The 254,007-nt window shown below is 40.9% G+C and overlaps 1 protein-coding gene and 3 pseudogenes across 8 annotated transcripts; 1 reads left to right on the forward strand and 3 right to left on the reverse strand.

The window, feature by feature from the left end:
• Positions 1-37,263: 37,263 nt before the first annotated feature.
• On the forward strand, positions 37,264-40,303 carry LOC138421171 (small ribosomal subunit protein eS17-like; annotated as a pseudogene).
• Positions 40,304-41,249: 946 nt separating this feature from the next.
• On the reverse strand, positions 41,250-41,619 carry LOC138929760 (ATP synthase subunit g, mitochondrial pseudogene; annotated as a pseudogene).
• A 25,551-nt stretch (positions 41,620-67,170) lies between these two features.
• Positions 67,171-67,637, reverse strand: LOC138929759 (proline-rich nuclear receptor coactivator 2-like; annotated as a pseudogene).
• A 16,204-nt stretch (positions 67,638-83,841) lies between these two features.
• Positions 83,842-224,658, reverse strand: YAP1 (Yes1 associated transcriptional regulator). 8 transcript variants are annotated; one of them, XM_069554825.1, is made up of 9 exons: positions 223,966-224,658; positions 221,016-221,266; positions 158,223-158,338; positions 130,970-131,083; positions 107,671-107,852; positions 104,888-104,935; positions 92,635-92,765; positions 89,034-89,146; positions 83,842-87,485 (listed from the first exon to the last, which is right to left on the reverse strand). In XM_069554825.1, the coding sequence occupies exons 1-9, from the start codon at positions 224,281-224,283 to the stop codon at positions 87,247-87,249; spliced, it is 1,512 nt and encodes a 503-aa protein (XP_069410926.1). In that variant the 5' UTR covers positions 224,284-224,658; the 3' UTR covers positions 83,842-87,246. The 8 variants fall into 8 exon arrangements, with proteins under 8 accessions (XP_069410926.1, XP_069410924.1, XP_069410925.1 ...); XM_069554823.1 differs by having other exon boundaries at positions 107,659-107,852; XM_069554824.1 differs by having other exon boundaries at positions 130,964-131,083.
• Positions 224,659-254,007: the final 29,349 nt, after the last annotated feature.

Below are 254,007 nucleotides of genomic sequence, written 5' to 3' on the forward strand. Positions count from 1 at the left end.
ATAGGCCCACTCGAGGCACACTCGAGTATCACAAAAACATCTTACATGATTTGTTAAAGTGAAACATAGTCCTCTCAGAACAATGGGGTTGTACTTAATGAGAACATTTTTACTTTGGTTCAGTTTTTAAATTCTAAAATAAATGAGTTTAAATTAAACTGAAATTAACAATCTAGTTCCGCAGTGGACATTTCAAATGCTCAGGAGCCCACGTGGTTAGTGCCCACTAAATTTGACCCTACAAATTTACACCATACTTGCTTGGTCCTGGCCTGCTTTTATTTATTTTTATTTTTTTGGCAGAGCCCCACGGCTTGCAGAATCTTATTTCCCCTACCAGGAATTGAAGTCAGGCCCACAGCAGTGAAAATGCCAGATCCTGACCACCGGACTGCCAGGGAATTCCAGGCCTGACTTGCTTCTGAACCCCAGCTGTGACCCTCTATTTGCTCTGCCTTAGACTCTGTCTCTCCTGATGGACGTTAATTAGCTTGCCTGCATCTCACAGCCCCTCACTGCACTCATCTAAATTGGACAATCAAGTTTATGCTTCAGCTTTTGGTCCCATTCTCTGGCAGCAGCTACTTGGTGAATATTTCTCCCAGTCTGAATCCCATGGAGGGAGGAGGGAATAAGATGGTCTAAACGTTAGTAAGAAGAAAACAGAGGTCAACATAGTGAGGAGGCTATAGAAAGCAAGTAGCCACTCTGAATAATTCTTGTTTCTTGTTTCAGACACATGACCTTAAAAACTTGCAGAACATATTACTTAACTATTGATATAATTATTTTTGAAAATCACAAAATAGTGGACAAACTGGAAATGAGCTAAGATTTCTAATTTTCAGAAAAGGGAAGGAAGGGACTTCTGCAGACAGTTGACAGAGTAAATAAATGTAATAGCCATCTGAAGCAAAATTCTATTATGAATTAGTCAAAGTGGTGTGTAAGCTTTAAGAAAATGAAGAAGTGCTCACCATGAGAGAGTCTGCAATCATAAGGAAAGATCTGGGCCTGGCACGCCCACTTCCTGTTTTGATAAGCTCTGACTTGTAGCAGTTGTCTGAATCTATATCTTTGTGGCAAATGAACAGCATCTGGCTGGATGAGGGTATATGTGGTGTTGATTTGTATCTGACGTTCAGTCCAACTTGATGTTTGTCAAACAGACATTTTTCCCTCCCTGCAGATTTTAATGATATCTTGGAGCCTGATCTCAAATTTTTTCTTTGCAAATTTACAGTGAATACAGTGAAGAATAGATTGGCTGAAAATACTGCTCATCATTTTTATAAGCAGCAGAAATCTAGGATTGATACCTGTAAAATCAAAATAGTCTTAGATCTTCAGCTCTCAGCAGGTGAGATTTGTAGTGTAAATGACCCACTTTGGGCATAAAATAGCTTAAGAATAGAATTGCAGAGCTGTGGTTTGTAGTGTAGCCTGTGTTAACCTGATCATCCCAATGTAGGACGGAATATGAGGGCTGTATAGTTTCTGGGAAGTGGGATGCGATAAAGGCAGCCTCCAGTTAGTGTAGTTGCTGGAATTCTAGACCCATGCAAATCACTTCCCCTGGGCAGCTTCTGGGTGGCTTCCCTCCTCCCAGGAGCCAACAAAGATCCCGTCAGTAGCTGGCATGGCTCTGGTATTGCTGCCTTGTGGCTTCTGACCCTGCCAGGGGTCCTGGCTGCTGTTATTGCTGCCACTTCTGCTGGGCACTGTCCCGCAGCTTGTCTGCCCCACACCCTCCCCCCCAGTACACAGACCAATGCTTGGCACACAGAACACACTTCATATGTATTTGTTAGATGAATGAATGAATGAAAATGTCAGCTTGATACAAAGAACTTAGTAACCACAAGTGTTTTTCTAAATGGAAAGGACTTCCCCCAAAAGCACTGAGTTTCCCATGACTTGAGCGATATCTGCTGGTCTGGAATATTGGGCAACACATTCAGCTGCTAATCGGAAGCAGGGAGGAAACCGGAAGAAAGGCTATATTTGCGTGTAATGTGACCACCACAGGGTTTCAGATATAACTGTAGTTGAATTTTTCATAAGTGCAACTGATTTCTCTCTCCATTCCCCAACTCTCTTCCCATTTGTGAATTTCTCTCTCTCTCTAGCTCGCACTTGCAGGGACCCATGCTCTGTCTCTCTCTCAAACACACACACACACACACACACACTTTTATGTAATCTGGATGCTGCTACCTGCTCCCTTGTCCCTTGAGATCTAGATTGCCTTGAGCCCAAGTTTCATGGCCCAGGGTTATTCAAGATTTCTATGAGTTTCTGGAAATTCATGTGCTTTCATACCCCCAGCGCCCTCCCCCCAAATCCTGCATGTACACATGCCCTCTCTGTCCAACCAGCATCACACAGAGGTGGAACCTATCCTTTTCATCATTCTCCCCAAAGTACACAGTCTTTACAGAATCACTGGGGTCCACCCTGTCACCGACTGCCCAGAACAGCTTTCGTGAGGTCCTGTAAGACACGCTTCTACCAGCCCTCCATCCAGCCTTTTCCTCCTACCTCCCTCATTTCTCTTCACCTTCCTCACTCTTCCCTTCACTCTTTCCCTCGTCTCTTCTCCTGCCCTCAACTTCTCCCCTCACCCATCTTTCCTCTACACTGAAAAGCACCAAATTCCTTTGTTCTATAAAGTATTGATCCAATGGACACTCACCATTTACCCAAACATTTACCTAAGTGTCTTTGTTCCAAACAAAAACAATTCCTTATGTACCAAGAGCTGTGGGATAAACGGTCAATATGATTTTTTTAATTGCCTTCTGTTACACCTGCAGCAAATTTTGAGCTCTTATTATTTGCCAGACTTAATAATGTTTAATTTTTACAGCATGGATTGACACCAAGAAATGTAGTGTTAGGCTTAATCCATAAATGCTAAGTGAATTCTTGTTTAGAATATTCTGAAAATTAGGCATTAAAAAGATCTGGCCACTAAACTTTCTGGGTAAAGGGGAGCTGACTTACTATATGTAGCATGAAAGTATTAGTCATTCAGTCAGGTCCAACTCTTTGCAAACCTATAGACTGTAGCCCACCAGGCTCCTCTATCCATGGCATTCTCCAGGCAAGAATACTAAAGAGGGTTGCCATTTCCTTCTCCAGGGATCTTCCCAACCCAAGGACTGAACCTGGATCTATTGCCTTGCAAGCAGATTCTTTACCATCTGAGACTAAATCCAGTTCCCTCCTCCCCCATGTGAATCATCTTTTTAAAAATTTGTTATCTTTTCTGATTATAACGCTAATACATATGTACTCATAAAATTATAAACTATGAACAGGTAGGATAACGATGATGACAGCTGACATATTTTGCATATGTACTGTGTGCTCAGCACTCTTCTAAGGGCTTCATATGGATCACCACGGAGTAGCATCGCCTCTGTTTGTTACTGATGAGACTGAGAGGCACAGGGTAGTTACACTGGTTTCCCAAGATCACACCACCAAAATATAATAGCGAATGATCATGTCATCCAGATGCAACCATCATTTTGGAGAGTTATTTTCGATGCTTCTCTATCATTAAATCCTTTAAATGATACTTTGAATCACTAATTTGTAACATGCCTGTTATATGTAACTTTATTACAGACATGTAACTTTATTGCATGATAGATTTCCATGACAATAAACAAACATTTATACCATTTTTATGGTTACACAGTGAAGTACCACAATATAGCCATTATACAGTATTTTAAACAATGTTGAGGTGAACATTCATTCACTTTCTATTCACTTGGTCTGATATTTTACCTTGACACAAAATTCAAGAAGCACTGTCAGTGAGTCATTTCAACAGATCAAGAGTACATGTCGGCTGACTTTATTTAAAGGACTAAGAGATAGGTTTTTTTACTTTTTTAATGTATGTCTTCTTTGTATTCCTTTTCTAAATTGAACACTAATAACATTTATAACTGTTTTCCCAGTTGAGCAAAAAACCAAACCTTTATATTCTGTCTTTTCCAGTCAAACTATTAGTTAATTCTTCAAAAGTAAGCACAATACGTTTTACCTTGGGCTCGCCCGGCTTCTTCACGTTTGTGACACTTGAAACACTCAACAATGAACTTTGGTTTAGAGCTGATTCTAGCACCGTCTAGTGGTAACAAGGAGAAACCTAGGGAAGATAGTTTGGGGTGCTTCTTTTTTAACGCAAAAAAAACCATAAAAATCAATCTGTAGCTTCGTGGTATTTTTACTTTTCTTTTCTTCAGATAGCTGCAGAGACTGTGAAACTCAAAAAAAACTAAAATAAAACACACACACACACACCACTAAAATAGTGTGAAGTCAATTTGGGACATAAACTTCATCATAAAGGTCAAGATGTTTCAGGAAATTTTAGGTGCTTTTTTCTTCTAGGTGGCAACTTTTCACAACGTCTCAGATTTTTGAACAGCTGCTTTACACTGTAATTGTCTTTGTGGTTAATTACTTTTTATATAGCCTCCAGCTCGGCATTGTACTGACTTATGTTTGAACAGAAATGCTGATGGGACAGTATTGTGCTAAATCACATCCATCTGGCAACAAGAATAGAAGATGTGGCATTGCACATTTAGGAACAAAAGAAAGACAATCTGGCCTTACTAAGACTGGAAAGCACTGGAGAAGAATTCGCCCACTGCTTCTCCCAACATCATTTCCTGCACCGGACAGCACCCAGATCTTTCCCCGCATTAGGGTGGACAGTTTAAATGCCATGGTGAAGATTTTCTTTTTGATGTGGTTCAGAACTTTGGACATAATTAATCTGACATTTCCCTTGTATGGAAAATCTTCCTAATTTTTTCTTAGTTGCTTGTGACTTTGAAAATGTCACGAGAGAGGGTTTTATTGTTCTGAGAACTGGATCTGAGACTACAGCAGGACCATGATCACGGGTGGATTTGAGGATGAGGTAAATTTTAACTACCTCTGGCTGTGTCCTTTCTGTTTCTATCGCATTCCTCCCCGCCAGAAGCTCAGGCAACCTCTCTCCCTCTTCTTGATACCACAGGAAGTCAGGGACATGAGCGGTTCACCTATGGTTGGCTCAGAATCTCCTCTTCACAGCAGAGAACACAGCCACTGCGTGGTACAATCCACCCCTTCCTCTCTGGCAGGAGGTTGTGATGAAAGGACAGTCGTTGCTGTGCAGAAGTCACCCACTGCTATTACTGGTGCTGTGTACATTTCTCTGTGTCATCGGTGTTTACGAAGGGCTCTCTTTTATTTTAGGGATTGGTGACGCTACCATGAAAAGACAGATACAATCCTGACCTCAGTGTGCTTACATTGTGCTTGCTGCTGCTGCTCCTGCCGCTGCTGAGTTGCTTCAGTCGTGTCCAGCTCTGTGTGACCCCATAGACGCCAGCCCACCAAGCTCCTCCATCCCTGGGATTCTCTAGGCAAGAATACTGGACTGGGTTGCCATTTCCTTCTCCACATTGTAGTTGGGGAGGTGCAGAAATAAACAAGTGTGCTCAGAAAGAAAAGAAACAGGAGGGCAGGTAGATAGCAGTGATTCTAGAGAACTAGTCAGAGAAGCCCCTCTGAGGATATTTGAGCTGAGACCTGAAATGACAGGGTGAGCCGTGTTGGGAGGCAAGGGGGCTAGAGAGGCCCCGGGCAGTACTCCTGCGTTGCCTCAGCCACTGCCTCCTCTCTGCTTGCTCTGTCCTCTGCCTGGAACTTTCTCTTCTTTCTGCACCTCCAAAGTCACGTCCGTCCTTCCAAAACCCAGCGTCACATTCTTAAAAATGTTCTCAGGAAACTCTTACAGCTACTGCTCCTCACTCTGGGTCCAAACAAAATTTTGTTTATACCTCTGTCACAGAGAAGGGGAAAGGAAGAGTATTTTTTGACCACCTACTGTGGGCCAGGAACTGTACTAAATTATACACACACACACACACACACACACACACACACACACACACACATATATATATATAACTGTCCTAAAGCATACAAACACACATATATAACTATACTAAAGTATATATATATATACTTTATATATACTGGGATTCCCTTGTAGTTCAGTCCATAAAGAATCTGCCTGCAATGCAAGAGACCCAGATTTGATCCCTGGGTTGGGAAGATCCCCTGGAGAAGTAAATGGCATCCCACTCCAGTATCCTTGGCTGGAAAATCTCATGGACAGAGGAGCCTGGTGGGCTGTAGTCCATGGAGTTGCAAAGAGTCAGGCACAAGTGAGCGACTAACACTCACTCACTTACATACACACACACACACACACATATATATATAGTGGTTCAGTGAAGGCTGTGCTTCCACTATGAGGCTTAGGGCTTTACTGTGCCCCATGTTGTTGGCTTGAAAAATTAGGGAGTTGGAGCAGAACAGATAATATCTCAGATTAATTACAAAGAAAAATTCCTGAGTACTTCTCCAACCGCTAGCATTCTGAGGGCTGGCTGGGGGACAAAGTTTCAGCCAGGAGGGGGCAGGATCATGGAGGTCTGGACCCGTGTGATTGATGTGATTGGGCACACCCGTCAGTAGGGACTGTTTCAGCGCTGTGGAGATGCGCCGCACAGACCCAAGAAAAGACTGCCATCCAGTGGCAGCTCACTGGAACTTACCAACCACCCATCCAGTATCTTACATGTGTCTGCTAGTGTCAGGTACTGGGTAACAGCAAGCGGTGAGCAGGAGAGACTCGAAAGCCTCAGTCCTAGTGAGACTTTCATTCTAACAGGGCACAGACTAGTTCCAAGCCCTACAGAGTAGTGTAGCCCTCCACAGCTGATTCAGCACAGCTATCACAGACTTGGAAGCCTCAAATTAAGATAGCACACTACTTGTTCACTGTTTAAAGTGAAGTTTTCTGTTAATAGAGAAAAGATGCACACACTGCTTCTTGGGGAAAATGGCTTCTGAATGAGCCAGCTTGAAAGTTCCTCTTGCATGATATATTTTAAACTATTTTATACCACGTCAATGGCACCCCACTCCAGTACTCTTGCCTGGAAAATACCATGGACGGAGGAGCCTGGTAGGCTACAGTCCATGGGATCTCAAAGAGTCGGACACAACTGAGCAACTTCACTTTTACTTTTCACTTTCATGCATTGGAGGAGGAAATGGCAACCCACTCCAGTGTTCTTGCCTGGAGAATCCCAGGGATGGGGAGCCTGGTGGGCTGCCGTCCATGGGGTTGCACATGACTGAAGCGACTTAGCACGTCAAGTGCTTTCTCTTTCTTCAATTCTTAAAATTTCTACGACCATATACTATTTTTAAAGTGTGTTTAAATGGTTTTCTTATGCTATGGAACATCGCGTGGAAAAATAATAAACTACAAATTAAATATTTTACTATTAATGAAGGTGAGACTTTAGGCGTTTTATTCTCATAATAAAGAATCTGACTCCATTTTTCATGTTTGCCGACAAATGTTGAGCCTCACTACTTCCTTCTCTTTGCCCCATATCTGGGAAAGTTATAAGAAGTCCTGGTGCCTCCTCTTTTGGTACTGAAGGTAAGTTCAATGAAAGCCTTGGCCCTCATCGGGACCCCTCCTCTTGATCCCAGTGAAAACAGAGTCAGTCTCCTATCCCTGCTCTCTCAGGGAGCCATTCGTGGACTGGCTCAGAAGCCACTCTGTTCTCCCCAGAACGGCTCATTCTGAGCTTAATAAACCGTCACAAGCAATCTTGAGAAAGAAGAACAAGCTCGAGGCATCACATTCCATGATTTCAGACTACGTTACAAAGTTATAGTGACTGAAACTGCATGATGCTGGCATGAAAACAGACACACAGATCAATGGAGCAGAGTAGAGAGCCCCGAAAGAAACCCATGCCTATGTGGGCAATTAATCTATGGCAAAGGAGTCGAGAATATACAATGGGTATGGACATTCTTTTCAACAAATAGTTTTGGGAAACTGGCCTGTCACGTGCAGAAGAATAAAAGTGGACCATATCAATACCATACACAGAAATAAACTCAAAATGAATTAAAGACGCGAATGAAAGACCTAAAACCATAAAACTCCTAGAAGAAAACTTAAGCAGTAAACTCCTTGAGAGAAATCTTGGTGACGATATTTTTAATCTGACACCAAAAGCAAAACTAAACAAACAGGGTTAGGTCAAACCAAAAAACTTCTGCACAGGAAAAGAAACCATCAACAAAATGAAAAGACAACCTACTGAATGCAGAAAATACTTGCAAATCATGTATCTGAGAAGGAGTTAGTATCCAAAATATATAAAGAACTCATACAACTCAATAGTAAAATAACAAAAGCAAGCAAACAAACCAACCAAACAATCTGATGAAAAAATGGGCAGAAGATCTGAGTAGACATTTTTTTCCAAAGAAAATAAACAGATGGCCAATAGGCACATGAAAAAGTGGTCAATACCAGTAATGATCAGGAAAGTGAAACCAAAACCACAATGAGATATCACCTTGCTTCTGTCAGGATGGCTCAAATCGAAAAGACAAAAAATAACAAGTGTTGACAAGAATGTGGAGAAAAGGAAACCATAGTACACTGTTGGTGGAAATGTAAAGTGGCACAGCCAGCATGGGAAACAGTATGGAGCTTCTTTTAAAAAATTAAAAACAGAACTGTATGATCTAGCAGCTCCGCTTCTGGTTATTTAGCTGAAGAAAAGAACACACTAACTCGAAAGTGATATATATGCACTCCTCAGGTCTGTTGCATCATTATTTGCAACAGCCAAGATATGGAAGCAACCTGTGTCCATCAACAGATGAACAGATAAAGACGGTGTACACAATAGAATATCATTCGGCCAAGTAAAAGAAGGGCATCTCACCATTTGTGACAATATGGATGAACTGTGGGGGCAGCCCACAAAGTGAAATAAGTCAGACAGAGAAAGACAAATATCATATGATCTCATTTATATGCATAAATTAGAACAAAACTGAACCCTCAGACACAGAGAACAGATTGGTGATTGCCAGAGGAAGGGGGTGGGCCAGAGAGAAAGTAGATAAAGGAGGTCAAAGTGTGTAAACTTCCAATTTTACAATAAAATATGTCATGGGGATACAGTTAACAATACTGTAAATTACGTATCTGAAAGTTTATGAAAGAGTAATAATAAGAAAAAGAAATGTGTAACTATGTACGGCAACAGTCGGTAAAGAATTCCCCTGCAATCCACCTGCAATGTGGAAGACCTTGGTTCAATTTCTGAGGGTTGGGAAGATCCCCTGGAGGAGGGCATGGCAACCCACTCCAGTATTCTTGCCTGGAGAATCCCATGGACAGAGGAGCCTGGCAGGCTATGGTCCACGGGGTTGTGAAGAGTCAGACACGATTGAGTGACTGAGTCCAACAAGCGCAGCATACGGCAATTAGATTAATTGTGGTGATCATTTCACAAAATATGCAGTCGTTGTGTTATACATGTGAGGTGTAACATCAATTACACCTCACTGAAAGTAATAATAATAACAAATAAAAAGCAAAGCTACCCAGTGATAAGAAGCAAACAAATAAAAAAATCTTTTCATACCCTCTTGGTGCAGGTATGAAATAGTCTCCACATCCAAATTAAATTTGGGGGGAAGGGAAGAATTCATCCTACCTCTATATGATGGCCACAACAATTCTATTTTTTGAAATATGAGAGCATGTTAAGTGTGTTAGTTGCTTAGTCATATCTCTTTGAGACCCTATGGACTGCAGACTGCCAGGCTCCTCTGTCCATGGGATTCTCCAGGCGAGAATACTAGAGGAAGGTGCCATTTCCTTCTCCAGGGGATCTTCTCAACCCAGGGATTGAATCCGGGTCTCCCACATTGCAGGCAGATTCTTTACCAGCTGAGCCACCAGGGAAGCCCCAAAGAGAACCCCATTCTTCATCTCTCCCCACACCAAAATTTTCTTAGATCCTTTATATCTTTCCTTTCCCTTATTCTAGAATATTTGGGAACAAGGGAATATGGGGAATATGCTGCCAATGCAAAAATTATCTTCATTTCTATTTTACTAAAAATACTATCAACAAACATCATTATGTTAAAGGATTTGAGTAAGTTAAAAATGCAGTGGCAACTATTTTGAAATACACAGATATGACTTTGAGTAAAGCAGATTGTCTTCCACAATGTGTCTGAACCTCATCAATCCTTTGAAAAGACTGATCTTCCCTTAGGAAGAGTAAATTCTGGCAGGAGATGGTTTTCAGACCTGAACCAAACTGAAGCATCATCTCTTCTGTTGTCTGCAGCCTGACAGCTCACGTATCTGTGGCCTTTTCTTCTTTAATTTCTTGGTTCAAAATAGAGGAAATATTAAACCATCATTTTGGTATAGATTTTTATTATAAAACTTGGTTATTTTGAGCTCTGCTTCTATTTTTTTCTTAATGTTCTGGGCCACAGATTTTCAAGCTGAAGAATGAAAAGTTGAAGGAACATGCAGATCTGCATAGAAACCCCAGCTCTGTGCTAATTCTTTTTGCATCTGCTTGGCTCGTCTAGCTCTACCTCACAGAGTTCAGAAGAATGGAAGGCTTGACACTAAGGCTCTGGTGACTCTCTTAAGGGTTTAATGTGCTGATGTTTAGCCATAAAATCAAAATTGTCTTAAAATAAGGTTTGTCAATGGTTCAAGATCAGAAAAATTCAATAGATATGGCTATTTAAATATAAAGCTTATGAAAGTAGAAACAATCTGTAATGTGTGTACTCTTCTTTGTATTTTGGGGCTAGCATCCTGAGACTTCAGGCTTCCTAGGTGGCACTAGTGGTAAAGAATCCGCCTTCCAATGCAGGAGAAGTAGATTCAGGTTTGACCTCAGTGTCTGGAAGATACCCTGGAGGAGGGCGTGGCAACTCATACCAGTATTCAAGCTTGGAAAATCCCATGGACAGAGGAGCCTAGAGGGCTACGTATGGTCCTTAGGGCCACAAAGAGCTGGACATGACTGAAGCGACTTAGCATGCATGGACACATCCTGAGACTTCATGTATGGATGTGAGAGTTGGACCGTAAAGAAGGCTGAGCGCCAAAGAGTTGATGCCTTCGATTTGTGGTGCTGGAGAAGACTCTTGAGAGTCCCTTGGACTGCAAGGACATCAAACCAGTCCATCCTAAAGGAAATCAACCCTGAATATTCATTGAAAGGACTGATGTTGAAGCTGAAGCTCCAATACTTTGGCCACCTGATGCAAAGAGCTGAATCACTGGAAAAGACCTTGATGCTGGGAAAGATTGAAGGCAAAAGGAGAAGGGGATGACAGAGGATGAGATGGTTGGATGGCATCACCAACTCAATGCATATGAATTTGAGCAAACTCTGGGAGATAGTGGAGTTCAGAGGTGCCTGGTGGGCTACAGTCCACGGGGTCTCAAATAATGGGACACGACTTAGTGGCTGAATAACAACAATAATCCTGAAACTTCAGTATTTTATCAGTTAAGGTCCTTTGGTTTGCAGAAAATTACCTGTGCCAACTTCAAAGAACCCTAAAGCACAGAGGAATTACAAAGATCTGCATTTGCCCTTGGAGCAAGCAAGAGGCAGGACCGGGAGGCTGCAGCAACAGGGCTTGGTTCCACTCACTCCCCATTTACATCTGTAGTTTAAAAGTCTAGATACTTAAAAAAGATAAAAGAATCTTGTAGGCCAGGATCAAGGTTCATTCTTAGATCCACCAGCTTTGGTCTTGGGGTAGTCCTGAGGCTCTGGTCCAGCTGCTAGTGATTCCTAGAAAGCAAAGAATGATTCTATGCAGGGCATCCACTCACAAGACATCTGCCTGCCACAGGCATTTCCATGGATTGCCCTAGATTCCTTCCCATGATGAACGATATTTCTCATATCCAACAGCTTAATTTCCCCCAGGGTTAATCCTCAGAACTAAATGCCTCTCATATATGCATAAACTACCTATAATTAAGCACTGAAAGTTAAAGTTATGTCTCTCAGTTGTGTCCAACTCTTTGCGACCCCGTGGACTGTAGCCCACCAGGCTCCTCTGTCCATGGGAATCTCTAGGCAAGAATACTGGAGTGGGTTGCCATTTCCTTCTCCAGGGGATCTTCCTGACCCAGGGATGGAAACCAGGTCTCCTGCATTGCAGGCAGACGCGTTAATCTCTGAGCCACCAGGGAAGGTCAAAACGGTGTGTTGCCTCCCTGTCAGGGAAACGAACCCCGGTCTCCCGCGTGACAGGCGAGGATACTCACCACTATACTAACGAGGACGGCTAAGAAAGGCCAGAAACAGATTCCTTGTCATATAACTGTTGATTCTTGTCCTGCATACAGATTTCTCAGGAGGCAGGTCAGATGGTCTGGTAGTCCCATCTCTTGAAGAATTTTCCACAGTTTGTTGTGATCCAAACAGTCAAAGGCTTTGGCATAGTCAATAAAGTAGAAGTAGATGTTTTTCTGGAATTCTCTTGCTTTTTCAATGATCCAACAGATGTTGACAATTTGATCTCTGGTTCCTCTACCTTTTCTGAATTCAGCTTGAACATCTGGAAGTTCACAGTTCATGTACTGCTAAAGCCTAGCTTGGAGAATTTTGAACGTTACTTTGCTAGTGTGTGAGATGAGTGCAACTGTGTGATAGTTTGAGCATGCTTTGGCATTGCCTTTCTTTGGGACTGGAATGAAAACTGACCTTTTCCAATCCTGTGGCCACTGCTGAGTTTTTCAAATTGCTGGCACTTTCACAGCATCATCTTTTAGGATTTGAAATAGCTCAACTAGAATTCCATCACCTCCACTAAGATTATTCATAATGATGCTTCCTAAGGCCCCCTTGACTTTGCATTTCAGGATGTCTGGCTCTAGGTGAGTGATCACACCATTGTGGTTATCTGGGTCATGGAGATCTTTTCTGTACAGTTTCTCTGTGTATACTTGCCACCTCTTCTTACTATCTTCTGCTTCTGTTAGATCCATACCATTTCTGTCCTTTATTGTGCCCATCTTTGTATGAAATGTTCCCTTGGTATCTCTGATCTTCTTGAAGGGATCTCTAGTCCTTCCCATTCTATTGTTTTCCTCTATTTCTTTGCCCTGATCACTAAGGAAAGCTTTCTTATCTCTCCTTGCTATCCTTTGGAACTCTGCATTCAGATGAGTATATCTTTCCTTTTGTCCTTTGCCTTTAGCTTCTCTTTTCTCAGCTATTTGTAAGGCCTCCTCAGACAACATTTTTGCATCTTTTTCTTGGGGATGGTCTTGATCACTGCCTCCTGTACAATGTCACAAACCTCCATCCATAGTCCTTCAGGCACTCTATCAAATCTAATCCTTTGAATCTATTTGCCACTTCCACCGTACAACCATATGGGATTCGATATATGTCTTACCTGAATGCTCTAGTCATTTTCCCTACTTTCTTCAGTTTAAGAAATTGAAGATTTCTTAAATTAAATTTATTCTTTAAATTTAATTTAATTTTAAAAGTTAAATTTAATTTAAATAAAATTATTTAAATTAATTAAATCTTAGGAAATAAAGATTTCTTTAAAAAATATATGACACTGGAAGATGAACTCCCCAGGTTGGTAGGTGCCCAATATGCTACTGGAGATCAGTGGAGAAATAACTCCAGAAAGAATGAAGAGACAGAGCCAAAGCAAAAACAATGTCCGGTTGTGAATGTGACTGGTGATGGATGCTGTAAAGAACAACATTGCATAGGAACCTGGAATGTTATGTCCATGAATCAAGGTAAATTAGAAGTGGTCAAATAGGAGATGGCAAGAATGAACATTGGCAGTTTATGAATCAGGGAACTAAAATGAACTGGAATGGGCGAATTTAATTCAGATGACCATTATATCTACTACTGTGGGGAAGAATGCCTTAGAAGAAATGGCGTAGCACTGATAGTCAACAGAAGAGTCTGAAATCCAGTGTTTGGGTGCAATCTCAAAAACAACAGAACAATCTCTGGTCATTTCCAAGGTAAACGATTCAATATCATAGTAATCCAAATCTATGCCCCCAACCAGTAATGCTGAAGAAGCTGAAGTTGAATGGTTCTATGAAGATTTACAAGACCTTCTAGACCTAACACCAAAAAAAGGTGTCCTTTTCATCATAGGGGACTGGAATGGAAAAGTAGGAAGTCAAGAGATACCTGAAGTAACAGGCAAATTTGGCCTTGGAGCACAAAATGAAGCAGGGCAAAGGCTAACAAAGTTTTACCAAGAGAACACACTGGTCATAGCAAACATTGTCTTCCAACAACACAAGAGAAGACTCTACACATGGACATCACCAGATGGTCAATACTGCAATCAGATTGATTATATTCTCTGCAGCCAAAGATGGAGAAGCTCTATACAGTTAGCAAAAACAAGACTGGGAGCTGACTGTGTCTCAGATCATGAACTCCTTATTGCCAAATTCACACTTAAATTGAAGAGATGGCTTTCCTGTATTCAAAAGAGAAGGAACACCCTGGTCTCCAAAGACAAGAGACACCAAGAATCCAAATGATCAGACTTTGCCCAGTCTCTCCCCGTTTACTGTACATAGCTCATACTCCTTAGCCTATTATATCTTTCTACTCTATTGTATCTTTGTGAAAGTGTTAGTCACTCAGTCGTGTCTGACTATTTGTGACCTTATGGACTGTAGCCCATCAGGTTGCTCTGTCCATGGGATCCTCCAGGCATGAATACTGGAGTTGGTTGCCATGCCCTCCTCCAGGGGATCTTCCCAACCCAGAGTTTGAACCCGAGTATCTTAAGTCTCCTGCATTGGCAGGCAGGTTCTTTACCACTGAGCCACCCAGGAAGTCCATGCACTGAATTTACATGAAGCTAAATTCTCACATTTGTTGTGTTAGCCCACTTGTTTTCCTGCCAGAGGATGCAGGAGATCTGGGAACAAGCCCTCATCTTATGCCTTCTGCATACAACAATATATATTGGATACAATACATATGATGCTGCTGCTGCTAAGTCACTTCAGTCATGTCTGACTCTGTGCAACCCCATAGACAGCAGCCCACCAGGCTCCCCCCGTCCCTGGGATTCTCCAGGCAAGAACACTGGAGTGGGTTGCCATTTCCTTCTCCAATGCATGAAAGTGAAAAGCAAAAGTGAAGTCGCTCAGTCATGTCCAACTCATAGTGGCCCCGTGGACTGCAGCCCACCAGGCTCCTCCATCCATGGGATTCTCCAGGTAAGAGTACTGGAGTGGGTTGCCATTGCCTTCTCCACAACACATATGAGTCATATGCTATTCTAGGCCCTGGGATACAGCAAAACAGACAAAAACCCTTGGGAGTTTATAGGCTAATGAGGGGCAATTCATAACTTTAAAAAAATTCATCAATGTGGGTCCAATAGTGATAAATGCTGTGAAACAAAATAACATAGTCAAGGTGGGTAGGGAAGAGAGTTTCACTTCCCATTAAGATCCTCAGGGAAGCCTTCACTGTTAGTTCTCTGAACCAACACCTAGAAGAGGCAAAAGATGGAGATACAGGGATGATCGGGGGAAGAGCTTTCTAGGCAAAAGGAATAACAAGTACAGGGTCCTTATCTACCTCCATAATCCAATCTGTAAAATGAGACATCTGGACCAAATGATGTTAAACCTCCCTTGGAAATGTACTGAGTACATGGAGCATGTGGGATCAAAGCAGCAGCAGAAACTTAGGGGAAGCACACTGATTGAAACTGCCCACCCTGGCCAGGCACCATAGTAACTATTTGCATGAGTTGTTTTACGACAGGAGGTCCTGGTAAGGAACAGGGAACTAATAAGCCTCCACCAACCGGAAGAGTTCGGGAAAGGTCAAAAGGAGACACCACCTGTCCGACCACCTCCCAGAATCCTTCTCTCTGGCATCCATCTTGGCTGAACAAAGCGTGCACCACCAGGAAGGACTCTGAGTCAGAATGATTGGCTGAGGACAACCCAGAAACTAATCCCATCACCATAAAACCGAGACTGCAAGCATGCCTGGGTTCCCTTAGCCTACTCCTCGCCACCCTGGCGCCCTTTCCCAATAAAGTCTCTTGCTTTGTCAGCACATGTGTCTCCTTGGAAATACATTTCCAAGTGTTAGACAAGAGCCCAATTTTGGGCCCTGGAAGGAGTCCCCCTTCCTGCAACAGAACTTTGCTTGAAAATACTTCCTACCTGTAAGGAGGCCCCAGTGCAAATCTTCTAGGCTAGAGTCCCTCTCAGTCCCATGGGAAGTTCATGGGTGTAATAAAAACAGAAGGGAATGGAGACTGTTCTAAAATCAAAGAGTTTTGGAAAGTGGCTTAAAATAGTTAAACAGGATATATTTACTTCAAGACTTCTCAGATTCTTTAGTACATCAACATAGACTCGATTACCTCAAAGTGAGTTGTCATAACTGCCTAATGTTTTTGACCGTGGAAGCCTTTTTTTTTTTATGCAGAGCACATAGCCAGACTATTACTGAGAACACACTTTGGGAAAGAATACTCTTCTCTAGTGGCTGACAAACTTTCTCTGTAAAGGACCAAATAGTAAATATTTTAGGCTCAGTGGGCCAAATGGTCTGTTGCAGCTATTTGATTGTGCCCTTTGGCTACAAAGCAGCCATAAGACAACATGTAAACGGATGGATGTGTTGTGTTCTAATAAAACCTTGTTTATGGAGACTGGGATTTTGATTTAATGCAATTTTTACATGTCATGAAATGTTATTCTTCATTTGACTTTTTAAAAAACTATTTTAAAATATGAAAAGCATTCTTAACTCACAAGCCATACAAAAACAGGCAGGGGGCCAGATTTGACCTACAGGCTGTACTTTGCCAACCATTGCTTTAGTGAGATGTACTATTTGTGTATTTTTTCCTTAATGTTAGTCTCTCAGTGTGTCCAACTTCGGGACCCCGTGGACTGTAGCCTGCTATGCTCCTCTGTCCATGGGATTCTCCAGGCAAGAGCACTGGAGTGTGTTGCCATTCCCTTCTCCAGGGGATCTTCCGGACCCAGGGACTGAACCCACATCTCTTGGGTCTCCTGCATTGCAAGCAGATTCTTTACTATCTGAGCCACTAGGGAAGCCTCCCACCCCCACCTTCCTCCCCTCCCTGCCCCCTTAACTGGTGCATTTTTAAAAATGCACGGTAACGATGCTCTGCATAAAGTCACAGGGATGGTGTCTTGACCAAACAAATTTTTTAAAGGTGGTTGCAAATCATATTCAGAAAATTGTTTTGAGGCAGAAGAAAGATTGTTCCACAATAGCCGCAATAGCCCCTTATAAATACCTCTTGATAGAAAAAATGGAGTTTAACTCTGCACTTACAATTCTACTTTGATAACAGAACATTTGATAACATTGAGGGGAAAATTGGCATTTTTTTAGTATTAGTTTTTATTTTCCTCTATAAAATTTCTAAAAAATTGAATTATCAGTCTCTCTCTAGAAAACATGAAAAAGCTTATTGAATGGATGCATTGTCCCTTCTGTTAAAAGGTAAACACTGCAGAGGAAAAAAATAAAGGCCTTAGGCAAAATTGAAATGAAAGTTAGCTTGAACATCTCTACTCAGTATGTCTATCTACCGTTATTATTTTTTTAAAACCAACATTCCCTTTCCTTCTCTAGCCAACATCTCAATTCCTTCAAGCTCCTTTCTCTTCCACTTACAATTAAAGCTTATTCTCAGGATAAAGAAGAGTCTACTCTCACTATGATGTAAATGACTTGTAACAGCAAACAGTTCCAACTGTTCTATAGGGCATATCTGCACTTTAACAGCAGGAGTGAAGCTTTATGTAAGGGAACCAGCAGGTGGGGAAAGTATTAATATTTCTTTCAGGTTGTTGTTTTTCAGTCACTAAGTTGTGTCTGACTCTTTGGGACTCCATGCTAGGCTCTTCTGTCTTCCAGTATCTCTCAAAATTTGCTTAAATTCATGTCCATTGAGTCGGTGGGTGATGCTATCTAACTACCTCATCCTCTGCCATGTGCTTCTTCTTTTGCCTTCAGTCTTTCCCAGAATTTTTCCAATGAGTTGGCTCTTCGCATCAGGTGGCCAAAGTATTGGAACTTCAGCTTCCACATCGGTCTTTCCAATGAATATTCAGGGTTGATTTCCTTTAGGATAGACTAGTTGGATCTCCTTGCAGTCCAAGGGACTCTCAAGAGTCTTTTTCAACATGACAATTTGAAAGCATCAATTCTTTGGCACTCAGACTATTTATGATTTCTTCAGGAACCTCAGGGAAACTTTGACTCCTGAAATGATAGCCCCTAGAAAGGCATCTCTTTCACCCATAAGGAAAGACCTGTTACCAGGGGGAAACAGCTTGCCTGTAGTGGAATCATGCATGGTCCCAGCCAGAGGTCAAGGCTAGCCTCTTGCCAGATGTGGGGTTCAGTTCAGTTCAGTTGCTCAGTCACGTCCAACTCTTTGCAACCCCGTGAACTGCAGCACTCCAGGCCTCCCTGTCCATCACCAACTCCTGGAGTCCACCCAAACCCATGTCCATCGAGTCGATGCTGCCATCCAACCATCTCATCCTCTGTCCTCCCCTTCTCCTCCTGCCTTCAATCTTTCCCAGCATCAGGGTCTTTTCCAATGGGTCAGCTCTTCGCATCAGGTGGCCAAAGTATTGGAGTTTCAGCCTCAACATCAGTCCTTCCAATGAACACCCAGGACTGATCTCCTTTAGGATGGACTGGTTGGATTTCCTTCCAGTCCAAAGGACTCTCAAGAGTCTTTTCCAACACCACAGTTCAAAAGCATCAATTCTTTGGTGCTCAGCTTTCTTCACAGTCCAACTCTCATATCCATACATGACCACTGGAAAAACCATAGCCTTGACTAGATGGACCTTTGTTGGCAAAGTAATGTCTCTGCTTTTTAATTTGCTGTCTAGGTTGTTTGAAGCAAATAGTATCCTCTAAGAAGTGTGCACTCATCTCACACGCTAGTAAAGTAACGCTCAAAATTCTCCAAGCTAGGCTTCACCAATACGTGAACCGTGAACTTCCAGATGTTCAAGCTGGTCTTAGAAAAGGCAGAGGAACCAGAGATCAAATTGCCAACCTCTGCTGGATCATTGAAAAAGCAAGAGAGTTCCAGAAAAAACATCTATTTCTGCTTTATTGACTATGCCAAAGCCTTTGACTGTGTGGATCACAGTACACTGTGAAAAATTCTGAAAGAGATGGGAATACCAGACCACTTGACCTGCCTCTTGAGAAACCTATATGCAGGTCAGGAAGCAACAGTTAGAACTGCACATGGAACAACAGACTGGTTCCAAATAGGAAAAGGAGTACATCAAAGCTGTATATCATCACCCTGCTTATTTAACTTATATGCAGAGTATATCATGAGAAATGCTGGGCTGGTGGAAGCACAAGCTGGAATCAAGATTGCTGGGAGAAATATCAATAACCTCAGATATGCAGATGACACCACCCTTATGGCAGAAAGTGAAGAAGAACTAAAGAGCCTCTTGATGAAAGTGAAAGAGGAGAGTGAAAAAGTTGGCTTAAAGTTCAACAATCAGAAAAAGAAGATCATGGCCTCCGGTCCCATCAATTCATGGGAAATAGATGGAGAAACAGTGGAAATAGTGGCTGACTTTATTTTTTGGGGCTCCAAAATCACTGCAGATGGTAATTGCAGCCATGTAATTAAAAGACACTTACTCCTTGGAAAGAAAGCTATGACCAACCTAGACAGCACATCAAAAAGCAGAGACATTACTTTGTCAACAAAGGTCCATCTAGTCAAGGCTATGGTTTTTCCCGTAGTCATGTATGGATATGAGAGTTGTACCATAAAGCTGAGCACTGAAGAATTGATGCTTTTGAACTGTGGTGTTGGAGAAGACTCTTGAGAGTCCCTTGGACTGCAAGGGGATCCAATCAGTCCATTCTAAAGGAAATCAGTCCTGGGTGTTCATTGGAAGGATTGATGTTGAAGCTGAAACCAATATTTTGGCCACCTGATGTGAAGAGGTGACTCATTTGAAAAGATCCTGATGTTGGGAAAGATTGAAGGCTGGAGAAGAAGGGAACGACAGAGGATGAGATGGTTAGATGGTATCACCGATTCAATGGACAAGAGTTTGGGTAAACTCTGGGAGCTCGTGATGGACAGGGAGGCCTGGTGTGTTGCAGTTCATGGGGTCGCAAACAGTCGGACACGACTGAGTTACTGAACTGAACGGAACTGAAGAAGAGTCACAAATAAGGACAGAAATTGTCTTTTGGATTGTAATTTGAGAACGCTGCTACTGCTAAGTCACTTCAGTCGTGTCCGACTCTGTGCGACTCCATAGACGGCAGCCCACCAGGCTCTCCCGTCCCAGGGATTCTCCAGGCAATAACACTGGAGTGAATTGGTTCTTGGCCTATATCTTCTCTAATAGAAGACAGACTAACAACAGAAAAACAGTGCAGAAGTTTATCAACATGTATACCTCACATAAACACGGGAGATACCCAAGGAAAGTGAGTAACTTCCCAAGGTGGCTTAAGGTCACCAACTTAAATACAACTTTCTGCTAAAGACACAAGAAAGAAAGGTATAGCCAACATTTTGCCATGAGTATGTGCTTAGTTGCTCAGTCATATCCAACTCTTTGTGACCTCATGGACTGTAGCCCACCATGCTCCTCTGTCCATGTGGGTTCTCAAGTCAAGAATACTGAAGTGGGTTGCCATGCCCTCCTCCAGGGGATCTTCCCAACCCAGGGATTGAACCCAGGTCTCCTGCATTGCAGGAGGATTCTTTACTGTCTGAGCCACCAGGGAAGTGCATGAGTATAAATGGAGTATGAACTTTAAAATTTGTGAATCACTATAGTGTATAGTGATTTGTATAGTGATTTGTGAATCAAATGGGAGTCATTTCAGGAGTCAAAGTTTCCCTGAGGTTCCTGAAGAAATCATAAATAGTCTGAGTGCCAAAGAATTGATGCTTTCAAATTGTCATGTTGATTTGATTTGTATAGTGATTTGTATAGTGATTTGTGAATCACTATACTATACACCTGTAACTTATATAATATTGTACAACACATCAGCTATACTTCAATAGTGACAATAATTTTAAAAGACAACATGATATGGGGAAAAAGAAAAGTGTGTGGGAGGTAGAGTTCAGTTATGGGAGGTTACTGGGAAAAGGGTACAGTTAGTTATGTAGATTTAGGTTACTGCCTTTCCCATTGAGGAGATTCTCTTTTGATTTAGTCACAATTCTCTTCCTGGTGCCAAAAGGAGGGTGGCTTAGAAATGGAAATTTCCTTTATAAATGTAAATATCCCTTACCAAAGGTAACTCTTACTGATTAAGATCTGCTATACCTGCTGTTTCTCAAATAATCAGCTCAATATAATCCTTATGACAAAGAACTATATGGGGGGGGGGGGCATATTCTACTCCCCTTCATACCAACACCCTGAGGTCTTTCTTAGAAAAAAGTGTCTTACTGGAATGCTTAGGGGAGAACCTTAAAATCCAAGGACCTTTCCCTGCTGAGATTTTAAGGCCCATCACCTAAAGGGAAAGACTTGAGGTGCTTGGCAAGCAACTGACAATTCATGGGGAATATCAACTTTTATAGTACCAATATTTACTCTGCCTTTTATAAGGTGTATACATAAAATACACAAATGAGTACTCAACCTACCAAGAAGTGGTACCTCTGCACACTGTCATTGACTTTGGATTATTGCTTGAATTGAGCAATATATAATTTAGAGCACAGACTCTCAGACTCATCGGGGAACATAAAATTCTTATCCAAGGACAGCGTAACCCAATTGCAAATGTAATGGAGAACACTCATTGCATTGCGTTTCTCTTTCTCATTACGTTTATTTGCTCTCCACTAGGGGATGTGATTTTGAAAACTCTGCTCTTTATGTTGATGGTTTGCAGGGAACTGAGTAAGAGCTGAAAAAGAAACAAGACCTTCGTGTTCTCACATTACATTATACTTTCCAACCGTTTGAAGTTGGTGTAACTCTTCACTAAGTACTTGGCAAACTTTAACCATACATCTGTGAAGCCAGGTTTTTTTCCCTTCACGTTACCTTTCACCTACTTTAAAATAAACCATTCATTGTTCAAGAGGGAAAACTCAAATTTGTTTTTCCAAAGTAATCTATAATGGAGTAAAACATTGCTGGAAGGTTTGCAATTAACTAATTTACTGTGCAATAAATCTCAAAGGGAATGCAAGTTAATGAGGGAATCATTTTTCAACCTTCAATATTTAGGCCTCAATTTGCTTTTCTTAATTAACAAAATGTAAACACTTTTTAAAATTAGAAAAGCATATGAACCTGATTTTCTAAATGTTTAAACTATACAGAAAATATACAATTAAAGGGAAAACATAATACCCGCTTTCATGTGTATCTTGATTTGTTTTAGTATTAAAATAATAGAAGCAAATGTATAGAAAAAAAAGTTTGCTTGATAATTTTATTAGATTTAACTTTCAGTTTTGCCTGTATTTTTCCAGACTTTCTCACTAGGAGATAACAAAAACTATCTTAAAAATCATTCAGTTCAGTTCAGTCACTCCGTGATGTCCAACTCTTTCCGACCCCATGGACTGCAGCACACCAGGCTTCCCTGTCCATCATCAACTCCCAGAATCTGTTCAAACTCATGTCCATCGCATCAGTGACACCACCCAACCATCTCATCCTCTGTCGTCCCCTTCTCCTCCTGCCTTCAATCTTTCCCAGCATCAGGGTCTTTTCTAATGAGTCAGTTCTTCACATCAGGTGGCCAAAGTATTGGAGTTTCAGCTTCAGCCCAGTCCTTCCAATGAATATTCAGGATGATTCCTTTAGGATGGACTTGTTGGATCTCCTTGCAGAAATATAAATATCAGGCCTACTGTGTGCTTACCTGGTGCCAGTTCCCAGAGATGATATGAAGATGAATAACCATTTAGCTTTAACTCTATGATAGACTTTCACATCGAGTAAAATGTACAGTTTCTACTCTGGCTGCTAAAGCCTCTTCTGATCTGACTTGCCTGGTTTCCACTGCTGTCTTACAGGCCTTGCCCTGGAACAATATGAAACTATTTATAAATTCTCCAAATATTCTAACCTTTCCCAAGCTTTAAAGCCTTTGCAAATACTAGTCTCTCTACATGGATGCTCTTTCACCTGTGAAACGCTTCATGAAGTTCTAGTCATGCTTCAAGTATCAACTCAAATACCACCCCCTTTCAACTACTTCCAGGCCCCCGGTTAAGGAAAAGTTGGTTACTCCTTTGTCCTTGAATCCATAACACTCTCAACACACTATGTAAAGTGAACTTTTTGTAATTACTGATTTCTGTTTCTGTCTAGAGTGAGCTTCTGCAGAATGAGGAGTGGGAGTTTACCATCTTTATACTCCCATTGACTATCCATCGAGAGTAATGTGCACAGTGCTCGGTTGGAAGCACGCAAGAATGAGTGAGTTTCTCTTTCTGGATGCTGGGGAAGACTTCCCAGAGGAGCTGACACTTGACCAGAAATGTCTCAGGTATTCTAAGTTAAAAAAATAACGTGTGCAGAAGCATGTGACTTGGTGTGAGAACAGTTGAGGCTTTTAAAGGGGGTTTTCCTAAGACTGAAAGATCCTACCAGCTCTGTTCCAGCATTTGGCAGCAGGGTGGTGGGCTTCTGGAAAGGGGAGAAGCAGAACTGTTGGGAGACCACTCTTGTGGTCTGGGTAAGAACCGATCACAGCCTAGATTAAGATTTTAGCAATAAGGTCAGGAAAAATTAAGAACAGAGAAATATTTAGGGTTTAGAATTGAAAGTAGATTTGATATAGGGCCCTGGGATAGAGATAGGGTTTTAAGCACTGAGTCATAGGGTGAGGGTGACCACTGGCCATGGATGTGTGCAGAGTAGAAAAGATTAGGGGCATACACAGCAATCAGAGCAGAAAAAGAAATAAATGGAATTTAGATTGGAAAAGAAGAAGTAAAACTCTCACTCTTTGCAGATGACATGATCCTTTACATAGAAAACCCTAAAGACTCCACAAGAAAATTACTAGAGCTAATCAATGAATATAGTAAAGTTGCAAGATATAAAATCAACACACAGAAATCCCTTGCATTCCTATACACAAATAATGAGAAAATAGAAAGAGAAATTAAGGAAACAATTCCATTCACCATTGCAATGAAAAGAATAAAATACTTAGGAATATATCTACCTAAAGAAATAAAAGACCTATATACAGAAAACTATAAATCACTGGTGAAAGAAATCAAAGAGGACACTAATAGTTGGAGAAATATACCATGTTCATGGATTGGAAGAATCAATATAGTGAAAATGAGTATACTACCCAAAGCAATCTACAGATTCAATGCAATCCCTATCAAGTTACCAATGATGTTTTTCACAGAGCTAGAACAAATAATTTCACAATTTGTATGGAAATATAAAAAACCTCGAATAGCCAAAGCAATCTTGAGAAAGAAGAATGGAACTGGAGGAATCAACCTGCCTGACTTCAGGCTCTACTACAAAGCCACAGTCATCAAGACAGTATGGTACTGGCATAAAGACAGAAATATAGATCAATGGAACAAAATAGAAAGCCCAGAGATAAATCCACGTACCTATGGACACCTTATCTTTGACGAAGGAGGCAAGAATATACAATGGAGAAAAGACAGTCTCTTTAACAAGTGGCGCTGGAAAAACTGGTTAACCACTTGTAAAAGAATGAAACTAGGATACTTTCTAACACCGCACACAAAAATAAACTCAAAATGGATAAAGATCTAAACGTAAGATCAGAAACTAAAAAACTCCTAGAGGAGAACATAGGCAAAACACTCTCCAACATAAATCAGAGCAGGATCCTCTATGACCCACCTCCCAGAATACTGGAAATAAAAGCAAAAATAAACAAATGGGACCTAATTAAAATTAAAAGCTTCTTCACAACAAAAGAAACTATAAGTAAGGTGAATAGACAGCCTTCAGAATGGGAGAAAATAATAGCAAATGAAGCAACTGACAAACAACTAATCTCAAAAATATACAAGCAACTCCTGCAGCTCAATTCCAGAAAAGTAAACGACCCAATTAAAAAATGCGCCAAAGAACTAAATAGACATTTCTCCAAAGAAGACATACGGATGGCTAACAAACACATGAAAAGATACTCAACATCACTCATTATCAGAGAAATGCAAATCAAAACCACGATGAGGTACCATTTCACACCAGTCAGAATGGCTGCGATCCAAAAGTCTACAAACAATAAATGCTGGAGAGGGTGTGAGAAAAGGGAAACCTCTTACACTGTTGGTGGGAATGCAGACTAGTACAGCCACTATGGAGAACAGTGTGGAGATTCCTTAAAAAATTGCAAATAGAGCTGCCTTATGACCCAGCAATCCCACTGCTGGGCATACACACCAAGGAAACCAGAATTGAAAGAGACACGTGTACCCCAATGTTCATCACAGCACTGTTTATAATAGCCAGGACATGGAACCAACCTAGATGTCCATCAGCAGATGAATGGATAAGAAAGCTGTGGTACATATACACAACGGAATGTTACTCAGCCATTAAAAAGAATACATTTGAATCAGTTCTAATGAGGTGGATGAAACTGGAGCCTATTATACAGAGTGAAGTAAGCCAGAAAGAAAAACACCAATACAGTATACTAACTCATATATATGGAATTTAGAAAGATGGTAATGATGACCCTGTATGTGAGACAGCAAAAGAAACACAGATGTATAGAATAGTCCTTTGGACTCTGTGGGAGAGGGCGAGGGTGGGATGATTTGGGAGAATGGCACTGAAACCTGTATAATGTCATATGTGAAATGAATCACCAGTCCAGGTTCAAGCATGATACATGGTGCTCGGGGCTGGTGCCCTGGGATGACCCAGAGGGATGGTATGAGGAGGGGGAAGGGAGGGGGGTTCAGGATGGGGCACACGTGTACACTCGCGGCAGATTCACATTGATGTATGCAAAACCAATACAATACTGTAAAGTAATTAGCCTCCAATTAAAATAAATAAATTTATATTAAAAAAAAAGATTAGGGGTATAGTCAGTGGGGCGGGGGGGAAGTAACAGAATAGGACTGCTGCCCCTCTAATCTCAGCTACTTTGTGTGTTCAGTAGACTTTGAGGGGCTGAGAGGCTGGCCCCTTGAGTCACTTACCACCTTGCTTCCATTGGAGAAGTGATCTGAGTCCTAAACTGACTTTCAAACACATTTTTGGAACACCGCCCATGTGCAGCTCTGGACTGGCTGTTCAGAGGGATGTGGTAGGGAATCCAGGGCTTGAAACCACTTTTTTTTAGTGCCAGTCTGAGTTAGCTTCATAATATGGATAAACAAGCACTGTTGCATATCTGGAGAAATTACCACTTCACTGCATCAAATAAAATTTGTACTTTTCCACTTCCATTAAGTGGTTACTACCAATCTGCTTGTTAATAGGAAAAGAGATCAGCTTTCACAATGCTTTCTTTGCCTGCCAATAAGTCCAGAAGCTATTCATTTCTAGTAAATGATGAAAAGTATATGATGACAGGAAATCACAGCATTTGTACTGTGAAAACAAATAGATGATGATACAGAAAATGAAAATCAGGTGTAAACAGGTTTAGAAAGAAAGAGGGGGGTAACAACTCGAAATGCTTTACGTCCCCTTTAGGTTAAAAAAAAAAAAAGATATGTGTCATCACCGCACAAAACAGTTTCAGAAGAAGGAACTATTATTATATACAATGTTTATAGTTAAACCCATCAGTGTCCTCTGGAAGATAGATCTTGACTTAATTGTGCGGTAATTTATACTTAGGGGCCTTCAGTTCAGTTCAGATCAGTCACTCAGTCGTGTCCGACTCTTTGCAACCCCATGAATTGCAGCACGCCAGGCCTCCCTGTCCATCACCAACTCCTGGAGTTCACTCAAACTCATGTCTATCGAGTCGGTGATGCCATCCAACCATCTCATCTTCTGTGGTCCCTTTCTCCTCCTGCCCCCAATCCCTCCCAGCATTAGGGTCTTTTCCAATGAGCCAACTCTGCATGAAGTGGCCAAAGTATTGGAGTTTCAGCTTTAGCATCAGTCCTTCCAAAGAACACCCAGGACTGATCTCCTTTAGAATGGACTGGTTGCATCTCCTTGCAGTCCAAGGGACTTACAGACTGCAAAAGGAACAGGTTCTTCTACATTCATCCATCTTCCAGGGATGCTGAAAGGGCATGTGCTCTGGGTGGAAATAAAGACAACTGGGTTCCACAAGATGATCGCTAAAATCCAGAGCTTCTCCTGACTCTTTTGGCCCTTTGCTCTCAAAGCTTATCTTTCAAGGCAAGCAGGGGCCAGACCTGAGTACAGGACTGGTTGGTCTTGCTTGTCAGCCCCAGAGCTCAGAACCAGGAAACACCAAAAAGGCAACATCCAGAAGTCGAGGTTTAGGACTAAGAGTCTAAATGAAGTTTTAACCAAAAGCCTAAAATCGAAACTTGGAGCAAAAGCCATGCACAAGTGTCAGAGGCAGATCCCAGAACACGGAGGTCAAGCCAGAACCATTCTGACAGGGCTTTCGGTCGGGGTGCTGGGCACACTCAGATGCTGTAACGGCCCCACGGTAGACCAGGAGGAGGCTGCAAATGGAGAAAGTCCTGGGGAGAGAAGCTGCCTTATGATGGGGGCTGGGTGGGGAAAGTGATTTCCACTAGTAACTGACCTCTGGATTGAGGCTTCATCATCTGAAGTCTCTGGGCGTTAAGCCTGAGAAGCATATTTAAAGAGAACCAAACACAAAGTGTAGCAGAACTCCGCTCACAGGGCAACACTTATCAATTTAGAAAAAAATTTTAGAGTCTTCATTGTGCTCTAGTCATTGGACAAAACCTTGGAAATGTTCATAGTGATCTATGAAAATGTGAAAGTGTTAGTCATCCAGTTGTGTCTGACTCTTTGCAACCCCAAGGACTATAGCCCACCAGACTCCTCTGTGCATGGAATTCTCCAGGCATTCCTGGAGAGTGTTGCCATGCCCTCTTCCAGGGGATCTTCCTAACCCAGGGATCAAACCTAGGTTTCCCGCACTTCAGGCAGCCTCTTTGCCATCTGAGCCACCAGGGAAACCCTAGAGATCCATATGCGGATGCTATAGTGTGCCACCTAGTTCTCTATTCATGAGTGAAGGACTATTCCCTGGCTCTGGAAGTGCTGTTGGCAAAAAGCCCTCAGTTTCAGACCATTAGAGGGATGGCCTGACTAACAAGGGGTGCACCACACTCCCAGAGGACCCCACACTGCATGGCTGATCAACGTATGGTCCAGAACTCTCAGCCCGATTCGGAACAATTTAGAAGAGCCATTCCAACTTCAGGGCTGCCCATAGGTTTGACTGAGGACTTCACTGAAATTGCATTGCTATTCAACTTCTCCTTCTGCCCCAATTTTCTTCCTGTGCTTCCCTTCCCTTCTCTCCTACAGGAACTGATGCCAAGTTCATCAGTCAACCTATTACATACCGATCTCCATCTCAGAGTCTGCATCCTAGGGAACCCAACTCACGGCAGCCGGTATCAGAAGTACCCATAAACCTGGGATGGGGTTTTGGAGCTCGATCGCCAACCACTCACTTGGAAATGATGACCCCCACCACTGGTTAGCCCCAGCACAGGTAACCGTGCTATTACTAAAACTAGCACCAGTAATAAAGTGGAATGTATTTTTGTAGATGGATATTCACTAGCACTAGGTGTGAGGTATCAGGTGTCTGGAGGGAAATAGTAACTCATGGGCAGATCTTGTTAGGCAGGAGTGAGTCTTTGGAAAAAGAAAACAAAAGACCAAGAGTGGCTGAAAGCTCACTGTGAAAGCCATATGGCCTCCTTGGTTAACAGAAAAACAAGGCACTCATTGCCTGCAGTGGAAAAGCTGAGAAAGCCAAGACCAGACCCAGGACTTAATCATGAAAAGAACTAAGCGCCAAAAGAGGCAGGTCCACTATGCCAAGATCTGGGCTCTGATTGGGAAAGGACCTCATGCGCGGTGAGACTCATCTGAGTTTATCACTCCCAAATCCCAAGATGCCTCAGATCGGAGCCTGCAGAAAATACCCACCCATCCGATTCAGATCTACACTCCCTTCTCTCTTGAGGATGATGAAGAGATTTCCCCCCAAAGACAACTTGTGCTCTTCTCTCTTTTCCTTCAGTTCAGTTCAGTTCAGTCACTCAGTCATGTCTGACTCTTTACAACCCCATAAATTGCAGTACACCAGGCCTCCCTGTCCATCACCAACTCCCAGAGTTCACTCAAGCTCACATCCATCGAGTCAGTGATGCCATCCAGCCATCTCATCTTCTGTTGTCCCCTTCTCCTCCTGCCCCCAATCCCTCCCAGCATCAGTCTTTTCCAGTGAGTCAACTCTATGCGTGAGGTGGCGAAAGTACTGGAGTTTCAGCTTTAGCATCAGTCCTTCCAAAGAACCTAGGACTGATCTCCTTTAGAATGGACTGGTTGGATCTCCTTGCAGTCCAAGGGACTCTCAAGAGTCTTCTACAACACCATAGTTCAAAAGCATCAATTCTTTGGTGCTCAGCTTTCTTCACAGTCCAACTCTCACATCCATACATGACTACTGCAAAAACCATAGCCATGACTAGATGGATCTTTGTTGGCAAAGTAATGTCTCTGCTTTTGAATATGCCATCTAGGTTGGTCATAACTTTCCTTCCAAGGAGTAAGCATCTTTTAATTTCATGGCTGCAGTCACCATCTGCAGTGATTTTGGAGCCCCCCAAAATAAAGTCTGACACTGTTTCCACTGTTTCCCCATCTATTTCCCATGAAATGATGGGACCAGATGTTATGATCTTCGTTTTCTGAATGTTGAGCTTTAAGCCAACTTTTTCACTCTCCACTTTCACTTTCATCAAGAGGCTTTTTAGTTTCTCTTCACTTTCTGCCATAAGGGTAGTGTCAGCTGCATATCTGAGGTTATTGATATTTCTCCCAGCAATCTTGATTCCAGCTGTGCTTCTTCCAGCCTAGCGTTTCTCATGATGTACTTTGCATATAAGTTAAATAAGCAGGGTGACAATATATAGCCTTGACGTCCTCCTTTTCCTATTTGGAACCAGTCTGTTGTTCCATGTCCAGTTCGAACTGTTGCTTCCTGACCTGCATATAGGTTTCTCAAGAGGCAGGTCAAGCGGTCTGGTATTCCCATCTCTTTCAGAATTTTCCACAGTTTATTGTGATCCACACAGTCAAAGGCTTTGGCATAGTCAATAAAGCAGAAATAGATGTTTTTCTGGAACTCTCTTGCTTTTTCAATGATCCAGTGGATGTTGGCAATTTGATCTCTGGTTCCTCTGCCTTTTCTAAAACGAGCTTGAACATCTGGAAGTTCATGGCTCATGTATTGCTGAATCTTTCCCTTACCCCCTCCCCTTACCCCCTCCCAAACAGCTGTACCCACCTAACCTCTGACTTCAAGGATAATAACTAGATTTATTGTTGTTGTTGCTGTTGTTCAGTCACTAAGTCATGTCCAACTCTTTGTGACCCCATGGACTGTAGCCCACCAGGCTCCTCTGTCCATGGAATTCTCCAAGCAAGAGTACTGGAGTGGGTAGCCATTCCCTTCTTTAGAATAACTAGGTTAAGTCACAGGTTAAGATGGGTTCCTGCTGATGAGGAAGGAAAGGAACTATTACAAAGAAGCTGCAGGTCCTGGTCAGCATGGACTTTCAGGAGCCAGGAGACTAGGCTTGAGATTGAATTAAGGAGACTGAAACATAAAAATGCCAAAAAAAAAAAAAAAAGAGTTTGGAGTCTTATCAGCTTGAATCAAAATATAGGGTTAACACCCTGGAAAAGACCCCGGGAGATGTTGCAGATATGCAAATAGTCTGGCTCCTAGATGCATGGAAAAGGAGAAGCCCACACTGAGTGAGGTAAGTACGCTAAAAAGCGGAAGAAGGGATGACAATGCTTGGTGAAACAGGCATGTTGGTGAGGATGTACTATATAAGGCTGGAAAACCCATTAAAGCCCTGTGTTCCATGAAAGAACCAAAGGACACACCATTTAGCAAAGCACTGAGGGATGCACTGGTGCAACAGAGTCCAGCATCACCAGCTGATGGTGGGAGATGTCATATAATAATAGGGATTAGTAATAGCCCTGGGAATGTTGCTGCTGCTGCTGCTAAGTCGCTTCAGCTGTGTTCGACTCTGTGCGACCACATAGACGACAGGCAACCAGGCTCCGCCATCCCTGGGATTCTCCAGGCAAGAACACTGGAGTGGGTTGCCATTTCCTTCTCTAATGCATGAAAGTGAAAAGTGAAAGTGAAGTCACTGAGTCGTGTCCAACTCTCAGCGACCCCATGGACTGCAGCCTACCAGGCTCCTCTATCCACGGGATTTTCCAGGCAAGAGTACTGGAGTGGGGTGCCATTGCCTTCTCCTCCTGGGAATGTTAGGGCCCTGAAAAACGAGAGATCAAGCAAAAGTGCTTATCTATTAAAAGGCAGGTGGATGCAATTATTGTTGTGAGTGGTAAGATTGGAGGGCATCCAGGGAAGACTGATCCACAAAGAATTGTGGAGATAGTTAATAGATAGTGAATTTTCTCTAGGGGAAAAAATAGATGGGTGGCTAACCTAGTTTCTACTCAGTCTGTATAACCAAAAGAAATCAAGGATGGAAATGAAAATATTTGTCCACATAAAAACTTACACAACAAATGTTTACAGCAGTACTATTCAAATATTCATCAACTGGTGAATGGGTAAACAAAACTTGGTAAATCCATACAGTGGAATATTATTTGACCATGAAAGGAATGGAGTATGAATATATGCTACAACATAGAGTGAAACTTGAAAACATTTGGTTAAATGGGAAAAGTCAGTCACAAAAGGCCACATATTATATAATTCATAAAATGTTCAGAATAGGCAATTACATAGGTTTAGAAAGTGACTGCTCAGGGTGGGGTTTGGGGGTTAAACAGATAAGGTGCTGATCCCTAAAAGGCACAGGGTTTCTTTTTGAGATGGTGAAAATGCTCTAAGACTTCCTTTGGAGATGGTTGCACCTATCTGTGAATACACTAAAAACCATTGAGTTGTATATTTTAAACAAGTGAATTATGTAGTATGTGGGTTATATCTCAATAAACCTATTTAAAAAGAAAAAAAAAATCAAGGTTGATAAACAGGAGGATGAAGATAGCTCAGTAAAAAGCCACAGTCCTTTGCCAAATTTCTGAACCTGAACCAGTTTTCCAACTTGGAACCTACTGACTAAAAGAGAGGGAAAAAAAGAGGTCAGATTCCCAGGAGGAAGGGCCCTGAAATACCAGGGAACATGAAGACAGTCCTCCAGCCCAAGAAACCAGTGGGTGTTCAAGCAGTTGCACACCAGGAAAAGGGAGTATTTCAAGAACCACTGGACACTGGGTCCAATTTGAAACAGATACACAGAGACCTGAAGCAATAGAATGGATCCCCTTGTAGAGGGAGGTACGTGGGGATAAAGTAAGAATTGAGTTCAACTTGCAGTGGGTCCACTGGCTCTGAAGACCCACCCCCATGTCCACTTTCCAGGTTTCCAGATGGACACTGGAATAGACGCACTTGGCAGAAACCCATTATGGGTGGTTGGCCTGGGAGGTAAGAACTATCTTAGTGGGGAAAGCCTACTAGAGAACTCTAAAACTGCCCTCCCTTCACTCCCAGCCAAGATTCTGAGTAAAAAACGATCTCATTCAGAAGAAAATGGCAATTTAGTGAACGCTCCATGTCAGACTGTAATGAGTTACTTCAGTTCAGTTCAATCGCTCAGTCATGTCCGACTCTTTGTGACCCCGTGAACTGCAGCACGCCAGGCCTCCCTGTCCATCACCAACTCCCAGAGTTTACCCAAACCCATGTCCATTGAGTCAGTGATGCCATCCAACCATCTCGTCCTCTGTTGTCCCATTCTCCTCCTGCCTTCAATCTTTCCCAGCATCAGGGTCGTTTCAAATGAGTCACCTCTTCGCATCATGTGGCCAAAATATTGGGGTTTCAGCTTCAACATCAGTCCTTCCAATGAACACCCAGGATTGATTTCCTTTAGGATGGATTGGTTTGATCTCTTTGCAGTCCAAAGGACTCTCAAGAGTCTTCTCCAACACCACAATTCAAAAGCATCAATTCTTCTGCGCTCAGCTTTCTTTGGATTTTAAGTCAGGGAAGGAAGGTGAATTTAAACTATGGTAACCTGGAAAGAACTCAAAGAAAAGATGACATTTGAGCAAAGACTTGCAGACTGTGAGGGGTTGGTCTGAAAGAAAGAACCCGACTCCAGGGTTTTGGGTTTGAGCATCTGGAAGGACAGCACTGTCATTTTCCTGAGCTATAAAGGAAGAAACGGGCTTTCCAGGTGGTGCCAGTGGTAACAAAAAAAACCACCTGCCAGTGCAGGAGACATAAGAGACCAGGGTTTGATCCCTAGGTTGGGAAGATCCCCTGGAGGAGGGCGTGGCAACCCACCTCAGTATTCTTGCCTGGAGAATCCCATGGACAGAGGAGCCTGGAGGGCTACAGTCCATAGGCTCACAATGAGTTGGACACGACTGAAGCAACTTAGCAGGCAAGCATGTAAAAGAGAGAGAATGGAGTTTGGGAGAGCTGAAACACACAGAGCTGACTCTGTGTTTTTGCGACCCCATGGATGATACATTCCATGGGATTCTCCAGGCCAGAATACTGGAGTGGGTAGCCTTTCCCTTCTCCAGGGATTCTTCCCCACCCAGAGATTGAACCCACGTCTCTAGCATCGCAGGTGGATTCTTTCCCAGCTGAGCCACAAGGGAAACTTGGGAGCGCATAGAGGTGGACAAGTCTGTAGTTCAAGAGGGAGTTCTGGGCTAGGGAGAGGAAGTTAGCAGATGTAAATGTATCCTGGCAGGTGGGTTTTAAAGCTACGAGACTGAAAGTTATCAACAAGAGATCAATCATATGTCAGACTTTCAATTTTGTTTGGTATAAAAGCAAGGAAATTGAGAAAGAGAAGCCAGTGAACAAGAAGAAAAATCAGAAAACTTGCAATGCCTAGAAATAAACAAGTAGAGAAAGTCTTTCAAAGAGCTGAGTCTGATTAATTGTGTTAAACTATGCTTATGAATCAATGAAGATGAGCACTGGGAACTGTTCTCTAGGTTTAGCAATGCAGGGTCCTGATAACCTTCACAAAAGCAGTTTTGAGGTCGAAAGCGTAATTGGAATAGATTCAAGAAAGGATGGAAAGAGCAGATTTAGTGACAACATGAACAACTCTTGAAGTAGTTATTCATTAAAGAGAAATGGGGCTGTAAGAAGGGGAGAAGTGAGTCAACAGAGTTTATCATAGTGCCAGAAATAATATGTTTATGATGAGAAGGGTCTGCTAAAGTCGAGGAAGTTGATGATGTAGAAGAGAAACAGGAAATTGATGAGCAATGTCCCTGAGTGGCTGAGAGGATGGGACCTGGTGTATAAGTGTAAATTGTGGCCTTTGATTGGCGTGAGGGCAGTTCGTCCATTAAAATGCAGGGACGGGTAGAGCGTATGGACACAAGCTCAGGCATGCGTGTATATGCAATGAGAGAACTGAAATTCTCTTCTGATCACTTCACAAAGAGTCCAACATGACTAAGTGACTTCCACTTTCTTTTCTTTCTGATTACTTCAATTTGTCCTGTGAAACAAGAGAAAAGGTTATCAGCCGAGAGTTTGTAGGTGCCTAGGTTTCACTCTCAGTTTGGGTAGGGAACCACTGAAGTACTCTGAGCTGGGAAATAATGTGATCAGACATGAGCTAGTGAATCATAACAAGTAAAGGTCGTGAGGCTGGTGGAACAATCAAGACCAAGGATGGTGAAGTCTATTGATTCTGGCAGTGGGAAGATGAGGTGGAGAGACTTAGGTGATAAAGTTAACAGACATGGTTAGGTTTTCTAAAGTCGCTTCCGCCTCCACCTCCTTACCCTTCTTTACTTTTCTGTATAGCACTTACTGTTATCTGACAGCACACTCTGTTCTTCTTTGTAGATTGGCTGTGTCCCTCTCTAGAATGAGATAGAAATGCGATCCATGTTAGGACAGAGACTTCATCTTATTCACTGTTTTGCCTTCTGTTCTGGCCACTAGAAACAGTGACTGGCATTAATTGGAGCCTTAACAATTATAAGTGGAATGAAGGATTGGATGTGAAGGACAAGGTACAGGAAAGGGTTTAGGATAAGTTCAGAGTTCTGGTTTGGGTCACTGGGAAAATGGTAGTGGGGAAATACTTGGACAAATTCTGAAAGTCCATTAGACCTTGAAATTAGGATTTGGAGCAACCAAAGCTCTGCAGCTTTGATGTATACAGCCAGCTTCTCTTTTGACCACTCCATATTCTCCCAGAGAACCTTTAGTTCTCCTGCGTGCCTGTTACTACAGTACTACTTAGATTATAATACTGAGTAGCACTCCAGTACTCTTGCCTGGAAAATCCCATGGACAGAGGAGCCTGGTAGGCTGCAGTCCATAGGGTCACTAAGAGTCAGACACGACTGAGTAACTTCACTTTCTCTTTTCACTTTCATGCATTGGAGGAGGAAATGGCAACCCACTCCAGTATTCTTGCCTGGGGAATCCCAGGGACGGGGGAGCCCAGTGGGCTGCCATCTATGGGGTCACACAGAGTCGGAAATGACTGAAGCGACGCAGCAGCAGCAGCAGCAGCAGCAGCAGCAGCAGCATCTAGTGATAATGGCTAAGAAGGATGCTATGTCCTAAGCATTATTATAATTATATGCATTAATTCAATTAACCCTTAAAAAATGAGATAGGTATAATTTTGTTAAAATCTTTTTTGATATTTTACTTGAAATTCCAAATTTGGAAATGTCTGTCTGTCCTATATAAGGAATTGGACAACTTATTTATTAAAAAATTTTGGTTGCTCCTTGCAGCATGAGGGATCTTAGTTCCCCAACCCAGGGACTGAACCCACAACCCCTGTATTGAGAGCATGAAAACTCAACCACTGGAGCCCTGGTGATAGGTATAATATTTTATTTTCTTACTTTGCAATGAGAAAATAGAGGCCCAGAAGCTGAATGGTAGAGACATGGTTTAAGCCTAGGCAGTTTGGTTCTAGAATCCATGCTCTTAAAAATCTCAATGCTATTATTAACTCTTTAGATTGCTGCTGAATGACTCCCAATCTCTAAAGCAGATTTATTATCTTTTGTTAACAAATTACCCCCCAAAAGTGGCCTAAAATAATAAACACTTGTTATCTCATTCAGTTTCTGCAGATCAGGAATCTGACAGTGGCTTGGCTGGGTGACCCTGCCTCAGGGCCTCTCATGAAGTGGCAGTCAGGATGGTATCAGGGGCTACAGTCATCCAAAGGCTTGACTGGGGCTGGAGCACTGCCTTCTAAGGCGGCTCATTCCCACGTGGCCAGGTGGCACTTGTTGGCAGGTGGGCTGCCGTTCCTCGCCATGTGGAGCTCTCCAGACAACTGCCTGTGTGTCCTCAAAGCGTGGCAACTCTCTTTCCCAAGTTGAGTGATCCAAGTAGAAACAAAGTCACAGTATCTTTTTAATACCCAGCCTTGAAGATTCACGCTACCATTTCTGCTATATCCTGCTGGTTATATGGATCACCATGGGAAGGAACTGCATAGGGCATGAATATTGGAGGTAAGAACTGTTTGAGGCTATCTAGGAGGCTGGCGACTGCAGCATATGCTGTTCCAAGACCAGAGCCTATCTGAATTTCCACAGGTAGAGAATCCGCATGTTCAACTCTTTATCTTTTTTTCAAACTTATTTCTTCTTCTGCATTCACTAAATTACTTCCAGTCCCCAATCTAGGAATCTGTAAAACATCCTAACCTCTGACTTCTCTCTCTTACTCTCTCCTCAGTCAATTTCAAATCACTTGCTAAGTTTTGTCAAGTCTATTATTTGTATGTCTTGTAATTTGAGTGACATTCTGAAATTCATATATGCTGTGAACTGAAATGCATCCTCTCCCAAATTCACCTGTTCAGGCACTAATCTCCTCAATGTGATTGTATTTGGAGATAGGAGCTGCAAGGAATAATTTGGGTTAAATGAGGTTCTTAGGATAGAGGCCTTATCCAATAAAATTAGTAAACTTAGAAGAGGCACCAGAGAGTTTGCTCTTTCTATCAGGTGAGGACATGGCAAAAATACAGCTAGCTGTGAGCTGGAAACAGCGCTCTCATCAGAAACCAAACAGGTTGGACCTTGAGCTCAAATTTCTGGCCTCCAGAACTGTGAGAAAATAATTCTGTTGTCTACACCGCCTATTTCATGGCATTTTGTTATGGCAGCCTGAGCAGACGCATACAATATGAAAACAAAAAATCTTGGTTTGTGATTTTACTGTGATATTTTTATTCCTGGGTATAAGCAACTCTAGTTATACCTCCTTCTAGGTCCATTCTGTGACACTCTCTCTGAACTTCCTAGTAGGAAGGACTCTTCTCTGAATTCATGTGGTTCTTTGTTAGTATTTCTCTTGTGGCATACCTAGTTATAATAGTGTTTTGTATGTAAGTGAGTTATCTCTAAGTCATGATGTCTTTAAGGGGAAGGAATATTTTTTTATTTATCCTTGATACTGCTGTTGAAATGAAGAAGCCACCAAAACAAAAAGCTGAATATTTTTGGCTTGCTAAGCAAGAGAGATCTGTGCAGTGTCTCTCTAAACAAAGTAGAAAGCTAGAAATAAATTTTTTTTTTGGTTTATTGAAGTTTGATTGGCAAATTAAAAACTGTATATATTTAAGGTGTATATCTGAAGTTTTGATATACATATACATTGTGAAATCATCCACAATCAAGTAATTAACATAACCATCATCTCACATAGTTACCATTTCAAAATTTTTTAGAGATACTCTTATATAAAGTTTTGGGAAACAGGAACTCCTAGGATTGGCAGAGTTTCAGAAGTGGAGTATATGGGGATTGGCTGACCTTTAGCTATGAAAGTATGGTTCACAGGGGGAGCCTATACCTGACTGTTGGCTTTCAGAAGTATGGATTTGGTGTTGCCATTGGTTAATCAGCATAAATTCAAAACTGATCTGGCAGGTTTCCCCAGTGGCTCAGTGGTAAAGATTCTGCCTGCCAGTGAAGAAGACACAGGTTTGATTCCTGATTCGGGAAGATCCCACAGGCTGTGGAGCAACTAAGCCCATGTGTCACAACTATTGAGCCTGTGCCCTAGAGCCCGGGAGCCACAAATACTGAGCCCCCGTGCAGCAACTACTGAAGCCCATGAACTCTGGAGCCTACGCTCTGCAACAAGAGAAGCCACCACAATGAGAAGCCCCCCCCCCCACAACTACCACAGCTAGAGAAAAGTCCCCCCAGCAAGGAAGACCCAGCATGGCCAAAAATAAATAAATGAATGAATAAATAAAACTTATATAAAAAAACTGATCTGGCAATTCCTTGTACTATATCTGAAGAATCACTGGGCCTTTCCTTGAAGTCCTTTATTCCCAGTATCTAATTTGGTGTTTTATTCAGTTAGTATTAGTTGAGTGAATAAATTAATGAAATTATTTTTTTCTCCCATTCATTCCTTTTCTCTCTTGGTTGCATCTTGCTGCTTGTGAGATCTTAATTTCCCAACCAGGGAATGAATCTGAGCCCTCCACAGTGAAAGCGTGGAGTCCTAACAACTAGTCCACCAGGAAATTCTTTCTCCCACTCAAATTTTAAGTCCACAAGAAATAGTATGCTCCAAAAGTCCATAAAAATAATACCTTAAAAAGAGAAAGACAAAAGCTTTAAACTTATGTGATTTTCCAAAAATAAAGTAAGAAAACTATGATTCATTTACTCACTAGATTATGGTGTGCCCTTTGTTCCTTATCAAGACCATATTACAACATGGAAACATTTTTTATATAATAGTAAGTGAAAGAAAATGATATAAAAATATATAAGAAAGCAAAAACCATACAAATAAAAAATTAAGTAAAAACACCAGAATACTGATCATGGTTTAGACAGGTAAAGTTTTAATTATTATTTTTTCTTTTTTTTATTCTCTAAGTGTCAATATTACTAATATGTCAGTATTACTAATTATAATTATTTTTAAACATTTTCAGGTTATACCCACTCTTTTCTCCTTATCTATGGCACTTAAATCTAAAACAGGAGGAAAGGACTTCACACTTCTACTTCTAACAAAGTTGATTTCATCACTGCCATGCAGGATAGCTCCCCAAGTCTCTGATACAGGAACAGAGAAAGCAGATGTAGACAGGAAAAAAAAAAAAAAGAAAGGAAAACTTTGCCAGGCATAAATTCAGCTTCCCTGGATGGATGTGAGAGTTGGTCTGTGAAGAAGGCTGAGTGCCGAATAATTGATGCGTTTGAACTGTGGTGTTGGAGAAGACTCTTGAGAGCCCTTGGACTGCAAGGAGATCCAACCAGTCCATTCTGAAGGAGATCAGCCCTGGGATTTCTTTGGAAGGAGTGATGCTAAAGCTGAAACTCCAGTACTTTGGCCACCTCATGCGACGAGTTGACTCATTGGAAAAGACTCTGATGCTGAGAGGGATTGGGGGCAGGAGGAGAAGGGGACGACAGAGGATGAGATGGCTGGATGGCATCACGGACTCGATGGCCGTGAGTCTGAGTGAACTCCGGGAGCTGGTGATGGACAGGGAGGCCTGGCGTGCTGTGATTCATGGGGTCACAAAGAGTCGGACACGACTGGGCGACTGACTGAACTGAACTGAACTGAGTATACTAGGGAAGACAAAAAATAATCATTTCCTGCTCTTTTTCCAAGGACCCGCCAACAGGGGCCACATTTGCACCAAAAGGCGGCCCGGGTCTTTGAGAAGTACCACACGCGCCTGGGCAGTGCCTTCCACACCAACAAGCGGGTGTGCGCGGAGACCGCTGTTATTCCCAGCAAGAAGCTCCGCGACAAGATGGCAGGCTACGTCACACATCTGCTGAAGCGGATTCAGAGAGGCCGGGTGAGAGGAATCTCCATCAAGCTGCAGGAGAAGGAGAGACAGAGACAATCACGTGCCTGACATCTCAGCCCTGGAGCAGGAAATCATTGAAGTAGATCCTGACACGAAGGAAATGCTGAAGCTCTTGGACTTGGGTGGTCTGTCCAACCTGCAGGTCACTCAGCCTGCAGTCCAGATGAATTTCAAAACACTGCGTGGAGCCGTTTGAGTCTTTTCTGCTGTGCTGTGATATTTGCAATAAACCTTGAACAACAACAACAAATAATCATTTCCTGTTAGTCCTCAACTTAAATTCATATCAATTCAAACCTGATATTTGTCTCACTGTCCCTCCTGTTCACCTCAATGGCACTCAGACCTGAACTGATGCAGGCCTGGCATAAATTAAGAAGGAAAAGGCTACTCACTCCAGTATTCTGGCCTGGAGAATTCCATGGACTGTATAGTCCGGGGGGTTCCAAAGAGTCGGACACAACTGAGTGACTTTCACTTCACTTCCACTCACTCTCTCATACTCTCCAGAATTGGAAAGACTTAGTCAAACCAACTACTCAATCGCACAATCACAGCTGAGCGACCATATTATCATCTGAGTTTCTCGTCTCCTCTCCCCTCTTCTCCACAGCTTGGATCCTATGTCCTGAACAAGCCCTGGAAGCTCTCTTTCTTTCCCAACCACATGGTGTCCAACACTTGAGTATGACTAGAGGTCAGAAGGACACCTCGACTTTTAGCTATAATTATAGCCACTGTCTGTGGTGCTAATCCGAAGTAAGTACACAAAATTTTATTTAACAGAGAAAAAAAAAAAAAAACTACTACTTAAAAATGCCATTTAGTAGGCAAAATATATTTTAAAAATGAAGACCATAAGAGAGGCATTAGGAAGTGGATCCTTTTGGTGAATTTGAATTTAGAATATACTAATATTTAGTACATTTATTTAGTAAAAATTTAGAATATACTAATATTCAACAAAAAATGCTAGACACCTTAAGTCCTTTTGGAAACAAGGAAAATGAACAAACACAGGAGATGCTGGCATCCAAAAATGATCACCTAAGATGGACACTAAAAGGGAACCAAAATGTCAAAGTTTGATTGCATTCTTTTTCTGACACATTGTCTTATTTTATTCAAATAGTAGTCTGCTCACACATGGCCCAAGAACACTTGAATAATAAAGCAAATATAATCACATATTAAAAATTAGTCTTCAAACATTATAGCCAATGATGCCATAGTGGCCTATGATACGCCAACATAAAACCACATCCACACCTCAGTGGCCACCAAACCATTCAGTAGAGCTTCCTTAACTGTGAGCTGTTTGAAGCTACCAGTTTTAGCACTGTTGATAATGTTTTTCAAGCTCTGAATTGCTATAGGGATCTCAGCAGAGGTTGGAGGAACCAGCTTAACCTTGGCATAGTACCAAAATGTAGCCAATCGAGGCTTCGACTAAGTCACAGCAGCTTTGACCAGCGCCAGGGGCCTTCTCCACGAGTTTACAAATTGGGCCATGGTTCTAGGATGGAGAGCCCATCACCCCAACTGGCCAGCTGAATCTCACTCATCTGCTGATTGCATTTTATTTTGAAAAATATAATTAAATTATAAAGAAAGTATATTTTATCTTCATTTATAATTCCAAAAAATCAAGAATTTACTGTTTTATTGGCATTAGTTTCTGATATCCTTCATCATTGTGTTTGACTTTTACAGACTGATCATTTTTAAAAGAATGTGCATGGGCTTCACTATTTTCCCCTAAAGATCTCTATTAAATATTTTGCTAATTAATTCTTTTTTAAAGCACTTACCTTGTCAACATCCTTGTTGATTTTGTTCTTTGGCTTTTAGATACTAAATCTTGTTTGTCAAAGGCTTTGCCATCTCCAGCATTACTTTCATTAACTTTATGTACCCCTGTAGGTTTGACAAGATTTGCAGTTTCACTTAGAATTCAATTTTCAATGACAAAGACTGGTTGACAGGCACGGATGTAGACCCAGAGAGTGTCTGAGGAGAAGAGTTCACTAGATTATAATTTCAAGCTATGTTTTAAATGCAAGGATTTGATATTGACTGCTCTGATGACCTGGACCCTCCTAGAGCCAGAAGGAAACATCCAGCATTTAGTCAAACTCTCCTAACTGTAGGATCACTGCCGATGGTGACTGCAGCCATGAAATTAAAAGATGCTTTGTTCCTTGGAAGAAAAGCTATGACAGACCTAGATAGCATATTAAAAAGCAGAGACATTATTTTGCCAATAAAGATCTGTATAGTCAAAGCTATGGTTTTCCAGTAGTCATGTATGGGTGTTAGAGTCAGACCGTAAAGAAAGCCAAAGAATTGATGCTTTTGAACTGTGGTGTTGGAGAAGACTCTTGAGAGTCCCTTGGACTGTAAGGAGATCCAACCAGTCCATCCTAAAGGAGATCAGTCCTGAATGTTCATTGGAAGGACTGATGCTGAAGCTGAAACTCCAATACTTTGGCCACCCAATGGGAAGAACTTACTGGAAAATACCCTGATACTGGGAAAGATTGAAGGCAAGAGGAGAAGGGAACGACAGAGGATGAGATGGTTGGATGGCATCACTGACTCAATGGACATGAGTTTGAGCAAGTTCTGGGAGATGGTGAAGGACAAGAGGAGCCTGGCATGCTGCAGTCCATGGAGTCACAAAGAGTCCGTCATGACTGAGTGACTGAACAACAACAACAGAGAATGGAAGAAATAATCTTAGATTACAGAACAAATTGGGAGCAGCTCAAGGCTGAATGCCAGATCTGCACTGTGTCCCATATAATCAACTAGAAAAATTAGAAAATAAAAAAGGAGTTGATGTTGACAAGACTCACTCTCTCACAACTCCCCCTCTTGGGGGATCTCTCAGAAGAAGCCAAACAGCTCCTCCCCAAACCCACTAAGTCACCCTACCCATGCAAGGCTACGGCTGGGTGAACAGCACCTGAAGTTGGCATAGAGCAATCTGACATTAAATCACAGTACAGTGGGTTTAAACAAGGATGGCAGCATGGTGATTAGCTAATCCTGTAAACTGCTGTTTCAAAAGCAATGATCAGGGGCGAATCATTGAAACAAAAACATAACCAACTCACATATCACCTAATGGGAAACAAAGGGAGCGGAATAACCCCTCTAACTTGTTCAGGGCTTCTAATCCCCCAAGACAGCCTGCAAGCCTGAGCCTGAAGCTTCCACCCTGCCCAACACCACCTTATTTGGCTTTGTCTTCAGAATGTCTTTAGGGAGGGGTTGATCTTATGCAAGACTGATAACACTTTTCATTGCTTCCTTGCTTCTTGATCCCAGTGGCCAAGTATGTGGAGGTGAGGGAGAAAGCAAGTTTACCAGAAGGAAGTTGAGTAATGAAGATAAAAAAATTTAATTTTTTCTCCAATCAAATAATAAAATTTGCCTTGAAACCAAGCCTCATTCATAGAGGGAATATTAAAGCCCAGCTCAATCCCACTTGTAGAGAAAGAACAAATCCTTCTAGTTAGTTGTCTCTGAGAACTCAGGATTACCTGACCTGAAAAATTTCGAATAGTTTTTTAAGACTCCAGAAGAATTCTTCATTTGACCCTCAAATGTTGCTGTTAATGATGAGGAACGTGTAAGTTAAATTGTACCTGTCATCTATGTGATCTTTACTTGGAGGAAGTTTTCTAAAATCCAAGGCAGATATGTAACTCTCTTGCTTAAAATACTTCAATCGTTTCCCTTTCCTTCTAGAGAAAACTCTAGCTACTAAAATTTTAAAATTTGGGGGTTCTTTTATGGTCTGGCCCTGCAATTTTCTTCACCTTTGAAGTTGACTTCCCTCTGTCCTTGGTTTCATCCTGTCAACTATCTGTTCAGTTCAGTTCAGTTCAGTCGCTCAGTCGTGTCCGACTCTTTGCAACTCCATGAATCGCAGCACGCCAGGCCTCCCCGTCCATCACCAACTCCCGGAGTTCACTCAAACTCAGTCCATCGAATCTGTGATGCCATCCAGCCATCTCATCCTCTGTCGTCCCCTTCTCCTCCTGCCCCCAATCCCTCCCAGCATCAGAGTCTTTTCCAGTGAGTCAACTTTTTGCATGAGGTGGCCAAAGTACTGGAGTTTCAGCTTTAGCATCATTCCTTCCAAAGAAATCCCAGGGTTGATCTCCTTCAGAATGGACTGGTTGGATCTCCTTGCAGTCCAAGGGACTCTCAAGAGTCTTCTCCAACACCACAGTTTAAAAGCATCAATTCTTCAGCGCTCAGCCTTCTTCACAGTCCAACTCTCACAACCATACACGACCACAGGAAAAACCAGAGCCTTGACTGGACGGACCTTAGTTGGCAAAGTAATGTCTCTGCTTTTGAATATACTATCTAGGTTGGTCATAACTTTTCTTCCAAGGAGTAAGCGTCTTTTAATTTCGTGACTGCAATCACCATCTGCAGTGATTTTGGAGCCCCCCAAAATAAAGTCTGACACTGTTTCCACTGTTTCCCCATCTATTTCCCATGAAGTGATGGGACCAGATGCCATAATCTTAGTTTTCTGAATGTTGAGCTTTAAGCCAACTTTTTCACTCTCCACTTTCACTTTCATCAAGAGGCTTTTTATTTCCTCTTCACTTTCTGCCATAAGGGTGGTGTCATCTGCATATCTGAGGTTATTGATATTTCTCCTGGCAATCTAGATTCCAGCTTGTGTTTCTTCCAGTCCAGCGTTTCTCATGATGTACTTTGCATATAAGTTAAATAAGCAGGGTGACAATATACAGCCTTGATGTCCTTCTTTTCCTATTTGAAGCCAGTCTGTTGTTCCATGTCCAGGTCTAACTGTTGCTTCCTGACCTGCATACAGATTTCTCAAGAGGAAGGTCATTATAAGTGGGCATTTACCAAGAGCATTGACTGAACAACAAAGGCATCTGCCATCTGCCTCGACAGAGATTGAACCCCATGCTGCTATAGCTATTGACCTTCAACAACCCCTGAGGAAGTTCTGGGTGGAGTGAGGCACTCTGTGTTCCACGGAATCTGGTGGAACAGGTCTTTAGATTATCATTATCACATTTGCTCAGTCGTGTCCGACTCTTTGCGACCCCGTAGACTGTAACCTACCAGGCTCCTCCGTCCATGGGATTCTCTAGGCAAGAATACTGGAGTGGGTTGCCATTTCCTTCTCCAGGGGATCTTCCTGACCCAGGGATTGAACCCCGGGTCTCCTGCCTTGCAGGCAAACGCTTTAACCTCTGAGCCACCAGGTCTTTAGATAGTTGGATGTTTTTAGGAACAGGTTTTATGATCTCAATCCTTGCATCTCCTCATATCTAGAGAAGCACTAAATCCCTTCATGGTGACATTAGATCCTCATGACTAACAAAAAGCCTTTTGTGAAAAGAGTGCTTCATGGTATTGAACTCCCCTTTCACCAAAACCTTATATTTAGACTTTCCCCCACTGCTGCTTTGGAACAGTCTCTCAGAGCTACCTGAGATGCTGCCTCTGGGGCTGCAATCCTCATTTTGTCCCAAGTAAAACTTAACTTGCAACTCTCAAGTCGTACATCTTTTTTTAAGTTGACAGAGTATGGCGACCATGAAAGGATCCAGAGTGGACTTCCTTCCTTCGACTGGACTCCCTTCCTTCGATTGGACTGCACGAGGAACCAGAGCTTTGGTACCAGCAGTGGCCCCTTGCACCCATCGACCTCCTCCGGGAGTGCAGACAAATTTGGGTAAGTCTATCCTGGTTCTTGAATCTCCTGTATTGGTTGAGATTCTGGGTTTTATTTGACAGTGGAGCAGGTTACTTGCCCCCTCCCAGGAGGAATGATACTGGGGTGCGGGGGACCAGGTAAAACATCCAGGGCATACCCACTCATGGTCTAGACACTAAGTAGGGCTTGGTTGAAAGATACTGAGGAATTCCCACCCAATCAAAAGATACTGCATGGCAGGGCTGGCTGAAAGATGCCACGAGAATTGCCCACCCAGTGGAAAGGACTGGGTAAGGGGGCTCAATTGGGAAAAAAAATCAAGGAGTACCTGGGGCTCGGCTGAAAGATGCTGAGGTCACTCTGTTGGAGGGGACTGAATGGTCTTGGCTAAGGGGTTAAGAGACTGATCTGACCCTTTTCCTCAATTTGACTGCTATTATAGAATTTGTCAGGATAAAAGTGAGGAAAATATATGAGCTTTTCTCTGAAGGAAAGGGACAAGACTCCTCCCAGCCAAATTCGGTTTTCTCAGGTGACTGAGAAATTTACAGGAGTGTTGGAGGCCTAGTCCTCATTCCATGCAGTGGTCCCATAGGGAAACCCATTCATTAATTAAAATACTTGCTCGTCCTAGGGTCGCATATAAGACTGACCGTTCAGCCACCTGAGCAGCCATGGTGGTCTTAGATTGCTGGAAGCAGAATCCGAGGCACATAAGATGAGCTGAAATGACTCTGGGGTGACTCCTGGAGGAGTTAAGCTCACAAGCAGCACATGGGCCCACTACACAAGTTCACTGGTGATTTTTATCCTTGACAAATTAGGCTTAAAATGGGAAACAGAATCTCCCAAAAACAGAAACAAAGGGGTGTCAGAAAGCCAGCCTCTGACTAATACTCCAGCCAGATTCATGTACAATATGTATGGAGCTCATAACTTGAAAGTACCTAGTTAATTGGAGAAATTATACTAAAAGAGATCACAACCTAAAATGGCCAAATTGGACTACTTTTGATATTCCAAAATTGATATTTTTGCTGACACAATTAGAAAAGGCCATGCTTACTTTGACTGGCATCTAGAAGCTTCTAAAACAGGAAATGATAGAGTAACTTCTTTGCTGGAAACCAGGAAGAAATTGCTCGAAACTATATCAGAACTAAAAAAGGCTGCTAGCACTGACTTTGCCAGGTCACAGGTCTAGTGGAACTGGGAAGTCACTTTTGGCATTTATGCCATTTGGCTTTCTGGGCATCACTTTACCATCTTTTAGGGGCACTCTTGTTACTTGGTTTTTGATTTCTGGGCATCTCTTTGCCTTTTGTTTCATTTGGAGTGTGACTCCTGGCTGGTGAAGTTCTGGTTCGGTTTGGTTTTGTTGGTTTGGTTTGAGTGCACAGACATCTGGTACAAACTGCTTGATTTAATATGGGAATTGCTCACTCTAAGATTCCACTCCACATGGGAACCCCTTGGGGAGGAAAAATTTTTGGGGGGCTGGCCAATCTATTGCTACGATCCAATGACAAGAAAAACAGCCTTAAAATATTAGATCTTTATTGACACATGACAGGAAAATGGGCTGAAGTTCCCTTATGTCCAGGAATTCCTCCTGTAATCAACAGCCTGGGGCTGATCAAACCAAGACTCTTACTTCCCCAGAGGGACAATCCCTGCTGGGACCAATCTGCCCTTGCTATCAGGGCCAAGTTGAGCGCTAACTGGTTTAAATTTTGGCTATAAAACTATGGTCACAGAAAAATACAATTTTTGACAATACGGTCACAATAATCCTTAGACTCCAGAGGAAGCTTGGATAAAAAATTATCTCTTTAAGAATTCTTGCCCTGAGGAAATAACTCCTCCTATACCTTTAGGCCAGAGCTCTCTGGGTCACTTATCTAGACCATCTCTAATTCCTGAAACCAAAAGGAAAAAAGGAGGTGTGGGGGGGGGGGGGGGGGAACAAATCCTTTTAAAATCTTATTCCAGTGATTTTTTTATCCATGACTAAGTTTGGAAAACAAAGCTATAGGATCTCTTGGGTCTATTTGAATATATGTATGTCTCAGTGTGTGTTTTTGTTTTTTTGGATAATATTGCTGATTGCTGAGATCAGCTTGTAAATGAGCTCTAATCTAATTGGCCTTAAAAAAAAAGTACACACTTACAAATCAAATAATTGTAAATACAAGAGAAATTAACCTAAATGAATTTCAGGTTCACATGAACTGGGAAATATTCAGTTTTAAATACCTGATATTAATCTTTGTTTGTTGATCTAACTAATGTAGACATGTCTAAGAGTAATTAAGCAGAATATTTTCATTATATCTAGTTTTAATATGTTAAATTATATCTTTTACAAGTTTGTCAGCAAGGAAATCACCTCAAGTGAAGAAATTTCTAAAAATATAAATGAGATATGAGCCTTTAGATAGACTCTATTAAAAATAAATATGCTTTTAAAGAATATGTGTCTAAAATAGCCTCTCCAGATTGGGGTAACTTGGACTGTGAAGAAGGCTGAGCGCCAAAGAATTGATGCTTTTGAACTGTGGTGTTGGGGAAGACTCTTGAGAGTCCCTTGGACTGCAAGGAGATCCAACCAGTCCATTCTGAAGGAGATCAACCCTGGGATTTCTTTGGAAGGAATGATGCTAAAGCTGAAACTCCAGTCCTTTGGCCACCTCATGCGAAGAGTTGACTCATTGGAAAATACTCTGATGCTGGGAGGGGTTGGGGGCAGGAGGAGAAGGGGACGACAGAGGATGAGATGGCTGGATGGCATCACGGACTTGATGGCCGTGAGTCTGAGTGAACTCCGGGGGTTGGTGATGGACAGGGAGGCCCGGCGTGCTGCGATTCATGGGGTCGCAAAGAGTCGGACACGACTGAGCAACTGAACTGAACTGAACTGAACTTTTAAGGGTTGTGCTAAACTAAGTGTTGGAAGTCTATCGAAGAGCTAAATCATTTCCAAATAAAATAAGATTTTGAAACATTTACTACTAAACACTAATTTCCTCCTACAGAGAAACTCAAGAGATTTGGGATTAAAAATGTTAGGTAGTTAGAATAGAAAACAGGAGTCCAAAATGGCGGTGGCTAAAAGACAAGGAAGGGGAAAGGCGGCGAAAATAGAACAAAGGAAGGTCAAAGGAAGGTCCAAGGACCTGAGTGAGGACCTCAGGTAGAACAAACAGCACTCTTGGCTAGCCCAATTTACATAGGGCAGGCCCAGGGGGAGGGAAAAAACATATAAAAAGAGGAGCCAAAGCGTGCTCTGTCTTTCTCTCTTCCGCGCGCTGGTGCTCCCCCCACTCTGTTCTCTTCCCGTCTTTGGGTCGGCATGCCTTCACACTTCGACGACGTATTCTCTTGCTGTTTTCTAAATAAAATAGAGCTGTAACACTGATTTGTCTAGGAGCTATAAACACAGTCTGTCCAAGACCGAAGGGCTTTAATGTCCATCACTCCAAATCTTTGTTGTGTCAAGACAGAACCGAGGAGCATACACTTGCCTGACAAAAATATATGATGTTTGGTGCCATCCTAAAATGTTCTCCTTAAGAAAGCAAGGTTTTAGCAATTATCACTGGTATTTATGCTCACCAATCTATAAAATGCTAATATAAAAGTCAGTTCTCTGTTGCTTAAGGGAAGTAGGAAGTGTGTTTTCAGTAAAGAAGGTATGAGGAATGGAATTGTATTTTGTGAAAGGAAAAGGAAGTAAGCCTAAAAAGTGACTTTTTAGGATGGAAGAACACAGTAATGGGTACAGAAAGTGAAAGTTTTTGAAAAGTGAACCATGAGGAAAGACTTTTGTACATGGTTAGAATTAAGTTTAAAATAAAGTTAATTAAGTTTACCTTTTAAATAAAGTAACCTGGTGCAAAAACTTGAATTTAGCTTTTCTCTCTGTTAAGAGGACAACTTTTCTTCAGATGTTGAACCGACTTTGATAATAGATTTAAGTTTCTTTATCTCTTAAATGATCTGTTCTGAAATCCTTTATTGTTACTTTGGCTAACTGAACAGCTAGTGTTTCACAACGACCTATAGTCCTATCTGACTGAGTGTCCTAAACCTTTTTGATATTTGTTGACAAACCTTCCTAAATCATTCTAATGAAGAAGATTTGTAGCTAATTTTGGGATGTTTCAGAGGGCTCCCAAAGAGAGAGATACACTAATTAGGTTCATTTTGTATATAGAATTACATGGGAAGTATTGTCAATAATAAGTAATAAGTCTTGGGTTAGTTATATTGTATGGTAAATGTTACTAATATAGATATCCTAGAAACTATATGGAGTTCCTAAAATTCTGACATGTTTGGGTAAAACGTTATCAGGCATAATGCTAGTTACTATCTCAAAATATTGTCATAGGTCTAACCAAGTTTCACAAAAATGCTTCCTCTTCAAGAAGATTTATGAAAAGGATTTTTGAATAAATACCAATTTCTGGACTGGGTAAGGATTCTAATGGCAAACCTGATGACTTCACAAAGGTTAACAAAAGGACTGAATGAACTGGTGAATATGCTTATAACTTCTATGGTTTCTATCTGAAAATTTACTGATTTGAATCTGTTTTCTAGGTGTAAGAAAAAAAAACCCTTCCCCTCAAACTAATTATGAGTAATTTGGTAAAATTATATTTTATAAACAAATTGAAACATTTATCTTTTTCCTCTATCTGAACCCTCCAGAGATAGGAAGCTCTTAGTTTCCAGTAACTTTATCAGATAAGTTAGGAAGGTTATCTCAATGACAGGTACAGAAACCTCAAGGAATTTTGGAGACCTTGAGAAGGGAGGAATTCACTTAGATCTGTTAGGCAAAATCTGTGATAAGCCTTTGGCATGACTTTTCTAGCCCTGAAAGGTTTTATTTTAAAAGTTCAGTCTGAGATTCTATAAAAGTCTCAGCAAAGCAAAAAAGTTTATGATCAATTATGGTTATATAAATCATCAATCCAAGTTTATTGAGACCAGACCTATGTTTACAAACATGTCTTAATTTGGTTATATTTGGTAAAAATGACAGTGATTTTAGGGAGAAAAAGATGTTTCAATGAATGTTAAATCCCAGTTTGTTAATGGAGGTCTGTATCTACTAAGACTCATTTTCTGTATAGTTCTTGGCTGTTAGAGTATATTAATGTAAACTTTAATTATTAAAGGACACTGTAGGGCTGTTTCTGAAGCTTGTCTCAGTAATCTGTCTTTGGATGAAGATCAGATGCCTCACACGTGACCTGCAACCAAGACTGGAAGAAGACATAATTTAAGGAACTCTCTCCAACCTGAATGGAAGGACCTTTCTGTCAGGTTCTCTTAACTAGCTCATGCCCAGTGAAACTGAAGGGAAATTGACTCGGGTTAAATCCTACTTCCAAAGGCCCCTAAGCTGGACTGGCCTATAGAGAGGCCTTCTGACGTCAAGCTCACCTTCAAACAATACTCAAACAGAGGAAATTACACTAGGACGAGAAGACGCCATTAGAAGTAGACAGCTTGCCCAAGATGCTGATCTGACTTGTATTATCATTTATAACATTTTCTTGATTCCTTGGTCCTATGCCTATCAATCAAATGTTTTCTATCATGGACATGATTCTATGCTGGTTTAAAACTCAATCCAATTTTTGCATTGTGGCCAATTACCTGTATCTAGTACTTCTGGGTTACTTTGGTGGATTTCTGTTCTCTAGGGCTCTGATTTGATACCCCCCAGGAAATTTATTCAGAGAAGGCAATGGCACCCCACTCCATTACTCTTGCCTGGAAAATCCCATGGATGGAGGAGCCTGGTGGGCTACAATCCATGGGGTCGCTAAGAGTAGGACACAACTGAGCGACTTCACTTTGACTTTTCACTTTCATGCATTGGAGAAGGAAATGACAACCTACTCCAGTGTTCTTTCCTGGAGAATCCCAGGGACGGGGGAGCCTGGTGGGCTGCCGTCTATGGGGTCTCACAGAGTCCGACACGACTGAAGTGACTTAGCAGCAGCAGCATCAGGAAATTTATTTTAGATGAATATTCAGTCCTGTTCTATCTATTCATGATATTACTAGATGGGATCCTCTCACCTGGCCAGTTAATAATACCTGCTCGGATGCTGGCCATAGATTTAAGTTTTACCTTAGGGTCATTCAAACTCAACTGGAGTGAAGAGCTAAGTCTCAATAAAAAAAAATTAAACTCTCATCTGTTAAAAGGAAAACTCCCACAACTATGAGGTGGATCTACATGGTTAACACCAGGCTACGGTCATTTAAGTTTAAAAGCTCCTCTACGTTGGGAAGGGTTAAATCATACTAAAAATGATCAACCTGGAAATTATGAGACAAGGCTGGGTGCTTTATGAACTACGTCTATTATTTCTTTTAGAGAGAGTGATTGGTATGGAACTCAGTGGATTTGTGGCATTAATTTATGGCCTTCACATCTACAGGGATGGATACGAAGGTGTAGCCTGGGATTCCCATGAATTTCAGGTCATACATGTTAACAAATTAGAGGTAACCCCAACCAATCTACCATTGGTATGATCCCAGTGGGTCAAGGATCTGTGTTCTACTGGTATGATCATGCGTGTGTGTGTGTGCAGGTGTGTGTGTGTGTGTGCATGCATGCCTTCAGTGGGGTCAGAGAATAAAATAGGCCATATCAAAGGTTTAACAACTTTCATAAGCTTTAAATGATAGTAACTGGGCTGTTAGCCTATTGAATTCTGAGATCTCTATGATGAGAAAGGCAGTGCTACACAACTGCAAGGCCCGTGACATCTTACAGCACCTCAGGAGATTTCTGTGCTATAATTCAAAGTGAATGCTATATTTTCATACCTGATAAATCCTTTAATGTAACACGTTTGATGAACCACATGAAAAATCAGATTTCTGCTTTAAGTGACCCATTCCCTAGTCTTAATGATATAGTAAAAAAAAAATTGGTTTGGTGTGGGAGGCTCATGGCTAAAATATTTACTTTTAATTCCAATAATGTTATTAACTATACCATTTGTATTTTACTTGTTTTACAAGATTATTTGTTGTATTACCAAGTGTATGACTGGGCCTCCAATGAAAATGATGACTAGATTTGAAGCAGTTGATCAAACGCATAGTTTGATATATGATCAATGATTGTAATAGTGTAACTCTAGATATGGGAAGATGCAACAAAAGGGGACACTTTCCTGGACCATAACTAGAAGACAGGAGTCCAGAGATCTTTGACTATTAAGACCTAGTCCAGTAATAGCACATTGAGTGCCCTAACAACAAAAACCTTTCCACAACTGGAAACAAGCCTTCCCAGCAATGTGGGACAAAATGGTCGTGAAGTGCCCCCCAAAGTATGGTCGGATTTATGACCACAAGGGGGCCACATCAATTACAAATTGGCACTTACCAAGAGCATTGCCAATGACTGAACAACAAAGGCATTTGCCATCTGTCTGTATGGAGACTGAACCTCATTCTGCTATAGCTGTTGACCTTCAATAACCCCTGAGGGCATTCAGGGTGGAGTGAGGCACTCTCCAGATAGTTGGATGATTTTAGGAGTTTTAAGAAGAGGTGGCAACAGTCATCAAGACAGTATGGTACTGGCACAAAGACAGACATATAGATCAATGGAACAAAATAGAAAGCCCAGAGATAAATCCACACACATATGGACACCTTATCTTTGACAAAGGAGGCAAGAATATACAATGGAGTAAAGACAATCTCTTTAACAAGTGGTGCTGGGAAAACTGGTCAACCACTTGTAAAAGAATGAAACTAGATCACTTTCTAACACCGCACACAAAAATAAACTCAAAATGGATTAAAGATCTAAATGTAAGACCAGAAACTATAAAACTCCTAGAGGAGAACATAGGCAAAACACTCTCCGACATAAATCAGAGCAGGATCCTCTATGGTTCACCTCCCAGAATACTGGAAATAAAAGCAAAAATAAACAAATGGGATCTAATTAAAATTAAAAGCTTCTGCACAACAAAGGAAAATATAAGCAAGGTGAAAAGACAGCCTTCTGAATGGGAGAAAATAATAGCAAATGAAGCAACTGACAAACAACTAATCTCAAAAATATACGAGCAACTTATGCAGCTCAACTCCAGAAAAATAAACGACCCAATCAAAAAAAGGGCCAAAGAACTAAATAGACATTTCTCCAAAGAAGACATACGGATGGCTAACAAACACATGAAAAGATGCTCAACATCACTCACTATTAGAGAAATGCAAATCAAAACCACAATGAGGTACCACTTCACACCAGTCAGAATGTCAGCGGTCCAAAAATCTGCAAGCAATAAATGCTGGAGAGGGTGTGGAGAAAAGGGAACCCTCCTACACTGTTGGTGGGAATACAAACTAGTACAGCCACTATGGAGAACAGTGTGGAGATTCCTTAAAAAATTGCAAATAGAACTACCTTATGTCCCAGCAATCCCACTGCTGGGCATACACACCGAGGAAACCAGAATTGAAAAAGACACATGTACCCCAATGTTCATCACAGCACTGTTTATAATAGCCAGGACATGGAAACAACCTAGATGTCCATCAGCAGATGAATGGATAAGAAAGCTGTGGTACATATACACAATGGAGTATTACTCAGCCGTTAAAAAGAATTCATTTGAATCAGTTCTGATGAGGTGGATGAAACTGGAGCCGATTATACAGAGTGAAGTAAGCCAGAAAGAAAAACACCAATACAGTATACTAACTCATATATATGGAATTTAGAAAGATGGCAATGACGACCCTGTATCCAAGACAGCAAAAAAGACACAGATGTGTATAACGGACTTTTGGACTCAGAGGGAGAGGGAGAGGGTGGGATGATTTGGGAGAATGGCATTCTAACATGTATACCATCATGTAAGAATCGAATCGCCAGTCTATGTCCGACGCAGGACACAGCATGCTTGGGGCTGGTGCACGGTGATGACCCAGAGAAATGTTATGGGGAGGGAGGTGGGAGGGGGGTTCACGTTTGGGAACGCATGTACACCCGTGGTGGATTCATGTCAATGTATTGCAAAACCAATACAGTATTGTAAAGTAAAATAAAGTAAAAATAAAAATAAAAAAAAAAGAAGAGGTGGCAAGAATACACAGAAGAATTATACAAAAAAGATCTTCATGAAGCAACTGACAAAGAATCAATCTCAAAAAACATACAAGCAGCTCCTGCAGCTCAATTCCAGAAAAATAAACAAGCCAATCAAAAAATGGGCCAAAGAATTAAACAGACATTTCTCCAAAGAAGACATACAGATGGCTAACAAACACATGAAAAGATGCTCAACATCACTCGTTATCAAAGAAATGCAAATCAAAACCACAATGAGGTACCATCTCACACCAGTCAGAGTGGCTGCTATCAAAAAGTCTACAAACAATAAATGCTGGAGAGGGTGCGGGGAAAAGTCAGCCCTCTTACACTCTTGGTGGGAACGCAAACTAGTACAGCCACTATGGAGAACAGTGTGGAGATTCCTTAAAAAACGAAATAGAACTGCCATACGACCCAGCAATCCCACTGCTGGGCATACACACCGAGGAAACCAGAATTCAAAGAGACACGTGTACCCCAATGTTCATCATAGCACTGTTTACAATAGCTAGGACATGGAAGCAACCTAGATGTCCTTCGGAAGATGAATGGATAAGAAAGCAGTGGTACATATACACAATGGAATATTACTCAGCTATTAAAAAGAATGCATTTGAATCAGTTCTAATGAGGTGGATGAAACTGGAGCCTATTATACAGAGTGAAGTAAGTCAGGAAGAAAAACACCAATACAGTATATTAATGCACATATATGGAATTTAGAAAGATGGTAACAATGATCCTATATGCAAGACAGCAAAAGAGACACAGATATAAAGAACAGACTTTTGGACTCTGTGGGAGAAGGCAAGGGTGGGGTGATTTGAGAGAATAGCATTGAAACATGTATATTACCATATGTGTAATAGATCACCAGTCCAGGTTCAATGCATGAAACAGGGCGTTCAGGGCTGGTACACTGGGATGACCCAGAGGGGTGGGATGGGCAGGGAGGTGGTGGAGGTGGGGTTCAGGATGGGGAACACATGTACACCCATGGCTGATTCATGTCAATGTATGGTAAAAACCACTACAATATGGTAAAGTAATTAGCTTCCAATTAAAATAAATTAATTAAAAAAAAAGATCTTCATGACCTGGATAATCATGATAGTGTGATCACTCACCTAGAGCCAGACATCCTGGATTGCGAAGTCAAGTGGGCCTTAGGAAGCATCACTACGAACAAAGCTAGTGGAGGTGGTGGAATTCCAGTTGAGCTATTTCAAATCCTGAACGATGATGCTGTGAAAGTGCTGCACTCAATATGCCAGCAAATTTGGAAAACTCAGCAGTGGTGACAGGACTGGAAAAGTCAGTTTTCATTTCAATCCCAAAGAAAGGCAATGCCAAAGAATGCTCAAACTACTGCACAATTGCACTCATCTCATATACTAGCAGTCATGCTCAAAATTCTCCAAGACAGGCTTCAGCAATATGTGAACCATGAACTTCAAAATGTTCAAGCTGGATTTAGAAAAGGCAGAGGAACCAGAGATCAAATTGCCAACATCCGTTGGATCATTGAAAAAGCAAGAGAGTTCCAGAAAAACATCTATTTCTGCTTTCTTGACTATGCCAAAGCCTTTGACTGTGGATCACAACAAATTGTGGAAAATTCTTCAATTGATGGGAATACCAGACCACCTGACTTGCCTTCCTGAGAAATCTGTATGCAGGTCAGGAAGCAACAGTTAGACCTGGACATGGAACAACAGACTGGTTCCAAATTGGGAAAGGAGTACATCAAGGCTGTATATTGTCACCCTGCTTATTTAACTTATATGCAGAGTACATCATGAGAAATGCTGGACTAGATGAGGCATGAGCTGGAATCAATAATGCTGGGAGAAATATCAATAATCTCAGATATGCAGATGACACCACCCTTATGGCAGAAATTGAAGAGAAACTCAAAAGCCTCTTGATGAAAGTGAAAGTGGAGAGTGAAAAAGTTGGCTTAAAACTCAACATTCAGAAAACTAAGATCATGGCATCCTGTCCCATCACTTCATGGGAAATAGATGCGAAAACAGTGGAAATAGTGAGAGATTTTATTTTCTTGGACTCCAAAATCACTGCAGATGGTGACTGCAGCCATGAAATTAAAAGACACTTACTCCTTGGAAGAAAAGGTATGAACAACCTAGACAATATATTAAACAGTAGAGACATTACTTTGCCAACAAAGGTCTGTCTAGTCAAAGCTATGGTCTTTCTAGTAGTCATGTATGGATCTGCTGCTGCTGCTGCTAAGTCGCTTCAGTCGTGTCCAACTGTGTGACCCCATAAACGGCAGCCCACCAGGCACCACCATCCCTGGGATTCTCCAGGCAAGAACACTGGAGTGGGTTGCCATTTCCTTCTCCAATGCATGAAAGTGAAAAGTGAAAGTGAAGTCACTCAGTCGTGTCCCACTCTTCATGACCCCCATGGACAGCAGCCTACCAGGCTCCTCTGTCCATGGGATTTTCCAGGCAAGAGTACTGGAATGGGTTGCCATTGCCTTCTCCGTATGGATCTGAGCAGGACTATAAAGAAAACTGAGAGCCAAAGAATCGATGCTTTTGAACTGTGGTGTTGGAGAATATTCTTGAGAGTCCTTTGGACCACAGGGAGATCCAACCAGTCCAACCTAAACAAAATCAGTCCTGAATATTCACTGGAAGGACTGATGCTGAAGTTTAAACTCCAATACTTTGGCCACCTGATACAAAGAATTGACTCATTTGAAAAGACCCTGATGCTGGGAAAGATTGAAAGCAGGAGGAGAAGAGAACAACAGTGGATGAGATGGTTGGATGGTCTCACTGACTCAAAGGACATGAGTATGACTAAGCTCCGGGAGTTGGTGATGGACAGGGAGGCCTGGCATGCTGAAGTCCACCAGATCGCAAAGAGTGAGACACGACTGAGTGACTGAAGTGGATTGATTTTAGGAACAGATTTTATTATCTCAATCCTTGCATCTCCTCATATCTAGAGAAGCACTAAATCCCTTCATGGTGGCATCAGTCCCTCATGACTAACAAAAAACCTTTTGTAAAATGAGTTCAACCTATTGAACTCCCCTTTCACCAAAACCTTATATATTGACTTTCCCCCACTGCCGCTTTGGAGCAGTCTCTCAGAGCTATCTGAGATGCTGCCTCTCCGGCTGCAGTCCTCATTTTGCCCCAAATAAAACTTAACTTGCAACTCTCAAGTTGTACATCTCTTTTTTTAGTCATCAATCCCATCTCTCTCTAACTGTAGCCTCTTTTCGCTCCTCAGCCCTTTCCGCTTGGCCAGTGCCTTCTGATTTTTTTGTCTCCAGCCAGAAGCCTCCCCTGACAGCTTGAAAACGGCTTAGGCGCCTTTCTCGGGTGCTCCCAGACCACCCAGCCATCCTGCCATTACCGCATTCGCCACAGCCCCTTCACTTGTCTTCTTCACTGGCCAAGTTTCTGGAGGGTTATTTTCATTACACCCCAGTGCCTGAAAACTTGTAGCCCTTCGGTAGCTTTTGAATGTAGAAAGAAAACTTAAGACTGAAAAGTACCTACCAATGCTAGGCACGGAAGTAATTTAGACAGTTTTTTTTTCTTATAATCTGGAGAAGGAAATGGCAACCCACTCCAGTACTCTTGCCTGGAGAATCCCGGGAACAGAGGAACCTCGCAGGCTACAGTCCATGGGGTCGCAAAGAGTTGGGCACGACTGAGCGACCAGGGCTGTACCTTGCCAGGGTCCATGGGATTTTTTCGGGCAAGAATACTGGAGTGGGTGGCCATTTCCTCCTCCAGTGGGGGGTCTTCCTGACCCAGGAATCGAACCCGCGTCTCCTGAGCGAGGGGCGAATCAGGCAGGAAGGAGCACAGAGTCCGTCGTCTAGGGCAGGACGCTTGCTTCCCAAGCAGTGCGGCTCTGCTCCCTGACTGCCCAGGGCGTTGGTGGCGCTAACCCCACCTCCGGGGCTGAACCCACAGCCCGCGCCAGCAGGTATTAGTGCGCAGGCCCGGCCCGCCCCTCCTGCCCCGGGCCGGTCCCTGCCCCGATGCCCCGCCTACCCCGTGCCGGGCTGGTGACGCGGCCCTGGGGTCGGAGCATGGGGAGACGGGGCGGAGGGGCGGCCCGGACCCCGCTGGCTTTACTCTGCGAAAATGAGGTGGGAAACGGCAACGCTGCAGTTCCAGGTGGCCTGGGGCTGTGGCCGGTGTTCCCTGAAAAGGAGTCGCTAGCCAATTTGAGACCCCGGCTCCCCAGTCAGCCTCACACAGGGACGCACGTAGGGCCGCCGGAAAGCCGTCAGGTAGCCGGCTGACGAGTTTGGAAGCTCCTCAAATGCGCCTCTCCTGAAGTCCGAGGGTGGTTATAAACCCCAGCTGTCACGACAAGTTTGTTTTTCCGACAAGATTCCAACTCCGCCAGGCTGTAAACAATGACTTTGCCTTAGAAGTGGCAGTTGCCTAGGAAGAACTTGGAAAAGCCGTTTGAGTTGAACTGCCAAGTCTGAGCGTTTGAAGCTCCTCAGAAGTTTACTTGAACTGCGGCCCAAACTGTATCTTTTCCACAAGGGCTGGACACGTTTCAGGAATCTGGTGCTTCCTTGGAGAATGTTTTCCTCGGCCTGAACTGGAAGCTGCTCTCCATACTCCGAGTTTCTCGTTCTCATCCGTTGAAACTGACCTTGTCCCAGTCCCTGAGAGCCCACCGTGTGTGGAGCAAGCCCGCCGTGGGGCAGTAGTCAAGGCCACACACACCCCGCCCCTTCTGATGCCAACTCGACGTCTCATCCGGAAGATCGCCGGGCGTTTTGGAACCTGAAGCCTCCGTTCTGTGTCTGCTCTGCATTTCCTTCTTAAGCACCTACTGTTGGGTCTGTGCCACAACACCCTGTACATTTCCACCTCAGGCAGAGGACTCACATTTTAAATTTACCTAGTAGATATTTTTTGATCTATCGCCCCCATGAGGCTGGGAAACCTTAGGTCACAAACATTCTGTTGTTCCTTTGTCAGCACAGTCCCTGGCACTTAGAAGTATGGTTGTGGAAAGAAGTTCCTTCAGTAGTCAGGAAGGAAAGCGTCTTCATCGTGTGGATTGTTTCCTTGACTGTGGAGAACAGGTCAGACAGGAAGATGCATGCAGATAAAGTATGAGCCTGGAAACAAGGGGACAACACTTCCTTAATTTGATCTTTTATATTTTGAAGTCTCTCAGGATACATGTTTGAGCCAAATAACTGCCAGTTATTGAATTTTACATCTACTGTTAAATTATTTGTATTCAGTTAAGAGATTTTCATCTTTAACATTCCTTCCTTCTCCACATATTTCCATGTAGTACTCCATACATATTGGGTACTATAGGGATATTAATTTTGGGTGGTAGACTTTTAATGATCGCGGAGAGCTAAGTGTTGAGTTTTCATTTTTCAAAGGAAGGAATCATGTTTACCCTCATCTCTAACATTCAGTTGTAGATGAGTTTTAAATTTTCACTTAAATATTGAAATAATGTTGCCGAACGTTGTATGCGTATTTAACAATGCTGTCTGTCATTTTTCAAAACATTTTTGGACATGTTTTAAGCCATAAGAAAAGTAGACTTGCTTCTTTATAGTAACTCCTCCAATAACCCAGAACTCTGAAGGCAAAATGAGCAGGCATGGCAAATGCAGTTAGAGTCCCTACTCTTCTTCCAAATTTCTTAAATTCACAATTAGTATTCTTTCAACATGAGAAGACTAAAATATCTTCGTTTTCTGAAACAAAGGAACATAATAATTTACTGACCTTATTTAACCAGAGGAAACACATGGTGTCATTTAACACTAACTCCAGATTTGGATCAAATTTTGAGAGTGAGCAATGTCTGTGATTGAACTAAGGATCTCCTGCTGGAAAGGAGTCATGCAAAGCTTGGTTTGTTCAACTGAGAACAGAGCAGGCCAAAGTTTACAATTATATTCCCTGGGTTTCTACAGGTTATTAAAATATTTGGCTAAATGGTTGAATACACTTAACTGAATATCACAATATTTTCAGATACAACATTTGAAATTGATCTAATTGCTCTTCATCTAGTTCTTAAATGGATAATGTGGCCCTCTCAGAGATTCTCTTGGCAATGGGCTATGGGCTTTGCAAAATCATAGACTAATGGGATACAATATCTGGGAGAATTGATTTTGCTAAACAGTCTTTAACTTAAATATTTTATATTAAAATATACAATATGTATAGAATGCAACATTTGTACAAATTTTTAAGATAAAACAGAGCATTTCAAAGAAAATTTTGTTTGCAGTCTGGCATTGTCTCTCCAGTTGCCAAAGATATGTGTTCACTTTCCTTTTCCTTGAGATTGTTTGGGAGAAACTTAAGATGCCCTAACCTAATATGTTAATCTCAGTCAGAGCTCACTAAATGAACTTTAGAAAATCTAACCAACCTTGACATTGTGTCTGGTCCTTATCATTCCTTCTCCAACAACAAAAGGAGCTCATCTAAAGTTTATACTACCTTTATGGACTGAGAGAAGAGTGCCAAGTTATTATGAACTTTCTCTTTTTTCTTTCTTTCTTTTCCCTCCCAATTGTCTATAAACACCTAAGTATTGTACATGAAGCTCATGGTTTCAGACCATGCTGGTTATCTCACACAGATTGTCCCTTTCCCAAGAGTGCCAGTTCCCACCCATTCACACCAGCTTTGCATGATCCTTACCTCTGACTTAGAACTGTTCACATTAAGTCTACTCCCTCTGTAGCACCCTTAGTTTCTCCTTCCATCCAGCTTCTTTCTAGAAATTTATGACTGCTTCTCCTGCTAGTCTATAGAGATAAGAGGTGAAAACATGAGATAGTTTCTGCTAAAGTCTGACATGCCACTTCTGCATTTCCTAAGTTGGCTAAAGGTAAACCTAGTTTATCATGCCATTTTATATAATATTTAAGCCTGATATTTTCTTTAATTTTTTTCAATTATTTCAACTCCTCCAGGTTTTGCACAAAGCCTGATAAGATCTGTTAGAGAAATTTTCTACAATTGAAAAAAAAAAGGAATATGATATAAAAGTACTTAGAATATGAATAGAGATCAAAGTCTGAATTATGGATTTATTTTAAAAAATACTGTCAAAATACCCTAACAAACGACCCTACTCTCCCTAACATAAGCCCCAGTAAGAGCAGGAAGGAAATGAACAGCCCACTGAGAGAAAAATGAAAGACACTTACTCAACAGACTTCTCATTATACTCCAGGGAATCAAAAGGTAATGTCCAGGAAGAGAGTGGAACAGGGTGGAGAGACCCATCGTGGGACAGATTTATGGTCCCTTCATCCACTGAAGATGTTATTTACGAGAGACATGCAGTCAGGTCAGTGGAGAGTACAGAGAATGCATGACTCTGGACTTGACTCTAAACCTCATCATTAACTATGGCACAAATCATGTTTCCCATCCAAGCACACAGTAACTTAATGCTGGGTCTCAAGAGGTGTGCAATTAAGTCGTACCAGCACTAGTCAGAAGTTTTAAATTAAACAGACATGATGTATATTAATGGCCTAATGTGACATCAAAAGAGCAGTTTGGGATTATTTTCTTTCTTTCTCCAAATGGGCTTTGATCTGGCTCTCTCTCATATTGCCAGGATTAGTATGATGTCTAGAGGCTCAGCGTTAGAAATGGGTTGCCACTTAAGGACTCGCTGTGTGGCTGCAGCTGCCACTCACTAAATCCAATTTCCTGCACAGAGACAGGACCATCATCAGTTCTGCTTGAAACAAAGCAAAGCACACTCAGAAAGGCTTAGGATATTGTACTAACAAATAACAAAAATAAAGAGTGTGTTGCTATTATTTTATTTTATGACTCTTCTGTTTTTCAACTATTTTAACATAGAAGAAATAAAAAAGAATTGAAATTAACCTCTATAAAATGTAATACTTGAAAATGGCATGAAGTGAAGTGAAGTCGCTCAGTTGGGTCAGACTCTTTGCGACCCCATGGACTGTAGCCTGCCTGTCTCCTCCACCCATGGGATTTTCCAGGCAAGAGTACTGGAGTGGGTTGCCATTTCCTCCTCCAGGGGATCTTCCTGACCCAGGGATTAAACCTGGGCCTACCCACATTGTAGGCAGATACTTTAGTGTCTGACCCACCAGGGAAGATCCTGAAAATGGCATAGGTTCAGTATATCAATAAAGCACAAAAACGAACGAAATATAATCATTTGACTTCAAAATAATCCTCTTACTCCTACTGTCCTACTCAGTGCAAATAAGGAAAGATGAGTAAAAAATACACTGTAGGTCAGTAAATAAAATGGAGACCTTGAATGCCCTTTCTACTGGTGAGGAATTTGAGAGATATTTCTTCTTTTTGTAAATGTCAATTGATCTCATGAGCTTAATTCGTCATTTGTTATTCCTTTTCACGTCCCAGCATCCAAGCACTATTTCTTATGTTTGCAAACCCCCATCACCAGTACAGAAGCTGAAAATGCTGGATATTTCCTTTTCCAGTAGGACAGTCTTCCATTTAGAGTGGAGGACTCAAGATCCTCCCATTTAGATACCTCTCTCCAGGACTTTGCGTCGGAAACTAGTGATACAAAACTGTAGAGATCACACTGCCTCTGTTCTGGCACAGGCAGACACAGTGGTGGTTTCAGCAACCACTTCCCAGAGGCAGCAAAGACACATTCTTTGTCCTTGTTCAAGACTTGATGTTGGGGCTTCCCCAGTGACTCAGTTCAGTTCAATCATTTAGTCGTGTCCGACTCTTTGTGATCCCATGGACTGCAGCACGCCAGGCCTCCCTGTCCATCACCAACTCCTGGAGCTTACTCAAACTCATGTCCATTGAGTTGGTGATGCCATCCAACCATCTCATCCTCTGTCGTCCCCTTCTCCTCCCATCTTCAATCTTTCCCAGCATCAGAATCTTTTCAAATGAGTCAGCTCTTCACATCAGGTGCCCAAAGTATTGGAGTTTCAGCTTCAACATCAGTCCTTGCAATGAATATTCAGGACTGTGGCTTGATGGTAAAGAATTCGTCTGTAATACAGGAGCCACAGGAGACATGGGTTTGGTTCCTGGGTCAGAAGGATCTCCTGCAGGAGGAAATGGCAGCTCATTCCAGGTTTCTTGCCTGGAGACTCCCATGGACAGAGGAGCCTAGTGGGCTACAGTCCATGGGGTCACAAAAAGTTGGATATGAATGAAGCAACTTGGCATGCATGCAAGACTTGATGTTAGTGGTACAAGTTGCAATATGTGTGTCCAGCAGATTCCCTCTGTAGCATTATTATCGGCATGGTTCCCAGCTCATCTGCAACCCCTAAATATGGTTCTTTTTTGGGGGGAAGAAACAATTTTATTTTTTAATTTCATGCTTCAAATTCATGTATGTACATTCAGTTCAGTTTAGTTCAGTTCATTTGCTCAGTCATGTCCGACTCTGTGCGACCCCATGAATCGCAGCATACCAGGCCTACCTCTCCACCACCATCTCCCGGAGTTCACTCAAACTCACATCCATCGAGTCAGTGATGCCATCCAGCCATCTCATCCTCTGTCGACCCCTTCTCCTCCTGCCCCCAATCCCTCCCAGCATCAAAGACTTTTCCAATGAGTCAAATCTTTGCATGAGGTGGCCAAAGTATTGGAGTTTCAGCTTTAGCATCATTCCTTCCAAAGAAATCCCAGGGCTGATCTCCTTCAGAATGGACTGGTTGGATCTCCTTGCAGTCCAAGGGACTCTCAAGAGTCTGCTCCAACACCACAGTTCAAAAGCATCAATTCTTCGGCACTCAGCTTTCTTCACAGTCCAACTCTCACATCCATATATGACCACAGGAAAAACCATAGCCTTGACTAGACGGACCTTTGTTGGCAAAGTAATGTCTCTGCTTTTGAACATGCTATCTAGGTTGGTCATAACTTTTCTTCCAAGGAGTAAGCATCTTTTAATTTCGTGGCTGCAATCATCTGCAGTGATTTTGGAGCCCCCCAAAATAAAGTCTGACACTGTTTCCACTGTTTCCCCATCTATTTCCCATGAAGTGATGGGACCAGATGCCATGATCTTTGTTTTCTGAATGTTGAGCTTTAAGCCAACTTTTTCACTCTCCTCTTTCACTTTCATCAAGAGGCTTTTTAGCTCCTCTTCACTTTCTGCCACAAGGGTGGTGTCATCTGCATATCTAAGGTTATTGATATTTCTCCCAGCAATCTTGATTCCAGCTTGTGCTTCTTCCAGCCCAGCGTTTCTCATGATGTACTCTGCATATAAGTTAAATAAGCAGGGTGACAATATACAGCCTTGACGTACTCCTTTTCCTATTTATAAATAAAACTTGTTTTTAGGATATCATCATTTAACTTGGACAATACTATCTCACCTCAATTTATTTGGAGAAACTATTTAGCCATTCTCCTTAAAAGTATAAAAAAAGATGCTAAATTAGAAAATAGATCCCCCCCACCCCCCTGCCCCAAACACACACTTTACTTTTACTACTGGGATGGCTGTTTTAATTAGCATGTTTAAAGTAAGCAAAACATGTTATCAAGGTATTATGCAACAAATTACATCTTTTTCAATAAGTTGGCCCCCTGGGTTGCACCTGTTGACAAGAAAAAAAATACATTGAGGTTGTACACTATACTCATATGTTACACAAGTTGTTGAAAGCCAAAAGGAATCTTTGAGGTTGGAGGGACTGCTTAATAGTTAATCTTGGGGTTTAAGGAAAAAAAAAAATAACCCCATACTGCATTTCACATCTCAAAAATAGCAAGTGTTTTAGCAGCTTAAAACCTTTTCAGTTATATAAAACTTCTTACACTAGGATTTACTTTGAAATATAGTTTATAGCAAGATCAATTATAATATACATACACTGGCACTTCAGCACAAGGGCAAAATTTAAAAACAGGTTTGTTTTACCTTTAAAATTAGGCCATAGTATAAAAGAGTCCAGGTCTTACATTCAGCAAATTCATACTAAAATATTCTATTTTTGTAGGATAAATGCCAACAAAACTTTACATGTATGCTATAATTTTATTACATATATTTACATGGCTCTTTCCTAGGTATGCAGAACTTTCACATTATACAGCTCCCAACTTTAAAAAACCTTTGCAGGGATGATTTAAAGCCATATCACTGTCAGAATAGTTTGTGCAGTGCCATCATACAAAAATGTATTTTGAAAGCTACTCTGAACACCAAATACTGTTTCTATAAAAAATGGTTTTGGTGCATTTGTTGGCAGATACCCATCCACTGCACATAACAGGGCCAGTGGGGTATACTTGTTGCATTCTAAATAGCCCCTAGTGTCCTTTCCACATTCACCCCCATACAGTTCATTAAAATACAACTATTCTCTAAAAAAAAAAAAAAATCACATTTTCTTTAGGCAGTGCATCAGGCTGTTGCCATACTACTGGTTTAGGTGTACTGATTTAGGTGTCTCTAGGCAATGGCACCCCACTCCAGTACTCTTGCCTGGAAAATCCCATGGGCGGAGGAGCCTGGTGGGCTGCAGTCCGTGGGGTAGCTGAGAGTCAGACACGACTGAGTGACTTCACTTTGGCTTTTCATGTTCATGCATTGGAGAAGGGAATGGCAACCTGCTCCAGTATTCTTGCCTGGAGAATCCCAGGGACAGTGGAGCCTAGTGGGCTGCCATCTATGGGGTCACACAGAGTCGGACATGACTGAAGTGACTTAGCAGCAGCAGTAGGACAATAACATCTCAAAGATTCAAATAGTTTTCAACCCCTTTATGTCTTTAACTGGATAGTTATAATCAGATTTACCATATCTTAACAAGTCAATCTGCTGACCCATGAACTGATAATCTTTAGTATTTTCCCCCAGCAAGCAATATAAAAAGTTGATTCCTTTAAATTCCCCAAATCTAAACTTGAATGGTTTCACTTGTATGGTTACTCAATTGAGAACACTAGTAAATAGATCAAATACAATTATCCATAATTCAGTTATTTTAAACTGTACTGATTCTACCATCCGAGTGCACATAAAACAATTAAGATGAAGTCTAATTATATTTTCTACGTTAATCAGTTTTACAGATTAATTCCCTAGTGAATTTGGTCTGAAACAATTGCCAGTTATCCTTAAATATGACTAAGTTTAACTGTTAGTACTTTATCTCATTTTATACCTGTACTTTAAGTAAAGTTTTAAGTTGAAATGTCATTATTTCTTTATCAGAAGGATTAAAGGAAACAGGAACCCAGTGGCTTGGTGGTTTAGGAAGAACACTTGGTAATGGTGGCTCACTAAATTTGGCCCTGGCATAGTTCTGATTAGTTTGAGACTTAAAAAGTAAGGTGGGACTTGATAAGCTAGAGTTCCAGTTTTGATTGTTTGGAAAATTTTCGTTCTTCCCCCAATTTTGCATGGCCTGCCATGCAGCTGATGTTGAATCACAAGTATGTCCTCTTTCCTTTTTCTTGTGAACAGTCTTCATCTGGGAATTCTGATCCTTGGTCTTCCGTCTACTAAGCTGTTGTTGTTCTTACTAACATTTCTAGTTTGAGGGGCTGGAATGTAACACCTCTCTCCACCACCCATCTTCAGCTTCTTCGTCACCTTTCAGTCTGCTTTTCTGATTGCAGGATTTCCACTGTCCTCTTCCTTGCTGCCACACCCAGGATAATAGATGTTGCTTTCTGACAGATCCTTTCCTTTGTCTCAATACAGAAGTTTTCATGGGCCAATCTGCTGAGTTCAGCCTAGGAGCTGAGGCCAACATTTGAGTCTCCTCAGCACGCAAGTTTGAGAGAAGTCTTAGTGACTTCAAGCCTGGGACTATGACGGCGGCAGCTTCTGCTCGGCTTCAAAGCCCCCCTCCCCTTCCAGGGAGAGATGAAGCATGGAACAGGCGAAGCCCATGAGCACCCACGAGCTAGGCGCTGGCCACCTCAACATCTCAACTGACCTCCCCTAAATACGATTCTCTGGCTTCTGCAGAGTCTATGATCTACTCAGTGCATTTTTTTTTTTTAATAAAAAGTACTAGTTTCTGCTTAAAATAGTATGAGTTTGTTTCTGTTGCTTATAACAAGAACCTTAATTCATATAGAAACCAATGACAGAAGCAACTGCAGGCCAAAGCCTCTCAGGAAGCAATCATCATTTAGATGCTCTATGTGACAGCAAGAAAAATCCTTCAAGTATTAAAGGACAGAACTCTGGGAACGCATGCTGTACAGTGGCAAAATTCTAACCAGAATGGTATCTGAAAGTGCTCACTAAAGGTAAGACTTTGGAGAAACAAGTGGCAACTGACATAAAATGATATGAAAGCCACAAGGAATTGAAGAAATCTACAAGTGCATGGTTATTGCTGGATAGTTTAAAGAAAGAGAATGTCCAGCTCAGAGTCCTAAATTGCTGGCCAAGGATCAGCTGAAAACAAAAATCTTTCTATGATTGTACTTAGAAAAAGAACGTTACCCCTAGATTGAAATAGATCGTGTATCGAATCTCTAGCATATTCTGAGCCTCCCTTGCTAGAGAAAGTTGCCCTGCTTCTCTTTTTATGAATCTATCTTGCCTTACTTGAAGCTAATACAACAATTTACTTGCAAGAGTAAGTCAGTTCTTCACTTGCCCTCTGCCCTCCGTTTGTAAAAATACAACTATAATCAGAGCCACTTACAAACTCAGAGATTTTTGCTAATTTCTATTATGGAAAAAAATAAGATGGAATACTTAAGTGATATTCTGATGGTGCTGGATCAAATAGGACAGATTAAATTTTAGATTAGGCCGAAATTATCAATGTGGGTGAAATTACCAGAGATTCTGAAATTACATGGCTAGGGGAAATTTTACCTGTATGCTCCATTTTTATATTAAAAGCTGGTCCACTGAAGCCAGCAGAGGCAATCTGGTGTCCAGACCCGCTACAATAAGTCTTCAAGTAGGCCTGATGATGCAGAAAGCCACAAAAGCAGAAGGAACCAGATTATGTACCTGCAGCTGACTAAGAAATTTCGTTCATGGAAGTAAGTGGGCTCCTGAATGATGGCATGGGCTTTCCTGAATTGATATTAAAGATAGCCAGCCATGTTTCTAAACTCTATTGACCTGAAGAATTCATGATTCTGTGAGGTCTGCTGAGACTGCAAAACTTAAGGTATACAATGGGGATCCTTAGGTATTTGACTGCTCACCAGGCATGTATCATTAATCATTTCTGTATATTTTGCAACGATTGTAAAACTAAGTGACAGAAGTCTTAGCCAAGTCAGAGTAGTCGTTCTCATCAATGTACAAATATGGACTCACTTTTGTGGACTGCTTAGGGAACACAGCCCCATCTATCAACAGAAAATTGGATTAAAGATTTACTGAGCATGGTCCCACTCATCAGAGCAAGTCTCAAGATTCCCCCATGGCCAGTCCCTCCCATCATAAACTTTCCAGAAGCCTCTCATCCTCAGCCATCAGAGGGCAGACTGAATGAAAACCATAGTCACAGAAAACTAACCAAAGTGATCACACAGATCACAGCTTTGTCTAAGAGAAACTATGAGCCATGCCATGTAGGGCCACCTAAGACAGACAGGTCCTGGTGGAGAGGTCTGACAAAAAGTGGTCCACTGGAGAAGGGAATGGCAAACCACTTCAGTATTCTTGCCTTGAGAAGCCCATGAACAGTATGAAAAGGCAAAAAGATAGAACACTGAAAGATAAACTCCCCAGGTTCGTAGGTGCTGAACATGCTACTGGAGAAGAGTGGAGAAATAACTACAGAAAGAATGAAGAGATGGAGCCAAAGCGAAAACAACGCCCAGTTTGTGGATGTGACTGGTGATGGAAGTAAAGTCCGATGCTGTAAAGAACATTGCATTGGAACCTGGAATGTCAGGTCCATGAACCAAGACAAATTGAAAGTGGTCAAACAGGAGAAGGCAAGAGTGAACATTTTAGGAATCAGTGAACTAAAATGGACTGTAATGGGCTTAATTTAATTCATATGACCATTATATCTACTACTATGGGCAAGAATCCCTTAGAAGAAATCGAGTAGCCTTCATAAGTCAACAGAAGAGTCTGAAATGCAGTACTTGAGTGCAATCTCAAAAATAACAGAATGATCTCTGTTCGTTTTAAGGCAAACCATTCAATGCCACAGTAATCTAAGTCTATGCCCCAACTGCTAATACTGAAGAAGCTGAAGTTGAACATTCTTTGATGACCTACAAGACCTTCTAGGACTATCATCCAAAAAAGATATCGTTTTCATCATACGGGACTGGAATGCAAAAGTAGGAAGTCAAGAGATAACAAGTAACAGGCAAGTTTGGCCTTGGAGCACAAAACAAAGCAGGGCAAAGGCCAACAGTTTTGCCAAGAGAACACACTGGTCTCTTCCAATTCACTGAACCCTCTTCCAACAACACAAGACATGATTCTACACATGGACATCACCAGATGGTCAATATTGAAATCAGATTGATTATATTCTTTGTAGCTGAAGATGAAGAAGCTGTCTACAGTCAGCAAAAACAAGACCGGAGCTGACTGTGGCTCAGATAATGAACTCCTTATTGCCAAATTCAGACTTAAATAGAGAAAGTAGGGAAAAACCATTAGGCCATTCAGGTATGACCTGAATCAAATCCCCTATGATTATACAGTGGAAGAGACAAATAGAGTTAAGGGATTAGATCTGATAGAGTATCTGAAGAACTATGGATGGAGGTTCCCGACATTGTACAGGAGGCAGTGATCAAGACCATCCCCAAGAAAAAGAAATGCAAAAAGGCAAAATGGTTGTCTGAGGAGGCCTTACAAATAGCTGAGAAAAGAAGAGAAGCTAAAGGCAAAGGAGAAAAGGAAAGATATACCCATTTGAATGCAGAGTTCCAAAGAATAACACGGAGAGATAAGAAAGCTTTCCTCAGTAATCAGTGCAAAGAAATAGAGGCAAACAATAGAATGGGAAAGACTAGAGATCTCTTCAAGAAAACTAGAGATAACAAGCCAACATTTCATGCAAAGGTGGGCACAATAAAGGACAGAAATGTTATGGACCTAACTGAAGCAGAAGATATTAAGAAGAGGTGGCAAGAATACACAGAAGAACTATACAAAAAAGATCTCCATGACCAAGATAATCACGATGGTGTGACCACTCACCTAGAGCCAGACATCCTGGACTGCGAAGTCGAGTGGGCCTTAGGAAGAATCACTACGAACAAAAGATGCTCAGTTTGACTTACAATAAGTGACATGTAAATGAAAACTAGAGAGAAATCATATCCTACCAATTAAATTGGCAAAATGCCAAAAGCAGGACATCCCACTCTATTGCTAAGGTTGTGGGAAAACCAGCAGTCTCATAAACTACTGGCTGGAGTACAAAAATGGAATGGCCTCTATGCTCTAAAATAATGTCTGTATTCATTCATCTGATTACAAATGCTTGTACCCTTTAATTCAGGCCTCTAGCCTAAAGATATATGTGTGTATACAAAACAATGCATGTACCAGGTGATTTATTGCAGCATTCTTTGAAATGGAAAAGATTGGAAATAATACATGTTCACTCTTTGCTAATAGGAAGCTATCACTTTACGTTATATCCACACAACCCAATTCTGTGTGACTGTGAAAAAATTGTGAGCTTCATCCATTTACATAGAAGACATGTAGGATATATTAAGCGAAAAGCAAGGTACAGAAGAGTGTGCATAATATGCTGCTGCTTGTGTGAGAAAGGTGAGGGGGGGTAAGAGTATTTGTTGCTGTTGCTTATAAGCCCTCTTACCTGACAGAGTAAGAGTATATCTGTATCTATAAATATTTACACATACCTATAAATATTTTTAATACATAATCAATTGTGTCTAAATTAAACTAAATATGAGTTCATACCAAGATCTCTAATTCTCATCCATTACCACATGGATCATTTTAACCTCCTCCCCTTGCTTCTCTGTAACCCCTCCTCCAACAATGAAAAACCTAACTAACTCTCAGGGGCCCTCATCCATTTAGTTAATTATTCAGTTTCAAGACATTCATGGTGGTATCAGAATTGTTAACACATATTCCTGCGGGAAACAACTTTATCAATCAGACTACAAGGTTTCTGTGCAAGGTTCCGATTTCCTTTAGACTTACAGACTGCATTCATTTCCAAGGTTACTTAGGTCAGCAACTTTTTCCCACTCCTTTTGGTGAGGCTGTTTCATAGACCTGTAACACATTTAGAGTCTTTTGTCACTTTCTGTATTCCATCCTGGGATACCCTTACCTCCTAAATGATCTTCTAAATACTTGCATACATTAAGAGTCATTCTTTGTCTTGTAAAGTTATAAGGCTTTTGACTAACACAGTGTCATGTATGCACCATTACAGTATCATAAAGAATTCATACCTTACAAAATCTGAAGTAACATTTTAAAAAGTTTTATGAGATATAAGCCTTACATGTAATAACTGTACTTACTTAAAGCAAGTGATGAGCAGTTTCAGATTGGAGATGCATCACTTTACAAGGCCTTCAGAAATATAAATCCCCGAAGGAATATTATCTACTCAAAGACAGATATAGAGATAAGCCACAAACCTAAAGGTTTTTTATTTTTTAACTCAACAGAAGAAATACACACTCATTGTAGAAAAATGACCACCGCAGGAGGCATGAGTTTGATCTCTAGTTAGGGAACTTAGATGCCACATGCTATGCGGTGCAGCCCCCTAAAACAGGTAAAAATTTTTTAAAAAAGAAAAATGACCAGAGATAAACAAAAAGGAATAAGATCACATATCATCCTGTCACTCAGAGATAATCTCTGTAATCACTTTAATGTCTATAATTCTCTTTAAAAAATGCATTTATCTAGTTTTTCAATAAAAAGAGATAAATGTTTAACACTATTGTTTTGCTACTCAGTACTGTTTTGTGTTAGTCATGAGGTTGGTCCTAAGAGTATAATTTTATTACCTTTTTGTCAGAGTATTCAATATTGTCAACATTTTTTCATATCAATCAATGTAATTCTTTAGCCTCATTCCTGATAGTTGGTTGCATAGTATTTTATTTTATGGACATAACAATTCATGTTACAAAGCTCTGTTTTGGAAAACTAAGTTATTCCCAGACTTTTTGCTCTTAGTTTGCTAAATTCTTGCATACATCCTCAATTCTTTTCTTGGGATAAGGTCCTAGAAGTGGAAACTACAGGGCAGTCTTGTCAGACCACTTCAAATCAGATCTCCCATCTCCAGTCTGCTTGTTGGGCCCCTGGGCTACTGAATTCCCTGCTGCGATGCAGATCAGGGGCCAGCTCACTCTGACCACTGCCTCGGAGAAGGAGAAGGTCTGAGCGGCCCACGACTCTCACCTCCAGGCAGGACTGAAGGTCACTTACAGTAAGGCCAGGGTGTTTCATCCATTGTCATTGTGGATAGTTTGCTTTCAAAATAGTCAAAACGTACCGACAGAAAGAAAGCCTTAAAATTGTAAAGTTTTAATTTGCAAAATGTTTTCATGTAAAATTTTAACCAGCATCCTGCTGCCATTTTGTTCCATATGTTAAACAATTTAATGTGTGGCAGATTTGAGTGACTGAACTGACCAACATTGATGCAGTTAGGCCAAATATTGATTTTAAAATATAACATTTTATATTTAATAAATATCTGATTAATGTCTCTGATTGTAATGTATACCATACAGACTCAATTTCCATAGTGGGAACATATTCCAAGAATTCTTTACCAGTTGACTGTTTAGAACTAGAATGAATTTACCTATTGAAAGCGGTGTTATGAATTAGTTGTCAATCCCTCAATTCTCACATAAAACCCATCTGACTTCTAGTGTAGCTGCAATATTAATCAGGAGTTCCATGGTCTAGCTACAACTCCTACCCTAAAGATTATGCTGGATTATGGAGAGTTATGCTAAGAAGGCTTCCCTCACAGCACAGTGGGTAAAGAATCTGCCTGCAATGCAGGATTCAGGTCTTCAACAGGAAATTCCCTTGGGGAAGGAAATGGCAACCCACTCCAGTATTCTTGCCTGGAGAATCCCATGGACAGAGGAGTGTGGCGGGCTACAGTCCATGGGGTTGCAAGAGTCGGACACGACTTAGCAACTAAACCACCACATGCCAAGAAGGGAAGTTCCTCAAACAAGCCAGCCCCCTGCTCACTGATGTCCAGTCCCACGCAGTCCCTCCTGGGGACAGAGGCTCTGCTGCTGAACTGCAGATCCAGGCAGAAAATAAAATAGGCACCTCCTGCTGGGTCTGGCTTTGTGGGGGAAACGCCTGCCTTCACGAGTGCTGGTTGGACCTTAACTGGCTCAGGCTTTTCCAAAGTTTCCATCTGGGACAGGGCCACCTGGGTAGCTGTGAGTCAAAGCAGCATGATGAGAACAGACTCCTCTTGGACACACCTTGGTGAGACAGGCCTGAAGTGACGCTCCCTCACATTTCACTTCCTCGGTGAACCTCCTCCTGACTTTTGCTATCTGTGGGCTCCCCGAGCACACAGGATGACGCAGACTGTGGTGCACTCACCTGTCACTGCCGTTTACACGTCTGTGTGCTTCACCTTGGCTCAGTGGGGCCCAATCCTGGCTGCACGTTGCAATTATCCAGAGAGCCTTAAACACTCCTGGTACCCAGGCTCTACCCCTGTCCAATGGAAGCACCGCCTCTGAAGGGGGAGCCCACACATCAAGGTGCCCTCCAATCTCCCCAAGGGATTCTAATATTCAACCAGGATTCAGAGCCACTTCCCTAAAGGAGTTCTTTGAAAGCAGGCACATGCTGATTCATCGTTTGTTAGATGAGCTAATAAATCTCTTAGCAGAGTGCTGGCCTACACTCAGCTCTGGACAGCTGGCTGGTAATAGTAGTGTAGCAGCAGCAGTAGTGGGAACTCCCCACTGGCCAAGCAGGCTTTCTGACACACAGTAGCCACCTTCCCACCAACTGAACTCACATAGAACTATATATTCTGAAGACAAAGAGAAGAGAGCACAAGAAAAATGACCCTTTAAAGATGATTACATGGACCCCCTCCACTCTATAAGCCTAGGTACCAGAGAAGTCTTGAAACTGGCAACCTGGATTTGCCTTTCCTTCTGTAAATCTTAGTCCTATGGGCCTGCTTTTCACAGTGTGAGCATCTTGCTGTCCTGTATACAGGCAATTTGAAGAGTTTTTGAGTCTATGCGATTTTTACCAATGTAGTTAACAGGATAAATTCACGCAAAGTCTGAAGTCGAAGGTTCTGTCCCTGGCTCTGCCTCTTTCTAGCTGGGTGGCTTTGAGCAGGTTCCTCCAGCCTTCAGGGTCGCATTCATCTCTGAGTCCCTCTTCTCTGATTCGGAAACCTGGGTAAACCCTGTCTTGCACCATCTTGCCTGCTCCTGTGAGTCTGATGGATCAGGCTCGCAGTCAGGACTGTGCTGACCTCATTCCTGGCCACCCGGCCCACCTGCTCAGCGAGGCTCTCTCCCCACCAATGCCCCAGAGGCCTCCCCACACCTGGGGTTGTCAAGGGAGGCTGTTAGTATCAGTCCGAAATTGTTCAACAGCCATGTGTGTTGAATAGTCTTGGAAACCAGTTGCCACTTACACATTTAGCCCAAAGGAAAAATACTCTGCTGTGGCCAAGGGGAAAGGGTAGTGCCATAAACAAATCTCTTCTTTGCTAGATGCTGGTTCTGGGGAATAAAGAGAACTCTAGGATCCAGCTCAGGCTTTGGGGCATTTCTTTAAAAACAAAAACAGGACCATCTGATGTTTCAGTCAGCTTGGCCTTTGCCCTACTTGTCCTAATCAAGGGAGGTTTCTCAGCCTGGTGTGCTTCAAAACAGCTGGATAGATGCCAAAATCAGCCCCCCAACCCACCCATTCTGGTCAATTTTAAAATTCACAGAATCAATCGGAGAAATAAGGCCAATTCTAGTTAGGGATAAAATAACAGAATTGCCAACATTCTTTTGTTGTATTATTCAAGTGGGACTCTTTGGGTAGGACCATGGAATTCTTGCTTTAACCATAAACAGGCATGTTCTAGTGAAATTTGACCTGCATTTAAAAATTGGGAAGTGACAAAGCTTTTAAATCCATGTTGTGCGTTTCGAACTGCTGTGTTAGCTTGGGTTTCTTTTCATTTTGCTCTTGATTTTAAAGGGTTGTGGACTGATCTTGTTTTTAGGGTTTCCTGAGTGTCAAGTTGGTTTAATGAGATCAAATACACTCTAGAGTTGCCCATTAAATTCATCATCTAAATAAATTTGTTCTTCATGACAAAACAGGATTAAGAGAGTTAGCAACCTCTATTTTTCATCCACTTGGCCAACACATCCCTCTTGGCTCCCAGACTCCTTACGGTTAACAGTGATCACAATCATAGTTAGATGGCTGTGAAGTATTTCAGGTTGGCCTCCCCCTCGAGACTGCCAGCTCCACGTGGGCAGGGATGCTGTCCTGTTCATCACGGTGACTCTACACCCACCTAGCAGAATACCTTCCACCCAGGAGGTGCTCTCTGATATTGACAGAATAAGGAGTTTCTCCTGTGTGGGTGGCTTCCTCTCTGGCCCTTGTTTTACTCTACAAATTCATGGATCTTTTTCCTGGACATGATTCAGTCTCCTCTTGAATGGAGAGGCCAGAGACAATTCCCCCAGAACTCACTCCTCTCTGGAGGAGTGAACAGTGAGGGGTACTAAGAACTCAAGTCTGGGTCACTGAGGTCTTGTGACCCCCCTTCTAGCCACCTTCAAGAGCTTCTGGAGCTATGTGTTACCCCCACATACCCGTCTCTGGGGGCACAGCTGCAAGGGTCTGTTGCCCCTGGTCTCCAAGGAGCCACACAGAAGCGAGTGCCCCCCTGCTCATACCAGCTTGTGATTCCTGCCCCTCAGCAGGAATGCGGGCGCTGTCAGCATGCATTCCCCGCATCACGTCTCAGCTCATGGTAGTCCAGTCCAAAGGGTTCAGACTGGATGTGTGGTTCAGCACATATGGAAGTACTGCCGCCTCTTCCTGATGCTAAGTCTGTGACTTCAGTTTTCTGCTGGTGGTTCACTCGGCCCGTTTCTGTTCAATGACACTCCTCTCCCCTACTCCAGTGGTTCATGGCCTTCGAGCCTACGAGTTACTGCTCTTGGTGGACTCACGAAATTAGATTTTCCAGTTTTCCTTTGCTTGAGGTAAGTTTCACAAGTTAGGAATCTGCTCAGACACCAGTTTTCCTAATTTCTATCTCTGTGTGAGAAACACCATCTATAGTACTTCATTGTCTGAGCAGACAAGTCTGATTATACCATTGGGGAAACATCAGGTGCCTTTGAAATGATGTTCCCTCGTTTTCCACTCGCTATGTAGAAAAAGTACCGAGTTCACCGGTAGTATCTGGGGATGTGTATGCAGCTATCTACATTTTTTTCCTGTATATCCAGCGGATTTTGTTAAACTTTGTGCAAGTTCAATCATCATTTTCTTAAAATGTGAATGGCAAGCCTGTACTTTAAACACAAATGTTGTGTGAACTCTGCTAGTTTTCTTACCTGCTAAACTAGGATAGGACATACCTCAGTGGGCTGTTGCCAGGACTGAATGAATACATACATGAAAAGTGCTTGGCCTACAGTGCACACTCAATACATACTATTATCTGGTCCTGGCTGTGGAGTGTAGTAACCTCTGTGAGGGCAGAGATTTGTGTTTGCTTTGATCTTTGCTGTCTTCCAGAGTTGGAGAAGGCAATGGCACCCCACTCCAGTACTCTTGCCTGGAAAATCCCGTGGACGGAGGAGCCTTGTAGGCTGCAGTCATGGGGTTGCTAGGAGTCGGACACAACTGAGTGATTTCACTTTCACTTTTCTGCATTGGAGAAGGAAATGGCAACCCACTCCAGTGTTCTTGCCTGGAGAATCCCAGGGACGGGGGAGCCTGGTGGGCTGCCATCTATGGGGTTGCACAGAGTCGGACATGACTGAAGCGACTTAGCAGCAGCAGTAAAGTCAGGAATAAGGCCTGGCGCATACCAAATATACTGAGTCAATCCATCATATTAGTTTACAGACCAAAGGAAATACTCCCTATACCCACAGTCCTGCTTTGCGCTCTCCTCTGTGTGTAACACCATTTCTGCTGGTTAAATCACAACCCCTCAATGCTCAATTTAAATGCCACCAGTATGAAGCTGTTCTTAATCATCCCAGGAGGAAGTCTTTCCCTAGACTACACTCTCACGGTACACTGTGTGAACTACCCTTCAACACTTAGCAGTTCTCTCTCTTCTATTTTGTGAACAACTTGAGGAAGTTACCATACCACTACTCAAGACTAGAATATTACCCGACAGCATTGTTTCTTGAATCTATGTATACATGATTCTCAAAAACGGAACATTAGCCTTGATAACCAAGAGCACTGCAATGCTGTGGCAGTCTTTGCTAGGATTAGCTCTGTATGAAGGCACAGTCCCACCTGCAGTGGGGCCAGGGATAGATACGGAAGAGGCCCCGTGAGTAGAGTTTGCCTGTTGTGCACAAGTTCCCCAGTTATGGGCCATGCCCTCAACTTTTACCAGTCACTTCACATAGGATGGGATTTGGACCTAGGTTTAAGGCACTTAGGAGAAGCAGTAATAATACCTTAAAGGACTTGGCCTTACTTGATCAAGTAAGGTTCTGCTGTTGTTTTTCAGTTGCTAAGTCATGTCCAAATCTTGGTGATCTTACGTTCCGCAGCACCCTAGGCTTCCCTGTCCTTCACTATCTCCCAGTTAGATCGAATTCATGTTCATCAAGTTGGTCATGCTATTTAAGCATCTCATCCTCTGCTGCCCTCTTCTTTTGCCTTCAACCTTTCCTAGCATCACGGCCTTTTGTAATGAGTCGGCTCTTTGCATCAGGTGGCCAAAGTACTAGAGCTTCAGCTTCAGCATCCGTCTTCAGATGCATATTCAGGGTTGATTTCCTATAGGACTGACTGGTTTGATTTCCCTGCAGTCCAAGGGACTCTCCTGAGTCTTTTCCAGCGCTACAAATCAGAAGCATCAATTCTTTGGTGCTCAGTATTCTGTACCTGACATCTCTACAAGCCTACTGGAAAAATCACAGCCGTGACTATACACACTTTTGTTAGCAAAGTGATGTCATTGCTTTTTAATGTGTTGTCTAGGTTTGTCATAGCTTTCCTTCCAAAGAGCAAGCGCCTTTGAATTTCATGGCTGCGGTTACTGTCCACAGTGTTTGGAGCTCAAGAAAAGAGTCTGTCACTGCTTCTACTTTTTCCCCTTCTGTTTGCCATGAAGTGATGGGACTGGATGCCATAATCTTAGTGTTTTGAATGCTGAGTTTTAAGCCAGCTTTTCACTCTCCTCTTTCACTCTCATCAAGAGGCTCTTTAGTTCCTTTTCACTTTCTGCCATTTGAGTGGTATCATCTGCATATCCAAGGTTTTTGATACTTCTCCTGGCAATCTTGATTCCAGCTTGTGCTTCATCCAGCCTGTCATTTCAAATGATGTACTCTCCGCATGTAAGCTGAATAAACAGGGTGACAATATACAGCCCCGTCATACTCCTTTCCCCATTTGGAACCTGTCAGTTGTTCCATGTTGCTTGGTTCTAATTGTTCCTTCTTGCTCTGCATACGTTTCTCAGGAGACAGGTAAGGTGGTCTGGTATTCCCATCTCTTGAAGAATTTTCCAATTTGCTGTGATCCACATAGTCGAAGGCTTTAGCATAGTCAATGAAGCAGATGTAGATGTTTTTCTGGAATTCCCTTGCTTTCTCTATGATCCAATGAATGTTGGCAACTTGATCCCTAGTTCCTCTGCTTTTTCTAAACCCCACATGTACATCTCCAAGTTCTTGGTTCACATATTGCTGAAACCTAACTGGGAATGATTTTGAGCATAATCTTACTTGCATGTTAAATGAGCACAATTGTCTGGTAGTTGGAACATTCTTTCAACTGCCCTTCTTTGGGGCTGGAATGAAAACTGACTTCCAGTCCTGTGGCCATTGCTGTTTTTTCCAAATAAGGTAACATGTATAAACATTTTGGTAATTATTATAGAATATTACTCATTGCTGTTGAAAAAAAGTATCAAAGCATATTTAGATAAAAATGGGAGGGGTAGGTCACTTGGAGTGCATACTAATGAGAGCAAGCCAACTCATGTAACTATGCAAGCACCCTGAGTAGACCTACTCAAGTTTGAAGGATCATTCAATAACGATATAAAGATGAGAAAGATCATACTCATATTGAAAAACGTTGCTTTTAAAGAATGCCAGTAACTTACCAGTTATTCCTATATTTTGTTTTGGTCCTTATAACCAGTGTCAGAGACTGGATAAATTATAATATTTTCACTTGACCCTTGAGAGAAGTTCCAGTCTTCCATTCCCATAGTGATGGCAGTGAGATGTAACCTTGATAAGGGAAAGAATCTGCTTTTGAACTCTGCAATATTTAGCACGGTACAACACTGTAAACTGTTGGAAATGTTCAGGCCTTGAGAAATTTGCTTTAATGATTTTAGAAAACTGATTGGGATTTGGTCAATAGTTATTTAATCAATGTTAAATTTCCTGAACAACATTCCCGATTCAGCCAGGGCTTCCTGCTCCATTTTAGATCAATGATGCACCCTCAGAGGGAGTCTTGGGACTTCTCTGGCAGTCCAGTGGTTAAGACTGTGCTTCCAATGCTGGGGGCATGGGTGTGATCCCTGGCCAGGGAACTAAAATCCCAGGTGCCCTGTGGTGTGGCTAAAAAAGTAAAGGGGGGTGTGTGTGTAGTTCTGAGCTGTTTATAAAATAACGTATTTCCTGTAAGGCATCAGCCATTTTTTGACTGGACAATACATGGGTATATGCTATTTAAGATTTAGATTGTAAGAGACAACTAAATTCCAGCCCACATTCTACTCTGGCCAGTCTTTCCGAGGTTATCTTATAGGGCTCAAGAGATTTCTTGGTGTCTGGAGAAAATACTTCAGCAAATGGCCTTCTTCAGTAGCTACTGCACATGTAGCTTTGCAGTGTGACTTCAAGTTACTCAGCAGCCTGACGCTTCATGAATATGACTCTTCGTATCTCTCATAAAATCTAAGGTCCTAATTCATGGTTACCCCAGTGATTGGAATCTCATGCAGCTGTGATATTCTGACCATTATTCAGATGCTCATCACTGAGCCAATGAATGTTTCTGTTGAACCCCGGCTGTAGATAAATACAAGTCGCTATAAAGCTCAATTAAGGAGAAATGCTCTTCAATTTCCTAGTCCATTTATCACTGTTGGCTTCAGGAGCTCAGGGAGACAGCACTCATGCAGCAGGGCTTTTGTCTCAAGTTCTGCCACTTAATCTACAACTTAAAGAAAATGAATTTCTCTTCTAATTGGCCATCATTTCTAATATACCATCATTTTAATCCTGGGTAAATCCACTATACACAAGAACTTGAACTCAAAATACATCCTTAAATGGAACTGAGATGAGACTTCTAGAATGTTACAATGAAAATTATACCCAAAAGGTGATGTTTAACTCATAGACTACTTTGTATGGACTCTGTGATGTCCACATGTGAAGTCCTATGTGAAGGGACTATAGTCTCAGAAGATACTTGAGACATAAGGAAATATGGGTAAAATTGTGTCCTAAGCCTAAGAAATAATTTCAGTCATGCTAATAGGATACCCTCCTGATTTAGATGCTGTTTTTTTGTCTGTTTTTCGGAGAGGTTTCTTTTAGTAAGAATCAAGCACTGTCCTGCGTGCTGTAGTCCGTGGGGTGGCAAAGAGTCGGACACGACTGAGTGACTGAACAAGAAATTGTCCACTCACTGACTTTGCAATACAAACCAGCATCAGCTTCACAAAGTTACAGTAACTCTAGTATTTAATAGTTTCACTTAAAAAAAAAAAAAAAGAAATCCAAGTGCCAGATTAGCTGTTTAGGAATTTTATAGAAATAGGCTCTTCACTCAGATATCTCCAATTAGCAACACACAGACCCAGTTTTGTCTCACTTTGTTTTCAACTTCTAACAGAGTCCTCTCAGTTTAGATGTCAAGTCACCTGATTCAGGAGTTTTTGTTTGTGGTTAAAATATGACAGATTAAAAAATTCAGAGTATCTTTTAAACATCATCTTATTTTGCTAGCGCCTTGATTCTGTAACTGTTTTCATTTGTGGTACTATTATGTTTGCCAGTTTAAGGCTATGTTTATGGTTAGAAAATTATTAATTTCACTTGTATCAGAGCTTTTTGTATACAGATAATATGGCAAAAAACATTTCATGTTTGATCTGAAAAAACTACAGCACTATATGTCACAGAATTCTCATCTGATATTAACTCAGCAAATTTTTAATTGAAGAGGATTGTTTATGAAAGTTTTCAGGACTATTTAAATAAAGAAATTAAATGGCAACAATTTAAAGCAGGGCGGGGACAAGTCGCCCAGCCAGAGAGAAGGCTGATTCCAGAAGCAGCAGTGTGCATGCAACCCTGGAGTCCAAGAGAGCAGTACATGGATTTGCCCTCAATACCAAGTAAAGCCGGATTTTCAGTCTAAGTGATGGCTTCCAGGGCCAGGGACAGCCGAGCTGTCATTACAGAAGGAAAGAACATGTGATGGGGTCCTTGACCCTGCTCTTTCTTTACAACCTCACCCGACAGGATGGAAGTCAAGGGATAACTCACTGGGCTGCTCACCACTTCCCATTACTAGTCCTTATTCTCTCTAGAGGCTGTTTTTCCCAAATCCAAATTAATATATTCTGAGAATTTTACTGACTCAGACTGACTAAATCAGTTACCTGAAGGCTATATATACAATTCTGGTTCACAGACTCCAGAAGGACTGTAAGCCATCCAATATAAAGCGTATGGCCTCTTAAGAGTAGCTCCCTAGTAGGAGGGGCAATGTCTATAGACACACAGTATGGTTTTGCGTTAAAGTGTACAACCAGTAGGGGTTGTGCATTTTGCAGAAGGGGAACAATCAATTTCAAGTTCTATAAAATGTTTTACTATCATAAAGAAATTATATATAATAAAACACTGTTTTCAGACTTGCCTCACCAAAAACATGTCAATAATTAAGATATTATATACACACAGAAATAAACGATTTTCAAAGACAAATCTGCTTCTTCAAAGTTCAGAGCCTACCACTTAATCTGTGAGTATTTTAATTTATAAAATAATACCTAATAATTTTCTTAAGTATTATAGGGCTTCCCAGGTAGTGCTAGTGATAAAGAACCCACCTGACAATGCAGGAAATAAGAATCACGGGTTTGATCCCTGGGTTGCAAAGATCCCCTGAAGGAGGGCACAGCAATCCATTCTAGTATTCTTGCCTGGAGATTACCACAGACGGAGAAGCCTGGTGGGCTATGGTCCACAGGGTTGCAAAGAGTTTGACAAGACTGAAGTGACTTAGCATAGCACATTAAGTATTCTATTTTGGAGACATAAAACCAAAGGCTATTTTGAAAGAAATATTATTTTCTTCTGTGCTGCTATTAACACATGTAGTAAAATCATTTAAGACTGAAGGGGATACAGTTCTGCTTATACACTTTTATCAATGAGGATGGTTTACAGGAAGAGTACAGCACAGAAAGTTCAAAGAATTATATCCACACTGCAGAAGTTCCAGGTGCCAAACTGACCTTAAGTTTAACCTGTCTGCCAGTTAGTTACCACTATTATCACCTTTTATTACTTGCACTTATTCTACTGGAAGACCCATTAAGAAGCCAAAAAAGTTTTAAATATATTAACTGTTAAAAACAACAAAGAAGCGTTTAAAGAAAGAATATATTTGAACCATATAAACAAACAAAAAGGTATTACATAAGAAAAATAATGTAACAATTTATGTAAGTACCTAACATATGAGCATGCTCTTACATCTAAAACAAAAATAAAAAGGTAACATTGGTACTATATATATATATTTGACAAGTGTGCATTAAAGAATTCTCTAATATAAAACATTTAAAATGTGGAGAATATTTTGTCAAGACACAGAAAACAACTGTTAAGATAGGCACACCCACAATTCTTGTAAAAACGTGCTTATGGAAGATAAAGTTGATCTGAGCATTCATTTCTCAGATGCAAAGAAGCTGTGAAACTGTAAATCACTGGATATTGCCTCCCACTTTCGCACTGTTTGAGTTTCAACACTGATTAGTGTAAATTATGAATTGCACAATTAATTTTATTTTTAAAATTTTAGTGTTTCTGCCTGGTTCCATATAAAATGCATCTATTTAGTACGAATACTTAAAACAGCAACATAATTTGTATAAAAGTTACTTTCCAATTTTTTTTAAAGCACTATTGTTTAGGAAATAGTTATTATAACAAATAGTGCTCTGGAAACTCTGAAACTATAAATCAATATGCTCCATCAACCATAAGTAGATCTAATAAGCCCTAACTAAAAAGAACACAAATGTAAAAAGCTGATAAATTTAAAGATTATAAAATTGGTTTATTGTAAAAGCAATTCAAGAATACCCAGTTAAAATCTTATTCCAATGCCACCCAATACAACCAAGAAGCAGTTAAACACTTTTACATTAGGAACAAGGACAAAAAACAAGAAAGACCACATCAAGACTGTGATTCAAATTCAGAAAGAGAAAGGCTTAGGTCTCCTTCAGGTCAGTACAACGGTTACGATTAGGTCAAAGCACCATGTCCTTCAGACATCACGGTGCTGCCACAACACTGAGGTATAACTGGGTAAATCCAAATCGAGGGGGAATGAAGAACTCCATATTTTTGTTTTGTGGGTGTACTTAAGTGATTGAAATTTTAGGAACAACTGCTTTTAATGACAGCAATATACAAGACAAGTTTTTATTGAAGAAAAAGAAGCTTATAAAGTTCTCTATCAAGGTCCCACTAAATCTTCACAATCCCCCTCCCATTTTCCCACCCTTTCCCCTAATCTAAAGCTACTCTGCTGATATATAAGATGAGATCTTAATTTGTGGCTTAATGGCAAATTGTAGGCACTCCTTCTAAGTAGCTTTGATCTTCTGCATATAAAAAAGCCAACATGCTGTATCATTCATCCATAAACTCAATTATGCATTCTAGGCAGAAATTCATTATTCCTCTAAAAAAAAAAATCAATACATCTATCTGCACAGTGGCCATTTCCCCCCAGACTTAATTCAAGATTTAATCTTTCTGCTGTTTTAATAATAGCCTTAGAGTCAATTATTACGAATGATCAACCTATGAATCAATATATATAACACAATGACTGCATTTTGAGCACTGAAATCACCTAATATAAAACTTTACTTCCAACTTTTGCAATCCTCTAAACTGAAGGGTCAAAATACTTACATTTTGTAATCAGAAAAAAAAACGAACAAACCCCACCTGAGGTTTTCCTAAGCTGAGGCTTTTCATAGCAGTTTTAGCCAGGAAAAGAGAGATTTTATGTCTTATAAACCCTTGAAAATAAGGGCTTACTCTATAAACACTGAAAGACCCTTAATCGTAGAGGTGCTAGCTGATGCCACTGTAATTCACAAGCAAGTATTACTTCATAGCTTATACTGAAGGGTTGATTCATGCTCATTTTGTTCCTTTAAAAATACTCTTTGGAAAACATTATTATTCCTGTAGACACATACTCTAGTTATATCTCTTCCAGTAAAAATAAAAGTATAATCATGATCATCTCTATTTCTTTGCTAAAATCAACTAGTAATATACATTAATCTGATCACTTTACCAGCTAACTTATGACCTTACAGTATCCCATATACTATCCAGGGTAAATTCTCAGCATATAGAAGTAGGAGCAAGTCTTATAAGTAAAAACAATTTTGTAGGCAATATTTCAATGTAGTGTTTAATGTGTTCATTATAAAAGAGAACTAAACTACTAGATTTTACTTCCAAAACTAAGGCAAAGGTACTCTTCCAAAGCTAAAGGGGATAATAAAGCCATTTCTTGTTTACTTCTTTCAAATTCAGCAGATAATATCCACTGTGTGCCCAGAGGGCATACAAGACTCCTGGAGGCACTATCCATAAGAACAGCCCTTTCTAGAACACTAAACCACCACCAACTGCACACTACCCCAACCGGATTTAAACTATTTGTGAAATATAAACTACTAGTCTTGTATTCTAAATGCATACATTCATAGCTACCATTTTAAAATAAATTGGAAAGTAGGGAAAACTAAAAAAAAAAAGATACATTCTGCTATCACACTATTATAAACATTATTAAGTGTGTGTGGGTATATATAAAGAGAGCTGATTACCAAGATTTAAATAAGATGGTAAAAAAACCCAGGACATGTAGATTTACCAAAGGAACTATAATAGCTGTCCCGAGCTACAAGTATAAACAGATGCACTACAATGGTAATTTGCCTTAGATTCTGAGGAAAAAAGAAAAAAACAAAACAAAACCCCTAAGACAATAAAAATCCCGATGAAGACCAAAAAAAAAAAAAGAAAAACAAAAACCCCACAATAAAACCCACCAAAATCTATACTAGAGTATGTGGCAATAATTAATATATTTCTATGGAAATTATCTCAAGCCTTAGAAGCTCCTAAAATAAAATCAAGGTCACTATGTGACTAATGATAGCACTAGGAGGAAAAAAAACCCACTGAAAGTAAAACAGTCTTCAGCCTTGGTTTCAGCTAGCTCTTCAAATCAGTCTAAGTACTAAACATCAGATACAACATTTTTGGCTTGTTAGACCAGTAAGTCATGTTTTCCCACTGGCCAAAGGCAGCTGAAGAACAGTTGCTTGAACAAACTAAATGCTGTGACATGAAGCATTTGACTTCCAAGTCTGAGTATTTAGTTAAAACGATTGGTGAACATCTAACTGGGCAAAAGGAATGGCATCCATCATCCAAACAGGCTCACTTTCCCCAGCCCCCAAAACAAACAGTAGTTATAATAGCAAAAGAAACAAAAGTTTGTTTTTGATTCCTTAGAGCCAACTATGGAAGAGGTCAGCAATATATTAACAGCAGCAATGGACAAGAAGAGCAAAATAGTGGATGAAAGAATCCTGCTGGACGTTTGTTCATCTTTTTCTGTATTAGCCAGAAGACTGCCCCTGGCTTAACTGGAAATTTCAGGTATAGGTCTTATCTCCTTAGATCCTTCACAGATTTAGAATTCAGTCTACCTGAGGGCTCTATAACCATGTAAGAAAGCTTTCTTTATCTAGCTTGGTGGCGGCCAAAACAGACTCCATGTCGTTGAGGATGTCGGAGCTCAACGCTTCTTGCAGGCTGGGCATCAGCTCCTCCCCTTCTATGTTCATCCCATCTCCCTCCAGGGTTCCGAGGTCCACGTTTGTCCCAGGAATGGCTTCAAGATAGTCTGGGAAACGGTTCTGCTGGGAGGGCAGGGTGCTTTGGTTGATAGTGTCACCTAGATGGACCAGAGAGAGAGAGAAAGAAAACAGGTCCTTTTGAAAAGCTGACATCGTGACACACGTAGGGAAAGAAACGCATTCCTGATGGACTTCCTCCACTGATGCCCACAGTTTACTTTAGGCCAAACAACCCACAGACAGCAAAGTAACAATGCCAAGTTTCCTTCAGCTTCATGTGTTCAGATACTGAACAAGTCTGACTGCTTATTCCTGCGTGGTCAGCACTGAAGAGGGTCCTGGGAAGAAATTCGCTGAAACATTATATACTCAAGAGAGAGAGGACAGATAGGACACAACTGTACCAGCACTTTTCGTCGAAACATCATATACAGCGAGAGCGAGCGAGCGCAGGTGTGACTCAACAGCGTCAGTACCCGACTGCTCCAGGCGCGTACCACCACAGTAAGGGAAAACAAAGGTGCATGGGTATGCCTGTCTTTCTCGCAAGTACACACCGGGAACAGAATAAAGTAAAAAGGCTGCATGAAACTCTATCCCACTCTCAGGAGATTCACATTCACAATAGTAAAGCCACGCCTCCCAGAAGTCCTTGGAAAAGTAAGTCTTCCTAGCTTTCTTTGCTTACTGGTCTCCCACACTTACCTGGCCAAGAAACCTTTTTTGCCCATGATGACGTTAACATTCATGAACACTTCCATGGACTATGCTTTCAGAAAAACTAACATAAACCATTAATTGTTATAAAAGTTTAGAGAGAAGGGAGAAACGGGGGAGAGAGGAATAAGGAAAGGTGTTATGAATGAGATGGGTTTGAGGTGACTCGTACGGATGACTTAAGATCCAGATGAGGAGAGGGTGGTGTGGATTCCCAGGGACACCGACGCCACGGGCTGGATGCACACCAGCACAGAAGCCCCACCAAACGCTCCCAGAAGCGGCAAGCTGACGGGCCAGCGAGCCGGAGAGCCTTTTCACTGCCCAGCCAGCTCATGCCCTCTGACAGCTGCCAAGTCCAGGTCAAAGGGTAAGCCACAGGAGCACCACTCCTGTGGGGGAGGTTTTCAAGCTCCTGCAACTCTTCCAATAAAGGATGTAAGGCCACCACCTAACCTTTCCAATCTGCCAACCTGAGGCCCGCATCACCTAAGCTGGACAAAAGACCCTCACAAAGAGGGAGGCAGACAAAGAATCACATACACAGAGAGACATATAAATCAAATACAGAGCTCTTGCTCTGAAATTAAAAGTAAATATCCATATAACAGAGACTTCTAATATGGTCCTCAACTGCCCTGCCCATTCACTCAACATTTTAAATTAACTCAATATTTTAAATGCTAAGTCATGTCAAATAGAGATAAGACATCCATGACATATAAAAACTTGGAAAAGACTTCAATTACAAGATGTTACTAAAAGAAAGAAAACAACCACAACAACAAAGCAGGGCTCAATTAAGTTTACAGGATCTTAACTGGTTTTCTTCTGAATACTCTTGGCTTACTATACTTTATCAGACCCAGCAACACAATGACTGTATCTGACCGAAAGCTAGATGACCGAGCGGAACAAAAAGTACCAACCTGTATCCATCTCATCAACACTGTTCAGGAAGTCGTCGGGGGTCCGAGGGACGCTGTAGCTGCTCATGCTCAGTCCGCTGTCTGTGCTCTCGTCGCGAGAGTGATAGGTGCCACTGCGAAGAATGAGGGTCACAGACCAACGCAACACACGTAAGAAAAGATTCCCAGGTGAACACATAAACACTTGCTCAGTACCAACGTGATTCCCGGAGGATGAGCGAAGACTCCTGCCCTGCAGCATCAACAAGCGCCCTCCTTCAGAGCCGGTACCAAGCTCCTGTGCCATGAAGCGAAATGGACAAGTTGATCCTAATTCAGACTGGCAACCTCAGGGGGGTCAAAATTTCTCCTAAGGTTCTGTGGTCATAAGGGAAAAGCAAGATACACCCAGCTTTCCTGAGGGACAGGAAACTCTCAGTGTAATGCCGTTTGAATTGGGGGCTCCAAACAGCTCATCTGTCTCAAGGTCCCCGTGCCCCGAGTGGCAGTGGTCACAGGCGTGCGTCAAAACACAGCTTCCAGGTGGTACTAAGACAGGCCTGCACTAGATTCCTGCTGAATTCCTCGGCTCATGCAGAGAGTTTAAGCCAGAAAAATGAACCCTAAATAAGGAACCAGAATTTCTTTTTGGACTGGGCCAAAACAGATGAGTCAGTGCTGATAAGAACAGAACTCACTAGCTTGATCTCCTTGCTTCTGTTCGGGAAAGTGGGGGGAACCCCGAACAACCACCTCAGCATGAAACAGGAGTCCTGAGAGTTCCAATGGAAGGAACTGATTAAAAACAAAAACCAAAACAGCCCTGCAAGGCACACAGCTTGAGAAAAACAGAAAAACAGCACCAGGTTTTTACTTTAGGCTGAATGAAAAGTGTCACAGATTTACATGCAAGTATGTTAAATATCCTCAGAACATTACTTTCATAAATAGAACACTTCCCTAACCTAGTAGCATGTAGACACCAGGCGGCATCAACAGTAAGATCAGAGGTGCTGCTAATTCTAGAACATCTTACAGCAGAGTGTAAAATAAAGGCAACTGTAATTCTTAACAGTCTCTGACTACAGTGTGAACTTAACTTTCCTCACAGCTTGGACATTTGAGGAGCTGTTCAGTTTACACAAAAATTAAGCAAAAAGCAGGAGAAGGCGATGGCACCCCACTCCAGTACTCTTGCCTGGAAAATCCCATGGACAGAGGAGCCTGGTAGGCTGCGGTCCATGGGGTCGCAGAGTAATAACTAAGCTTTAAAACCAAGCTTTCATAGTTGCTCAAGGTTGAGAGCTCAAGCCCTTCTTCCCTACATTACTCAATGCACTTGCCTTGTTCCCCCTCTCTTTCACCCTGTATATTGCAACCACTAGTTTAATGCTTCTGTCAGATTTTGGCAAGATTCGAAAGCCTCACACAAATCCAAGAAAACACAAATTTGCCTCTGAGACCATCTGTACACAATGCAGCCGCTTCAGAGAAGCCCTCAGGATGTGGTTTGTTTTTATTTTGCCTGACTCAATCTGGGACGAGGGCCTGGTCCTAGTCATCTCTCTATTCCCACTGCTCACCACGGGGCACATATCAAGACACTCAAGACTCTGTTACAGAACGGCTGAGTTTACACAGTTCTTTCCAGGCCTCAGGGGAAGCACATGGGCATTCCTGAGGACGGAGTTCACAAGGCCATTTCCCTGATTAGGAACTGCCCCCTGCAGCCCCCATCTCCCTTCAATGACACACACTGAGCATCTGCTACTATGTGATAGGGATGAGACAAGGCTGAGGAATCAGAGGTTAACAGCAACAGCCTACAACTGATGCTTTCTGAGAGGCTCACAACTTCAGGGAGGGAAGGGAACAAATACATATATAAGGGCTACGTGAGCAAAGTGCTTTCAGAAGAGAACTTTCAAAGTACAGGGGAAAGGTTTAATGGAGGGGAAAGCCGGAGCTGGCCTTGAAACATCTGAGTAAAAAGGAGACGAGTGAATGTACCACCACCACCAGAGTCAACTCCATGGCAAGTTAGGGCAACAAGTACTTAGAGTTTAAGGAATATCATAAATTAAATACAGGCAGTGGGGGAAACTGTCCAAAGTTTCTGAAAAGAAAAATGCTAGGGCCAGATGTGTGTTTTAGAAACCGGGTACTACAGACAGGAGGCATTGGATTCTGCCCTGAGACTAGCAACTTCGGGGATGATTCACTCTGTTCTTTACCAGGAAATAGAATCTTAAACTGTAGCTCAGCTTTTATCAAAAGTTCTAAGAATCTGCACAAACGACTAACAGGAGGCTATGCGGTCTCCACCCCTCTTTTCTAGATGGTCTCATTTTATCCCTGGACCAATAAACACAGACCATCAACGACATGGGTACTGGAATTACATTGATCTGAAATCTCCTCTGTGGGGGAAAAAAGGTCTGCTGCTATGACTTTTCCTAATTAACCTCAGAATTATAATCTTCTATAAATACACTCAATTACTGGCAGGACTTTAAACTGCATGTGTCAGAGAGCAAATACAAAACTTAAATACATTTTAGATGGCCTTTGAGTTGTCCTGTTTTCAATGTTATTTGTTTCCAGGAGTTTTTCATCTCCCTTTTGATTTCTTCTTAGATGGCCTTTGAAATCAAACCAGTCAATCAGGCCACCAGCACTTATCTTAAGAGAGAGAAAGTTTATTGTACTAAACATTTTGGTATGACAAGGTATCTTATTTTTCTTAGGGTCTGGATGTTTTCAATTCAACTTGTGAGAACTGAAAGGGTAGCATAATAACCTTCCTAAATAAATATACCTTTCAACATTCTTAAAAGTGCACTGTCTAAAACTGATTACAAACAAAAGCAAAGACCAGAAAGCATTTGTTTCTTATTTTGAAAATAGAAACTGCATAAATATTTGACAATCTATAAGAAAGAACTGTAGTTAAGTCTTAGTTTTAAATGCCTTTCTAGGCAAAAATGATGATCTGTCTCAGCTTGCAGTTTTCAACACAGCACTACATATAATAACATCTTTGCAATATGCCCGAAATCCAAGATTTCTGGTAATTCACTAAAAAATCATCCTTAACTGTGCTGTTTTTGAATACTCTTGAATATTAACACATTATTTGAAAGAGACACAACCTTCCTTTTTATCTCCTTGACCTATAGCCCTTAAGAATATGAGGCCTTACAGTGCTCCTGTAGTGAAACTTCTCAGGTTGAACACTTACGTGGAAAATTCCTTCCAAAGATCCTTATAATGCTGCCCTAAGCAGGTTTAAGATGCCTTTTTTCCCCTGCTTTCACAGAAAGGCATTCACGTGTTCCTTCACGATTCTGCAAGTAACTGTTAGTCAACAGCACAGGCACAAGCAAACACGTGACTCTGAGTAAGTATCCCCTCTACAAGTCTGAACAGCTCATTTCCTCTCACAGCAGCCAGCGTCTAATCCTCAAGCTTTATTGTACGAGCCATTTATGGAGAGATTCATTTACAGCTGTGGTTCTTGGCCCACACGGATGTTCAAACAGCTTATTATATATAAGCACTAAGGAGAACACCGTAAGCTGTGATTTTTTTCAGATGTTGGCCAGCAGCAACTCTTACCAACCTGTTAAGAAAGGGATCTGAGCTATTGGTCGTCATAGTTCTCAATTCCTGAGACATCCCAGGAGAAGATACTGGATTTTGAGTCCCACCATCCTGCTCCAGTGTCGGTAACTGGCTACGGAGAGCTAATTCCTAAAAAAAAAGAAAAAAGAAAAAAATCAACACAAATAGAGTCAATCCACTAATTAACAAATTTATCATTAGATTTACATATAAATCTTATATGTACATATAAAGCTTAAGTATTAACATCTAAAAGTTATTGAGCTGACCAGTCAGAAGGACCAAGTTCTCTCTATTTCAAGTCACTGAACATTCAATTATATAAACTGAAAGTTTATCCAGGCTTATTAACCCCCCAACATATACTTAACTAACTTAACTACTTAGTTTTCTCTTGTTATTTTCTTTATTCTGGGAGACATGCCTAGATCCCTCCTTTAGAATAGGGTGGCAAATCTGACCAACTCTCATACGGTTTCATATATTTGGCACCAGTAATAAAAATAAGGTCAAAAGAACAAAATTTGGTGATTTACCAAGACACCATCACTCCTCACTGCCTTTCTGCACTGTTTTACACTTTGGTATCAAGTGGCTCAATCTGATGTAGGTTTTTCAGTCTTGAGCTACTGATATCTTCAAGGGTATCCCACAGTTTCTCAGCAGGACACCACCTGGACACTGAGCAAAAGCTGTGAGCCATTACTACTGATTGTTTCACAAGGCCTGCCCCAACATGCTTTCAAACATTCTGGGTCTCAGCTTTTCATCTGCCCAGGGCTCCAAGGCTAGTTTACTTTACTCTGGCCAAGTGCTACACCTCCATTACCAGCTTGTCCTTTCCTCACCTTTTCATCCATTCGCTGTACCCTTTCCTGACGATTTCCACTGTGCCTCTCAAGCTCTCATCAACGTCTTCTGCTAGAGATCAGCTTTCTCCTCCTTGACAGTTTTGGTCTGACTTGAAACGTGGCTTTCTATCACAAAGGACACTTCCCCACCTCTTGCAAGTGGGCAAGCCTGCTCACCGAGGCACACACCACCTCCAAGACCCTCACTCCCAGGGCACCACTCGGTCCAGAGGCCGTGGAGGTATTCTCTGAGCTCTGCACCAACATTTCTAGACTTTGCAACAACCACTTTTTACTCAGGTTTCTCCCTTCTAGATATACCATTCTTTAAATGGTTTCTTAGCCAGAAAGTCAAGACGGAATGCAGAGGGTCTGTGAACTTCGACGGAGAAAAAAGTTACATCTTTATTTTCATTAAACTGTAAGTGAAATTTAGCATTTCCTTCAATTATGTTAGGCAACAAACAGTAGTATTTACTATATCTCTAATTTTTCATCAGTAGAAAACATTTTCATATCATACTCCAGTTGTTAAGTTTCTTAAAAATGTTCATTACTATTCCAATATTAGTCATAAGACATGCCACGATCTCTTATTACTTATACATTAGGCAGATGATTTATTCAACATGAGAGCTCCGTAAATTTCTGGATTCCAATGATCATTATCCCCACATACCTGAAAATCACCCATTTGTACACCCAAGACCTTGCTATTCAAAACCAAACCTGCCCGTACAATCTTTACTCACGTTTGGGACAATGATCAGTGCTTCACTTCATTGAAACTGCACTTTACCACTCGGGAACTACCAACAGCCATGCACAAAATCTATACAGTAATCTAATGCTGAAATTCCTCCTTCCGAGTGGGGGGTTGAGTCTGTGCTCCCTGAACCGGGAGGTGGATCCCCAACCACTGAACCACCAGGGAAGCCCCGAGCGGATCATTGTAAATACACACAAGTATCTTTAAGATTCCTGATACACACACAAATTTTGTTTCAACACAGCAAATTCCAACAATGAATCAATACTAAAAATATGCTTGCTTCATTTCTACGCTGAGATTGCTAAGAAATGCTAAGAGAAAAACCATACAGCTTATCATAAATTAATTCTCTGGTCTTGGCTGAGCCTCTAGTATCACTTACTTTTTTTTGAGGGGGGGGGGGTGCGTTGGTTCTTGGTTACTTTTTCTCACATTCTCCTGATTACTACTCCAAATCTGGCACACTCTCTCAAGCCCCCAGTCACTCACGTGCTCTCCCTTTCTCCAGCTCCCTCCCATTTAAATCAGGACACTAGAGGTCATCAGCCACAATCATGGTTTTCTGGTTCCCCCTGTCACCCTGGGCTGCTCCCACAAAGCCATCTTCTTTCATACTTACAACTTCTCTTCCAGGCTCAAAAAATGGATTCCCCACCGCCACCTCCTGTTCTAGGCCAACCCACACTCCTAGCAGCTTCTGGGGATCCCATTTACTTGTTTTCTCTGTATCTTCTATCTCTAACATTACCCATGCCCCACTTTCATCTTACAAAGTAACAAGTGACTTTAAAACAAAGACAGTTTGCACTTCCCACAGACTGTAGGTCTGTGATATGGCATGTTTTCCTCTGATACTATGTCTTTCATACACTCTTCTCTTGACTAAAAAAAATAACAACAACAATACTTCTCTTATATTTAAGATCCAGTTACCTTCTCTAGGAAATTCTCCAGAATGATCCCATCTCCATCTTTAGACTGAATTACACAGATGGACATTATGCCTTAACACCCTGTTCAGTTCAGTTCAGCTGCTCAGTTGTGTCCAACTCTTTGCAACTCCATGGACTGCAGCACACCAGGCTTCCCTGTCCATCACCAAACTCCCGGAGCTTGCTCAAACACATGTCCATCGAGTCAGTGATAACATCCAACCATCTCATCGTGTCATCCCCTTCTCTTCCTGCCTTCAATCTTTCTCAGCATCAAGGTCTTTTCCAGTGAGTCAGTTCTCTGCATCAGGTGGCCAAAGTATTGCAGCTTCAGCTGTAGCATCAGTCCTTCCAATGAATATTCAGGACTGATTTCCTTTAGGATTAACTGGTTTGCTCATTTGCAACTCCATGGACTGCAGCATGCCAGGCTTCCCTGTCCATCACCAACTCCTGGAGCTTGCTCAAACACACATCCATCGAGTTGCTGATAAAATCCAACTGTCCAAGGGACTCTCAAGAGTCTTCTCTAACACCACAGTTCAAAACCATCCATTTTTCAGCACTCAGCTTTCTTTATGGTCTGACAAATCATAGCTTTAACTAGATGGGCTTTAGTTGATAAAGTAATGTCTCTGCTTTTTAATGTGCTGTCTAGGTTTGTCACAGCTTTTCTTCCAAGGAGGAAGTGTCTTTTAATTTTATGGTTACAGTAACCATCTGCAGTGATTTTGCAGCCCAAGAAAATAAAATCTGTCACTGCTTCCCCATCTATTTTCCATGAAGTGATGGGATCGGATGCCCTGATCTCAAGTTTTTTGAATGTTCAGTTTTAAGCCAACTTTTCCACTCTCCTTTCACCCTCATCAAGAAGCTCTCTAGTTCCTCTTCGCTTTCTGCCATAAGGGTGGTGTCATCTGCATCTCTGAGGTTATTGATATTTCTTCTGGCAATCTTGATTCCAGCTTGTGCTTCATCCAGCCCAGTATTTCTCAAGACGTACTCTGCATATAAGTTAAATAAGCAGGGTGACAATATTCAGCCTTGATGTACCCCTTTCCCAATTTGGAACCAGTCTGTTGTTCCATGTCCAATTGTAAATATTTTTTCTCGACTTGCATTGAGGTTTCTCAGGAGGCAGGTAAAGTGTCTGCTATACCCATCTCTAACAATTTCCCATAGTTTGTTGTGATCCACACAAAGGCTTTAGTGTAGTCAATGAAACAGAAGAATGTTTTCTGAAATTCTCTTGCTTTTTCTATGATCCAATGGATGTTCGCAATTTGATCTCCGGTTCCTCTGCCTTTTCTAAATCCAGTTTGAATATCTGGAAGTTCTTGGTTCGCATACTGTTGAAGCCTAGCTTGGAGTGTCTGAGATCAGTGCAACTGTGTGGTAGTTTGAACATTCTTTAGTATTGTCTTTCTTTGGGATTGGAATGAAAACTGACCTTTTCCAGTCCTGTGGCCACTGCTGAGTTTTCCAAATTTGCTGGCATATTGAGTGCAGCACTTTCACAGCATCATCTTTTAGAATCTGAAATAGCTCAGCTGGAATTCCATCACCTCCACTAGGTCTGTTTGTAGTGATGCTTTCTAAGGCCCACTTGACTTCACATTTCAGGATGTTTGGCTCTAGGTGAGTGATCACACCATCGTGGTTACCTGGATTATTAAGATCTTTTTATGTATAGTTCTTCTGTGCATTCTTGCCACCTCTTCTTACAATCTTCTGCTTCTGTTAGGTCCATACCATTTCTGTCCTTTATTGTGCCCATCTTGGAATGAAATGTTCCGTTGGTACTCTAATTTTCTTGAAGAGATCTCTAGTCTTTCTCATTCTATTGTTTTCCTTTATTTCTTTGCATTGATCAATGCAAAGTTCAGTTCACTTCAGTCGCTCATTCGTGTCCGACTCTTTGTGACTCCATGGACTGCAGCATGCCAGGCTTCCCTGCCCATTACCAGCACCCGGAGGTGGCCCAAACTCATGTTCATTGAGTCAGTAATGCCATCCAACCATCTCATCCTCTGTTGTTCCCTTCTCCTCCCGCCTTCAATCTTTCCCAGCAGCAGGTGGCCAAAATATTGGAGTTTAAGCTTCAGCATCAGTCCTTCCAGTGAATATTCAGGACTGATTTCCTTTAGGATGGACTGGTTGGATCTCTTTGCAGTCCAAGGGACTCTCAAGAGTCTTCTCCAACACCAAGGTTCAAAAGCATCAATTCTTCAGTGGTCAGCTTTCTTTACAGTCCAACTTTCACATCCATACATAACTACTGGAAAAATCATAGCTTTGACATAAAGACCTTTGTTGGCAAAGTGATGTTTCTGCTTTTTAATATGCTGTCTAGGTTTGTCATAGCTTTCCTTCCAAGGAGCAAGCGTCTTTTAATTTCATGGCTGCAGCCACCATCTGCGGTGATTTTGGAGCCCCACAAAATAAAGTCTCTCACTGTTTTCATTAAGGCTTTCTCTCTCCTAGAGTTCTTTGGAACTCTGGGGTCAGACAGATAAACCTCTGCTTTGCTCCCTTTTCCTTTTGCTTCTCTTCTCACCCTGAGCATATATATGTACTTAGCACTTAGCACACGCTTATCTCAGCATTTATCACATGATATTGTAATCATTCCTTCACGATTTCTTCTCTGTCCCTAAAGGTACAGAGCGAATACATTAATGGATGCTTTGGAGCATAAAAGAGCTTCTAAATACTTTGAAGAATTTATATTGCTATTAAAATATGGGGATGTTAAAAGCAATAAAGTTTAAAATGAGTAAAATTACAGGCTCCAGATGAGGTGAGATGCTTCGGGAAGAGGCATCCTTTTGTTTTCTGTGTACCTAGTTTTGAACTTCTTGCAACATGAAGCAAATAGATCATTACTGAAGCAACTTAATAAACTGGCTATACTTTTCATAGTGTCCTTCACAACTTTCTGTCTTACCCTTTTTGATCGTTTCTATTTTTTTAAGGTTTTATGAAGCTAAAGCTAATTGCCATGTGCAAAATCTCCATGTTCTCATTCTGCCACATTGCTTGTCTGAAGCTGAGAGATTTTTACTTCTTGCTGCCTCTAACAACTGAATTTCTACTGTCAGCAGACACTGAAGAACCAACTATCCACATTGACAAAGAAAAGTAATTTAGAGACGTGAATAAGAAGGCCGATCTTTCTTGTAATTTGCCTAAAAAGATATCCAACCTCCCTAAAGGATATGGAAATATATACTTCTCATCAAATCTATTTTTGAGTCAAGACTAAGCAACTAACCTAGGGATTCACCTAAACTGAACCTCAAAGGAACAAGTGGGAAAAAATGCCACTTTATTTACTGGGAGTGGTGGCAGGATGATGTCAGCATTGATAGTAGGGAATACGGCATGAAAACAAATGTAATGTGGTAAGGCCAATAATACAAATAACATATATACAGATTACAGAACCCATACACACCAGGTATGAATATTCAGCTGAGGTTTGAAACTTCTAGTTATAGGAAACATAAACAAAATCCCAAAACCAACCAGGTTGATTAGAAGTACTTTTTGAAGTTTTATTGAGGTATAATTGATATATAATAGCTTACACATATATTATCCAAAAACGGGTATATTTTCACATAGCTCAGTATTTGCTAAAAACAAAACAACTTCAAGTAACTGAAGTTGACTTGGTAGCTCCCTCCCCAAAGCATTAATTCTTTTGTTAACATTTTCATCTGCTGTGAACATAATTTATTTCATGGACTTCAATAAGGAAGATCAACATTTTTTTTGATATTTTAAAGAAACTGTCAAGAGTTGGGGAGGAAAACCATATATAAGTACACTTCTCCCCCACTTCTTATATATAAGTTTGGAGTTCACGTGAATATGAAAACAGTAAGGCCCACTTCCACATAAACACACACACATCCATATAGAGATGGAAAATCGCAGAAGTGTCTGACTCTGTGCTTTGCCTCGTTGGGTTTTGAAGGAGAGCGAATGTGGAGTCAGGTTAACAGAGAGTTCCTCCCTAAAGCTGTCCTGCTGCCAGTGAGGAACAATTAGATCACGGGTTTTCATTGCTGAGTAAGCTTTATAATTCTTTGTATTCTTAGCCAAGGACTGCAAATGTTAAAGTGAACACACTGCATAAAATTAACAACTTTATAGTAAAATATTAAAAATGTTTCAGAGTGTACAGAATTTTTGCTAGTGACTCTGTGAGCTTAGTTGCTCAGTTGTGTACGATTCTTTGTGACCCCATGGACTGTATCCCACCAGGTTTCTCTGCCCATGGGATTCTCCAGGCAAGAATACTGGAGTGGGCTGCCATTCCCTTCTACAGGGGATCTTTCCGATCCAGGATCAAACCAGGGTTCTTAAACGTCTGAGCTACCAGGAAAGCCCAGTGCCTTTACAGAAAAATAATTACTTTAATATGGATAACTATAAAATGAAGTTACATAATCTGAATTTTTTAATCAAAAATATTTCATATAAACTTTCTTCATAACATCCATCTTCAAATAATGCCTGCATATATCTACATATACCTATGTAGAATACACCCATTCTATTCCAATTATTAAAGCATTTTGGATGAATATGAACATTATTTTGTAACTGAGTAAATCTGGCATAGCTGTTTTAAAAAGTAGCCTTGGGACATATTTGGACTGTCTACAAAAACTGATTTCAGTTGAAACATTTCATGTTGAAAGTTATGTCTATCTCTAAAGAAGCTTTTTATCCCGAACAAATGTCTAAAATTAGAATACGGAGCTAAAAATACAAGTTCGTTAAGCTTCTCTTTTCCCAAAGGTAGTCAGAATAAATAGTATGACAGACTTTCAAAAATGGAGAACTAAGCAAGTTATACGAGATTCAGCCAAAATTTATCATGCTTCTGTATTTCAAAAGTCAAACAGTTCTTTTAGCGTATTTGACTTTTTCTTAACGGAAGCAAGTATTTTTAGCTCATTTTCTTCTGTAATAATACAAAAATGTGGTGACTTTTCCCACTGAGCCCGTAAATCTTAGCTAATCTGGGATGCGTGTGGAGCCAGGGCTATCTGCACTGGAAGTAAAACTCATGGACCCAGTTTGGTCTGGAAGGAACTTTCCAGGATGGTTTATAAAGGAAAATAGGATTAGCCTGGTTCATATAGTGGACTTTTATGGACTCAAAATCTAGACATAAGCCATTGGTCCTTTTAAAATTTCCCTTCTCTTATTTAAATGGCAGTACCATTTCTCATAGGGTAAAAAAGATACTTTAAGATATTAAGTATTTTGGCCCCATAAAAAATTGATGCTTTGGTTCACATTATTTAGAAAAATAAGGAGAAAGGCAGTAGAAGAAGTCAGTAGTCCGGAAACACTTTGAACACTGCTAGATTATCAAACTCTTAAGAGTGCCCTACCAAACTGGAGGAATATGCCTACACAAAACCAAAATTTGGAAACCAGTCGAATATCTATCAATAGGTGAACAGATAAACAACCATAGCATATCCCTACAATGGAATACGAGTCAGCAATAAGAGGGAATGAACTACAGATATAATATGAATGAATCTCAAAATAATCATGTTAAAGTGAAAAGGTTATGATCCCATTCATTAGAAAATCCTATAAAATTAATGTCAACTTTACTTTCTTAAAGCAATTTTTTTCTTCAGCCAAAACTATTTATGTCTCATTTCTGGATAATACATGGCACACAAATGAGTTTCCCCTTTTTGAACCCGATCAATTTATTTAAAGTAGGTTAGTTTATTAAACTAGAAACCCAAATTTAGAAATGGAGGAAAACTCTAAAAATACACATCTTTTAAACAGTTTGTCTTAGTAATAGCAGTTTACATCAACAATTTTAAAAACAGAAGCAAAAAGCCATTTCCTCCAACAATTCAAGATAGGTTCCTGTCATACCCCATTTTCCAACACAGTTTTAAACCACCATAGAATATTTAATTATGTCAAAAATTATTAAAACATTTAACCAATGTTGAAAATGCTTTTTGTTTTTTTAAATATTTGTGGCATTTACCGAAGTTATCTTCAACTTCAGAACAACCTTTTTGACTAAAAAATGTGTACATATGGATTTGGGGATAGTTATGAGAACTGTATGATAATCTTAAATTCTTAAAAAGTGATAATCAAAACAGCTTTGCACTTTTATGTTCCCACAGTATGATCCTGAGATTCAACACTCTGACAGATCTCTTTTGTAATTTATGCTACTTAATTGTGGTCTCAAAGTAATAAAGTTATTATAACATTGTTCAAATTACCATGACCTTAATGAATAAAACAAATGAGATAATCTATTAGACTATGCAGAGCGTGAGGCTGAACCTCCTCCCTTCTTATACAGTTTTCAATATGCCCATTAAAAATAAAATATTCATGGGAAAATACCAAAATGAATCTATGATTTAGTCAATATTAGGACTTCAAAAAGGAGAGATAATCTTAGCTTTTCTAGTATCTGCTAACATAAAAGAGAGTCTGGAGGGAAAGAGAGCCAAAAATTTGCTATTATTAAATTCAGAAAAAAAAAATTGCAGTGATTATTTTCATATGGCTCTGTAAAGAGGTTTTATTTTGCTCTATTTGACTAAAACTATGGACATCTGAATTTCTTCACCATTTTGGGCTAAGAGTGTAGTATAATATGTTTGATATTAATACAACAATATTAATTTTATTTTTTTAAATTATTTTTTATTAATTTTTTAATCCCTCAAAAGCCGTAACTGACCCTGGTGTGTATTTATTACTATATACATGGAATGGCAAACTACACAATATTCATTAGTTGCAAAATATTTTTTGCAATATAAATAACTTCTCTGAAGCTATAATCTCTATGACAAGTAAAGCAATTACTTGCTCAAAAATAAAGTTAAGATATCTATACATAGCACTCTTATTTCTATTTTCTGGGTTTTTCAAGAATTCTGATGAGGGCTCTTGGGGATGTGTTTTGACCTAGGCTTGATGAAAGAAATGGAAATCTTAATTAGTAAAAGGGGAGGGGAAAAGGATTCCTCATGAGCGGGATCATGGCAACAAGACAGAGGCGTGTACTTGGCTGAAGGAAGGTAACTGGCTTAACCAGAATTGAGAGAAAGAAAGAAGATTACTGACCACAGACCATAGAAGAGCCAGGCTGCAGAGTTTAGGACTGATCTCACAGGTACTGAGGGAACCACAGGGAGTAAGAACCTCATTCTTAAGCCTAAGACAGGTAAAAACATTCACACTCAGGTGGGGGAACTATCTTTTCTCCAATTTAAACATTACATGCATGCTCAATCTCACAGGGCAAAGACAATGCTTACAGTTTCAAAGTTTTGTTTTTTCCTGAGACTAGAAACTGCTTTAGAAACATACAAACAGCTAATCAGAATGAAATTAAACAGTTTAAAGCTCTATGAGGACAAGTTTTTCCAAAATTCTGCCAACAAACCCTAACGAAGGGAATAATTCCCATTTTTAACTAAAAAGATATACTAATGCCTGTAAAGTTGTCTTAATTTTTCAGAATTTTGCATTACCCTCACCCATACTGATACTAGCTTATATGACCAGAGCATCCTACAGTACAGACATGTTTTGTTAATCCTATGCAGAAGTACTTAGTAATTTGTAAACATTTTGAAGTCTGATACCTTCCCACAGTCCACAGCAAATGAGCTATATAATTATAAAATAATGCTACTGATTTCATTGTGCTTGTTAACTCATCTGTACTAATTTCTATTAGAAAAGTAAAAATAAATAAAAACAAAGATATCTGACAACTCTGAACAAAAGTGCCTGGCATCAAGTATTCAATGGATCCATCGCTTTTTGTTCATTATTCCTTTGTCCAGTCTGTTCTTTGATACTGGAAAGTTTCTTCTTGCTTTCTTGATTATCTTGGTAATCTTATTTAAAGGCATCTTCACTTAAGACTGTTCTTTGTGAAAAATTTCCTGACATCTACATTAAGATAATCTAGAAAATAAGTAGGATGAGAAAAATAAAAATACTTGCTTGATACAAATACCACCAGTTTCTATGTATTTGAGCAATTCCAAATTTAGCCCTACATTGGAATTTCATACATTTTCCCAATTGTGCCAGGTAAATACACTGACCACTGAAACTTATATAACAAGCTCATATATTTTATTCTCCACATATGCGAAGCTAATTTAAAAAATAACTTTTAATAAAACCTATCTCTTTCAGGTTTCCAGCTCTGGCTTAGATAAATCTAAGGGATCAACACTGTAACCTTAATACCATACAAATTCATTGATAATAGAGTTTTAATTTATCAGCCTTAACTTTATAAAGCTTTACTACTAAAAGAAGTATCTAAAAACTCCCGATAATTTTAATGAGAGCAACTATTTAAACTTATACTGATGTATGAAATAAAGACCTGAAGGTAGTTCATTTATTTATCAGATTTAAAGTTTAAGATCTTAAAAGGAAAAAATAAACAGGAGACAATTTCAAAACACTTTAACACGGAGAACTTTTTGCTTGATTCTAAATCTCATTTGAATTAATTTCTGCTCCTATGTTTCCACTTTATTTCCAGATCCAATGCTACAGTGCTCTTCCCAGTCAAATGTGAAACTAGCAGCCCTCACTCTAAGAATGTCTGCATTGCTTTAGCAAAGATGATGTTCACGGATTATTCCCTTACTTGATTTCTTGATTAAAGAAAGCATTTATGAGAGAGATAAAGAATAGAGATTTTCCTCTCACAAAGTTAACTGGTCTCTGTGAGGATTCTATCTACTATAGTTTCTAGACAGACAAGTTAACAGAATCTAATGTGAGTGGAGTTCTGACAATTCCTACTTCTGCAGCTCATTCCAACACAATGCACCTGTCAGCCTAGTGCAGAAGAGCTACAGAGAACAAAATGAGGTATTTGATGGTTGCTTTCGCCCACCTGAAAAAAGTCCAACAATCCCTCAGCTCAGAATTCCTCCATAATCGGTGAACCCTAAACACAGAGATCTCTTTGGTTTTAAGAATGAGATTCTCTTCATGAGTCAGACAAGTGCCTGTGTTATAGAAGAAAAAAGCGGCCACAACCTTTGCATCTAAATAAGCTACCTTCACAAGCAGTGTTTCTTTGGGTTCACCAGGGAGAAATGCTGGTAAAAGCCAACAAAGAAAGCCAAAAGAGTACTCAGGTAGAGCACTGTCCACTTCTCTCTTCGAGTGATTTTGATATTCTTTCTTTGGAATGTCCACTAGGAGAAGGAAAAAACTTCTCCTTTCCTAGTAGTATCATTACACTCTAATAAGATTTCCTGACGTAGCCTACCTAAGTAAATAATCTGTGCCCCCTTTGTTACTGTTCAAATTTTTAATTCCTGTAGGGCGCTGTAAGCACTACTTTAGGCTACACAAGTAAAAATCAGGCACACTTCAGGGCTGACAGGAGGCATACACTACATATCAGCGTCGGGGCTGAGGGGAGAGACCTCCACCGAGTCAAAAGGACTGCTATTGTGGGAGGAGCAGACAGTGTCGACTTTCTGGCAAAAGCGATGTTAACTTAAGTAGCTTGGTAGGAAGAGGCCTCAGTTATTCTTCAGTGAGGACAGGCCCCCGGAGCACAAGTTTTTCTCTTTCCTAACAGCATATCTGTTTTCAAGGCTAAAACATCAGACAAGAGCCTACCTGACATTTTGGAGAATTGGCTGTGCTGGGATTGATATTCCGCATTGCCTAAGAGTGAAAAATAAGATGGATAAAAATTACTTTAAGCCACATGGTTTGGCTGTGTAGGCTGACTTACAAATTCCATCCAGACATATCACCAAAGCACAGAATTCCCAAGCTAGCTCAAGAAGAAGCAGACTGAGGGAGACAGGAGCCAGGGGAGTCCCCAGAACAAACGGAAGCCTCAGCAGTGTCCACAGCGTGGAGGGCAGGACAGCAAGACTTCCGGTGTCAGGACTCACAATCTGATACTGGTCAGGCAGGTTCTTTACTTCTGAGTATTAGATGAAGCAGGAAAAATATAATTTGATGTTTCAGTGATAAGAGAAACTGTCAATGGAAGAAGCTCACAGGAAGCCAGAAGACTTAAACTGAATTTATACTGATTGCTAAAAACAAACACCTTAAACAATGGCCCCATTAGTATAAGATTAGAGCAGGTCGGTCACTTCAACAGAAGAAAAGACAACACAGCAGGCAGTAAAAAGACAAAGAAGTCACCTGTAAAGGAAGCTATTCTGTCCGGACCGTCACCCAGAGTAAGAGTGGGAATAAGGCTTAGGAAAATTCTTTAGAATAAAGAATTTTATAAGCAGCAGCATTCTGCCCACCGGGTGGGAAGGGGATGGGAGACAGCTGATCTACAGCAACAAAATGACGGATTTTAGTCTTTCTCATTAATAAGGTCTCTTGGTTTTGATGGTCTTCAATTCACATGTGAAATTTTATTTACTTACACCATCTAGTACTCAGTAACGACAAAATGAAAAGCAAGCAATGACAACAGGCTGCGTAAAACGTACCCTGAAATTACTTTATTTCTTCCAATAGCTATATAATTATATTCTCGATGGTGCTACCTTGTTCCGGTGATAAAGTTTTATTTAAATGAAAAATATCTTTCCTTTATAGTAATATGTTAAAAGTCTGTCAGAGGTATAGTAAACTTGTTAATGTGCTTCCTTTTTCTACTTTCTTAAAGGCAGATGAGGAAATACTTCTTTCAAGACCACTTCATGACACCATATCCTGGCATTCTCCTTCTTCTTTTAGGGCCAACCACACCAGATTATAGTGGCAGGTTACTGACAGCTCAGTTTACAAGTATGGCGGCCTGGAGTCCTCATGGCTCAGTTTAATTCTTGGGTACCAGTTCTTCAAACCTCAAATCAGAGTTCAATCACTGTATCAAGTTCATCTATTTCCATTAACACTCAAGTGACACTATTAAAATATAACCCTCATGAAGAAAACAGTACCTTGTTCAAATGTCTACATCCTGGCAACAAAAATGTAGCCTATAATGGTATTTTTAATGCCTGTTCTTAGTATGCTATGATTTAGGGCGGGGCAGTAGTAGAGACACTTGTATTCCATGTTTGTAAATAAAGAGAATGTCTGGGGCGGGGGTGAGGGGAAGTATAAGAACTGGTTAGCTATTTACATCCAGAAAAGAGAACTAGAGAAATGGGAAAAGGAGATTTTATTTTCACTTTGTACACTTTCAAAACCACATTGTGTTTTTATTACCCAAAATATTTATATAAAAAATTTAAAATATACTAAGATCATACCCCCAAAATCTAAACTTTAGCTTTTGTCACTCTGAAATTTGAGATGAGGGATTATATTCTTATGGCACAGAAAAACCAGTATTTCTGAAAGAAAACTGACAGAAATGGCCCTAAAGGTTTCCAGCTCTCTAATGTTAGAATCTGCCCTTCCCAACGTGAAAAAACAACCACAAGCAGGTAATTTTAAGGCACTTGGGGATCTTCTAAACTTGGGATAGCCTGTGTTACATTTTAAATAAAACACATCTTAGATTCAGCAATAGTGAAACACAGCTGTCATTTGAGAGGTATCATACTGGTATATTCTCCTAGACAAATAATTTGTTTAAAGTAAAAGATGTTTCTCCCCAAGTGATGTTCCAGAGTTTCTTCCTTAGTGAAATCTTCAGATATTAAATAGTCTGCAATTCCCTGTACAGACATACCTCGTTTTATTGCACTTCACAGACACTGCATTTGTTTAAAAAAAACACATCAAACGTTTGTGGCAACCCTGCGACCAGCAAGTCTATCAGAGCCATTTTTCTAAAAGCAATTGCTCACTTCACGCCTTGGTGTCATATTTTGGTAATTCTCACAATATTTTGGCCTTTTTCATTATTATTTTATTTATAACAGTGATCTGTGATGTTACAGCAAAAAGATGACTCACTGAAAGCTCAGATGATGGCTAGCATTTTTTCAGCAGTTAAGTACTTTTAAAAAATGTTCACTGTTAAGACATAACGCTGTTACACACTTAAGACTATAGTATGGTATAAACATTAACGTCTATATGCACCAGCAAACCCCCGAATTCATGTGATTCACTTTCCTGTAATACTCGCTTTCCTGTGGTGGTCTGGGACTGATGGGCAATATCTCCGAGGTATGCCTGTATATTTGAGGAAAAGCACCCTTGCTTCCTTTGCCTTCTGCTTGACTGCAGTGAACATGGCCCAAACGCCTCTGTGTGACACAGGTTTACAAGTGACAGCCCACGTGCTCAGAGGCCAGCAGAGAAACTAAGACAGGGACAGAGCTGGACAGAGTGTTTCTGTGTCACTCTAGTTTTGGAGAAACAACATTCCTCTGTAACCAACAAATGCCAAAATGAAACACACCCAGCTTCACGTAGGAAAACAAAGCCCCAAGAGTGGAAGGCTGGTCTCTAACCTGGGGCCTCACCTGCCGAAGCAGTTCTTGCTGCTTCAGTCGCAGTCTTTCTTTCTCCATCTGCAACTGCTGCAGCCGCATCTGTTGCTGCTGGTTGGAACTGCCACCACCCAGGACTCCTCCCTGTGGGCTCTGGGGGGCCAGCGGGGGTGGCTGTTTCACTGGAGCACTTTGACTGATTCTCTGGTTCATGGCTGCAAGGAAACAGAAGATCTGTTCTAAAAAACTAGCCAAGAAAAAGGATTTTTTGTTATTCACAAGCATGATGGGGACATTCAACATAGCCTCTTCTGTAGTAAGATCAGAAATAACCTAAAAACCCACCAATAGTACAAAGGGTACATCAGTTTATTATTATTACAGACATCCTTGTCATTAGTGTAGTATGCGGCCTTAAGATGAAAGAAACAAGCAGCAGCTCTAACAGGCAATGGCGCGGAGTAGTCTAAGGCACACAAAGGTAAAGGCACAGTACAGAACAGGACCAGGCAGAGGAGGGCTGTACTGATATATTACGTGCATATCCAGAGAATCTCAATCGAAGGACAGCTAAGAAGCAATCAACACCTGCTGGCTCTGTAGCTGGGGAACTGGGTGACTAAAGAACTGACGTTCAAGAGAGACATTTTTTGTAACTTTTCAAGTTTGAATAATGTGAATGCACCGATTATAAAATATATATCCAATTAAAAATAAATCCCTCAAACTAACTAAGAGAAAGCAATCTACGCAGTAAAGTTCATTATTAATCTTTAAATACAATGCTAACTAACAAATCAAGTAGGTTAGATGCATGCTCCAAATAAAGCCTACATCTGGACGGCACAGATTGGTCTCATTCAACACCACTGTACCCCCCACACAGCCAAGGTAGTCAGTTATTTTTTGAGTTGAACCCGTAATACACCATTTGACAATTAGATTGGATTCTTATAATAGCGAATTTCTGTCACTGATAAAACACTGATCAAACTATGGATTGTGTTAGCCTCAGTAAGCAGATGCAAGTTTTATTACGTGAAAATGGCAATAAGAATGATACATTACCTTTTCAGACATCTATTCAACTTTTTAAGGTGACATTTCAGGTCACTGTTTAATACATATGACACTTGAAGAAATGACACTAATCTTTTACAACCTTTTGCAGAGAACAGCAAAGAAGGAAACTTCACGCTTTTGTGACCAGCATATCCCTAATGCCTTACGAGGACACTAAAACAAAGAAAAATCATAGATGGCTCTCTCTCATCAACCTTGCTACCAAAATCTGAAATGATTCACTGGTGGTGCTCATGACTTACTAGACCCTGGCCACAAAGCAAACTCCTTGTGATGATCTTCACATGTCCTCGGCTGGACCACAGGTACAGCTCTTGGAGGCCACCTGAACAAACCTCTTCCAGGGCACTGCCTTGGGACTCTGTCTACTGACATTTCTCACCTGTCATTTTTTATTTACAAATTTATATCTTCTCTTCCCAGGTGGCACCAGTGGTAAAGAACCCTCCTGTCAATGCAGGAGACCTAAGAGACATGGGTTCAGTCCCTGGGTCAGGAAGATGCCCTGGAGGAGGGAATGGCAACCCACTCCAGTGTTCTTGTCTGGAGAATCCCGTGGACGGAAGCCTGGCGGGCTACAGCCCACAGGGTCGCAAGCAGCTGGACACGACTGAAGCGACTGAGCACACACATCTTCTCTCAAACACGTGCCTCAGGAGCGGGGACAGAATCCCAACCGCACATATATTCTTAGTGCCTAGACCAGCAACTTGGCATAAAATCTGTGTGGGGAAACAACACTGAAATGATTCTAAGTCCTTTCATTATGCACTGAGGCAGAAATTTAACTTTTTAAAAGATATGGCAATACAGAAATCCTACCAATTTCCCCATAGACTACCAACTCTTCTATGTGGCAGTATAACATTGATTTGAAACCAAGGATATTAGAAAAAAGGAGAATTACAGACCAATCTTCTCTGAGAATGCCTTAGTTCAATTCAACCTACTGAGATATTAATATAAAGTCACAACATTTTTGTTTTTACTTTCCCCCTCTATTGTTCCTGTATTTCTTCTAACTTTTAAAAACTTCGGCCATGGCAGATGGCATGGGGGATCTTAGTTCAATGCCCTGACCAGAGATTGAACCCACGCCTCTTGCTTTGGAAGCAGGGGGTCATAGCCACTGGACTGCCAGGGCTCTTTTCCCAACTTCTTCAGTTGAACTCACTTAGTCAAGTCTTTTCTTAGAATACTTAAGTCAACAAATTTACCTTTAAGGACTGCTTTTCTGGCATGCCACACATTTGAAATCGTACATATAATTCAGGACTGTTCTATTTCAAATATCTGCAATTTCTATTTTGATTTCCATTTAACTCATGAGTTATTTAGGAGTACAGTTTTATACTCTTAAGCATGTATTTAAAATTTTGAAAAATAACTGCCACAGAGAAGCAGAAAAAATATATATTATGAATCCTCATGTAGCCATCACCCAGCTTCCCAATGATCAACACATAACCAATTTTGTTTTACATCTGTTCCGACTTTTCCCTCAATTACTTTCAAGCAAATAATATAGCCTTTCATCTGTAAATAACCTCAACAGGTATTATATGGGAGTTTTGCTTACGTTCTTAGATTTTATAACTATTTTCTGCCTAATGCTGAAAAACTTGGTTCTAGTCACATTTATATATATTATCCTTTTATACATAGACAATTATTTCAAAATAACATTATGACTGAATATTAAAGTTATGCTGAACAAAATGATAATTAAATGGTTTGAATTCTTAGTCTTTTTTTTTTTTTGTCTTTAAGATATTTCATTAAGTATATCCAGCCAAATCAGCTTAAGGGTTACCTGAAACAATTCTTCTTCATGTGACTGAGCCACCAACTCAAATACTGGTTCACTGTGACACTGTGCTTTTGAATTTTATACACTTGCTTTACTTACCACCCACCACCGCCCTGCCCCCATTTAAAAACCTAAGCAGACACAGATATGGCAGGGGGCTGTACAGCACACTGGAACAGTGTGTTGGTAGCACATTCTTAATACTTAACTTCACTCTGGCTTTTTGATAATAATATCCTGGAGACTAGTATTAGAGTTTTTCTCCCATTTTCTTTTAAAAATAACTGACTAGTATTTCATTCAACTAATTTCTTATTAGGTAGCACAGTTTTAATTATAATCTGTACGTTTTAATAGCTGGTGGGGCAAGCCAGGCAACTTTTGACTATTGGGATCTAATTTTATTGCTTTGTGGTTAAAACAACCTGGTCTGTACACTGCTTTGTGAAATCTGTGACTGGTGCGTGGGCAGTCCTGCTTCTGCCCTAGGCCAGGGCTGGCCAGCTGCACCGCGCCTTTCCCCACCGGGCCTGCTTCACGCATCTCTCCATGCTCTGAACACTCTGAGTTCCTGATATCCCAACAAGAGGACTGGCCCCAGCCCTGTCTGTGCTCCCTGTTTCTTGTGTGGTTTTATTTTCTGACCGACAGACACTTTTTTCTTTTAAATTTATGAATCGAGTTAAGTCTTTTTGGTTATTTCTTTTTAATGTTCTGCCTGACAGAGCAGAGAAGGGATGCCCAAAAAAATGACTTGCTGCTTCTTATTCTTCAAAGCCTTATTAATCTTTCACATGGCAAAAAAGCCACATTTAAGAAATGTCTTTACAAAGAATAAATGGCTGGTACCTTAATAATGATGGTAGACAGTATTCTATAGGGGAATGGATAGAAAAAAGCCACATACTTCATAGCTTAGACATGCTCCATTGGTGGCTCAGATGGTAAAGAACCCGCCTGCAATTCAAGAGACCTGGGTTCAATCCCTGGAGGAGGGCATGGCAACCCACCCCGGTATTCTTGCCTGGAGAATCCCCAAGGACAGAGGAACCTGACGGGCTACAGTCCACGGGGTCGCAAACAGTCAGACACAACTGGGTGACAAAGCACAGCACAGCACAGCAACCTCATTAATACAATCGCTTATATCTACCTGTCACCAACACTATTAGATTCACAACTGACAGGTATCATCAGTTCAATTCAGTTCAGTCGCTCAGTTGTGTCCGACTCTTTGCGAACCCATGACCGAAGCACGCCAGGCCTCCCTGTCCATCACCATCTCCCGGAGTTCACTCAAACTCATGTCCATCAAGTTGATAATGCCATCCAGCCATCTCATCCTCTGTCATCCCTTTTTCCTCTCACCCCTAATCCTTCCCAGCATCAGAGTCTTTTCCAAGGAGTCAGCTCTTCGCATGAGGTGGCTAAAGTACTGGAGTTTCAGTTTTAGCATCAGTCCTTCCAATGAATACCCAGGACTGATCTCCTTTAGAATGGACTGGTTGGATCTCCTTGTAATCCACGGGACTCTTAAGACTCTTCTCCAAAACCACAGTTTAAAAGGCCCTCAGCTTTCTTCACAGTCCAACTCTCATGTCCATACATGACCACCAGAAAAACCATAGCCTTGACTAGACGGACCTTTGTTGACAAAGTAATGTCTCTGCTTTTGAATATGCTATCTAGGTTGGTCATAACTTTCCTGCCCAGGGGTAAGCGTCTTTTAATTTCATGGCTGCAATCACCATCTGCTGTGATTTTGGAGCCCCCCAAAATAAAGTCTGACACTGTTTCCCCATCTATTTGCCATGAAGTGATGGGACCAGATGCCATGATCTTCGTTTTCTGAATGTTGAGATTTAAGCCAACTTTTTCACTCTCCTCTTTCACTTTCATCAAGAGGCTTCTTAGTTCCTCTTCACTTTCTGCCATAAGGATGATGTCATCTGCATATCTGAAGTTATTGATATTTCTCCTGGCAATCCTGATTCCAGCTTGTGTTTCTTCCAGTCCAGCGTTTCTCATGATGTACTCTGCATATAAGTTAAACAAGCAGGGTGACAATATACAGCCTTGATGTACTCATTTTCCTATTTGGAACCAGTCTGTTGTTCCATGTCCAGTTCTAACTGTTGCTTCCTGACCTGCATATAGGTTTCTCAAGAGGTAGGTCAGGTGGTCTGGTACTCCGATCTCTTTCAGAATTTTCTAGTTTATTGTGATCCACAGCCAAAGGCTTTGGCATAGTCAATAAAGCAGAAATAGATGTTCTTCTGGAACTCTCTTGCTTTTTCCATGATCCAGTGGATGTTGGCAATTTGATCTCTGGTTCCTCTGCCTTTTCTAAAACCAGCTTGAACATCTGGAAGTTCACGGTTCACGTATTGCTGAAGCCTGGCTTGGAGAAATTTGCGCATTACTTTACTAGCATGTGAGATGAGTGCAATTGTGCAGTAGTTTGAGCATTCTTTGGCATTGCTTTTCTTTGGGATTGGAATGAAAACTTACCTTTTCCAGTCCTGTGGCCACTGATGAGTTTTCTAAATTTGCTGGCATATTGAGTGCAGCATTTTCACAGCATCATCGTTCAGGATTTGAAATAGCTCAACTGGAATGCCATCATCTCCACTAGCTTTGTTCATAGTGATGCTTTCTAAGGCCCACTTGACTTCACATTCCAGGATGTCTGGCTCTAGGTGAGTGCTCACACCATCACGATTATCTGGGTTGTGAAGCTCTTTTTTGTACAGTTCTTCTGTGTATTCTTGCCACCTCTTCTTAATATCTTCTGCTTCTGTTAGGTCCAAACCATTTCTATCCTTTATTGAGCCCATCTTTGGATGAAATGTTCCCTTGGTATCTCTAATTTTCTTGAAGAGATCTCTAGTCTTTCCCATTCTGTTGTTTCATACCATGATATAAAAAACATGGCCTTTAGAGTCAAACAAACCATGATTAGAGTTAGCACATCAGTTCAGTACTTCATCCAATTCTCAGTTTCCTCAATTATACGTTGGGGATGGATCACTGTGGGTGTGTGTGCTCAGTCACTCAGCTGTGTCCAACTCTTTGCAACCCCAAGGACTGTAGCCCACCAGGATCCTCCATCAATGAAATTTGCCAAGCAAGAACACTGGAATGGATTGCCATTTCCTCCTCTAGGGATCTTCCTGACAGGGACTGAACCTGTGTCTCCAACATTGGCAGGACGATTCTCTACCACTGAGCCAGTGGACGCCTTGTAAGCCCCCAGTGTGGGGCTTATAAGTAAAATGGAAAGCTTCGGTTATATTACTGGAAGACAATATGTGCTCCAAAATGTTAGCCTCCTCTCCTCTCCCAACAGTTCTTTCTAAAACTTGAGATTACTAGTTTTTCAGATAATCAGCAGGGGCCACAGGACTGGAAAAGGTCAGTTTTCATTCCAATGAAAGGCACTGCCCTAAGAAAGGCAATGCCAAAGAATGTTCAAACTACCACACAACAGCACTCATCTCACACATAGCAAAGTAATGCTCAAAATTCTCCAAGCAAGGGTTCAACAGCACGTGAACCGTGAACTTCCAGATGTTCACACTAGATTTAGAAAACACAGAGGAACCAGAAATCAAATTGCAAACATCCACTGGATCATACAAAAGGCAAGAGAGTTCCAGAAAAACATCTGTTTCTTGACTATGCCAAAGCCTTTGACTGTGTGGATCACAACAAACTGGAAAATTCTTCAAGAGATGGGAATACCAGACCATCTTACCTGCTTCCTGAGAAATCTGTATGCAGGTCAAGAAGCAACAGTTAGAACTGGACATGGAACAACAGACTGGTTCCAAATAGGAAAAGGAGTACGTCAAGGCTGTATATTGTCACCCTGGTTATTTAACTTCTATGCAGAGTATATCATGAGAAATCCTGGGCTGGATGAAGCACAAGCTGGAATCAAGATTGCTGGGAGAAATATCAATAACCTCAGATACGCAGATGACACTACCCTTATGGCAGAAAGTGAAGAGGAAAGAAAGACTTCTTGATGAAAATGAAAGAGGAGAATGAAAAAGCTGGCTTGAAACTCAGCATTCAAAAGACTAAGATCATGGCATCCAGTCCCATGACTTCATGTCAAATAGATGGAGAAACAATGGAAACAGTGACAGACTTATTTTCTTAGGCTCCAAAATCACTGCAGATGGTGACTGCAGCCATGAAATTAAAAGACGCTTGCTCCTTAGAAGAAAAGCTATGACAAACCTAGACAGAATACTAAAAAGCAGAGACATTACTTTGCTGACAAACGTCCACCCAGTCAAAGCTATGGTGTTTCCAGTAGTCATGTACAGATGTGAGAGTTGGACCATAAAGAAAGCTGAGTGCCGAAGAACTGATGCTTTTGAACTGTGGTGTTGGAGGAGAGTCTTGAGAGTCCCTTGGACACCAAGGAGATCCAATCAGTTCACCGGAAATGAAATGAGTCCTGAATATTCATTGGAAGGACTAATGCTGATGCTCCAATACTCTGGCCACCTGATGCGAAAAACTGACATTTATTTATTTATTTACTTTTAAATTTTTGTTTTAACTTTTTTTACTTTACAATACTGTATTGGTTTTACCATACATTGACATGAATCCACCACGGGTGTACATGCGATCCCAAACATGAACCCCCCTCCCACCTTCCTCCCCACAGCATCCCTCTGGGTCATCCCCGTGCACCAGTCCCAAGCATGCTGTATCCTCCATCAGACATAGACTGGTGATTTGATTCTTACATGATAGTATACATGTTTCAATGCCATTCTCCCAAATCATCCCACCCTCTCCCTCTCCCTCTGAGTCCAAAAGTCCGCTATACACATCTGTGTCTTTTTTGCTGTCTTGGATACAGGGTCATCATTGCCATCTTTCTAAATTCCATATATATGTGTTAGTATACTGTATTGGTGTTTTTCTTTCTGGCTTACTTCACTCTGTATAATCGGCTCCAGTTTCATCCACATCATCAGAACTGATTCAAATGTATTCTTTTCAACAGCTGAGTAATACTCCATTGCGTATATGTACCACAGCTTTCTTATCCATTCATCTGCTGATGGACATCTAGGTTGTTTCCATGTCCTGGCTATTATAAACAGTGCTGCGATGAACATTGGGGTACATGTGTCTCTTTCAATTCTGGTTTCCTCGGTGCGTATGCCCAGCAGTGGGATTGCTGGGTCATATGGCAGTTCTATTTGCAATTTTTTAAGGAATCTCCACACTGTTTTCCATAGTGGCTGTACTAGTTTGCATTCCCACCAACAGTGTAGGAGGGTTCCCTTTTCTCCACACCCTCTCCAGCATTTATTGCTTGCAGATTTTTGGATCGCAGACATTCTGACTGGTGTGAAGTGGTACCTCATTGTGGTTTTGATTTGCATTTCTCTAATAATGAGTGATGTTGAGCATCTTCTCATGTGTTTGTTAGCCATCCGTATGTCTTCTTTGGAGAAATGTCTATTCAGTTCTTTGGCACATTTTTTGATTGGGTTGTTTATTTTTCTGGAATTGAGCTGCATAAGTTGCTCGTATATTTTTGAGATTAGTTGTTTGTCAGTTGCTTCATTTGCTATTATTTTCTCCCATTCAGAAGGCTGTCTTTTCACCTTGCTTATATTTTCCTTTGATGTGCAGAAGCTTTTAATTTTAAATAGATCCCATTTGTTTATTTTTGCTTTTATTTCCAGAATTCTGGGAGGTGGATCATAGAGGATCCTGCTCTGATTTATGTCAGAGAGTGTTTTGCCTATGTTCTCCTCTAGGAGTTTTATAGTTTCTGGTCTTACATTTAGATCTTTAATCCATTTTGAGTTTATTTTCATGTGCGGTGTTAGAAAGTGATCTAGTTTCATTCTTTTACAAGTGGTTGACCAGTTTTCCCAGCACCACTTGTTAAAGAGATTGTCTTTACTCCATTGTATATTCTTGCTTCCTTTGTCAAAGATAAGGTGTCCATGCGTGTGTGGATTTATCTCTGGGCTTTCTATTTTGTTCCATTGATCTATATTTCTGTCTTTGTGCCAGTACCATACTGTCTTGATGACTGTGGCTTTGTAGTAGAGCCTGAAGTCAGGCAAGTTGATTCCTCCAGTTCCATTCTTCTTTCTCAAGATTGCTTTGGATATTCGAGGTTTTTTGTATTTCCATACATTTCTTGAAATTATTTGTTCTAGTTCTGTGAAAAATATCGCTGGTAGCTTGATAGGGATTGCATTGAATTTGTACATTGCTTTGGGTAGTATACTCATTTTCACTGTATTGATTCTTCCGATCCATGAACGTGGTATATTTCTCCATCTATTAGTGTCCTCTTTGATTTCTTTCATCAGTGTTTTATAGTTTTCTATATATAGGTCTTTAGTTTCTTTAGGTAGATATATTCCTAAGTATTTTATTCTTTTCGTTGCAATGGTGAATGGAATTGTTTCCTTCATTTCTTTTTCTACTTTCTCATTATTAGTGTATAGGAATGCAAGGGATTTCTGTGTGTTGATTTTATATCCTGCAACTTTACTATATTCATTGATTAGCTCTAGTAATTTTCTGGTGGAGTCTTTAGGTAGAGGATCATGTCATCTGCAAACAGTGAGAGTTTTACTTCTTCTTTTCCAATTTGGATTCCTTTTATTTCTTTTTCTGCTCTGATTGCTGTGGCCAAAACTTCCAGAACTATGTTGAATAGTAGCGGTGAAAGTGGGCACCCTTGTCTTTTTCCTGGCTTTAGGGGAAATGCTTTCAATTTTTCACCATTGAGGATGTTGTGGGTTTGTCATATATAGCTTTTATTATGTTGAGGTATGTTCCTTCTATTCCTGCTTTCTGGAGAGTTTTTATCATAAATGGATGTTGAATTTTGTCAAAGGCCTTCTCTGAATCTATTGAGATAATCATATAGTTTTTATTTTTCAATTTGTTAATGTGGTGAATTACATTGATTGATTTGCGGATATTGAAGAATCCTTGCATCCCTGGGATAAAGCCCACTTGGTCATGGTGCATGATCTTTTTAATGTGTTGTTGGATTCTGACTGCTAGAATTTTATTGAGGATTTTTGCAGCTATGTTCATCAGTGATATTGGCCTGTAGTTTTCCTTTTTTGTAGTATCTTCGTCAGGTTTTGGTATTAGGGTGATGGTGGCCTCATAGAATGTTTGGAAGTTTACCTTCCTCTGCAATTTTCTGGAAGAGTTTCAGTAGGAAAGGTGTTAGCTCTTCTCGAAATTTTTGGTAGAATTCAGCTGTGAAGCCGTCTGGACCTGGGCTTTTGTTTGCTGGAAGATTTCTGATTACAGTTTCAATTTCCGTGCTTGTGATGGGTCTGTTAAGATTTTCTATTTCTTCCTGGTTTAGTTTTGGAATATTGTACTTTTCTAAGAATTTGTCCATTTCTTCCACGTTGTCCATTTTATTGGCATATAATTGCTGATAGTAGTCTCTTATGATCCCTTGTATTTCTGTGTTGTCTGTTGTGATCTCTCCATTTTCATTTGTAATTTTATTGACTTGATTTTTCTCTTTGCTTCTTGATGAGTCTGGCTAATGGTTTGTCAATTTTATTTATCATTTCAAAGAACCAGCTTTTGGCTTTGTTGATTTTTGCTATGGTCTCTTTTGTTTCTTTTGCATTTACTTCTGCCCTAATTTTTAAGATTTCTTTCCTTCTACTAACTCTGGGGTTCTCCAACTCTTCCTTTTCTAGTTGCTTTAGGTGTAGAGTTAGGTTATTTATTTGACTTTTTTCTTGTTTCTTGAGGTATGCCTATAGTGCTATGAACTTTCCTCTTAGCACTGCTTTTATAGTGAAAACTGACTTTTTTAATAAGACCCTGATGCTGGGAAAGACTGAAGGCAGGAGCAAGAGGGGATGACAGAGCATGAGCTGACTGGATGGCATCACTGACTTGATGGACATGAGTTTGAGCAAACTCCAGGAGATGGTGATAGACAGGGAATCCTGATGTGGTGCAGTCCAGGGTATTGCAAAGAGTCAGACATGACTGAGAAACTGAACTGACGTATAACCACGTTGGCTTGAATTCCCATACCTTCTCTCCCCCATCGCTCCACTCCATCATGCTTGTCACTATTCCTAAGCATTTTATGATTCACAAAGATATGTAAATTTATCTTTTCCTGCAAGATCCAAACAGGAAAAAAATAAGTTGTAGAGTTTGAGCCTTAGCTCAACCTCCTTAAGGATCCATCTCGTTTGGTGAAAATGTTCCTGGCATTCCCAAAGGGCACTCAACATTTTCTCAAAGAGATGTTTTCATACATTTTGTTATGTCAGTTTTGAAAATATGAGTTAAATATGAACTGGGGACTGATCTGAATATCTGTCACGTATGGTGAACCTCTAAATATCTGAGGTCTAGAGCCAAAAACTACTGGGAAAAACGTTTTTCATTCTAAGCAGTTAAAAAAAAAACCAAACTGCTAGAAAATAACCCGTAAGTTAAGTTGGAAAGTGTTGAAATGATAAAATAAGACTGATTTCAAAACAGATTCTAGGGTTACTTAGAAACATTAAAAAAAAAACTGAACTTTCCACATTGTGTTTTTATTAATATTGCATATAACAAGTTAATGTAAATATATATTCCTGTGAAAACTAGCTGGACAATAACAATATCGTATGAAAATAAACATAACTATCCTCTGCTCCTCACCAGTTTCTCAGAATTAGATGCCATTAGCAGTAACCAGTAACGACAGCGACCACCGCTGACGGCACACTGAACTGACTGGTAAAGTCGTTTTCAAACCGAAGCTGACTGCTAAAAACCACAGAAGGGGAAGACAGGGTATCAAAAGACGGAGTAAAAACTCCACAAAATAAAAAGAAATGTGCACAAAATAAGCAATAGATAGTTTCTCTGGCTAATAATGGTCAGTCCTTTTGGTTGTTTACTTAAATGCTGTTTGTTACCTGTGGATACAAGCCGTCCTACAAGTTTCTGTACTAAGAGTTCACTTAAATGACCAACTCAAACAACCTTGTTTATCCACTGAAGCTGGGATTTCTTCTCTTCAGAAGCATCCCATTCTTTACCTTCTGACCATCTCCAGCATTTCAACAAAGCACAGAGCAGCGCACCCACATGGGGTGCACCAGAGACCTCACAAGCAGGCAAGAAACAAGACAGGCTTTGTTTCATGGGGGAAGGGAGCAGGGCAGTTAAAAGAAAAGAACTGCATTACCAGCTTCTTCCCCTAAGTGATCAACCACCAAAATCCAAATGTTTCCAGTTTTAAAAGTAAAGAGAAAGTAAGTCTCTAAAACAGGATAGAATTTTTTAAAATACGTTCTATTTAAAAATTCAGAGTCTGCTGCCTAATAGTAACTTTCAAGTTACTTTTTCATAACTTGAACAAATCAGTCAGAAGCAAATCAGTCCTGACAGCTTTATGGTAGCAAATTATACAATCAGCAATTACTGAAGGGAAAAAAAAAAGACCAAAGGAGGTCGTCACCATGGGTTGTTTCTAAATGTCATTCTAAACATGAGTTTTCAAACTTCAGACAAATTTTAAGTTTGCATAATTGGTATCTTCAATCTTGTAATATTACAAAGTATTTCAGATCTGGTAATCAACTGTAGACTTTGATAATACAGTCTATCCCAGTAATGTCATTAAGTGTAAATTAAAACTTAAAAACATTTTTTTGAACTTTTAAAACATTAGCTCACATCAAACCTCCCACAACACAAGAAAGCACTTCTTTACTTTATCTAATATTTTATCAAGTTTCAGACATTCCATGGTTACATGTTAGAATGACTGTATTAGTTTGTTCATAACATTTAGAAAGAAATTTTATGTTTTTCCTGTATTGATAAGATATTTAAGACTTCTGTAGAATAGCAGGCTTATTAGAAGAAATGAAAGTTTTCTGAAAACAATCTAACAGGCCACCTATCAGTCTTAAAACGGCAAAAACAAAACACAAAACTCCTACTGCTAGTTCAGTCTTTCAATATGACTGAGGGAACTGCACTGTCTACAAAAAGTTGTTACTTACTGGCACAATAATTTACGTATTTTAAATAAGGCTAGGGTCCTAATTTAGCGAGTGAATACCTTTTCATTATCAATATGCAAAAGATGTGTCCCAACACTCTTAAGCTATACCTACCTAAATGAAAAGTTATTCTGAGATACTTCACCCCTCTACCAGTTTTAACAAAGTCACAGGACTGTGTGTAATCATCACCATTATCTAATTTCAGAACATTTTCATCATCCCCCAAAGAACCCAAGTATTCCTTTGTGAGTACACTTTCTGTTGCCCCTTCCCCAGTTGCTGGTAAGCATTAAACTACTTTGTCTCTTTGGAACTGCCTATTCTGAACAGGTCATATATGTGGAATCAATTTTGAGACTGGCTTGTTTCACTTAGTATGTTTTCTAGATTCATCCATATTATAGCATGTATCAGCATTTTACTCCTTTTTATCATGGAATAACTTTCCATTGTACAGATTTACTACATTTTGTTAGTTTGTTCATCAGTTGATGGAATATCTGTTATTTTCATCTTTTGGTTTTTATGAATCATGTGGCTACAGACATTCAAGTTTGCAGGTTTTTGTATGGACATATGGTTTCCTCTTGCGGGCATATGTATCTAGGGCACGGAATTGCTGGGTTGCACAGTGGGTGCCACTTTCTGAGAAACTGCAACGAAACGGTTTTCTTGAGTGGCTGCCTCCGTTTCCAATCACCCGGACAATGGACGAGGGTGCCAACTGCTGCACGTGCTCGCCAGCACTTACCGATGCCTGTCCTTCACTTCAGCCATCTTATTGAGAATAAAGTGGTGTCTCATTGTGGCTTTGGTCTGCATGATGTGCTAACAGCTAACCTCCTCTAATAGTCCACGCTAGGCACGCTCTGTACTTTTCTCCCTTTCGAAGTATCAAACTCCAGGCCCCCCAAACTGGGTAAAGTACTTGAATCTTTATAAACTACTCAAAAATATCAACAACGTCTTTATTTTGATCACAATAAACTGTGGAAAATTCTGAAAGAGATGGAAATACAAGACAACCTGACCGGCCTCTTGAGAAACCTATATGCATGGAACAAGAGACTGGTTCCAAATAGGAAAAGGAGTACGTCAAGGCTGTATATTGTCACCCTGCTTATTTAACTTATATGCAGAGTACATCATGAGAAACGCTGGACTTGAAGCATAAGCTGGAATCAAGATTGCCGTGAGAAATATCAATAACCTCATATATGCAGATGACACCACCCTTCTGGCAGAAAGTGAAGAGGAACTAAAACGCCTCTTGATGAAAGTGAAAGAGGAGAGTGAAAAAGTTGGCCTAAAGCTCAACATTCAGAAAACGAAGATCATGGCATCCGGTCCCATCACTTCATGGCAAATAGATGGGGAAACAGTGGGAATAGTGTCAGACTTTATCTTTCTGGGCTCCACAATCACTGCGGATGGTGACTGCAGCCATGAAATTAAAAGACGCTTACTCCTTGGAAGGAAAGTTATGACCAACCTAGATAGCATATTCAAAAGCAGAGACATTACTTTGCCAACAAAGGTCCGTCTAGTCAAGGCTATGGTTTTTCCAGTGGTCATGTATGGATGTGAGAGTTGGACTGTGAAGAAAGCTGAGTGCCGAATTAATTGATGCTTTTGAACTGTGGTATTGGAGAAGACTCCTGAGAGTCCCTTGGACTACAAGGAGATCCAACCAGTGCATCCTAAAGGAGATCAGTCCTGGGTGTCCATTGGAAAAGACCCTGATGCTGGGAGGGATTGGGGACAGGAGGAGAAGGGGACGACAGAGGATGAGATAGCTGGATGGCATCACCAAGTCGATGCACATGAGTTTGGGTGAACTCTGGGAGTTGGTGATGGACAGGGAGGCCTGACGTGCTTCAGTCCATGAAGTTGCAAAGAGCTGGACACGACTGAGCGACTGAAATAACTAACTAACTAAGGTCAATTTGATATCATCTTCCTTCAACCATCTATCAAAAGTCTGGCATGAAAATTCATTATAATGGCATTTTTCAAACAATACAATTGTGAATAGAGCTTAAAAAACATTCAATAGAACATTTTCTCCTCATCACCTCATTAAGCAGTTTGGGGCAGGACACAGGAGTTGCTAAATGAGGTGAGGAGGAGAAGGGAGAAGTAGTCTTAACTAGCCTTCAGCTCTGTCTCCAGGACATAACTATGTTTTTTCCCTCTACTATGAAAACAGTGTTTAAAGTACAAGTAATGAAATGGCTGGTCTATAAAGAGGGAATAACGTTTTAAAATCTACCTGGCATCAAGAATTCATGTTAGATTAATGAGTAAATAGTCCCATTAACAATAGCTTTATTTCTAATTACATGTAATTTATCACTCTTTCACTAGGGGAATTTATAATTTAAAAGAGAAGAATCTGAGTTTTGACAGCTAAGCACAAAAACTGGTCCTTTTATATAGTGTAGAGCTTGTATAGTGTAGAGCTTGACTGGCTTCTCATCTTTTAATGTCCCACTTCAAAAAAGTGTTCCTGACTACCTCACCTCATTCCCTTTTGGAGCACCTTATGATAAAGCCCTTCATTGTATTTAACAGGTTTTGTAATGGTTTATTTACTCAGTAGCCTGCAACCCCCAGCCCCCAACTGTTAGCATAGTGCCTGGTACGTAACTGGCACTCATCTGCTAAATGAGTAAGTAAGTACAAAAAGTTTTTATCCCTGGTTAGTAGGATGCTATTAGTGATGCACAGGAGAGTCTCCAAATTGAAGTGAGTCCAGAGTGAGTTCTGAAGCGACCTCAGCAACCAGGGTAGCAGAACAACAGGAGCATAAAACAAAGAATAGGAACCACCCCCCTTCTAAGTCACTCCAACTGATTTCAGCAGAAATCTATCTGGCTTTTCCCTCCGGAAGTCTATAATCTCTTTTTCTGTTTATCTGAATCCCTGAATTGGCACAAAAAGTGGCACCACCAAATGGATCTCTTCTTCAGTGCATTTTATAAGACACTTGCTATTAATGCAAAGCTGATGCTGGAATCAAGGTTGCTGGGAGAAATATCAATAACCTCAGATATGCAGACGACACAACCCTTATGGCAGAAAGTGAAGAGGAACTAAAAAGCCTCTTGATGAAAGTGAAAGAGGAGAGTGAAAAAGTTGGCTTAAGTTCAACATTCAGAAAACTAAGATCATGACATCTGGTCCCATCACTTCATGGCAAATAGATGGGGAAACAGTGGAAACAGGGTCAGACTTTACTTTTTTGGGCTCCAAAATCACTGCAGATGGTGACTGCAGCCATGAAATGAAAAGACACTTACTCCTTGGAAGGAAAGTTATGACCAACCTAGATAGCATATTCAAAAGCAGAGACATTAGTTTGTCAACAAAGGTCCGTCTAGTCAAGGCTATGGTTTTTCCAGTGGTCATGTATGGATGTGAGAGTTGGACTGTGAAGAAAGCTGAGTGCCGAAGAATTGATACTTTTGAACTGTGGCATTGGAGAAGACTCTTGAGAGTCCCTTGGACTGCAAGGAGATCCAGCCAGTCCATTCTAAAGGAGATCAGTCCTGGAAGGACTGATGCTAAAGCTGAACTCCAATACTTTGGCCACCTCATGTGAAGAGTTGACTCACTGGAAAAGACTCTGATGCTGGGAGGGATTGGGGGCAGGAGGAGAAGCAGACGATAGAGGATGAGATGGCTGGATGGCATCACCAACTCGATGGACGTGAGTTTGAATGAACTCCGGGAGTTGGCGATAGACAGGGTGGCCTGGCGTGCTGCGATTCATGGGGTCGCAGAGAGTCGGACACGACTGAGCAATGAACTGAACTGAAGTGGTGCAAATGTAACTTGAAACACAGGTTTCTTTTAAAAATATATTTTCTTATGTCTGATGGGAGGAGTTTTAGTAACACAAGCCATTAATTTAAATTATCACTCGCTATACAAAGAAAATACTTCTTCACTATGTAATTATTTGTGTCACTGAACCATCATCAAGTAGAAAATATGTACTAATTTCACCTCATTAATATATGTGAGGAGGAGAGGGCATCAGAGGAGGAGATGGCTGAATGGCAACACGAATGCAACGGGCACAAACCTGGGCACTTCAGGAGATGGTGCAGACAGGGAGGCCTGGCGTGCTGCAGTCCCTGGGGCTGCAGAGAGTTGGACACGACTGGGCGACTCAACAACAACAGTGTATGTCTACGCACCCTCAACGAACAGAAGAGATTGCATATATGAATAATAGACTATTTTGACACTATCCTCCTGAATATAACATAAATTAAAAGAAAAAAAGACTAAAACTGCAAACGTCAAGTTTGAACTAACTTTGACAGTCCATAACCTTACACGTGAAAACGTTCATTTCAGTGTTTATTTAATTTTTACTTAAAAAAAAAATAGTGAGGGCAACAATTTGTAACAATCTCTAACTGTGTTTTAAATTGAGCTTCACTGAGCACATGGCCTATAGTTACACTTCAAATCAACTTACATCAGGCTATTACAGCAACTTTAGGGAAGTTCTAAATTTTCGAAACCAAGCACACCAAAACTGTGTCCATCTTTAAGACAGTAAAGCTGAACCCCACTAACACATGCATTAAATTCCTATATGTGTCAGAGTTTGACAGTGTAGACAAAACTTAACTCTTCCATCCAGCACTGGCCATTCCTTGTCAGATGTTTGCCTGGGCATACTCACCATGTGATAAGGCTTATCTTTAGATTAAGCTGGAAGATTTCCTAGTCTCCTCTTCACAAGTAATTTCCAGCTGTGACCAGAGGGCCAAAAGCTAAACTTAAATGGTACAATAAATAGTTCAAAAGTATCTTTGAAACCTCAGGGCACTCAAATCCAGAAAGCTACTGAGAAGTAACCTTAAGTAAGGATCCAAAGCAGCCACTGAAGATTTCATACTCTAGCATATTATATTAAATCACAATAATTAAGAAGGGGCTTCCCTGGGGGTTCAGACGGGAAGGAATCTTCCTGTAATGCAGGAGACTCGGGTTCAGTCCCTGGGTCTGGAAGAACCCCTGCAGAAGGGAACGGCAACCCACTCCAGTTTTCTTGCCTAGAGAATCCTGTGGACAGAGGAGCTTGGAGGGCCCCAATTCACGGGGTTGCAAAGAGTCGGAGAATGACAATAATTAAGGACTGGAAATATTCTTAAAAGCATCCAGTATGTGAGTTCAAATAAGCTGAGAAGTCAGGTACCTTTCTGAACGAATTGGTTATATTCTGATACTAGAATAACTTGGGTCTCCTGATTTCTAACTGAGGAGGTACATTTTTCTACATCACAATTTAATTCATATTGAATTTTTCTGCATCACAGTTTTATTCAAATTCATATTGAATGTATTATGCAACTACTATGGAGAGAACAGGATGCTAATTTCTTTTAAAGGATTTTTCAAGGTCATATAAAATGCCAGGTCAGAGAAGTGTTGCAATTGTTTTTCTCACTGGATAATGTGCATTTAAAAACTACACTGACTGTTACCTTTAAAGAGGCACTAGTTAAATGAAAGGCATCCAGAAGAAGGGAATTAAACTAGTAAAGAACTCAGAACTCTTAATGCATGGAAAAAACTAGAGAAACCAGTTAAAAGAGAATGTTCTGATATTAGGACTGTATTCACAAATTTGAAGGGAAGTAAATTTCTGAGTAATAAAGGAATACATACTTTCTGGTCATTAGAATCTTCCTTAAACAAAATGGACTGACTTGTAATGTGGGAAGTTCCTAGTTGAGGGAAAGGTCAAATCGAGGGAAAGGTCAAAGGTGAGGTTGGAAGGTAATCTCTTAAGGATGTGGAAGAGGCGAGGCCTGATAATTCAACTGTATGGTTTCACTTCTGTAGCTGGAAACTCACTACCTTGGTAATTTCCTCAAGATGAGTCACAACATATAAGTCACGGTACCTAAGTAAATGCATTAACCACTGTCATCTTCCTCCTTCTGAAATTTCCATGTATTAGTATTGGTGACTTAGGTGTGTTTCTAAAGATTAACTGCTTGCCATCTAGATTTCTTTAAAATTCTGGGTGTCAAAGGATCAAGTCCAGATTCTAGTTCTGCCACTTAACTATGTAAACTCAGTAAGTCACGATTTTCCTAGATCTCAGTGAAACTCAAACTTGTCGCAGAATTCCCTACCTCTCCCAGTATTTTTTTTTAATGGACGTTGGTGGGTTTGCAGTCACAGGACTGGGTGGCACCGTGGCTCACCGGGCAGGAGTCAGGGCGCTCAACACTCCTTTAGTGCCCAGGGCACCCCTTTCCTCCTCCCCTGAGGAAAGGTAAAGAGAAGAGTCGCAAGTTGCTTTTATGTGCCAAACTTGGTGAGATTTACCTGTTTTAAGACGCTGCAGTTAGCAACAGCTCTATTTACCTAAAACACAATGAAACAGCTTTTCCTCCCCACCCTAAGTAGTTAATAATATAGTTCACAACCCAAACTGACATTTTAGGATCACTAGGCAATATTTAAAAGAGCGTAAGGAAAACAGAACAAAAAACAAAGGAAAAACTTGTTTTTAATGCATGGATATCAAGAGACTTGCTTCAGTAAGAGTTCGAATAAGCTGAAGCTGGTATTCTAGCTACCCAAGACTCCATTAATGGAGGTACAGAGTTAGTTCCTATAGCCTTCAGCGCTTTCCCTTCCTCTACAACAGAGGGAAAAATATTTAGTTGGTCATTAGGTACATCTTCATTAAAAGCAAAAGATTACTTTTAACAGCTATCAGAAATATTTGCTCTTAAAGGGAAAAGGTCTGAACACTTAAAAAATTAAACAGACCTTTAACTACTGATGCAAAATATTTAACTGTGATCAGAAAGGTGTGCTGAACAACTTTTAGTTTGTGACTGAAGAGCAAGTTTTGGAATATCTTGAAACCAAGGACCAAAATTAACTTCTAGGTTTTAATTACCTGTTACATTTCCATGCATAGAATGTCTACGCACAGAATTGCTGTTAGCGATTACAAAGGATATTGTGTTTTCGCCAACCTAGGTTATTTATTATCTCTTTTAAGACTCAAAAGATACCCTTTTAATCCACATCTCTAGTTCCAGTACTTTATTTACACCAACTGTGTTTTCAATCCCCGTGGTCCCATCAGCACTTATTTCCAGAAACACAGATTCTAACACTATTTAATATGTTCTTTCCCATAAACAGGGACATTACATAAAAGATCAGTTCACTGACCATTAGTATTCTGGAGTAGATTTTTCATTCTGAAGAACGGGAATTTTTTTGGTTTGCTTTCATTAGGGCTTTCACTGGAAAATATTCATATGGCTATATTATATAAAATAAATAATCTTACGATGTACAAGAAAATGAGACTTTTTATGTTTGCAAGTATAAAATCTGTAGGGGAAAAAAGTGTAAACACGAAATAATTTAATGACCTGTGTAATATTCAAGCATCAACTTACTTTAATAAGTGTAAAAACAGTTCTAGTATGATTCCTTAAAAATAGATAAAAGCCCTTCTTTTTTCACAGTCAGTAAATATCAGCTAGTTCTTATTGCCACTGGATGTTACCTCATGATTTGTTATAAATTACCAATCAATGCTGTAAAATAATATAAATGTCAAAAATATATAGTTTTCATAGAAGGGCAAGAAAGGAGCATGAGATTGAGAGATACAAACTACTATGTAAAAAAAAAAAGCAACAGGGAAAAATACAGCACAGGGAAACAGTCTTTATTTTGTAATAACTTTAAATGGAGTATCATCTAGAAAAATGTTGAATCACTAAGTGATATACCTAAAACTAATACTGTAAATCAACATAAAATAAAAACCTCAATAATTTTTTTAAAGATATAGTTTTTAAATGTTAAAGAACAAGAAAATCGAATAAAAAGGAACCGATACATAACAAATTACGAATTTCCTAAATTTATATTATATGAATAACTTATTAACTTCATGGGGGATGTGAAGAACTGATTAAAAAAATTATTCTAAATATAATTATTCCAAAGCATCTGATAAAGAACAGAAATATAAAAGAGGCTGGTGTTTGAAGGCAATTAAGTGATAAAGTCAAGCTTATAAAGAGGTCAAATGTATTTTCCACTCTAAAATGTCAAAAGACATAGGTCAACTTAATGTAAAAAATGGTAAATACTTTAATATAGATTTAGGGAATATAGGAAAGCAAATTTCACAACCATGAAGGAAACAACCTATCATTTGTTGCTGTTTGCATGGTTCAAAGGGTCAGAAAGGGGATAGTTTATATTTTTTTGGCAGATAAAATGCAATCTACCATAGAACGTCAGATTTCAAGGAAAACTCCTTCAAATTCAGCAGCTAACAGCTTGTCTCTATTTGCTGTCACTCTGGATCAGAGAAACCCACACTTTTTTCTTCCCCTTTCCTGCTCCCCTTCAGTTACACTTGAGCTCTCTGACTGAAAAGGTCTGGAACAGATTAGAAGTCGGGCCACAAAATAAAAAGCTTTGGCAAGCTGTCAAGCCTGTCTGGAATACACATACAACAGTGGGCCCAAAAGGGGAAACTAAAAGCAGTAAGAGTATTTTACGAAACCTTTTCTTGGCATACTTAATTGTACGCTGTGTGTACATATGTGTTGAGGTGGGAGGGAGACTATTATTTTTTTGGTACTTTCTCCCATTTAAAACAAAAGACCAAGCTATGTGTGATTAACAGATCTACTTAAGCTCACAGCCAACTTGCTTTATTTACTTCACTTTTTATTAACTGGAAATACTTAAAAACAAAACAAAAACTTTTGTTCCAACTGCTGATTTCTATAGCTAGTTAAGAGTTAATCATCATTTTTCAGAGCCTCATGTAGAGGGAAAGAAAAATCCCACAGAACCATTTTTTAAAATTTCCAAATGCGGACAAGCTGAATTCATTTCATTAAAGATGATTTGAGGAAACACGGCTGTTATCATTCTAGTCCATACAAATGGCAAGATTTATTAAATTTTCTACCTTACTTGGGTTCCTGTTTCAACCACAAGGCCTTATTCAAATATTAAATAGAATCAGAAGTTGCAAATTATTAACATGCCACATTACTTTTTTAACACCCAAATAGGTCTTGAAGCTCAAAAGGCTTGCATTTAAGCCAAAGAGACAGTCTCTGCCCTGATCCCACTCTGACTTTACCTGAATAGGGGTTGGTTCATAACGCTGACCAATGGTGAGCTTGGGGCGGCACTGCTTCAAGAGAGAGATGGGAGTCACTGCTCTCTCAAGTTAAAAACCCAAATGTCGGGGTTTTTAAAAGGTATACATACTGACACAGAACTGTTCGCAATGTTCCTAACAGGGCAGTTATTTTGCCCAGTCCTGGGTAGAGTTTTCTTTCTCCCTTTTACCCCAGATTGTGTTCTGATGGCATTCAAGGAGTTAATTCCTCCTTCCCGTAAGGGCCCCGCAGTTGTTGTTAGGTCAACCCCTGCAAAGCTTCAAAGGTTCCGAGCTCCCGCAGTCTGACCTACTCAGTGATCTGCACATTGTTTTCATTTAGCTACATCCAGTCCAAGACGAAAGCTTTAAAACCACAACGATCTGCTCCTTTTTAGATTCATTTTTCCATGGCTTTGGAAAAATATCTCAGAAACCCAACTGAAGAAAGGAAAACAGTGAAAAAATATGGATTAAAAAGGCCCCAAAGTGCTTGTATACTATTATCAAGATATGTACATTTGGGAGGAGGGTATTTCTTTGTGCAAATGGTGATTTTTGTCATTTGAGGGAGAAATATGGCTTTACTTTTTGTTTCCTAAATGAAAAACAAAGGAAAAAAAAACCTTAAAATATGGGTGTGGGGTGGGGGAGTGAGGGCAGAAACGAAGAGAAGGGAAAAAACGCTTCTGGCCTATCTCTAGGTGACAGGGGTCCCCGCCCCAGCTGAGGACAGAAAACATTTTACCACTGAGACACAGGATGGGAGTCACTGCTCTCTCAAGCTAAGCATAAGCAAACACCAGGTCACTCACCGACAAAAGCTGCTATTTCAGGTTTTAGATGAAGCAACAGCCTGATTTTTTCTATAGCTAGAGAGATAATTTTAAACAAGATCACTGTGCTTCTCAAAAATGTGAAAGAAACAGCGAGTCTGGTTAGTAAACCACCACAACATTCCTCCAATCCCATCCCAAGAAGTCAAAGCTAAAAAGTTGATTTAGATCCAAATTCAGGTTTAAAGTGAAAGGCATAAAAATAGTAATAGATAAGTTGGCTAGGCAGTCATTTTTTAAAACTATAAAGCAATGCAACTTAATTTAAATGTACCTTCCAAAATTCATATACCAAAAAACAGTTATCAAAAATATTTTAAAAGATTTTGAGATGAACCTTTACCAAAACGAGGGTCAAGCCTGGGGTCTAGCCAAGAGGTGGTCTTGTTCTTGTGGTTTATATAGTATATTTCTCCATCCTGAGTCATGGCTTGTTCCCATCCGTCAGGAAGAGGACCTGTAAACAACAGGAAAAAAAAAAAAAATCACAGTTGGTTTTTATTTGGTGCACCTAAAAATAAAAAAAAGTGGGAGAGGTGCTAATTTAAAAAGAAAACACATCCTGACATAAAACAACTCATTAAAGTAGAATTAAGCATGTGTTCAGAGAAGAAAGGTAAACCCCAATACTTGATTCTTCTCCACCAAGAAGAAATTATCCAATAATAAAATCTACATCCCCAGAGACACAGATGTAAACAAACTTCAGATTTTGGAAAAACTCTCTGGAAGTCATGACCCAAGCCATTACTATTAGTGTTACTACAAGACATGGAGTGCTGCAGCTCGGGGACTGTCCCCCCGTCCAGCCTGTTTCATGACAGTACCTTCCTAGAGACCCCAGAGCTCTTAATAAGGAATCTGTGCAAGAGTTCTCACAGCACTATGGTATCATAAACATTCTGCTGAATATAGAGCACAGTTTAGCTTAGCCTGCCAACTGCCATTGATTTCCATTATTTATGTGACTGACACACACCAAGAACACTATAATAGAGAAAACGTGCTTGAAAAGAGCTGATTCTTAAGCAGCCCAGAAGTTGCTAGGAGGTGCGGATAGGGCTGGAAGTTTCAGTCTGTCAGAGATGTGGGAGGTGGGGAGAGTAAGGACCAAGACTGCTGGGAGGCATGTTTCTCAGGAAGAAAAAGAAAACAGGTACAAATTCCAAAACTACAGTGTGAGGAAGCAACACCTGGGAGATAGTGCTAAGAACACGGAAAGCTTAGGGATCATTCTAGGCTTCCCTCCTAGCTCATTCAGGAAAGAATCTGCCTGCCATGCAGGAGACCCGGGTTGGATTCCTGGGTCGGGAAGATCCCCTGGAGAAGGGAACAGCTATCTATTCCAGTATTCTGGCCAGGAGAATTCCATGGACTGTATGTATAGTCCATGGGGTTGCACAGAGTCAGATGTGACAGAGTGACTTTCACTTTCACTTTTGGGCTTCCCTGGTAGCTCAGTTGGTTAAGAGTCCACCTGCAATGCACGAGACCCTGGTTCAATTCCTGGGTCGGGAAGATCTGCCGGAGAAGGGATAGGCTACCAATTCCAGTATTCTTGAGCTTCCCTTGTGGCTCAGCTGGTAAAGAATCCATGTGCAATGCGGGAGACCCAGGTTTGATCCCTGGGTGGGGAAGATCCCCTAGAGCAGGGAAAGGCTACCCACTCTAGTATTCTTGCCTGGAGAATTCCATGGACAGAAGAGCCTGGCAGGCTGCAGTCCATGCAGTCAGAGAGCCAGATACCACTTAGTAACTAAACAACCACCAAGATGATGCTATCCTTACAAGGGAAGTGAGTTGCTTTTGAGAGGGAACAGTAATGAAATGAGAGACCCAGTATAAGTGATCAAACCCAGGCACATTTGTCTCCTTGTCTCCTCCACTTCCCACCCACACGAGGATCAGGAGAGGCAAAGGGAAATGGACCAACAGGAACTGACTGCTCGCTGGGCGCCAGGCATGGTGTTAAGTACACACGTGCATGGACTCATCTGACGCAGACGATGACTGAGGACGTATGTGGCAGGACAGTCTCCATTGTAACCGGAAACTGAGGCTGCATGGCTTAGCCGCACATCACAGATGATGCTCAAACCCAGCAGCCTGATTCCTGAGCCAGATTCCTCATAACACTTCTTTTCTTAAATTTTATCATTTTTAAGCTTTAAAAAAACTTCTTCTTAAGGGGAGGATAACTGCTTCACAATGTTGTGCTGGTTTCTGTCACACAAGAACGTGAGTCACCCGTTAAGTATACACACGTCCTCTCCCTCTTACTCCCACAACTTTTTATTCATCTTCCACATCCAAGATTAGAGACTAAGTGTGTCTCCTGTGCAAAAATGGAACAAGTCCCTTTTCTCTAGGCAGTAAGTCCCCTGCATATGAACCTCCAAGTTGTGAACTTGCAAAGATGTAAACGTACACGCCCAACCGTGTTTACATTCGCTCAAGTGTCTGGTGCACACTGTCACATGCGTGCACCCCCCCTACACGTGGTTGTGCTTTTGTGCATTTCACTGTAGAGACTGCAGCAGTACAGCATGTACTTACTACCCAGCATCATCGGATCATTCTTTCAAGAAGGTGGACAGAACCGAATGCAGCCTGTGCTCCCGGGGCAGCATGAGGGAGACCAGCTTGTCCTCTGCGTCCCATCACCGACATCCTCCACCTCCACTCCCCGCTGCAGTCAGGAACCTGCCTGTTCACCTGATGCCAGTTTATGCCAGCCATCATACTCTACTACTGTACTTTTCAGGGTTACTATACTGTAAGGTAAAAACTTTTTTGGTGTATTTTTTAATGTATTATTTTTGAAAAAATATTATTAACCTATTACAGTACAAACTATATACTGTGTTAGTTGGGTACCTAGGCTAACTCTGTTGAACTTATGAGCAAGCTCTTGGAACAGAACTCATTCGTGTGCAGGGGACTGAGTATGTTGGCAGTCCAAGATAGCCTTGTGAGTGGTGCGGGAAGAGGAGCTGTGGCTAACAGACCACTTACACGGGCCCATGGGACCCAAGGCCCTAATTCTAGGCCAGTTTCATTTGTATCAAGAACAGACTGACTTGCTATTATACTATTATCAAAGATCTTCTTTGATGGGGTCAAAATCATGTTAGGGAATGCAGGCACGTGCAACTGGAGTGTTCTAGACTCCTACTAGAGGCCACAAGGGAGGACCCTCCTCCAATCTTGAGTGTGAAGTTCTGCATATGATGCTACGTCCAGAGGTGGGACTCTGCTACAGGTATCCTGTGTTTACTAAGAGGTAAACAGGAAGCAGAGTTGGTAAACACGTACAAATAAAACCACTTCTCTCAGCAGCCTTCAGTGTCACTTTGGTCTCTGCTTCCCTACCAGGAAGTCAGAAACTTCAGAACTTGCTGTTTAGTCGCTCAGTTGTGTCCGACTCTTCTGTGGCCCCACAGATTGTAGCCCACCAGGCTCCTCGGTCCATGGCATTTCCCAGGCGAGAATACTGGAGCGGGTTGCCATTTTCTTCTCCAGGGGATCTTCCCAACCCAGGTAGTGAGCCTGCAGGTGGATTCTCTACTACTGAGCCACCAGGGAAGCCCAAGTGTTTGTCACTAACTTTAATTGCAGAAGATGGCTCTTACCTGGATAAGAAGAGCTGGAAATTATTGATTGCTAAATTTTCGCAGATGGATTGAAGCAGATCAGAGAGTGTGAGTAGAGTCACATATTCTATTATAAACAGATTATGTGAATGATTTGATATTAATCCAGCGCGTTTTGCTCCTTGAATGTTTTCATTTTTACAGCTCATTTGATATCTTAAAAAGTGTTTAAAATCTGTAGAACAGTAAAACGGAAAAGCAAAAGTTTCTTGTAATCTGTTCTCCAGGAGAAAAACTGAACTTTCGTTTTGTGATATACTCTGGATTTTTTTTTCCTGTGCACATTTTGTAATACACATGTGTAACTACTGCCATCATGCTATACCTGAGCCACATCTGCTTTTATTCACTTAATATACATTAAGGGCATCTTTTCTTAACACAACATGTAAGCCTCTCTCATTCTTTTTAATGGCTTCACAGATCTTACTACACAGATATACTAGAATTCATTTATCCCAGTGTTACATATCAGAGTTGTTTCCACATTTTGTCCTAAATTTGTTATAAACTGTGCAATGCACAGCACCCCCCCCCGTAGCGATGGCACCAGCTCCATCACTACACTGCACACCCTATACTTAACCCCATCATACTGAGACACAGTCACATTCAGACAGATCACTTGCCCAAGGTAGACAGCAGAGTAAACTTTGCCAAGATAAAGATCTGAACCCAGGCAATCTGACATCAGAGATCCTGTTTAAATTATTAGCTATTTATCCTATATAAATCATATTTCTCAAGTATTTTCATATATGTCATTAAGTATAATATTTAGTATTTCACTAAAAAGAGTAGACTTCAAAAATTAAATTTAGCAAACTTGCTACCAGTTCTGTTCTTGTATACTACAAACAATCAAAAACAAACCTCTACACAGCAGAGGTTGGCACAACATTGTAAATCAACTATACTTCCATTTAAAAACAAAAAATAAACCTCTAACTAATCTTAACTTTCTTTTGTTGGGCTCCAAAATCACTCCAGATGGTGACTATAGCCATGAAATTAAATTAAAAGATGCTTGCTCCTTGGAAGAAAAGCTATGACCAACCTAGACAGCATATTAAAAAGCAGAGACATCACTTTGCCCACAAAAGTCTGTCTAGTGAAAACTATGGTTTTCCTAGTAGTCAGGTACAGATGTGAGAATTAGATCATAAAGAAGGCTGAGAGCCAAAGAATTGATGCTTTCAAACTGTGGTGCTGGAGAAGACTCTTGAGTGTCTCTTGGACTGCGAAGAGATTAAAACAGTCAGTCCTAAAGGAAATCAACCCTGAATATTCATTGCAAGGACTGATGCTGAAGCTGAAGCTCCAATACTTTGGTCACCTGATGCGAAGAGCCCACTTATCGGAAAAGACACAGATACAGGCAAAGACTGAAGGCAAGAGGAGAAGGGGACGACAGAGAGTGAGATGGTTGGATGGCGTCACTGACTCAATGGACATGAGTTTGAGCAAACTCTTAGAGATAGTGAAGAACAGGGAAGCCTGGCGTGCTGCAGCCCATGGTGATGCAGAGAATCAAACACGACTGAGTGACTAAACAACTAATTTTGGACATGAAGATATACAGGAGACAAGACTGGTACAAAAGAAGAATGTAGTGACTGTTGCCTCTTTTCTCACCCATAGTTCTAATTAAAGGAGTAAATATGTACATACAAAGTAGAATAATCACGGTAAAATTTTAAAAGCATTCAGTTCAGTTTAGCCGCTCAGTCGTGTCCGACTCTTTGCAACCCCATGAATCTCAGCACCCCAGGCCTCCCTGTCCATCACCAACTCCCGGAGTTGACCCGAACTCATGTGCATCGAGTCAGTAATGTCATCCAGCCATCTCATCCTCTGTCGTCCCCTTCTCCTCCTACCCCCAATCCCTCCCACCATCAGTCTTTTCCAATGAGTCAGCTCTTCGCATGAGGTGGCCAAAGTACTGGAGTTTCAGCTTTACCATCAGTCCTTCAAATGAACACCCAGGAATGATCTCCTTCAGAATGGACTGGTTGGATCTCCTTGCAGTCCAAGGGACTCTCAAGAGTCTTCTCCAACACCACAGTTCAAAAGCATCAATTCTTTGGCGCTCAGCTTTCTTCACAGTCCAACTCTCACATCCACACATACCACAGGAAAAACCATAGCCTTGACTAGACGGACCTTTGTTGACAAAGTAATGTCTCTGCTTTTGAATATGCCATCTAGGTTGGTCATAACTTTCCTGCCAAGGAGTAAGCATCTTTTAATTTCATGGCTGCAATCACTATCTGCAGTGATTTTTGGAGCCCCCCAAAATAAAGTCTGACCCTGTTTCCACTGTTTCCCCATCTATTTGCCATGAAGTGATGGGACGAGATGCCATGATCTTCGTTTTCGGAATATTGAGTTTTAAGCCAACATTTTCACTCTCCTCTTTATTTTCATCAAGAGGCTTTTTAGCTCCTCTTCACTTTCTGCCATAAGGGTTGTGTCATCTTCATATCTGAGGTTATTGATATTTCTCCTGGCAATCTTGATTCCAGCTTGTGATTCTTCCAGCCCAGCGTTTCTCATGATGTACTCTGCATAGAAGCTAAATAAGCAGGGGGACAATATACAGCCTTGACATACTCCTTTTCCTATTTGGAACCAGTCTGTTGTTCCATGTCCAGTTCTAACTGTTGCTTCCTGACCTGCATACAGGTTTCTCAAGAGGCAGGTTAGGTGATCCGGTATTCCCATCTCTCTCAGAATTTTCCACAGTTTATTGTGATCCACACAGTCAAAGGCTTTGGCATAGTCAATAAAGCAGAAATAGATGTTTTTCTGGAACTCTCTTGCTTTTTCCATGATCCAGCGGATGTTGGCAATTTGATCTCTGGTTCCTCTGCCTTTTCTAAACCCAGCTTGAACATCTGGAAGTTCACGGTTCACATATTGCTGAAGACTGGCTTGGAGAATTTTGAGCATTACTTTACTAGTTTGTGAGATGAGTGCAACTGTGCGGTAGTTTGAGCATTCTTTGGCATTGCCCTTCTTTGGGATTGGAATTCAAACTGATATCAAATATATATACTAAACACAAAACAATGCTTTTATGTTTAGGTTCATTTAACACTAGGTCAAAATTTAATGTATGGAAAGAGATTGTCTAAAACAGGATGTCCTCTTTACTGAAAAAGCTACTGATCAAAGGCAAAGGAGTAGATGAGGAAACATTTCCTTTAAATAGCATTGCATCACAATCGAATGCTAACAGAAAAAACAAAACTGAAAAGAAAAAAAAAAATCTTCAACCTCAAATGTGAACTAAATGAACAATAAGAGATCTGAGTTTTATTCACACACAAGAGAATTTTGATTTAAATGCTCTTGGGATGAAATTCAGTGACTTGATTATGCAGGTTTCTGAAACACTGTGTTAAACTAAGCTAAGTGCTGAATAACCATAAGAAGCTGAGACAGCAAAGTGACATATCTTCTGAATCATCAAGTGGCACAGGCTACTGAAAGTTTGATTCAAGCATCTGTTTGGGCTATATCTGGAATGCAGGAAAGCCAGTAAGTCTGTGGGGAAATCTGGGCTTCTCACAAAACTAGATTTACAAGAGGAGACTACAGGGATGGATCAAAATATATTCAGAAAATTTTTCAGTTCAATTTACATCCTGATTTTAGCATCATAAATATTAAAACTTCTCCAATAGGGAGAACATAAAATAAAGCAAATGTAAGTAGCAATATTTTAATGACTTAGGATAAAACGCAAGCTGAGCCCCATCCCTAGAATTTCTGATTCAGCAGGTTTGCAGTTGGGCCTGAAAATGCCCAGATGACACTGATACTGCTGGTCCAAGGAACACATTTTTTGAGAAACAATGATATAAAAAATAACTACTTACAATTATTTAGCTGGTATATAACTGTTAACTGAATTCACCTAACTTTTATGAAACTACAGTTGTCCACTGTTAGGCATCGGGGCAGTTCAGCCCAAACTATCAAGTACTGCATGTCTGAGGACAGCACACAGTCACCTCTGGCAGAATAAGATGAGGCAAGTGGCTCACCCTCTATCAGGATGAAGCAGAAGGGCAATGCTTCTTTTTTAAAAAAACTGAAATGGCCCAAGTAACTACCACGGAGAAGCAGACCAGATACATTTCTTTTTGGCCTCTAATGACCAGATGTTAACGAACAGTAGGGACTATGGAGGCAAGTAAACTGGTGTGATCCAAGGGAATTATTACTCTTAACTGGGCTTCAAACCATTTTTAGTTGAGAACTTTTCACTTTCTCAATTCAAATGAGGAGTTCTCTCTCTGTGCTAACAAAATATTTTCTTTATACCTAATGCCATAATTAATACTCATCACACGGTACTGTCCGTATGTGTTTTCTTCCGGGCGAGACTGAAACGCCTGAACAGAGACGTGTATATTATGCAGTTTTCTATCTTACTGTCGAGCAGAGTGCCTACTACTCAGAAAGGGCACAAATCCATGTTTGCTGAGAGTAATGCAATCAAAACAAAGTTCAATTAAAATTCATTTATGACTATGAGAGAAAAATATCCTTTTATCCTTTCCACGTTAAGTTCAATTTCTCCATTATTAAGTATCACTGGAATTAAAGGCACAAGGATGTAGTAAACTCTTTTATTCAATAAGTATGTATTGAGCCCCTACTATATTCAAGTACTGATCCAAGCCCTGGATATAGAGCAATAAGCAAAATAGTTCCTGCTTCATGGATTATGGTCTAGCCAGGAAGACAGACAGGTATGTACAGTACAAGGCTGGCTAATGACAAGCACAGTGAAAAAAACCCCCCAAAACCTAACCAAACCTGGAGATGGTCTTTCAGAAATGTGGACTAAGAAGGGGCTCATTGACATGGTGACCTTAGGGCGGAGACTCAAACACAAAGCAAGCCAAGATGGTCACCGTGTTGTCATGACCCAGGCTCGATCAGCAGATCACCAAGCATTTTAACCGGCAAATGGGGAATACAGGGGATCATCAATCCTAAAGGATAGTAACAACTTCTCCAAATTCATGGATCACCTATAAACATGTGCAAGTGGGCAACAAACATTTTCATCCCAGATAATGTGTGCATACGTGAGGCAGACCCTTAGACATGGGAAAGGTGTGAGAGTTTTCCAAGGCTAGGCTATTAGGCTTAACTATCGCAGCAAAGTCTTTTGGGGATAAGGAGCAGATAGAAAGTAGGCCCTGGATCATGAAAGTAAACAATAAGAGGTTATCACTTTAATAAGATGCAAACAGGGTGAGAAATTTGAATTAGAAAAAACAAGAAAGAGTAGTAGCCTATAATTAATCAATAAATTAGAATTACTTATCCTTGGGAAAAATAAATTTTTATGTAGTATTTACTACTACTAGCTGAAAAACTACTATAACAAACACTAACTTCCTGTAGTATTTTAAAAACAAACAAAATATTCTATGTCATAATACTGAAGGTGACTCAACGTCAACTTCCTGTTCTTATCTAAGGACCCTCTTGCATCAGGAATGACTCAAATCATCTGCAACGTCTAATCAAACCAGAAAGTCTTGATTATGCCACAAGTTAGATGATCAATCTCTCCCTCTCACCTGCCCCACAACTCAGGAATAAAGAAGTAACCCAGGTTATTAAACAAAACTTAGTGGTTCAAAGTACAGGGCTATCAAGAAGTAAGAGCAGCTGGAAAAAGTAGATGCAATCCATCTTTCAAAGGTAGCTAATTTTGACCAATTTCCGTTTTGAAATTCTGGTCTCTGACATTTATGATGCATCACGAACTGCATTACTACACTGTTCTAAGTTCTTTACAAGCACATACTAACTCAGTTAACAGTCCCATGGTACAGGTCCTAGTATTATCCTCACTTTACAGATGAGCAAACTGAACCACAGAAAAGTTGCCCCAGATTACTTAAGACTAGTAACTGGCAGAGGGTGGATTCAAACCCAGATAGTTCTAGCTTTCCAGAACTCATGCTCTTAAGTACTACGCTGCAATTACGACAAACATTAGTCAAAAGGAGTGTTTTAAAAAATTTCTTCTCCTAGAACTTTCATGAAATCTCACTGGTTCAGTCATTTCCACATAGATGGCTCTTATATCTTTACTACTTCTCACAGGGAAACCACCAGTCTTTCTCCTCCACCAACTGCACACCAACACTCCACAAAACATGTCCAGATATTTGAGTTGATTTTATTTTACAATACAATACAACTGCCCTTGTTCCTCAGATAATACTTAAATGTAGGCTTCCATATTTCCATGACTAAATTTTAGCAGTAACCTCCCAACTGGTCTTAATCACGGACACATTTTATGTACATTAAGAGCATCCTGCCTCACACCTCCTCTGAGGAAGCAGCTCTATGACTCAGAGCTCCCTAAGGCCCTGGGAGTCTGGGCTTCACTGGGCTATCCAAGGTCCTCTGTCGCCAACCATTACACAGCACACTGAAGAGGGTCTAAAGTGTCGCCCTACAGCTCGCGCCCTCCTCACTCCGTCGTGGTTCAGTCCTGCCAACTCCTCTCCTTTCTCTGAGGACCTCCTGCAGGGCCTCCTCTCCCAACTGCCTTGCTCAGTTGCTCAGCCAACTCTTCCTCTTCCCTCCCCAGTGTGGACGCGCCTTCCTCAAGAGGGCTTTGCCTACAATCACAAAGGTTCATTCCTCTCCTATGCATCATACGCTTCTTTAGTGAGATGATTCTAGCGCATCAGTAACTTAGTAATCCATTCAAAGTGAGTCCCCCTGGCATGGCCTGTCTTTCCAGTACTCAGCAGGGTCATGCACTTTTCACCTCTGCCCATATCCCCAATGCACAAACCCCAGCCTGTCGCCTCTGAGCCTTCACGATTTTTAGCCATTGAAATCCTGCCCTATTTTCATGTTCTATCTTTGTGAAGTGAAGTGAAGTGAAGTAGCTAAGTCGTGTCCGACTCTTTGCAACCCCATGGACTGTAGCCTACCAGGCTCCTCCATCCATTGAATTTTCCAGGCAAGAGTGAAGCTTTTCTTAATTTCCATCCCACTACTAACATTCTTCCCCACCTGTGACTAGAAATTGCGCTTGTTTTTCATTTTTTGGGTGCTTATCTTGTATTGGTTCTTTAATAGTGAGTTTAACTCAGAGTTTATTATTTTGCACTAGAATCGAAAAAAAGAGTTCTCCATGTTTTTTGAGTTGTGCGTTCAATTTCTGCTTCATTAACGACGCTAAAACCTTTTGACTGTGTGGATCACAACAAACTATGGAAAATTCTTAAAAGAGATGGGGATACCAGACCACATGGGGATACCAGACCACAGTACCTGCCTCCTGAGAAACCTATATGTCAACAAGCAACAATTAGAACTGGACATGGAACAATGGACTGGTTCAAAATCGGGACAGAAGTACGTCGAGGCTGTATATCATCACTCTGAGAAACGCTGGGCTGCATGAAGTACAAGCTAGAATCAAGACTGCAGGTGAAATATCAATAACCTCAGATATGCAGGTGACACCACCCTTATGGCAGAAAGTGAAGAGGAACTAAAATGCCTCTTGATGAAGGTGAAAGAGAAAACTGAACAAAAAAACTGGCTTAAAGTTCAACATGAAAAAACTAAGATTATGGCATCCAGTCCCATCACTTCATTGCAAATAGATGGGGAAACAATGGAAAAAGAAACGGATTTTATTTTGGGGGCTCCAAAATCACTGGGGATTGTGACTGCAGCCATGAAATTAAAAGACATTTGCTCCTTGGAAGAAAAGCTATGACAAACCTAAAGAGTATTAAAAAGCTGAGACATCACTCTGCTGACAAAAATCCATATAACATGTAGTCAAAGCTATGGTTTTTCCAGTAGTCAGGTACAGATGTGAGAGTTGGATCATAAAGAAGGCTGAGAGCCAAAGAATTGATGCTTTTGAACTGTGGTGCTAGAGAAGACCCTTCAAAGTCTCTTAGACAGCAGAGAGATCAAATCAGTCAATCTTAAAAGAAATCAACCCTGAATATTCAATGGAAGGACTGATGCTGAAGCTGAAACTCTAATACTTTGGCTCCCTGATGTTAAAAGCCAACTCATTACTCAATCGACATGAGTTTGAAAAAACTCGGGGAGATAGCAAAGGACAGGGAAGCCTAGCATGCTGCAGTTCATGGGGTCGCTAAGGTAAGATTAAACTCTAGCCCATAAGCGAAGAAGAACTAAAGAGCCTCTTGATTAAAGTGAAAGTGGAGAGTGAAAAAGTTGGCTTAAAGCTCAGCATTCAGAAAACTACGATCATGGCATCTGGTCCCATCACTTCATGGCAAATAGATGAGAAACAGTGGAAACAGTGACAGACTTCATTTTTTTGGGCTCCAAAATCACTGCGGATGGGGACTGCAGCCATGAAATTAAAAGACGCTTACTCCTTGGAAGGAAAGTTGTAACCAACCTAGACAGCATATTAAAAAGCAGACACATTACTTTGCCAACAAAGGTCTGTCTAGTCAAAGTTATGGTTTTTCCAGTAGTCATGTATGGATGTGAGAGTTGGACCATAAAGAAAGCTGAGTGCTGAAGAATTGATGCTTTTGAACTGTGGTGTTGGAGAAGACTCTTCCAAGTCCCTTGGATGGCAAGGAGATCCAACCAGTTCATCCTAAAGGAAATCAGTCCTGAAAATTCATTGGAAGGACTCATGCTAAAGCTGAAGCTCCAATACTTTGGTCACCTGATGCGAAGAACTGACTCACTGGGAAAGACCCTTATGCTGGGGAAGACTGAAGGTGGGAGGAGAAGGGGACGACAGAGGATGAGATGGTTGGATGGCATCACCGACTCAATGGACACGAGTTTGAGTAAACTCTGGGAGTTGGTGATGGACAGGGAGGTCTGGTGTGCTACAGTCCAAAGAGTCAGACACAACTGAGTGACTGAACTGAACAGATATATTTTAAGGCTTAGATTGGAATTTCGACACTGCTACTTACCTGTATTTTACTCACTACCATAAACTGTGTCCCCAACCACTGTGCTCAAATGTCCCATTTTAGCAGATGCCTCAGTGAACTCCACTCATTTGCCTACATCCTAGCATGTCTTCCAGGAAGCTCTAAGTCTTAGAAAAAGTACTCTAACTTCTTGGTTTTTCTATCTCTTAGGGCTTAGCACTACCACCAAATATAACTGAAGTTTGTTGAGCTGAAATGATTAAGAACTTACTTGTGAAAAGAATGACTGATTAATCTTGGTCAAGTCAGTCTCTCTGATCCGCAGTTTGTGCTTTTATGGATCATAGACTTGTTTTTTTAATAAGTTGGTAACATTTTGCAGTGCTCTTATACTAAATGAGCTCTCATGTGAAATGGTGGAGTAATTCATATCTAATAGGTACTTAGGAAAGGTTTTTTTTTTTTTCCCTCACTGAAAATACAAATAAAATAAGAACAGGATTAACAAAGTGGATCTTTAATAACGTTTCTATGGTTTTAAGTTCATCATTCTAGGGTCGTCTATCTGCGTAGTTCATGAACCAGCTGTCTGGCACCTCCTGGAAACTCATTAGAAATACAGAATTTCAGGTCCTACCCATGACCTATAGAATCAGAATCTGCATTAAAAAATATATATATTCCCAGGAGATTCCTTTTACACATTACAAATTGAGAACCACTGATTTACAATACTGTGAACTGTGGTGGTGTGCTCTTGAGAGACCCTTGGACTTCAAGGACATCAAACCAGTTAATGCTAAAGGAAATCAGTCTTGAATATTCATTGGAAGGACTGATGCTGAAGCTGAAACTCCAACACTTTGGCCACCTGATGCGAAGAACTGACTCACTGGAAAAGACCCTGATGCTGGGAAAGGTTTAAGGTGGGAGGAGAAGGAGACGACAGAGAACAAGATGGCTGGCTGTCATCTCCAACTGGATGGACGTGAGTTTGAGCAAGCTCCGGGAGCTGGTGATGGACAGGGAATCCTGGCATGCTGCAGTCCAACGGGGGTCGCAAAGAATTACGACACAACTGAGGGACTGAATTGAACTGATTTATAATTCAGAAAACTAATATGGCTTGCTTGGTTTTTTAATGTATTATACGTGAAATTAAACTTAGAGACAGCACACTTTAAAGAAAACTATGAAAGGTTTAAACTCAAGACAGATCTGGGTTCAAATTCTGAATCCAATATTTATAATTATTTATACTAGCAATTATATTAATATTTATAATTATTAGCCTTCTAACCTTGAGCAAATTCCTAAACTGCTTGATGCTCACTTTCTTCATAAAAATGGAGATAAGTACTTTCTCAACTAATTGTTAAAAGGATTTAAAGGAGAAAGTGCTTGACAGAGGGCCAGGCTTATAAAAGATACTTTTAGGAAAAGTCATTCCAACTCTTTCTTGGGAGTTCTGCCATTTTGTTCTAACAACATACATACTTCAACAAAAATTGTATATAAGATAAGCTTATGATAAAATAAACCTGTTCTCAAAGATGAAATGACTGGATAATTAAAAACAGGAAACCTATAGATTTTCCCTTCTATAGGAGAAGAACCCTAGAAAGGAGTCGTTTTTAACGGTCTCCCAAACCTTTTGGGACCCAGCCTTCTTAACTGTCTTTAGCCTCGCTTCCTCACCGTTCTATCACAAGTAATATGGGGCTGGGGGTTTGAGGCTCAGTGATCTCTCACAAAATGCTTCCTTTACTTTCCCCTTTCTTCTGGAAACTTAAGTCCCACTCAACTACTAAAATTTAGGTTTTGAGTCCCGTCACTTCTTACCACTTCCCTTCAAACACCCTGGTACATTGTTTCCCCTGAATTATTACAATTGCCCAGTAACTAATCTTCCTACTTTTAAAAAACTTACACAAATCATGTTCCTGCTCTGTTCAAAACCTACAAACCCCTACATAATACGGCTTCCATGCTCCTTTTCACCGGCTCTGTTCCAGCTGTAATGGCCTTCCTGCTGTTCTTCAAATCTGCCTCAGCCCCTCTGACCGAGCTGCTGCGATAGGCATGGAACATTCCTTTCCCCAGCTATCTGCATGGCTCTTCAGTTCATTCGGATCTTTGCTCAAAAATCACTGATTACAGAGGACTATCCTGGAGAAGCTATCTAAAAATGATCATCTTCCTCCATCCCCAGTCAATCCCTCTCTGATTCTTAACTATTTTTCCCTTTCCATTTTTAACTGATGACACTGTGTATTGTCTCTGTTCTATATTCTTACAGAACATTTAGAGTCGTGCTCTGCACATGTTCAATATTCCGCATTTGTTGCGAGAATGAACAAACCTTAAAGATGTCTGCTCTGCCCTCTGCAGCTCTATCTACCTGTCCTGCCCCGCTTTCTCGGCTCAGTGTATGTCTCCCATAGCATTTACTGTTGCGTGGGAAAAAATTATTTTACCTTACTCCATAATCCAAGTGGCCTTTACAATGTCTAGTATAGAGTAACTATATTTGTTGAATGAGTAATTTAGAAAGGCAACGATTCAATTGTTTCAAGGTTGAATAAGAAGACTTTTAAATCAGTTAGTCTGTTACAGCCAGATGAACTTCCCAGAGGAAAAGGCCAAGTGCAAGCTCAGAGAACTTTCTAACACGAAACTCTTCAGACTGTCTTAAACGTAACTTGAGTCTTAAGATTTTAACTTAATAGCCTATAGCTTTAGTATGCAAATTTATAAAAGATTAGCTTTCTACAAGCTTAGACTTCAGAAATGTTCCAATAACAACCGTTGGTAAAATTTTAACCTAAAGTTTTATCATTTCTTTACATTTTTAACTCCAAATAAAATATTATTTTGAAAAACTCTACTGTTGCAGGATTTTTTTTCATTTCACTGATGCTGGCTATATATGGTAGTCTATGGATACCATTTTAAAAGAATTAGCATCTTAATCTTTCACACAAATATTCCTCTTGTGAGTCATAAAATTATTACAGCAGAGAATAGCCAGGATTTAGAAATCAGTAGGAAAGGCAGAAGTAATACTCCAAAGCTTATCAAAAGAAGACACGAAAACAGGCATTTATTTAGTTCTTAAATGGAAATAATTTAATCTTTTTATCCTTTCTACTCCAAAGCTGAGCAAAGTCTCCAAAATTCTACAAATAATCACTGTAGAAAAGTTGAACATGGACACTTGTGTTTTTAAACACCACTATCTAATAACTCATTTTACTAAGAGCTGGTATCAAAGGTATGCATCAATTTTTTCCTGTATATTCTTTAACAATATCCTCTCACTCTTCTAAGTTAATCTGTGAAAGTAATCAAAATAAGCTTATATCCTTTTTTTCATTAGGCTCAGTATTTACAACCAATTCTTAGTAACTTTCAGAATTCAAGTGAACTTTACTTTTCCAAATGGTTACTTAAGAGGCTTTTAATACATTTTAAAAAATATTTGTTATTCATGCCCTAAGATCACATCAAGGGACCTCAGCAATCTTGAGTTTCTGTATGTCTCCCCTTGCTTTTGAAGATAACCTCTAAAGTGAAGAAGACAGAAAAGAAAGACCTTGTATGAAATAGGGCATATAGCTAAATATATGAATACAGTTCAATCCCTGGGTCAAGAAGATCGCCTGGAGTAGGAAATGGCACCCCGCTCCAGTATTCTTGCCTGGAGAATTCAATGGACAGAGCAGCATAGCAGGCTACAGTCCGTGGGGATGCAAAGAGTCAAACAACATATAGTGTACATGCCAATATGTTTAGTAATATATAAACACATGCCTTGATTCCAGAATAACTGAATTTATAGTTCCACTGATACATTTGGCAGGGAGGGTGTCTGAGAGTCATTTCAGAAATGTAACTAAGTAAATTCAGAATAAAGCTAACACCTTGCTTCATTTGCCAAATGGTGCTGCCTTGCTCAGGTATTCTGAGCTTTAATATTATTTAGAAAATACTTTCCAGTTAAAAATCATGAATGGAATTAGTTAATATCAAGAGTGATTCCCAGTGTAGAAGGAGGGAGAAGCTCTCACCACCAGAGTAACGTACAGGCCATTAGCTGCCCTGACATGAGTGGCATGTTTCATCAGCAGCAATGTCACGAAGCCATCAAGATTAAAAAATGTCAACCCAGTCCAGTATTCTTGCCTGGAGAATCCCATGGACGGAGAGAGGAGCCTGGCGGGCTATAGTGCACGAGGTGGCCGAGTCAGACACAACTGAGCGACTAACACCATCTCGGAAGAACTCCTAAATACTGAAGATATAATTGCAAGCTACTGTCATCTGCAACTCATTTGGACATTCTAATTGGATTATTTTTTCTATTTCACAAATAAATATTTTTACCATCATAATCCCTAGATATTGTTTACTGATAACTTTAATTAACATGAAATGGACTGGTCCATATTTTTAAATTAAAAAAGTGGTTCTCACTTCCACAGTATTAACCATTTTTTCAGGAACTTAATTAACAAATAAATCAAGACAATGAATAAAACAGAGTCTCTAAAGGATTATATTCATTTGGAATTATTATGTTTTTTGCTTTTTACTTTTTTCTCTTTTCCTGCGGTCATCCTTCTTAATTAATCAAAATTACAGATTAGAAAAAAGCACTAATTTTGGTTTAAAAAAGATTATTTGGGATATATTGCCTCTGTCTTGTACTTCACTGCTATGATGCTGGGCTTTATTATACTTTTATTCCCATTTGGGATACTTTAGTATAGTCTTGCTCCATATATTACAACTTCAGGTAAGAATCAGGAAAAAGTTTGACCCATGAGAAGAAAATGATATTTACATTTAACACTCTTACAACTTCTATACCAAATGGAAAATCAATGTGACTCTAAAAGTCAGCAGATAACACGAGCTGAATAAGAACCAATGATGTACATTTGGTGTTAAAAAGCTTGTAAACCTAGCCCTAAAGATAGTGTGGTAAAAGATTATAACAAACTTATTTAGAATTAAGTAACAGTAACTGGACTGCAAGGAGATGCAACCAGTCCATTCTAAAGGAGATCAGTCCTGGGTGTTCATTGGAAGGTCTGATGCTGAGGCTGTAACTCCAATACTTTGGCCACCTGATGAGAAGAGTCAACTCACTGGAAAATACCCTGATGCTGGGAAAGACTGAAGGTGACAGGAGAAGGGGATGACAGAGGATGAGACGGTTGGGTGGCGTCACTGACAACGGACATGAGTTTGAGTAAGCCCCAGGAATTGGTGATGGACAGGGAGGCCTGGCGTGCTGCAGTCCATGGAGTCACAAAGAGCTGAGTGACTGAACTGAACTGAACAGTAATAACCAGGTAATGTAAACTGATTAAATTGTAAAGTATCAGATGAAATCACATTTACTTTATTATTCAGTATATTATACCAAGCACTGTATTTTGTTAATAATAATTCCGTCCAAGGTAAGGAGCAGGGCTGTGCTTTGCTGGAGCAGCTGTGAAGAGATACCCCAAACCCAAGGTAAGAGAAACCCAAGTAAGATGGTAGGTGTTGCAAGAGGGCAGCAGAGGGCAGACATACTGAAACCATACTCACAAAAAACTAGTCAATCTAATCACACTAGGACCACAGCCTTGTCTAACTCAATGAAACCAAGCCATGTCTACGGGGCAACCCATGTCTACGGGTCATGGTGGAGAGGTCTGACAGAATGTGGTCCACTGGAGAAGGGAATGGCAAACCACTTCAGTATTCTTGCCTTGAGAACCCCATGAACAGTATGAAAAGGCAAAATGACAGGACTGAAAAAGGAACTACCCAGGTCAGTAGGTGCCCAATATGCTACTGGAGATCAGTGGAGAAATAACTCCAGAAAGAATGAAGGGATGGAGCCAAAGCAAAAACAATACCCAGCTGTGGATGTGACTCGTGATAGAAGCAAGATCCGATGCTGTAAAGAGCAATATTGCATAGGAACCTGGAACGTCAGATCCATGAATCAAGGCAAATTGGAAGTGGTCAAACAAGAGATGGCAAGAGTGAACGTCGACATTCTAGGAATCAGCGAATTAAAATGGACTGGAATGGGTGAATTTCACTCAGATGACCATTATGTCTACTACCGCGGGCAGGAATCCCTCAGAAGAAATGGAGTAGCCATCATGATCAACAAGAGTCTGAAATGCAGTACTTGGATGCAATCTCAAAAACGACAGAATGATCTCTGTTCGTCTACAAGGCAAACGATTCAGTATCACAGTTATCCAAGTCTATGCCCCAACCAGTAAAGCTGAAGAAACTGAAGTTGAACGGTTTTATGAAGACCTACAAGACCTTTTAGAACTAACACCCAAAAAAGATGTCCTTTTCATTATAGGGGACTGGAATGGAAAAGTAGGAAGTCAAGAAACACCTGGAGTAACAGGTAAATTTGGCCTTGGAATGAGGAATGAAGCAGGGCAAAGACTAATGGAGTTTTGCCAAGAAAATGCACTGGTCATAGCAAACACCCTCTTCCAACAACACAAGAGAAGACTCTACACATGGACATCACCAGATGGTCAACACCAAAATCAGACTGATTATATTCTGTGCAGCCAAAGATGGAGAAGCTCTATACAGTCAGCAAAAACAAGACCAGGAGCTGACTGTGGCTCAGATCATGAACTCCTTATTACCAAATTCAGACTCAAATTGAAGAAAGTAGGGAAAACCACTAGACTATTCAGGTATGACCTCAATCAAATCCCTTATGATTATACAGGGGAAGTGAGAAATAGATTGAAGGGCCTAGATCTGATAGATAGAGTGCCTGATGAACTATGGAATGAGGTTCGTGACATTGTCCAGGAGACAGGGATCAAGACCATCCGCATGGAAAAGAAATGCAAAAAAAGCAAAATGGCTGTCTGAGGAAGCCTTATAAATGGCTGTTTAAAGAAGAGAAGCAAAAAACAAAGGAGAAAAGGAAAGATATAAGCATCTCAAAGCAGAGTCCCAAAGAATAGCAAGAAGAGGTAAGAAAGCCTTCTTTAGCAATCAGTGCAAAGAAATCGAGGAAAACAACAGAATGGGAAAGACTAGAGATCTCTTCAAGAAAATCAGAGCTACCAAGGGAACATTTCATGCAAAGATGGGCTCAGTAAAGGACAGAAATGGTATGGACCTAACAGAAGCAGAAGATATTAAGAAGAGGTGGAAAGAATACACAGAAGAACTGTACAAAAAAGATCTTCACGACCAAGATAATCGTGATGATGTGATCAGTAATATAGAGCCAGACATCTTGGAATGTGAAGTCAAGTGGGCCTTAGAAAGCATCACTAGGAACAAAGCTAGTGGAGGTAATGGAATTCCAGTTGAGCTATTTCAAATCCTGAAAGATGATGCTGTGAAAGTGCTGCACTCAATATGCCAGCAAATTTGGAAAACTCAGCAGTGGCCACAGGACTGGAAAAGGTCAGTTTTCATTCCAATTCCAAAGAAAGGCAATGCCAAAGAATGCTCAAACTACTGCACAATTGCACTCATCTCACATGTTAGTAAAGTACTGCTCAAAATTCTCCAAGCCAGGCTTCAGCAATACATGAACCGTGAACTCCCTGATGTTCAAGCTGGTTTTAGAAAAGGCAGAGGAACCAGAGATCAAATTGCCAACATCCGCTGGATCATGGGAAAAGCAAGAGAGTTCCAAAAAAAAAAACCATCTATTTCTGCTTTATTGACTATGCCAAAGCACTTGACTGTGTGGATCACAATGAACTGTGGAAAATTCTGAAAGAGATGGGAATACCAGACCACCTGACCTGCCTCTTGAGAAATCTGCATGCAGGTCAGGAAGCAACAGTTAGAACTGGACATGGAACAACAGACTGGTTCCAAATAGGAAAAGGAGGACGTCAAGGCTGTATATTGTCCCCCTGCTTATTTAACTTCTATGCAGAGTACATCACGAGAAACGCTGGACTGGAAGAAACACAAGCAGGAATCAAGATTGGTGGGAGAAATATCAGTAACCTCAGATATGCAGATGATACCACCCTTATGGCAGAAAGTGAAGAGGAACTCAAAAGCCTCTTGATGAAAGTGAAAGAGGAGAGCCAAAAAGTTGGCTTAAAGCTCAACATTCAGAAAACGAAGATCATGGCCTCCGGTCCCATCACTTCATGGGAAATAGATGGGGAAACAGTGTCAGACTTTATTTTTTTGGGCTCCAAAATCACTGCAGATGGTGACTACAGCCATGTAATTAAAAGACGCTTACTCCTTGGAAGGAAAGTTATGACCAACCTAGATAGCATATTCAAAAGCAGAGACATTACTTTGCCGACTAAGGTCCGTCTAGTCAAGGCTATGGTTTTTCCTGTTGCCATGTATGGATGTGAGAGTTGGACTGTGAAGAAAGCTGAGCATCGAAGAATTGATGCTTTTGAACTGTGGTGTTGGAGAAGACTCTTGAGAGTCCCTTGGACTGCAAGGAGATCCAACCAGTCCATTCTCAAGGAGATCAACCCTGGGATTTCTTTGGAAGGAATGATGGTAAAGCTGAAACTCCAGTACTTTGGCCACCTCATGTGAAGAGTTGACTCATTGGAAAAGACTCTGATGCTGGGAGGGCTTGGGGCAGGAGGAGAAGGGGACGACTGAAGATAAGATGGCTGGATGGCTTCACGGACTCGATGGACATGAGTCTGAGTGAACTCTGCGAGATGGTGATGGACAGGGAGGCCTGGTGTGCTGCGATTCATGGGGTCACAAAGAGCCAGACACGACTGAGCAACTGATGTACCCGCTTTGTATAAAGATTGTATCATTTAATCTTCACCACAGACCTATACATTCAGTGTTACTATTTTTATTGTTACTCCATTTCCCAAGTGAAGAAATGAGGCACAAGGAAATATACTCCTTTATCCAAGATCTTATAGTCAATTAAGAGACAGAGCTGGGATTCAAACCTGTGTCCACCTGACCCAGAGCCCTTGATCTTTAACCCTTATTCTAAACTCCTCCTGAGTTCACTCCAAAGGTGAAAAGCAGAACTTAAACGCTTGTGAACTACAACACATAAAGCAGGAATCAGCAACTCCTAAAGTCTGAGGTCAGCTTTGTACTTTCCATATATCCTTACCTCTTCTGTGCTTTTTAAAGTTAAAAACCTCACTATCAACCTTTTACCTGTTATTGTTACATTTCACATCTGCTCTGTCCTATTTTCCTTGGTAACAATCTCTCTTTCCCATCTGGAGTTTGGTTCTCTGAGAGAGATTACACAAAGCAGAAGTAATATAACAGGCAAATATCAAGGCACCTCGGAATGACCCACTATGCCTGCTTCTCAATGTTTCCCCCAGAGCAATGGAGGTGCTGAGCAAATTCCTTCAACATGCATCATCTTTCACGATCAAGACAGCATTTTCTCCACCCATCTTGACAGATTTCCTAGGAATTCCATGCAGGTTTTCATAACAGGGAAATCAGAAAGTGCTGTATCGGCAGATTCAGGCATTAGTCAAATAAATGCCAGACTTAAACCATGAAAATAATGAATTCCTTAAAATGTACCTGTAACAAGACATTTGATTTTATCAAATTGTTATCAAAGGTAGAGTTTTAAAAAGCAGACAACAGAGGGTTCATTGACTTTGCATCATTTAAATCAAGGCTTATGCCATTTTTAATAATCCCAAACAGTCACCTGTCCTTTGGCACCAAGTTATTTCTGGATTATCACAGGATATATTTTCTTTATACTGCAGCTTTAAGATTCAGCAATCTTGTGAATCACTGGTAACAAACTACTAATAAAAAGCTTCATATAAATGGAGCTCTCACACACTGTCTTACATACATACATGACTACTGGAAAAACCACAGCTTTGACTATACAGACCTTTGTCACCTCTTTTTAATACACTGTCTATATTTGTCATAGCTTTTCTTCTAAGGAGCATAAAAGGAGAGTTGGATCATAAAGAATCCTGAGCACCAAAGAATTAATGTTTTTGAACTGTGGTGTTGGAGAAGACTCTTGAGAGTCCCTTGGACTGCAAGGAGATTAAACCAGTCAATCCTAAAGGAAATCAGTCCTGAATATTCATTGGAAGGACTGATGCTGAAGCTCAAACTCCAATACTTTGGCCACCTGAGGCGAAGAGCTGACTCCTTGGAAAAGACCCTGATGCTGGTAAAGACTGAGGGCAGGAGGAGAAGGGGAACGACAGGATGAGATGGTTGAATGGCATCATGGACTCAAGGGACATGTTTGAGCTAACTCTGGGAATTGGTGAAGGACAGGGAAGCCTGGCGTGCTGCAGTTCATGGAGTTGCAAAGAGTCAGAGATGACTGAGCGACTGAACAACAACAATGTGCCATAAACATAATACATTCAATGTAACTTGTAAGGGGCAATCATCAATTTAATAGAATATGGTTTGTATATACTTTTATATATTTATATATTATATATTTAATGCAAAGAAAAGTAGAATTATTTTACTAATTATTCAAATTTCCTCTTATTTTGTAATTTTCTTTTCCTCACATTTCAAATTCCTTTTTACTAAGTGCACTGTCTTGCTAATTCAGTCAGTTCAGTTCAGTTGCTCAGTCGTGTTCAACTCTCTGCAACCCCATGAATTGCAGCATGCCAGGCCTCCTTGTCTATCACCAACCCCCGGAGTTCACTCAAACTCACATCCATTGAGTCCGTGATGCCATCTAGCCATCTCATCCTCTGCCGTCCCCTTCTCCTTCTGTCCACAATCCCTCCCAGTATCAGAGTCTTTTCCAATGAGTCAACTCTTTGCATGACGTGGCTAAAGTATTGGAGCTTCAGCTTTAGCATCAGTCCTTCCAAAGGACACCCAGGACTGATCTCCTTTAGAATGGTCTGGTTGGATCTCCTTGCAGTCCAAGGGACTTTCAAGTCTTCTCCAACATCACAGTTCAAAAGCATTAATTCTTTGGCGCTCAGCCTTCTTTACAGTCCAACTCTCACATCCATACATGACCACTGGAAAAACCATAGCCTTGACTAGACGGACCTTTGTTGGCAAAGTAATGTCTCTGCTTTTCAATATGCTATCTAGGTTGGTCATAATTTTCCTTCCGAGGAGGAAGCATCTTTTAATTTCATGGTTGCAATCACCATCTGCAGTGATTTTGGAGCCCCAAAAGAGAAAGTCTGACACTGTCTTGCTAACTAAATGGCCAGTTAAAAGAATATAAATTTCTTCATAGGATCAAGTAGGTCTTGCCTCTAGAACCCTTTCCAGGTGCATCTTTAAGTGATTTCTCAGTGGCTGAGAGGTGAAGAATCTGCCTGTAATGCAGGCGACCTGGGTTTGATCCTTGGGTTGGGAAGATCCCTGGAGAAGGGAAATGGCAACCCACTTCAGTATCCTTGCTTGGAAAAATCTCATGGACAGAGAAGCCTGGTGGGCTACGGTCGCGAAGAGTCAGACATGACTGAGCGACTAATACTAACAGAAATTTAGCCAATTATAAATCACATTCCTCCACTCTAGCAATAAAACTCATCATTTCAACCTCATATTGTGAAAAAGACATAAAACGTAAAAGTAAACTAATCATTTTTGCTAAACCAAATTCCAGTGAAAGAAAGTGGATTTCATAAAATAGAACTGGAGAGAATCTAAAAATATAGTTCCATTAAAACCTATGCAGAAACCTAGAGAGTCTAGAGAAAATATAGGAAAGTGATCTGATTAGAAATAATTAGAACAGAACACAAAGATGGACTCAAATATTTGAGTGAGGCGAGTTCTTTTATAAAAAGATTAACAATAGGAAGTTCCAGTTAAAATAATTAATGAAAATGTAAATCAAGCTGCATTTAGCTTGATTAACTCAGTAAAGGGTTTCAAAAGAGCTGTGTATCCTTCTCTTTTATACAAAGGCTTCAGATTAGCAGGTTCAGAAGGAATTGTCTTCAAGGTGAAAACTGTCTGCAGATACCCTGGTTAACTGGAAATAGGCTAGCGACTTTGTCAATACTCTGAAAATTTATTTAAATATCCTCACAATTCTTGCTCACAGGCTCCAGGCTTTGAAAACTCAAAAGACTATTTTCCAAGCACAGAGGAGCATCACTTTTGCTGCCTTACTCCAGGAGAAATCCTTGACTGAGAGATAAGATCATTTTCTCTTGAAGCTATTCGAGAAATGCTCTGTACCTCAGTGGAGAATGCACAGTCGCCAAACACCATGAATTCGGTTCAGACGGAGAAGGGGAAGCCCCTGAGTTGAACCCTTATTAACATGACATTATGGCTGTAACTGTACATGAACATGAGGTTATCAAGGTTACAGTTCCCATGGCACTCATTCCAAAGCATCGCAACAACACAAAGTCTTCTATTTTTAAATAGCCACTCGAGGTTTCTTAAATGTGAAGTGAGACTAATAACAGCACCTAATTTAATGACCATTATGGGAATTAAATCAGATTGTACAAAATGACCTTAGCAGGAAGCCTGGCATGTAAATAGGGCTTCCTGTTATTATTTAACACCTTGGTGGCTCAGATGGTAAAGAATCCGTCTACATGCAGGAGACTTGGGTTTGATCCCTGGGTTGGGAAGATCCCCTGGAAGAGGACAAGGGAACCCACTGCAGTATTTTTGCCTGGAGAATCCCATGAACAGAGGAGCCTGGGGATTACCTGCAAAGAGCTGGACATGACTGAGCGACTAGGCAGAGAACAACACATACCACACCACCACTTCAACATGCCCAGGTCTCTGAGGGGTGGCTTTTCCCATTTCAGGTCCTGCCTTCAACTCTCCATATCTAAGCCTCTCTTTATACAACTCCCAGCCCCTCCCCACAAAAACACACCAACTCACTACAATTGTGCCTCCTGCCACTTTACTCAAACCGTTCCTGCCAAAGTCCCCTCTTTAATTAACACAGCAGCAAGCATGTCTAGTAATTTTCATGCAACAGAAAAACACATTTCATATTTTACAAAACACAGAGCTGAAATAATAATATACACAAATAATCTAAAATCCAGTAATACCAATCTGATACATACTTTTGGTTTTAAACATAAACTTGACTCCAATTCTTTTCATTTCCTTAGACCATTACTGTTAGAAAATTTAATAGGAAAAACATAAACAAATCAATGTTCTAAAAGTATCATAATCAATCTTATAGAAGCAAAATGCTTGATCTTCCAAGATAAAAGTTAAATTAATGAATTTTTTTTTTTACCAATTTCCCAGGTATAGTTTTAGTTGGATTATGACAAAATGAAAAACCAGCATCATCTTCTTTGAACTATAAATACAAAGCAGCTCTCACAACTTTTATTTGGATATTTGATAATTAAAAAAATAGCTGTCAAGTAAAAATATTAGTCAATAAATACTTGCATAATATTTGGCCTTTGAAAAAAGTTTCACTTCAATGTCACATATAAAACGTATTCTGAGGATAAGTAAAGGTACTGACATTAAAATAAGCACAGACAAAATGGAAACTTTATGACAAGGAAAGCTTAGTCACAAATCTTGCCTTGATTTTCATTTTCTTGAATTCTTTCGAGTGTTCAACCCACTGAAGGCAAGAACAGAGTCATGGAACAGCGAAACATGCTAACACACTGTCATCATCTCTAGGGGCAGAAGGACACTTTCAGTTTCATGAGCTTTCCTAGGGCTCCTTCTGACAAGGGGTTATACCGCCCGCTCCACTTCTGCCAGTCCCTTTCCAAAGGCTGCCGTTTACGACAACCTACAGTGCAGCTTCCAACAGCATCGCGCTGACTGGCCTGCTGGGTAGGGCTGTGAAGAGGAGGCCACCACGGGCACTGCTGCTGCATCTGTGCCCCGACCCAGCACTTCAGCGAGGGGGCCAAAGCGTGGGGGCAGGGGCGTGGTCAGAGACCCAGCCCACACGCTCCAAGCCCGACGCCAGGCTTGGGAGGCATCTTCCCAGAGGAGGGGGCGGGGATGTGTGCTAAGTCGCTTCAGTTGTGTCTGACTCTTTGTGACCCCATGGACTGTAGCCTACCAGGCTCCTCTGTCCATGCGGATTCTCCAGGCAAGAATACTAGAGCGGGTTGCTGTGCCCTCCTCCAGGGGATCTTCCCGGCCCAAGGACTGAACCTGTGTCTCTCAGTCTCCTGCATTGGCAGGAGGTTCTTTACCCACTAACGCAACCTGGGAAGCCGTTTTCCTACCATGCACAAAGATGCACAATGGGTAGCTATGGCCTTGGCCCATGTAACAAAGAAGAAAGAAGCCATCCAAAATCTAACTGCCATAGGGAAGAAGGAACTAAACCTTTACTTAGTACCTACTCTGTGCTAGAAGTGTAATAGAAAAGCTTTATATGTATATTATTTCCTTTACTGTCTTCTTCTCTATAATAAGGAGCACTGTTACTCCCAATTACACAGATGAGAAAAACAGGAAATTTAAGAAAACTGCCAAATAGGAGACAGAAAAAAAATGTACACTCAGGGTTATCTTCTGTGAAAAAGGTGGAAATGTGTTAAATAACATGTACCAGCCCTAAGAAAGGTGCTTTGGGGTTTTATAAGTTGCTCCCTTCCTGTTATCCTCAAGGTAGAACAAACATTCACGCTAAGAGGTGGCTTCCCATTCAAACCACAAAAGGAAGCGGGAAGCTTCAACTCTAAGGTCTCAGACACCAGAAAGCCAGTAGAATAAAGCATGAGCATGTCAAAATGAACCAAACTAGGAATTTGAGACACTCACTTCAGAAATGAAACTTGGAAAACTGCTGGCTTTCAATCACCAAGTCCCTTATGTATTCATGACTAAACAAGGGTTTGGTATAGCAGGCTATTTGAAATTAAGTTTCTCTTATGAGAGAGGATAGAAAGTAACCATCACCCATGCTCCAGTTTCCTTAAAAGAATAATTACTATCTTCCACGGAAAGTTTCACCAAAGCACTACCTGGTGTGCCCTCACGACAGCACTGCACTCACCCGAGGCCGAATTCATCATGTTCTGCTGCACCGGTGGGCTGGTCGGGGCGGTGACGTTCATCTGGGAGAGCATGGCCTTCCTGGGGTCCTGCCAGGTTGTTGTCTGATCTATGTGACTGAGACAAAAACATCCCCTGCGTTAGATAACACAGACGAGGCCCTACAAACAGCAGCCTCGCTTCGAAAAATAGGCTAGCTGTATGAACTAGCAGGCAGGCTTCTGAGTGAGCTCTGTAAAAGCAGTCTTACCACCTCGCTGCCCTCACTCTTCCTCTGCAAACTTTCCTCATCCTTCTATCACTGAACTTTCTGCTCTGAGATTTTGTAAGTGTAAAATCTGAAAGTTATGTCTGAAATTTTAACCGAAGGGAAATCATTTTCACCTACTAGACAATTAGCTGCCATAATTTAAAGTTTAAGTGTGATTTATAAATCATCTATAACAGTAGTCATACAAGCTAAACCCAAGATTCATTAGGGAATCACCCACTTTTTTTCCTCCCAAAGCTATAAATGCTAATTAACGATATAATTTGAAGACCCAAAACCCTTTACACTGAACAAAGCACAGAAAGATTAAACATTCTTATTATACTATATACTCCAAAGCCAAAACAGAAATACAAACTAAGTTTTGATTGTCTCCTGTTGATTAATGAAGGACTTTTTCATTTGCTAAACAAAACAGGTAAACATTTTCTATGTACTATTAACTTACTACAAAATGTCTAATACATATGCATATGGACATCTTCCTCTAAAAAACTGGGCATGAAAAATAGCTAAAAATTACATGAATATGAAACTACAAGGCATCTTGCACAGTATCTGGTTTACGAGTATGCATAAAAAATATTAGTTTTTATCTTCCAGCGAAGTGTAATTATTTCAGAGAAAGAAAAAAAAAAACTTTTAACCCATGAAACTACCTGAAATTTATCTTGAAGAAATAGACAGAGAAGTACTCAAAGATCTATGCCAAGTTCTCTTCTGTATAATTTATAGAAGCCAGATAACATCTAATGAAAGGCACTAATTAAATATTGCTACATATGATGTACTGTACTGCAGCTATTGAAAATACTTTAGAATAATATTTAGTAGAATAGAAAATATTAATAATAGAGATTATAGCAGAGTTTACAGATTATTAGTTTCTATGCTATTAAATATTCTAAAATATTTTCAATATATACTACATCATATGTAACAATATTTAACTAATCCCTTTCATTAGATGTTATCTGGCTTTCAATTTTTGGGCTTCCTTGATAGCTCAGCTGGTGAAGAATCCACCTGCAGTTCAGGAGACCCCGGTTCAATTCCTGGGTGAGGAAGATCCGCTAGAGAAGGGATAAGCTACCATTCTAGTACTCTGGCCTGGAGAATTCCAAGGACTGTATAATCCATGTGGTTGCAAACAGTCAGACACAACTGAGTGCTTTCAGTCACTCAGAGCTCTTTAAGGTAGACTGTAAAAGAGTATGTACAGCATGGAGCTAACTAACTGTTTAAGCCTGTATGCTGAAAGCACATGGGAAGGATACACATCAAAAGGTTTCTTTTTAATGAATTTTTACTGGAGTATATCTGCTTTATAATATTGTATTAGTTTCTTCCATAGAGCAAAGTGAATCAGCTATACATTCTAACATTAGAATGTTTTAACAGTGTTTCTTTCTAGATGGCAAAATTACAGAACTTTGTTTAATAATAGGAAAACCTAGAAAGACAGTCATGAACTCACTATCTTTGAAAAGGGTGTGGAAGAAATAAGGGTTATTTTTTTAAAAACTCAAATCATTCTTCCTATGGCTGTTTAAATTTCAAATCTGATTTCTCCTTGAATCATCCCCATGATACTTAATGTAAATGGTAAGGAAATGACACCCTGTGATTAATTTTCTTGAAACCTGAATGCTCTCATCAATAATATTATTTGATCAATAACACAGGGATCTAGGCGCTGACTAGTGCTGTGCTGTGATCAGCCACTCAGTCCTGTCCTAATCTTTGTGACCCCACAGACTGAACCTGGCCAGGCTCCTCTGTCCATGGGATTCTCCGGACAAGAACACTGGGGTGGCTTGCCATGTGCTCAGGCTAGAACAGACCTTAAATACTATCTCCTGGAGATGGGAGAATCCTTCTTCCTAAGGAAGGAGAAAGAAGAGGAAAACAGAGGGCGTAGAAGTGTGAAAAATTTGTACACTTGGGAATAACAATGATACCTGACAACTGACTGCTATTACAAAGCAACTAACAACGCTGAGAGAAAATATTTAACTGAGTACACAGTCTCTCAAATATTGCCTGAGCAGCACTTCACCACCAGTCACAGGTGGTTTTCAGCAGTTGCACTAGCATTGCTCAGGTCTAGATAATACACGTAAAACCTTGTTCAAGTCTGGATATGTAAACACCTTGTTCCAACAGATCACCTTCCTGTCAAGCCCAGTAGCAGCTAACTCTTTTTCCATCCTTCAGTGAGTCACTGAACAAACTAAACCATAAAATGTTTTCTAGATAGTCTCGTGCTTATAAAGCAGTACACATGATAATTAATACAGTCACACGGAAGGAAAGAAACTTGAAACCGGTAACACAACCAAAATGTAGGGAAATGCTCTGTTTCTCACTGCCTGTTATAATGTTAAGAAACCAGGAAAAGTGGCCAGTGATTCATTATTACTAGCTCTTAAATTTCAATCAAATCGTGTGCCACCTGCCTACTCCTTGTCTGCAGCACTTCTGAAAATCCGTTACATTGTGAGGGGTGAAAGAGAAGAGGCTGGCAGGTTCAGGATTTTAACTGCTGAAGGTTTTCTAATATCTATCTAACAGCTGGGTTTCTCTGAAAACTAACCAATGACATAAATCCCATTAATCCTTCATAACTAGATTGAAGTCCACCTAAGGGCTTAGGAAGACCCTATTCTGATGACTAATAGAACAACAAATCTTCCCAGATAGAGGAGGCAATCCATAAATCTGTTCTTAAGGTTTTCATCTCCTTTAAACTAGGCTTTTAAATATAATGCAGAGAAAGCATAACTTCACTGCTCTTAAGAGTGACTATTTTGCTGAAATGCTACTAAGTGTACAAATGCTAAAATTTCTTCCCCTATAAAGGTTTCTGTTGAACCTCAGTAAGCTAGTTTAGAGAGGCACAGAGCTATTCTATGTTACTTCAGTAGATGTTTCACTTACTCAAAGAAGATCTACTTTTCTTTAAGGAATAAATATGCCATCATCTAAACTGTCCCAAACATAAAAGTATTGAGTGCCTGACGAACTATGGACAGAGGTTCGTGACACTGTAGAAGAGGCAGTGATTAAAACCATGCCCAAGAAAAAGAAATGCAAAAAGGCAAAACAGCTGTCTGAGGAGGCCTTACAAATAGCTGAGAAAAGAGGAGAACTGAAAGGCAAAGGAGAAAAGGAAAGATACACCCATTTGAATGCAGAGTTCCAAATAGCAAGGAGAGATAAGAAAGCCTTCCTCAGCGATCAATGCAAAGAAATAGAGGGAAAAACAGAATGGGAAAGACTAGAGATCTCTTCAAGAAAATTAGAGATACCAAGGGAACATTTCATGCAAAGATGGGCTCGATAAAGGACAGAAATGGTATGGACCTAACAGAAGAAGAAGATATTAAGAAGAGGTGTCAAGAATACACAGAAGAACTATACAAAAAACATATTCTTGACCCAGATAATCACGATGGTGTGATCACTCACCTAGAGCCAGACATCTTGGAGTGTGAAGTCAAGTGGGCCTTAAGAAACATCATTATGAACAAAGATAGTGGAGGTGATGGAATTCCAGCTGAACCATTTCAAATCCCGTTAAGGTGCTACACTCAATATGTCAGCAAATTTGGAAAACTCAGTAGTGGCCACAAAACTGGAAAATGTCAGGTTTCATTCCAATCTCAAAGAAGGGCAATGCCAAAGAATGCTCAAACTACTGAACAACTGCACTCCTTTCATGATAGCAAAGTAATGCTCAAAATTCTCCAAGTCAGGCTTCAACAGTACATGAACCAAGAACTTCCAGATGCTCAAGCTGGATTTAGAAAAGGCAGAGGAACCAGAGATCAAATTGCCAACATCTATTGGATCATAGAAAAAGCAAGAGAATTCCAGAAAAACATCTGCTTCATTGACTATGCTAAAGCCTTTGACTGTGTGGATCACAATAAACTGTGGAAAAATTTTTTTAAGAGATGGCAATACCAGACCACTTTCCTGCCTCCTGAGAAATCGGTATGCAGGTCAAGAAGCAACAGTTAGAACCGGACATGGAACGATGGACTGGCTGAAAATTGGGAAAGGAGTATGTCAAGGCTGTGTATTGTCATTCTGTTTATTTAACTTATATGCAGAGTACATCATGTGAAATGCCAGGCTGGATGAAGCACACGCTCGAGTCAAGACTGTCAGGAAAAATATCAATAACTTCTGATTTGCAAATGACACCACCCTTATGGCAGAAAGTGAAGAGAAACTAGAGAAACTCTTGATGAAAGTGAAAGAGGAGAGTGAAAAAGCTGGCTTAAAACTCAATATTCAAAAAACTAAGATCAGGGCATCCAGTCCTATCACCTCATGGCAAATAGATGGGGTAACAATGGAAACAGTGACAAACTTTATTTTCTTGGGTTCCAAAATGACTGCAGATGGTGACTGCAGCCAAAAAAATAAAAGACACTGGCTTCTTGGAAGAAAAGCTACAACAAACCTAGACAGCATATTAAAAAGCAGACACATTACCTTGCCAACAAAGGTCCATCTAGTCAAAGTTATGGTTTTTCCCCTATGCGACAGTTGGACCATAAAGAAAGCTGAGTGCCGAAGAATTGACGCTTTTGAACTGTGGTGTTGGAGAAGACTCTTGAGAGTCCCTTGGATTGCAAGGAGATCCAACCAGTGAACCCTAAAAGATATCAATCCTGAATATTCACTGGAAGGACTGATGCTAAAGCTGAAGCTCCAATACTTTGGCCATCTGATGCGAAGAGCCGATTCATTAGAGAAGACCCTGATGATGGGAAAGACTGAAGGCAGGAGGAGGAGGAGACGACAAAGAATGAGATAGTTGGATGTCATCACTGACTTGATGGACGTGAGTTTGAGTAAGCTCCAGGAGATGGTGAAGGACAGGGAGGCCTGGGGTGCTGCAGTCCATGGGCTGCAAAGAGACACGACTGAGAAACTGAACAACAGTAACAAACTGTCCCAAGTATAAACGCATATGACCACTTAGATGCCAAAGGGAATATGAAACAGAATTAACTTTAGAGTTTTTGTCTTCACTTATTCTATAAGAATCATGAATACTGTTTTATCCTGAAGCCAATTTGTAGCAGTACATCTAAAAATATCTAGTTTTCCTTTTTACCACAAGAATAAGAATCTTTACAAAAACATTTCATACAACAAAGAAGCATTTTTTGGTAAGAAATTTTGCCAGGCCTACTCTTCCACCAGATACCTGCACGGGACTTTCCTTCATCTCCTCTGGTCTTTGCTCAAATGGCTTATCCCCATTGAGGATTTCTGTAGTCACGTCATTTAAAATCCACCCTATTTAAACTCTACTCCTTCTTCACTTTATTTTTGTTTGATTACCTTTTATCATTATCTGACATATAATATACTTATTGTATTCATCTATTTTCTCCAATAAGCTCCAGAGGAAAAGCCACTTTTACTTATTTTGTTAACTACCGTTATCTTCAATGATCAGTAGAGTGCTTGATAAATATTTGTCAATGAATTAATGAAAACTTTTTCCTTTCTGACCTAAGGACATCAATCTGTCCCCCGAAGTCCTTGCAGCCTTAAGGACTAGCCTTATCAACACCCATCTTCTTTTCCAAAAATGTAATCTCAGGCAAACACTACAGACCCACTAGAAATAGCAACAAGGAGATTACTGGGGACACTGCCAAGAGCAGCTTCAGGGGCGTGATGAGGGTCGAGTCAATAGGAGGCAAGAAAAACCGCCAATGAATGGGTATGGATTTTTGTTTTTTCAGCAGGAAGAAACTCAAGCGTTTAAATGTGATTGAAAACAGAGCAGCTGAAGATGTGCTCAGTGAGCATTTGAAGAGTTCCAGCCATCCATCAGAGCATGAGAAGGGCGGGCATAGACATGGTGTCCACTGCACCAGGAGGTGGGGGAGAAGGGGCAAGGCAGGGGCAAATGATTTCACGGTTGGTCAGCTCATCGCATTCCGGTGTGATGGCTTCCACTCTCTTATGGAAAGATCTATCATTACGAGGATTAACGAGGGTGTACCTCCACTATGCAAATAGAAAACTGAGGGACTAAAGACTTCCTTGGAGCTCTAGTGGTTACGAATCCGCCTGGCAATGCAGGGGACACAGGTTCAATCCCTGACTGGGGAACTAGGATCCCGCATGCCCCACCACAACTGCAGCCCATGCAAACTGGAGCCTGTTCACAACAACGGGAGCCTGTGCTCGCCACTGAAGGACCGAGCCTGACCCACGGAGGTCCAACGGGCAGCAGGCAAGACCTGACCCAGCCAAGTCAGTGAACAAATGCCAAAACAAGACCTGAAGCAAGTGCACAAGGTCACACAGCCAGTCCCCAGCAGGACCGTGCGGCGTCCACGAATTCTGAAAGCAATTTCTGTACTAGAAATGCACACGAAAAGGACAATACTTTAAAATATAAATCTTTGCAATATACACTGAAAAACTGCATAAATGCTGAAGAGGGAATATAATGGCATGGTATTGAAGACTTAATAAAAGATGACAAAAGAAACACAATCTCTATTACTAATGGAATATAAACTTACTGAAGAAAGTGTGCCTGGGAGAGTGCCTGGTATACAGCGGGGCTCAGTGAACATGCAAACGGCGTGAATATTAAAGCAGTGTGCGCTATTTAAGAGTATAGGCAAGTAAGAGTTCACATAAATACACATCTGAGAAAGGGTTGAAAACAATTTTCACTTAAACTGAAGATTCTAGAAATTGTCAAATTATAAATAACAGAACCAAAATATACATACCATGAAGACAACATTAAGAAAAACTCATAAAACAGTTATTTTCAGAGTTAAATGTATGAGTAGTTATATATAACATAGAAAATAATTTAAAATTTAGTTTATCTTGTCCTAGGAATAGTCTAGCTGCTAAAGCTACTGTGAAAGTAAAAATCACTCAGTCGTGTCTGACTCTTTGTGACTCCATGGACTGTACATATAGTCCATGGAATTCTCCAGGACAGAATACTGGAGTGGGTAGCCTTTCCCTTCTCCAGGGGATCTTCCTGACCCAGGGCTTGAACCCAGGTATCTTGCTTTGCAGGCGGATTGTTTACCAGCTGAGCCACAAGGGAAGCCCAAGAATACTGGAGTGGGTAGCCTATCCCTTCTCCAGCGGATCTTCCTGACCCAGGAATCGAACCCAGGTCTCCTACATTGCAGGCAGATTCTTTACCAGCTGAGCCACAAAGGAAGCTTGTGTAGCCTATTCCTTCTCTAGCGGATCTTCCCAGCCCAGGAATCGAACTGGGGTCTCCTGCATTGCAGGTGGATTCTTCACCATCTGAGCTATCAGGGAAGCCCTACTACAGAAAAATAATGTATGAAATTCTCTAGCCCCTTCAAGGTATATAAATAAATTAGCCTCTGCTATTATTCTGGAAAAGGAAAGGTAACTGAATTTATGACCAAGATATGACCTTACTGTAGAGCAGTTATAGCTGGGAAACAGTGACCCTCTCAAAAGTTTAGACTGAAGAAACATAAGCAGCTGTACTTTGACCAAGGTCTGATCTCTAGCTATATACAGAGCCACTCTCCTATTGGCTTTCGTCTCTTAGTTTATACTGCAGAATTTGGCCTTACACATTGGATGACTTGGTAGAATGCATGTAGACCACAAACGGGCAGAAATCCAAAGTGAATTATTAGTACTACTGACTTTCTTTGCATAATCCCACAAAAGTTAATTGAGGCTACAGTATGCAGAAATATTTGAAGAGCTTTATATCCTCCTGTGAGACGTAAAGCTTATGAAACTGAAGCATGGGCAAGGACATAAGGAATTCTGACCTTACAAAAAAGAACATTACCGTCACATCTTCAAATTTGAAGCAGGAAAACTGTAATAACGTGAAATGCTGCCAGAAGCTACACTGGGGAGACCCAAATATCCCATCTCCTCAGGACTGTGTTCAACAGCAAAGAGGATACTGTGCCTCTGTTCTATGAGTCCCTCACAAAGGCTGAACAAGATAATAATTTCCTACAGTGTATTAAGTGATATGCCCAAAGACAGCCGACAAGCACACCGTAGAAATGGGATTTAAAGTCAGGAATGAATTGATACAAAAATCTGTACTCTTTGAACTATTATTAGAATTCTCTTCTGATATGTGAGTATTGTCAGTGTTGTTTCAATTCAGTTCAGTCGTTCAGTCGTGTCCAACTCTTTGCGACCCCATGAACTGCAGCACGCCAGGCCTCCCTGTCCATCACCAACTCCCAGAGTTCACTCAGACTCAAGTCCATCGAGTCTGCGATGCCATCCAGCCATCTCATCCTCGGTCTCCCCTTCTCCTCCTGCCCCCAATCCCTCCCACCATCAAAGTCTTCTCCAATGAGTCAACTCTTCGCATGAGGTGGCCAAAGTACTGGAGTTTCAGCTTTACCATCAGTCCTTCCAATGAACACCCAGGAATGATCTCCTTTAGAATAGACTGGTTGGATCTCCTTGCAGTCCAAGGGACTCTCAAGAGTCTTCTCCAAAACCACAGTTCAAAAGCATCAATTCTTCAGTGCTCAGCTTTCTTTACAGTCCAACTCTCACATCCATACATGACCACAGGAAAAACCATAGCCTTGACTAGACGGACCTTAGTCGGCAAAGTAACGTCTCTGCTTTTGAATATGCTATCTAGGTTGCTTATAACTTTTCTTCCAAGGAGTAAGCGTCTTTTAATTACCTGGTTGCAATCACCATCTGCAGTGATTTTGGAGCCCCCAAAAATAAAGCCTGACACTGTTTCCCCATCTATTTCCCATGGAGTGATGGGACCGGATGCCATGATCTTCGTTTTCTGAATGTTGAGCTGTAAGCCAACTTTTTCACTCTCCTCTTTATTTTCATCAAGAGGCTTTTGAGTTCCTCTTCACTTTCTGCCATAAGGGTGGTGTCATCTGCATATCTGAGGTTACTGATATTTCTCCCGCCAATCTTGATTCCTGCTTGTGTTTCTTCCAGTCCAGCGTTTCTCATGATGTACTCTGCATAGAAGTTAAATAAGCAGGGGGACAATATACAGCCTTGACGTCCTCCTTTTCCTATTTGGAACCAGTCTGTTCTTCCAAGTCCAGTTCTAACTGTTGCTTCCTGACTTGCATACAGGTTTCTCAAGAGGCAGGTTAGGTGATCTGGTATTCCCATCTCTTTCAGAATTTCCCACAGTTTATTGTGATCCACACAGTCAAAGGCTTTGGCATAGTCAATAAAGCAGAAATAGATGTTTTTCTGGAACTCTCTTGTTTTTTCTATGATCCAGAGGATGTTGGAAATTTGATCTCTGGTTCCTCTGCCTTTTCTAAAACCAGCTTGAACATCAGGAAGTTCATGGTTCACATATTGCTGAAGCCTGGCTTGGGGAATTTTGAGCATTACTTTACTAGCATGTGAGATGAGGGCAATTGTGGGTAGTTTGACCATTCTTTGGCATTGTCTTTCTTTGAAACTGGAATGAAAACTGACCTTTTCCAGTCCTGTGGCCACTGCTGAGTTTTCCAAATTTGCTGGCATATTGAGTGCAGCACTTTCACAGCATCATCTTTTAGGGTTTGAAAGAGCTCTACTAGAATTCCATCACCTCCACTAGCTTTGTTCCTAGTGATGCTTTCTATGGCCCACTTGACTTCACATTCCAGGATGTCTGGCTCTAGATTAATGATCACACCATCCTGATTATCTGGGTCATGAAGATCTTTTTTGCACAGTTCTTCTGTGTATTCTTGCCACCTCTTCTTAATATCTTCTGCTTCTGTTAGGTCCATACCATTTCTGTCCTTTATCGAGCCCATCTTTGCATGAAATGTTCCCTTGGTATCTCTAATTTTCTTGAAGAGATCTCTAGTCTTTCCCATTCTGTTCTTTTCCTCTATTTCTTTGCATTGATTGCTGAAGAAGGCTTTCTTATCTCTTCTTGCTATTCTTTGGAACTCTGCATTCAGATGCTTGTATCTTTCCTTTTCTCCTTTGCTTTTCGCCTCTCTTCTTTTCACAGCTATTTATAAGGCTTCCCCAGACAGCCGTTTTGCACTTTTGCATTTCTTTTCCATGCGGATGGTTTTGATCCCTGTCTCCTGTACAATGTCACGAACCTCATCCCATAGTTCATCAGGCACTCTTGTCTATCAGATCTAGGCCCTTAAATCTATTTCTCACTTCCACTGTATAATCATAAGGGATTTGACTGAGGTCATACCTGAATGGTCTAGCGGTTTTCCCTACTTTCTTCAATTTGAGTCTGAATTTGGTAATAAGGAGTTCATGATCTGAGCCACAGTCAGCTCCTGGTCTTGTTTTTGCTGACTGTATAGAGCTTCTCCATCTTTGGCTGCAAAGAATATAATCAATCTGATTTTGGTGTTGACCATCTGGTGATGTCCATGTGTAGAGTCTTCTCCTGTGTTGTTGGAAGAGGGTGTTTGCTATGACCAGTGTATTTTCTTGGCAAAACTCTATTAAATAGTCTTTGCCCTGCTTCTTTCCATATTCCAAGGCCAAATTTGCCTGTTACTCCAGGTGTTTCTTGATTTCCTACTTTTCCATTCCAGTCCCCTATAATGAAAAGGACATCTTTTTTGGGTGTTAGTTCTAAAAGGTCTTGTAGGTCTTCATAAAACCGTTCAACTTCAGTTTCTTCAGCATTACTGGTTGGGGCATAGACTTGGATAACTGTGATACTGAATGGTTTGCCTTGTAGAAGAACAGAGATCATTCTGTCGTTTTTGAGACTGCATCCAAGTACTGCATTTTGGACTCTTCTGTTGACCATGATGGCTACTCCATTTCTTCTGAGGGATTCCTGCCCACAGTAGTAGACATAATGGTCATCTGAGTGAAATTCACCCATTCCAGTCCATTTTAATTAGCTGATTCCTAGAATGTCGACGTTCACCCTTGCCATCTCTTGTTTGACCACTTCCAATTTGCCTTGATTCATGGACCTGACATTCCAGTTCCTATGCAATACTGCTCTTTACAGCATTGGACCTTGCTTCTATCACCAGTCACATCCACAGCTGGGTATTGTTTTTGCTTTGGCTCCATCCCTTCATTCTTTCCAGAGTTATTTCTCCTCTGGCGCCAGTAGCAGATTGGGTACCTAATGTCCTGGCAAGTACCTCTTTCAGTATCCTATCATTTTGCCTTTTCATACTGTTCATGGGGTTCTCAAGGCAAGAATACTGAAGTGGTTTGCCATTCCCTTCTCCAGTGGACCACAATCTGTCAGACCTCTCCACCATGTCCCACCAGTCTTGGGTTGCACCACGGGCATGGCTTAGTTTCATTGAGTTAGACAAGGCTGTGGTCCTAGTGTGATTAGATTGAGTAGTTTCTGTGAGTATGGTTTCAGTGTGTCTGCCCTCTGATGCCCTCTTGCAACACCTACCATCTTACTTGAATTTCTCTTACCTTGGGCGTGGGGTATCTCTTCACGGCTGCTCCAGCAAAGCACAGCCACTGCTCCTTACCTTGGATGAGGGGTATCTCCTCCTGCCGCCCTTCCTGACTTTCAACGTGGGATGGCTCTGCTAGGCCCTCCTGCACCTGCACAGCCACCACTCCTTGGACTCTGTTGTTTAGATTTCTTAAAACTAACCTCTACATCACCAACCTTCCCTCCTCCAACCCTTGTAATAATTAAGTACAAAGGGATAAAATCTCTGCAACAACAGCCAGTAGACCAAACATGCAATCACACAAAGCCAGGATTAAAATAAATTAGCTTCTAGCTCAGTGTTCTTTTCACTGTAGTGTACTGATCAGTAAATAGGAAAAGATTTTCTAAAATGATAATCTGACACTCTACAGAAAAGAATCTTTTCAGGGAATGTAATAAAAGAGAATCAGAAATCTTTTACATGCTTCCTGATTCAATTTATCAACTATTAGGACTATCCCAGAGGACTTCCCTGATGATCTGGTGGTTAAGAATCCGCCTTCCAATGCAGGGAGTACGGGTTTGATCCCTGGCCTGGGAACTAAGATCCCACAGCCCACGGGGCAATTAAGCCACAACTACTGAGCCCATGCACCACAACGAGAGAAGTCCACACGAAGAGCCAGGGCAGGCCCAGAGCAAAGACCATTCCAGGACAAGCAGATGAGCTCTGCAATCAGAACCAAAGTTGTCTTTTATAAAACGCACAGTCATTAGAGAGGTTAGTGATCAGTTAACTGATAGCACTGGTAAAGAGACAAATTGGTTATGGAGTATTATGCCTCCATTTCTAATCTTTTAATCTGGTGGTTTGTAGCTGAAGTGACACTGGTTTTTCTCTTTCTTACTTTGTTTCCTACTTTGGAAACAAGATTCTTGGCACTGGTATAAATTAAGATACAGGTATGATAACCTGCAAGTCGCTTCCCTATCTAGACATTGTCCTCTTGTTATAATATAGGGTCTACTCTCCTGAGAAAGTACTTCTTTCTCAGGTTTTAAAGACTTCTGCTAAATCATTCTGCAGAATCTACTAAAAGTAATTGTCCCTATTACTTACTTCAACAGATACTGTCACAATGGCTCATAAACAATTGTTTTAAGGAAACAGTGAACTAGTTTTGGAAGTGGTTCATGGAGAGATGGCTTAGATAGCATGTGTTACTTTATAAAAATCCCCTTTGCAAATCAAGTGTTATCAACATTATATAATCAACAGCCATATAAGCTTCTTCATCTTTGACTACACAGAACATAATCAGTCTAATTTAAGAAATGACCATCTGGTCATGTCCAAGAACGAATACACTCGTCTCCTGTTGAGTGTTTGCTAGGACCAACATATTCTCCTGACAAAACTATTAGCCTTTGCCCTGCTTTGTTTTGTACTCCAAGGTCAAACTTGCCTGTTACACCAGGAATCTCTTGATTTCCTACTTTTGCATCAGTCCCTTATGATGAAAAGGACATCTTTTTTTTGGTATTCATTCTAGAAGGTCTTTTAGGTCTCCTTTGGCACTAGTGGTTGCGGCACAGACTTGGATTACCATGATGCTGAACATTTGCCTTGGAAAAGAACTGAGATCATTCTATCATTATTGAGATTACACCCAAGTACTGCATTTCGGACTCTCTGTTGGCTTTGAGGGCTACTCCATTTCTTCTAAGGGATTCTTGCCCACGGTAGTAGACATAATGCTCATCTGAATTAAATTCACCCATCCCCGTCCATTTGTTCACCTATTCCTAAGATGTCAAAGTTCATTCTTGCCATCTCCTTGACCACGTAAAATTTTCCTTGATTCATGGACCTAACATTCCAGGTTCCTATGCAATATTGTTCTTTGCAGGGTCAGACTTGCTCAGAATCTACTCAAAGTAACTGTTCTTATTATTTACTTCAACAGATACTTTCACAATGAGACATAAACCACCACCACCAGACACATCACAGTTGAATGTCATTCTGCTTTGGCCCGGCCTTGTCATTTTCTCTGGAGCTATTTCTCCCCTCTTCCCCGGTAGCATATTGAACAGCTACCAACCTGGAGGGCTCATTTTCTGCGATCATATCTTGTTGCTTTTCATACTGTTCATGGGGTTCTTAAAGCAAGAATACTGTAGTGGTTTGCCATTCCCTTCTCCAGTGGACCACGTTTTGTCAGAACTCTTGACCATGACCCGGCTGTCCTGGGTGGCCCAAAGTGGCATGGCTCATGGTTTCACTGAGCTACACAAGGCTGTGGTCCATGTGATCGTTGTGGTTAGCTCTGCGCAAGCTTCCTGATGGGAGGAGCTGGCTACGGGGAATACATCTACTTCTGCTTTATTGACTATGCTAAAGCCTTTGACTGTGTGGATCCCAAATTTGTGGAAAGTTCATAAAGAGATGGGAATACCAGACAACATTACCTATCTCCTAAGAAACCTACATGCAGGTCAAGAAGCAATAGCTAGAACCGACATGGAACAAAGGACTGGTTCAAAATTGGGAAAGGAGTAGGTCAAGGCTGTATATTCTCACCCTGTTTATTTAACTTATATGCAGAGTACATCACGTGAAATGCTGGGCTGGATGAATCACAAGCTGGAACCAAGACTGTAATATCAACAGCCTCAGATATTCATGAAGGTAAAAGAGAAGAATGAAAAAGCTGGCTTAAAACTCAACATTCAAAAAATGAAGATCATGGTATCCAGTCCCATCACTTCACAGCAAACAGATGAGGAAACAGTGACAGATTTTATTTCCTTGGGCTCCAAAATCACTGCGGACAGTGACTGCAGCATTGAAATTAAAAGATGCTTACTCCTTGGAAGAAGAGCTAAGACAAACCTAAACAGTGTATCAAAAAGTATAAACGTCACTCTGCCAACAAAGTGATATATCACTAAATTACATAGTCAGAGCTATGTTTTTTCCAATAGTCATGTAGAGATATGAGAACTGGACCATAAAAAAGTCAGAGCACCCAAGAACTTGATGCTTTCAAACTGTGGTGCTGGAGAAGACTCTTGAGAATTCCTGGAACAGCAAGGAGATCAAACCAGTTAATCCTAAAGGAAATCAACTCAGAATATTCACTGGAAGGATTGATGATGAAACTCTAATACTTTGGCCACTTGATGCAAAGAACTGACTCACTGGAAAAGACCCTGATGCTGGGAAAGATTGAAGGCAGGAGAAGGGGACGACAGAGGATGAGATAGTTGGATGGCATCACTGACTCAATGGACATGAGTCTGAGCAAACTTTGGAAGATACTGAAGGACAGGGAGGCCTGGTATGCTGCAGTCCATGGCATCACAAAGAGTTGGACATGACTGAGTGACTCAACAACAACAGGCTATCAGTCAGGTCCCCTCACTTGCAGTCCACGAGGCTGCAGAGTCAGACACAAGTTAGTGACTGAACAACAACGATATAAACTTAATATAAACATCTGTTTCTTTTGAGACATCTGCTATATTTCTTGAGACTACTGTTCTTCCTCTGTTAATCTTCTCCCCAACTGGCCCACAAAATACTTAATTTCTACCTAACCTTCTCAAGACCCAGATCCTTCATTTCAGAATTCTCCTCTATGAAATAGTAAGAAAAAGCAGACGTGGATTCAAATCCCAGTCTCAAATTTGCCAATGACAAAATGGGTTGTACAAGCAGGTCGTTTTATCAAATGGTTTTATCTTCATTAAAATAAGACTGATATATTTACTTACTTGTCATGGTTTTGAGAATTAAATTTAGTAGCATACAAAAAAAGCAGCTAGTATTGTGAATCCTGGTACACAAAAAGCCCTCAAATATTTTTCTTGATTTCAGTCAGTTCAATTGCTCAGTCATGTCTGACTCTTTACAACCTCATGGACTGCAGCACGCCAGGCTTCCCTGTCCTTCACCATCTCCCAGAGAAGGCTCAAACTCATGTCCATCAAGTCGGTGATGCCATCCAATCATCTCACCCTCTGTAGTCCCCTTCTCCTCCTGCCTTCAATCTATCCCAACATCAGGGTCTTTTCAAATGAGTCAGCTCTTCACATCAGGTGGCCAAAGTACTGGAGCTCCAGCTTCAGCAATAGTCCTTCCAATGAATATTCAGGACTATTTTCCTTTAGGACTGACTGGTTTGATCTCCTTGCTGTCCAATGGACTCTCAAGAGTCTTCTCCAACACCACAGTTCAAAAGCATCAAAAGTATTCCTGACTTCATTTCTGTGCTAGTTCAAAACAGGAAAAACTTCAGAGTAGACAGGTAAAGTCAAGAGAATATTTAAGAATGAGATGCGTTTGGTTAAGTGAGAATGACAGATTCAGGGCTTTAAGAACTCTGAATAAGAGTTTAGTTTTCCTCTGATAGGTAATGAAGAGATGTAGTAGACAGACACAAGTTATGGGGCAGAAAACAAAATGCCTCCGGACCATAAGTTCAGTCTGCACAGATCTATCTGCTTAGAATAAGAATGTACTAGAAAAGGAACTGTGCAACTACAATCATACTGGCTCTGAGGGAAGAGCAGCTAAGTAATTTGAAAGCAAAAGAAAAATGCCATCCATATAAGCAAATATCTTGAAATATTGTTAAAAAGGACTCCAATTCTTTTTAACTTAAGTCATAAGGTGGTCAACTCTATCCACCTGAACCAAAGGCAAAAAAAATGCTACATTTCTTATGAATGAGGCAAAGCCCATCCCAACAAATTCTAAGGTGCTCTTCAAATTCATTCTTGTACATTTTATCTGCCAAATACTAGATACATAACCTTTACTTAAGGAATACTGAGCAACATTATGGGAAATGAGTTTTATAGTGATAGAAAAATACTGATAACTTTTCTTATCTCTATCCTGAAAACCTTATGTTATGCATTAGTGAAAGTATTAGAGAACTAAGCTAACGTAGTTTAGTAAAATAATTTTAGTGATTAACATTAATACTGATTAAATTTGGACATCTCAAGGAATGGATATCTAACAACTTCTCATGGCCCTGCTCTGTAAGAGCGTGGGCCTTGAGGGCTGCCCTGGTGGCCAGTGGTTGAGACTCGGTTTCCACAGCAGGGGGCACAGGTCCACCCCTGCCCAGGGAACTAAGATGCTGCACGCCACGCAGCGTGGCCAAGAAACTGAAGAAAACAGAGTGCAGGCCTTGAGCCCGCAGAACTGACGAAACTTTGGCAGGAAGGCTCAGGCTCTGTCCAACCTGCTGATTAAGAATCTGTGGGCTAACAAGATCCAGAGGAGATCTGTTCGAGAAACACTGCCTTAGACACTACTTTGAGACTGGATCACCTACACTGTGTTTTAAGGGTGACTAGTGCCTGGAGGGTAAACATTTTGTATAAATGAAGAGCTATACAGTTTAGATGTTACCGTTAAAGCAAAATCAATAACCTGTGGTAAAAAGTCAAACTTCAATTTGCACCATTACTGCAGACGGGTGCACGGAAACCCACCGGCTGCTGACTGCAGCAGAGTGAGGACACCACTTAGGCCACAAGGAAAGAGCATCCTCACTGCGCTACAGCGCCGGTTGCGCTGGTGACAGTTTTTTCTACCCCTTCACGCCTACCCTTAATTCAAAACAAAACAAAGTGCTGCAGCTTTTCAAAACTGATTTGGTACTGTATGATACATTTTTATTTAAAGCAACAGTTCTCAATTTAGAAACTGGGGAAAGGGGATTTTTGGTTATCACAGTCATAAGCATCTAATGGGTAGAGAGTACTGGATGCTAGGTTTCCTGTAATGCAGTAGATGGTCTTGCACCACTTCTGAATGTCACGCCAGACATTCATGTATATAAAAATCCAAATTTTATACAAAACTTCATTTTATACAGAGATAAAGTACGTTTTGCACAATTTTAGTTATATACCAAATTTTTCTGGAAGGCAATCAATTATACTTAGTTTTGTTTGGAAATCTGTTAATAGTGTATTCTTTTTGGATAAGCACATCATCACAGCAATGCTGCCTTGGTATTTTAGTTAGCAACTCAGCACAATTGGTCTTCATTCAAAACTGCCATGTTCATGGCAATTTTAGATACAGATGCAGGCACCTGACGACTTTACTAGAGCCTTGAATATATTAGAAGGCCCAAACATTTATAGGGCTTCCCTGGTGGCTCAGATGGTAAAGAATCTGCTTGCAATGCAGGAGACCCGGGTTTGATCCCTAGGTTGGGAAGATCCCCTGGAGAAGGGAATGGTTACCACTCCAGTATTCTTGTCTGGAGAATTCCATGGACAGAAGACCCTGGTGGGCTACAGTCCATGGGGTCACAAAGAGTTGGACATGACTGAGCGACTGACACAGACAAAAATCTCTAAGTTAATATCTGCATTGTTTGATCATAAATTACTTTATTTCTCCTCCATATTGCATACATTTGATATAATGTTGACTTTTAAAAATTACGTACGTAGTTACATACAAATTTTCCTTCAGGATGACAACAAACACTTTCCGAAATATTTCTTACTAAAAGAGGCTGATGGGATTGATAGAGATAAGAACCACTGCATGTAGAGACCATAAACTATAAACAGCATTTTTAGCTTAAGCCTAAGATGTCTTTTCCATCAGATCATGAATTTCTGGAGGGTAAATGATCTCACTCTCTCTCCCATTCTACATTTCAATGAACACAGTGCTCTGCATAAATGCTCTGCATAAATAACTCCTCTGATGAATTTAAAGCTTATTTTACTGGGTTATTTTTTAACCACCAAGTACCTAAATCCTAAATGGATTCAACTGCAATGGAGGGTGTGGCACATTTGTGAGAAATAAATAAATAAGTTAGATGTTGAGAATAAAGACAAAATCCTGCCCCCAAGGCTCTAAGTAATGAGAAATAAACACCAATATTTCAAGATAAGGAGTTAAATGTAACAATGTAGTTACACACAGTAAGAACAAAATGGTGGTTTACAACATCCTGGATTTTAGGTGGAGAAAAGATGGCAGAGGAGTTCAATGTCCTCGCAAGCCCCCAGTAAAATACTTGCAATCTCGGTTAAAATCTAGAACTAATACCAGTAAAATGAATCTGCCATAAACTTATACACTTGAGACTAACTATATAATTTGTATGGTTTACTCCCTTTTCATAATCCACTTTTGAAAAAGTTTTCTTCTAAACTATAAAACCTCTTTTTCACAAAATCCCAGCAGCGTAGTCCTTATTTGTCTGTACCTTATAACTACCTAACAAATTGGTCCTTTTCAACTTTGCCAAGATTCTGTGACATCAGATGGCACAAATTGGTCATAAGAATTTGACAACATAATTTACAAACGAAACTAATAGAAAATTACATCTGACAGATGCTTAATCTCCTAACACACCTTTCAGACCTTGTGCTGCAATAGGGGAAAACAAAACAAAAACAGGGAGTTTGGGGGGCAATAGTGACTTGCTCCGATAAATCCTTTGATGAAATGCGTCTTTATGAATTTATCTTTGTTGCTTGGGCTTATACATCAAGGACATTGTAGGAATTGTTGGAAGTTCCTACTTATTTCCAATAAAGGTAAACAAAGATGAAATGAGAGACGTGTGCTTGCTTTCATGCTTATAGACATTTGGACTACCAAACCATCACCATTCTTTAAGAAAGTTAAGAAAATTTGTATTTAAAAGTGTATGCAAGACCACAAAACTTAAGTATCTAATGAGAAGACAAGTGACCAAACCAAAGCATTCTTTTTGTCAAGCAAAGCTGACTTTTGAGAAATAACAAAAAATAAGAATAAAACTGGATAACCAGGAATATAACACAAAGCAGATGTGAAAAATGTTTTCATTTAAAAATTGTTACTGCTGTCAGGCCCTTGAAATACTATGATGGCAGGACTGGTTCTAAAATTCAGAAGAGCGGGCAGTCAGCCCAGATTTATTGCTCACTTATCAAGCCCATGTTTGTTGTGCGAGTGTTATTTATAGAGTCACATGCTAGAGGCTGTTCCCAAGCTAGCTAAACCTACACGCCTAATTGACCCTAGGAACAATGATACATTGTTCAACCTAATCCTTCTATGAGCTACAGTTTCTAAGCCACAACCATATGCTTTTTATATTTGTACATATCTACCATGAACGATTTTTAGAAATCTTCAAAAATTCAGAGATAGGCATATACTATCATTTCTTGATAAGGATGAGAAAACTTACCGACTTTACTTATACTACAACACAATATTTATAATTAATGAATCTTATATTTAACTTTAACTGGACTATCACTAAAAGCTTAAAAATGCGTTAAATTTATGAACAATTGTGGGCACAAACACATAAAAGCTAATGTGACAACTGATTATATTCCACTCTACAAATTGTATAACCACAGTGCAATCTGACCCTATAGCCTCAGGCTGAATAAACTGAGTATTTGATCACAAGTAGGATGGAGGAGGAAATGGCAACCCACTCCGGGATTCTCGCCTGGAAAACTCCATGGACAGAGGAGCCTAGCGAGCTGCAGTCCACGGGGTCACAAAGAGTCAAACACGACTGAGCACGCATGCACGTACAAATACGAAACCAAGTGAAACACACACTTAACCATGTTGTCGTATAAAAGTGACATGCCCATATACATCTCCCTTGGAAATGGTTATTCCCTAAAGCAAGGGTGGGATGGAGCAGTTACGAGAATAATGCCAAAGCTCTAGTGGAGGCTTCTTAAAACATGCAGTTCTCTCAAACTTGATTCCAGATGGCTTTTATCTGTAGTTAGGTTCAGCAACATTCTTTCAATAATGACTGAGAACATTCTCAGCAAAAGTTCAAAAAAAAAAGTGTTTGTCCTTATTCCATGTTATAGAAAAAGTCAGACGTCATCACAGCATGAATTGAGGCTCATAATTTTGTTAACAGAAGACCAGAGTTCAAGTCTCTTGATTCTCAATCATAAGGTCTACCTAGATTCTTTCATAAGAGTCATCTTAAAGAAAAAAGAAATGGATGAATGGCAGAATTATGATGAAAATAATTTGTTTAGAGTTCTGAGAAATATTAAGACAGAAAATATATAAACATTATTCTAAATATGGTCTTTAAACCACCTGCGTCACAATTACCTGGAAGGCTTATTAGCTCCTCACTATTTTAAAACAGGATAAGACTGAAGAATAATTCATCAATTATTTTTACATATTTTTTCATAATTTGAGATCATTACATACAAGAAGACGACATTCATTTACCAGAGGAGCTAAATGAGGAGTACAATACAACCACTCTCAAGGCGGCTGATGATTTTCTCACATTCCCCTGTAATCCTTAGAGTTATATTCCTTAGCAAATACTGTTTTAAATGAAACTACTAGATGTCAGATTGTCAAAATGAAGTGAACTTTCTTATATATGTTAGATCTTGGCAGTATCACCCTTTCATTTTAAAATTGCCAGTCTAGGTTTAAACAACAACAAGCCCTGTGAAGGTAAGGGAACAAATGTGTTGAGTACCAACTCTGACCTCATTTGCCATGACATGACTTAGGCCTGAGGCCCTCAGCCAGGCACCAAGGAAGACAGGTTTAGGCAGTCAAGCAACGCTACAATCAGCCTTCTGCGTCTCATGAAACACCAGCTGGCTTCCAAATAAGGATGCGTTCAGGCTGTTGGCTCTTGTGTCTACTGTGAAGAAATCACATTAAATTATAAACCTGGAGCCATATTCATTGCATATTTATGGCGACATTCAAGTTTTCAACTGTTATCAACAGAACATGGCTTAAGTCACCCAAAATACTAACACCTGAGGAGTCAAACAGCCTAGAAAACATTTCCCAAATGTAAATCACCAGGAAGGCACAATGAACACCTTTAAGCAAGGTAGGCAAATGGCCCTACTTTTAATACCACCACCATTTTGATGAAAATGATACAATGAAAGAATCTTATATATATATATATATATATATATATATTTCATTCTTGTATGTATTTTTATTTTATTCACAACTTGCTTTAAACAATAACTGTATAACAGTGTAGAACGTCTTCAATCACCTAAAATGAGTCTTACTGAAATTAGCAAAGTAACTTGGGGAAGGACCCCAAAATCTCAATTGAGTGTATACTGCATACTGAGCGCATATGGCTGCACTCAATATGTCAGCAAACTTGGAAAACTCACCAGTGGCCACAGGACTGGAAGGTCACTTTTCATCCCAATCCAAAGGAAGGACAGTGCCAAAGAATGTTGAAGCTACCATAAAATTGCACTCAGTTCACATGCTAGCAAGCTAATGCTCAAAATTCTTCAAGGTAGGCTTCAACAGTACATAAACCGAGAACTTCTAGATATATAAGCTGGATTCAGAAAAGGCAGAGGAACCAGAGATCAAATTGCCAACACCTGTTGGATCACAGAGAAAGCAAGGGAATTCCAGAAAAACATCTACTTTTGCTTCATTGACTAGCTAAAGCCTTTGACTGTGTGGATAACAACAAACTGTGGAAAATTCTTCAAGAGATGGGATGGCAGACCACCTGACCTGCCTCCTGAGAAATGTGTACACAGGCCAAGCAGCAACAGTTAGAACAGGACATGGAACAACAGACTGGTTCCAAATCGGGAAAGGAGTACATCAAGGCTGTATATTGTCAACCTGCTTATTTAACTTCTATGGAGAGTACATCGTGAGAAATGCTGGGCTGGATGAATCACAAGCTGGAATCAAGATTGCTGGGAGAAATAGCAACAACCACTAGAATGGCAGAAAGCAAAGAGGAACTAAACAGCCTCTTGATGAGGGTCAAAGAAGAGAGTTTTCAAGCTGGCTTAAAATGCAACACTCAAAAAACATGGCATCTGGTCCCATCACTTCATGGCAAATAGATGAGGAAAAAATGGAAACAGTGACAGATTTTATTTTCTTGGGCTCCAAAATCACTGTGGACAGTGACTGCAGCCATGAACTTTAAAGACACCTGCTACTTAGAAGAAAAGCTATGACGAACCTATTATAAAGTAGAGATATTACTTTGCTGATAAAGGAACGTATAGTCAAGCTAGGGTTTTTCCAGTAGTCATGTACAGATGTGTGAGTTGGACCATAAAGAAAGCTCAGAGCCAAAAACTTGATGCTTTTGAACTGTGGTGCTGGAGAAGATTTGAGAGGCCCTTGGACTGCAAGGAGATCAAACCAGTCAATCCTAAAGGTAATCAGTCCTGAATATTCATTGGAAGGACTGATGCTGAAGCTCCAATACTTTGGTTACCTGATGCGAAGAGGTGACCCACTGGAAGAGACCCTGACACTGGGAAAGACTTAAGGCAAAAGGCGAAAAGTCAACACAGGCAGAGATGGTTGGATGGAATCACCAACCCAACGCACTTGAGTTTGCGAAAACTTCGGGAGATAGTGAAGGACAGGGAAGCCTGGCATGCTGCAGTCCATAGCGTCACAAAGAGTTGGACACCACTTAGTGACAAAGACATCACATTTTCAGAATAAATATATATAATGCACTTTGAACAATGAGAGATGATTTCTATACAAGAGTATTCAGAGTCTTATTCAGCCTTAACTGCATTTCATTAAATCTCACCTAAAAAACCTTTTTTTATTTGATATCTCATTACTTAATAGTTAGATGTCATTTTAGGGGTGCTGGTTGCTCAGATAGCTGAAAATCAGTAATGTCTTCAGGGGTTTCACAGGTGGTTTCTCAGAAGACAAAGCAGGACACTGGTGGAAATGCGCTACGTTTATTTACTTAAATGGAGACTCCCGGTACACAATCTTAGTCAAGTCATTCACCTTTCCTGGACCTCAGCTTCAGTAGCTGTGATAGGCCTCCATTTATTGATAAGAACCAATACTTCACTTCTTGAACACCTACTGTACAAAAAACCAAGCATTTTATCCATAGAGCTATTGTCAAAGTAAATATGTATCTGATGGCAACACTTGGAAAAATTATTTTGAATGGACTGATAGAACCACTTAGCTAAAAGAAGGTTAACAATTTATACTGGTAACAACTAATAATAAATAAATGAATAGATTTTATGTGTAGGACTTTTGCAGGAACTAATAAGGTGGTTTGCTAGGCCTGTGTAAAACGTGCCAAAGGGGAGTAGGATTCTTTCATTCGTGGCCAAGTAGTCATTCACCTTTCTTCCATCCAGTAAGTTTTCCTTATATGGTCATGCCAAGCTATTTTTTTTTTTTTATTAAAGAAAATAAATGTCAGACAGTCATCCAATCTAGGTTTACCTTTTTAGGTAGTGTTGACTTACATGAATACTTAGTAGTCTATCAACACTACTTATAAATATAAATTAAATGTCTTCTTTCTCCCTCCTCTAGGTTTACTATGTTCATTAAAAAGAAGAACAAAAATCACTTTATGATTTTTGAGGTTCTGCTCAGGTTGAAAACTAGGATTCAACTTGGTTTTCCTAAGTCACAGCTGAAATGTAACACTGCAACTGAGATGTCAGTGAAAACAGTTCTCTTTTTGAAACTTTCAAGTTAATTGACTGTAAAATTCAATCACACTATAAAATATATTAACACCTTTTTGAAGGGGATTTTTATGGATATTGATAGAAAATGTTACCATCCTCCTCATTAAAAGGAAATTAAGAAAAAGGGTATACTGCTAGACCATTCAGGTATGACCTAAATCAAATCCCTTATGATTATACTGTGGAAGTGAGAAATAGATTTAATGGCAAACACCCTCTTCCACAACACAAGAGAAGACTTTACACATGGACATCACCAGACGGTCAACATCAAAATCAGACTGACTATATTGTTTGCAGCCAAAGATGGAGAAGCTCTACACAGTCAACAAAAACAAGACCAGGAGCTGACTATGGCTAAGATCATGAACTCCTTATTACCAAATTCAGACTCAAATTGAAGAAAATAGGGAAAACCACTAGACCATTCAGGTATGACCTCAATCAAATCCCTTATGATTATACAGTGGAAGTGAGAAATAGATTTAAGGGCCTAGATCTGATAGACAAGAGTGCCTGATGAACTATGGAATGAGGTTTGTGACATTGTACAGGAGACAGGGATCAAGACCATCCCCATGGGAAAGAATGCAAAAAGGCAAAATGGCTGTCTGGGGAGGCCTTACAAATCGCTGTGAAAAGAAGAGAAGCGAAAAGCAAAGGAGAACAGGAAAGATATAAGCATCTAAATGCAGAGTTCCAAAGAATAGCAAGGAGAGATAAGAAAGCCTTCTTCAGCGATCAATGCAAAGAAATAGAGGAAAACAACAGAATGGGAAACACCAGAGATCTCTTCAAGAAAATTAGAGATACCAAGGGAACATTTCATGCAAAGATGGGCTTGACAAAGGACAGAAATGGTATGGACCGAACAGAAGCAGAAGATATTAAGAAGAGGTGGCAAGAATACACAGAAGAACTGTACAAAAAAGATCTTCATGACCTGGATAATCACGATGGTGTGATTACTCATCTAGAGCCAGACATCTTGGAATGTGAAGTCAAGTGGGCCTTAGAAAGCATCACTATGAACAAAGCTAGTGGAGGTGATTGAATTCCAGTTGAGCTGTTTCAAATCCTGAAAGATGATGCTGTGACAGTGCTGCACTCAATATGCCAGCAAATTTGGAAAACTCAGCAGTGGCCACGGGACTGGAAAAGGTCAGTTTTCATTCCAATTTCAAGAAAGGCAATGCCAAAGAATGCTCAAACTACCCACAACTGCACTCATTTCACATGCTAGTAAAGTAATGCTCAAAGTTCTCCAAGCCAGGCTTCAGCAATACGTGAACTGTGAACTTCCTGATGTCCAAGCTGGTTTTAGAAAAGGCAGAGGAACCAGAAATCAAATTGCCAATATCTGCTGGGTCATGGAAAAAGCAAGAGAGTTCCCCAAAAAAACATCTATTTCTGTTTTATTGACTATGCCAAAGCCTTTGACTCTGTGGATCACAATAAACTGTGGAAAATTCTGAAAGAGATGGGAATACCAGATCACCTAACCTGCCTCTTCAGAAATCTGTATGCAGGTCAGGAAGCAACAGTTAGAACTGGACATGAAACAACAGACTGGTTCCAAATAGGACAAGGAGGACGTCAAGGCTGTATATTGTCACCCTGCTTATGTAACTTATATGCAGAGTACATCATGAGAAACACTGGACTGGAAGAAACACAAGCTGGAATCAAGACTGGCGGGAGAAATATCAGTAACCTCAGATATGCAGATGACACCACCCTTATGGCACAAAGTGAAGAGGAACTAAAAAGCCTCTTGATGAAAGTGAAAGAGGAGAGTGAAAAAGTTGGCTTAAAGCTCAACATTCAGAAAACAAAGATCATGGCATTTAGTCCCATCACTCCATGGGAAATAGATGGGGAAACAGTGGTAACAGTGTCAGGCTTTATTTTTTGGGGCTCCAAAATCACTGCAGATGGTGATTGCAACCAGGTAATTAAAAGACGCTTACTCCTTGGAAGAAAAGTTATAAGCCACCTAGATAGCATATTCAAAAGCAGAGACATTACTTTGCCGACTAAGGTCCGTCTAGCCAAGGCTATGGTTTTTCCTGTGGTCATGCATGGATTTGAGAGTTGGACTGTGAAGAAGGCTGAACGCCAAAGAATTGATGCTTTTGAACTGTGGTGTTGGAGAAGACTCTTGAGAGTCCCTTGGACTGCAAGGAGATTCAACCAGTCCATTCTGAAGGAGATCAGCCCTGGGATTACTTTGGAAGGAATGATGCTAAAGCTGAAACTCCAGTACTTTGGCCACCTCATGCGAAGAGTTGACTCATTGGAGAAGACTTTGATGGTGGGAGGGATTGGGGGCAGGAGGAGAAGGGGACGACAGAGGATGAGATGGCTGGATGGCATCACTGACTCGATGGACGTGAGTCTGAGTGAACTCCGGGAGTTGGTGATGGACAGGGAGGCCTGCCGCGCTGCGACTCATGGGGTCGCAAAGAGTCGGACACGACTGAGCGACTGAACTGAACTGAATACTGTAAACACATGATCACTTAGGGACCGTGTCAGTTTTTGAACCATGCTCATTGGCTGAATCCTCAGTTTTACATGAGACACTGCCCAAAGAGGCATTCTTAGGTGTCTAGCTTTTAGATTGTCACTTTTTGAGAATTCCGATGTACTCTCTCTAGTCTGATGAAAATGGCAAATACCCACGAGCTTATGAAAACAAATCCAAACTCTAGGAATCTAAATAACTGATTCTTTAGAATAATATCAGAACATACCATTGGATTTTAAGGTAAAACTAAAATACCTGAATTATAAAATAAGTATTTCTTTATATCTTGAAGAAAAAAAAGCCCATCTCTGTACAAGAGTTTGCATGAAATATTTTCATCGGCTGCAACTTTGGGAAGGAGTGGCAGCTGAGTGGTATAATGGGCTATAATGCCTGCCGATCATGAATCACTTATATCTGCGAAATTGTGGAAAGTTTTTGTCACTGTTGCTCAAGTCCGACAAAATGGAGCTTTGGACAAAGACAAACTATTAAAATCGCTTGAGGGATGAAACAGACGAGGCCTATTTGGAACGCTTCAGTCTATAAAGATGAAGTCCAAGTGGAGATGTGATTAAAATCACAAATGGAAAGGAAAATTCTGAAGTTGTTAAAATATGAAAAACACGTCACGTCTAAAGGAAAACTTCTGCCATCAGCCATTGTCTCCTGCCTCCACACCTCTGCTCACACAGGGCCCCGGCCTCAGTGTCTTTCCCCTCATGTCAGCAGCTCTGAGTTGGCTCCAATGTCCACTGCTGGGCTTCCTGAGCTGTCCCTACCTCACTCAACCCTGTACACGTCTCACCGTCCTCTTCTGCCTTCATGGAGGTTTCTTTAGAGTTACTTCTAACACTGTACAGGTCAGAGGGCTATTATGCATACACATTCTTCAATCCCCACTGTAATATACATTTATTAATGTTTTATGGAACAAAAGGGGCATAACATGGAATCTTGTAGATTTATGAAGCTCTATGGAAGTGTGAGGCATTATTTTTTAACAAAGTATTATTCCACCATAGGGAGAAGGCAATGGCAACCCACTCCAGTTCTCTTGCCTGGAAAATCCCATGGACGGAGGAGCCTGGTGGGCTGCAGTCCATGGGGTCGCTAAGAGTCAGACATGACCGAGCGACTTCACTTTCACTTTTCTGCACTGGAGAAGGAAATGGCAACCCACTCCAGCGTTCTTGCCTGGAGAATCCCAGGGACGGGGGAGCCTGGTGGGCTGCCGTCTATGGGGTCGCACAGAGTCGGACATGACTAAAGCAACTTAGCAGCTGCAGCAGCATTCCACCATAACAAATATTAAGGCAAAGAAAATATCTAAAGGTCTTAGTTTCAATAGTATTGGGCCAAACTCTCATTCGATTATATGAATCATCTCAGATGCATAAAGTGAAAACATACCTGTATCAAGAGTTGTGATGTGATCAGCCAAGTGGCATCAAAGAGAAGACCTAGTATTTGTTTAGAGGAGCTCCTTGAGATCCCAGAATTACTTAATCCAACATACTCATGTTACAGATGAGGAAAACCACAAACAAAAGATAACAAATAAACAAAAGTATGCTGCTAGCTTAAGCAATCTTCAAAAATCATGTAAAAGCCTTACAGAAACCATCAACCTTAGGCAGCTTAAAAGATCTCAAATCTGCAAAGCCAAAGAAAGAAGCAACAAAATGAAAAGATACCCATGGAACTGGGGGGGGGGGGGGGGAGGTGCAAACCATATATATTTGGTAAGGGGTTACTATCCAAAATATTATATTCAATCTCAAAAAGCCCCTACATAATCCCAATAAAAATGGGCAAAGGACCTGAAAAGACATTTGTTCAAAGAAGATACACAAGGGCACGTGAAAAGATGCTCAGGATCACTAAACATCAGAGAAATGGAAATGAAAACCTTGATGAACTATTACTGCCAGACTGTGAGAATGGCAAGCATTAAAAAGAAGAGACAGCAAATGCCGCAGAGAATAAGGAGAAAAGGGAAGCCCAGTACACTGCTGGTGGCACTGCAAACTGGTACAGCCGCTGGGGAAAAGTTAGGGAGGGTCCTCAGAGACTGAGAACACAACTACCATACGATCCAGCTTTTGGGTATGTATCCAAAGAAAGCAAAGGCACTAACTCAAAACGATATATGGACCCCCATATTCATAGCAGCATTATTTACAATAAACAAAACATGGAAACAGTCTAACTGTCCATTGATGAGCGACCAGATCAAGAAGGTGTGTGTGGAGGGGGTGGGTAGCACTCAGCCAAAAAAACAAGGAAATCCTGCCATTTGAGACAATATGGATGAACCTTAAGAGCATAATGCCAGGTGAACTAAGTTAGAGGGGAAAAGACCAATACTGCACGATCTCACTTATATGTGGAAACTTAAGGGGGTTAAAACGCTCATAGAAAATGCCACCAGACTCGTGGTTATTAGAGGTGGGCAGGGGAGGGCAGGGGTAGGGGATAACTGGATGAAGTTGGTCAAAAGGCACAAACATGCAGCTGCAAGATACGGACATAATGTGCAACACGGTGACAACAGCTAGCACTGCCGTGTGACACACGAATGCTAGAAGAGTCAATTCAAAGGCTTCTCGTCATTAGGAAAAACCATCCATTTTCCCCTTTTTCCATTCTATATAAGATGATGGATGTCAAGTAAACTTATGGTAACTGTCTCACAATATATACAAGTCCAATCATCATGTTTACACGTTAAACTTACACAGTGCTGCATGTCAACTCTATCTCAGTAAAACTGGGGAAGAAAATCCCAAATCTTTTTGTTCTTTCAATAAATTGTTTAGGTCTGCTTTGTCTCATAAAACCTTAATTACTTCAGCCCCTAGTGATATTTTCTTTTCCAAAAGTATCATAGTATAGTATATTACTTATCATCCAATCATTTAAACATTCATTTTCTTAACTCTAAGCATGGTAGTAGGTACACGGGAAACAAAACTGAAATCGTTTCCTGGTTCTGAGGGATTCTACATCTGCTGCAGGACATCTGTCTGGTATGGTTTAGCTCACCAACTAGATTATAAAGAAAATGTCTATAATTGTTTGTTTATTGTTCATACACAAACATTTATTCCTTTCCTGTATACCATGTCAAGGTACAGAATAACAAACTCAAGTTAATGGCTGGTAGGAAAAAACCTCAAGAATATACATTACATATATATATATTCCAAGATGAACTGTTAAAAATTTCACTTTAATCACCCAAAGACAGCACAACTTACTTCTACTAACTGAAGCAAGTCCTGACGTATATTTAGATCATTCAGTTATTTCTAGGCATAACCTGAATCTTCTGAATCACTAAACTGGTGTAAGCCAAGATAATTAAAGAACTGCTGAAATTAAATGGCAAATTTACACAGAATAGTATAATGTTGGAACTGAAAGGAAACTTGACGACCAACAGACCAATCGTTTAATTTTACGGATGGGGAAATGGGCAGATAAGAGAGTACTGTAGCTCAGTGCTTGCAGCGGCTCTGTGACAGGTTTCTGACTCACAGAGCAGCACCGTGTCCGCGGGCAACACCCAGCCTGATCTCCTGAATCAAGCAGCTTGGCCAAGAGAGGCCAGAGAGAAAGGGGCATGGGCACCGCCTCACCTGCCCAACACCTGCTAATACCAAGGTCACTGGCAGAAGCATCTGCAACTGCTCTGACGCCTGTGACTCAGAGGATGAACAACAACGCACAACAAAGCCATGTCACCAGCATCTTACGGGCCCTTCATCAGCCAGGCGCTTACTGAAGAGCGCACGTGAACCAGGTCGCTAACAAAGAGGAAGAGTGTACCCCAGAAGTTCTTTTACAGAGAAGTGCAAGGACCTCTTCACTGGACTCTCAGTTGTTGGTATTAATTTACTATTGACTACTCTTTACAGTCCTCTATCTTAAATTATAGGGAAAACACCTGGAGTTACACTAAGACCTCTTCTCTTTCCTGGACACACAGTGGTCTGGCCTCTGGTCCAGTGGGCTGTGCCACACTGCCTACAGGTGGAGCATTCTTGATCTTCCAAGTCCAATTCTCTCTCACCTTGTAAACGGCAAAACTGAGACCACGGTGGTCACTCAAGCACCTGCCTGAGATCGTGACACCAAGCGGGCGGTAAAGGCAGAACTAAAATCCCAGTCTCCCGTCAGTCAACTTTTCTCTCTCCCAGCCCTCTCCCATGTCCCCCCCCCCGCCCCCCACACACAAGAATAACCCTCTCCCATACCACACACACAAAAGGAAGAAAACAAAAATAAATCTACACCCAAGCCAAACAATATTACAAAACAGTATTATCTGGACTACAGTTTGTTTGAAACACTTCCTGAACACTGCTAAGTGCAAGGTACTACTGACATCAAAATGAGTCAGACACAGTTCCTGACCTGGAAATGTTTCCTTTTAGTGGGAAAGATCCACTAAGATAAAGTTTTAATTGAAAATGATACAGTGAGGCTCATGTTTTTTATGGAAAGGTTCTTGGTCCCACCTAGGTATACAGAGGACACACAGAGAAGATAACCTCTGACCTGAATGCTCAAAAATCTATAAAATTAGCTCACTGATGAGGCTGGAAAATCCTTCCACAAAGGGAGGAACACAGGCTAAATCACAGAAGTGTAGCTTTTGTCCACTTAAATAAAAGGGCTGGAGTAGATTTCAATTAAACCACTGTGACTGAAAAATATTTAACATCATTCTAACAAAAAGATTTGTCTCTAGACATTACTAAATGCCCCCTGGGAGGGGGCAACACCAATCCTGTTGGAGTACGCCTACTCTAGACTTGAGAATAAAAACCATGTGTTATTCAACTATGTACCTCTAGTTCCTAAAAAAAAGTCCCTTATATGTTCTATAATGTTGATTCAACTAAGCTGTCTTTCTTGTGAACCTAACATGCTATATTAAAATGTTACCCTTTAGGACTGCTCTGGTAGTACAGTGGCCAGGAAGCTGCCTGCCAAAGCAGGGGATGCAGGTTGGATCCCTGGCTGGAAGACTGCACGTGCCACAGGACGGCTAACTCGCTGAGCCCCTGGGTCACCGCTGCTGCGGCCTGCAACCCGCGACCGAGGAGGCCCTGCTCGCCGCAACCGACAAAGCTCTCGGTAGCAGCCGAGGCCCAGTGCAGCCAAAAGCATCTTGTGAGTGAGCAACAAAGCACTCAGACACCGAGGGCGTTTGTATCCCGTGTTACTCAGCATCACCTCCCCAGTCCCAGGACAAAACACCAAAAAGCGCTGCTAGTGTCCGACACGTGTCCACTCAGATGCTTGAGACAGGCGAGCACCTACTTCCTGAAGAGTCCTTATGCTGCGAAACTCACCTATCACACACAAAAATGTAGCATTTTCACTATAAACACTATATTTATTTTAAAAGATAAGCACCCAAATAGATATTTCTCCAAGGAGAACATACAAATGGTCAACAAGCACGCAAAAAGATGTTCAACACCACCGTTATCAGAGTCATTAGGAGAGAGTCATTAGAAACAAGACCAAATGAAGTACAACCCATTTGATGCCTATCATTAAGAAAAGGGCTTCCCTGGTGCTCGGTGGTCAAGAATTCGCCTATCAATGCAACGGACACGGGTTGGATCCCTGGGTTGGGAAGATGCCCTGGAGAAGGAAAGAGCAACCCACTCCCATAATCTTCTCTGGGAAATCTCAGAGGAGCCTGGAAGGCTGCACTCCACAGGGTCACAAAAGAATTGGACACAGCTTAGCAACTAAACAACAACAATTTATCAAGAAAACAAAAAAGGAGTATTGGCAGGGAAGTAGAACACTTAGGAACTCTTGTGCATTGATGACATGAATGAAAACCGCTGCAGCCACTGTGAAAACATTTTGCAGTCCTTAAAAAAAAATTAAATATAAAATTACCATATGATCCAATACTTTCACTTCTAAGTATAGACTCGAACCAAGTGCTCAAGCAGATGTGTACATCAGTGTTCAAAAGTAGCATTATTCACAATCGCTAAAAGGTGGCAACAACCAAGCGTCTGTCAACACACGGATGGATAAACAAAATGTGACACACACACAGAGAATGTTATTCAGCCGTGACATTTACTAAAAAACGACAAATACTGCATGATAAAGGGCTTCCCTCATGGCTCAGGTGTTTAAAAAAAAACAAAAAACGAATCTGCCTGCAGTGTAGGAAACCTGGATTCCATCCCTGGGTTGGGAAGATCCCCCGGAGGAGGGCATGGCAACCCACTCCAGTATTCTTGCCTGGAGAATCCCATGGACAGAGGAACCTGGTGGGCTACAGTCCATAGGGTCACAAAGAGTTGGACAGGACCAAGTGACTAACACACACTTATAAGAAGGACCTAAAATAGGCAAATTCATAGACACAAGAATGCAGACTAAAGCCCCACCTCCCACCCCAGGGACGGGGGAAAGGGGAGAATGCAGAGCTACTATTGAACATTATGGGCACAGGGTAGCTATGGATATTGATGATGGTTATGTAACACTATGAATGAACTTAGATGCCACTGAATTGTGTACTTAAAAATTGTTAAAGTGGTAAATTTTATGGTATATGTTATATACCACAATTTTAAAAAAACTTTTTTTAAGTAAAAAAGTTAATCATGCAGACTATTAGCTGTTTTCTTTTTCCTTCACAACCTAATGCCTGGCGAAATTCTTCTAAACACAGTACTGAACCACATTCCCAATACAGTCTAAGAACTGCCTCAAAGGAAGTTCAGTGAACCTGTACAGCAAAAAATTTAGTGAAAATCAAGATCTCTGTGCAGTATCTGTTGACTTCACAAATCCACCTAATACCACTGGCAGTGTCAGCCTTTGATAGCTACAGTATGGTAAGTAAGCAAGGTACCAGAAATTCCTGAAGAACTAAAGCAGAACTATAAACGATAAGTTCCAGCTACAAAACTGGAAAGGTAGATACAGAACTAGAAAGACCAGTCTTGTGTGCAATCAACAGTGAGATATACTCACGTCAGGTAAAGGTTTCAGGCTCATTTCATACTCAAGAGGCAGTATTTTAACTGACTGTGAGAATACTGGATTTTGGCAAAATATTAAGTAGAATATTAAGCTGTGTATGGTGAAAGACTGGGTACATAGTTCTGTGACACTCCCGCACTATCATCGAAAACAAGTAAGCATCTCTCAATGAAATCCACAGCCTAAATCCTGAAGTGACCAACATAAAGACACTATGTAGATTGAAAAATGGTCTGATAATTTCATCAAAACAAAGAACATGAAATTTCAAACTATGATTGCAACTGCTTAGATATGTATTTTCGTAAAGAAGTGTAGACAAAAATATGAGTATGTAAGAATTTTTCATCCACATATGCAAATGATACCACCCTAACGGCAGAAAGTGAAGCACTGAAGAGCCTCTTCATGAGGTTGAAAGAGGAGAATGAAAAAGCTGGCTTGAATATCAGCATCAAAAAGACCAAGATCATGGTCACGTCACTTCATGGCAAAAAGAAGAGGAAAAAGTAGAAGCAGTGACAGATTTTTTTTCTTGGGTTCCAAAATCACTGAAGTCGGTGACTGCAGCCGTGACATTCAAAGACACTTGCTCCTTGGAAGGAAAGCTATGACAAACCTAGACACAATATTAAAAGCAGAGATACCACTTTGCTGACAAAGGCCACATAATCAAAGTTATGGTTTTTCCAATAGTCATGTACGGATGTGAAAGTTGGACCATAAAGAAAGCTGAGCACTGAAGAATTGATGCTTTCAAACTGTGGTGTTGGAGATGACTCTTGAGAGTCCCTTGGACAGCAGAGAGATCCAACGAGTCCATCCTAATGGAAATCAGTCCTGAATATTCACTGGAAGGACTGATGCTCAAGCTGAAACTCTAATACTTTGGCCCCCTGATGCGAAGAGTTGACTCACTGGAAAAGACCTTGATGCTGGGAAAGATTGAGGGCAGGAGAAGAAGGGGATGACAGAGGATGAGATGGTTGGATGGCATCACCAACTCAATGGACATGAGTCTGAGCAAACTCCAAGAGACAGTGGAGGACAGAGGAGCCTGGTGTACTTTGGGTCCATGAGGTTGCAAAGGGTCAGACACGACTTAGCAACTGAATAATAAGAATTTTTCGAGAATTAACACATACATCAGACTAGTATATAGGTATTTTTTAATTACTGTAGGCCATGCGTAACTATAGACATTGTGGAAACTACAAAATAAATACAAGATAGAACCCTTCCTCTCTAAGGATGCCATCTAAGGGAAAAAAGTTATCTCAAGAAGAAAGAGAGTTGGATGAAACTATTAAATAACCAAATATATTGTTTAACTGTGGCTTAACTTGTTAACTAAAGCTATTTCTCATGAGACTTTATATCTCAACAATTTGTGACACAAGATAATTGAGCACTAATCCATCATTTTTAAAGCTCCCAAAATACTGCTTGACAATACTTCAATCGGCCAACAAAGCATCCCGAGACTTATGTCTGACAAACAAGAGACGCTAAAATGACACTCCCAATTTCTCTGGAAAGAAGTGTGCAAAAACTGCTTGCAATCTCTTTCTGAGCAAATTAACAGCAGTGGAGTTAAAAAACGGAAACGGAAAGAGAGCGAGTTTTCTTTTCTTCTCTCCTCCAAGTCTAAGCACCATGTTGAGATTCCAGAGTTCTCTCTGGCAAAGATCCGCGGGCCTCATGGCTGTCTTCTCACTTCATGGCTGACAGTCCTTCCTGTTTGTCCAGCCTGGAAAGGACGGATATAGACAGGCCCCTGTCCCCGTACAGGACGGCCCTGGTGCTGCAGCATCCCTCGGTAAGGCATGCCCCTTCATCTGTGCAATCAGACGAGGAAGGTGCCTAAGCACCATCTGTAGGCAAAGCCCCCATGGAGGGGTGATGTGGGGAATAGAAGGGAGATCCAGTCCCCAACCAGAGCCCCAAGATTCCTCAGAGCAAGGATTAGAAAGGAAATAAGTTTAATATTTTATATAAATGCAATCAAAAGCTATCATTTTAACTTTCCCAAATTCCTTCCACCTTTGCACAATCACAAAAGCGGTATTAAATATTTACATGCCCCCACCCCTGTTTTTAACCACCTACACTCAGCAATAACGAGTTTGGCCAATCATTTCATATCCATCCTGATTAAAGGACTGAGACTTGACTGCCCGCCTCACAGGCCACCACCTTCCACACCAGCTTCTGGGCCAGCTTCCCTTAAACACGACTCCTATCTGTTCTCTCCCCTTCCTTTACAACAGTAAATCTGGCTTCCCTATCATCATCCCCGGCTTAACACTTCATCTGACCTCTACCCCCAGCCCCATATCTATCAGCCTTTCCCTCCTTCAGATATACTGTTAATTTTTTATCCAGCACAGAGGTCATGCTCATCTTACTCCATCTCCCTGAACAAACCATGCCTCTTCTTTCTATTATCCTATACCGCTTTCAAATTCTTACTACAAAACAGCTCCATTACCTGTGCAATAAAAAACGTAACTTGTTTTTAAAAACATATTGATACAATGATCAGCTGGCAGATGAGTGGACATTTCAGATACTGTCCTGTTTTACACAGAACAGTAAACTAGTATTTATAAGGCATTCGTGCTTCGTCGCTCAGTCATGTCTGACTCTTTGCAACCCCGTGGACTATAACCCACCAGGCTCCTCTGTCCATGGGAGTTTCTTGCAGGCAAGAATACTGCAGTGGGCTGCCTTTCCTCCTCCAGAGGATCTTCTCGACCCAGGGATCAATCCCGTGTCTCCAGGGCCTCTTATATTACAGGTGGATTCTTTACCACTGAGCCATTGGGAAGCCCATTTATAAAGCACATCAAATACTAACTACAGTGTTGACAGCTACCCCAAAACTGACACCAATGATGAGCAGGCATCATGAACTCTTGTGGGATCCTTACACCTGGCACATTAATGCCTTCCAGAATGACCAGTGTGTGCACACAGGACTTACTGAACTGAATGGAAAAACTGTTAGTCACTTAGTCGTGTCCAACTCTATGTGACCCCACAGACTGTAGCCCATCAGGCTCCTCTGTCCATGGGATCTTCCCAACCCAAGGACTGAAGCTGGGTCTCCTGCACTGCAGACAGATTCACTGAACTGAATAAACCCCTGCTGAACTATGTCTTAGTTGCAAGTCTTTTTTTTTCCCCTCTTCAGTTTTTTTCTATTACACAAGATCTTTCAGACACAGAATTAATCCAAGTCTGCTTTCCTTTTGCAGAAACACAGGCTGTCCTATATGTACACTCAGCTTTGAAACCAATGGCCTTTTCAGTTCAGTTCAGCCGCTCGTGTCCGACTCTTTGCGACTCCATGAATCGCAGCACACCAAGCCTCCCTGCTCCTGGAAAGCCCTGAAAATCAGGTATTTACAGATAAGCCAGACATTTACTTCCAGTTTAGAGACCAATGTTGCATTCTTACGAGGCAACTAAGAAATACCATGGCATCCGGTCCCATCACTTCATGGCAAACAGAAGGGGAAAAGTGGAAGCAGTGACAGATTTTATTTTCTTGGACTCCAAAATCACTGCAGACAGTGACTGCAGTCATGAAATTCAAAGAAGCTTGCTCCTTGGAAGGCAAACTATGACAAGCCTAGACAGCATACTAGAGAACAGTGACATCACTTTGCTGACAAAGGTCCACATAGTCAAAGCTATAGTTTTCCCAGTAGTCATGTACGGTTTTAAGAGTTGAACCACAAAGAAGGCTGAGCGCCGAAGAATTGATGCTTTTGAACTGTGGTGTTGGAGAAGACTCTTGAGAGTCCCTTGGACTGCAAGGAGATCCAACCAGTCCATCCTAAAGGAAATCAACCCTGAATAGTCATTGGAAGGACTACTGCTGAAACTCCCAACATTTTGGCCACGTGATGCGAAGAACTGACTCACTGGAAAAGGCTGACGGGAAAAAGAGAATGAAGCAGCAGAGGATGAGGTGGTGAGACAGCATCACCAAAGGACATGAGTCTGAGCAAACTCTGGGAGACACTGGAGGACAGAGGAGCCTGGCGTGCTGCAGTCCACGGGGTCGTGAAGAATCGGACAGGACTTCAAACCGAACAACAAGAAATACCAAGTTTCCCAAGGTAAAGCATGCTCTGGTCATTTGAGATGCTATGAAATGGTTAGATTTTAAAACACTATTTTAAAAATTCTTTTTTTCCTAATACAGACTAAACTTTAATTATTTTAAATAATCAAGGGGAGCCAAAATTAGCATGGACTTAGAAAATTCACAAGAACACTTTAGAAGGTTTTAAAAGACTTTTCTAAAGCTTTATTTTGCTGAAAGGATTTTCAGCAATATACTCAAATAATTTTTAAAACATTAACAGTAAACATTTCCTTCTGCTTTTCATGACTATCACTCTAAATTTTTTTTTTTTAATAATCAGTTTTTAAAGTCCATCATATGGTTGGCAGAGGCACCATGTGGCTATAATAGTAAATACAGGTTAAAAATTTTTGATAATAGCTGTTGTTAGGACTGGGGAGAAAAAAGACTTCTTAAAAACCAGAAAAATAAAATAACACCACAGTGGTTCTGCCTGTTTAGAAGTCATTCTCGAGGCAGAGGTCCAATGCTAAAATTAAACTCTATTTCTTATTCAACAGTTAATCTCTTTGAACCTAGTTTCTTCAATTGTAAAACAGGAATGATGTCCATCTTATGTGTAGAAAGTGGTCAATTGTAGCTCATTTCCTTTAAGTCTGGTTTTATTTCAGTATTTCAAAAAATAGAAGAAGCCTAGAGAAATCATTTTATTAACCTCAATACTCCAGTATCTACATTTAATGTAAGAAATCCCTTATTCTTATCTCTTTATAGTGCCAAAATAGGGACTAGAATTTATAGAGATGACTGGATGGAGTATTATTTTACATGACATTATAAATTTTCATGGTCCTGTGTTGAGAGTTATATGAGAAATGCAGTTAGAACATATAGTGGATCACAAAATATTCAGTTAGTTCCAAACAGGAAAAGGAATACGTCAAGGCCGTATACTGTCACCCTGCTTATTTAACTTATATACAGAGTACATCATGAGAAACGCTGGGCTGGAGGAAGCACAAGCTGGAATCAAGATTGCTGGGAGAAATATCAATAACTTCAGATATGCAGATGACACCACCCTTATGGCAGAAAGTGAAGAACTATAGGGCCTCTTGATGAAAGTGAAAGAGGAGAGTGAAAAAGCTCAACATTCAGAAAACTAAGATCATGACATCTGGTCCCATCACTTCATGGGTAATAGATGGGGAAACCGTGGAAACAGTGTCAGACTTTATTTTTCTGGGCTCCAAAATCACTGCAGATGGTGACTGCAGCCATGAAATTAAAAGACGCTTACTACTTGGAAGAAAAGTTATGACCAACATAGACAGCATATTGAAAAGCAGAGACATTACTTTGTCAACAAAGGTCCGTCTAGTCAAGGCTATGGTTTTTCCAGTGGTCATGCATGGGTATGAGAGTTGGACTATAAAGAAAGCTGAGTGCAAAAGAATTGATGCTTTTGAACTGTGGTGTTGGAGAAGAGTCTTGAGAGACAAGAGACTTTTTCAAGGAGATCCAACCAGTCCATCCTAAAGCAGATCTGTCCTCGGTGTTTATTAGAAGGACTGATGTTGAAGCTGAAACTCCAATACTTTGGCCACCTGATGCAAAGAGCTGACTCATTTGAAAAGACCCTGATGCTGGGAAGACTGAGAGCAGGAGGAGAAGGGGATGACAGAGGATGAGATGGTTAGATGGCATCACCGACTCAATGGACGTGGGTTTGGGTGGACTCTGGGAGTCGGTGATGGACAGGGAGGCCTGGCGTGCTGCAGTTCATGGGGTTGCAAAGAGTCAGACATGACTGAGCGACTCAACTGAAGTGAAATATTCAATTATGTTTCAGTCTAGTGCAGCGGTTAAGAGTATGGACTTAAGTGTCAGACTGACGAGCCAGGAAGGTGATATAGCCACTACCGATATACTCTTGCTTGAAGTGTGCCTCAGTTTCCTCATCAATAAAATGGGAATAATAATAAGAGTTTTTGTGAGAATTCATTGAATTACTTCTTATAAAAGACTTAAATCAGTGCTTGGCCTCTAATAGTGTTAGTTGCTCAGTTGTGTCCAACTCTTTGTGAATCCATGGATTGTAGCCTGCCAGCTCCTCTGTCCATGGAACTCTCCAGGCAAAAGTACTGGAGTCGGTTGCCATTCCCTTCTCCAGGGGATGTTCCCAACCCAGAGACTGAACCCAGGTCTCCTGCACTGCAGGCAGATTCTTCACTGTCTGAGCCATTATAGCTTGGCCTATAATGAGCACTCAAGAAATACTAGTTGTTACTGTTACTATTGCTGATACAGTTTAGAACAAACCATGTCCTTGTAACTCACCTAAATATATTAATAGCCAAATGAATAATAAAGTCAATCTCATGCAACAATGCCTGAGCATAAACTACTGGGTGTTGAAGAGAAATTAAAGTTACAGCCCCAACAAACAGTACCAGTTTCAAAAGGTATTTGACCACAGAAACTCAATTCTCTGTAATATGTAGCAGAAGAGAGGTACTTTACTTATTAATCAAATCTAAGATCCCATGAAATGTTAAGAAGCACTCTAATTTGAGAGTGAAATTAATGTTAGAATTGAATGTTATTCAAATTATGTTAGATTTTCTTCAATGTTAGAACTGAAGAAATGCTACTAAAATAAAAATGAGTGACCTTAATGCTACCAAAGTTGAGATAGGAAGGTTCAAATACTGTCAATGCAAGCTACATAAACAAGATCTGTGCTGGCATCCGAGCTGGAGCTGTTTCTTAACTGATAAAATAAAAATTAGGAGAAGTTGAGGGGACCGGAAGGATAAGCAGCCCAAACAGAGGGAACCTGCCATGCAGAGTTACACATGCATGAACAAGCACGGTCTCTGCAGCATGGTCTCTGCAGTGTGCAGCGCGCAGGGCGAGCAGGCGGGGCAGACAGACAGACAGGAGGCTGGAAAGGAGACTTGGGCAGGTGGTGAACTGCAACCTCTAGGAGAGCTGCTCCACTGGCTTGTACACGTGCAATCACTACATGTGACTTAACTAATTTAACTACCAAACTAAGTTATTGACAAAGCTCACCCAACTAACTCATCCTAGTGAATCTGGATTAAGTGCCCTGTCTTAACTGCTGGGGCTCAGGGCTCAGGGCTTCTCTTCTGTGTCTCTGGTGGACCATGGCTTTGGACAACCCCTTTGGTCCTGAAAGACTCACAAATAATCAGGCATCAAAACACCACAAATTCTGAAAAGCATAAAGAACAAGAGGAGTAGGCAAAGGACAGGAAAAGCAGAAATACATATAAGGCAACATGGATGTGAGAACAAGAATCCTGAAGTTATTATTAATCTTGTCTACTCCTTGGAAGGAAAGTTATGACCAACCTAGATACTATATTCAAAAGCAGAGACATTACTTTGCCAACAAAGGTCCGTCTAGTCAAGGCTATGGTTTTTCCTGTGGTCATGTATGGATGTGAGAGTTGGACTGTGAAGAAAGCTGAGCGCCGAAGAATTGATACTTTTGTACTGTGGTGTTGGAGAAGACTCTTGAGAGTCCCTTGGACTGCAAGGAGATCCAACTGGTCCATTCTGAAGGAGATCAGCCCTGGGTGTTCACTGGAAGGACTGATGCTAAAACTGAAACTCCAATACTCTGGCCACCTCATGCGAAGAGTTGACTCACTGGAAAAGACTGATGCTGGGAGGGATTGGGGGCAGGAGGAGAGGGGGACAACAGAGGATGAGATGGCTGGATGGCATCACTGACTCGATGCACATGAGTTTGAGTGAACTCCGGGAGTTGGTGATGGACAGGGAGGCTTGGCGTGCTGCAACTCATGGGGTCGCAAAGTGTTGGACGCGACTGAGCGACTGAACTGAACTCAACTGAAGCAAGTGAAGACCTGTAAGGCTTGCTGTGTTTTGATTTTGAACAGTTCAAACTAATACGGTCAACATTTTACAGACATTTCACAGATGAATCTATTTATTTATGCTTCCTAATAATCTTTCTCTACCTTCAATTTTTTTTTTCTCAGTTCAACCTTTATGGTTTCTAGGGCTTACCTTTCCAAGGATGAAAAGACTTAGATGATACACTTATTACATTTCTTTTCAAGTTGGTTATATGTAACATAAAAATGGCCACTTCTCTCCACATCTGAAGACAACCTCTGTGGTCCCAGCAGAGGAAGGCCTTAGGCAGCAGTGGCATTTCCGGTATACTAGAACTCCTTCCCAAACCCGGAAGAAATTATTCCCATTCTCCCTCTCCTCCTCCCCACAAAGAAGTACCTGCCTGTCCACTGAAAAGACATTCAAAACCAACATGTGTATCTGGGATTCTGAGCAAGTCTAGGAAAACACCATAAGCACTGAATCGAACTCCAATCATTAAGCAGAGAACTTCTATTCTTAGGGGACAGCAGGGTTTGGTTCAGTTGGCAACACTCCTGGCCTCTGGATCAAGAGGTCACAGTCTCACGTATCAAGTAAGAACTCCAGTTTACAATTCCTGCTAACACTCCTGCAGAATTAATTCAAGAGGAATTAAATGACAGTTCCATCAGAAGTCAAGTATCCAGCAGAATTTCAAATCTAGAAATATAATACGGAAATAAATCGCACACAATAATCCTTTTAAGCAAAAGACTGTGACTTAGAAATGGTAGAAAGGCAGAGGGAGAAGAAGAGGGAGTGTGAGTGTGAGTGTGAGTGTTTTGGCCAAAGGCAGGCTAAATGAATTATATTTCATAACTATATTGACACTTGCCTTTAACACTGCCCCGTTCAAAAACAGGTAGGGCAACATCTGCAATAAAGATCTGATTAAAAGTAAGCTTCCGGTCTTTAAATATTTCCAATAAATAATTTAGATTTATACTACAGTGATGGGCTAAAAATATAAAAAAAAATTTCTGCAAAAATGAAAGGCTGCATCAAGTGATTTCATGTAGACAATCCACGAGCACACAACTCAGACACGGTGGCACCAAGTGATTAACAGCCCTTTACAAAAATAGATAAATAATGTTGCAATACAGGAGCTCTCATCTGAAACACTAGAATGTATTCCTGAAAACAGAAACTTATTCTGTACTTTAAAAATAGGCATCCCACGAAAATCAATAAGACTTAAAATTCATACACCCGGTGTCCTAAAGATTAGAGGTCCTAATATGCTACAAGGTAAATTTCCTAAGTAAAACTTTTCTCCCTACTTAAAATTACATAGTCAAATACTTGACTCCCAGGGAAATAATTCAGCCCTACAATAAAAACTATGCAACCTGAACTGACTTTGTACACAGTTGGGAAAAAATGATCTATGTGTGTGAGTTGTAAATAGCCTTTTTATAATGTCATGAATTTTCAGTTTTCATTTTAAACAGGTTTGTCTGGTATTATTATTTTCAGCATTCAAAGAGCTTTTAGTTATGATTTTTTTCTTTAAAAAAAATTTTTTTTAATTGTTTTTTGGCCACATCTTAATCCTCTGACCAGGGATCAAACCCTTGCCCTCTGCAGCGGAAGCATGGAGTGTTAGCCAATGGACCACCGGGAAAGTCCCTAGCTAGGAACGCTGACCACAGGTCTAGAGCCAGAAGGCATCCACGACGGCATCCTGACTCTTCTCACACTGGACTGCCGACGCTCCAATGCCCTCTATCACACACCTGATTGCTCTTTAAACGTCTTTATAACAAAGGCCACTTTATCTTAATCAGGTACTATAAAAAAAATCATTCCTATTGCTTAATATTCCTAGAATTGGGAAATCCCAACTGGGACAATTCCATTCAGAAAGTTATACTAGGACTTCCCTGGTGGCTCCGGGGGTAGGAATCTGCCTGTCAATGCAGCGGACACGGGTCCAATCCCTGGTCCGGGAAGATTCCACATGCCGTGAGGCAACTCAGTTCATGCACCACAACTCCGAAGCCTAGTGCAGCAACTGGGGAAGCCCACAGGCCCGAGGGCCGCACGTGCAGCTGCTGAAGCCAGAGCGCCTCAAGCCTGCGCTCCCAACGAGAAGCGCTGCTCTCAACAAGAGGGGCCTCCTCTCGTCATCAGAGGGAGCCTGCAAGCAGCACTAAGACCCAACGACAAAAATTATTCGGAAAAAAGACAGTTGTAATGAATGAGTGGCAATTTGAATTTGCTGTTTTCACAGTTATGTGAAGGCAGAGCAACATGACACTAAATCAAATCCTCATTAAATTCTAATCCAGTGGGTAAGTATTGACAAGTAATTCGCTGAACTAAAACACAACAAAGCAAGGTGCTCTGGGTAACCTCTTCTTCCTTAGACTCTACACTGTGTAACCTGCTCTTAGCAATACACAAAGCCAGGTAATAAAAGACAACACTGATATAGTCCTTTACAGTTTATGAAGCACTCTTGCATACATTACCACAAATGTATAAAACAGTAAAGGGACCTTAAATTAGCAGCAGCTGGGCGGGAGGCACGCCAGCTGAACCTCCACACATGTCAAACGAGGATCCCTTCATTCCATGGCCTTGATGCATTTAATGACACCAGAGTACAGCCTCCTGGAGAATCCTCTGAGGGCTGGTTCCAGAACCCCCTCAGACACCAAAATCCGAGCATGCTCAAGTCCTTCATTTAAAATGGCATCGTATTCGCATATAACCTCCACACATCCTCCTGTATCTTTAAATCATTTCTAGATTACTTATTAATAACAAACACAATGTAAATGTTATGTAAATAGTTGCTGATGCATGGAAAATTCAAGTTTTGATTTTTGTAACTTTCTGGAAAATTTTTTTTCCTGAAAATTTTCATTCTTCGAATGGTGGAACCCATGGATATGAAGGGTCAACTGTATGCACAGAAGCATATGTTCAGTCTTAAGTCCTTTCAATTAATTCAACAACTTATAAGTAAAATCATATCAGAATGACTCTGGAAGCTTTTGAAAGAGTAGATAATTCAGCCTTACTGGTATCATTTAAGGAAGCTGGTAAAGCAATGAAAACATCCTAGTTTAATCCAACAAGTGTTTAATCATCACCAAATGAGTATACAATTACTGAATGAAACTCTTTGATAAATACAGTGTAGATTTAGCTCAGTCTGCCAAAAAAAAAAAAAAACCTCACAGGACAAACACAAAGTTTATCATTGTAAAGAGATTTAATAGGAAGAGCTCATGCTATGAATGACACAAGCCAGGATAGGTGAATCTGTAGAAGTTACTTCACCTCCTCAAGGCAGAGGCCCAATCTATATAACGGGAAATATCTACAGGACTATGGAGAGGACTAAATGAGACGGTATGGTAAGTACTCATGGTTAAGTACCCACACAGCAGTATTCAAGGCACGGTTACTCTAACTTTAAAGCAGTAGTATATAAACTAATTCTGCATATTCAAAAGGAAGTTCCTTTAAATGTTTTCCTTTGAGATTAAATATAAATCACTATCTGACTCACAAAATATTAACGTATTTTGGAATGAATAAAGCAACGTAAATAATCATCAACAATTCGCCTACCACTGACAATGGGCTAAAAAAAAAAAAATGCTAAGTTGTATCTGACAATCAAAACAGTCCAAAGTTACAGCTGACTATAAAGACCAGACGCTGCAAGTATGGAAGGTGTCTGGGACTGTGATGCTGCAGTTCTGACAGATAAAGCGCTCTTCTTCAGAAGGCTGAAGAAGCCTTTTGTGGGACTCTCGGGGACAGTGACTGCCTTTAGTTTCTGTGCCAACAGAGAAGCTACAGATGAGAGAGAGCTCCAAGTCTGAATCTCAAGTTGCTTCTTTCTAATATTTATTTACAGCTTAATCGATAATAAACAATTAAGTGATATGTTAGTATTTTCTCAAACAAAATATTTCTTAAAATCAGCCTGGCAAGCTGCAGTCCATCAGGTCGCAAAGAGTCAGACACGACCGAGGGAGCAACTGAACTGAACTGAACTGAACTCTTAGCAAAACCACATCCCAAAACTAATCACCGATTCTTTATCTATATATATAGCCAGCCCTCTCTTTTCTAACTCTTTCACCTCTAACTATCAATTTCATCTTAAATTTCTACCTATATTCCTAGTGTCACTGTTAGAGCTCTTTTACTTTTCGTTTTCCTTTACACTTAAGTCACAATAAGAAAAATCCCTCCTTTAAACATTAGTAATCCCCCTTCTATTACCAACATCGCTAAGAGATTTTGCTTAATGGTGGTATTTACACATTAAACTTGGTATTCTTTGTGTAAAATGTAAAGCATTGCAAATACAACATCACATCAAAAAGTTAATTTGATACTTATATATAGACTGGGAATTCACGTGAATTTTTTTCATTGATTTTCACAGCATTTTAGAGCTGGAAAAGTTCTTAGAAATCATGTATTCTAATCCACTAATTTCACAGATGGGGAAATCAAGGTTCCCACGTAAGCAACCAGCCAGTCAGCCGTACTAGTAAACATTTATTAAATGCTGGACACTATGGTAAGTGCCAAAGACATACAGTGAACTGAATGTGGGGTCTGTAATATCCAATGGAGAAGACAAGCAACAGGTAACTAAAGTTCAAGTAAGAAGGAAATTTTTTCTTACTAGACACAGAGTTTTCCTAAAATCACATAATGTCAAGTTACAAAACCACTCACAAATAAAGCAGACTCAACAAAAGGACTCAATATTCAGTAAAGAATAAAATTCTCTTCCATCGAATCCTGTTTGTCCTTTAAATACAACCAAACTCTTGCCTAAATCTCTAACGACTTGGCACAATGATCTCGTCCTTTTCCAGGTTACTACCTAAGACTAACCGTGTTGCTCAGCAGTCAAGTGGACATATTCTTGGACCATTTCTATTTCACATACCTTGATTCCTAACTGAGAAAGGGACCATGAGGTTCTTAATCTGTATGTTTTACACCTTGGGCAAGCATGGCACTAACACTTTCTAAAGACATCAGAACAGATGAACATAACTCGGTGCCTCCAAAATGACTGAGAACAACACTTAGAAACAACTCTCAACACTTTTTTGGTGAGAAATTATTATGTGGTGGTACTATACTAGGTGCAGGGAGATATGATATCAACAGCTTTGAAGTGAAAATGTACTCCTGATATAGAAATGTTCATGACAGGCTCGAAGGGGGAACTTCAAGGCAGACTTGAGGCTAGAAAAATCCAGGAAGACAATCCAGGGGAATTAACATCTTGAGCTGCATTTTGAAGGAATCTGTATTTCATTTAAACAGTTCCCTGATGAAGGGTAGGGATCTGAGGATGAAAAAAGCTACCATTTAGTAAAATACAGAAATGTCCTAAATCTCAACTTAGGTCACAGAAGTAGGAAGTTTCCTTCAATTATAATTGCCACAATTAAGAAACTCACTATTTCACTCAATCTGTGAAATTTAAGAGGGTTATTCAGGGATTTGTCGTTAGGGTGCCACTCTTTCAAAAAACTATTTTTGGCTGTGCTGGGTCTTAGCTGCCACACACAGGCTTTCTCTAGCTGTGGCCACCAGGAGCTCCTCTTTGGGGCGGTGCAGGAGCTTCTGGCTGAGCTGGCTTCCTCTGCTGCGGGCACAGGTGTTAGGCTCTGCAGCTGTGGCTTGCTGGCCCTAGAACACACAGGCTTCAGTAGTGGCAGGGCATGGGCTTAGTTGCTCCTTAGCATGTGGAACTTTCCTGGACCAGGGATGGAACCTGTGCCCCCCACACTGGTCGGCAGATTCTTATCCACTGTGCCACCATGGAAGTCCAAGGGTGCCTCTTTGGAAAGGCCTAGTACCTTGGGGGTCATCCTATAAGGATACTCTTCTCTTTTTCCTTTTAGTCTATGCTGTTGACTATCATGAGGTTGTTTTTTTGAGGGGGGGCGGGGCAGTGAGGGGAATTATAGAGACACAGTAAATTCGGAAATAACTCACCTTTTACAGATAATGTTCATGACTAGAAAATCACTTCAAATATCCTAGATTATTACAGTTCCAAATGCACTTTCAAAGAATTTGAATTAAAAGCAAAGTTCAATTCTTGTAACATAATTGCTGATTTTATCAATTGATGCTTTCCTAAAATTAAAATTATAGGTATGGCTGAAAACCACTTTTCTCAGTCATGTAAAATTTCCCTGAAATTGAATCCAGAACAGTGGAGAAAACATTTTTTTTTTTTTTAGGATGGAGAAAATCATTGAATAATGCCTCAATTTTTTAGGACAACAGACTATAACACAGAAGCTACTAAGTTTTAAAAGTTTGACACCAAAGAGTCGAAAGTTTGTCAAATTCACATATTAGAAGTGTCCTATTTAAGATAAAATGGCTATTAATTTTACCCTGAGTGGACTGAAGCTCCTTGGTTTTCAATTAATCATTTGCTGTAATTAACAATTCCTAACCACATTCACATAAAGAGCAATACTGCATCTGGTCCCATCACTTCATGGGAAATAGATGGGGAAACAGTGGAAACAGTGTCAGACTTTATTTTTTGGGCTCCAAAATCACTGCAGATGGTGACTGCAGCCATGAAATTAAAAGACATTCCTTGGAAGAAAAGTTATGACCAACCTAGATAGCATATTCAAAAGCAGAGACATTACTTTGCTGACTAAGGTCCGTCTTGTCAAGACTATGGTTTTTCCTGTGGTCATGTATGGATGTGAGAGTTGGACTGTAAAGAAAGCTGAGCGCCAAAGAACTATGCTTTTGAACCGTGGTGTTGGAGAAGACTCTTGAGAGTCCCTTGGACTGCAAGGAGATCCAACCAGTCCATTCTGAAGGAGATCAGCCCTGGGATTTCTTTGGAGGGAATGATGCTGAAGCTGAAACTCCAGTACTTTGGCCACCTCATGTGAAGAGTGGACTCATTGGAAAAGACTTTGATGGTGGGAGGGATTGGGGGCAGGAGGAGAAGAGGACAACCGAGGATGAGATGGGCTGGATGGCATCACTGACTCGATGGACGAGTCTGAGTGAACTCCGGGAGTTGGTGATGGACAGGGAGGCCTGGAGTGCTGTGTTTCATGGGGTCGCAAAGAATTGGACATGACTGAGCGACTGAACTGAACCACATTCACATAACCCAATTTCATCCCTTGATGACACACACACACACACAAACAACCCACAAATGAGACCATTTTCTTTTCTAACACTATTTAAAAAAGAAAATCTCTATAGAGAAATGATGTTTCCGTAGATAGACAACAAAGTTATTTAAATTTTGAAAATCAAACTCCTCCCAATCACGGACTCAGATCTAAAGGATATACATGTTAAGCTGCAATTCCTGTGACAGACAACTCCCGTCATCTGTTTTTGTGAGCTTTAGCAAAACTGCTGGACAAGTTCTGCATTTGATAAGGTGACCTGATTTTAAGTAACTAGAAGGGACTTGGGGTGGGGTTGCAGGGGTGGCAGTGGAGGGAATCACTGTTCTTGGATGCTGAACTATTTCCTGAAAACTTAAAAGCTAGCTTCTATTCTATATCCACTTAATAATCTAACTGTTTGGAATGCTTGAAACCTTCCTGCTCTTTAAAAAGTAAGCGACTGACAGGAACTGAAGAGGGCAGATTCTGCAGAGCAGGGTTACTGAGCTCCTACCCCACACAGGCTGCAGGGTGGGGGCCTCAGTGACTGCGGGCGTGTAATCACTGACTTGCTCAGCAACTTTGCTGTAATGGCTTCAAATTGCAGGCCTGAGGAAATGCTCCATAAATAGCAGCTCTTTTTTCTTGTAAAGCCTCTTCATAGACCCAATAGAACTGCACTACCAAAAATGGAGGAGTCACCGTGGATCTTTAAAAAAAAAAAAAAAAAAAGGTCAAGAGAACAAGGAGGAATATCCTGCTAACCAGGTTACTCATTTTGGGGGAATGAATCACAGTACTGAAATCTGACCCACTGTTTGCATTCAACTTTTAGGTAACAAAAATTACAAGGGATTAAGTCAGTTTTTGTAATCATGCAATTTCATGAAAAGGAAAAAGAACTGCTGTTTTTATAGGCCGTTAGAAAAAGGGATGTATACTGAGTTTGAAATTAAATGTTTGAGAATGCCTTCTCAACTCCCAGTGGAGCAGGGCTCCTTCGGTGTCCATTCATAAGCCACCTGCAAGCCGAGACGTGGTGTGGTCACAGAACACACTCTGGGGAAGCAGGAACCACATACACACCACGGCTCGAAGGTCACCGTTACACTCACACCTCCTGCACTCCTTATGTTCACGTATATTCACATATATGCATGTAACTTGATCATTCAGATAACCTACTGTAAATTAACAAAAACTCAATGAACAGCCACTTTAAGTTGAATATATTTGCAGTAACAATGAAGATTTTTCTCAGCTGAATTCAGGCAGGGAAAGAAAGCAGCAATGCATTTAAACCAAACACAGACAGGGACCAGGAAATTCAGGTTCCATGTCGCTCCAGTTTTCCACGTGAGTTCATGCCTAACTTAATCTACAACAAATAAGGCAGTTTTTAAAAACAAAACATGAGAGTCAAGTTTTACAGGACAGGTACAACTAGTTGTCAATTAGAATTCATGGTTTTAAACAGAAATGATGACTTGTAATCAAAAAGCCAGTATTCTGTCTAACTTACTAAATGGTTCAGAAACAACCTGATCGGATGGCACCTCAATTCAGATTACATTATTTACCAACAATTAGACTTTACATTTTAACAATATAAACTGTTTTCCTGTGACATTATGCTTTACCCTGAGTTTTTTAGGCCTCAGGTGAAATTCAACTATCCTGAACATTGTTTTTAAAAAACTTCCATCCAAGTACGGTAGGCTGAAAAACATGGCCACACTATTATGCAGTTCCTCCCATGAACAAAGAGTCTACTTTTCAAACCTTTCGGTCTGAGCTGAGAGAATGCAGTAACAAGTGACATTATGGAACAGCCTCAGAAGGCTTTGCAGCATCTGCCTTTATTCCCCAGAAGGCTCCCCCCAACACGGAAGGAGACCTCTGTGCCCCACCTGGCAGCCACCTACAAGCCAGGAGAACAAGCCTCAGGATGCAAACGACGTTGATCCCAAGACTCCAGAGCTGTGCAAACGCTAGGTGGTAGTTTAGGCCAACCAATCCACGTTGCTTTTGTTGTTGCTGTTATGGTAGCCCAGTTTGGTAAATCATCTAGTAAGAGCAAATAACCTCCATGTGGCTTACTACAAAACAGCTGGAAGTCTTCATGACCTAATATGCTGCTATCGGCCATACGCATGTCTTAATTACTAGCATTCCTGAAACTCCTAACTTCCTTCCAAAACCATGTTAATGAGTTTTGTGTAAAAAGAATTTTGACTGCTCTGTGTCCCACTAAAGTTTTATTAATAAATTTAAATCTGATTGTTTTAACTGTTACTGGGTGTTTTAACAGTAACTTATAATGGTGATAGGCAGAATATTAAATTTGCTTTACAATTTATTTTAATAGAGTTGATTAATAAATATGCACTCAAATGTTTATTTGGTGTTGGTAATGTAAAATGGACTCTAAGCTACCTGATTTTGCTTGTCTATCACTCTAAAGTTTAAAGAATTCTTTAAATCTCTGAAAGAAAACATTTCCGTTATTAACAGCTTTTCTACCAACTTTAAAACGTAAACACTGTAACTTTTTACAGCATATTTTATTAGTAATTCAATTTGTCCAACAGTAATATCAATGAATGAAAAGGGCTTACATTCATTTTGTAAAATTTTAACAAAGTTTACTTGGTAAATAAACATCAAGCTAAACTTAAAAACAGTACCAGAAAGTTGAAAACAATCCCTTGTAACTAGCATTTCCTACAAATAATAGTGTTAAAAAGTAGCCAAAAAAAAAAAACTTAAATAGCCTGTAACACTAGAAGTTAAAAAAACACATATAGGACACAAACGAATTTGACAATGTTCATGTAATGGATGGTCTGTAATAGATGGTCTTCACTTGTAAAACTGTTTTTTTCCCCAAGCAGTGAATAAAACCATGCCACTTAGTGGTTTTTCAAGTGTTTTGATATAAGAACTGTTTTTTTTTTTTTAATGCCCAAGGTCAGAGTGCAGAAGCAACCACAATTAATAGCTTCCTTTTGATGAAGGGAGGAATCTCTTAAGGTGCAAATAGAATTCAGGATGGGAAGGGCAACCTCTTTGGTTGTTACCAGAAAATCTCTTTGCAGTTGTCTTTGTCTCCCCACTTCCTATGCCCCCACATTCATTGAATTGAAAATACTAATTGTACAAGCTTCCCTGGTGGCTCAGATGGTAAAGAACCCACCTGCAATGCGGAAGACCTGGGTTCAATCCCTGGGTTGGGAAGATCCGCTGGAGGAGGACACGGCAGCCCACTCCAGTATTCTTACCTGGGGAATCCCACGGACAGAGGAGCCTGGTGGGCTGCAGTCCACAGGGTTGCAAAGAGTTGGACACAACTGAGCATAGCAGAGCCCAACTATATAACTTAAACACTGTCTCTTCAAAGTCCCACTGCCATCACTTCATTAATTTTCCCCTGAATTCTCACAGTACTCTACTCAACGTATGTAATGCTTTAACAACATGATTTCATTTCTTATTCATTTAATTCTAAAGCAGTCATATATTCCCCGTCCATGGAACCGTAGATCATTCATTTATAATCCCAAATAAGTGTCTTTCTTTAATAGTTCTAGCTATTAGAGCTTAAGAATAATCTCAAACTTATAAACTTTAGAATACACAAGTAAGTACTCTTAGCATCTTTTTAGCATGGAACGAATAACAATAATAACTAAGCAGGGGCTACAGGCATTATTCAGGGTGACCATCAACCAATGGACTGAAATAAATCAGCAGCCTAAGGGACAGCAGGGGCTTCCCTGGTGGCTCAGTGGTAAAGAACCCACCTGCCAATGCAGGAGATGCGGGTTCGATCCCTGCGTGGGGAAGACTCACTGGAGAAGGAAATGGCAGCCCACTCCAGTATTCTTGCCGGGAGAATCCCATGGACAGAGGAGCCTGGCGGGCTACAGTCCATGGGGTTGCAAAAGAGCTGGACATGACAGCGACTAAATAACAACAAAGGGACGTCATCCACAAATAAACACATCAAAAGCTACACACACAGTGCTGAACAAAGATCTGTCTTCATCGAGTCCATGATGACCTAGTCTCCACAGCTTCTCCACTGAGAGATAATTAGCAACGAAAAGGCAAACCTGCAATAAATGTGTCCTGAGATCTGCCTGGTCTATCAAGACTGATATATTATTAATTTTGCCCCAACTCCATAGAGGGGAACCCAGCGAACCCTTAAACGAACGCCTTCCACATAAAACCAAGAGGTAAGGGCTTATGAAATGAAGAGACCACTAAGCACATATAGTGAATTCAAATAAGATAATTAAGAGTAGAAGAGTGAAAGAAATCATAGACATATCAATGTAAGTGATCCAACACACACCATCCAAAACCAAGTGGGTCTTTTTTAAGAAAAATCACCCTGTGTTTGAGGGAGAAGAGGGAGCTGTGCAAATCCCTATCTGTAGTGACGGGCACTAGCTGAAAATCGAAAAACAGACGGGGATATGGGGGGTGGGTTATCTTCAAGCACAGAGGACAATGATACTAACTTTATCTATCACTGTGCAGAAAAAGCGATTACTGCATGACCCATAAGAAGAGATCTGTACTAGTCCTAACAGGAAAGTCTGCATACCCCTACAACTGGGAGGGGTCAACAGCGATCTATCTATTACATCAGCTGGCGACCATCCAGACTACACAATTTCGGAAATATAACCTGTATCAGTCTGAACATGTGTAGAGGAAAAACAGAAACATCTGTATCTTGGCCAACTTTTCCCCAGTTATTTTTGTTTGTTTGTTTTTAAAATGGAAAAAAAAAAAAAAAGTTATCCAGGAAAGCTTGGTAAGTTTTAACTTACCAAGTGACCCTATCACTGGTAACGATTAGTTCCAGGCATTCTCAGAAAGCTGATTTAGCTCGTTTCTAACATTAGTACTTTGTCATTTTAACACACCACGTTACATATTTAACTAAGATGTATTGATTCTGTTCCATTCCTCTACCCCATTCGAATCTTTTACCCACCCCAAAGTATATCCACCTTTTCAGTATCATGTAGCACTCTTCTCTGATGCTAGAGTGTTCTGGTCTGGTTTTGTGTTGGTCACTTAAGATTTTATGCAGATTTTAAAAGGTCTGCTTCTTCTTTTTCTATCAAGAATTTCCAACTTTTTACACTACTCAAGGAAGAGACTGCTGAAAAAGTGGATTGAAGAAAATTCAACTTGCTACCAAAGGGTCCTAACACATCTCTGTTACTAAGGTGAATCCATTTTAACCTAAACCCAGTCTTCATAAAATTCTAACTTTTTACACGTCCATGGCTTCTTTATATGTAAACAATACTCTCTTAATATCGCTGTATGACATCTACAGTGGCCTGTTGAAGGCAGCACAGGTCACTTTTCCGAGCCATCAAGAGAGCAGTTGTTAGAGAGCAACCACCTAAACTAAGGCGGGGTCACGCTGTGTGCCTGCGGGGGCCAGCCCACGCAAGGACACTAGCAACTGTTTAATGAGTTTAGACATGCATACGCGTTTTCTTTAACATCTGTGTTGATAAAAACCAGGTGAAAGGAAAAGAATGAAAGAAAATCTATCTGCTGATTTCATAAGGCTATATTACTTTTAAGCCCTACTTTTTAAAGCAGTGGATACTAGACAGAAAACTAGAAAATGACACGAAAAACAGATAGGACCAGCTCATTATAGATACAGATAGAAATTAAGTCTCCAGGCTCTGCGCCCTTTCACACTTTTCAGGAACCAAATCCTCTGAACAAACTGATACACTGCCTAAAGCCAACCACCCTATCAGAGCACACAATTCCCTCCTCGAGCGAAATCTAATATGACGACTGAAAGTAGCAAAATCGATGCTGAAAGAGACCAATGACACTGAATTAATCGCTTGCCTGGTAAACACATTTATTTAAGTATTGATTTAAAAGCTAAGTCAAATCATATGAATTTGTCAGTGGTTACTGTTTGGAGCTTAGAAAACTGGCAACTTTATATAGTCAACTTAGTAACTGTAAAATTGAAACCACAAAAATTAAGCCTATATTCAACTTTTTAAAACCTACTGCACACACTCCCTTCCCTGGCCTAGGCAGAAAATGCGAAATTTATGTTCCAGAGAAGCGGACTTAGAGGGTCTGGATTCACGTACCTGGCACAGCAAAGAGCAAGGATGAAGCCCCGCACTTTCAGCCCCAAACACTAGCTGCCAGTCTTAACACACATTCCACGGCCAGAGCTCTAGCGAGGGAGCTGGCAGATTTTATCTGGAGAAACTGGCCACTACAAGAGACCTACTGACATTTAAGGCTTCCCACAACTTCAGGGCCTGGCTGGTTCCTGTTACATCACTCTCCAATGAAGCCCACTTAAGACACCGCAAGCAGAAGAAGATTTAAGAAGAAACACCCAGTGTCGTATCCTTAGAGAGCTATGACATTACTACATCCATGAAATAAGAACAGTATGCTATTAAAAAATAACCAAGGAACAATGAGCTCAGAAGAGTCGCTGGAAATTAAGAATGATAAATATCTTTCTGGAAAAACAAAAAAACAATTGAAAGTTAAGAGTTGAAAGAATCTCCCAGAAAGCATACCAAAAGGCTGAGAGAAGGAAAAATAGGAAGGAAAGATAAGAAAATTCAAGAGCTATTCTGACTGGCAGGAATTCCAAAAACAGAGAAGACATGAAAAAGACTGGAAGAAATTATCCAGGAAATAATAAAAGACCCCAGGAGTGAAGTACAGGGAAACGACACTGCAAAATCTTGAAGGGCACCATTCACACTGAGGATTGAGTTTCCAAACAACATGATCTTTACAATGAATTTTTTAAAGTGCATACCAAAGCATACTATGAAATTTAAGACACTCCCCCCCCCACCAACCAAAAATAAAGGGGAAAAAAACCTAAAATCATCAAAGAAAGCAAATCAGGTTTAACTGTTCAATAAGAAGATAGCATAAAGTGGAGTATTACCTTCTAAACTCTAATGGAAAATAGCTTGAGTTCTACAACCAAACTGCCATCAGAGGCCAACAGATAAAGATACTTTTAAACATAAAAGATCTCAACAGTTAGCTACCTACACCCTTTTTCTCAGCAAGTTTCTGAGAAAGTTCAACTCTAAGAGTGAGTAAATCAAGAAAGAGAAAAATAGTAAACACAGTATCAAACCAAGAAGAGTGATACAGGGACTTGCCAGGCTGAGAGTGAAGCAAAGTCCTAGTAAGATGACTCTGAAGCAAGCTGAAAGCAACCCATCTAGCGCAGGGCAGGAAGACAAAAGATTCAGGGATGTCTCCAAGGGGCCAAAAGAGCAACAGGAATACAAATGAGAAAAATGAGACACTTAACAATTCCAAGAGAATATCCAAGTTGTTCAGAAAATCATATTGCATTATACAACTCGGCTGTACGCAAATCCTAGAGTCTTAACAATACTAGTAAGAATACTAGCAAAACAGTTTTAGCGATTTTGGTGGCAAGGTAAAGGAAAGGGGAATTTCAGAGGGCGCAGAAAAAATTGTAAATGGTAACATGTTTTATAAATACATTATTTTTAAAAGGGAAAATCTCAAAAGAACTGAAGTGTTTGCCTCTGGAGAATGTAAGTCAGAGACAAAGAAAAGTCCTGTTAAAACTGTTCTTTTCTTTATGACCCTTATAGCAGGAAGGGATTGTCTGAATCTATGTATATGTCACTCCCCTAAAATTAAATTTCAAAATATATATTTACAGATGACGCTATATAAACATGAATGAATCTTCAACCACCTTTCTCTGGCAGAAATCTAGTGCTTCCTAACATTATTCTTTCCTGAATTTTCCAATTCTCTCTAATGAACATGTGTTACTTTCATAATTTAAAAAATACACTTTCGTTAAAAATTCACAAAATCAGATACATGGGAGAAGAAGCAAAGGAAGGAAGGACAGTTTTATAAATATAAAACAAAGGAACCCCATACTCATGCTTCTACAGAAAAAAAAAAAATCCACCTCTTACCCCTACCTCCGAGATGATAGGATTTACTAAATTATTTCCTCAAACCTTACTTCATATTATAGTCGCCTCAGGATATGTGAGAAGTTAAAATTTCAGGTAACTTTCTAAATACACAATTGACTGTGTGAAGGCTCAAAGCAGCACTGAGGAAAGACACTTTCACTCTAAAGCCCAGATCAACTAGTCTATAGCAAGTCTTCATGAACGTACCAAAAAGCTCATTCTCTAAACATATATCTATTGGTTAAACAAAGACCTTACTTTAAAAGTCTCCTCACTCTAGGTTAAGTAAGAAATTACAAGAGCAGAGAAGGATCTTCTTAACAAACTGTACCCTCATCACCCTCAAAGCAAGATTTAGTTGAAAAATTTGCTGAGTCTATTGAGTAACACTATCCTGTGCAGAGAAAAAGCCCACTAAAGTGAAAATGAGCAGGTAATAGTACTAACCACAAAAACACTGAAAATATTTGGTAGAAGGAAATAGTAATATTTTAAATAGACAGCCTTATTCATTTTGCTAATCTGCAACACTATTCAGAGAAACATCATCTTATCACTTGATGTGTTAAAGACTGTGATTCTTCTCATGCTAAACGCCAAATAAGGACTAAACTACCGACCACTTTTTCTTGTCAAAAATATTAAAGGGAAGGGGGAAGAAAAAGACCATTGTGATTTATACCAAACTTCTTTTGTTTGCTTTCAGAAGGGGTCAAGCCCTGCGCAAATAGAAGTGCTTCCATGGGGGCAGTACTGTTCCCAGGAAACTTTGTGCTACAGTACTTGAGCATCCAGAACCATGAAGTAATTCTTCTTCATAAAAACAGAAATGTCCCTTTCATGGCTTGAAGTTCTGATTAATCCGCGAATCAGAAGGCCTTTTTGTAAAAACTCCATCACTTAGTAACCATAGTTATAGAATCACACAGCTCTTTAAGACTTTCTTTTATATGTGCTACTCAACTATTATTAAACTTTCAAGTCATAATTAATGGCTAAATTATACTATCACTTAAGGTAGCAAATTAAGTTTGAATAATCTTAACCCTTAACAACTGATTTTTAAAACAACTTCACTTTGATTTGCCCTAAGTCTAAACTTCACAAATATTTTGACAAATAGACTACATTTAGAGCTTACATCTTCCCCAAAATCTGAAGGTAAAATGAAATTCAGAGTCATACCAGCATTACTATCTTAAGATGCTAATTTATTTTCCCAACTACAATGTAAAACATACTTTTCTATATTATTAACGAGGACTGATCTCAGGGTTTCAAGAAGTTTTTCAAGTTTCAACTATTTGACTATCACCCAGGCTTTTTTCTACAGTTAACATGAAGCTTCGGGGGAGAAATATTCTAACGTTACTTTTTAAAGAAAATTTGCCTACCGTCTTGCAGCTAACTGAGTTTGCTGCAATTAAACTTCTAGTTTAATAAAGGTCAAGTACCTGTCTTAGTACCTTCACACTGACAATACTCATTATTTTTAGGAAAGTAAGTTCTATGCTACATTTATCATCACACTCACTATCTTCCTACTGTTTTTCCCTACCACCATATTCAACACTTTCGCCTAAATCTGTGGCACGGCAGGCCATTCTTCCCGGGGTGCCCACCCACTGAGCAGAAGGAAGCATTTTTCCTGAGAGCTGAGGGCGTGCTTTCATCTCTCTCCACTCAGTCTCAATCAGCGAGACAGACGGGTAGGTTGGCCATCCCCTCAGACAGGGAAGTAACTCTGGGGATTTTTAAAACTAAAGTATAATTGACTTACAATATTATATTAGGGAAATATTTTGTGACTGCAATTTCAACTGTTTATGGGCTTGGGTCCTCACCCTCCCCTCTTTTCTGGGTTTTGCTTTTTTGCAGCTTAATCAACAGTTAAGGGCAATATCACAGGCTTTTCATTTTTAAAGGGAAATCATTTGGGTTACATTTGATATAGCAAGAAACCAAAGGAGCAGATTAGCCTCTCAATAAAACTGTTCCTTTTATAAACGCCTAATATTTATTACAGTAGCAATACACATTATATGTGTTCATACTCTTCTAAGTGTTTGGGACAAGATGCAAGATCAAATTATTATAATAAGAAACAATTTAATTGATAATATGTCTCCCTAATTAATACATGTTTGAAGTAGCTTTACTTAGGGTAGAGGAACATTCATTTTGAAAACAAGGTAAGGGTCAAAAAAAAAGACTCCAATTACTTACAGCAATTAATAACACCTAGAAGGCAACTTCATTTAATGTTGGAATACGGGCTAATTTCTATGCTGTGAAATGTCAAAAATCTCTGAAAAGATACCTTTTAAAACTGTGAATCAAGATACTCAATATACTTGTTAATAAAATCACAGCCACAAGAAACCTTGAATCTTCAAGGTTTAAAAACAGAGTCCAGTTATTTAGAAAATGATAAAAAAACAGAAATGAAACAAAATGACCTCTTAAAAATTAGAAGATTATTAAAACAATGAAAATCTACACATTTTTAGAATCACTGGATGAGACTTCTTAAATCAAATTATAAGTTCCTACATGCTACATTTTACATAAGAGGTTCTTTGTATGTCATAACAGTTACAGAGCATCAGAGTCAATAAAACAAATTGGAGAAGTAAGAACACTCTTGTAACCAGAGATATAGAATTCTAATTCAGGAAGTTATTCAGCAGCTTATAAAGAAATAGGAAGTTGTTGACCAACTACTTGAAGAACTATTTCCTGTAGGAAAACTGTAAGACAGATGAAGAAAGCAGTAATTCTCAAAGCAATAAAAGAATTCTCTTAAAGCTCAATACATAATTTTGAAGAAATTCGTTTTAAACAGTAAACTCAGTAGAACAAGTATTATACCTAATACGCAGACTAAACCTAAAATACTTCACAATCATACTAGAACCTGAATATGTGTCACTGATAAATAGCTAGGACCACACTTCCACCTTATCACTTGCCAACCTAAGGCACGAGTCTTCTCCAGAAAATCTCACTGATGGAGGCAGGGCTTTAAAAGTCCCAACAGCTGCCTGCCTGTAATCCTTCAGTAGTTATGCTGCCTTGAAACAACAGGATGGGCCAACTAACTTCAAAGTCATTTATCTAATGTCACAAGACAACAATCAGTTGCTTCCAAAGTAAATGTTTCTAAGTTTTAAATTATATCATCTTGCAAATTTGGACCATTTATGGTCAGATTTCTCTATGCCAAATGTGTATTTCAACACATTATATACTTTGTAACTTAAAATTGGTGCCAACAAGTATCTAAAAAAAAAAGGTATAGTAAGGTCCAGCTTTCACTGTTGAAATGAGTGTGAAGTCTCTAAATCTTCATTCTACATCTAGCCAGCAATAAGAATCTTCTTTAGACACAAGAGGAAAGTGCTGCTGATTGCAAAGAGACCTTGACTTTAAAATAGCAAACCCAGAGTAAAAATGAACTTTGACAATTAACAACCCTGCTCCAAAAACTTCATTTATTACCTTCAACTCTAAGTCAAGGCAGATACTAACTCATTTCCTATGCAATACACAAAAATAAGTTGTTTAGGACAACTCACATGCCCCACGACATCATGGAAATAGCTACCAACAGGATGTGAACTAATCTTTCTAAAGCTCTTCTCCAACTTACACGCTGCTCATAAAGCAGATCCTTTAGAATATACTAAATTTGTAAGTCTACATCCAGCTTCCACCGTCAGTGCTTAGGGGCCCTCTCTGTAATTCCTGATATGTACCAACTAACCCATGATTTTGCTTTTACTGACCGAGATCCATCCATAAGGGGACATCTTTTTATTTCTGAAGGTTTAATGTGAGCCAAATATTCCACAGAGTCAAAAATCTTCATGATTCTTATCACATAATAAATCTAATTTTACTTCCAGTGAGAATCTCTCAAAAATCTTGAAACACAATCATGCTAATCTATCTTCTTTCCAGTTTTTTCTTTTTCATGGTAACCACTACCCATATGGCATAATTTTCAGATCATTTTGTCCTGGTTTACCTTCGCCAGAGGCTGACTTGAGTGGGGTGTTTGGGGTGGGGGGGTGTATGTGCGTGTATCCTTTGTTAATCCACCTCTGAGAAACACTTTCTCAAAGAAATCAGCACTGGAAACTTTAAAAAATAAAATACAGAACATTTCACGTCAAAACAAAAAGATCATTAAATGTACATACATAAAAATGTAGGCAGATGTCACCTCAAAGCAATTATTACAAGATACAAAAGATGAAAAGGGGAGCATAAATGTTGCTCTTTAATCACAGACTTTCAGCTATAACATCAACCAAAGAAGAGAGGCAAGCCAGCTATTAAACTGTTTAAAAATCTCCCCAGGTCAGCATGCAACCCAGCAGGGAGAGCTTCATAAAAGTACAGCCTTTCTTTTTCCTAAAAACCTGGTTTGTTTCTACTCCTTTTCCCTTCAAGACACATCCCTCACAGCGAGCAACTCTTTCAATCATTTACTGTGGATGTCTGCTTCAGAACAAACGATCTTGCTCATGCAGATGAGTTTGCCAGACTTGTGTGTACCTTCCAGTCTCAGGCTCTTTATTGTTCTGGTTGAAACCTGACCCTCTGAAATGGATACCGGGACACCAGAAAACGATTTAAAAAAGAAAAAAGTTGCAGGAAAGGGGAGCAAAAAACTGCAGAAACTTCTCAAGATCAAACTTTTCCCTCTGCTTTTCTCCTAAATAAGCTTGTCACAAAACTGTATCTTACACTGAAAGTTAACAACCTGCCCTGAAAGGCAATATAAAATATTAAGATATACACAAACAGTATTATTATTATTGTATTATCTGATCTAATGAATAAATGTTACATTTGCCTTGGGAGTAGACTGTCAAAGACAAATGTCAATCAAAACTTGGATTGTTTTTATTATTTCAACACGACTGAACAGAACTAAGCAACTTTTTGAAAATATCAGTTTCAGTCTATAATTACTTATAGGAAACATTCTGTATACACTTATGCCAAAGAAGCCAAATAAAAATATTAAAGTCTGATCCATAATTTCAAAGTGAGAGGAGACAAAATTCTATTTTGATCTTTTCAGCTTCAATGAAAATTTGCCATTTTGTTAAACACAAAAAAAATTAGGCTGAGAAAAACAAATAACCCAATAGCCTTGTTTTGTTTACCCAGAGAAGAGGGATTCTATTTTGAAGACCTGCTGGCTCAAAAGAAGTTTGACTGAACTGCTGTATATCAAATATGAAAATGCATATTTCTCTTTGCTTTTTGAGGGAGAAAATGCATCAAACTGCAGCTAAAGGGTCTGTCATCTCACATCTAAAATACTGTAAAATCAGACTTCCAGGGAAGTCCTACTTATTTTTATAGTTCTTTTCTACCAGTAAAATGTTTAGAAAGGTAAGTAGTGCCATACCTACTTCATAAAACTATGCCAGCCTACTAATTCTCACAATTTGAAATTCTTCATGGGATCCTTTCAGTTTAGAGCTAGGCTAATTAACAGGTTTGGCACAAACTCAAAATGAGAACATCCTAACTGCCACAAAAAAAGTTTAGTAAGAGGCTATGAGCCAGGAATCCATAAAGCTTTCAAAATATTACCCAAAGAAGGTATTTAGGTCGTACTATCCTGGGGAAAAAAAAATTATGGAAGAGATCACTGAGCTTGACATAAATACTAAGGAAAATATAAAAATAAATCATATCTTGGTGCCAGAAAATGATCCCCCACCCTTTTCTCCACTTACTTTAAGAAGTACCTCTGACCAGAAGATGTCTTCGCCATCTCCCAGCCGGCTGGCAGAGGCACATCGTCAGGGATCTCAAAGGAAGACTGTCGAAGGTGCTGAGCAGCCGGTGCGGCTGCCGGGCCGGAGACCACTCCCGTGGGGGTCAGCGTCCCTGGAGACACAGCTCCCAGCTGCAGGGACGCGGGGGACGAGTGAGCCCGCACGTGCTGCGGAGTCAGTGCTCCAGCGGTGCCTGCATCCGTACTGGCCTATCGGGAAGGTGAAAACAAATACTTCTTAAAATACGTTCTCAAAGAGAGTCCTTGCAAACTTCTAGATATTTGGTCGCCATGAAATTCTAAATACCAAAGGTAAATTTCAACATCTAACACATCGGAATACAGGCTGCAGATGGATACTTTTAAAAGCCGAGGTAAACGCCAAGGCAGTGTGGGTGTTTTTCCAAGTTCTGAACTGTTTTAGATATAAACAAAACCCAAAGAATCAAATAACTATGTATTCCCCACCTTTTTTCAAAACTAAGTTTTACGTAATTGTTTTTTTCTAAGCCAAGCCCTAAACACAAGACAGGTGTCATTATTTTCTCACCATGGACAAATGTCATCAATACAGCAACCATCAAAATTTATACAACTTTTAAGAACTACAAAAGATCCAGAAACATCCAAAGATTCTTTAAAAGCCACCTAATGAATGAAATATAAACCCTGCCATATATTTGTACCTAGATGATAAAGATGTCAGCAATGTAACTACAATGGTAACTTAAGAATTTACATACTTACATATTTACAACTGTGTAGCAGCAGAAAAACTGCTGAAGTCAGACCCTAAAGATATGGGTTTCAGTCCAACCTGGTTAGTGTGACACACTGGACAGTATCTTACTCTGTGAGCCTCAAGACTTCTCATTTGTAATACTTTCCCCGCCCCCCCACGATGGAAAAATGAGGCAATAAATGAACTTATATTCAAATATTCAATAATTTGTGAACAACAGTATTTACAACCCCCATTCATACTATTCATAAGCAAATATAGTTATTTAAATTCCTTAATTAGAGTTAGGGTTTGATTTATCAAAAAGTTAAAATTTCCCAGATTCATATAACCAAGAAGAGAGACTGAAAGCAATCAGCAAGGGCATCTATGCCTTGATGTTAAATCATATATATTCCGAGTTTCCAATCAGAATAAATTGGAATTTAGGACTCATTAGCAGAAATAAAAGTCTAACTTACAGATGCACACTTGGTCAACAAACGCATTAAAACAAATAAAACTACGGTAACTTGTGAATATTATGAATCCATAAACTGCTGATACAAACTTTCATGCAATGATTTACTAGAAGAATAGGTACACTTTTCAATGGCAATTCTTTTCGGCTTACAGATGCCACAAAATGGGGAATTCAGTATCCTATGGGTATTATACTTTTGAAACATATTAACCAGCAGCATAGCTGTGCAGACGGTGGGGTGCAACGCCAACACCCACGAGCCCGGCAACTCATTTCCAGGGGTAAGAGAGAAGCGCACCCAGTTTGCACTTCTTGCAAACTGAAATATTGAGGGCAAGCAGCTAAATTGTTTTTCCTTCCTCTCCCTTAACCCAGGTTTTTTGTCAGCAGCGTGAGTTTTTCTGAGTTCCCAAACCCCTTGGTCTGAGGGAGAACTTATCACAGGCCTCCAAATAGGAGGGGCGATGGGAGTGGGGGCGATAAGTGTTCTTTCCGCTCAAGTTACAGCCGGGTGGACTAACTTCATCACAGTTATTTGGAAAACCAATTAACTTTTGGGCAAAGTTCCTATGCTGAAGTTCAGCCTGAAGCAAGTTCTTTTTTAAAAAGGAAGGACAGAAAGAAAAGTCTCCCCTAAACAAATCTTCTGGGACCGATCGGAATGTTAACACTTTCATAATATACAGTTGCACTTCAACGCTGGATCACGTTGACAAAATAATCGAACGCTGTATATGTGGGACAGCCATGTTCATATCCTCAGTAAGAATTAAAGAGCAATGGCGAGCCTCGAATTAGTCATCGCTTCCCAAACATTAACTTCTAATCACAGCTGAACTAGGCAGGACTCGGCCTGTGAGTCAACCTGCGGAGCGTTATCAAAGACTTGTGTTAAACCCCAGGCGCGGTGCAACCCAGCCCAGAGCCCGCGCGCCGTGCAGATGTGGCCCATTTAAAAGCATTTCAGCGGACTGTAAATAATTGTCCGCGGTGGGGAAGCCAGCACGTGAGCCCACTGCGTTTCGGGGAGAGTGAGCCTGCGCGAGTTGCAGAGCGCAAGGGGGAAGGGCCGGGGTGAGAGCGCCCAACTCCATAAACAACTTCCAGGAAAGTCTGGATCCTGTGCTCGGCGAGCGCCGGGGCCGCGAGGAGGAGAAGTGCTCCCGGGAGGGGGAGGGGGACAAAAGAGCCCGGGACCGCCCGGGCCGGTTCGAGCCCCGGCTCTGCTCCACGCTGGCCAACGAGGGCACGACTCCGTGCCTCCCGGGGAGACTAGGGGGCCCGGGAGACCCTGGAGGAGAGGGGGCTCGGGGCGCGACTCCGCCCGCGGAAGCCAGGGCCGCCCCCGCTCGCGGCCCGGCGGCGGGAGCGGAGGTGCGGGGCGCGCGCGTATTGTGCGAGCCCCCCGCGGCCCGGCCGCCTCGCCCGCCCCTGCTTTCCCCCCGACTCCGCCGGGAGCCCGAGGGGGAGGAAAGAAGGGAGCAGGCGAAGCGCGCCCCCGGGGGCTGCAGCCGCCGAGACGGACTCCCGGGGGCGGGGGGAACAAATCTCGGCCTCGGACTCCGGAGGAGCGCGGCGCCCCGGCCGGCCCGCCCCTGCGCGCGCCCATCCCCGCCCCGCCGGCGCCCCCGGAGCCCGCACCCCCCGAGCGCCCCCGCCGGGGCCCACCCGGCGGGGAAACGGGGAAACGGGCGGCGCGGTTACCTGTCGGGAGTGGGATTTGGGCTCGGGAGGCTTGAAGAAGGAGTCGGGCAGCTTCCGGAGCCTCATGGGCACGGTCTGCGGCACGTTGGCCGTCTTGGGGTTCATGACGGCGTTGAAGAGCGCCTCCAGGTCGGTCTCCGAGTCCCCCCGGACGTGCACGATCTGGTGGCCGGCGGGGGGGGCCTGCGGAGCCGCCGGGGGCCCCGGGGGCGCGGGCTGCCCAGGCGCGGACGGCGGGCCCTGGCCCTGGGGGCCCTGTGCGGGCGGCGGCCCCTGGCCCTGGGGGGCTGGCTGCGGCGGGGGCGGCCCGGGATCCATGGCTCCTGCCTCACCCGGCGGGCACGGGCTCCGCCCGGACGGCCCGGCTCGACGGGCCGCGGCGGGGGAAGCAGCGGGCGCGGCGCTGGCCTCGCGCTCAGGGCCGGGGGCTGCGCCGCGGCCCCGCAGCCCCCGCCCCGCGCCCGGCTCCGCGGGCCTGCGGCGCGTCGGGAGGGGCCGCCGGAGACCGGGGCCCGCGGCGCCCGCGCTCGCTCCCTCAGCTCGGGCTGCGGCCGCACGGCCCGCGCCGCTCCCCTCCCCCTCGCCCGGTTTCCTCTCCTTGTTCCTTCCTTCCTCCCTTTCTCCTCCCCGGCGGCGGCCGCTCCCGACTGAGACGCAAACTCGCCTCGGACGCCAAAACTAAAGTTGGGAGACGCGCCCGCCCGAGCGGCCGCGGCCCCGCCTCCTCGCGGCGCTTCCTTCCTCTGCGCGCCCGCCCGCGCCAGATGCTCAGGGAAACTTTCCCCGGCGAGGGCGCCGCATTCCTGCGGACTCCGGCCGCCGCCGCCCCGCCCGCCCGCGTGCCCGCCTGCCCGGCCTCCGCGGGGCCTCGCGGAGCCGCGGCCGCGGCTGCGAGCGTGCCTGGCGCCCCGCGACCGGGGAGCCGCCGGCCCGACGACGCGCGCGCGGCGGGTCCAGGTCGGAGCCCGGGCGCCGCCGGGAGCGCGGCCGCCCTGGGCGCGGGGGGTCCGGCCGCCCGCCCGGCCTGGCCGCCTCCCCCTAGCCCTCGGGAGCGGCGGCGCCCCTCGCCCCTAGATGCCGGACAGCTGAGGCAGAAAGGAGTCTGGCGGGGACGGCGGAGTCCACGGACGCCCGCCCCGCGTCAGCCCGACCGCACCGACGGGAGTGCTCCTGTGGGCTCACGGCGAGGGTGGACCTAAAATGGTACCCGTAACACACATTGACTTAATAAGGATCCATTAAAAAAAAAAACAACATGAACTTGATACTTTTCACTTCTTAAACATGCAAAATCCACTTGAAAGACATAAACCAGTTTTGTGATTTGAAGCTTAAAGACTAAATCTGGGACTCAGTCTAATTTACTAAGTAACCAAAAAATTGCCTTTGTTTAAAGTGAAAACATTTTTTTAGTGCTCAGATTTGCCACATAGTCGTGAAAACTTCAACGGGGAAGCCCACGCTTCAAGTTTCAAGTATTGCCCTGTGTGCCTGTCTTATCCTTGACGGGATGGGAGCCTATCTTTCTTTGTTGCCCCTGTGCCTGGGACCTTGACTTTCACTTTGTGATAGTTGACCAAATAAGAAGTAAATGGGTGAGGAACTCACACCATGCACCTGGTTCTCTTTGTGGCGGTGTCGTACATGCAAGTCCACTTGAAATCACTCAGAAGCCATGAAAATGTGTTAAGGTTTTTTGTTTGTTTGACCACGCTGCTTGCGAACTTGTGCCTCCAGCAGTGGAAACAGGGAGTCCACTGGAGTGCCAGGGAGTTCTCCAAAATTTGTTTCTTATTTCATACAGTCTGATTTTTTAAAAAGCTGCTTTACTGAGATATCCCATGCAAGCAATCCATTATTTTTCGTTAATTCACGGGGTTATGCAACATCACTCTGATTTTAAATCCACTAGTTCATTATAAGGAAAAACTAGCTTCCTGTTTTAATGATTGTGTCTGCAATGCTAGTGAAATAGATGGGTAAATAGGATTATACAAGAAAAGGTCCCCTGAGCAAAAAAAAAAAAAAAAAAAAACACCACCTCTTCCTCCAGCCAGACCAGTCAGTTCAGTTCAGTCGCTCAATGGTGTCCGACTCTTTTAGACCCCGTGGACTGCAGCATGCCAGGCTTCCCTGTCCTTCACCAACTCCCGGAGTTTACTCAAACTCATGTTCATTGAGTCGGTGATACCATCCAATCATCTCATCCTCTGTGGTCCCCTTCTCCTGCCTTCAGTCTTCCCCAGCATCGAGGTCTTTTCCAGTGAGTCAGTTCTGCGCATCAGATGGCCAAGGTATTGGTGTTTCAGCTTCAGTATCAGTCCTTCCAGTGAATGTTCAGACCGGATTTCCTTTAGGATGGACTGATTGGATCTCCTTGCAGTCCAAGGGACTCTCAAGAGTCTTCTCCAACACCACCAGTTCAGAGGGAGCTGTACCACTTGGTGTGGAAGGGTGGGCCAGGGAAAGAGGCCTCAGGCCCTCAAGATTTTAAGGCAAGTTTCTAATCAACTGCTCTGGATTCCACTTTCATGTGAAGAATGAGATCTGCCTCCATGATGCCCATGCCTGCTTTTATATTTATCCCCACCCCATCCCCAAATGAAGCCTCCCAGGGGGTGTTAATGGTATAGAACCCACCTGCAATGCAGGAGGCATAATAGACATGGGTTCAATTTCTGGGTCGGGAAGATCTGGAGGAAGGCATGGCAACCCACTCCACTATTCTTGCCTGGAGAATCCATGGACAGAGGAGCTTGGAGGCTACAATCCATAGAGTCAAAAAGAGTCAGACACAACTGAGTGACTTGCAATGCACATCCCAAATGTCAAGTGCATTTAACCACAAATTTATAAGTTCTGGAGTTAGAGATATTTGAATTCAGATCCCAGATCCACCATTTACTATCTCTGTGACATTGGACAAGTGACTTATTTCCTAGTCTTTAATTTCTTTAATGTTGGGGTCAGATAATGACACCTACTGCATATGTTGAGACAAGGAGTCAGTGGACATAAAGTAAGTATTAATACTTAGCCCAGTTTTGGGCATGTCGTGAGATCTGCATAAATGTCAGCTCTCATCGTCCTGTGTTCACAGACTACTTCTCACGGCCTCTCCTTTGCCACAGCGCTCCTTGGGGACACTGCCGGCAGCCCCTTCCTCTCCCATCTGATAATCAATCCACACAAACAAAGCCTTTGCGCACAAACTATGCATCAAGTTTTTCAACTAAAAAAAAAAAAACCCCAAAAAAACCTTTTTAAGAATGAAAGTGATTGAAAACCTAGGATTGTAATGCAAGTTGTCCCTTCACTAGAGTATTTATTACTATGAACACTGTAATTAAAGGGCTTAGGATAAGGCCGAGGTTGCTTTGTTCAGTATTGTTTCACCTGCCGTTCAGTTGAGAACAAAATTACTTTGATAAGTGGATTTAAAGGCTGTCTGGAGTGATGTTATGTTCTGTAAGCACCTCAGTAACATCAACCAAGATTTTGTAATTGACTATTCCTCATCTATAAATTTCAGTCACAGGTCAGCAAAGGATAAAGATAACATGAATTCAGTCCTTCGTCCCCTCTGTTCCTCTCTAGCTCCACTTTTAGAGCAGTAATTAACCCAAGGCTCTTTGAGACAGGGAGTTGCCTTCTTCATACACAGACCCATGGTATCCCGGATCACTTTCCACATCCGTGTAGATCACTCTCTGAGAACACTAGTCTTGCAATGACTTGCCCTCTCAGCTACAAGGGACTGTCTTCTTCGCTTCACTTTAGCGATCTGCACCTATGTCCACACTCCACCATCATTCAGAAATACTCTAATTGTGAAATCAAGCTGTATTATACTATTCCCTTAATGATTCATACCTCATTTACTATTAACCTCTGTCTTTTCTACCAACCTATCACTCCTGTTTTCACTTCCTTCCCAATTCAGGTTAGAAATTGTAACTCCTTGCTTCAGCCTCCGTTATCATCTGGGTCCTCAAGTTTATTGTATTTCGATAAGCTGGATCTATTAAACTGGATTAATCCAGTCATCTGTCTTTTCCATTCTAATACCTGAGGCTGATAGGGGGCCTGGGCTCCACATTCCTTAAAAGCCTCAAATGAAACTGGGGACAGTTACAGCAGTCAGAGTGGCCATCATGAAAAATTCTACAAACAGTAAATGCTGGAGAGGGTGTGGAGAAAAGAGAACCCTATTGCACAGTTTGGTGAGATGTAAATTGATACAGCCAATATGGAAGACAGTATGGAGATTCCTTAAAAAGAAACTAGGACTAATACCACCATATGACCCAGCAATCCCACTAGTAGGCGTAAACCCTTAGGAAATCAAAACATGTGACGGTTTGTCCAAATGAAGTTATCCTGTCATCCCAGATATACCTATGCAATTACAAGAAAGCATTCACTAGAAACTTAAACTTTGTCCTTTTACCAAATGACACCATCTGTAATGCTTTATGAATTAATATTTTAAGTAAATTCTGTAATTATGGAATGAATAGCACAATTTATTGTGTAGTAATGATTGTCAGTTATTAATTTGCAAAGTATAAGGATTTGAAACATACTCTGATTTTGTAACACTCCCTTGGCATTTCAGCACACTCAGATACACAGGGGGGCTTGAAAAGAGGAAGTGTCCAGCCCTCTCCCACTCAGCCTCCAGAAAACCTGGCTGACACCCTGGTTCCTGGGAACAGCTGGAGGTAATCTCACAGGCAGGTAGACTGGTTCCCCTCCACATTTATAGCCCCTAACCATGTTTCCTGGTGTCCACAGTCAGCTTCTCACTCATGATATTCTAAACTTTGCCACTCTCCTCCTCATGTTTATTCATCATCCCCCCGCCCCCGACTTTCACAAAATCACATCACTTCCAGCTGCTCAGGGAACAGGAGACCACCATACACAAAAGACCTAGAAGTCTTCCCCTGAACCTCAGATACGCAGATGACACCACCCTTATGGCGGAAAGCAAAGAGGAACTAAAGAGCCTCTTGATGAAAGTGAAAGAGGGGAGTGAAAAAGCTGGCTTAAAACTCAGCATTCAGAAAACTAAGATCATGGCATCTAGTCCCATCACTTCATGGCAAATAGATATCTGGGGAAGCAACAGAAACAGTGACAGACTGTTTTCTTGGGCTCTAAAATCACTGCAGATGGTGACTGCACCCATGAAATAAAAAGACGCTTGCTCTTTGGAAGAAAAGCTATGACCAACCTAGACAGTATATTAAAAAGCAGAGACATTACTTTGCCAACAAAGTCCATCTAGTCTAAGCTGTGGTTTTTCCTATAGTCATGTATGCGTGTGAAAGTGGGGCCATAAAGAAAGCTGAGCACCAAAGAATTGATGCTTTTCAACTGTAGAGAAGACTCTTGAGAGTCCCTTGGTTTGCAAGGAGATCCAACCAGTCCATCCTAAAGGAAATCAGTCCTGAATATTCATGGGAAGGACTGATGCTAGCTGAAACTCCAATACTTTGGCCACTTGATGCAAAGAACTGACTCACTGGAAAAGACCCTGCTGCTGGGGAGGACTGAAGGCAGGAGGAGAAGGGGACGACAGAGGATGAGATGGTAGGATGGCATCACTGACTTGATGGACATGAATTTGAGTAAGCTCCAGGAGTTGGTGATGGACAGGGAAGCCTACTGTGCTGCAGTCCATGGGGTCGCAAAGAGCTGGGCACGATAGAGCGACTGAACTGAACTGAACCTGCAGAAACATGTATACAACTGCACAAGCCCTTTTCTCCACAGGTACATTTTTGGGACAAGCAGTCTACAAGCCTGTTCTTCACTTCCTCACCTTTTGATCATTTACCCTTTGACTCAACCCATCTGAAACTGAACTTTTTACCCCTACCCTTGTCCACCTTATACCACACACACACCCTCCCAAGCCACATCCTCCTTCTGATTCACCGTCTCAGTTAATGGCATCAGGATCCACCCACTTGTTCAAACCAGAAAATTGAATGTCCTCTTAATCACCTCCCTGTTACCATCCAACCAGTTAATACATGTGGTGATTTTCTTTCACATCTTTGAAAGTCTACTGCCCAACTCCAGGTCTATTTCCACTTAGACTTCACTTCCCATCACTTTCTGCAGAGCTTCCCAGATCATGTCCCTGCTTCTAGTTTTGCATGGTTGCATCAGACATCTATTTTGACTCTAGTCACTCCATCAGACTGACTTTTCCAATGTGCAGGTCTGATCACGGTGTGATATCATTCAAGACAAATTCAGCTCCCTTGGCATAGTATGCAAGGCCCTTTGCTTCTCTCCTCCACTGAACTCTTAAGACTCACTTATATAAGTTCTGTTTTCCAGGCTTACTGAACCACTTATGGTTCCTTGAATAAGCCATTTGTGCTCTCAGCTTTGGCCTCTGCAGGTGCGACTTTTGCCCTTTGGAAACTTTTACTCCCTTTTCACCTGGTTTCCCTTGGTACTTGAATTGCAAAGCTTCTCAGTGGGAAGTCCTCCTGGGCTCTGCCCTTCTCACTGGCCTCCACCCAACAGCAGCTGAGAGGCCGCTCCTCTGGCCTCTCACAGAAGCCGCCCACCACTTCCATCATGGCTTTTATCATAGTCGTAATGTTTGTATGTTTCTGTGTCCCCAACACCACTCTGGGAGCTTCTACAACAATATCTCCCATCTTTTATTCTTATACCAGTAAATGCTTAACAATAGACACTCAATAAAAAGAAAAGAAGGAAGGGAGAGAGGTAGGGAGGGATCCCAGAGCTCCAGAGTAAAGATTTGGGTTTGCTGCCATGACTCTGATTGGGAAAATTCAGTCTCCACAGAACAGACAAATGTTTCTATATCATATACCTCCAGGACTTACAACATTTAATAAATGCTAGTGAATTTGCCTGACTTTTCAAATGTTCTTGATGGAATGAAAGGAACAGTTAACATTATGCCAAACACTGGGCTAAGTCATTTAATCCTTATAACAATTCTTTAAAATTAAAAATTCAAATTAAAAGAAACCTGGTATAGATGAGGAAACAGAGGCAGAGACAAGCTTGCCAAAGTTGTACTGCTAGTAGATGGTAGAGCTGAATTTGAATCTGCAGTTTTAAGTCCAGAATTCAAACTTCCCATAAGGCATATTACATTTAATTTCAGATAATTTCAAAAGGGTTATTGACAAATTTATACATACAGAAAGGTAAGAGGGTATAGGAACTGTCATCTAAGAAATATTTTATTTATTTCTATTGACTAATAAGTGCTAGTTTAGGGTTATAAAGTCTTAGTGTTAAATGTCAAGGACAATCTGGATTGGTATTGGGGAAGTCCAGCTGAAAGCGTAAAGAGACACAATCTTTTGTCCCAAAGGAGACGCTTGGAAACATTTTACTGCACAATATATTTTAGGGCTTTTCATACCGTGTGGGACATAGATTACCTCAATTCATGAGACTCTAACTTAAGAGTTCACAGGAAGGAGAAGGAAACTGTTCTAGTGCCTGGAGTCGGACATCATGGAGCATTATACCTTGCTCAGGATTCTTTGTAGCCCTAACCTTATGATGTGTGGTGGGCGGGGACGGGGACTCTAAATCTTGCAGAATCCATCACTATTTGTAAATTCTCTATCATAGTGACCCGTACTCAGCTTCTCTTTGGTCTAAAGCTGGAGAACTCTTTTCTTCCATCTCTTCCTCATAATTTCTCTTCACTCAAAGCTTCAATAGCTTCAGAGCTTCTGCTTATTCCCTTCTATTTTTGGATCTTCCTAATGGTGTGCTAACTATAGGAGTGGATAAAATTAAGATGAAACATTTGTATAAGTACTGTAGAGTGCTGACTTTCTGCCGGGCATTGGTAGTAATTGGTATAATGATGCCTATTTCACAGGATAATAAAAAAAAATTAAATAGGAAGTATGAGTTTTTATTATTGCATAATGAGGATGAAGAAGCGCCAAGATTTAGTTGACTTGGAATAATTCAGTACAGTTCAGTCAGTCGTGTCCAACTGTTTGTGATTCCAGGGACTGCAGCACATCAGGCTTCCTAATCCACCACCAACTCCTGGAGCTTGCTCAGGCTCATGTCCATTGAGTCGGTGATGCCATCCAACCATCTCATCCTCTATCAACGCCTTCATCTCCTGCCTTCAAAATTTCCCAGCATCAGGGTCTTTTCTTGGGAGTCAGATCTTCCCATCAGGTGGCCAAAGTACTGGAGCTTCAGCTTCAACATCAGTCCTTTCAATTAATATTCAGGACTGATTTGCTTTAAGATGAACTGGTTGGATCTCCTTGCAGTCCAAGGGACTCTCAAGAATCTTCTCCAACACCCACAGTTCAAAAGCATCAATTCTTCGGTGCTCAGCTTTCTTCACAGTCCAAATCTCATATGCATATATGACTACTGGAAAAACCATAGCCTTGACTAGATGGACCTTTGTCAGCAAAGTAATGTCTCTGCTTTTCAATATGTTGTCTAGGTTGGTCATAGCTTTTCTTCCAAGGAGCAAGTGTCTTTTAACTTCATGGCTGCAGTCACTATCTGGAGTGATTTTGGAGCCCCCCAAAACAAAGTCTGTCACTGTTTCCCTTGTTTCCCCATCTATTTGCCGTGAAGTGATGGGAGCAGATGCCATGATCTTAGTTTTTTGAATATTGGGTTTTAAGCCAGCTTCTTCACTCTCCTCTTTCACTTTCATCAAGAGGCTCTTTAGTTCCTCTTCACTTTCTGCCATAAAGATGGTGTCATCTGCATGTCTGAGATCATGGATATTTCTCCCAGCAATCTTGATTCCAGCTTGTGTTTCATCTAGCCAGGCATTTTGCATGATGTACTCTGACTATACAGCCTTGACATACTCCTTTCCCCGTTTGGAACCAGTCTGTTGTTCCATGTCCAGTTCTAACTGTTGCTTCTTGACCTGCATACAGATTTCTCAGGAGGCAGGTAAGGTGGTCTGGTATTCCTATCTCTTGAAGAATTTTCCACAGTTTGTTGTGATCCACACCGCCAAAGTCTTTGGGTAGTCATTAAACCAGAAGTAGACATTTTTCTGGAACTTTTTTTCTTTTTCTGTGATCCAGTGAATGTTGGCAATTTGATCTCTCCTTTGTCTTCCTTTTCTAAATCTAGCTTCAACATCTGTAAGTTCAGTTCATGTATTGTTGAAGCCTAGCTTGGAGAATTTTGAGCATTACTTTGCTACTGTGTGAGATGAGAGCAATTGTGCAGTAGTTTGAACATTCTTTGGCGTTGCCTTTCTTTGGGATTGGAAAAAAATGACCTTTTCCAGTCCTGTGGCCACTGCTGAGTTTTCCAAATTTGCTGGCATACTGAGTGCAGCACTTGCACAGCATCATCTTTCAGGATCTGAAATAGCTCAGCTTGAATTCCATCACCTCCACTAGCTTTGTTTGGCCCACTTGCCTTCACATTTCATGATGTCTGGCTCTAGGTGAGTGATCACAGCATTGTGGTTATGTGGGTCACGATGATCTTTTTTGTATAGTTCTTTTGTGTATGCTTGTCACCTCTTCTTACCATCTTCTGCTTCTGTTAGCTCCATACTGTTTCTGTCCGTTATTGTGCCCATCTTTGCATGAAATATTCCCTTGGTATCTCTAATTTTCTTCAAGAGATCTCTAGTCTTTCCCAGTCTATTGTTTTGCTCTATTTCTTTACATTGATCACTGAGGAAGGCTTTCTTATCTCTCCTTGCTGTTCTTTGTTTTTTTTTTTTAATTTTAATTTTTATTTTTTTTAGTTTTTAATTTTTTAAATTTTAAAATCTTTAATTCTTACATGCATTCCCAAACATGAACCCCCCCCTCCCACCTCCCTCCCCAGAACATCTTTCTGGGTCATCCCCATGCACCAGCCCCAAGCATGCTGCATCCTGCGTCAGACATAGACTGGCGATTCAATTCACATGATAGTATACATGTTAGAATGTCATTCTCCCAAATCATCCCACCCTCTCCCTCTCCCTCTGAGTCTAAAAGTCCATTATACACATCTGTGTCTCTTTCCCTGTCTTGCATACAGGGTCGTCATTGCCATCTTCCTAAATTCCATATATATGTGTTAGTATACTGTATTGGTGTTTTTCTTTCTGGCTTACTTCACTCTGTATAATCGGCTCCAGTTTCATCCATCTCATCAGAACTGATTCAAATGAATTCTTTTTAACGGCTGAGTAATACTCCATTGTGTATATGTGCCACAGCTTTCTTATCCATTCATCTGCTGATGGACATCTAGGTTGTTTCCATGTCCTGGCTATTATAAACTCTGCATTCAAATGGATATGTCTTTCCTTTTCTCCTTTGCCTTTCACGTCTCTTCTTTTCTCAGCTATTTCTAAGTCCTCCTCTGACAACCATTTTGCCTTTTTGCATTTCTTTTTCTTGGGGATAGTCTTGATCCCTGCCTCCTGTACAATGTCATGAACCTCTGTCCATAGTTCTTAAGGCACTCTATCAGATCTAATCCCTTGAATGTATTTGTCACTTTGACTGTATAATTGTATGGGATTTGATTTAGGCCATACCTGAATGATCTAGTGGTTTCCCTGCTTTCTTCAATTTTAAATCTGAATTTGGCAATACAGAGTTCATTATCTGAGCCACAGTCAGCTCCTGGTCTTGTTTTTGTTGACTGTAGAGAGCTTCTCCATCTCTGGCTGCAAAGAATATAATCAATCTGATTTTCGTATTGACCATTTGGTGATGTCCATATGTAGAATCTTCTCTTGTGTTGTTGGAAGAGGGTGTTTGCTATGACCAGTGCATTCTCTTGGCAGAATCTGTTAGCCTTTGCCCTGCTTCATTCTGTACTCCAAGGCTGAACTTGCCTGTTACTCCAGGTGTTTCCTGACTTCCTACTTTTGCATTCCAGTCCCCTGTGATGAAAAGAACATCTTTTTGGGGTGTTAGTTCTAGAAGGTCTTATAAGTCTTCATAGAACTGTTCAACTTCAGCTTCTTCAGTGTTGCTGGTTGGGGCATAGACTTGGATTATGGTAATATTGACTGGTTTGCCTTGGAAACAAACAGGGATCATTCTGTCATTTTGGAGATTGTATCCAAGTACTGTATTTCAGACTCTTTTGTTGACTATGATGGCTACTCCAGTTATTTTAAGGGATTCTTGGCCACAGTAGTAGATATAATGGTCATCTAAATTAAATTTGCCCATTCCAGTCCATTTTAGTTCATTGATTCCTAAAATGTCAATGTTCACTCTTCACATCTCCTGTTTGACCACGTCCAATTTACCTTGTTTCATGGACCTAACATTCCATGTTCTTATGCAATATTGTTCTTTATAGCATCAGACTTTACTTCCATCACCAGTCACATCCATAACTGGGTGTTGTTTTCGCTTTGGCTCTGTCTCTTCATTCTTTCTGGAGTTATTTCTCCACTCTTCTCCAGTAGCATATTGGGCACCTACCAACCTGGGGAGTTCATCTTTCAGTGTCATATCTTTTTGCCTTTTCATACTGTTCATGGGGTTCTCAAGGCAAGAATACTGAAGTGGTTTGCCATTCCCTTCTCCAGTGCACTACGTTTTGTCAGACCTCTCCACCATGACCCATCCGTCTTAGGTGGCCCTATGCTGCATGACTCATAGTTTCACTCAGTTAGACCAGGCTGTGAACCATGTGATCAGTTTGGTTAGTCTTCTGTGGTTTTCAGTCTGTCTGCCCTCTGATGGATGAGGATAAGAGGCTTGTGAAAGGTTTCTGATGGGAGGGATTGGCTGTGGGGGATGTGGGTCTTGTTCTGGTGGGCAGGGCCATGCTCAGTAAATCTTAATCCAGATGGTGGAGTAGAGGGACGTGTGCTCATCTTCTCCTGTGAGAACTCCCAAACTGCAACTCACTGCTAAACACCGTCAATAGGAGAATGTTGAATTCCACCAAATAAAGATACCCCACATCCAAGGCCAAAGGAGAAGCCCCAACAAGACAGTAGGAGGGGAGAAACTGCACTTAGAATCAAATCCCTACTAGCCAGAAACACTTGGAGAGCTCAAAGAAAACCTTGTTTGCACCAGGACCCAGAGACCCCACAGAGACTGAGCCAGACCTGCCGTTGAGTGTTTGAGTGTCTGCAGAGGCAGTGATCAGCAGTGGCCTGCCATGGGGACAGGGGCTCTGGCTGCAGCAGACTTGGGAGGCAAGGTGTGAGAGCCCCACCATCGAGCCACTGAGCAGATGACCCACAAACTGGGGAACAATTACACCAAAGAAATTCTTTCACTGTTACAAAAGTTTTAGGACCCGCAGCAGATTTCCCAACCTGGGGATCTGGGAAAGGGACTGAGAACCCCCTGGGAATTTGACTTTGGAGGCCAGTGGGATTTGATTACAGAACTTCTACCGGACTGGGGAAACAGGCTCTTGCAGGGCACAAATAAAACCTTGTGTGCACCAGGACCCAGGAGAAAGGAGCAGTGACCCCACAAGAGACTGAGCCAGACTTGCCTGTGAGTGTCCAGGAGTCTCTGGCAGAGGCAGAGGTCGACAGTGGCCTGCCTTGGGGTTGGGGGCGCTGAATACAACAGTCCTGGCATAAGCCCTTCTGAAGGAGGCGCCATTACTGCCATTACCCCTAACATTGTTTGGTCTCAGGCCAAACAACAGGGAGGGAACACAGCCTCACCCATCAACAGAAAATTTATATAAATGCATGAGAAGAAATTAAGGAACAGCTTTCAGGAGAAATTTCTACTTGACTTGATGTTGTTGGGATTGTTATTCAGTTGCTAAGTTGTGTCTGACTCTTTACAACCCATGGAATGTAGAACGCCAGTCTCCTCTGTCCTCCACTATCTCCTGAGTTTGCTCAAATTTGTATCCATTGAGTCAGATATGCTGACTAATCATCTCATCCTCTGCCACCCTCTTCTCTTCCTGCCTTCAATCTTTCCCAACATCAGGGTCTTTTCCAATGAATCGTCTCTTTGCATCAGGTGGCCAAAGTATTGGAACTTCAGCTTCAGCATCAGTCCTTCCAGTGAATATTAAGGGTTGATATTCTTTAGGATTGACTGGTTTGATCTCCTTGCTGTCCAAGGGACTCTCCAGAGTCTCCTCCAACACCACAGTTTGAAACCATCGATTCTTTGGTGCTCAGTCTTCTTTATGCTTCAACTCTCACATCCATACATGACTACTGGAAAACCCACAGCTCTGACGAGAGAGTCCTTTGTCAGAAAAGTGATGTTTCTCCTTTTTAATCTGCTGTCTAGATTTGTCACAGTTTTCCTTCCAAGGAGCGAGCATCTTCTAATTTCATGGCTGTAGTCACTGTCTGCAGGAGCCCAACAAAACAGAATCTGTCACTGCCTCTACTTTTCCCCCTTCTCTTTGCCATGAAGTGATGGGACCAGATGCCATGATCTTAGTTTTTGAATATTGAGTTTCAAGTCAGCTTTTTCACTAGCTTCTTTCACCTTATTCAGGAGGCTCTTTAGTTCTCCTTAACTTTCTGAAATTAGAGTGGCATCATCTGCATATCTGAAGCTGTTGATATTTCTCCTGGCAATCTTTATTCCACCCTGTGATTCATCCAGTCCAGCATTTCTCATGATGTACTCTGCATAAAAAGTCACTCAGTTGTGTCTGACTCTTCGCAACTCCATGGAATTCTCCAGGCCAGAATACTGGAGTGAGTAGCATTTCCCTTCTCCAGGGGATCTTCCCAACACAGGGATTGACCCCAGGTTTCCCACATTGCAGGTGGATTATTTACCAACTAAGTTGTCAGGTAAGCCCGAGGCAAACCATTTAATATCACAGTAATCCAAGACTATGTCCCAATCAGTAAAGCTGCAGAAGCTGACATTGATTGGTTCCATAAAGACCTACAAGACCTTCTAGAACTAACACCCCAAAAAGATATCCTTTTCATCATAGGGGACTAGAATGCAAAAGTAGGAAGTCAAGAAACACCTGGAGTAACAGGCAAATTTGGCCTTGGAGTACAGAATGAAGCAGGGCAAAGGCTAACAGAGTTTTGCCAAAAGAATGCACTGGTCATAGCAAACAACTTCTTCCAACAACACAAGAGAAGACTCTACACATGGACATCACCAGATGGTCAATACCAAAATCAAGTTGATTATACTCTTTGCAGGCAAAGATAGAAAGACTATACAGTCAGCAAAAACAAGACCAGGAGCTGACTGTGGCTCAGATCATGAACTCTGTATTGCCAAATTCAGGCTCAAATTGAAGAAAGTAGGGAAAACCACTAGACCATTCAGGTATGACCTGAATTAAATCCCTTGCAATTATACAGTGAAAGTGACAACTAGATTCAAAGGATTACATCTGATAGACAAAGTGCCTTAAGAACGAAGGATGGAAGTTCATGACATTGTACAGGAGGCAGTGATCAAGACTATCCCCAAGAAAAAGAAATGCAAAAAGGCAAAATGATTGTCAGAGGAGGTCTTAGAAATAGCTGAGAAAAGAAGAGAAGTGAAAGGCAAAGGAGAAAAGGAAAGACATACCCATTTGAGTGCAGAGTTCCAAAGAACAGCAAGGAGAGATAAGAAAGCCTTCCTCAGTGATCAATGCAAAGAAATAGAGGAAAAGAACAGAATGGGAACGACTAGAGATCTCTTGAAGAAAATTAGAGATACCAAGGGAACATTTCATGCAAAGATGGGCTCGACAAAGGACAGAAATGGTATGGACCTAACAGAAGCAGAAGATATTAAGAAGAGGTGGCAAGAATACACAGAAGAACTGTACCAAAAAGATCTTCATAACCCAGATAACCATGATGGTGTGATCACTCACCTAGAGCCAGACATCCTGGAATGTGAAGTCAAGTGGGCCTTGGGAAGCATCACTACTAACAAAGCTAGTGGAGGTGATGGAATTCGAGCTGAGCTATTTCAGACCTTGAAAGATGATGCTGTGCAAGTGCTGCACTCAATATGCCAGCAAATTTGGAAAACTCAGCAGTGGCCACAGGACTGGAAAAGGTCATTTTCATTCCAAATCCCAAAGAAAGGTAATGTCAAAAATGCTCAAACCACCGCACAATTGCTCTCATCTCACACAGTAGAAAAGTAATGTTCAAAATTTTCCAAGCCAGGCTTCACTAGTACATGAACTGTAAACTTCCAGATGTTGAAGCTGGATTTAGAAAAGTCAGAGGAACTGGAAACCAGATTGCCAACATCAACTGGATCATAGAAAAAGTAACAAACATGTCGTCACTCAGTCGTGTCCAACTCTTTGTGACCCCATGGACTGTAGCCTACGAAGGTCCTCCATCCATGGGATTTTCCAGGCAAGAGTACTAGAGTGGGTTGCCATTTCCTTCTCCAGGGGATCTTCCCGACCCAGGGATTGAACTCGGGTCTCCTGCATTGCAGACATATGCTTTACCCTCTAAGCCACCAGGGAAGAAAAAGCAAGGGAGTTAAAAAAAAAAAATCTGCCTCTACTTCGCTGACTATGCTAAAGCCTTTGACTGTGTGGATCACAACAAACTGTGGAAAATTCTGAGAGAGATGGGAATACCAGACCACTGACCTGCCTCTTGAGAAATCTGTATGCAGGTCAAGAAGCAACAGTTAGAACTGGACATGGAAAAACAGACTGGTTCCAATTTGGGAAAGGCGTGCATCAAAGCTGTATATTGTCACCCTGCTTATTTAACTTCTGTGCAGAGTACATCATGTGAAATGCCTGGTTGGATTAAGCACAAGCTGGAATCCAGATTGCTGGGAGAAATATCAATAATCTGAGATACTCAGATGACACCATCTTTATGGCAGAAAGTGAAGAGGAACTAAAGAGCCTCTTGATGAAAGTGAAGGAGGAGACTGAAAAACGTGGCTTAAAGCTCAACATTCAGAAAACCAAGATCATGGCATCTGGTCCCATCACTTCATAGCAAATAGATTGGGAAACAACGGAAACAGTGACAGATTTTATTTTGGGGGGCTTCAAAATCACTGCAGATGGTAACTGCAGCCATGAAATTAAAAGACGCTTGCTCTTTGGAAGAAAAGCTATGACTAACCTAGACAGCATATTGAAAAGCAGAGACATTACTTTGCTAACAAATGTCTGTCTAGTCAAAAGTATGGTTTTTCCAGTAGTCATGTATGGACATGAGAGTTGGACCATAAAGCTGAGCACTGAAGAATTGATGCTTTTGAACTGTGGTGTTGGAGAAGACTCTAGTGAGTCCCTTGGACTGCAAGGAGATCCAACCAGTCCATCCTAAAGGAAATCAACCCTGAATATTCATTGGAAGGACTGATACTGAAGCTGAAACTCCAATACTCTTGCCACCTGATGCAAAGAGCTGACTCATTTGAAAAAACCCTGATGCCAGGAATTTTTGAAGGCAGGAGGAGAAGGGGAAAACAGAGGATGAGATGTTTGAATGGCATCACTAACCCAATGGACATGCTTTTGAGCAAGCTCCAGGAGTTTGTGATAGACAGGGAAGCCTGGCGTGCTGCAGACCATGGGGTGACAAAGAGTCAGACACGACTGAAGGACTGAACTGAACTGACTCTGCACTGAAGTTAAATAAGCAGGGTGACAATACACAGCCTTGTTGTCCTCCTTTCCCAATTCTGAACCAGTCTATTTATCCATGTGGTGTTCTTTTTTAAAAAAATTTATTTTGATTGAAGGACGATTATTTGAGAATATTGTGATGGCTCTTCTCATACATTGACATGAATCAACCATGGGTACTTATGTTTCCCTCCATCCTGAACCCCCCTCCTATCTCCCTCCCAACCCCATCCCTCTGGGTTATTCTGCGTTGTTTCATGCATCAAACTTGCACTGGTGATCTATTTCACATATGGTGATATACATGTTTCAGTGCTATTCTCTCAAATCATCCCACCCTCGCCTTCTCCCACAGAGTCCAAAATTCTGTTCTTTACATCTGTGTCTCCTCTGCTCCCCTGCATGTAGGATCATCTTTACTGTTTTTCTAAATTCCGTATATATGGGTTAATATACAGTATTTGTTTTTCTTTGACTCACTTCCCTCTATATAATAGGCTCGTTTCTTCCAGCTCATTAGAACTGACTCAAATGCACTCCTTTTTATAGCTGAGTAATATTCCATTGTGTATATATGTTCCACAACTTTATCCATCCATCTGCCAGTTGACATCTAGGTTGCTTCCATGTCCTAACTATTGTAAATAGCGCTGCAATGAACATTGGGGTACACGTGTCTCTTTCAATTCTGGTTTCCTCAGTGTGTGTGCCCAGCAGTGGGATTGCTGTGTGGTATGGCAGTTCTGTTCCCAGTTTTTTAAGGAATCTCCACACTGTTCTCCATAGTAGCTGTACTAGTTTGCATTCCCACCAACAGTGCAAGAGGGTTCCCTTTTCTCCACACCCTCACCAGCATTTATTGTTTGTAGAATTTTAGGTGATGGCTATTCTAACCAGCATGAGATGGTACCTCATTGTGGTTTTGATTTGCATTTCTCTAATAATGAGCGATGTTGAGCGTCTTTTCATGTGTTTATCAGCCACCTGTATGTCTTTTTTGGAGAAAAGTTTGTTTAGTTCTTTGGCCCACTTTTCGATTGGCTTGTTCGTTTTTCTGGTATTGAGCTGCATGAATTGCTTGCATATTTTGGAGATTAATTCTTTGTCAGTTGTTTCATTTGCTATTATTTTGTCCCATTCTGAAGGCTGTCTTTTCACCTTGCTTATAATTTCCTTCATTGTGCAAAAGCTTTTAAGTTTAATTAGGTCCCACTTGTTTATTTTTGTTTTTATTTCCATTACTCTGGGGGGTGGGTCATAGAGGATCTTGCTGCGATTTATGTCAGAGAGTGTTCTGCCTGTGTTTTCCTCTAAGAGTTTTATAGTTTCTGGTCTTATATTTAGATATGTAATCCACATTGAGTTTATTTTTCTGTAGGTGTTAGAAAGTGTTCTAGTTTCATTCTTTTACACATGCTTGCAGTGCCGGTTCTAATTTTTGCTTCCGGAAGTGCATACAGGTTTGTCAGGAGTACCTCCTTGTTTAACTCAAAGACATTATTTCCGAGTTCTCCATTTTAATAAGTTAGAAGATATTCTGTGTGAATTTGTGAGTTAAATAGTCCTGAAATTATTCTTTTATTCTAATTCATGTTCTAAATATGGTAATATAAATGTTTATCACCACAGCCTTTACTGATTGTTATGAATGTTCCATATTAGACACTAATCAATAATTATAAAATAGTCTATGGTTTGAAGGAGATTCTTCTATAATAGCAAAAAACAACTGTGAATTGTTTAAAGTGCTTTAAAGAGGGACTCTATATGTAAATAATTACTTTAAAAACCCAAACCTTGTTCACCCCTGTTCAGTTACACAGTATGAATTGGAGTAGGGAGCTGGATTAGAAAAAACATAAGCTAGACTATGTAAACAGTACTTCTTTGTAAAAAGTTATAATGTCAACTTTTCACTGACTTCAATGGGCTTTTCTAACAGTTATGTGGACACTTTCCCTGAGAGCAGAAAAAATATTTAAAGTAACTCTCCTCAGGTAAAGAATCTGTCTGCAATGCAGGAGACCTGGGTTCGATCCCTAGGTCAGGAAGATCCCCTGGTGAAGGAAATGGCAACCCACTCCAGTATTCTTGCCTGGAGAATCCCATGGACAGATTGCCTGGCAGGCTACAGTCCATGGGATCACACAGAATTGGACACAATTTAGAGACTAAATCACCATAAACCACCACTACTTAGGTTGCTACTTGGATGAGCTAGTTGCCTAAACTAATAGACAATACACCAAGGTATAACAGCCTTCCAGAAAAGGTAGGGGGCATGAGTAAATTGTTCAATCTTGTTCTTCTGTGTTGGAGGACATGTCAAGCCTATTACAGAAGGATCACTTTCAAATACATATATATAAAATATATAGTTTTAGCACTCTAATGCATTTTGGTTAATAAGCTTCTTTTTTCAATGTAATGTCATATATAATGCAGTAAAAAAAATCATTTAAAATCAAATGTCTTTCTCTCCTAAAATCTAGCTGGTTATCCATATGGGAGAAATTAAAGTTTATTCTGACAGTGGGATGTGAAGAACTTTGGAGTATGAAGCCCTTCAGACTTAGGGTAGAACTTAAGTGGAACATGTAATTGAGTCCCCAAAGAGCCTGTCTAGTGCTATACACAGGAGAAGGTGATGGCACCCCACTCCAGTACTCTTGCCTGGAAAATCCCAGGGACGGAGGAGCCTGGTAGGCTGCAGTCCATGGGGTCGCTAAGAGTCGGACACAACCGAGCGACTTCACTTTCACTTTTCACTTTCATACATTGGAGAAGGAAATGGCAACTCACTCCAGTGTTCTTGCCTGGAGAATCCCAGGGACGGGGGAGCCTGGTGGGCTGCCATCTATGGGGTCGCACAGAGTCGGAGACGACTGAAGTGACTTAGTAGCAGCAGCAGTGCTATACACAACATAGGTTGTCAAATTCAGGCTTGTGCTTTCTGTATCCAGGCTTGAAAGGAAAAGTTACTAGTCTCAGCATTTACTATACTTTTCTAAATTATAGTAAAAATGGAAAGGTGTTTTCTAAAAATATTAAATTTATTATATTCTCTATCAATTGTTCTCAAGGTGTGGTCCCCAAACTAGCAGCATTAGCATTGCTAAAAACTTGTTAGAAATGTAAATGTTCAGACCATAACCCAGACCTACTGAATCAGAAACCCTGGAGACAGCAATCTGGATTTTATCAATAATATTACACATCATACTTTGTAAACATTATGCTTCACTGTTCTATAGATAAGTATCCCTTTCATGTCATCATTTATTCTAGAAATAGCTACATCTAGTATACAATATATATTGATAATTGAAAAATGTATGTTTGGTAACATATTCATGTTGTAAAGGATCTCAAAGAGTGATGTCTTGAATATTACCTAAAAGTTGACAACTAATTCTATTTTAAAAGATCTAGAAACCAACACAGCATTGTAAAGCAGTTTTCCTCCAATTAAAAAGTAAATTTAAAAAAGAGCTATTAAGCAGTTATTCCAATTGGTTTGTAGTGTTAATATCCTGTGATTATTATTTTGAAATGTGCATATCTTCAACATGACACATGGCACAAAAATGGTTTAAAGCCGTTAAATTAAAATCTGAGTTTCTTTTCAGGATTTAATATACCGAACTCTGAAAGTACGTCAATATAACTTATTTCCTCTTTAACTTAATTTGAGTTTGAGTAAACTCTAGGAGATAGTAAAGGATAGGGAAGCCTGGTGTGCTGCAATTCATGGGGTTGCAGAGAGTTGGACATGACTTATCAGCTGAACAACAACAATAATGGAGAATATCTGGATACCATGTCTAATAACCCTTCGTAAATACTTGAATATATTGTCTCCCGTCAGTCTTTTTTTCCTAAATGATCAGTTTCTTAACTTTTATTCACTGTCTTGTTTCTCAACTCTTTAATTCTCCTCTTGCAGTTCTCTGACTCTTCCCCAAGTACACCTTATTTTCTCCGGCAATTAAGTCACAATATATGCTCTATAGTGTCCAAAATATCATTTATACACATTTGATTTAAATTGGTGAAGGTCATTATTTACATACTTTCTATATGTAAAGGTATATAATTTATTATTTGGAAATACAGTTTTAGGAAGTCAAAATCTGAACTCTTATGTGAACATGAATTTTTTCTGCTGAATTAGAATGACAGCATTTTAGAGCTAAAACGCGAAGGAGATCACTTAGCTCAGCTCCCACTTTTTACATAAGAAGAACTAAGGTCTTGAGAAGTTATTCTGCACTATCCAATAAGGTCGCCACTATTGCGGTGGCTGCATGGGCGCAGCAGGGTCTAGAGGAGCTATCCCACTTTGAAGGTCAGGAAGGGCGGCGGTGAGGAGATACCCTTTGTCCAAGGTAAGGAGCAGTGGCTGTGCTTTGCTGGAGCAGCCGCAAAGAGATACCCCATGCCCAAGGTAAGAGAAACCCAAGTAAGATGGTAGGTGTTGCAAGAGGGCATCAGAGAGCAGACACACTGAAATCATACTCACAGAAAACTAGTCAGTCTAATCACACTAGGACCACAGCCAGGTCTAACTCAATGAAATTATGCCCACTGGGCAACCCAAGATGGGCGGGTCATGGTGGAGAGGTCTGACAGAATGTGGTCCCCTGGAGAAGGGAATGGCAAACCACTTCAGTATTCTTGCTTTGAGAACCCCATGAACAGTGTGAAAAGGCAAAATGATAGGACACTGAAAGAGGGACTCCCCAGGTCAGTAGGTGCCCAACACGCTACTGGAGAGCAGTGGAGAAATAATTCCAGAAAGAATGAAGGGATGGAGCCAAAGCAGAAACAATACCCAGCTGTGGATGTGACTGGTGATAGAAGCAAGATCTGATGCTGTAAAGAGCAATATTGCATAGGAACCTGGAATGTCAGGTCCATGAATCAAGGCAAATTGGAAGTGGTCAAACAAGAGATGGCAAGAGTGAACGTCAACATTCCAGGAATCAGTGAACTAAAATGGACTGGAATGGGTGAATTTAACTCAGATGACCATTATGTCTACTACTGCGGGCAGGAATCCCTCAGAAGAAATGGAGTAGCCATCATGGTCAACAGAAGAGTCCAAAATGCAGTACTTGGATGCAATCTCAAAAACGACAGAATGATCTCTGTTTGTTTCCAAGGCAAACCATTCAATATCACAGTTATCCAAGTCTATGCCCCAACCAGTAACTTTGAAGAAGCTGAAGTTGAACGGTTCTATGAAGACCTACAAGACCTTTTAGAACTAACACCCAAAAAAGATGTCCTTTTCATTATAGGGGAGTGGAATGGAAAAGTAGGAAGTCAAGAAACACCTGGAGTAACAGGCAAATTTGGCCTTGGAATGTGGAATGAAGTAAGGCAAAGACTAATAGAGTTTTGCCAAGAAAATGCACTGGTCATAGCAAACACCCTCTTCCAACAACACAAGAGAAGACCCTACACATGGACATCAGCAGATGGTCAACACTGAAATCAGATTGATTATATTCTTTGCAGCCAAAGATGGAGCTTTATACAGTCAACAAAAACAAGACCAGGAGCTGACTGTGGCTCAGATCATGAACTCCTTATTACCAAATTCAGACTCAAATTGAAGAAAGGGAAAACCACTAGACTATTCAGGTATGACCTCAATCAAATCCCTTATGATTATACAGTGGAAGTGAGAAATAGATTGAAGGGCCTAGATCTGATAGATAGAGCACCTGATGAACTATGGAATGAGGTTCGTGACATTGTACAGGAGGCAGTGATCAAGACCATCTCCATGGAAAAGAAATGCAAAAAAGGAAAATGGTTGTCTGGGGAGGCCTTACAAATAGCTGTGAAAAGAAGAGAGGTGAAAAACAAAGGAGAAAAGGAAAGATATAAGCATCTGAATGCAGAGTTCCAAAGAATAGCAAGAAGAGATAAGAAAGCCTTCTTCAGCAATCAATGCAAATAAATAGAGGAAAGCAACAGAATGGGAAAGACTAGAGATCTCTTGAAGAAAATCAGAGATACCAAGGGAACGTTTCATACAAAGATGGGCTCGACAAAGGACAGAAATGGTATGGACCTAACAGAAGCAGAAGATATTAAGAAGACGTGGCAAGAATACACAGAAGAACTGTACAAAAAGATCTTCACGACCTGGATAATCACAATGGTGTGATCACTCATCTAGAGCCAGACACGCTGGAATGTGAAGTCAAGTGGGCCTTAGAAAGCATCACTACTAACAAAGCTAGTGAAGGTGATGGAATTCCAGTTGAGTTATTTCAAATCCTGAAAGATAATGCTGTGAAAGTGGTGCACTCAATATGCCAGCAAATTTGGAAAACTCAGCAGTGGCCACAGAACCTGAAAAGGTCAGTTTTCATTCCAATCCCAAAGAAAGGCAATGCCAAAGAATGCTCAAACTACCACACAATTGCACTCATCTCACATGCTAGTAAAGTACTGCTCAAAATTCTCCAAGCCAGGCTTCAGCAATATGTGAACCATGAACTTCCTGATGTTCAAGCTGGTTTTAGAAAAGGCAGAGGAACCAGAGATCAAATTGCCAACATCTGCTTGATCATGGAAAAAGCAAGAGAGTTCCAGAAAAACATCTATTTCTGCTTTATTGACTATGCCAAAGCCTTTGACTGTGTGGATCACAATAAACTGTGGAAAATTCTGAGAGAGATGGGAATACCAGACCACCTGACCTGCCTCTTGAGAAATCTGTATGCAGGTCAGGAAGCAACAGTTAGAACTGGACTTGGAAGAACAGACTGGTTCCAAATAGGAAAAGGAGGACGTCAAGGCTGTATATTGTCACCCTGCTTATTTAACTTATATGCAGAGTACATCATGAGAAAAGCTGGACTGGAAGAAACACAAGCTGGAATCAAGATTGCTGGGAGAAATATCAATAACCTCAGATATGCAGATGACACCACCCTTATGGCAGAAAGTGAAGAGGAACTAAACAGCCTCTGATGAAAGTGAAAGTGGAGAGTGAAAAAGTTGACATAAAGCTTAACATTCAGAAAACGAAGATCATGGCATTCGGCCCCATCACTTCATGGGAAATAGATGGGGAAACAGTGGAAACAGTGTCAGACTTAATTTTGGGGGATGGTGATTGTAGCCAAATTAAAAGACTCTTACTCCTTGGAAGACAAGTTATGAGCAACCTAGATAGCATATTCAAAAGCAGAGACATTACTTTTCCAACTAAGGCCTGTCTAGTCAAGGCTATGGTTTTTCCTGTGGTCATGTATGGATGTGAGTTGGACTGTGAAGAAGGCTGAGCACCGAAGAATTGATGCGTTTGAACTGTGGTATTGGAGAAGACTCTTGAGAGTCCCTTGGACTGCAAGGAGATCCAACCAGTCCCTTCTGAAGGAGATCAGCCCTGGGATTTCTTTGGAAGGAATGATGCTAAAGCTGAAACTCCAGTACTTTGGCCACCTCATGTGAAGAGTTGACTCATTGGAAAAGACTCTGATGCTGGTAGGGATTGGGGGCAGGAGGAGAAGGGGATGACCCAGGATGAGATGGCTGGATGGTATCACAGACTCGATGGATGTGAGTCTGAGTGAACTCCAGGAATTGGTGATGGACAGGGAGGCCTGGCGTGCTGCGATTCATGGGGTCGCAAAGAGTCGGACACGACTGAGCGACTGAACTGAACTGAATTGCATATTAAATAGAAAATTCCGTTCCCTTAGTCACACTAGCCACGTTTTAATTGCTCAGTAGCTATGCATATGGTTAGCAGCTCCAGATATACAACACTCCCCTTATGCCAGAAAGTTCTATTGGATAGCACTGAATAAATGACTTGCCCATACAGCTTTTGTGTGACAGAACCAGAGCTTCCAGTTCCTGGTCCAGAGGTATCTCACCATATTATTTTAAAATAATAATACACCTTTTAAAAAAAGGCAGAATAGAATAGATTACTTATCTAAAACATTTATTAAGTTTTATAAAAGCAGTGTGGAAGGCATGGATCCTGACCCCAAAAGGCTTTGAAGAGAATTACCTTAGGTGGGCTTGCTGCCTATTTAAAACAATAGCAGGAGGTTTAGTTACATGTCCCTTCTGGCCTCCAGCTATCTAATGTCTATAGCTGACTCCTGTACAGTGTGTGGGCTGGGGCTCCAACCCTCCCAACAGTCCAAACATCTGCGGATAAAATGACACTTGTCCCTTGATTTTACATCTGAGGATTCAACCCACTCAGATCATATGGTACCATGATGTGTATTTAGTGAATGGGTGTGAGCTGTTTGAATCTGTGTTGTTCAAGGGTCCACTGTATATGTATGCAAATGTGTATTCACTGAATGCACCAAATGTTTACTGAAGTGTATTCAGACCCTTTGATCTTCCCTGACATATCAGACATTTCTCAATTCACATCTCAGTTCTTACAGCCCACTCCTAGCCGGTCTCCTAGGCTCCATTTGGCCTTTCCCACTTCAGTCAATTTTCTATCGTTCAAAATCCATTTCCCTCAAGTACCATTTTCACCCTTGATCTTCTATTCAAAACTGTAGTAGATTCCTTGTGTGTACATAAACTAACAAATATGATACAGTCAACAACTTGCATTTGCAAAATAAAAACTTCTCCACACATTACCCATTTCCATTTTTCTCCCCAGATTTCAAGGCCTTCAATTAACTGTTGCCCTTTTATTTCACAGGATTGCTTCTTGTTAAATACTTTAAATAGACTTTTTCTAAAAGTTCAAAAACTGGGAACTTGAAAATCAGCCTCGACTTTTCCAGTTCCCACTTCCCAACCCCCAGTTCAGTCCATCAAAAAGTAATGTTGGTTTGGTTCTGGGTCCAGAAAAACATCTGGAATATATCCACTTCCCTCCATGTATTAGTTTGCTAGGGCTGCCATAACAAAGTATCCCAGACTGTATGGTTTAAACAACAGCAATTTACTTTCCCACAGTTCTGGAGACTAGGAGTCCAACATCAAGGTGTCATCAGGGTTGGTTTCTTCTCAGGTTTCTCTTCTTGGCTTATAGATGGCTGTCCTCTTCCAGAGTCTTCACAGAGTCTTCACAGAGTCTTCGCTTGCTGTCTGTGTCCTAATCTCCTCTTCTTATAAGGATGCTACTCATATAGGATTAGGGCCCATCAATGTGACCCCATTTTACTTTTTGTTGTTCAGTGTCACTAAGTCATGTCCCACTCTTTGCAACCCCATGCTTGGCAGCATGCCAAGCTACCCTGTCCTCCACTGTCTCTTGGAGTTGTCTCAAATTCAGGTCCATTGAGTCAGTGTTGCTATCTAACCATCTCATCCTCTGTCATCCCCTTCTCCTCCTGCCTTCAGTCTTTCCCAGCATCAGGGTCTTTTCCAGTGAGTCAGCTCTTTGTATCAGTTGGCCAAAGTATTGGTTTCAGCTTCAGCATCAGTCCTTCCAGTGAATATTCAGGGTTGATTTCCTTTAGGATGGACTGGGTGGATCTCCTTGCATCCAGTTCAGTTCAGTCGCTCAGTCATGTCTGACTCTTTGTGGCCCCATGGACTGCAGCATGCCAGGCTTCCCTACCCATCACCAACTCCCAGAGCCTACTCAAACTCTTGTCCATTGAGTTGGTGATGCCATCCAACCATGTTATCCTCTGTCGTCCCCTTCTCTTCCTGCCTTCAATCTTCCCCAGCATCGGAGTCTTTTCCAACGAGTCAGCTCTTTGCATCAGGTGGCCAAAGTATTGGAGCTTCACCTTCAGCATCAGTCCTTCCCATGAATATTCAGGACTGGTCTCCTTTAGGATGGACTGGTTGGATCTCCTCACAGTTTAAGGGACTCACAAAGAGTACCACACTTTGAAAGCATCAGTTTTTCAGTGCTCAGCCTTATTTATGCTACAACTCTCACATGTGTATGTGTCTACTGGAAGAACCATGGCTTTGACAATGACAAACCATCACTTTTTTGGCAAAGTGATGTCTCTGCTTTTTAATATGCTGTCTAGGTTTGTCATAGCTTTTCTTCCAAGAAGCAAGCATCTTTTAAGTTTATGGCTGCAGTCACCATCTTCAGTGATTTTGGAGCCTAAGAAAATAAAATCTGTCACTGCTTCCACTTTTTCTCTTCTATTTGCCATGAAGGGATGGGACCAGATGCCATGATCTTAGTTCTTTGAATGTTGAGTTTCAAGTCAGCTTTTTCACTCTCTGCTTTCACCCTCATCAAGAGGCTCTTTAGTTCCTCTTCACTTTCTGCCATTAAGAGTGATATCATCTGCATATCTGAGGCTGTTGATACTTCTCCTGGTAACCTTGATTCCAGCTGGTGATTCATCTGGCTCGGTATTTCACATGATGTATTCTGCATATAAGTTAAATAAGCAGGGTGACAGTAGAGAGCCTTTTCATACTCTTTTCCCCATTTTACCTTAACTACCTCTTTAAAGCCCTTATCTCCAAATGCAGTCATATTCTGAGGTACTGAGTATGAGGAGCTTTGGGGAGGACATACAATTCAGCCAGTAACATTCTATCTTCAACAAAACCAACCTAGCCCAAACTGTCTTCATTTCACATTGGACTATGTAATAGTTTCCCCATGTCGTCTCAAAACCATTTACAAGTTAACAGTCATGGTGACCTTTTGATCCTTTGAAAATGTACATCACTCCCTTGTTTCAAACCTTATAGCAGTTTCCCACTGCACTACCATTAAATTCCAAACTCATTTTATTGGTGAGACATGAGTGATCTTTCTTTTTCCCAGTTTCAACTCATGTCACTCTTGTCTGTTATGCTCTGTCCACAATGACTTCTGTCAATTCCTAGACACACTAAACTCATGTCCCTCCCAGGGCCTCACATACACTGTATTTTTCCTGAGAACATTCTTGGACTAACTATCATTGATTTATTTCCTAGAAAAACCATAATTTATAATTACTTTATGTATTTTATAGTATTTTTTTGTCACTGGATTATAGTGTTTTGGAAGCAGTGATTTTTGGGTTTCGTTTACCACTGTGTTCCCAGGGTTAGCATTGTGCCTGGCATTCAGTGGACATTAGATGAATGATCTACTTCTCTAAGTGTATCTACTGCTCTATTCAGTTCAGTTCAGTGCAGGTGCTCAGTCGTATCCAACTCTTTGCAACCCCATGGACTGCAGCACGCCAGGCTTCCCTGTCCATCACCAACTCCAGGAGCTTACTCAAACTCATGTCCATCGAGTCAGTAATGCCATCCAGCCATTTCTCATCAAGTGGCCGAAGTATTGGAGCTTCAGCTTCAGCATCAGTCCTTCCAATGAATATTTATCAGTCCTTCCAATGAATATTTCCTTTAGGATGGACTGGTGCATCTCCTTGCAGTCCAAGTGACTGTCAAGAGGCTACTCCAACCATACAGTTCAAAAGCATCAATTCTTCAGTGCTCAGCTTTCTTTATAGCCCAACTGCTCTATTCAAGGAAGTTAATAATCCTACATGTTCTTTCTACCTCTGTACCATAGCCTGAAACGTTTTCTCTGCCTAGAAATCTTTCCCCCCAAGCTAATCCATAACTGTCCTTTCTTTTAAAATGTCCCTCAATTCCCTTCTCAAAGAGTCCTTTCATTATGAATCATCCTTGACTCTGATCTCTCTAGACTCCCTCAGAACTTCAGTGATAAGTTTTATATTTTAAATGTAGGAAGTAAGCAGTTGCTTTATATGGAGGAAGTAAGTAGTTTTAAGCAAAATAAGCATTTTATTTTACAACGTGTTAAGAGGATAAAAGGTAATACCTGATAAAAAATTTGGTTGAATGAAAGTTAATTTATATTGTCATACTACTTTCATACATATTTCTAGTAACAAAAAAGATAAGAAAAATAATTTACAGATTCTATTTGTTAAAGCCCAGTAACTTAGTTCTTTCTTTCTAAAAAAAGTAAAAAATAAACAGAAATGATAAGTTTCCTTATCATTGATAAGATCAAGACCACCTTGGTCTTCCCTGGTGGCTCAGATGGCAAGGAATCTGCCTGCAGTGCAGGAGACCTGGGTTCAGTCTCTGGATTGGGAAGATGCCCTGGCTGGGCATAGCAACCCACTCCAGTATTCTTGCCTGGAAAATCCCATGGACAGAGGAGCCTGGTGGTTACAACACACGGGGTCACAAAGAGTCAGACATGACTGAGCGACTAAACACACAAGTTTCAACCTTACTGAAATCCAGTTCAGCCTGCCTATCCCAATCCACTGTAACATGTGTGCCAAGTCTCCTGACTTGAAGACTTACATTAGAGGATATCGGGTATACCAGCTACTAAAGTTTGCCAGTTGGACACTGCTAAATGTGGCTTTAAATGCACCTTTTTAGTGCTAATTAATGCAGCTTTTACTGTAAAAGACACATACTTCTCTGTCTTTAATTCTTTCCTTTCATCTATTGTCTTTTTTTTAAACTAGAGAAGTAGAGAGCAGATGCCCAACTGTGGAGCTGCCCACCAGAATGAATATATATTATCAAGGGAATATACAAAACTCAATGTTCCATCTCATAAAGAAGTCAGAACAATTAAAATAATAATCACCATTTCATACAGATTGAAAATAAAAAAAGAGTGTGTCATTTCTCCAGCAAAACTTTAAGTTTCTTGAGAGTAACTGGGTATTTCTCTCATTGCTCCTCACAAATGTTATGGGTTCTAGAATGTAAACTCCCCAGTATAGACATTTTTGTCTTTTTTGCTTATCACTGTATCTGTAGTACCTAGAAGGGCCCACCCAGCACATAGTAAGTAATCAATAAATATTTTTGGAAGAATGAAGGATATTAGTTCTTAACAAACCTTTGCTGATTAACTGGATGACTGAAAAGCCTTCAGCCAGTTTTCAGAAACTTCAGACCTAGGTTTTAAAAATTGTAAGGACCAAAGTTGGTTGAGCATGGGCTGGGGCAGGCACAATGAGCAATTTCCCCTCTCCGACCATAGCTTCCTGACACAGTTCCCACTTCCCAGTTCTTAGTGCTTCGTACCCAACACTTCATAATTCACTCAGTAGCTAAGTTTTGGGGGCCATGGTTAATTTTTTCCTAATGAGCACTCTATTGTTATGTACTTCATGATACCCAGAAAGGTCTCTACTGTTATTAACTCAGATCACTCAATTTTGTGTTTCAACAATTTTTATAATCTTCTATTTAAACTTTGGACCTTGAACTTCCTTCATGCCAATTTATAACCAATGGACTAATCTTTCCAGAGTACTGCTTTCATAATCCTACTACCCTGCTCAAAGGTCTTTCATGACTTCTATACATCCATCACCTACTTAAAAGATTTGAATTTCTTAGCTTTGTACCCATAGCCTTCAAGGACCAGGACCCCATTCACTTGTCTTCCCTGTGTTATTACCCAGAACTCCTGGACAGAACTCCTCAGTCCCAGTTAGTCCAGGTGTACTTACGTCCTCCTCAAATCAC

Source organism: Ovis canadensis, chromosome 15 (assembly GCF_042477335.2).
Source record: "Ovis canadensis isolate MfBH-ARS-UI-01 breed Bighorn chromosome 15, ARS-UI_OviCan_v2, whole genome shotgun sequence".
Lineage (NCBI taxonomy): Eukaryota > Metazoa > Chordata > Mammalia > Artiodactyla > Bovidae > Ovis > Ovis canadensis.

Excerpts from the sequence above, each read along its gene's own strand:
- YAP1 (XM_069554822.1), bottom strand. The coding sequence starts at position 224,283 with ATGGATCCCGGGCCGCCCCCGCCGCAGCCAGCCCCCCAGGGCCAGGGG. Across the intron at positions 158,339-221,015 it reads GGTCAGAGGTACTTCTTAAA|TCACATAGATCAGACAACAA; the intron begins GTAAGTGGAGAA and ends TTTTTGTCTCAG. Across the intron at positions 131,084-158,222 it reads CATGATGAATTCGGCCTCGG|GTCCTCTTCCTGACGGATGG; the intron begins GTGAGTGCAGTG and ends TGTTGTTTACAG.